This window comes from Aquarana catesbeiana, linkage group LG02 (assembly GCF_042186555.1).
Source record: "Aquarana catesbeiana isolate 2022-GZ linkage group LG02, ASM4218655v1, whole genome shotgun sequence".
Classification (NCBI taxonomy): Eukaryota; Metazoa; Chordata; class Amphibia; order Anura; family Ranidae; genus Aquarana; species Aquarana catesbeiana.
Genome location: NC_133325.1, coordinates 280,560,046 through 280,848,403, shown reverse-complemented (window position 1 = coordinate 280,848,403; position 288,358 = coordinate 280,560,046).

Below are 288,358 nucleotides of genomic sequence, written 5' to 3'. Positions count from 1 at the left end.
GCTTCATCCCTTTGGAGCTCTACCCATAAAGATTCCACCTCCTCCCTAGCCCCCTCAGTGATGTCATCTCTCACATTCACTTGTACATTATTCTTGATATATAGGCATACCCCTCCCCCTTTTTTACCCTCTCTGTCCTTGCGGTATAGGGTATACCCTTGAATGTTTGCCAGCCAATCATGAGAGCTGTTGAACCATACGTGCCATTAATGTGCCTTTATAATAAAGCTCAAAATCAGGTAAACCTGTACCACCTTGCAATTTTGGCCGGGTGAGTAACTTAAATTTGATTCTCGATAGTCCTTTATTCCACAGAAAGCGGATGGAAAGAGAGCACAGAGTAGAGAAAAAGGATTTAGGTATTATGGTCGGAATGGTCTGAAATAGGTAGAGCAATTTGGGTAAGGTGTCCATCTTAAGGGTGTTTATGCATCCAAACCAGGATATGGGTTTGTCCCCCCAAGAGGCAAGATCTTTACGGAGTCGGGAAAGGAGGGGGATGTAGTTCAGTGTAAAGAGGAGTGAAAGGTTAGCCGGTATGGTTACGGCTAAGTACGTAATGCCCTTTGAAAAGTGTAATTGGATTTGAGGGAGGACAGAGTGGAAGCAGGGAGAGAGATATTAAGCACCTCAGTCTTGGAGATATTGAGTTTAAAATTACTCAACTTTCCAAAACGTTGAAATTCCGAGAACAAGGAGGGGAGGGTAATATGTGGTTGGCACGCGTAAATGAGTAAGTCATCAGCGTATAGTGCAAGCTTATGGTATGCGAATGGTGTGTGTATGACTTGTATGGAATCATTTTGGCAAATGGCACATGCTAGGTGTTCCATTACTATAACGAAAAGAAGGGGCGAAAGGGGGCATCCCTGGCGAGTCCCGTTGGAGATATCAAATGCTGCTGAAGAGGTACCATTAACCAGGACCGAAGCAGAGGGATGGGAGTAGAGTGACATAACTTTGGAGATGAAAGGGGATCCCAACCCGATTTGCCTCGAGGGAAAGTTTTAAGAAACGCCAGTTAACCCGATCGAAAGCCTTCTCGGCATCAAAGGAGAGAAGGCAGATCTGTTGATGGTGGCGTTGGGCATAGTAAATGAGGTTAATAGTTTTGGTGGTTTTGTCCCGTGCCTCTCTACCCGGGATGAAGCCCACCTGATCTCTATGTATGATCCCGGGGAGAGAGGGAGAGAGACGGTTAGCAAGGATTTTTGCAAAGAGCTTAAGGTCAATGTTCAAAAGTGATATCGGGCGATAACTGCTGCATTGAGAAGGGTCCTTATTGGGTTTCGGTAAAATGGAAACATTGGCTGATAAAAGTTCTTTGGAAGGGAGAGTGGTGTCATCTATGGAGTTGAAGGCCTTAGTGAGAAATGGTACCAACAGTGGTGCAAAGGTTTTGTAAAACCTCGGGGTGTAGCCATCGGGGCCTGGGCATTTGCCCGGTTTTAATCCCTTGATGGCGCCTAGGAACTCTGGTTCTAACAGGGGGCCATCCAAGTCCGCGGACACCTGGGGGTCAATCACAGGTAGCGCCGTTTCCATTATGTAAATCTGTATTGGGTCTTGGGAGGGAGGCAGAGAACTAGGAGGGGAGGTTTGCGGAAGATTATATAACTGGGAATAATAGTCTTTAAATGTGGTGGATATGTCTTTGCAACCAAAGACTTTGGTCTGGTCTGGTTTAGTGATGAAGGGGATAGGAAGACGTGGTGCCCTGGGATGGATAACCCGTGCCAAATGTTGACCGCATTTGTTGGCTATAGAGTAGTAAGATTTTTGGGCACGGTCCCTAGCTATGAGAGAGTGTGAGTCTAATAGTTGGAGTAAATCCCGACGGGAGTTGGAAAGGGCAACAAAAGTGGAGGGGTCTAGATTTAGTTTGTGTAGGGATTCCAGATCCGAAATGTTGGTCAGGAGGCGCCGGATGTCGTCAGACCTAATTTTTTTCAAGCGAGAACCGTTTTGAATCAGGACACCCCTGACCACACATTTCAGAGCCTCCCATTGGTTGAGTGGAGAAGTTGTATCTGCTATGTGGTCAATTCTAAAGTTATGAATCGCTTTAGTAACTTCAGCGATGCATACCAAGTCTCGTAAGAGATTATCATTGAGGCACCAGGAGTGCCCCCTACGTGACTGTGGGGGTCCTAGGGAGGTTTGTAAAGGTGTATCTAAGAGGGATTGGGAAAGGAGAAAATAGTCTAGTCTGCTATATGAGTTGTGTGCTATAGAAAAGTATGTGAAATCTCTGTCTGTAGGATGATGTATACGCCACACATCCACTAGGTGATAAGAATGTAAGAGAGATTTAATGTGTGAGAGTGAGGTCGTGGACATGGAAGACTTACCAGTAGAGGTGTCAGCAGACGGGGAAAGAGCCACATTGAAGTCGCCTCCAACGATAACACTAGAACCTCCAAAAGAGGTCAGTCTGGCGAGAGTGGATGATAGGAAGCGCGCCTGATCTGTGTTTGGAGCGAAGATGTTGGCGACTGTAAAAAGAAAATTATTCAATTTTAATTTGAGAAACACAAAGCGACCATGATCATCGACATATGAGTCAAGAACCTCAGGGTGAAAGGACCTATGAAACGCGATCGAAACCCCTTTGGATTTTGCAGCGGGGTTGGAACTGTGAAACCAAGTGGTATAGTATCGATTGCGCATCATGGGTATGGAATCAGTCCTGAAGTGGGTTTCTTGTAGGAAGAGAATATTAGTTTTCTGTTTGTGGAAGTGATAGAGGATCTGACTACGTTTCTCCGGGGTGGTAAAGCCTCTACAATTGTAAGAAGCTAGACTTAGTGGTGGAGTAGCGGCCATATCAAGGTGGGTACAATGGGAAAGGGGAGAAAAACCAGCAGGGGAGGGGAAGGGGAAGGGAAAGTGGGAGGGGAGGGGATAGATACAAGGAAGGGAGCAGGAAAAGATAAAAGATATAAGAGTAGTACCAGAAAGGAGCAAGGGAGGAGAGAAAAAGAGGGGAGAGAGCGGGGAAAGGAAGAGAGTCCCAGTATCCATAATTGTCAAATCGATATTACAGTCTGACCTGAAAAGATCAGAAGAGGGAGACTGGGACCCTGATCCTTGCAAATTAAACAATTAACTGATTGTAGTGAGATAGACCACTAGGTGGTACCAGATAATCAAAAATTGAGAAAAAGAAAATAAAATACAATACATAAAACTGTAAAGTATAGAACATCTGTAAACCATGGTACGGTTCCAAGTAAGGGCACCGAGTATTCCTAAGGGGGGGTTAGTGTTTAGCATGGTGGGAGCTCCCGGAGCCCCGGGGCCCACAGGGCAAATAATATATGAATTAAACTAGGCTGTATAAGTAAGCGTAATAAGTATAGCTAAGTATAGATAATAAGATATCATAATCATAATCACAATGGGGGAAAACATGAATTAATACAACATTATAAACAGTTGAGTGTGCCATGAAAGCAATAGTAGGATGCAAACAGGCGCACCAGTCCCTGAGAAAAAGAAAAAGTGGTAGTTCAAAAGCAGCGAGCAGGGACCTGCGGTGTGAAGGAACTGGGTGAACAGCAAGATCAGTTGTGCAACTGGTAAGAACCGCAATGGTCTCAGAAGGCGAAGGTGACGGTTCGGGAAAAAAAAAATCTTCCTTGCACATCTTGTGAGCCCTTGTTCAATTTTTAGTAGAGGAACCTGGTATCTTCTAAAGCACAAAAACCCCGAATGTGGGTAACTATAAAATGAAAGAAAAGATTGACATCTTCCAATTGAAGAAAAACCAGTAACAGTAACTGCTTGCTGGAAGAGGTGTGGGAGAATGAAGACCATCAACAGAGGCTCGAGGAGAGAAAATCCTCAGAGATCCAAGGTAGTGCAGGAGGCATTCCTGCTCATGTGAAGAAGAAGATAGGTAACCAGCCGGTCTGTAAGACATCAATAATCAGGGTCTATGCGGGGTGAAGATCCAGGATGGCGTTTGCGGCTTTGTTTTTGCCACTGCGGGATATACGGCAGGCCTGGTGTAGTTGGAGAGAAGGGCCAATCCGGCACGGACACCTGCGGCAACTCCAGGGTGCCTAGGAATGCAGGGAGGTCACCCAGCGTGCAAAATGTGGCAGTCTTACCATCATGGTGCACTCGCAGCTGAAAGGGAAAGCGCCATTGGTATTTCATTTGGCATGATTGGAGAAGCTGTGTGAGAGGCTTCAGGGCCTTCCGCATGGTCAAAGTTAAATGTGAAAGATCAGGTAACAGCATCACGGGAGTGGTATTGAAAAGAATAGAGTCCTGCGTGCTAACAGGCTGGCATGATGGATTCCTTAATGTTGTAGAAATGCACTCTGCAAAGCGTGTCACGAACAAATGAAGGGTCAGGATTCCTGGGGCCTGAGGTCCTGTGAACCCGGTCCAGCTCGAGTGGGTTATCTTTGGGCAATTATAAGAGCTGATGAAATATGGCCATCACCGCCGCCCTCAAGTCCTTGGGTTCCATCGATTCAGGAATGCCGCGTATGCGGATATTATTACGCCTATTTCTGTTTTCGATGTCATCTTGCTGATACGCAAGGTGCTGCAGCATGGCTGTGTGAGAGTTAAGTATTTCCTCATGCTTCTGAACAGAGGTATGGAGTGTCTCTGCTGTGGCTTCAATATCCTCAAAACGAACACCAATGTCCCTTTTAAGCTCAGAGATCTCCTGATTGTAGGTTTTCTCTATGCGGTGTACATACTGCTCAAAGTCAGCTTTGGTAGCAAGAGACCGCATGAAGCTGTGCAGGGATCTCATTTGGGATTCCACGTCCCAGCCATCCTCAGAGCCTATGGATGCAGTGGAACGGCACCTGGAGAGCCTGGGAGGAGAAGCTTGAGTCACAGGGGTAGTGTGGGATGCCTGGGAGCCGGCCATAGAGTCCAGGGCCGACTCGGAGCAGCCGGGGATGGAGGCGCTGGCGCCATCTTGGATCTCGGCTGGTGCTGGGCCGCTGCTGAAGATCTGGTGAAAAAGCTCCCCAAATCCCCTCCTGGGCGAGATCCCCCCATTCCCTGCTGGTCCTGGTACTTAGCTTTCCCATTGGAGTCTTTTAAACAGCCGGATTTGGTTCAGAAACGCCCTGTAGAGCCGAGGGGTCCGGGAGCTGAGGCGCAACACGTCCTCTCACTTCATGCGTCAGGCCACGCCCCAAGAGAGGTGTTTTAACACAGAGAAACCCTTGAAATATTTTCCAGTCCCTGGAAACTCCTGCTAAAATTTACTATATCTACTCATGATACATTAGTGTGATTGTGAGTGGGAAGAATGCTCCTTACACTTGTGGTTAGTGGTAAAAATTACACCCTTTTAGATAGCTAAAAAGATCAGTGATGTCAGTGGGAACTTGTCAGTGGATAAATATCTCTAAAAATAAATGTTCTAAAAAGTATTAGACATATGTTCTAAAAAAAATCACATCATTAAGATATGCATGTACATTGGGGTTTATTTACTAAATAGAAATAAACTGTGCACTTTTGAAAGTGTAGTTGCATTCTGCAAGTGCAATTGCTCCAGAGCTAAGGCAATTAGGGACAGCTCTGTCGATTTCCATTGTTTAGTCATGTACAAGCAAAAATGCTGTTTATTTTTATTTTGCATTTAAATTTTGCATATGCAAAGTGAAACTTTACCTCGTTTACTAGCCTTGAAGCAAGTGAACACGCAGAGTGCAACTGCACTTTCAAAAGTGCACAGTCAATTTGCCTTTAATAAATCAACCCTATTGCATTATGTTTGGAGTCATTGGGAGTTTTTTTACAGCAAATGATGTATATGCATATGTATTCACAAAAAAGCTCTAAAAATCTGGCGAAATGGCAGAAGAAAATAAGTATATTTAATGTAATGGGGTAGATTTACTAAATGTAATGGGGTGCATTTACTAAAGGCACATAGGACTGAGCACCTTGCAAGTGAAGTTGCTCTAGAATTTAGTAAATGAGGGGGAACTCTGCTGACTTCCATCATCCAATCATGTGCAAGCAAAAATGCTGTTTTTTTTCTCTTGCATGTGATTTGGTATTTCTTTGTAAAGTGAAGCTTTACCTCATGTACTAAGCCTTGGAGCAATTTGCAAATTGCACAGGCTTTTTGTCTTAAAGTAGAACTATAGGCACAACTTTTTTTTTTTTTTTACATTTTAGATAGAGTAAGTGAGGGTTATAACTAGAAATGGGAAGGCCTGGAAAAAAAACAGAAAAAAAAATATGTTTTTTTCCTGGTTCTTTCAAAGATGTTTTTAGTTTTTTTCATGAAAAATTGGGGAAAAAAAAGAAGTGTGGAATGTGTTCTTTTACAATGATAAGTAATATATTTATGACATGGTATTCAAAATATGCAAAGTGTTAAATTGTTCTCCCAACTGAACACAAGCAAATCCTTGAATACAGTTCAAATAACACTGTACTTTTCAATTCAGTTCTCAAACAAGAGAAATATGCATTTCCACCACTAGGAGGCACTGCAGGGGAAAGGCTCTAGTTCAGTTTTCTTGTGGGCTCCATCTTGTACCGCCTATAGTTGGGTGATTGTTGGGATACGGTAGATGATAGTTTCTGTCCTCTCAGGCCTTAATTGACAAGTAAGAGGGTCAATTTGTCTGACAAATAAGTTTATCTTGATAAATTTTAAATGAATCCTAGTAATGTTCTCCACCATCACTTCATAATGTTTCTCTATATTCTGGTCAGCAAATTGTTTTTTTCTTTTAGTATAGCTTATTCAGTTTATTTACTGAATAAGCTGTACTCTTATTTCAAGCATATTACTATTATATACACTGCATTTTACCTTCCCAGTGTAACAAAATTACTTTCAATTTGTAAAACTACTCCACGCTAAATTTTTTTACATTTTTTCCAAAAATGTCAATTTTTTCTGGAAAATAAACATAGAAAAAACATTTTTGCCTGTAGCTTAAAAATGTCTGGAAATTTTATATCTCTAGTTATATTTTTCCATTTGTGTCCCTATTAGAAGATTTTCCCACTTGTGTGGGGACAACACACAATTTGGGATATGATTTTACTTTCACTTTCAATTATATTGGTAAACAGGGCAAATAGAAAAAGTGAATCTCCCTAATGGGGCACAGACAACAATAAAAATCTGACAGGCGTTCTAATTCACCTCCTCTCTATCAAAAAAAAGAAATACTTTTTTTACTTTAATTATACTTTATCCACGTCCCACCTGGCCACTGCACATAAACCTTTGGAGTGGACAGTCCCGAACGTCCTTCAGAAGGAGCGGGATCGTGCGGACGCACTCGCGCGCAGACGCGCAATCCCAATGCGCGCATGTCACCTGGACACGCCGCATCTCAGAATGGCAGGAGGGCAATGTGATTTGCCCTCCTGATCCGCACAATGACTGTGTCTAATCACAGCCATTGTAATGTAAACAGGGGGGAGGGGTAGCATCTGACAGGGGATCGCGCTGCCACCTGCCCGCTCAGTGCCACGATCCCGATCTGCCTGTGCCCCCCCAGAGACAGTAGAGATGTACAACACAGGAGGGCCCTGTGATTGGCCCTCCTGATCACATGACGACTGTGTCCAATCACTGTCATCATGTAATGTAAATAGAGAGTGGTTGTAACTGCTCTCACCACTTCCTCTACTCACACAGAGCCTGTCAGTGAGGAGAGGAAGAGAGATCTGTGCTGCAGCCGGGAGGATCAGTGAGTTTTATAGCTGTTTGTCTGCTGTTTACCCACTGATCACCACGCTAATGTCCCCAAACACAGTGTCCCCAAAACACAAAACAGTGAAAACACCTGTCATACAGTGAACATCTGCCCGTCAACAACTGGCACATCTGTCCACCAACAGTGGGCACATCTGTCCGCCAACAGTGGGCACATCAGCCCGCCAACAGCTGTCACATCAGCTGGCCACCATCATTAGGCACATCTGCCCGCCATCATCAGGCACATCTGCCCGTCAATCCTCAGGCACATCTGCCTGCCAACATCAGGCACAGCCGCCCAACATCAGGCATATCTGCTGCTCACCATCACCCACATCTGCCGCCCACCATCAGGCACATCTGCTACCCACCATCAGGCACATCTGCCACCTGCCATCTGACACATTTGCCACTCACCATCTGACACATCTGCCGCCTGTCAACATCTGGCACATCTGCCACCCGCCATCTGGCACATCTGCCACCTGCCACCTGACATCTGCCCGCCATGTGTTAGAAAGATCTTCTAAATTGACAACTTTGTGAGAAAAAAATATGTTTTCATTTTCTTTCCACATTTTCCAAAAACTATTGGAAAGAAATGACATATTCAAAAGACTCATTATGCCTCAGAATATACATTGGGTTGTTTTCTTTCCAAAATGGGGTCATTTTGTGGGTAATTCCATTGTCCTGGTGCTCCAGGGTCTTCAAAAATGTGATAGGTACTCAGGAAATGACTTTATAACACCTGATGGTGCTATTTGGATGTTGGGCCTCTGTATGTGGCCAGGCTGTGGAAAAGTCTCACACATGGGGATCGCCATACTCAGGACAAGTAGCAGAATGTATTTTGGGGTGTCATTTTGGCTATGTACATGCTATGTGTTAGAAAGATCTTCTAAATTGACAACTTTATGATAAAAAACTATGTTTTCATTTTCTTTCCACATTTTCCAAAAACTTGTGGAAAGAAATGACGTATTCAAAAGACTCATTATGCCTAATTCCATTGTCATGGTGCTCCAGGGCCTTTAAAAATGTTATGGGTACTCAGGAAACTAAATGTGTATTTTACGCCTTTTTATGTGGTATTTACTAAGAATTTTCAACATTTTGCATAGTAACTTGACACATGCGATATTTAGGGAAAATGTGTCCGGACATCTAAAATAGCGCATGCAATCTGCTTTAATGAATGGAGCCCAGTGTCATATAACTGGTGTGGCAGTGATCAGGGACACTGACTTGTAATTATTATTTTTTTTTTTTTTACATATCGTGACTAAAGCAATACAGTGTTACCCTAGTGTGCTACTCTGGGGAGATGATCAGAATTTTTTTTTTTACACACTATGATTATTTATAAAAGTGATGACCACTGTTATAAGCAACTACTTTTCTGAATGAAATCCATTCATTCAGTGTGTACTATTAGCCACAGCTAATAACATGGTACGGATGGGCTTTGATTGACCCTGTCAGTACCATGTAATCACTGTTACCAATCACAGAGATCAACACAATAGTACAGAATGGATAATATTAATGAAAGCAATCCATTGTGTACAATTGTCATTTGACCTGTGATTGATCACAGCAATCAAATGGTATCGGCAGCAGCTGTGGTTCACTCGCAAGGCACAATCCTGGGAGGATGTCGTATGACGTCCACCCTGGATAAAAGAGCTCTTGCCCAGCCATTATTTGTCTATAGACTGAGAGGGAAGAGGTTAAACAATGAGCATTTCAAGTGAAAAACATAAAGAGTGTTGTAGACACTCTTTAGAATTGTGTTGTTCCCCTGCAAAACAAGTAATGGCACTTGTCTGTTCATGCACCTATCTGAAACAGTTACATGAATTTAACAGATGAAGGAATAGTACGGGGCAGCAATGAGCCCAGATTTTCCAAACCATGGGCACTTCACCCTCAGTCCACGTAGAGCTGCTGAATCACAAAGCATCTTTAGTTGCGGGGATGCTTTTGGCTGTTCAGACAACAGCATCCTAGCAACACTTCACCAAGTCCTAGCTCCATTCTGCTGCCATATGGGAAATTCAAGGTAAGCAGCTGAGTGTAAACAAAGGGGTGGAGATGTTGGCTGGGGCTATTGTTCAAATATCGGCATTGTCAAATTTGGTCAATGATCACAGTGAACACCTGCCCCTTTGTTTACATTCAGCTGCCAGCCAGGTAAACATATTATCCCTGAAAGGATAACAGATCCCTATCACAAAAATGTTTTCCTCTTTACTACACAAATAACCTGCTGTGAGCACTAGCCCATCTCTGAACACCAACTTAGAGCTGGTCTTAATTACCTCCAGTTTTATGATCTACAAACTGCTGGTAATTTAGTATTTGTTGCAGCCCTTGAGACACATTGTGGAAGTGGTGTTAATAAGAACTACCTGAATCTGATGAACATGTCAGAACTCCTAACCAAACTGTCACAAGACTTTTATAAATTAGACACAGGACATTTCAAAGGGGTAATACTGCCCTCAAAGTGTTTGCAAATGCTTTACTGGATTGCCAGTTTGTTAAGAAACCAATTGTGAGTTACACAGGTAAAAAAAAAACACCTTATAAAAATCCACTCATACTTATGTAATATATTTTGTTTTTCAATTATGGTTTAATGCATAGGGGCATTTTAGGTGATTTCATCAAACAGAAAAAGCTTTTGTTTAGCTTAACCACCTTCCGTCCACGCTATAGCCAAATGATGGCTACAGCACCGGCCTTAATTGGCAGGAGGCCGACATATGACATCTTCCCGTGCATGAGCTGCCTGTGCACCTCCCGCAGGGCGCGCGCATTTCGCTCTGTGATCAGCCGAGTCTATGAGAATCGGCTGATCACAGGTCGGAGTAAGGGGCCAATCCCGGCACCTTACCATGTGATCAGCTGTCAGCCAATGACAGCTGATCACATAATGTAAACAGTTGATTGGTAATCATTTTACCCTGACAGCATGAGGGTAAAAAAAGATGATCACCGGCTTCTGTCAGAGGGACATTAGTCCCTCACACAGAGAGCTGCGGCTACCTCATCTGTGCCCACCAGTGCCACCTATCAGTACCCACCAGTGCTATCTACCAGTGCCCAACACTGCCACCTATTATTGCTCACCAGTGCTGCCAATCAATGCCCATCAGTGCCTCATCATCAGTGCCACTGATCAGTGCTGCCTATCAGTGTCACCTACCAGTGCCCATCTGTGCCACCAATCAGTGATCATCAGTGCCTATCAGTGCCACCTATCAGTGTCACCTATCAGTGCCACCTATCAGTGCCCTTCAGTGCCACCTATGCGTGCCTTTTCAGTGCCACCCATTAGTGCCAACCATCAGTGCCCATCAGTGCCACCCATCAGTGCCACCTCTCAGTGCCCATCTGTGCCACCTATCAGTGCCCATCAGTGCAGCATATCAGTGCCCTTCAGTGCAGCCTATCAGTGCACATCAGTGCCCATCAGTACAGCCTCATCAGTGCACATCAGCGAAGGGGAAAAATTACCTGTTTTCAACATTTTATAACAAAAAAATGATATTGCCATTCAAAGTGTGAGAGCGCTGAAAGCTGAAATTTGGTCTGGGCTGAAAAGGGGTTTAAGTGCCCAGTAAGCAAATGGTTAAAAAAATCAGATCACTAACCTGTAATGAAGTATGCCCCATATTGTACAGGCAGCTGGATCCTGGAGAAATCTTTACTGCACGGATGCCTGCCCTTTTCCTGAACATCTAGAGCTGCAGTGGTTAATGGACTCAGGTCTTCAGGCAGAAGAGCAGTGCAGAGGGTTGGATGGGGACATGTCCCCTCCTTCTTCTTCCTCCATTGAGAAAAGTTATTTCATTAAATACACTGCTTGTAACACAATCTGTGAATGGGGGGGTGAGGGGGGGATGTTTTGATCAGACTCACCCCTAAAACCGTAGGGATTTTATTGTTATTAATATTTTCAGCTAAACTTCAGCTTTAAACTGATTTTACTGAATAAGATGTACACACACGTGTACACAAACACAGACACACACCTTTCCAGTATGAGTGGTAGTGTAATAAGTATCTACAGTCTGCTTTATCAGATTTTTGCAGACCACATGCCAACACATGTTCCTGCTGAAATCATCATGCATAGGTTATACACCAAACAAGAACAGTTTATACTATTAAACTGCAGTCATTACAAATGACAAATACATGATTTAAAAGGAAACTTTGGAATTATGTATGGATAACTGTGAAAATATTGTGTTTCGACTTTGACAGTGTCAGGAAATGTTCCATCCGCTGGTAATATCTGCCATTTGGCATGCAGTACTGAGGTCCACCAGCAGGTGTCTCCTGGCAGTTTGGAACTGTCAGGAGAGCTTTTCCCAGCTGATGTTATGTCATCTTTGGGCTGCAGTACTGGTGTCCACCAGCGAATGGATCCTGGCAGTGTGAAGCAGACAGTACCTTCTACAATCAGGTGTCACTTAAGGCCAATCACAGGCCTATAAATACCCGGCAAGCACTCACATGTTTGCCTTGGTTTCTTCAATGCGCCCTGACCTGCTAGCTTGTTATCTGATCCTGATTCTGAACCTGTTCCTGTGCCCTGAACCTGTGACCCGTGTTTCTGATCCTGTCTCCCTGTCCCGATCTCTATCCTGTCCCACCTGTTACCTTGCATCCCTGCCTGCAGTCTGATCCATCCATCCTCTCCCTGTCCTGTGTTCCAAACCCCATCTGCTGATCTCCCTGTGTATGACCTTGGCCTGGCTTATGTTTATGTCTCTGGAACATCCCCTGTCCATCTGCTGATCTGCTGTGTATGACCCTGGCCTGGCTATTGTTTATAATCATGGTATTTCCCATTTATTGTACTTATCTGTCTGTTGTTATTTGTGGGTCTCTGTCTGTTGGTTGGTTATTGCACTGTGTCATATTGGAGGTGGTTTTACTATATTATTCACTTACTATAAATTTTTTTTTTTTTTTTCACTTTTATACGTTTTGGTGTCCTCTGTCGCAGATCACACGGTTCTGGTCACACCTGTTCATGACAGACAGCCATGAAATGAAGCAATGGTTAACCCAGCACTTGCCTGAAAACTACCCACTGTTACGATTTTAAAATAATCTTTTTGCCATCACAAGTATAGCTTGCTTTGTTGAGCAATGTATTTTATACATTTAGATTAAATTGGCCATTGAAATTAGCCATGTAAAGTTCTGAAAGTTTAAGACTTTTGAGAGAATGGAAAACTTTAATGCTTATAGTATAAAATCAGCACCCCAGTTCAAACTGAATTTATTTGGAGATTTTTCACTGTACTTAATAATTCAGAACTTTGCGTTTCACTGTGCTACAAAATAGACACTTACAGTCAGTGATATCTTGTGTCCCTTAGGGTTTTAATTAATTTTTTATGTCTTTTAGAAGAAAGTTCTTGCACAAAGTTTCTCTACTTTGGCAAACATATGTTAACAGGAAAATTGCAAAAGAATGAAGAAATGTGAAGCACCTGTTTTAATGATTTTGCATGTTCTAAGGAAATAACTGTTTTACAGTTAATATCATATAGTTTTATGTTTAATTTCTGATTTATTTAACATGATGATGGTTTTGATATGGACATTGTACTTTGCTTTCTAATGCCCCGTACACACGGTCAGACTTTGTTCGGACATTCCGACAACAAAATCCTAGGATTTTTTCCGATGGATGTTGGCTCAAACTTGTCTTGCATACACACGGTCACACAAAGTTGTCGGAAAATCCGATCGTTCTAAACGCGGTGACGTAAAACACGTACATCGGGACTATAAACGGGGCAGTGGCCAATAGCTTTCATCTCTTTATTTATTCTGAGCATGCGTGGCACTTTGTCCGTCGGATTTGTGTACACACGATCGGAATTTCCGACAACGGATTTTGTTGTCGGAAAATTTTATATCCTGCTCTCAAACTTTGTGTGTCAGAAAATCCGATGGAAAATGTGTGATGGAGCCTACACACGGTCGGAATTTCCGACAACAAGGTCCTATCACACATTTTCCGTCGGAAAATCCGACCGTTCGTATGGGGCATAATACTTCCCAGAGACTTCTTTAACAATTGTGTTACATCTGTTAACATGATAACTTGTGACTTCACACAGATTATGAGCCAAATGATCCACTGCTTTATTCTATATTTCCAACAGTGCCAAAGTGCTATGATACTGTCCAGTGACTGGCATATCTACGTATTTATTAAAAACAGTTGTGAAGAGAGGGTTATGAAATCAAAGGTAATTACAAATTCTATATGATGCTGGAAAAAAAAACAATTAACAACTATACCTTTCCATCTTGTTATTTTCCATACACATTGGGAACCCTTGCCACACACTGGTTTTGTGGAGACATCTGGTAATATTAATCATTTAAAAACTATCTTTAAGTAGTGGGGTAATTGAAAGCCTCCACATGTAGAGCTGCTACAGATAAAGGTTGACACACTTCACTCACAAGTTGGGAGGGGGAATGGAAGGTATCTAACTGGGATTCTTAGGCGATACTCCTGTAAGAAGGCATGGGCTACCCCTTTAAAATGATGCATACCCAAACAGGTAAACTTTATATTTTTCTGGTATATATTGATACAACACTCAAAAAAATAAATTTCCTTAAATAAAATATAAACAGAGAATAGTATATTATTTGAAGGTTCGCAGAAGCAGCAGTAGCACCAACACTAAACATGAAGTCCAGATGCCAAGTGTACAGACCTGACGAGTGTATTACTAATATCTAAAAATATGTTTTTTGAAGTTGATGATTTTACATTTCAGTGACAGTAAAATGAGAGATGAAATCTATCATTACACTGTAGAACTTTAAAAAAAAAAGAGTGTGCTCTGAAAAGTAAACACAGAAACACAAAGTCTCCATCTGGCACTGTTCAATTTTACACTAAACATTTAATTCGTGGCCTGCAATCACTAATATGAATAGGTGATAAAACTAAATTAATACCACAAGGGAGATAAGAAAAGTGCTTTGTAAGACTTATGGATAACATATTGGATTGCTCTAGTCATGGATTATTTAGTTCTGCACAGATCATTAACAGTTTTACCTTATTTAATTTTCAGTCTCAGTCTATTTGAATTCATAATTGTAATAGCATGTTTCTTTGTTCTTTCTTAAAGCTAAACTCCAGGTAAACACTTACATTTGAAATACATATACACAAGCTTTAGTACCTGCCAAAAGATTTTTAATTATTTTCAGATTCCCTGTCGGATAGCACAGCCAGGTTGGTGACCTCACAGGTGCCCCCCCCCCCCCCCCCCCCCAGTTACAATGCAATGCCTTTTTTTTGGAAACAAACCATATCCCATTTGTCAAATATGTTTGAACTGATGTTATAAGTTACCACTTCAACTGTTGTTCAGCTGTAACTTGCACATACATTTAATATGCTTTGTTTTTTGCTGAGTTGGAGAGTATACCTACTACGGTCACATCATTAGTCCCAATGTTGTAATAAGACTTCCAGAGCACGGAAAGGAATTAGTCAGTGTCCTCTATTCAAAATTACATTTCTGCTGAAATTCCTTACACATAAAGTACACATGGAACCCCCAGTTCCCTTGATTAAAAAACAGCATTTGATTTGTTTTACATTATATACACACTTTGCTGGGTGCAGGTTTAAAGTGAAATGGCATTTTATATAATTACCATACAAAATTAATTTTGTTGCAAATATATTGTATATTGCTATAATAATAACAACAACTATTATCTTTTTATCAAAAGTGGAGTTCTTTTTTAACCAGTTCAGCTCTTGCACCTGTATACTACTTTTAGGCAAATCCAATTTTTACATGTCTGCTATGGGCCTGTTGAAAATGTTTCAAATTTACCAAATTTACTTGTAAAAATTACCAAAGTAAGTTTGGTGATAATGGGCATTTTTTAAGCACTGATCACTGTAATATTGTCATTGGTCCCCAAAAAGTGTCACTTGGGGTCAAATTTGTCTGCCACAATGTCGCAGTCCCGCTAAAAATCGTAGATCTCTGCCATTACCAGTAAAAACATAAAAAAATATATAAAAGTCCATAAATCTATTCCCTATTTTGTAGACGCTACAACTTTTGCGCAAACCAATCAATATACGATTATTGCGATTTTTTTTTTACCAAATATATGCAGAAGAATACATATTGGCTTAAACTGAAAAATATACATATATATATATATATATATATATATATATATCTATATCTATATCTATAGATATAGATATAGATATAGATCTATATCTATATCTATATCTATATCTATATCTATATCTATATCTATAGATATAGATATATATATATATATATATATATATATATATATATATATATATGTATCTATATCTATAGATATAGATATATATATATCTATATCTATATTTGCTCAATATATCATAGCAGAAAATAAAAAAAAAATTTTTTTCAAAATTGTCAATCTTTTTTTGTTTTGTTTTGTTTTTTTTTGCACAAAAAATAAAAACCGTAGAGGTGATCAAATACCACCAAAAGAAAGCTCTATTTGTGGGAAACAAGGACATCAATTTTGTTTGGGAACAACATCGCATGACCGTGCAATTGTCAGTTAAACTGAGGCAGTGCTGTATCGCAAAAATGGCCTGGTCATTAAGGGGGTAAATCCTTCTGGGGCTGAAGTGGTTAAAGCATGAAACCATGTGGTAATTTGCTACATGTGTCATTATATCCAGCAGGTGGCACTTCTTTTCCCATGCACTCACACTTCCCATGGCCTTGGCAGAAGTGAGCGATGATGGAGGAGAGCTCAGCAGAGAAGCCGAACATCCTGGATCTGGTGGAGCACATAGTAAAGCACTGTTAATTCTTTCAACATCCTCATTTGTCCCAGAAGTTATGCACTTTCATGTTTTGTTTGCAGCACATGGTTCTCCTTACTTCCGAAACACATGACATCATTTCTGGTTCATGGTTTGTTTGTAGCATATGTTTGCTTTGTATTCTAGAACATATATGGCTAATTTTTGCATGTTTAGGCCTGTTTTTAGCTGTACACTTCTGCTGTGTCCCTCACTGCTTGCTACACACATGTTTTATGCTTGTTTGCCCAAAAATGCACAGTGTGAATACCCAGTCCTTCTTCCCCATTTGTTTGGACTTGTTAAGCATGTTCCCACATGTTTGTTGTACATTTGTTTGATATGGTTTAGATTTGGAAAAGTAGATAAACACAAACTACATGTGATTATTTTACCAATATTTTTTATTTATTTACAGCTCCAAAAATCCAACTCCAAAATCCAAAATCCAAATCCATTAGCTCATCCCCCACAGCTATTACCCTTTTGTATAACTTGACCCTCCCTCCTAGATTGTAAGCTCTAACGAGCAGGGCCCTCTGATTCCTCCTGTATTGAATTGTATTGTACTTGTACTGTCTGCCCTAATGTTATAAAGCACTGCGTAAACTGTCGGCGCTATATAAATCCTGTATAATAATAATAATAATAACTTTGAGGCAAATTTTGCAACAGCAGAGATACATATTGCTTCTGTATTACATTCAGGTCCTTTTGGATGTCCTATTTGGCAAAGTAATTGCTATATCTTGGCATATGTGTGCATTTTGAATATGGAGAATAGGCAATGGGTGCTATTTACTAAAACTGGAGCCCAGAGAATCAGGTGCAGCTGGTCATACTAACCAATCAGCTTCTAAAGTAAGCTTGCTCTATGAAGCTTGGACAATAACAACTAGTAATTGATTGGTCACTAGGCCCAACTGTGCCAGATTGTTCTCCAGTTTTAGTACATCTCCAACATTGTCATTCTATTGTCATCCTAGTTCTTTGAGCCTAAACATTTCCTCATCATTAAGAGATGATGAGATGCTTAGCAGTGTGTAACAAAGTGGGATGGGACACCTAATTTGCTTTGGTATATACCTCTAGACTCGTAAATACAGTGGATTTGCACAGTTCTGGTCTTACACTGGTTGCTTGTCCTACTAGTAATGTTGCTGGATGACAGATTGGTTTTATGTTTTTATTTAATGAAAGTTTTGGTAAGCAAACATACAGACAAAAACATAAATACTAACAAAAGAATGGTTTTGTATGGCATTAATTTTCACCTGATGTGCCCAAACAATTTGTGTAAAATTAACATATTGCTAATACATGTGACATATGTTCAACCAAGAGCACCGAGCTTCAACAGAAACTGCTGAAATTAACAGCTTGTGTTGAAGGGAGAGAGTTACAGACAGCCTGATGTGGTGCCACTTCCTGTGTTCCTTTGTAGCAACCACAGCCTTTTCACCAAAAACAACATGGTAAGATGTACAGAGTAATGCCCCGTACACACGGTCGGATTTTCCGATGGAAAATGTGTGATCGGAGCGTGTTGTCGAACATTCTGACCGTGTGTGGGCTCCATCGGACATTTTCCATCGGATTTTCCGACACAAAGTTTGAGAGCAGGCTATAAAATTTTCCGACAACAAAATCCGATTGCGTCAATTCCGACCGTGTGTGGCCAGTTCCGACGCACAAAGTGCCACGCATGCTCAGAAGAAATTCTGAGATGGAACAGCTCGGTCTGGTAAAATTAGCGTTCGCAATGGATACAGCACTTTCGTCACGTTGCAATGTAAAAAATGGTTTAATACAGCGCACTCTCTTCTTCTTTATAATGTGAGAAGAATGAAGTAGTTTTGCTGCTCATATTCACACAAACTTCTCACAAACTTCTTTCTTTATTATTTATCATGATTCCCTCAATATATTTTGATTTGTCACATCTGACAAAATTTCTATTTGTTGTTTTATTTTTATTTTTTTCTTTCAAGGCTGTTTTTTTTTGGGGGGGGGTTTGTATTTTTTTCAAGGCTGATCTTTGTTTTATTTTATTTTTAGTTTTACTCCATAATATTTGTATGTGTGTTTTGTGTTTCAAGTTACCACAACACCATTATTATCTTGTATTATTTAATCTCGAGAAGGTTGCTTGGTGTTGGTGTCCCTTGTTAATTTCACATTGTATTTTTACATGATTTGATTGTAGCCGTATTAGTGCAATTGTGACAGAGAAAATTGAGTACTGTCCGTGATACTTTTTTTATTTTTACTAACATACAATTTTTTAGGCCAAGCTTTCGGGGTATGTCCCCTTCTTCAAGGTCCAAGCAGTACTGATTCACAAATTTTTAAGCAGCATGTTAAAGAAAAAAAAAAAAAAAAGGGAAAGCCAAACACATACAAATCAATGGTAATAAAGGTAGCAGCAGAGTTAGTGAGATAAGACAGAGGGAGAGAGAGCTATAGAATGCAGGGGGGGGGATACTAGTCACAGAGGGGTCATAAAACTTTAGCATAATGTGTAAGGAAACCAATATCTAAATTCAGGCCGTTATTTTTCATGTCAAACAGAAGTATCATTCTTAGTTCAAACGTTTTCCTTTCCTGGATAGTTCTGAAATTCCCTTTAAGAACTAAAACATTGAGGTCTTCTATAGTGTGGTCCGGCTGTGAGAAGTGATGTCCCACAGGTGTGCATAAACTGTCTTCTTTATGTTCTTTGATGGTATGTCTGTGCAAATTCATCCTCGCTTGCAACTTCTGTCCTGTTTCACCAACATAAGATCCTTTGCTGCACCTTTTGCATTGGATGAGGTACACAATATTACTGGAGGTACAGCAGTAAGATCCCATGATATTGAAGGTCCCATTTGTGTGTGTAACACTTTTGGATAGATTGATCTGGCTGCATAGTTTGCAGCGTTTTTTATTGCAGGGTTTGCTTCCATTATTTGTGACTTCATAATCAGAGTGAAGTTTCCTGCTGATTAGTTTGTGTCTGAGGTTGGGTGGTTGTCTGAAAGCCAATAATGGGGGTTGTTGGAATATTCCTTTTAGAGTTTCATCCTCTGTTATAATGGGTTGTAAATCTTTGATTATCTTTTTGATCCCTTCTAGTGCTGGGTTGTATGTGGTGACTAGAGGTACTCAGTTATTTGTTTTTTTCTCTGTGTATTGGAGGAGATTTTCTCTTCGGGTTTTTAAGGCTGTGTTTATGCTGTTGTTGATGGTTTTTTCTTTGTAACCTTTCTTATGGAAGGAGTCTGCCAGTGTTCTGAGATGTTTATCTCTGTCTTCTGGGTCTGAACAAATTTGGTGGTATCTGATGGCCTGGCTGTGTATGATGGCCCGTTTAGTGTGTTGGGGGTGAAAACTGGAACTATGAAGATAGCTGCATCGGTCAGTAGGTTTTCTGTATATCGAAGTGTGAAGCTTGTCATCCCTGATGTATACTGTAGTGTCCAGGAAGTTGACATGTGTTTTCGAATAGTCCATTTTTAGTTTGATAGATGGGTGAAAAGTGTTGATAAATGAGAAGAATTGGTTTAGATTTTCTTCACCTTCAGTCCATATCATGAATCAGTACTGCTTGGACCTTGAAGAAGGGGACATACCCCGAAAGCTTGTCCTGAAAAATTGTATGTTAGTGCAAATAAAAAAAAGTATCACAGACAGTACTCAATTTTTACATTGTATTTTTGAAATGTACCTGAATCCTCACAAACAAACTGTTCTTTTTTAAGGAAAACACACATAGGCAAGTATAATTGAAACAAAAAATCCAAAGCTCTCACAACCAAACAAAGAGGGAGGCAAAGCTGGAGAAACATCATAAATTGGCGAAGCCTTGGACCCCCAGGGCGGACATCAAATCTTTTCCTGCAAAATTGGTGGCCTGAGGAGTCCATATCTAAGGGAGTGCAGTCTGGTCCAGAAGTCTCAGAGATCATGAAAGCAGCAGATGACATCTGTGTCCCCAGGCTGTGTTACTACAAGAGGCTGCATCTTTTGCCAGACCACACTGGACCCAGGGTCATCACTTTCTGGTCTTCTTTCTATGCTTCCTTCCCGGCTGTAGCTCTGGTGTTGGAGATGTGGCAGGAGGAGGAGTAGGACCTGGAGGAGGAGGAGGAGTAGTAGGACCTGGAGGAGGAGGAGGACTGTGTGTGAGGTCACAAATGTGGGTAGCACATGTTATTTGGCCCCTCAAACCCTTATTGAGAGCTTCCAAAATTAAGGACTCACACAGGAGTCGTTGGCGCTCCTCCATCTGCAGCATTTTGCAGGCAGTTAGGCCAGCAAAGTCCTCCTTCACACTGTGGGGGCTTCTTACGGCCTCTGTAGCCTTCCAAAAGCGGCCTATGGCAGCCTCCTCCAGGTTACTCATCTTCCTGCCACTTTGTCTTTGAAGGTGGAGGGGAGGGACTTGGATATCGGGCTGCCTGCTTGGCCAGGCCACCTCCTGGCTGAGACTTCCCTGTGTATAAAAAAGGGACATGGTTGTAGTTTTTGCATCATCAATCACAATCATTGTAAGGATATTTTAGCTTGCTGTTCACCATTTTAGCTATAAAAATATGTATCCATCTTAGAATAATATGTATATGTGACGTCTATCAAAAGTTAGTTTCAAATTCTTGTAAATCATATGATTTCCCCGAAATGACGCATGAAGTCCTTTCTTGTTGACAGTTTCTGTATGAAGAAATTATGTTCTATTTTTGGTTAGTTATATGTCTGTATGTCTGTAAATTTAGTATATATTAATGAAGGGGTTGGACTTTTGTTGTGATGTCATGTTGGTTATTGGGGAACATTCTAATCAGGATATTTTACGAGGGTTCACTTGCTTTTAGAACATACATACGCTCCCAACAGCTTGGTGTCAGAATGTGGGGCGGTCATTATTTAAGTCGGGTGAGTCTGATTTAATTAATATTATTTCTCTTGCGTGACTTTAGTTTAAAAGACCGTTTCCCTATATGGGATTAACAGAAGGTGTAGTGTTAAAAACAATTATGCAAATGTATGAACCTCGGTAGAAGTCAGTTCGGGTGACGGAAGAAAGGACTCTGAGAAGTCCAAAGGAACTCTGAGATAGTTCTAAAAAGAAAGGGCTCTGAGTAGTCCAAAGGGGCTCCGAGTAGTCCAAAGGAACTCTGAGATAGTTCCAAAAAGAAGGACTCTGAGATAGTCCAAGGTGTTCTGAGAAACCCACAGTACTGTAAGAAGTTTATAAAGATATCTGATGGAGTGTGCCAGAGAAACCCAAACCTCTTTGCTTGCCTTTCTGTCGCTTAGATAAAATAAGTAGATAAAATAAGGTCATCTGTTTGTCTGTGTGGTTTTGTCAGGTGTCATAAGGTAAGATGACACCTTTCCACTGCATTGTATTGTCATTGTATTATAATGAAACGTAGAGTGATGTTACAATATTTGGTGATGTATTGATGCTGACTTTTAATGATTTATATATAAATGCTTTGACTCTAAAGTATAAGATATAGATATATATATAGTTGGCAGGATGATTCTGGCATTGATGCAGTGAGTAAAAATATTTTATTTGCCTTGCTGTAATCAGACGTTCAGTGTCATCTTAAGGAAAGTAAAAAAAAAAAAAAAAATGTCTCAAAAGTGTCCTGATTGTATTACTGGTTTACACAAATTTGTGTTTCATGAAGGATTGACAGTGCAGGGAGTAATGTCACTTATTGGAAGAGCAGGGGAGACTTATTAAGTCTGACCCCGGTCTTTGAAGTATTGTGACATTAGGGACGTTTTTACCATTTAAAATATGGGTAGAGCGTTAGTAATACTTTTTTAAGGTAATACATAAATTGGTGAGGATAACTTTTGATTAAAACATGCTATTTGAATAATTCTTTTTGCTACTGACATCTCTTGTAAAGGGGAAGTCAGGTGCAAAATTTGGACATTTGGCTTTTTGCCAACAGGGTTCAAGTACTAATATCTCACTGACTGTAATAGATAGTGGGGAATTGTTTGCGGCATTAGTACTACTGCAATTGAAGGCACTGTTTGAACCTGTTGGCATACTGCAAAAAGGAAAAAAGAGACTCAGTATCTAATTTAGAAAGAAAAAAATAAATATATATGTTGTGGAGATCGGCTGGACCGAGGCTCCCTATAATATCCTAGCCCATACATTGTTCATGATGGGTTTAGCAGAGTCATGGGATGGTAAATTAAGGGTTAAATCTTACATACCACAACGCAGAAGTTGAAAGCTGTAGAGGCTGTGCACGCCGTAGAGGGTCAGAATACAAAACACGTAGTTTTAAAACAAGCAGAAAGCATGAAGGAAAAAAGAGGAAGTAACTATGCAGTTAGTTATATAAAGTTTTCCTTTCAATACACAAGACGCCGGATTTAACACTTAAGATGAAATGCACAGTCCTTTAAATACAGACTTATTAAAGTCTGTCCTGAAAAGAAAAAAAAAAAACGTTGATTGAAAAAGACGCAGCAGGATGTTTTGACATCCCAAAACAAACACCAGTATCAACACATTAGCAAAATGATTTCTTAGGAAATCAAAGGGGAAATTTTTATAAAAAGAGGAAAGGGGGCAAGGACAAAGAGGGAGTTACATACAGAGAAAGAGGATTTCTTAAAGAAAGGAATCTTAAGGGAAATTGTCTCGCCTTATAATACTCCCAGTAAAAAAAAAAAAAAAAAAAGGCAAATGGTGACTATAGGTTTGTACAATACCTAAGGGACATCAATAGCCTAGTGGTATTTCTTTGCCCAAGTAGTGCCTGATGTGCCATCAATACTTACCGCCATGCCATGCGATGCAGAGTATTTTACTGTGATTGATTTAAAGAATGTTTTTTTTCATCCCTGTAGACAAGGAGACATGGCCACTGTACTCCAAGTCACCCTTGGGCCCTGGACTGCCCCTCATGGTTCTGTACTGTTGCAGTATGTTGGTGATTTTTTGATTTGTAGTTCTTCGGAGGACTGCCGAGCTGATAGCCTATCTTTATTGAAATGGTTACATGTATGTGGTTACAAAATGTTTAAGAAAACAGTTGAGTATTTGTGCTCACAAAAGGAGAAAGAAGAGTCAGTCATAAAAGAGCTGCGGCTCTGAATGGGTCTGCCCCGCCCACTTAATAGGAAGGACATGCTCACCTTCCTAGGTATGATTGGTTACTGCCGTCAATGTATACCTGACTGCTCTTTCAATGACAATATATTGAGACAAGCAATGTCTTTGAAGCAATGTCTCTGAAATGTCTGATACTGTAAAATGGTCTGATGAAATGTTAAATGTTTTGCCATGTTTTGCCATGTTGAAATTTATAATGGTTACCAGCCCAAGCTTCAGGCCTCCTTGAATATGGCAAAATGTTTCACTTGTTTGCCAGGGAAAATTGCAGAACCATGGCGGGAGTACTGGCCCATGAACATAGTGGGAGACTGTGCCCTGTAGTTTTTTTTCTCAAAGATGGTCCCGGTGCGCTCAAGCGTCCTGATCTATGGTGGTTGAGATGGTCACTTCTTTCACTCTGGGACACGACACCACACTTCACATCACCCACAATGTGTCAATCTTGTTAAAAAATGTACATACACAGCACATGTCTGCTCAGAGGTTGAGCGGATATGAGGTGATTTTGCTGTCTAATCAAAAAATTGCACATCAAATGTGCTTCTCTCACTGCAGGCCCAGCACCCATTTTAAACGCCCTTTTAGGATTAAAAAGGAGAACAGGATGAGGTTGTGCCATAACATGACTGCCACGCAGGTATACAAGTCATGGCTGATTTCACACACAGGCCCAACTAGGCAAAAGATAGGAATATCTTTTGATAATTGTGGACATGTTCTCTAATGGTCCAGCTTTTATAGCCAGGGTCTGCCAGGACTTGGTAAAAACTCTCAAGATAGAATGGAAGTTTCACATTCCCTATCACCCTCCAAGTTCAGGAATAGTAGAAAGAATGAATAGAACAATAAAAGACAAGATAAGAAAGGCCACAGGAGGAACCTTTGCCAACTGGAGAAGGGTCCTCCCAGCACTCCTGGCATAAAAGAGTTTTTTTTTTAAGTTTTGATGAATAGATTTTTCCCACCCCATAGGCCAGAGCACCTTTAATGGTAGAAAAGGGAGATTTAGACTTAATACAGGAAGAATATGTAAGAAAACTGGTTGAAATATTGGATACAGTCAAATAAATGTTGCTCGCACCTCTCTTTTTTCTTCACAGGAAACTACTCACCTCTTCAAGGAGGGAGACATTGTGGTGGTTCAACAGCTGAACAGAAATAAGAAGCAAGAGTATCCCTTTGGACCTCCTACTATGGTGATTGCAGTGATCAGAACGGCTATCCTGGTGGAAAACTGCTAGTCCGGGATCCATGCCAGTCGAGTGAAAAAGGTTGCCCAAAGCTCCAAGAGCAGGAAGGAGATCCCTAATACAGGAGGCCTTCAAGCAGAAGTCCAAGCAGATGAAGGAGGAGTTCCTGGAAAAGCAGGTCCGGCCAGAGAAGATGACCTCTCTTATTTCACTACAGACTTCTGGCAAAACATTTTGCTTCCTGTTCCTGATCACCCTGATGGTGTTCCCGCCCACTTGGATCTTCACTAACTGTATTTGCCATCCTGAAGATTTGGGTGGCATTAAAAGTATTTGTGGAAACACACATACATAGGAGAACATTACAGTGATACAAGTTAGAAACAAGAGAGACATTGAGGATAATTTTGCTGATAAAATGCTTTTGCTAAAATTTAAATATGCTTATGTTCAGAAATCAGGATTTCAGAAATGTTGGATTTGTGGCAAATTGCACCTTAGCACTGTTAGGATACCCCTAATGGCTATACCTTTAAATATCACTCCTCTTTTAAAAGGAAAGATTCCCCTTGACCTTTTGAATGTCAGCAGAAGAACTAATGACACCATTTCCTTTCACATCATCAATAGAAGTCATAATCCTACCTGGTGTTTTAGTGTAGGGAACTCTACTAGAAATGCTCATACCTGTAGTCAATTGGTTTTGAACATTTCTAATTGCTATGCCCCTAGTGGGAAGTCTTGTTCTTTATATCAAACACACCACGATGAGGTCAGAGTACGGGCTGATCTTGAAAAGATTCTTGCCTCTGAAGATGAAAGTAGTAAACCTGTACAGCATTTGTTTCAGGTTTTAGCAATAGTTACAGCAGTAGATCAAGAGACTGCTGTGAATACGCCCTTCTCGTTTGGTAACCACACTTATGTTTGTTGTGGAAAGACTTGTTATCCCTGGATTCCACAAGAGGTCCAGGGCTGGTGTTACCTGGCCTCACTGGTGCTCATAATGGGGGTGATAGGTGATAGTGATGGGAGTCATTTACTTGAAGCTAGTATACACCCAAGGTATCCTTTAAAACATTGTAACAAGAGAGAGTTATTCCTTGAAAAGGATATGGCCTGGGCATGGTTCCCTTCCTGGGCAGGATGGGGAATAGATTTGATGAAGAAAAGGTTGAATAATTATTTAGGAATTATTGATAAGATGATGGAACAAATTCTGATGACATTTCTAATCTTAATGTTGAAACTAGGGCTATTAGAAAACAACTAGAATTGCATGACTTAGCCATTGAAAGCATGAGTTTAGCCCTTACAGGATTATGTGAAATGACTGAGGATTATGAATGTTGTACTTGGGTACACAATACCAGTATAGAGGTACCAGACTATTATGATGTTATAGCATAGCATAGAAAAGAGGTGGCCAAGCTGCAACAAGAGGCTCGCAACATAGCCCAGACCTTGAGTCCTTTTGGAAATGTTAATTTTGGATTTGGAGGGATATTCTCTTGGATAAGGGATATTCCCATAATGTTAATCATTATTGTGTTCTTTTTCCTTTTCCTTTATCTTGTGTATAAGCTTATTATGTGCCTTAATAATAGAGCCACTCACATTTTAGATCCCTCATCTCCCAATAAAACTTATCTCAGTATGTATCATCAGAAGTAGGCTGAGAATACCACCATGATAAGGAAGAGAGATCATACATTTATGATCAAAGAGGGGATTGTAAGGATATTTTAGCTTGCTGTCCACCATTTTAGCTATAAAAATATGTATCCATCTTAGAATAATATGTACATGTGACGTCTATCAAAAGTTAGTTTCAAATTCTTGTAAATCATATGATTTCCCCGAAATGATGCATGAAGTCCTTTCTTGTTGACAGTTTCTGTATGAAGAAATTATGTTCTATTTTTGGTTAGTTATATGTCTGTATGTCTGTAAATTTAGCATATATTAATGAAGGGGTTGGACTTTTGTTGTGATGTCATGTTGGTTATATAAGAGAAAATACGGAAGTAAAAGATTGGATCATTCTGAATTGCTTGCCTTGTGTGTGTCATAATTTCTTGTCGGAATGATCTCCAGATCTGAATGGGTTTTTGGGGAACACTCTAATCAGGATATCATACGAGGGTTCGCTTGCTTTTAGAACATACATACGCTCCCAACAATCATAAATTAGTACTCCAAACTAACATCTAGTTAACATCATTGATTGGACAACCATGAAGATTTAGAGGAATGCTATACCTGGCTCAAGCTGGGCTCCTCCACATGTTGCTGCCTGGAAGGCCCAGGTTGGGCTTCAGAAGCCTCAGCTGGGGGGAAGGAAGCGTGGAATGAAGAGTGGAGAGTGCTGGCCTGGGTTCAGTCTGATCTGCCAGAAAATGCAGCCTGTCATAGTACCACAGCCTGGGGACATAAATGTCATCTGCAGCTCCTGATCTCTGGGAATCCTGGAAATTCTTGTGCTCCCTTAGATAAGTGCTCCTCAGGCCACCAATTAGGATCTTTAAATAGGTGATGTCTGCCGTGGGGATCACCGTCTTCACAAATTCCAACAAATTATCCAGCGCTGCCTTCCTCTTTGTTTGGTTCTTATATTCAGGGTGGTTTATCTCCCATAGACAGGGCAGCTCCCTGAACATATCAATGAAGATTGTCATAAAGTCCTTATCTTTCAAGATATCCATTTTCACTGCAAGACACAAAACAAGACAAACCCTAATGTCAGCCTAAAGTCATCTAAACTTGTGCAAATACAGGCCTTAATCTAGAAGCCGTATAGGCCCAATGTTAAATCTTACCTTCGTTATCACGATCGGCGCCTCCGTCACTCCTTCCTCCGCTCACAGATTGTACGTACTATGCACGTGTGTTATGCTTTATAGACACTGCCTGCCCCTTCTTGTTTGGCACAGTGGGAAAGAGCACATGGCGGAGTCAGAGCAGGTGTCTGATATTTACACCAACGAGGAGGAGGAGGAGGAAAGCCCGGAAGCAGAAACGTCCCGATCCAGAAGGCGACGATTTAAGGCATCAAATATGTCCTTTGGGGAGATGTTGGAGATGGTCGACATCCTGAAGAGTATGATGGAAAGTATGGACCTTACCCCAACCCCAATGTCAGAAAGGCCAAGATCATGGCGAAAGTGGTCAAAAGTCTGCACCGGAATTTCGGGGTATGTCGATCGAAAGTTCAGCTCAGGAAGCGGTAGTCGGACCTAAAATTAAGAGAGCACGAGCAGTACAGAAAGATCCGGAGAGTGCTGCAAAAAAGTAAGTAGTTGTGCTGTGTTCCTATTCTTTATTTTTATTACGTTCGTGTTGCCCCATGTGCTTTTCTTAACTGTTGTCTAGTTTAAAATGGCAACTTTCATGTTCATGGGCACATTATTCGTTCGTATCAAACATTGTTCGTTCAGCCTAGAAAACACCATGGTTTACGCCATATGCATTTGGCCACATTTTTTAGGGCGCACTTGTCTGAAACTAATTTGGCTGGGTAGATGGGTTTGTAACTAGAATGAAATGCAAACTAGGTTCTGTGTAAGGAGAGGACACTCAGTAGCTACTTACACATCTGGACGCTGGAGCACTATTGTGGGACACAAGAATACCCTTTTTAATAGGGGGCCCACACAGATGCTCCAGTGTATACTATAGGGGTGTCTCCATCTGTGAAGCTTGTACAAGACAGGTAAAGTATTCAAGCTCAAGTATTCAAGGACAAGAAAAATGCTACATCTTGGAACTCTGCCCACAAAAAAATTGTACCCCATTTCCAAGCAATGTTTCATATTTATAGTTCTGCCATCAAATATCTGTGTGCTAAGTGTACCATTTTTTTTTTACATAGGGGAGAAAAGACTCGGAGGACACCCCTCATCCGAGGAGACCAGAGACCCCCCACCTCTGGAAGAAGGGGAAATCTACTCAAGACAAGCAGAGCAGGGGGAGGAAGACGTGGTGGAAATTGGCACCACAACAGGTGAGTGTCTGCGACCACAGGCTCAGGTAAAAGATGGATGCCGGCATATTTATAATACATGTTAATTTTTTTGGTTTCTATCTTTTTAGGTGATCGTGATGTTGTGGATCCAGATCCTTTCACCTCGGAAAGTGCACAGATCCTGATTGGGGAGATCATGGGGTGGACTTGGACTTGGACTGGGACTTGGAAAACATCAAGAAAAACATCAATGATGTTCTTCAAAAAAATAAGAACATCATTGATGTTTTGGGGAGAGTTTAAAACCCCTCCAAATCCCTTTGTTTTATGGTGTGCTACAATTTTATTAACTAACATTGTTTGTCAAATTGGAGAAAAGCCAAATTTTGAAGATGCACACAGTGTGTCAACATGTGCTATCTGCCATCACGGGAGATCAATGGACATGTTTAGGGGGTGCAACCCCTTCCTCAATAATAAAGTAGCTGAGAGGAAGGGGTTGCTCCCCCAAAACATATCCCTTGATCCACCGTGATGGCAGCTAGCACATGTTGACATTCAGCTATTTGTGTGCATCTTCAAAATTTGGCTTTTCTGGGGGTGACTTCACCCCATCTGAACGCAATATCAAACACAGTTTCAAAATACTCATGTCTGATATTGCCTTCAAGTTCTACCAAATGTGAACTTTGTAAGTTCAAGATTTGTGTCTTTCTTGTTGTTTTTAAACATGCCTGTTTTATTTTAAATGGACATTTCTACTTTTTCTAATGTGACCCCAAAAATTGTTATACAACAAACATGTTGGTTTGTTTTAAAAACCTTTTCTAAATGCAAATGTGATTGTGCAGATATTAAAAAGATTGTTAATCAAGAATGTGTGGATTATTGTCTCAATGCTACAACACTTTTTTGGTGCTCTAATTGCTGCTTTCTGTGACAATGGGTTTTATTTCCTAATGGCAAATCCACTTTGCACTACAAGTGCAGTTTCAAGTGCACTTGTAGTGCAAAGTGTCTTTGCCTTTAGTTAATAACACTCAACAGTCCTTTGTAAGGTTACACAATCACGCCATTTTCAAGACTCACCACATTTCTGTCAGGGTCAGCTAAAACAAACACAAGCATTAAATACCACAATACACACCAAAGATTTGCTTATTTTTTTTATTTGAAAAAGGTTTTACACATTGTCTGGCATATTGATATCCCCCCTACCCACAAAGAATTCAAGGTATCTTAGCTGGACATCACGGGCACTCAGGGGGGCAAGCCAGGACGGCCACTTTCAAGCGCCATCAGGGTTGGTTCATTTTGAATTCCGGCCTCAAGCCCAACTGAGCCAACATAGTTGGCAGAATGTTGTCGTAAAAAGTTGTGTAGAACACAGCATGCCAGGATAATGTGATTCAGTTTATACTCCGCCATGTGTATGGGTGTAAGAAATAGGCGGAACCGGCTGGCCATGATTCCAAACGTGTTCTCCATCACTCTTCTGGCTCTGGCCAGCCGGTAATTAAAAACCCTCTGGTCCAGGGTGAGGGTCCTCATCGGGAATGGCCGCATAAGATGGTCCCCCAGCGCGAATGCTTCATCCGCTACGAAGATGAATGGGAGTCCTTCCACATTGTCTTCTGGAGGTGGCAAGTCCAAGCTGCCATTCTGGAGATGCCTGTAGAACTCCGTCTGGGCGATGACTCCACCATCGGATATCCCGCCATTCTTCCCCACGTCCACATACAGGAACTCATAAGTAGCCGACACCACCGCCAACATCACAATACTATTGAACCCCTTGTACTTGTAATAGTACGACCCTGAGTTGGGTGGTGGGACGATGTGGACATGTTTCCCATCAATTGCCCCTCCGCAGTTTGGAAAGTCCCACCGCTGGGCAAAGTGGGAGGCCACAGTCTGCCATTCCTGTGGCGTGGAAGTTAACTGTGGAGTCAAAACAAAACAAAAAATTTGTCATTTTGCACATAAACAGGGAAAGCAGATTACACACAAACATTCTTGACCAACATCAAGATAACATTTTTTTGGAGGTAGTTTTTAAAGACCAAAGTATAAGGTACACCTATCATATTCCCCCTCCCCCCCTCTCATGGGCCATTTCTAACATTATAGGGGGGGAGCTCTTGGACAGGTAACCCTCTCCACTTCATTGAGAGATGAATGCCTAAATAATGGGTATTACTTTTGCCAGCCCCTCCTTAGTTACACTATTGAAAGCCCACTGGACAGGTAAGAAGTGTCATAAGACAAAGATATAAATACACACTGTACACATTTGAGCACATTTTGAAATTCTGCTATTACCTATCAAGATAATAATAGTATACAAAAACTTGAAACAGTACCATTTAAAGTATTCAGGCAGGCCCTTGTACTACATGCTTTGGGGAATTCATCCATAAATCTGACCACAAAAGAGGTGGGTATAGTGTGTATGGGTTTGGCAAAGTCAGCAGATAGATGATTGAGGATAGATAGAGAATTGTTATCAGCTGACTTAGCAGTTGGGGGGAGGGAGGGTTCCAACTGATTTGGGGAACCCCCAAAAAAAGCCTCTGGCACTCTGCCTGAATTTAAAGCACAAATCACATTTAAAAACATTTTAGGGGGTTTTTGGGGTAAAGCACTACTATGGAGCTGATAAAATACATTGTTAAGTGACTACATGAGGTGAATATAGGGCCAGGAGACCATGCTGGGGAGGTTAGTGAAGGCAAATATGTATGAAGGACAAAAAAAATAATGACATAAAAATCCAGCATGCATGTGGACAAAGGGGACACAGCATATTACAATCATGGTAATTAGGGAATGAGGGAAAGAAATGCAATATATTAGCAAACATTATATACAATAAAATGTGATATTAAAGGATAAAAATCTTACCTTAATATACTCCTTCCGCAGGACCGGGATGATGGCAGAACAGGTCTCTGGGATAATGATCCCCAGAGCCTGGGGGGAGATGCCTGTTGAAAACTTCAAGTCCTGCAGGCTTCTCCCTATCGCCAAGTACCGCAGGGTAGTGACGAGCCTCTGCTCCGGAGTGATGGCTTGCCTCATGCAGGTATCCTGCCTGCTGATATAGGGGGTCAGCAAAGCCAAGAAACGGTTAAATACAAGGTCCGCCATCCGGAGAAAGTTCCTGAAATCATCAGGATTATTCTCACGGATCTCATGGAGCAAAGGCATATGACAGAACTGGTCACGCTGGAGCAACCAATTCTTGGTCCATGAGCTCCTCCCCACCCTGTTCATGGACTGAGCTTGTGTCAAGGTCAGGACCCCAACACCAAGCCCCCACACAGCACGAACTCTATGAGGAGTACGTATACGCAACATGGCTAGAAAACGGTCGGCTGCTCAGAACGAAGTAACAGAACGCACTGAAGAACAGCAAGGCCTGTGACGAGCGACCTGAAAAACAGTAACGAGCAGACAAGATCACAATGAATAGTACAATATGAACTGACTGCACGCACTGAAGAGCAGATACAAACCCACAAGCACAAACTGAACAGCAGAAAACGATCTGAAAACCACGAGTCTGAAAAAGAGCGAACCGTCTCTCACCAAACTTTTACTAACACGAGATTAGCAAAAGGAGCCCAAAGGGTGCCGCGCTTGGTTCTGAACTGGCCTTTTCTAGTCTCGTCGTACGTGCTTTATGTCACTGCATTCTTGGCGATCGGAAATTCCGACAACTTTGTGCAACCATGTGTACGCAAAACAAGTTTGAGCCAACATCCGTCGGAAAAAATCCTAGGATTTTGTTGTCGGAATGTCCTATCAATGTCCGACCGTGTGTACGAGGCATAAGAGTTGATGCATATCTTGAAAAATAGCTTTGTATTTAGTAGGGATGGGCCAAACACCCCCCCTGTTTGGTTCACATTCAGAACATGCGAACAGGCAAAAATTTTGTTCGAACATGCGAACACCGTTAAAGTCTATGGGACATGAACATGAAAAATCAAAAGTGCTCATTTTAAAGGTTAATATGCAAGTTATTGTCATAAAAAGTGTTTGGGGACCTTGGTCCTGCCCCAGGGGACATGTATCAATGCAAAAAAAAAATCCTGCAATGCAGGATTCCCATTGCATCAGAAGGGGGCGGAGTCACCCATACACATCACTGGGAAACCCCAGCGTTTCCCCTTGTCAGAGGGGGACGGGGTCACGTGAGGACATAAGAGCTCACATAAAAGCTGTCAAGCTAGTGCCGCATCATTGACTGGGTGCCTCCGGTGGAGGCAGGATCCTGTGCATGTTCCTTGCTGGAGATCGAGAATTGGATTACATCGCTGGAGTAGGAGCATGGATTTATTGAATTACATCGCTGGAATCTCTTTTTTATTTTTTTATTTTTAATAAAGGACTTGTCCCAAGCTGTCTCCTGTGGTTTTTTAACATTTTGACACTTCCTTTTTGTGAAATGGTAGGGTACAATGTGGGGGGGCTGGATCTGGGTGTCCCCTTTGTTAAAGGGGCATCCAGATTCCGATAAGGCCCCCACCTGCAGAACCCCATAACCACCAGGCAAGCATTGTGGGGATGAGGCCCTTGTCCCCATCAACATGGGGACAATGACTTTTAATGAATTTTATGTGTATTGTCGGGACCAACAATTCATTACTAGCCAGCACTAGCGGAAGCACTTTTAAATTACTTTTTTTTCTTTAGAAATGTCATTTTGCTCTCGGACTGTTATAAACACTGGAAACATGCGCTACTTTACATTCATACTATAGACACCCCCCAGGTACGAAATTTAAAGGAATATTTCATTTTTATTGTTTCACTTTAAGCATTATTAAAATCATTGCTCCCGAAAAAATGGCCATTTTTAATTTTTTTTTGCATTTATACATGTCCCCTGGGGCAGGGCCCAGGCCCCCAAACACTTTTTTATGACAATAACTTGCATATTAACCTTTCAAATTAGAACTTTAGATTTCTCCCATAGAATTTTAAAGGGTGTCCCGCGGCTTTTCGAATTTGCCGCGAACACCCCAAATTATTTGCTGTTCGGCGAATTAGCAAACAGCCACTGTTACATAACGGATGACCCCGCCCCCCTCTGACATCACGGGGGATGCCACAGGGAAGTCCCCGTCAAGTCCCTGTGCGTCAGAGGGGGGCGGGGTCACGGGGTGGCCCCACCCTACGTTATTTAAGAAGCGTCAGAAGACAAGACGCATCACACAGCAGGTGCCTCCCATCATGGATGCAGAGCGGCCCGAGAAGAAGAAGGGAAGAAGACGCAGCGGAGGAAGATGCCGGACGAGAACACCGGAGGAAGAACCAGAAGAACCAGAAGAAGAAGAAGATGGAGGAAGAAACTGAAGGAAGATAGAAGAAAGAAGATAGAAGAAAGAAGATGGAAAAAAGAAGACATTAAATAAAGGAATTGTCAAAAACTCTCTTGTCATTTTTAACATTTTTTGACAGTTTTTTTGTGAAATGGTAGGGGTACTTTTGTACCCCCTTACCATTTCACACAGGGGGGACCGGGATCTGGGGGTCCCCTTGTTAAAGGGGGCTTCCAGATTCCGATAAGCCCCCCACCCGCAGACCCCCACAACCACCGGGCAAGGGTTGTGGGGATGAGGCCCTTATCCCCATCAACAAGGGGACAAGGTGCTTTTGGGGCTACCCCAAAGCAACCTCCCAATGTTGAGGGCATGTGGCCTGGTACGGTTCAGGAGGGGGGTGGCCACTCTCTTGTCCCCCCCGCCAGCAGACCCCCACAACCACCGGGCAAGGGTTGTGGGAATGAGGCCCTTATCCACATCAACATGGGGACAAGGTGCTTTGGGGGGCTACACCTGAAGTGTCTGGTATAGATTTTGAGGGGGACCCCCATGCCATTTTTAAAAAAAAATTTGGGCTGGGGTTCCCCTTAATATCCATACCAGACCTGAAGGGCGTGGTATAAAATTTAGGGGGACCCCCACGCCATTTTTTTTTAAATTTTGGTCTGAGGTTCTCCTGTGGGGAATTCCCATGCCATTTTTATCAATTAACTTTTATGTGTATTGTCGGACCGACAATTCATTAATAGCCGCGAGTAGTTTTAAATTACTTTTTTTCCTTTGAAATGTCATTTTGCTGTCAGACTGTTCTAAACACGGGAAACATGCGCCCCTTTACAGGCATACTATAGACACCCCCCAGGTACGAAATTTAAAGGAATATTACACTTTTATTGTTTCACTTTAAGCATTATTAAAATCACTGCTCCCGAAAAAATGGCCGGTTTTAAAACTTTTTTTTGCATTGATCCATGTCCCCTGGGGCAGGACCCAGGTCCCCAAACACTTTTTATGACAATAACTTGCATATAAGCCTTTAAAATTAGCACTTTTGATTTCTCCCATAGACTTTTAAAGGGTGTTCCGCAGCTTTCAAATTTGTCGCGAACACCCCAAATTGTTCGCTGTTCTGCGAACTGGCACAGCCGATGTTCGAATTGAACATGAGTTCGACTCGAACTCAAAGCTCATCCCTAGCCAGTGACCACATCTCGGATGTACATATTTGCATTGGAGACAATCTGTATGTTCAGGGAGTGGTACCCCTTCCTATTACGGTAGGCTCTTTATCAGAAAGGACAAAAAAGGCACACGAGTATAGTCTATGACACCCCTGACATTGGGAATCCCAGTCACCACATATAAATCATTCTTAATCGGATCCCACTCCTGACTTGTGGCCATCACTGATTTGCACCTACTAACCTCTCCCAGGACTCTGCACCCAAGAGTAAATAGATTGGAGGGGGTCTCCCAGGTCATTGACCTAATATGACTACGTGGCCATATTTGGTCAGTAATGTCATGCTATCCCAATCCCTTTGTTTACATGACTAGGGAATCTTGGCAAGTAAATAAATGTGGCTGAATGATGTCACTGTTTTCTGCCCCATCCTAGCAGCCACTGTCAAATGGGAAGATGCCATGTATAGTAGCAGTAAAGAGGAACCACCAATTTATTTGATGTTTGGCTTCTGCCAAACAGGCTAAAAATCTGCCAGTCAGATGAACGCCTGAACAACCACCAAAGTTCAGTCTGAACATGTGTTAGGGTTGAACCTTGAGCTCACCCCTATACCTTGAGTAGTCATCAATGAATGTGAGAAAACACTTTTTCTTTCTCTGGGTTTTAAACTTTCATAGGACCACATAGCTAGGTGGTGACTGGATTTCATTTTAAACTTCCATGACTGCTAGTTCTGGTTTGTCAGATTAGCAACTGAAAGCTTTGATGAAGGACTGCTAGTAGCCATCATACACCATATGCTGTCTTACCTGTTTCTTTTTCAAAGACTGTTTTTCTATATCTGTAGCCATACTTTCCAATAAGGACGGGCCGAACATCCCCCCGGATCGGTTCACACCAGAACATCCGAACAGGCAAAAATGTGGTCGAAAAAACAAACACTGTTAAAGTCTATGGGACACATGAAAAATCAAAAGTGCTAATTTGTAAGGCTTATATGCAAGTTATTGTTATAAAAAGTGTTAGGGGACATGTATCAATGCAAAAAAAAGTTTTAAAAACGGCCGTTTTTTGGGAGCAGTGATTTCAATAATACTAATTCCCCGTACACACGGTCGGACTTTGTTCTGACATTCCGACAACGAAATCCTAGGATTTTTTCCGACGGATGTTGGCTCAAACTTGTCTTGCATACACACGGTCACACAAAGTTGTTGGAAAATCCGATCGTTCTAAACGCGGTGACATAAAACACGTACCTCGGGACTATAAACGGGGCAGTGGCCAATAGCTTTCATCTCTTTGTTTATTCTGAGTAGGGATGAGCTTCGTGTTCGAGTCGAACCCATGTTCGACTCGAACATCGGCTGTTCGATCGTTCGCCGAATTGCGAACGTTATGGGCCGTTCGCGCTAAATTCGTGTGGCGCGTCACGGCCCATAATTCACTGCGGCATCGCAGTGCATTGCTGGCTGATGATTGGCCAAGCATGCACTATGACCCGCATGCTTGGCCAATCACAGCGCCGTCAGTAGAGAGAGCTGTAATTGGCCAAAGCCAGGGTGGCTTTGGCCAATTATGGCTCAGGGGATTTAGTACACACCCCAAACTATATAAGGCCGCCTGCACGGCGGCCCTGTGTAGTGTGTGTTCCGGTGTGCTGAGAGATAGAGAGAGAGAGAGACAGTGTCATTTGATTTGAGTTAGATAGATTAGGCAGAACAGTCAGTCAGTTAGCTGCACTTACAGTGTATTGTGTATATATATGCATCCCAGGTGTTGCATATATATATATACACTGTATTCAGTTTAGCTAGATCCGTTCCTGTTATCTTCTATCTAGACTATTTACATTTAATGCAGTGCGTCCTGCTCACAGTGTTCAGCTAGATCCGTTCCTGCTATTTACATTTAGTGCAGTGCGTCCTGCTCACAGTGTTCAGCTAGATCCGTTCCTGTTATCTTCTAGACTATTTACATTTAGTGCAGTGCGTCCTGCTCACAGTGTTCAGCTAGATCCGTTCCTGCAATTTACATTTAGTGCAGTGCGTCCTGCTCACAGTGTTCAGCTAGATCCGTTCCTGCTATTTACATTTAGTGCAGTGCGTCCTGCTCACAGTGTTCAGCTAGATCCGTTCCTGCTATTTACATTTAGTGCAGTGCGTCCTGCTCACAGTGTTCAGCTAGATCCGTTCCTGCTATTTACATTTAGTGCAGTGCGTCCTGCTCACAGTGTTCAGCTAGATCCGTTCCTGTTATCTTCTAGACTATTTACATTTAGTGCAGTGCGTCCTGCTCACAGTGTTCAGCTAGATCCGTTCCTGCAATTTACATTTAGTGCAGTGCGTCCTGCTCACAGTGTTCAGCTAGATCCGTTCCTGCTATTTACATTTAGTGCAGTGCGTCCTGCTCACAGTGTTCAGCTAGATCCGTTCCTGCTATTTACATTTAGTGCAGTGCGTCCTGCTCACAGTGTTCAGCTAGATCCGTTCCTGCTATTTACATTTAGTGCAGTGCGTCCTGCTCACAGTGTTCAGCTAGATCCGTTCCTGCTATTTACATTTAGTGCAGTGCGTCCTCAGCACAGTGTTCAGCTAGAGCCGTTCCTGCTATTTACATTTAGTGCAGTGCGTCCTGCTCACAGTGTTCAGCTAGATCCGTTCCTGTTATCTTCTAGACTATTTACATTTAGTGCAGTGCGTCCTGCTCACAGTGTTCAGCTAGATCCGTTCCTGCTATTTACATTTAGTGCAGTGCGTCCTGCTCACAGTGTTCAGCTAGATCCGTTCCTGTTATCTTCTAGACTATTTACATTTAGTGCAGTGCGTCCTGCTCACAGTGTTCAGCTAGATCCGTTCCTGTTATCTTCTAGACTATTTACATTTAGTGCAGTGCGTCCTGCTCACAGTGTTCAGCTAGATCCGTTCCTGCTATTTACATTTAGTGCAGTGCGTCCTGCTCACAGTGTTCAGCTAGATCCGTTCCTGTTAAATTCCTACTGACCGGCAGGCTTGTCTGGTTACAGTATATAAAGCTACCTGAAGAAAATTACAGGTGTTCTATTTGATCCTATTAGTACCACGGTCAGGCAGCTAGACTATTTACATTTAGTACAGTGCGTCCTGCTCACAGTGTTCAGCTAGATCCGTTCCTGTTATCTTCCTACTGACAGGCAGGCTTGTCTGGTTACAGTATATAAAGCTACCTGAAGAAAATTACAGGTGTTCTATTTGATCCTATTAGTACCACGGTCAGGCAGCTAGACTATTTACATTTAGTACAGTGCGTCCTGCTCACAGTGTACAGCTAGATCCGTTCCTGTTATCTTCCTACTGACAGGCAGGCTTGTCTGGTTACAGTATATAAAGCTACCTGAAGAAAATTACAGGTGTTCTATTTGATCCTATTAGTACCACGGTCAGGCAGCTAGACTATTTACATTTAGTACAGTGCGTCCTGCTCACAGTGTTCAGCTAGATCCGTTCCTGTTATCTTCCTACTGACAGGCAGGCTTGTCTGGTTACAGTATATAAAGCTACTTGAAGAAAATTACAGGTGTTCTATCCCAGCTTAGTGCAGCTACAGGCCATTAGTATGTCTGGAAGGCCAAGAAGGAGAGGCAGACAGTCACAAGCCAATAAGAGAGGGCAAGCAGGCTCTGTGTCTAGTGCTGGTCGTGGAGACGGTGCATCCTCATCAGCACGTGGCCATGGGACACGCTTGGCCTTTTTTTCGGCAGCTGGCCATGTTGAGCCGCAACATGCGGAAGACTTGGTCGAGTGGATGACCAAGCCGTCCTCATCCTCCTCATCCTCTCTCACCCATGCCCAGGGTGCTTTGTCTGGCAAAGCAGCGGCCTCTTCCCTCAGCTCAATGTCATCAGTGACTCCTTCCCTAGCTCCACCATGTCCTCATGAGGATTCCCTCGAACTGTTTGACCACAGTGTTGGGTACATGCTCCAGGAGGATGCCCAGCTTTTGGAAGGCTCTGATGACGATACTGAGCTCGATGAAGGCAGTAACATGAGCGCGGACAGAGGGGGTGCCCAAGAAGGACAGCAATCTGGCAGTCATGCTCCCCCTGCTGCAGCATACTGCCAGGTTTGCTCCAGTGATGAGGAGGGAGGGGATGATGAGGTCACTGACTCAACGTGGGTGCCTGATAGGAGAGAGGAGGAGGAGGAGGAGGAGGAGGAGGAGGAGGAGGCGGCAGCACATCACCAACGAGGCAGGATGCCCTCCAGGGGCCAGCCTAAGGGCAGCACATTGACTGCATCACACCCCAAAGCTCCACATGTGCAGGGCGCTGCAGTCTCTGCGCGTTATTCAAAAAGTTCTTTGGTGTGGGCCTTTTTTGAGACGAGTGCATCAGATCGCACCGCTGCTATTTGCAACATATGTCTCAAGCGTATCTCGCGTGGCCAAAATATCTCCCGCTTGGGTACCACATGCTTGACCAGACATATGTTGACCTGCCATGCAGTTCGTTGGCAAGCGTATCTAAAAGACCCACACCAAAGAACAAAGAGGATCTCTCCTTGCTCCTCATCAGCTGAGATTTCCAACCCCACTAGACCTTCAGTCCTCTCTGAGACCTGCAGTGAGAGGAATGAAGGTGTAGAATTAGGTGTGTCACAGCCAAGTACTTGTGGGCAATCTGCTTTTGGTACACCGACGTCAGATTGTACCAGGCAAATTTCCCTGCCCCAGCTGCTGCACCGCCGAAAGAAGTTTGCTCCCAGCCATCCACATGCCCAGCGGTTGAATGCTAGCTTGGCAAAATTGCTAGCACTTCAACTGCTGCCTTTTCAGTTGGTAGACTCTGCCCCCTTCCGTGAGTTTGTGGAATGTGCGGTTCCTCAGTGGCAGGTACCCAAACGCCACTTTTTCTCACGGAAGGCGATTCCGGCTCTCTACCGGCATGTGGAAGGCAATGTCCATGCCTCGCTGGACAGGGCGGTCAGCGGTAAGGTGCATATTACCGCTGACTCATGGTCCAGCAGGCATGGACAGGGACGTTACCTAAGTTTCACGGCGCATTGGGTGACTCTGCTGGCAGCTGGGAAGGATGCAGGACAAGGTGCAGTAGTGTTGGAGGTTGTTCCGCCACCACGCCTCCAAAATGCTGATTGTGACACACCTCTCTCCTCCACCCCCTCCTCTTCTTCTTCCTCCATGGCCTCTTCCTCGGAACCAGCGGTGCTCCGTAGGCGTTCAAGGGGCTACGCAAGTACGCAGGCCAAAAGATGCCATGCGGTGCTTGAGCTGGTGTGCTTGGGGGACAGGAGCCACACTGGGGCAGAGGTTCTGTCAGCTCTGCAGGGGCAGGTTCAGAGGTGGTTGACGCCACGCCAACTTAAGGCAGGAATGGTGGTTTGCGACAATGGCACCAACCTCCTCTCTGCCCTCCGACAGGGACAAATGACCCATGTGCCCTGTTTGGCTCACGTCCTTAACTTGGTGGTGCAGCGGTTCTTGGGCAGGTACCCGGGCTTACAGGATGTCCTGAGGCAGGCCAGGAAAGTCTGTGTGCATTTCCGCCGGTCATATAATGCCAGTGCTCGGCTGACGGACCTCCAAAAGGAGTTTAACCTGCCCAAGAACCGCCTAATCTGTGACATGCCCACCAGGTGGAACTCAACGTTGGCCATGCTGCAGCGGCTGCACACGCAGCAGAGGGCCATCAATGAGTACCTGTGCGACTATGGCACCAGGACAGGGTCAGGGGAGCTTGGTTTTTTTTCCCCACGCCAGTGGGCCATGATCAGGGATGCATGCACTGTCCTGTCACCATTCGAGGAGGCCACGAGGATGGTGAGCAGTGACAGTGCATGCATCAGTGACACTGTCCCCCTTGTCCACCTGTTGGAGCACACGCTGCGTGGAATAATGGACAGGGCACTTGAGGCAGAACAGAGGCAGGAAGAGGAGGACTTCCTTAGCTCTCAAGGCCCCCTTTATCCAGACAGTGTTCCTGCGTGCCCGCCGATCACACAGGAAGAGGACGAGGAGGAAGAGGAGGAGGAGGAAGATTGTGTCAGTATGGAGGTGGAGCCTGGCACTCAGCATCAGCAGCAGTCTTTAAGGGATCAGTCCCAAGAAACACATGGACTTGTACGTGGCTGGGAGGAGGTGGCTGCGGACCATGTCGTTCTTAGTGACCCAGAGGACTCCGGACCGAATGCCTCAGCAAACCTACGCTGCATGGCCTCCCTGATCCTGCAAAGCCTGCGTAAGGATCCTCGTATTTGTGGTATCAAGGAGAAGGACCAATACTGGCTGGCAACCCTCCTTGATCCACGTTACAAGGGTACGGTTGCGGACCTTATCTTGCCATCGCAGAGGGAGCAGAGGATGAAACATCTTCGGGAGGCCTTGCAGAAAGGTCTGTGCAACGCGTTCCCAGAGACTGGGAGGTTACAAACTCCTGTTTCTGGACAACGTGTTGCTGAGGCTTCGGTCAGTCAAAGAAGGAGCGGTGGAGAAGGTGGCCGTCTGACCGATGCGTTCAGACAATTTTTTGGTCCGCAGCCCCAAGGTATGATCGGTTCCAGCAACCATCGCCAGCGTCTGTTTTACATGGTGCAGGAATACCTAGGGGCAAGATCAGACTTGGACACCTTTCCCACCGAAAATCCTCTGGGTTACTGGGTCTTGAGGATGGATCACTGGCCAGAGCTTGCACAGTATGCAATTGAGCTACTGGCCTGTCCTGCATCCAGCGTTCTTTCGGAACGCACATTCAGTGCTGCTGGAGGCGTGGTAACCGATCACAGGGTGCGTCTGTCCACCGACTCGGTCGATCGGCTGACCTTCATAAAAATGAATGAGTCTTGGATCACCACCAGCTACCAAGCACCTGATGCTGATGTAACCGAATAATTTTTTTTGAAATCTCAGATCCCTTCAAAGACTGCCTATGCTGATGCTGAGTGACTATCCCTGAGTAATTATCCTCTTCCTCCTCAATCATCACGCTGATAGCTTGTAAGAACATTTTTGGTTCTGGGCGCCACCACCAGTGCCTAAGGCACAATTTTTCAGCCCCTGTTTAACAGGGGCGTGTAATTACAATTTTTGATGTAATACTTTGCAGCAGGGCTCGTTCCTGCATTCCAACTAGAGTGTCTGTGAGGGGTTGCAGTGTTGTGGCACCAGCACCAGTGCCTAGGGCCCAATTTTTCTGCCCCTGTCTAACAGGGGCGTGTAATTACAATTTTTGATGCAATACTTTGCAGCAGGGCTCGTTCCTGCGTTCCAACTAGAGTGTCTGTGAGGGGTTGCAGTGTTGTGGCACCAGCACCAGTGCCTAAGGCCCAATTTTTCTGCCCCTGTCTAACAGGGGCGTGTAATTACAATTTTTGATGCAATACTTTGCAGCAGGGCTCGTTCCTGCGTTCCAACTAGAGTGTCTGTGAGGGGTTGCAGTGTTGTGGCACCAGCACCAGTGCCTAAGGCCCAATTTTTCTGCCCCTGTCTAACAGGGGCGTGTAATTACAATTTTTGAAGCAATAATTTGCAGCAGGGCTCGTTCCTGCGTTCCAACTAGAGTGTCTGTGAGGGGTTGCAGTGTTGTGGCACCAGCACCAGTGCCTAAGGCCTAATTTTTCAGCTCCTGTTCAACAGGGGCATGTAATTACAATTCTTGATCTAATATTTCACAGCAGGGCCCTGTGAGGGCTTACAGTGTTGTGGCCACAGCAACACCTAAGGCCCAAATTTCTGCTGAGTATATAGGGCAGGACCCTACTTTCAAACATCTAACTTACAAACGACTCCTACTTGCAAACGGAAGGAGACAACAGGAAGTGAGATGAAATCTACCCCTAGGAAGGGAAATTCTCTCCTGTAAGAGTTAATATGGGAAAACAATTTCTCCTTTCCACTGATGCTTTCCAATCCTTGTTCCACAAAAAAACCCAAATTTTCAAAAAACATTTTTCATTGGGACAAAAAAGTGAGGTGAAATCTTCTGAAGAGGAGGAAAGACAGCAAAACAAATGTCACAGGGGTGATAACCCTTCCCTATGTTTTCCAAAAAGCTTAGAAAAGATTTTTTGGCTGGAGCTAAACACGTTAAAAATGTTCAAAATTACAAACAGATTCTACTTAACAACAAACCTACAGTCCCTGTCTTGTTTGCACCGCCTGTATACTGCTGTTCAGAGTATATAGGGCCTGGTGGCCCCACACCTTTCCTTATTTTAATTTGGGTGCGGGGTTCCCCTTAATATCCATACAAGACCCAAAGGGCCTGGTAATGGACTGGGGGGTACCCATGCCGTTTGTCTCACTGATTTTCATCCATATTGCCATGACCCGACATGACATTAAACCCGCAAGCAGTTTTAAATGAGATTTTTTCCTTTAAAAATGACATTTGGTGCAGGGACTGTTCTAAACATGGGAAACATGCGTCACTTTACAGGCATACTATAGACACCCCCCAGGTACGATATTTAAAGGAATATTTCACTTTTTTTTTTTTTACTTTAAGCATCATTAAAATCACTGCTCCCGAAAAAACGGCCGTTTTTAAAAGTTTTTTTTGCATTGATACATGTCCCCTGGGGTAGGACCCGGGTCCCCAAACCCTTTTTAGGACAATACCATGCAAATTAGCCTTTAAAATGAGCACTTTTGATTTCGAACGTTCGAGTCCCATAGACGTCAATGGGGTTCTAACGTTCGTGCGAACTTTCGGTCCGTTCGCGGGTTCTGGTGCGAACCGAACCGGGGGGTGTTCGGCTCATCCCTAATTCTGAGCATGCGTGGCACTTTGTCCGTCGGATTTGTGTACACACGATCGGAATTTCCGACAACAAAATCCGTTGTTTTATATCCTGCTCTCAAACTTTGTGTGTCGGAAAATCCGATGGAAAATGTGTGATGGAGCCTACACACGGTCAGAATTTCCGACAACAAGGTCCTATCACCCATTTTCCATCGGAAAATCCGACCGTGTGTACAGGGCATTAAAGTGAAACAATAAAATGAAATATTCCTTTAAATATTGTGCCTGGGGGGTGTCTATAGTATGCCTGTAAAGTGTAAAGTGGCACAATTTTCCCATATTTAGAACAGTACCACAGCAAAATGACGTTTCTAAAGGGAAAAAAGTAATTTAAACCTGATCGCGGCTGTAATGAATTGTCGGGTCTAAACAATATAGATAAAACTTATTGAAAAAAATAGCATGGGTCCCCCCCAGTCCATTACCAGGGCCTTGGATTGGAATACACACAGCCCTTTCCACTTTGCTGATTGGTTGCCTGTGTGCATTGGCTCAACCCCTATTGGCCAGCACTGTAGTGCAGGGGACAGGGAAGTGCCACCATAGGGTGGGGAGTTGCATCTGCAATTTTTAAGAGTAAACGCCCAAAGGTATTTTTAAGAGGCATTGGGAGTCTTTTGAAGGCTTAATTTTTTGCCACAAGATTTTGGAAAATGTGGAAAGAAAAAGAAAATATTTTTTTTACACAAAGTTGTCAATTTAATAAAATATTCCTCATACATAGATAGGGCATACATAGAATTACACCCCAAAACACATTCAGCTACTCCTCCCAAGTAAAAGGATATCACATGTGTGAGACTTTTTTCATAGCCTGACATCCAAGAAGCACCTTAACCACTTCCAGTCTGGGCCAATTCTGACATCCCTCTCCTACATGTATAAAACATAATTTTTTGCTAGAAAACTATTTTTAACCCCCAAGCATTATTTTTTTTAAAGCAGAGACCCTAGAGAATAAAATGATGTGTGGTGCATATTTTTAATGTCAGACGGTATTTGCGTAGTGGATTTAAAAACACAATTTTTGGGGGAAAAAATATGTGCTTTAATTCATTTTAATGCACCAAAACACAATATAATACCCATTTTTTTGGTAAAATATAAAAGATGATGTTATGCCAAGTGAATATATATATATCAAAGATGTCACAAAATTGTGTCCGCCCATGGATTGGAGCCAAACTACGCTACCTAAAAATCCCTAAAGGTGACATTTTTAAAAGCCTTTACAGGTTACCATTTTAGGGTTACACAGGAGGTCTGGAACTAAAATTGTTGCTCTTACTCTGACGTTCATGGTAATACCTCACATGTGTGGTGCGATCGCCATTTATATGTGCAGGACTGGCACACATGCTCGCATTTGTGTGCAAGCACTAGTGGACGAGGCTTTAATTTTATTTTCATTATTTTATTTATTTTATTAAAAAAAAAAAAAAAAACATTTTTACATTCTCTTTATTTTTTTTTTATCAACTTTATTGCCATTGTGACAGCATGAACTGGGTCAGGTCCTCTTTATGGAGGTCTGAGGTCTTACTGGCTGCTTTCCTGGCCGGGAACGGGTAGGTAAACAGACAATAGAAACTGGTTGACATCACACAGTGGGAGGAACAACATAAGTTTCTCCCATTGTGTGCCCAAAGACAGATGCTACTGGTTGTTTCCTTATTGGGCCCCCTTGATCTCTCAGGAGAGCCCAATAAAGGTGGCGATGGAAGGGGGGCTTTCTGCTGCCTGTTAAAGTAATCCAAGTGGCTCTTTAGCCACTACTGGATTTGGAATCACTGGTACTGGTATGTCACTGGACAGAAAGCTGTTAAGGTGTTCTAGGGGCATAAATTACACATCTAGTTTGTTGACTATCTACCACATTTTTGGAGGCCCTGGAAAACCAGGACAGTGAAAACAATTGGGGACACTGGTTCTGTGGCTCTGTTGGCATTGGTACTGATATGGCGATGATCAGGACACTGGTATGGCAGTGATCAGGACACAGGTTTAGCAATGATCAGGACAATGGTATGGGGTTTGGCGGTGATCAAGATGCTGGTGTGGAATATGGTGGTGATCAGGACACTCATATGGTGTATGGTGGTGATCAAGATGTTGGTATGGGGTAAGGTGGTAATCAGAATGCTGGTATGGATTATGGCAGTGATCAGGATGCTGGTATGGTGAATGTCGGTGATCAGGATGCTGGTATGGTATATGGCGGTAATCAGGACAATTATGGCATATGGTGGTGATCAAAACACTGGTATGGCATATCGCAATGATCAGGATGCTGGTATAGGGTATGGCAATGATCAGGAAGTTGGTATGGGGTATGGAGGTGATCAGGATGCTGGCATGGCAGATGATGGTGATCAGTATGCTGGCATGGCATATGATGATAAACAGGATGTTGGTATAGTGTATGGAGATGATCAGGGCTCTGATATGGCATATGGTGCTGATCAGGGCTCTGATATGGTGAATGGTGGTGATCAAGGTGCTAGTACGGTGTATTTTGGTAAAAAGGATGTTGGCATGAAGTATGGCATATGGCAATGATTCGGATGCTGGTATGGCAGTGATCAGACATTGGTATGGTGTATGGCATGACCATTGGTGACACTGGGCAAGTGACAAGTGCTCACTACACACTTTATTGTTGTTACACTGGGGCAGTGATTAGGAACAATGGGGTGGGCTGCCACTGCAGTTTGTTACATGCACTGTGTACATGCACTGTGACAGGCTGCTGTACACTCACAGGTAGGGATGAGCTTCGTGTTCGAGTCGAACCCATGTTCGACTCGAACATCGGCTGTTCGATCGTTCGTCGAATTGCGAACGATATGGGCCGTTCGCGCCAAATTCGTGTGGCGCGTCACGGCCCATAATTCACTGCGGCATCGCAGTGCATTGCTTGCTGATGATTGGCCAAGCATGCACTATGACCCGCATGCTTGGCCAATCACAGCGCCGCCTTAACAGAGAGCCATAATTGGCCAAAGCCAAGGAGGCTTTGGCCAATTATGGCTCAGGGGATTTAGTACACGCCCCACACTATATAAGGCCGCCTGCACGGCGGCCCTGTGCAGTGTGTTCCGGTGTGCTTAGAGAGAGAGAGAGACAGTGTCATTTCATTTGAGTTAGCTAGATAAGGCAGGACAGTCAGTCAGTTAGCTGCACTTAAAGTGTATTGTGTATATATATGCATCCCAGGTGTTGCATATATATATATATATATACACTGTATTCAGTTTAGCTAGATCCATTCCTGTTATCTTCTAGACTATTTACATTTAGTGCAGTGCGTCCTGCTCACAGTGTTCAGCTAGATCCGTTCCTGTTATATTCCTACTGACAGGCAGGCTTGTCTTGTTACAGCATTTTGAAGAAAATTACTGGTGTTCTTTTGATCCTATTAGTACCACAGTCAGGCAGCTAGACTATTTACATTTAGTGCAGTGCGTCCTGCTCACAGTGTTCAGCTATCTGTTATCTTCTTACTGACAGGCAGGCTTGTCTTGTTACAGTATTTTAAAGAAAATTACTGGTGTTCTTTTGATCCTATTAGTACCACAGTCAGGCAGCTAGACTATTTACAGTTAGTGCAGTGCGTCCTGCCCACAGTGTTCTGCTAAACCTACAAGTAAGTGGGGTGCGTCCTGCTCACAGTGTTCAGCTAAACCTACAAGTTAGTGGGGTGCGTCCACCTCACAGTGTTGAGCTAAACCTACAAGCTAGTGGGGTGCGTCCTGCTCGCAGTGTTCAGCTAGATCCGTTTCTGTTATCTTCTTACTGACAGGCAGGCTTGTCTTGTTACAGTAAATACAGCTACCTGAAGAAAATTGCTGGTGTTCTTTTGATCCTATTAGTACCACAGTCAGGCAGCTAGACTATTTACAGTTAGTGCAGTGCGTCCTGCTCACAGTGTTCTGCTAAACCTACAAGTTAGTGGGTTGCGTCCTGCTCACAGTGTTCAGTTAAACCTACAAGTTAGTGGGGTGCGTCCACCTCACAGTGTTCAGCTAAACCTACAAGCTAGTGGGGTGCGTCCTGCTCACAGTGTTCAGCTAGATCCGTTTCTGTTATCTTCTTACTGACAGGCAGGCTTGTCTTGTTACAGTAAATACAGCTACCTGAAGAAAATTGCTGGTGTTCTTTTGATCCTATTAGTACCACAGTCAGGCAGCTAGACTATTTACAGTTAGTGCAGTGCGTCCTGCTCACAGTGTTCTGCTAAACCTACAAGTTAGTGGGGTGCGTCCACCTCACACTAAAGCTACCTGTAGAAGGTTGGTGGTGTTCTCATACTACAGGCAGGCAGTTGATTTTGCTAGCTGCAGTATCAGTACATATATATATATATATATATATATATATATATATATATATATATCCCAGCTTAGTGCAGCTACAGGCCATTAGTATGTCTGGAAGGCCAAGAAGGAGAGGCAGACAGTCACAAGCCAATACGAGAGGGCAAGCAGGCTCTGTGTCTAGTGCTGGTCGTGGAGACGGTGCATCCTCATCAGCACGTGGCCATGGGACACGCTTGGCCTTTTTTTCGGCAGCTGGCCATGTTGAGCTGTAACATGCGGAAGACTTGGTCGAGTGGATGACCAAGCCGTCCTCATCCTCCTCATCCTCTCTCACCCATGCCCAGGGTACTTTGTCTGGCAAAGCAGCGGCCTCTTCCCTCGGCTCAATGTCATCAGTGACTTCTTCCCTAGCCCCACCATGTCCTCCTGAGGAGTCCCTCGAACTGTTTGACCACAGTGTTGGGTACATGCTCCAGGAGGATGCCCAGCGTTTGGAAGGCTCTGATGATGATACTGAGCTCGATGAAGGCAGTAACACGAGCACGGACAGAGGGGGTGCCCAAGAAGGACAGCAATCTGGCAGTCATGCTCCCCCTGCTGCAGCATACTGCCAGGTTTGCTCCAGTGATGAGGAGGGAGGGGATGATGAGGTCACTGACTCAACGTGGGTGCCTGATAGGAGAGAGGAGGAGGAGGAGGAGGAGGAGGCGGCACATCACCAACGAGGCAGGATGCCCTCCAGGGGCCAGCCTAAGGGCAGCACATTGACTGCATCACACCCCAAAGCTCCACATGTGCAGGGCGCTGCAGTCTTTGCGCGTTATTCAAAAAGTTCTTTGGTGTGGGCCTTTTTTGAGACGAGTGCATCAGATCGCACCGCTGCTATTTGCAACATATGTCTCAAGCGTATCTCGCGTGGCCAAAACATCTCCCGCTTGGGTACCACATGCTTGACCAGACATATGTTGACCTGCCATGCAGTTCGTTGGCAAGCGTATCTAAAAGACCCACACCAAAGAACAAAGAGGACCTCTGCTTGCTCCTCATCAGCTGAGATTTCCAACCCCACTAGACCTTCAGTCCTCTCTGAGACCTGCACTGAGAGGAATGAAGGTGTAGAATTAGGTGTGTCACAGCCACGTACTTGTGGGCAATCTGATTTTGGTACACCGACGTCAGATTGTACCAGGCAAATTTCCCTGCCCCAGCTGCTGCACCGCCGAAAGAAGTTTGCTCCCAGCCATCCACATGCCCAACGGTTGAATGCTAGCTTGGCAAAATTGCTAGCACTTCAACTGCTGCCTTTTCAGTTGGTAGACTCTGCCCCCTTCCGTGAGTTTGTGGAATGTGCGGTTCCTCAGTGGCAGGTACCCAAACGCCACTTTTTCTCATGGAAGGCGATTCCGGCTCTCTACCAGCATGTGGAAGGCAATGTCCATGCCTCGCTGGAAAGGGCGGTCAGAGGTAAGGTGCATATTACCGCTGACTCATGGTCCAGCAGGCATGGACAGGGACGTTACCTAAGTTTCACGGCGCATTGGGTGACTCTGCTGGCAGCTGGGAAGGATGCAGGACAAGGTGCAGTAGTGTTGGAGGTTGTTCCGCCACCACGCCTCCAAAATGCTAATGATTGTGACACACCTCTCTCCTCCACCCCCTCCTCTTCTTCTTCCTCCATGGCCTCTTCCTCGGAACCAGCGGTGCTCCGTAGTCGTTCAAGGGGCTACGCAAGTACGCAGGCCAAAAGATGCCATGCGGTGCTTGAGCTGGTGTGCTTGGGGGACAGGAGCCACACTGGGGCAGAGGTTCTGTCAGCTCTGCAGGGGCAGGTTCAGAGGTGGTTGAAGCCATGCCAACTTAAGGCAGGAATGGTGGTTTGCGACAATGGCACCAACCTCCTCTCTGCCCTCCGACAGGGACAAATGACCCATGTGCCCTGTTTGGCTCACGTCCTTAACTTGGTGGTGCAGCGGTTCTTGGGCAGGTACCCGGGATGTCCTGAGGCAGGCCAGGAAAGTCTGTGTGCATTTCCGCCGGTCATATAATGCCAGTGCTCGGCTGACGGACCTCCAAAAGGAGTTTAACCTGCCCAAGAACCGCCTAATCTGTGACATGCCCACCAGGTGGAACTCAACGTTGGCCATGCTGCAGCGGCTGCACACGCAGCAGAGGGCCATCAATGAGTACCTGTGCGACTATGGCACCAGGACAGGGTCAGGGGAGCTTGGTTTTTTTTCCCCACGCCAGTGGGCCATGATCAGGGATGCATGCACTGTCCTGTCACCATTTGAGGAGGCCACGAGGATGGTGAGCAGTGACAGTGCATGAATCAGTGACACTGTCCCCCTTGTCCACCTGTTGGAGCACACGCTGCGTGGAATAATGGACAGGGCACTTGAGGCAGAACAGAGGCAGGAAGAGGAGGACTTCCTTAGCTCTCAAGGCCCCCTTTATCCAGACAATGTTCCTGCGTGCCCGCCGATCACACAGGAAGAGGACGAGGAGGAAGAGGAGGAGGAGGAGGAGGAGGAAGATTGTGTCAGTATGGAGGTGGAGCCTGGCACTCAGCATCAGCAGCAGTCTTTAAGGGATCAGTCCCAAGAAACACATGGACTTGTACGTGGCTGGGAGGAGGTGGCTGCGGACCATGTCATCCTTAGTGACCCAGAGGACTCCGGACCGAATGCCTCAGCAAACCTACGCTGCATGGCCTCCCTGATCCTGCAAAGCCTGCGTAAGGATCCTCGTATTTGTGGTATCAAGGAGAAGGACCAATACTGGCTGGCAACCATCCTTGATCCACGTTACAAGGGTACGGTTGGGGACCTTATCTTGCCATCGCAGAGGGAGCAGAGGATGAAACATCTTCGGGAGGCCTTGCAGAAAGGTCTGTGCAACGCGTTCCAAGAGACTGGGAGGTTACAAACTCCTGTTTCTGGACAACGTGTTGCTGAGGCTTCGGTCAGTCAAAGAAGGAGCGGTGGAGAAGGTGGCTGTCTGACCGATGCGTTCAGACAATTTTTTGGTCCGCAGCCCCAAGGTATGATCGGTTCCAGCAACCATCGCCAGCGTCTGTTTTACATGGTGCAGGAATACCTAGGGGCAAGATCTGACTTGGACACCTTTCCCACCGAAAATCCTCTGGGTTACTGGGTCTTGAGGATGGATCACTGGCCAGAGCTTGCACAGTATGCAATTGAGCTACTGGCCTGTCCTGCATCCAGCATTCTTTCGGAACGCACATTCAGTGCTGCTGGAGGCTTTGTAACCGATCACAGGGTGCGTCTGTCCACTGACTCGGTCAATCGACTGACCTTCATAAAAATTAATCAGTCTTGGATCACCACCAGCTACCAAGCACCTGATGCTGATGTAACCGAATAATTTTTTTTTGAAATCTCAGATCCCTTCAAAGACTGCCTATGCTGATGCTGAGTGACTATCCCTGAGTAATTATCCTCTTCCTCTTAAATCATCACGCTGATAGCTTGTAAGAATATTTTTGGTTCTGGGCGCCACCACCAGTGCCTAAGGCCCAATTTTTCAGCCCCTTTTTAACAGGGGCATGTAATTACAATTTTTGATGCAATACTTTGCAGCAGGGCTCATTTCTGCGTTCCAACTAGAGTATCTGTGAGAGGTTGCAGTGTTGTGGCACCAGTGCCTAAGGCCCAATTTTTCAGCCCCTGTTTAACAGGGGCCTGTAATTACAATTTTTGATGCAATACTTTGCAGCAGGGCTCGTTCCTGCATTCCAACTAGAGTGTCTGTGAGGGGTTGCATTGTTGTGGCACCAGCACCAGTGCCTAAGGCCTAATTTTTCAGCTCCTGTTCAACAGGGGCATGTAATTACAATTCTTGATCTAATATTTCACAGCAGAGCCCTGTGAGGGCTTACAGTGTTGTGGCCACAGCAACACCTAAGGCCCAAATTTCTGCTGAGTATATAGGGCAGGACCCTACTTTCAAACAACTAACTTACAAACGACTCCTACTTGCAAACGGAAGGAGACAACAGGAAGTGAAATCTACCCCTAGGAAGGGAAATTCTCTCCTGTAAGAGTTAATATGGGAAAAACATTTCTCCTTTCCACTGATGCTTTCCAATCCATTGGGACAAAAAGTGAGGTGAAATCTTCTGAAGAGGAGGAAAGACAGCAAAACAAATGTCACAGGGGTGATAACCCTTCCCTATGTTTTCCAAAAAGCTTAAAAAAGATTTTTTGGCTGGAGCTAAACACGTTAAAAATGTACCCGTTCAAAATTACAAAGAGATTCTACTTAACAACAAACCTACAGCCTGTATACTGCTGTTCAGAGTATATAGGGCCTGGTGGCCCCACACCTTTCCTTGTTTTAATTTGGGTGCGGGGTTCCCCTTAATATCCATACAAGAACCAAAGGGCCTGGTAATGGACTGGGGGGTACCCATGCCGTTTGTCTCACTGATTTTCATCCATATTGCCAGGACCCGACATTACATTAAACCCGCAAGCAGTTTTAAATGAGATTTTTTCCTTTAAAAATGACATTTGGTGCAGGGACTGTTCTAAACACGGGAAACATGCGTCACTTTACAGGCATACTATAGACACCCCTCAGGTACGATATTTAAAGGAATATTTCACTTTTTTTTTTTTTACTTTAAGCATCATTAAAATCACTGCTCCCGAAAAAACGGCCGTTTTTAAAAGTTTTTTTTGCATTGATACATGTCCCCTGGGGTAGGACCCGGGTCCCCAAACCCTTTTTAGGACAATACCATGCAAATTAGCCTTTAAAATGAGCACTTTTGATTTCGAACGTTCGAGTCCCATAGACGTCAATGGGGTTCTAACGTTCGTGCGAACTTTCGGTCCGTTCGCAGGTTCTGGTGCGAACCGAACCGGGGGGTGTTCGGCTCATCCCTACTTACAGGCTGCAGCAATGGTTCTCTCCACTCTCACTGCTGATCTATGTGAGAGCAGAGAGAATCAATGTTTACTTTCGGTTTCCATTGAGTACTACAGTGTCTTGAAAAAGTATGTATACAGCTTGAAATTTTCCACATTTTGTCATGTTACAACCAAAACCATAAATGTAAGTTTAACCACTTCAATACAGGGCACTTATATCCCCTTCCTGCTCAGACCAATTTTCAGCTTTTAGTGCTCTCACACTTTGAATGTCAATTACTCAGTAATGCAACATTGTACCCAAACACAATTTTTATATATTTTTTTTCACACAAATAGAGCTTTCTTTTAGTGGCATTTAATCACCACTGGGTTTTTAATTTTTTGCGACATAATTGAAAAAATTGCTAAAGCGTTTTTTTTTAGTTTCTATGATAAAATTTTGCAAATAAGTCATTTTTGTTTATACATTTGGGTCAAAAGTTATACTGCTACATATCTTTGTAAAAATAACTCACTGAAGTGGATATTATTTGTTCTGTGTAAAAGTTATAGAGTCTACAAGCTATGGTGCCAATCATTGAAAATTGATCACATCTAATTTCTTGAGGCCCTGAAATGTCAGGAAAGTACAAATACCCCCAAATGACCCCTTGTTGAAAAGTAGACAGTCCAAGGTATTTAGTAAGAGGCATGGTGAGTTGTTTGAAGTTGTAATTTTTTCCCATAATTCTTGGAAAAATGAAGTTATTGTTATTATTATTATTTTTTTTTTTACACACAATTCTCATAATAACAAGTTACTTCTCACACACAGCATATGCATACTTCCAATTACACCCCAAAATACATTCTGCTACTCCTCCCGAGTATGGTGATACCACATGTGTGTGACTTTTTCACAGAATGTCCACTTAGCGAGGCCCAACATGCAGAGAGCACTGTCAGGCATTCTAATAGTATAAATTACACATAACATTTTAACATTTCCTAATGACCTATTACATTTTGAAGGCCCTGGAGCACCAGGACAGTGGAATTACCCACAAAATGACACCATTTTGGAAAGCAAACAGCCCAATGTATATTCTATCAGGCATTAGGAGTCTTTTGCACAGTTAATTTTTTTCCACGAGTCTTCGGAAAACGTGGAAAGAAAATGAAAATGTATTTTTTTTTACACAAAGTGATCAATTTATAAGATATTTCTAACACATAGCATGTATATAGTAAAATTACACCCCAAAATAAAATTTGCTACTCGTCCCAAGTATGGCAATACCACATGTGTGAGACTTTTACACAGCCTGGCCACATAGAGAGGTCCAACATGCAGGGAGCACCGTCAGGCATTCTAGGAGCTTAAATTACACATAAAGTTTCCTAACAACCTATTACAATTTTGAAGGCCCTGGAGCACCACATCAATTGAATTACCCACAAAATGACCCCATTTTGGAAAGCAAACACCCCAAAGTACATCCTATGAGGCATAGTGAGTCTTTTGAATGGTTAGTTTTTTTCACAAGTCTTTGGAAAACATGGAAAGAAAATGAAAACACATTTTTTTTACACAAAGTTGTCAATTTATATGATATTTCTAACACACAGCATGTACATAGCAAAAATGACACCCCAAAATATTCTGCTACTCCTCCTGAGTATGGCGATACCACATGTGTTAGACTTGTTTACATTCTGTGACTAGCTGTGATTGGACACAGTCGGTCACGTGGTAAAGAGCCAATGATCGTCCCCCGATCACCACTCTGTGCACCCCTAAGGGTGCACATGAGTTGCGTGCACGAGGACAGTGCATGTGACTGGCTGTGATTGGACACAGCGGGTCACATGGTAAAGGGCTATTTTATTGGCTCTTTACACTGATCTGGGATGGGCTGTGTATCAAGGAACACGCCTCATCCCTGTTCACTGTGCTGCGGGCCCCTGGGGGCCCGCAGGAGCTAGGAGAATGGGAGGACATAATATGAAGCCCACTCAGGATGGGAGAGTGTTCCTACCGGCGTCATTTTACTATGGCCCGGTATGGAAGTTGTTAAAGCAGGGTTCGGTTATAAAAAAAAATCCCACGCTTTGAACATCTCATGGAGCACTGTTCAATTCATCATCCAAAAATGGAAATAGTCTGGCACAACAAACAAAACACATGGCCGTACAATTTAACTGACAGGCTGGGCAAGGAGAGCATTAATCAGGGAAGCAGCCAAGAGGCCCATGGTAACTTTGGAGGAGTTGCAGAGATCCACAGCTCAAGTGGGAGAATCTGTCCACAGGACAACTATTAGTCATGCACTCCACAAACCTTGCCTTTATGGAAGAGTGGCAAGAAGAAAGCTATTGTTGAAAGAAAGCAATAAGAAGTCCTGTTTGCAGTTTGCAATGAGCCATGTAGGGGACACAGCAAACATGTGGAAGAAGGTGCTCTGGTCAGATGAGACCAAAATTGAACTTTTTGGTCTAAAAGCAAAACCCTATGTGTAGCGGAAAACTAACACTGCACATCACCCTGAACACACTATCCAAACCGTGAAACATGGTGGTGACAGAATCATGTTGTGGGGATGCTTTTCTTTAACAGGAACAGGGAACCTGGCCAGAGTTGATGGAAAGATGGATGGAGCCAAATACAGAGCAATCTTAGAAGAAAACCTGTTATGCCCCGTACACACGGTCGGATTTTCCGATGGAAAATGTCCGATCGGAGCGTGTTGTCGGATATTCCGACTGTGTGTGGGCTCTATCGGACATTTTCCATCGGATTTTCCGACACACAAAGTTTGAGAGCAGGTTATAAAATTTACCGACTACAAAATCCGATCGCGTCAATTCCGACCGTGTGTGGCCTGTTCCGACGCACAAAGTGCCATGCATGCTCAGAAGAAATTCAGAGACGGAACAGCTCGGTCGGGTAAAATTAGCGCAATGGATATTAGCGGAATGGATACAGCACTTTCGTCACGCTGCAATGTTAAAAATGGCTTAATACAGTGCACTCTCTTCTTCTTTATAATGTGAGAAGAATGAAGTAGTTTTGCTGCTCATATTCACACAGACTTCTCACAAACTTCTTTCTTTACTATTTATGGGGATTCCCTCAATATATTTTGATTTGTCACATCTGACAACATTATTTTTGTGTTGTTTTTTTTTTTTTTTTGGTTTTAAGGCAGATATTTTTTGTTGGTTTGTCTTTTTTTCAAGGCCGATCTTTGTTTTATTGTATTTTAATTTTTACTCCAGAATATTTTGTGTGTGTTTTGTGTGTCAAGTTACCACAACACCATTGATATGTTGTTCTATTTAATCTGTAGGAGTTTGTTTGGTGTTGTTGTCTCTTGTTAATTTCACATTGTACTTTCAAAATGTACCTGAATCCTCATCAACCAACTGTCCTTTTTGGATGAAGACACACATAGGAGAGTATAATTTTCCCTAAAAATTCATTTATTAAGGGCTCACAACTAAACAAAGAGGGAGGCAACACTGGAGAAACAGCAGAAAGGGGTGAAGCCTAGGACCCCAGGGCACACATCAACTATTTTCAAGCAAAATTGGTGGCCTGAGGAGTCCATATGTAAGGGAGTGCAGTCTGGTCCAGAAGTCCCAGAGATCCGGAAAGCAGCAGATGACATCTGTGTCCCCAGGCTTTGGTCATACAAGAGACTGCAGCTTTTGTCAGACCAGACTGAACCCAGGGCCATCACTCTCTGGTCTTCCTTCCACGCTTCCTTCCACGCTGTGGCTCTGGTGGTGGAGTTGTGGCAGCAGGAGGAGGAGGAGGATGGTCCAACTCAATTACGTCGGTCTTGGGTGTGATTTCGCCACTCACCCCCTTAGTTAGGACTTTATAAATAAGTTGCTCACACATGAGGCATTAACCCTCCTGCATGCCCTGCAATTTGGTGGCAACCATGCAGGCAGAGGCCTCTTCAGGAGTGGGTAAGGCTCTGAGGGACGCAGAAGCCTCCTGAATGAGCCTGGGTGCAGAATCCTGAACGTGACTCCCCTTCCTGGGCCTTTTGTATGGAAGGCGGAGGGGAGGAACCTGCGATTCGGTCATGCCCCGCCTCCTCCTGGCTGCCACTAATCCCCGCCTCCTCCTGGCTGCCACATTCCACAGCCTCCTCCTGGCTGAGGTCTTCCTGTGTATGAAAAAGGGACATAGTTTTAGTATTTTAGTCATCAATCACACACAATTTTCATCTCCTGACTGTTGCAAATTGAATGTGAACAAATATAACAGACTATCATTCTGAGCCCAGCATTTTTCATTCTTGTCCCAATTTTGGGTGCCCACTACTGTCTATTGATATGTCAAACACTTTTTTCAATCAGCAATTAGTGATCAATAATAACATCTAGTAAACATTTATTTATTGACCAGAAATCTGTAGAACAATGCTCTACCTGACTCCAGCTGGGCTCCTCCACTTCTTCCTGGTTGGAAGGCCCAAGTTGGACATCGGAAGCCTCAGCTGGGGTGGAAGGAAGAGTGGAGAGGGATTCCCTGACTTCAGTGTGGTCTGACAGAAATCACAGTCTCTCATAGTACCACAGCCTGGGCACATAAATGTCATCTGCTGCAGCTCCGGACCTCTGGGAATCCGTGACCTTCTTGTGCTCCCTAAGAAAAGTGCTCCTCAGGCCACCAATTTTGGCTTTTAAATAGGGGATGGTTGCTGTGGGGACCACCGGCTTCACCAACTCCAGCAGTGTCTCCAGCGCTGCCTGCCTCTTTTGTTTATGATTATAATGAGGATGTCTCACCTGCCACAGACAGGGCAGCTCCCTGTACTTGTCTATGAACAGGGGGAGGAAATTGTGGTCGTTGAAGCCATCCATTTTCTCTGCAAGACACAACACAAGAAAAACCCTAAGGTCAGGCCAAGCTCTCCTAATCTTGTTACAATATAGGCTTCAATTTCGAAGCAGTATAGGCCCAAGTTTAGATCTTACCTTTGTTATCATGATCGACGCCTCCGATGCTCCTTCCTCCGCTCACAGATCATACGTAATACGCACGCGTGTTACGCTTTATACACACTGTGCATGCGTGTAACTCCGCCCACCCCTGATGTTCTTTCTAGTCTATTCCCCGCCCCTTTTCGTTCGGCGCAGTGGGGGAAGAGCACATGGCGGAGACACAGCAGGTGCGTGCTAATTACAGCAACGAGGAGGAGGAAAGCCCGGATCCAGAGACGTCCCGATCCAGAAGGAGAAGATTTAAGGCATCAAATATGTCCTTTGGGGAGATGTTGGAGATGGTTGACATCCTAAAGAAGGCCGACTATGACGGGAAGTATGGACCTTACCCCAACCCCAATGTCCGAAAGGCCAAGATCATGGCGAAAGTGGTCAAAAGTCTGCACCGGAATTTCGGGGTACAACGATCGAAAGATCAGCTCAGGAAGCGGTGGTCAGACCTCAAATTACTAGAACATGAGCAGTACAGAAAGATCCGGAGAGTGCTGCAAAAAAGTAAGTAGTTGTCCTGTGTTCCTATTCTTTTTGTGTTTATTACGTTCGTGCTGCTCCATGTGCTTTCCTTAAAAGTGTACATTTTAAACTTTCATGTTCATGGGCACATTATTCGTTCGTATCAAACATTTTTCTTTCGGCCTATAAAACACCATTGTTTTGGCCATATGCATTTGACCACATTTTTGACGCCCTACTTGTATGAAACTAATTTGGTTGTGTAGATGGCTTTGTTACTAGAATGAAATGCAAACTAGATTCTGTGTAAGGAGATGACACTGAGCAGCTGTTTTCACATCTGGACACTGGAGCACTAGTGTGGGACCCCAGAACACCATTTTTATTAGGGGGCCACACAGGTGCTCCAGTGTATACTATAGGGGGGTCTCCATCTGTGAAGCTTGTACCAAACAGGTAAAGTATTGCAGCTTGACAAAGGACACTGAAAATGCTACATTTTTGAACTCGGACAAAATAGACAATTGTACCCCACTTCCAAGCAATGTTTCCTATTTATAGTTCTGCCATCAAATATCTGTGTGCTAAGTATACCATTTTTGTTTTACATAGGGGAGAAAAGACTCGGAGGACACCCCTCTTCCGAGGAGACCACAGACCCCCCACCTCGGGAAGAAGGGGAAATCCCCCCAACACAAGCAGAGCAGGAGGAGGAAGAAGATGTGGTGGAAATTGTCACCACAACAGGTGAGTGTCTGCAACCACAGGTTCAGGTAAGAGATGGATGCCGGCATATTTTTGATACCTGTTTTTGTTTGGTTTCTCTCTTTTTAGGTTATCGTGATGTTGTGGATCCAGATCCTTTCACATCAGAAAGTGCACAGATCCTGATCGGGGAGATCATGGGGTGTAATTTAGAATTGGAAAACCTCAAGAAAAACATCAATGATGTTATTCAAAAAAAATAAAAACATCATTGATGTTTTGGGGCGAGTTTAAAACCCCTCCAAATTCCTTTTTTTTGTTGTGTGCTACAATCTTAAAAATGTTTTACCGATTTTTAGAAAAGCTAAATTTGGAGGATGCACACTGTGTGCCAACATGTGCTATCTGCCATCACGGGAGATCAATGATCACGTTTTGGGGTGCAACCCCTTCCTCAATAATAAACTAGCTGAGAGGAAGGGGTTTCTCCCCCAAAACACGTCCCTTGATCCCCCGTGATGGCAGCTTGCACATGTTGACATTCGTAAATTGGTGTGCATCTTACAAAATTGGCTTTTCCTGGGGTGACTTCACCCCATCTGAACGCAATATCAAACACAGTTCCTAAATACTCATGTCTGATATTGCCTTCAAGTTCTACCAAATGTGAACTTTCTAAGTTCAAGATTTGTGTCTTTCTTGTTGGTTTTACACATGCCTGTTTTATCTTAAATCGACATTTCTATTTTTGATAATGCCACCCCAAAAATTGTTATACAACAAACATGTTGGTTTGTTTTAAAAACCTTTTCTAAATGCACATGTGATTGTGCAGGTATTAAAAAGATTGTTAATCAAGAATGTGTGGATTATTGTCTCAACGCTACAACACTTTTGTGGTGATGTGATTGCTGCTTTCTGTGAAAATGGGGCTTATTTCCTAAGGGCAAATCCTCTTTGCACTACAAGTGCAGTTTCAGTGCAGTTTCAAGTGCACTTGTAGTGCAAAGTGTCTTTGCCTTTAGTAAATAACACCCAACAGTGCTTTGTATAAGGTTACACAATCACGCCATTTTCCGGACTACCCACATTTCTGTCAGGGTCAGCTAAAACAAACACAAGCATTAAATGTCACCAAAGATGGTTTTTTTTTTTGGTTTTTATTTGATAAAGGCTTCACAAATTGTCTGGCATATTGATGGCCCCCCTACCTGCAAAGAACTCAAGGTATCTTAACCGGACATCACGGGCACTCAGGGAGGGCAAGCCAGGACGGCCACTTTCAAGTGCCATCAGTGTTGTTTCATTTAGAATTCCGCCTCAGGCCCAACTGAGCCGGCATAGTTGGCAGAATGTTGCCATAAAAAGTTATGTAGAACACAGCACGCCAGGATTATATGATTAAGTTTATACTCCGTCATATGGATGGGTGTCAGAAATAGGCGGAACCGGCTGGCCATGATTCCAAATGTGTTCTCCACCACTCTTCTGGCTCTGGCCAGCTGGAAATTAAAAACCCTCTGTTCCGGGGTGAGGATCCTCATCGGGAATGGCCGCATAAGATGGTCCCCCAGTGCAAAGGCTTCATTCGCAACGAAGATGAATGGGAGTCCTTCCACATTCTCTTCTGGAGGTGGCAAGTCCAAGCTGCCATTCTGGAGACGCCTATAAAACTCCATCTGGGCCATGACTCCACCATCGGACATCCGGCCATTCTTCCCCATGTCCACATACAGGAACTCGTAATTAGCCGACACCACCGCCAACATCACAAAACTATTGAACCCCTTGTAATTATAATAGTACGACCCGGAGTTCGGGGGTGGGACGATGTGGACGTGTTTCCCATCAATTGCCCCTCCGCAGTTAGGAAAGTCCCACCGCTGGCCAAAGTGGGAGGCCACAGTCTGCCATTCCTGTGGCGTTGAAGGAAACTGTTGAGGAAAACAAAACAAGCTTAGTATTTTTGCACATAAACAAGGAAAGCAGATTAGATACAAACATTCTTGTCAAACATCCATATAACATTTATTAAGGGGAATTTTACAACACCAAAGTATAAGGTACACCTATCATATTCCCCCTCCCACACCCTCTCATGGGCCATTTCTAACATTATAGGGGGGGAATCTTGGACAGGTAACCCTCTTAACTTCATTGAGAGATGAATGCCTAAATACAGGGTATTACTTGGAACAGCCCCTCCTTAGTTACACTATTGGCAGCCCACTGGACAGGTAAGAAGTGTCATAATACAAAGATATAAATACACACTGTACACATTTGAGCACATTTGGACATTCTGCTATTAACTATCAAGATAATAATAGGATCTAAAAAGTTTAAACAGTACCATTTGAAAGTATACAGGCAGGCCCTTGCACTACATGCTTTGGGGAATTCATCCATACATCTGACCACAAAAGAGGTGGGTATAGTGTGTATGGGTTTGGCAAAGTCAGCAGATAGATGATTGAGGATAGATAGAGAATTGGGATCAGCTGACTTAGCAGTTGGGGGGAGGGAGGGTTAATAAAAATGATTTGGGGACATTACAAAAAAAGCCTCTGGCACTCTGCCTGAATTTAAAGCACCAACCACATTTCAAAACATTTTAGGGGGTGTTTGGGGTAAAACACTACTATGGAGCTGATAAAATACATTGTTAAGTGACTACATGAGGTGAATATAGGGGCAGGAGAGCATGCTGGGGAGGTAAGTGAAGGCAAATATGTATGAAGGACAAAAAAAATAATGACATAAAAATCCAGCATGCATGAGAACAAAGGGGACATTCACAGCATATTACAATCATGGTAATTAGGGAATGAGGAAAGAAATACATTACATTAGCAAACATTATATACAATAAAATGTGATATTAAAGGATAAAAATCTTACCTTCATATACTCCTTCTGCAGGACCTGGATGATGGCAGAACAGGTCTCTGGGATAATGATACCCAGAGCATGGGGGGAGATGCCTGTCGAGAGCTTGAGGTCCTGCAGGCTTCTCCCTGTCGCCAAGTACCGCAGGGTAGCGATGAGCCTCTGCTCCGGAGTGATGGCTTGCCTCATGCAGGTATCCTGCCTGCTAATATAGGGGGTCAGCAAAGCCAGCAGACGGTGAAATACGGGGTCCGTCATCCTGAGAAAGTTCCTGAAATCATCAGGATTATTCTCACGGATCTCACAGAGCAAAGGCATATGAGAGAACTGGTCACACTGAAGCAACCAATTCTTGGTCCATGAACTCCTCCCCACCCTGTTCATGGACTGGACTTGTGTCAAGGTCAGGACCCCAACACCAAGCCCCCGCACAGCACGAACTCTACGAGGAGTAGGTATACGCAACATGGCTAGAAAACGGTCGGCTGCTCAGAACGAAGTAACAGAACGCACTGAAGAACAGCAAGGCCTGTGAAGAGCGACCTGAAAAACAGTAACAAACAAACACGAACACAATGACAAGTCAACTGTACTCGCTGCATGCACTGAAGACCAGATACAAACCCACAAGCACAAACTGAACCGCAGAAAACGATCTGAAAGCCACGAGTCTGAAAAAGCGTGAATCGTCTCTCACCAAACTTTTACTAACACGAGATTAGCAAAAGGAGCCCAAAGGGTGCCGCTCTTGGTTCTGAACTGGCCTTTTCTAGTCTCTTTAGATGTGGTTGACGTCACCGCGTTGTTGGCGATCGGAAATTCCGACAACTTTGTGCCACCGTGTTTACGCAAAACAAGTTTGAGCCAACGTCCTTTGGAAAAAATCCTAGGATTTTGTTGTCGGAATGTCCGATCAATGTCCGACCGTGTGTACAGGGCATTAGAGTCGGCAAAAGGCTTGTGACTGGGGCGGAGGTTCACCTTCCAGCAGGACAATAACCCTAAACATATAGACAGTGCTACAATGGAATGGTTTTGATCAAGCATGTTTGTGTGTTTGAATGGCCCAGTCAAAGTCCAGACCTAAATCCAATTGAGAATCTGTGGAAAGACTTGAAAATTGCTGTTTACAGACGCACTCCATTCAATATGACAGAGCTTGATCTATATTGCAAAGAAAAATGGGCAAAAATGTCACTCTGTAGATGTGCAAAGCAGGTAGAGACATACCCAAAAAGACTTTCAGCTGTAATTGCAGTGAAAGGTGGTTCTATAAAGTACTGACTCATGGGGGGCTGAGTATAAATGCACACCACACTTTTCACATATTTATTTGTAAAAAAAAATTGAAAACCATTTATCATTTTTCTCCCACTTCCCAATTATGTGCCACTTTATGTTGGTCGATCACATATGATCCCAATAAAATACATTTATGTTTTTAGTTGTAACATTACAAAATGTGGAGAATGTTAAGGGGTTTGAATACTAATGGAGCGAGCGCCTCTCGTCCTGAACTATACCAGGGCAGGTGCCCTCAACATGGGGGGATGCTTTGGCGTGGGGGTCATTGCGCCCCCACCCCAAAGCACCTTGTCCTCATGTTGATGGGGACAAGGGCCTCATCCACACAACCATGGCCGGTGGTTCTGGTGGTCTATGGTGGTCTGTGGATGAAAGCCTTATTGGAATCTGGAAGCCCCCTTTAACAAGGGGGCCCCCAGATCCCAGCCTCCCCCTATGTGAATGAGTATCAGGTACATAGTAGCCCTGCCTATTCACCAAAAAAAAAGGTGTCAAAAAGTAATAAAAACAGACACACAGTTTTTATTAAAAAGTAAAAAATGAGTGTCACATAATGTAAATCCATTGTCAATTACACCGCCCGCCGCACCCAAAAAATAAAACAATAAAAAACGTTCCCGCCAACATGAAGGCTGGCTGCCTACTGCAGGATCCACTGTTTGACAGTTCTTATATAGGTAAGGGGTGAGGCCACCTGGCTACCTCACCAGGTGACACCGCCTCTTCTGATGTCACAAACCCAGCACACTCCTTACCTATATAAGAACACAAGAAAAGGGTTCCCCTAAGTGGACTTTACCGGCACTTGCATAAAAAAGAAAAAATATAAGTAAGGACTATAGTACATAATAAAAGAATATATATTTTATTCAATTGGAAAATACAAATATTAAAAGCAAAGTGGATATCATGGGTAACAAAGCAGTACTATTTAGTAAACATAATGTACAATCAAGCAGTAAGCAATGATGAAAAGGAACCAGAAGACTCTTATCAAGCTCTTATGGGCTTGATAAGAGTCTTCTGGTTCCTTTTCATCATTGCTTACTGCTTGATTGTACATTATGTTTACTAAGTAGTACTGCTTTGTTACCCATGATATCCACTTTGCTTTTATTATTTGTATTTTCCAATTGAATAAAATATATATTCTTTTATTATGTACTATAGTCCTTACTTATATTTTTTCTTTTTTATGCAAGTGCCGGTAAAGTCCACTTAGGGGAACCCCTTTCTTGTGTTTATGTACTTTTGGACGTGGCACGGCTTTCCTCCTAAACAAGTTGGTCTCCCCTTTCTCTACCTATATAAGAACTGTCAAAAGGCGAAGCCTGCAGTTGGCAGCCAGCCTTCATGTCGGTGGGAGTGTTTTTTTATTTTACAGGAGTGGCAGGTGGAGTGATTGATGGTGGATTTACATCGGGGATACTGTTTTTTTTATTTTTAAATTTTTAATAAAGGAATTGTCAATAACAGTCTCCATGTTTTTATTACTTTTTTACACTTTTTTGGTGAATGAGTAGTGGTATGTACCCGATACTCATTCACATGGGGGGCCGGGATCTGAGGGCCCCCTTATTAAAAGGGGCTTCCAGATTCTGATAAGCCCCCTGCCTGCAGACCCCCACAACCACTAGCCATGGTTGTGGGGATGAGGTCCTTGTCCCCATCAACATGGGGACAAGGTGCTTTGGGGCAGAGCCTCCCTGCCACAAAGCACCCACCCCCACAGGTTGAGGGCATGTGGCCTGGTATGGTTTCCTGACCTGCCAGGCTGCATGCCTGGATAAGGGTCTAGTATGGATTTTGGGCGACCCCACGCCATTTTTTTTTCTTAATTTGGGCTTTTTTTTCAATAGCCGAGTGCCGACAATCGCAACCGCAAGCCATTTTGAATGCTGAAGTTAGAAGCTGATTGGCTACCATGCAAAACTGCACCAGATTTTTCAATCTCCAGTTTTATTAAATCAACCCCTATGTCTTTGTGAATGCATTTTCATATTATCTATTATCAATAATGTAATATTATATTTTGCTCGTTGTAAATATTTTGTATTAATATTTGAAAGATATCAGAGATGTCATCCAATCTTGAGATAGGTAATTTGTATACTTATACACTATTTTGGCATTGTAATCCTTATTTACTACCTTTAGTATAATGTTTCTTCTGTTGGCTGTTGAAAATCTTTGACCTGAGGGGCACTGTAAGAAAATCTCAATGCATATCAGAACAAAAAGACTGTTGCATGCTCATGCTCATAATTCTGAGCAAAGGCTTACTGCAGCATGTGTGTTAGCATGTGTGCAGAAACATATTAGTGTGCATGCCAAGCAGCGTGCGCACACACATGTACACACTCGGCACTGGCATTGGCGCCAAATAGTCTATTTAAGCTGGACTGTGACATGAACAGATTGCTGAGTGGTCTAGTTCCTACTTTACCTGTGACCTGGTCTGCTATGTTTGCCTTCCCATGCAAGACTCGGCTTGCCCCTGAACTCAGCTTGTACCCCAACTATGTTTGTGTACCTTGCTGCCGGACAGTGTACTGATCCCAGCTTGTATCCTGCCTTTGCCTGATGTTATTGTAACTCACTGCTCAAGCTGTTGATGACCTTTTGGCCTGTGTCCTGGCTACATTCCTGTCAGCTGATCAAGTGTCACTGTGTACTGGTCTCTGGTCCCTTTCTGGTGATCCACAGTCATCTGCACCCTGCAACCAACAGCTGACACTGCCTGCTACACCAGTCCTTGTGCCTTGTGCCTTTATGTCCTCACACCTCCTGTCACCACTACCAGGGGTGTGGGAAAAGAGGTGCAAGAGAAGCCCTCTCTTCAGCTCAAACTCCACCAGGTATGGGACAGGCACCGTATATTTGTTCATTCATGTCATTCTTTCTGTCTGTATTATTACAAAATAAATCTAAAATAAAGTTTGTTTAAATAAATAAATTACACAACAATATAAATTTAACAAAGCTGTGCTGGAATGTACTAAGGTATATTATATGCACCTTTTATTATTGTAGATGTGCATCGCTCGATCTTGGTCTGTAGCTCACCTGCAGCTGTGTCTGTTTGCCCCATATTGCCATTGGTGTCCATACTTTTAGGAATATATATTTAGCAATAAAGAGGTTGTCAAGCTCCAGGGTGGAGTAGGAACTGGGGATCACTTGGACACTGTTGGCTGGCTTTGACATGTATTGCAATAAAAGTAAACTAGGAATCCCTGTTTTGTAGGTGAGAGTTTGCTACAAACATGTAAGTGTTGCATGTAGTTACACCTCTTTAGTACAGGCATACCCCACTTTTAAGTACACAATGGGGTTTATTTACTAAAGATAGAAAGTGCAAATCAGGCTCACTTCTGCATAGAAACCAACGAGTTTACAAGTTTTATTACCAAAGCTTAATTGAACAAGCTGGGGTTAGAAGCTCATTGGTTTCTATGCAGAAGTGAGCCTGATTTTGCACTTTACAGCTTCAGTAAATAAATTCCATTGTGTACTTACAAGCGGGGTATGCCTGTATCTTATGTGTTGCTTATATGGATGCCATTTAGGACCTGAACACACTGCATACTGCATAGTGCAGGTTGGTGTTGCTGGATTATTATTTAATGGCACAATAAATTATGTTCTCTGTGCTGTGACCCCCTTGCATTTTGTTTATTTTGGTGTTTTTTGAGAGCATCTGGTTAACCACATAGATAACTATCTTAACCTGTTAGTGCTGTCCATCCTCCTAAATTTTGTATCTTTCCCATTGTGGATGTACATTGCTGGATCTTGGTCTGTGGCCCACCTCCATATGTCTCCATTTCTTCTGTACAGTGCAGGTCAGTAATTCAAGGGCAGGAATGCTATGAGTTACAAGTTGCTGGATTATTTTTTGATAGAGCAATAAATTATACTCTCTGTGCTATAACCCCCTTGTATATTGTGTGTTTCTTTATTTAGGTATACAATATGCATATTTGAAAAGAAAAATGGAAGATCCCCATGGGGTTTTTCAGCAGCAATTATAAATCAAATAAAGTTTTTATTCAAAATGATTAATTTTATTTGAAAAAAGGCTCTGGACATAGACTATACAAGACACAAGTTTAAAAACATGAGCTCCGGTTTGCATAATGCATAACACAGCAAATTGAGGTAACAGATCAGACAGTAATTTTGGTGTCATGTGAACATTATTATGAAGGTTATGCATACAACAATGCCACCTTATAACATTGATTGAAGTTATATTATCCAATGACAGAGAAAACCCCAATGCATTTCAACCTTACTGGGTCATGGTCTTCCTCAGGGAGTTCATAATAGCTCTACAATTGCATCAGAGAAAAAGGATCAAAGTATTAGTACTATAAATGATGTCTTCTATAGGAAATTGTAGATAGTGTTTTAAATAGTTACCCTCTATGTCATGCATTGGTTTATCTGGAAATTTCTTTTAAAAAGACAGACAAAGGACAAAAGGTTTCCCACTTGTGATTCTGGACTCCGCTGGGATGTCATCTCTACTCACAGGGAGGCAGGGCCGACCCATGCGACTTGCAGGTGGTCACAAACAGCGTGGCCCCCACCCACAAGTGGAGGGAGGGGAATAGAAAGAGAGGGACACCTGAAAGTGGTCATAATAATATGAATTAGAAAATGTCCATCTATGGTGTCATGATGGTATGCAAGATGTTTTAATTTGTTTAGAAAAATATTTATCTTAAATGATAATGCGCGCCACCTGAACCCCATGTCCAAAGGTAAACATGGAACGCCGCCGGCAGGGTAAGAAGCTCCACCTGATGGTGGATGCTTGGCTAGGAAGACGTGAAACAACTCGTCTCCCCACCCTGCCGGGAAGCCGCCAGATCGAGGACTGACACCCCGGGGAGCGAGGGGAGGACAAAAACAGCGGTCCAGAATCTGGGGGAAGAGAAAATAAAGAAATTAATTAATGAGAGTATAAGACATGTTCTTTGAAGCTAATATTTATATATTGTAGTGTCCAGGGAACAAAATAAATTGTGCAATTATGATACATTATTTTTTATATTTTACCGTGAGCAGTGAAGGAAGTACGCTGTGGAGACTACAGCTTAACGAACATATGCTAACGTTATAGCATACATCAAAGGAAAGTATGTGCTAACATTGTAAGGTACATACATAGGTCTCTCAAGGTTTTTCACAGGGAAAAGACAGCTGAAAGAGATAAGCAGACAAGTATTCTTAGGGAGACAGTGAGGATTATTAGTACATCTTAGTAATAATTCATTATATAGATATAATCAAATTATGAATATACATATCTCTATTATGCAATATTGGGGAGTCAGCATGCATACCTGTGCAAGATTAGATTAACATGAGAAATCATGCATTACTTCACTTCAAGAGAAAGGATATATTCTGTCTTATTTATATTTTTATCAAGCCTCCACCATTACTCTCCCTATCTTATCCACGTTATCCTCTCAGCTGGTCTTCCCGGAGTTGAACCCTTTCAAAAAAGGAGTGTATGAAATGGACTTGTTGATTGAAGTTATATTATCCGATGACAGAGAAAACCCCAATGCATTTCAACCTTACTGGGTCATGGTCTTCCTCAGGGAGTTCATAATAGCTCTACAATTGCATCAGAGAAAAAGGATCAAAGTATTAGTACTATAAAGTATGTCTTCTATAGGAAATTGGAGATAGTGTTTTAAATAGTTACCCTCTATGTCATGCATTGGTTTATCCGGAGATTTATTTTAAAAAGACAGACAAAGGACAAAAGGTTTCCCACTTGTGATTCTGGACTCCGCTGGGATGTCGTCCCTACTCACACTTCAAGGGGAGGCAGGGCCGACCCTTGCGACTTGCAGGTGGTCACAAACGGCGTGGCCCCCACCCACAAGCGGAGGGAGGGGAATGGAAAGAGAGGGACACCCGAAAGTGGTTATAAAAATATGAATTAGAATATGTCCGGGGGCATGGCTTGGCGCGCAACGAGGATGGCAGCACAGTGAAGGAGCTCCGCTGCACACGCAGCCGTGAAAGACACTACACCGGACCTACAGTGCCCAGATGCCAGGTAAAAAGCTACACCCGACACCACAAGCTCGTCCTCATCGCAACTCAGTGTCACTGGTGAACCAAAACATCGCGGACATCTTTTTGTCTAAGGCGGCAACATGACGCAGTGTGACTAGGCCTAAGATGGCGCCAACATATCAAGATGATGAGGGCAGTGAGGACTCCCAATCGGCCCCAGAGAGCACAGATAGGGGTAAGTCCAGACCGGATCACCCCCTGACGTTCTCTGATATGAAAATGTTCGCCGCTGATATAAAAGCCTTTTTCTCAGCAGCGGTTACGGACTTGAAAACTAGCATGATTGTCCTTAATGAGAAAATGGCGGAGACAGAAGCTGAGGGAAAATGCAGAGACCGGGCTATCCATAAATTAGAGAGAAATACAGTCACGCAAGCACAGCATTTCATTGAAATGATGAGACATATCGAGGACCTCGATAACCGAGGGCGAAGGTGTAATATTAGAGTAAGGGGGATCCCTGAATCAGTGGAAGTTGCTCAAATTATCCCAGCATTGAGGAGAGTCTTTAATAGCCTCCTGGAAAGGCAGGAAGACATAGACATTGATTTTGTAAGAGCACACAGAGCGCTCAGACCAAAAGGTCCTGATACAGCACCCTCGAGAGATGTAATTTGTTGCTTACAAAGCTTTGGTCTAAAGGAAGAAATAATGCGCAAAGCCAGGAGAAATGATAGCATTATTTTTAATGGAGCAACACTGATGCTTTTCCAGGACTTATCTCAGATCACGCTGAGAAATAGACGCGCTTTGCACCCCCTACTGGAGAAACTGAGGGAGAAGGACTTAAGATATACATGGCGCTTTCCATTCGCACTCACGGTCACCCACAATGGACACCAGTATATTTTACGCATGCCAGCGGATCTTCCGGATTTCTGCGAAGCCCTGGATTTAGATCAAATCAACCTGCCAGAGTGGTATGCCGACTTCCTTCAGCCCCCACTGGAAAGAACTCCACCATCCTCACCTTTTGCCTCGCCAGACAAGAGACAGTCCAAGAAACCCAGATACAACCGAGGCAGCAGCTTCAAAGCAGGAACATCTAAACGGTCAAATGATGCTGCCAATGACCCAGAAGACTAGTGATGTACAACACTTCATGCTGTAATGTGATGTAACTGTATGGGAGATACCTCTTCACTGAACTACCATAATACCTGCTCTCCCAGGCTTTACTTCAAACTGGACTACTGTCCACAATGCCGTCATTCCATGGGATTCACCTCGACTAATTCATTCAAGGCTTTGAGACCTTAAAACAAGAACACAGTCCTCCAACAGGAATAGCAATATTCTGGATATTTCTGAGATCATACAGCCAAGTAGTCCTGGATTTTTGCCTAACCATCCGAACTATATACCTGAAAGCTCAAAGAATAAATACTTGCTGATTCCTGAAAACATCTAAACTGGAGGACTATCCATAGTCAGAGATGCGGGAAAGAACAGAAATTCACCTAAAGCCACATGGATCCTATCGTACGAACGCCAGAATAGTGCATATCTCATATATGACATAAGAACTTGAGGACTATCTATCCAACGATGTATTTTATATACTGAATTATCCATAAGTGAAGAGGTATTAATAGTTCATCCACACTGGTCAATAATTAGTGCTGGATGATACTATCCCCTAATTAATGCCATTCTACTACACACGCCTTGGTCGGGTGTGATCTGTATATTAGTGCTTTAAGTTTAATTATAACAGTTAAGGCCGTGTGTGCGGCCTCATGGACGATTTTCTTTGTTTTTCTTTTTCGGTCCATATCTCCGTTCACACAATTTTTTCCTAGTTTTTATTATTTTCAATTTTTCAGTAGTGAGCTGACATCTAGTTGTTAGCACCTCCCACTAACCCCACAGAGTATCTTGCAACTCCTGATAGGAGCGCAGAATACACTTAAAAAAGTTGGTCGGCTCCTCTGGGGAACGGAACAAATAGCCGTCCCAGGAGACAGCCTTCCAACGCTAATTCTTTCCGCTACTCATTTCTTCCTATACCTTCTCTTTAGAATTCTATATCTATCTCTTTTCTTTCACAAACGTATATCTGGTGCTAGCTAGCAATACTGTAAGATTATAATTTGTAGTACCCGCATCAAACACTAATTCCAGTATAGAAGTTGTGTTCTCTTCACAGATCCGAACACCTCCTCCTAACCTCCTACCATGGCCTACTCATCTCTGGGAGACCACCCACTGGTGATATCCCACAACATTAGAGGCCTCAACATTCCGGAACGTCGCTCCACCGTCTTACGAGGACTCAAGAAGGGTAAGCCACATTTTGTCTACCTTCAGGAGACCCACTTTAAAACAAATCACACACCCACTCTTACCAACTCACACTTTACTAGAGCATTCCATGCTACAAACCCGGATTCAAAATCAAAGGGAGTCTCTATCCTGATTAGCAAGGAGGCCCCTTTCGAACTAGCTGAACAATTAAGTGACCCGGAGGGTAGGTTTGTTTTTCTCAGGGGATCCTATGGAGGAACCCCGATAACCCTAGCTAACGTCTACTTCCCCAATAGAGGACACGTCCCATTTTGCCAACGCATTATCAGGAAGCTTGCAGGGTTTGCATCTGGATGTATAATACTGGGTGGAGATTTTAATGTCCCACTGAACCCTCTCTCCGACACGTCCAACGGAAAGACGTCTCTCATACACAATTCTTAAAAAAATCAAATCCCTTCTACAGTCCCTGCAGCTGATAGATACATGGCATTTCTTGAACCTGAACGGGAAGGATTTCACACACTTTTCCATCCCTCATTCAAGATATGCTCGACTAGATTATCTTTTTATCTCACAAAGAGATCTTTCCCAAGTGACAGACTCACAAGTGGGCGTCCAGACGATCTCAGATCATGCCCCTATATCCATGTCGGTAAATTTCCTGAACCTTGCACAAAGACAACCGACCTGGAGACTGAACGCATCGTTACTGACAGACCCATCACTCTTTACAGAGCTAACTACGAACCTAACAGAATTTTTTAAAAATAATGCCACACCAGGAACGGACCCTTTGATGGTGTGGGAAGCCCACAAATGTACCATTAGAGGAATTCTGATTGCAATGGGCACCAGGAGAAAAAAGAGAGAGAAGCTAATATAACTAAGCTTGTTACCCAGATTAACACGTTAGAAAGCTTACATAAACAATCTCTCTCTATTGACTCCGCCACCAAACTCCTAGAAGCTAGGAAAGAACTACAACAGATCTTAGATTACAGAACCAAACGTATGCTATTCTTTAAAAAAAAAAATATACTACGAGTCCGGGAACAAGACAGGCAAACTCCTAGCCAGGGCGTTGCGGACACAAAATGCTAACAACCACATTACTGGTATCAAGAATAGCAATGGGAAGCTTGATGTGACTTCAGAGGCGATTGCGGAACATTTCCACGAATTTTACACTAAACTTTACAACCTACCCAAACAACACAAACAACCACACATGACAGGTGATAGGACACACATTATCCAGGACTACCTAGCACAGAGCGGACTACCCACCCTTACAGAATCTGACTCACGCTTACTAGAGGTCCCTCTGACGTCCCAAGAAATTATGCAAGCCATTAATAAACTCAAAACAGGTAAGAGCCCAGGGCCAATGGCTTTTCCCCAATCTACTACAAAACCTTCACCGACATCATAACAAACCCCCTTAGAGACGCTTTGAACTCCCTGTCCTCACAGAAAAAAGTAACCCTGACTTCTTTACGGCACACATTGCGATAATACCGAAGGAAGGCAAGGACCCAGGAGATTGTGCCAGTTATAGACCAATCTCCCTACTAAACATAGATGTCAAACTATTTGCAAAGGTCCTTGCCATGAGATTGGGCCCCCTGCTTCCGGGACTGATAGGCCTAGAACAGGTTGGGTTTGTGCCGGGCAGAGAGGCCAAGGACAATGTTTCTAAAGCCCTACTCCTGATTCATGCAACAAAAACGCGAAATATCGAGGGTCTTCTCCTCTCCACGGACGTGGAGAAGGCCTTCGATAGAGTAGCATGGCATTACATGATGAAAGTATGTAGGCATGTAGGTATGGGCACACATATGATGTCCTGGATCTCTGCGCTATATCAAACCCCGACTGCACAGCTAAAAATCAACGGCATGTTATCAAAGAAAGCACATATTACAAACGGGACAAGGCAGGGATGCCCGCTGTCGCCCCTGCTGTTCATCCTATCACTGGAACCCTTTATTAGAAAGATTCAAACAAATGATGCTGTTCATGGATTTATGGTGAAGGACAGGGAGTTTAAAATCGCGGCATACGCCGATGACCTTTTATTTTTCTTGACAGACCCATTGATATCCATCCCTAACTTATTGAAAGAATTCTCACACTATGGATATCTCTCAAATTTAAAGATCAATTACTCCAAATCTGAGGCACTGAATATCTCTCTCCCAGACAAGACCCTGGAACAAACTAAACTCAATTCCACATTTCGTTGGGAGCCGTCAGCTCTCAAATATTTAGGGACAATGTTAACACCACAACTACAGTCTGTCTTTGAGAGGAACTATACTCCCCTACTCTGGAGCTGCGGGAGGAACCTCAGTAGCTGGAACCTAGGTTGCTTCTCGTGGTTTGGGAGGGCAGCAATCATCAAGATGGTGATATTACCTAGACTCCTATACCTTATGCGCACCTTACCAGTTAAAATACCGCAAACATTTTTTAAAACACTGAATTCCATGGTGCTGGGGTTCCTCTGGCGGCAAAAGAGACCTAGGATAAAGCTGACTAAATTGACACAACCTAAGGACCTAGGAGGGATTGGTCTCCCGAATTTCAAGCATTATTATTACGCAGCACACATAGCGAGGGTGATTGACTGGCACTGCCATGCACATGCAAAGGACTGGGTGGTGTTAGAAGCAGAACTAAGCCCAATGCCACTCACGTTCTCACCATGGATCCCGAGGAACAAACACCCTGGCGATCTAAAAAAACATCCCATCACAGGCACCACATTAGAGATACTCCATAATGTAGCCAAGAAAAAAGATGTCACCACAATTCCCAGCCCTTTAACACCACTAAAAGACAACCCTGACTTTATGCCGGCCAACAGAAACACGACATTACCATCAATAACGGACGAGAACCTTCTACTTTCAAGAGACTGTTTTCAGGGAGATAAATTTAAAGACTGGATAACTATCAAAACGGATAAGAACCTACCTCACTTGCGCCAATGTACATACTTCCAAATACGAAGCTACCTAGGCAAATTTAGGAATACCGGCGATATGCGATTTGCCATAGCAAATCCACACTTGATAAGGCCACCTCAGTTGCTTCCACTTGGCTGCAATATCCGAAAACCATGGAGGAGGACACACACAGGAGGAGGTGGTCGGATGACCTAAAGGAGGATATATCAATGAAACAATGGAGGTATGCATGCATATTGGCACATAAATGCTCTTTGAACACAAGCCAACAAGAAACGAGTTACAAACTATTGATGCATTGGTACCACACACCTGATAGACTTCATAAATGGGACAATCAAAAATCTGAGATATGTTGGAGGTGCAAACAGGAAGTGGGTACTCTGGTGCATGTATGGTGGAGCTGTAAATTGATTACAGGCTATTGGTCTGAAGTCCAGAATTTAATTAAATCCATCACAGAAACCACATTAAATTTAAATGTGGCATGCTGCTTACTACACGTATCAGATTTCTCAATCAAACGATATAAGCATTCTTTAACCAAACTCCTACTTAATGCAGCCAAATTGCTGATCCCTCTGCACCGGAACTCCACCAGAGTGCCCTCTTTATCAGAATGGTTGAATAAAATAAGAGAGGTATACAAGATAGAGGACACCCTGGCCCAGGAAAGGGGTACGGTAGATAGATTTAATAAGACATGGCAGCCATGGCTAACCTTCAAATATTCTAAGACTTATGAAGAAATAATGAACCAACTATGATTTCCCTAAGACTCACGCACCACTCTTCTGAATCCTCTCTACTTTTCCTCATTCTTCCCTCTGTTCTTTCTTTACCTGTTTATTTACTATAAAAATGATTTTATTAAATGATAAGAATGCATGATATATGACGCCCCCGCACATCCTCACTTTCTTTTTCATGAGGATAAACAAAGTCAACTCATGATACGGAGGTCTAATGATTTTCTCACATGTTTAAATTTGAGGTTTCTTTTTTGATTTTAAAGACCACCTACACTTAATGTAACTTTAAAACACACAGTTGCACTTACTTAGAATAGAATTTTAAGCTCTCCTTATGCATATGTAAGCTGTACTGAAAATGCTTGTGCAGTTGTATTTGTGATACACGGAAAAATGCATTTTGTAATTTTCTCTATCTTTCAATAAAACTTTAAATGTGAAAAAAAAAAAAAGAAAATGTCCATATATGGTGTCATAATGGTATGCAAGATGTTTTAATTTGTTTATAAAAATATTTACCTTAAATGATGATGTTGGTATTAATCTACCAATATTTATCTGTTAATCTAATTTTCATCTATATCCCAAAGGGGATCCCTCAAGGGGTGTATATATATATATATATATATATATATATATATATATAGGGGATAAGTATCACCTTGTATTGTGACTAGATTTACACTTAAGAAAAAAGTATCTATATCAATATTTCTCAATATCTATGTTAGCAAAGATGCAAAATGTGACAAAAATAGTGAGGGTGCAGGGTGAAAAAAAGGGAATTTTTTTTTTTAAAGGTTGGTGCGAGCATGCGCTGTGAAAAGAAAAGAAAAATCCTGTGTTGTGACTCCTCAAATTCAGTTAAAAAGGAACCAGTGCATCACCTGTGAGAAGTACCAAAAAGCCAGGAAAACAATAATGGTGGTGGTGATAGTTGAAAAATAGATGAAGGTGAAACCCTAAAGGTTTAGAGTGCTGAAAAGTGAGTGAAGCATGGCAAACATGGTAAAACTATCAAACAGTGTTGAAGTACTGCAGAGTTGTGAAAAGATACCACAGAACTTATTACCTGATTAAAAAGGTTGGACATCTGCAACCTCCAAACAAAAAAGTGCATACCATTTGATCACAATAAGGACCTATACATGGAAGAAAAATCATATAAATGAAAAAAGGGAAGTTTTATAAATAGGCTTGTAATCCTGCAGCCTAATGTTGTTTCCTTACCTCACAGGTTTGTGTGTTGTCATGCTCTCATTGCGGATCAACTGAATGATTCCAGCAAGGAGCATCTCTAATTATATTTCCTGTGTGAAGGGATAATTGCTAACAGGTGTTTTTTAAAAACTCTCCAGCCCATCCCTCCTGGGTGAAGGGGTAATTGCTAACAGGTGTTTTTTAAAACTCTCCAGCCCATCCCTCAGAGGGGGGCCATGGGAGGCATAATGCCTCCCTGTTGTGGCCCCCTCGGTGTTCCGGTAAGCCAGTGCTCCGGATGCCTCCGTCACCTTCGACGTAATGCCGTGACTGGAGACAGGGAGCGTGCATGCGTAAAGGAGACATGCCCGGTCAGGGTCAGGGGATCGTCCCGCGCATGCGCACCACCCGAACCCCATGTCCGAAGTTAAACACGGAACGCCGCCGGCAGGGTAAGAAGCTCCACCCGATGGTGGATGCTTGGCTAGGGAGACGTGAAACAACTCGTCTCCCCACCCTGCCGGGAAGCCGCCAGATCGAGGACTGACACCCCCGGGTGCGAAGGGAGGACAAAAACAGCGGTCCAGAATCTGGGGGAAGAGAAAATAAAGAAATTAATTAATGAGAGTATAAGACATGTTCTTTGAAGCTAATATTTATATATTTTAGTGTCCAGAGAACAAAATAAATTGTACAATTATGATACAGTATTTATTATATTTTACCATGAGCAGTGAAGGAAGTACACTGTGGAGACTACAACTTAACGAATATATGCTAATGTTATAGCATACATCTTAGGAAAGTATGTGCTAACATTGTAAGGTACATACATAGGTCTCTCAAGGTTTTTCACAGGGAAAAGACCTCTGAAAGAGATAAGCAGACAAGTATTCTTACGGAGACAGTGAGGATTATTAGTACATCTTAGTAATAATTCATTATATAGATATAATCAAATTATGAATATACATATCTCCATTATGCAATATCGGGGAGTCAGCATACATACCAGTGCAAGATTAGATTAACATGAGAAATCATGCATTACTTCACTTCAAGAGAAAGGATATATTCTGTCTTATTTATATTTTTATCAAGCCTCCACCATTACTCTCCCTATCCTATCCGCATTATCCTCTCAGCTGGTCTTCCCGGAGTTGAACCCTTTCCAAAAAGGAGTGTATGAAATGGACTCGTTGAGGCCTAGGTATGTGGTGGCCCCAAGTTTAAATATCCATTTTTGTTCGATTTGTAGGAGCTTCTTGTTCCAATCGCTGCCTCTTCCTGGAATATGAATCCTATCTAAGGCGACGAAGGCAACTTTGGGCATTCTATAATTGTGTTTGGTGACCACATGTCTTCCTAAGGGAAGGTAGATGTTGCCAATTTCCATGCTATAAATGTGTTTAGATGTTCTACACCAGAATTTCTGCCTAGTTTTGCCTATGTAAAATGCGCCGCACTCACAGGTCATTAAGTATACTACAGCCGAGGTTTGACAGTTTACAAAATGTTTTGGCTTAAAAACCTGGCCGTTCGGAAGTGTAAATACTTTTTCTCTTCTTATCCATTGACAGTGACTGCAATATCCACATGGAAAGGTTCCATATGTGGAGCAGTGTTTCTTATTAGTTTTGCGATATTCACTTTTCACCAAATTGTCTTTTAAGGATCTAAATGTCTAGAGGGGACTGGGGAGACAAAGTGCTTAACTTTATCATCATCTGTGAGGATGGACCAATGTCTAGCAATAATATTGTGAATTTGCTGATGTTGTCATGAGTATCGTATAATAATACATGATGGGTCTGCTTCCTTATTTTTTCGTGCTTGTGGTCTAAACAGCAAGGCTTCCCTGGCCTGTGCAATAGCTCGATTGTATGCTTTTCTTAGGCACCGCCAGCTATAACCTCTATCTAGTAGTTGGTTTTGGAGCCTTCCAGCCTCGATTTTGAAGAGTGTATCATTGGAACAGTTTCTCCTCAACCGGAGATACTGTCCATATGGAATCGAATTCTTTAGGGGAGTCGGGTGGAAACTGTCTGGGTGCAACATGGTGTTTTCCGCTGTGTTTTTTCTATACAGTGTGCTGGTTATATTCCCTTGTATGTCACATTCAACTTTCACATCTAAAAAGGTTACAGATCTGACATCAGAATTCATAGTGAATTTCAGGTTCCAGTTGTTTACATTCATGTGATTTAAAAACTGCATCAGCATTTCCTCTGACCCTTCCCAGATGACGAAGATATCATCAATGTACCTGAGCCACGTAGTGACGTGGCTCAGGTACATGGCGAGATCCTCATCGCTGAAAAGTGACCGCTCCCACTCCCCCAGGTATAGATTGGCGTAGGATGGGGCACGGCATGTCCCCATCGCTACGCCTTGCACCTGGAAGTAGTGGGAGCCGTTAAAACAAAAGTAGTTGTTATTTAGAATGTTATCCAGACCTCTCAGGATGAAATTATTCAAGACCCTATCATACCGTGATCCTTGTTGTAGTACCTCGTAAATGGCCTGAAGTCCTTTCCCATGTGGGATTGAACAATATAGGGCTTCAACATCTATTGTGACCAAAATTTAATTTTCACTTGACTTGACTTTATTATTTCAGGAAAGCAACTCGGACGATCTAATAGATCAATTAGACCTTGACAAACTATTCGAAGAGGTGAACAAATCCACCTTAAATACAGTGACTCTCTTTAAAAAACCGTCTACCAAATTTCCATCATTACAAACAAATCCAAGTGTGGCTACCTTTATTAAACAGACACTTAAGGATATTGCTAAAATACCCCGTAGTGCCCATGCTCCACAAAATTTATCGGCTGAAGAAGGTAAAGCATTGGAATCTTTACGTAATAATCATTTGATTATTATAAAGCCATCGGACAAAGAGTGCAATGTTGTCCTAATGGACAACAAAACGTACAGAACAATGTGTCGCAACATCTTGAATAACAAAGAATGGTATAAGACCATCCATTTTAGACACATTACAAAATCCAATCAAGCCTTCTATAATTTAATCGATCAGTCATACCAGGATGGCACAATTAATAAAGATTTATACGATTTCATTAAGACCAAACATCCCCGTACACCTACTTTTTACAGTCTCCCAAAAATCCACAAAAGTTCCACCCTAATTACAGGGCAACCAATTATCTCAGGCAATGGTGGGATCTCTGAAAACCTGAGTAGGGTAATTGACTCGTACGTTCAGCCTTTCGTAGCAGCATTACCTTCATTCACGAAGGATACTATCCATTTTTTGCAAATGATAAACGAACTTAAACTCTCTGTAAATTCAATTATGGTCACAATAGATGTTGAAGCCCTATATTGCTCAATCCCACATGGGAAAGGACTTCAGGCCATTTACAAGGTACTACAACAAGGATAATGGTATGATAGGGCCTTGAATGATTTCATCCTGAGAGGTCTGGATCACATTCTAAATAACAACTACTTTTGTTTTGACGGCTCCCACTACCTCCAGGTGCAAGGCGTAGCGATGGGGACATGCTGTGCCCCATCCTACGCCAATCTATACCTGGGGGAGTGGGAGCGGTCACTTTTCAGCGGTGAGGATCTCGCCATGTACCTGAGCCATTGATGATATCTTCGTCGTCTGGGAAGGGTCGGAGGAAATGCTGATGCAGTTTTTCAATCACACAAATGTAAACAACTGGAACCTGAAATTCACTATGAATTTTGATGTCAGATCTGTAACCTTTTTAGATGTGAAAGTTGAATGTGACATACAAGGGAATATAACCAGCACACTATATAGAAAAAACACAGCGGGAAACACCATGTTGCACGCGGACAGTTTCCGCCTGACTCCCCTAAAGAATTAGATTCCATATGGACAGTATCTCCAGTTGAGGAGAAACTGTTCCAATGATACACTCTTCAAAATCGAGGCTGGAAGGCTCCAAAACCAACTACTAGATAGAGGTTATAGCCGACAGTGCCTAAGAAAAGCATACAATCGAGCTATTGCACAGGCCAGGGAAGCCTTGCTGTTTAGACCACAAGCAAGAAAAAATAAGGAAGCAGACCCATCACGTATTCTTATACGATACTCCCGACAACATCAGAAAATTCGCAATATTATTGCTAGACATTGGTCCATCTTCACAGACGATGATAAAGTTAAGCACTTTGTCTCCCCAGTCCCTTCTATTACATTTAGACGGGCCGCATCCTTAAAAGACAATTTGGTGAAAAGTGAATATCGCAAAACTAATAAGAAACATTGCTCCACATACGGAACTTTTCCGTGTGGATATTGCAGTCACTGTCAATGGATAAGAAGAGAAAAAGTATTTACACTTCCGAACGGCCAGGTTTTTAAGCCCAAACATTTTGTAAACTGTCAAACCTCGGCTGTAGTATACTTAATGACCTGTGAGTGCGGCGCATTTTATGTAGGCAAAACTAGGCAGAAATTCTGGTGTAGAACATTTAAACACATTTATAGCATGGAAATTGGCAACATCTACCTTCCCTTAGGAAGACATGTGGTCACCAAACACAATTATAGGATGCCCAAAGTTGCCTTCCACCGCCTTAGATAGGATTCATATTCCAGGAAGAGGCGGCGATTGGAACAAGAAGCTCCTACAAATCGAACAAAAATGGATATTTAAACTTGGGGCCACCACATACCCAGGCCTCAACAAGTCCATTTCATACACTCCTTTTTTGAAAGGGTTCAACTCCGGGAAGACCAGCTGAGAGGATAACGTGGATAAGATAGGGAGAGCAATGGTGGAGGCTTGATAAAAATATAAATAAGACAGAATATATCCCTTCTCTTGAAGTGAAGTAATGCATGATTTCTCATGTTAATCTAATCTTGCACAGGTATGCATGCTGACTCCCCGATATTGCGTAATGGAGATATGTATATTCATAATTTGATTATATCTATATAATGAATTATTACTAAGATGTACTAATAATCCTCACTGTCTCCCTAAGAATACTTGTCTGCTTATCTCTTTCAGCGGTCTTTTCCCCGTGAAAAACCTTGAGAGACCTATGTATGTACCCTACAATGTTAGCACATACTTTCCTTAGATGTATGCTATAACGTTAGCATATATTCATTATGCTGTAGTCTCCACAGTGTACTTCCTTCACTGCTCACGGTAAAATATAATAAATACTGTATCATAATTGCACAATTTATTTTGTTCTCTGGACACTACAATATATAAATATTAGCCTCAAAGAACATGTCTTATACTCTCATTAATTAATTTCTTTATTTTCTCTTCCCCAGATTTTGGACCGCTGTTTTTGTCCTCCCCTCGCTCCCCGGGGTGTCAGTCCTCAATCTGGCAGCTTCCCGGCAGGGTGGGGAGATAAGTTGTTTCACGTCTCCCTAGCCAAGCATCCACCATCAGGTGGAGCTTCTTACCCTGCCAGCGGTGTTCCATGTTTACCTTCGGACATGAGGTTCGGGTGGCGCGCATTATCATTTAAGATAAATATTTTTCTAAACAAATTAAAACATCTTGCATACCATCATGACACCATAGATGGACATTTTCTAATTCATATTATTATGACCACTTTCAGGCGTCCCTCTCTTTCCATTCCCCTCCCTCCACTTGTGGGTGGGGGCCACGTCGTTTGTGACCACCTGCAAGTCGCATGGGTCGGCCCTGCCTCCCCTTGAAGTGTAAGTAGGGATGACATCCCAGCGGAGTCCAGAATCACAAGTGGGAAACCTTTTGTCCTTTGTCTGTCTTTTTAAAAGAAATCTCCAGATAAACCAATGCATGACATAGAGGGTAACTATTTAAAACACTATCTCCAATTTCCTATAGAAGACATAATTTATAGTACTAATACTTTGATCCTTTTTCTCTGATGCAATTGTAGAGATATTATGAACTCCCTGAGGAAGACCATGACCCAGTAAGGTTGAAATGCATTGGGGTTTTCTCTGTCATCGGATAATATAACTTCAATCAGTGTTATAAGGTGGCATTGTTGTATGCATAACCTTCATAATAATGTTCACATGACACCAAAATTACTGTCTGATCTGTTACCTCAATTTGCTGTGTTATGCATTATCTAAACCGGAGCTCATGTTTTTAAACTTGTGTCTTGTATAGTCTATGTTCAGAGCCTTTTTTCAAAAAAAATTAATCATTTTGAATAAAAACTTTATTTGATTTATAATTGCTGCTGAAAAACCCCACGGGGATATTCCATTTTTCTTTTCAAACAATTGTTTCGGGGTGTGCAGCCCTTATCAGACTCTTTAAAAGTGTCATTCCATGTTACAATATGCATATTTATGTAAACAATTAAAAGAAATTTGTTCTTGCAGGTTATTAGCATTAAAAAGGCTCATTCATCTTAATCATTTTTCCTTTTAAATATATGTTCTAAAAAGGAGTACATGGAAACAGAAAATCAAGAACAAATTGGTTTATTTTGTATTCCTTATTCTAGATTCTTCAAATATGCCTTGCAATAAATTTAGCTTAATTGTTTGAATGAAACATATTTTATAGCCAGCTGTACCCCAAAAGAAATGGCATATGAACAGAATCCTAAGGTTGCAATCTATAGACTATAATAAGGATAAGCTAATTACATCCAATTTCGATTCTCATTACTACCTTTGTCAAGAGAAGAGATTGATTCTGAGCCATTTTCAAATCTTGTTAAAATCTTTGTCAGTAGAATGAGGTACCATCATTTTATTGCTTAATGTGTAGTGTTCATTATATGAACTTGCAGCATTTTCATCTACCTATTTAAAAACTAAGTAATATAACAAGATTTCTTTCTTCTTATTTCCCTTTTTTTATTCCCAAAGAATACAATTACAGAAGTTATTGTTACTGCACAAAGCACACAATAATGAGTCAGTTTACCTATAAATGATGTTTCAGGTTTTGTAGGTTCTGTTAAGTAACTGCCACTATGGGAGTATTCTGCTTTCTTTATTGGACATCTATATTATGCAAACATCCAACAGGTGGTATAGGAATATCCAGAGGTAGATAGGAAGAGCCAGGAGCCAAGAAAAGGGCATGCCCTGCAGACAGAAGAGAGATGTGGGAAGCTCATCTCACTGGGGTTCACATGTAGTTTAAAACCTCATCAACTTTAGTTGCCTAACCTTTTAAGCTCATTTACAAAGGATTGTTTTGTTCTAGTTTTAAATAAGATAACTATACTTAATATCTATTTATCAGGTATTTTTAAGACCATTATTTACAAAATATATACTAACATACTTAAAGATTCACATGTTGGGATATGACTACTTTCATGATACATGCTAGGATTGACTACCAGCACCTTCCTGCCTGAACTATAGCAGATTAACGATTGGGCAGGACTTTCCTCCTTTGGACTGGAACGTCATATGACATTCTTCCCAAAGGCGCCACTCGCACGGCCATGGGGCCAGGCAATCTGTCACCAGCTATGTCCACTGGACACAGCTGATGACTGATCAGTGTACCGACTAGCTAACGGTTCCATGTGACCGCTGTGACCAATCATAGCAGGTCACATGACAGTTATAAACAATTGATTGCTTCCTTTTATGCCATCCATTCTGTACAATTGTGTTGCTAGACGTGATTGGTCAATGTGTTCACATGATATAGACAGGGCCAATTGCAGCTCATCTGTACCATGTGATTAGCTCTGGTTAATCACAGTTAATCACCCATACATCAAACTGCATGAAGCTGTTTCACTCAGTAAAATGCTTGCTTAGAGCAATGAAATTCACTATTAAAACAATCATAATGTGTAAAAAAAAGTAGTACAATGTTACTATGGTAACATTATATTGCTCTGGTCACAGTGTGTTAAAAAAAAATGAAAAAAATGTAATAACAGTTTGGAAAAAAATTGGAAAAAACTATTATTATTTTTTATCGTACTCTCACCAGTCAGTGTCCCTGATCACTGCCACGCCAGTTATATGATGAAGCTGTACTGTACTGGTGACAGCATGTAAAAAAAAAATTGTGAACATTTTTTTTTCTATCTTCTAAATTTTCCAAAAAATATTACAACTTCAAAAAACTCACCATGCCTTTTACTAAATATCTTGGACTGTCTACTTTCCAAAACGGGGTAATTTGGGGATATTTGTGCTTTCCTGACATTTTTGGGCCTCAAGAAATGAGTCAGTAAACCAGGATTGATCAGTTTTCAGATATATATACCATAGTTTATAGACTCTATACATTTCCTACAGAATAAATAATGTACACTGATTTGGGTTATTTTCACCAAATACATGTAGCAGAATACATTTTGGCCTACATTTTTGAAGAAAGATTTTTTATTTGCAAAATGTTATAACAGAAACAAAGAAAAACTATTTTTCTTCAAAATTTTCAGTCTTTTTTTTATTTATTTAGTAAAAAATAAAAAACCCAGTTGTGATTAAATACCACCAAAAGAAATCCCTAGATATGTGAACAAAGTTATAAAAACTTAGTTTGGGTACAGTTCCGCATGATCGTGCAATTGTTAAAGTGCGAGAATGCTGAAAGCTGAAAATTGGCCTCTACAGGATAGAGGTAAAAGTACTCAGTATTAAAGTGGTTAAAGTCCTTCATCCAACTTGCATATTACTTAGTCTGTTAATGTTGACTGCAGATAAATATGGATTAATTTTTGCTCAGTGAAGCCACAAAAAAAAATCTGTTAATGTCCGGTGATCATGAAACAGAATAAAGAAGTGCACTCCACCATGTGCAACAATGTCACATGTGCCATATATCAACTAATTATTGAAAACAAAAAAAATGAATATAAGCAGCGCTCAGAGATCATATAAAGTGAAAAAGAAACAACATGTGCTGTATTAAGGACAAACAAGTGTGAAATAAAGTGCAAATGTGACCTTGTGCAAATGAAAAATATGCAACATAACGCTAATAGCAATAATCAATAAAAAACAACAGAAATCAGCCCATATTCAGTGAAAAAAGTCCATAGTGAAGTAAATCATTCGATTCAAAAAGTGCCTGTACATAAGTAAACAGGTAAAGGGATCTGTCACCAGCAGCACCCTCACAGGAAAGCCTCTTACCAGATAGGCAGGACCATAGGTTATAATGGTCAAACAGGCAAAAACAGTTATACATCCAAGGGGGGAGAGCAGCTGTCAATGGATTAAGGATCCCATAAGGTGACTCAAAATATTAGAAAAAGAAAACAGGTCCAGCATGCAACATCCCTGTTCCCACATCTGGCTCTGGCTGCTAGAGTCAAATGAGTGAACAGAGGGGTATTACATTGGTTGGTATGACAGTTTACTAAGCGGCTGCCAATATTTTTGTTTCATAACTGAGCGCAGATTTTTATAATTTTTAATTACTGAAAAACCCACCAAATCTTTTGAAAACTTTTGTTTGTATATGGGGCCTTAATGCAAGCACACTGTACGTATGCTTCATGGAAATGAAGAGAGAATACCATGCTTCTACTTCAGGTAATAACAATTACTGAGCAGAGAAATTTATGAAAATGTGCTGCTAGCAGGGACGCGCTGTGGTGACTGGCCCCGCCATTATGGCCATCGGCAGGCAGGGGAATCAAGGATGGTACCTGGATAAGCAAGAGGAACAGGGGATACATACAAAACACAGCCATGTGTAACATCTGTTCCCGTTTTTACTATTATTCTTCTGTCACTTCCCCTATCCACTTTTCCACTTCTGTTTCACCACTTTATCTCACATGTCAATATTCATGTATTGCTTTCTCTTTGTTTTTGTTTTTGTGTTGCTTTGTTGTGGTGTGTCCATTTCCCTTTTTTCTTTTTGCTGTTTCTTTTTCTTTTCTACACCTATGCTGCACTTCACCTCTTATTTCACACTTTTCCCCTTCTTTTTCTTCCCTTCATCGCTCTTCTCGTCTAGTCACATGCCTTCACCTATCACTGCTTCAGGATCATGTTACTATCAGCACCTGTCTATCACTTTTTCTCCCTCCCCCTCATCTGTCATTTTTCCACACGTTCATTATACTCTCCTTTTCTATGCACCTGCATCATTTCTTCACAAGACCACTCTCTCATCATATTCATGGTTTAATTAGACACATCCAACGATGCGATCTTAAAGCAATTTTAACTAATATTTACAATTACATATTTATCCCCCTATTGTAATTTCCAATTCAAATGCTACACAGACTTGTTTATATGCAGGCTTGTCTCTAAGGACATATAACTGTCCATCTACAACCTCTAATACTATTGTCAATAAACGTATGGATTTTTCCATTCATTTAAAATGAATATACTCTGCAACATGATCCCTCGATATTTGACTTTAGGTGCGATAGCTCCATCCCCACATGCTCCCCCAATTTAGGGGGTTTTCCACAAGCGTGACCCGTTGTAAGCCCCGCATGTATGATGAGGCTCCCCCTCTGGAGTGTTGGTTGGCCGGCATCTCTTGGTGGTACCGAGTGAGAGGCTTCTTAGAGGACTTCAGGTCTAGGAGAATTTCCACAATACACCTTGATTGGTAATTACACATTTAGATGTTATGCCAATACTATTATGCTTACAACTATGAACCTCATTATATATAAATTTTTCTACAGCACACTAATCCTCTGAAGATGACCATGTTAGGTCGAAACGCGTCAGTTTGGGCATCATCAGCATTTTTGACAATGAATGGTCTCTTATTATTGTGTTCAGCCTCATTTGTGTAGGCTTTTTATATCTCCTGTACTACAGCTTGTATTTTAAATACTACTGTCAAACTTTTATGGTTGTTATCAATAAAGATCAACTAATTTCAATCCATATAGTATTATTCTACAAATTTTTGCTGCCTAGAAAACCCCACCCGGGGGACACTTCCCTTTTTTTGACACTATTTGGGGTATGCAGCATTTTCCTTCTCTCCTATAAGTGTCTTTCCCTTCTACATTTGTACCCCATTACCAATTCTCACAGGGGGGGCCAGGATCTGGGGGTTCTCTTGTTAAAGAGGGCTTCAAGATTCCGATAAGCAAGGATTGTGCGGGCTGCACTGGGCAAGGGTTGTGGGGATGAGGCTACCCCAAAGCACCCTCCCAATGTTGAGGGCATGTGGCCTGGTACGGTTCAAGAGGGGGGCCGCTCTCTCATCCCCCCTATTTTCCTGCGGCCTGCCAGGTTGCGTGCTCGGATAAGGGTCTGGTATGGATTCATTTTTTTTTATTTTAATGCGGGGTTCCCCTTAAAATCCATACCAGACCCTTCAGGTCTGGTATGGAATTTAGGGGGACCCCCACGCATTTTTTTATTTTATTTTGGTTCGGGGTTCCCCTATGGGGAAATTCCATGCTGTTTTTATCAATGAACTTTTATGTGTATTGCCAGACCGACAATTCATTATAGCCGGCGCTAACGATAGTAGTTTTACATGACTTTTTCCTTTAGAAATGTCATTTTACTGTCAGACTGTTCTAAACATGGGAAACATGCGCCCATTTACAGGCATGCTATAGACACCCCCCAGGTACAAAATTTAAAGGAATATTACACTTTTATTGTTTCACTTTAAGCATTATTAAAATCACTGCTCCCGAAAAAAACGGCTATTTTTAAAACTTTTTTTTGCATTAATACATGTCCCCTGGGGCAGGACCCAGGTCCCCAAACAGTTTTTATGACAATACTATGCATATAAGCCTTTAAAATTAGCACTTTTGATTTCTCCCATAGACTTTTAAATGGCGTTCCACAGCTTTTGAATTTGCCGCAAACGCCCCAAATTGTTTGCTGTTCGGCAAACGGGCGAACAGCCAATGTTCATGTCAAACTCATGTTCGAGTTGATCTCATGTTCGACCCGAACATAAAGCCCATCCCTACTTCCAGCACCTGAGCCCTGGCCCAAGATAACCCCCTTTATGCTGATCCGAGCGGTCCTAGGTTTCCCGAGCAGATGGGAGGGCCCAGGAAAGGTAGTGAAGATAGTGGGAGGGGGCATGCCCTTCCGCCACCTGTAGAAGTGATCTGATAAGGAGCTCCATATAGTTTTCTGCAGGGTACAGTGCTGGAGATAGAATAGGTTTTGCAGCCAGAGCTGCTTTTTTAGTTTTACCTTTACCCGGTAAATAATTAATTGTTTATTTTTTTATTTTTATTAAACTGGAGTTAAGTTTTAACCTTTCCTGGCTGATTTTACTTTAGAAGAAGCTGTAAATTAATTGATACAACTTTTGATACAACTTTTGAAATGATCAACAATACAACACATTTAAAAAGAAGACATTGTTTTAAAATGTAAGAAATGTATTTAAATTGTTGTATAGGTCTTTCCAGTATGAAGAGAGAGCATATCTATGTATTTACATTAAGGTGATTCTTTTTTTGTAAGGTGAGAAGTTCAACACACAACTGCATTTGATTTGAAAATACATATTCCTATGGGGGAAAGAAAGAATAACTACCAAAGCAGATCAACTCATTAAGTATTGTAGTCAGTTTGACCTTCACCTTAAACATTTCACATTAACAAAAAAAAGTAATTTTTCTCCTCCTCACTACGATGTGATGAAATTTAAGTTCTTTGCTTAGATAATACACATATACACAAGCAGAAGGATACTTTCTCCTCAAACGAAGGTGACAAACAATGTACCTTTTGTCTTGGCTGTATTTGCTCTTGCTCTCTCCTTCTTCCTTAATTACATAGATGTTTTTGTTGGATATTCTTTCAGGCTGCCACTTTTGTGTGTATGTTAAACAGACTTGACGGATACCTGCATTAATTTATTTTCCTTGGGATTGGATTAATCCACGACACACTGCCAAATCAGAGAAACAACAATCATTTACACAAGTTTATCTCTGTCACGGGAGGATTTTTATCTCTGTTTTTAAGGAGTTACATAGAGCAGTGGAGGGAAAAAGATGCCAGATAGGAAAAGTGGGTTATTAACACCCTTGTGAGTCTGATTTACTAATATGTGAAGTAAGGCGAAGTTCTAGTTGTGAATGTGAAATGTCACCAGCAAAGCATTTTGCTAATGATACGTTATTCTTCTTTTGCAGTAATCAAGATGGACAAATTTACAAGTCCAGAATTCCTTCCCCAGTTCATCGCTATGTACAGACAGATGCCCTGTTTGTGGCAGATCAAGTCAAAGCAATATTTTGACCGTAATAATAAAAATAAGGCCTTAAAGTGGTTGTAAACCCTTACACACCACTTTTAGTTACAGGTAAGCTTATAATAATAATATTGTTTAGGAGATATTTACCATATCCACTTGTACCAACGTCATAGGGTCTGTAGGGTCCATGCCATGACCATTGGCTCCGGCGCGCATGCGCGGGAGTGACGTCATGCAACTCTGGCCAGTCACAGAGCCAGAGTCCACAGCCCCCGGAAGGAAGAGGGGTGAAGATGGACATGGCCACCAGCGGGGACATTGCGGGCTTTGATTGCAGGTACGTGCAACATAATGGGCTAGTATGCAATACTAGCCCATTGTGCTTTTTCTTTGCAGGGGAATAAAGAGAAAGTAAAACCCATCAGGGTTTAGTTCCTCTTTAAAGAAACTGGCAGAATTAACCAAAGCTATTTCCACTCATGCAGACACCCGATATGTGAGGGACAAAATTGCAAATCTGCCCACAGTCTTCAAAAGGGAGCTGAAAAAGATCTGAGAAGTCTGGAGCAGCAGCAGATGACATTTATGTGCCATAGCTGTGGTATTTTGAGAACCTATGTTTCCTGACTGAACAAGTGGATGCCAGAGCTTCTCCACGCATGCTAGCTCCAATTGCTTGCAGTGCAGCAAGAACCGCAGCTGATTCCATGGATCCGGCCCAGGAAACAGAGTAGGACCAGGAAACAGAGGACATACCATTGACACAGGTAATTAATAGGTTGTGACCTTGCCATTCACTAATTATTTTGGTTTGTAATAATTAGGCCATACATCTTGTTTTTCTGCTGCATTCATAGTGATTGCATTGGGAATGTGCATCATGAAAACAGCCTTGTTTTGAATCCCATACTTCCTATGCAGTAAAATCCTTTCCTTGTTTCTTTACAGTCACAGGAAGCAGATGGCCCAGAGCCTTTCAATGTCTGTACTCCTACAATTCCTGCAACACCAGTGCCACTATCCAAGAAGAAGAAGAATCTGGAGGATTCAACTTTGCGTTTCGTAAAGAGGCATCCACTGTCCATAAAAATAGGACAGACGAATCTGATGCTTTTGCTTTGCTGACCACTAAGAAGCTAAAGAAAATGTCCGAGCAACAAAGACAGTTAGCTGAGTTTGTGATAATTGAAATTATGAATAAAGGGGTAAACAGTGAATTGACACGCTATACCCGGATTACATAGTGCAATCCACCCGCCTCACTGCCATTACAGGCATCACCTCAGGCCCCTCAACAATCAACAAACAGTGTACAGCATCATAGTGCCCAATGGCAATACACAACACCAGACTATCACCATTCGATGTGGACAACAGATTTCAGTTCCACGCACCTTTAATGTTTTGGGCCTTGTGTATTCATTCTTTCAGTGCATGCAGCAAAGTATGCTGCACTACTGATAAGCACTCTTTATATTTGTTGTTTCCTTAAAGCGGAGTTCCACCCAAAAATGGAACTTACACTTTAAGAACTGGTGGCTCCCTGATATGCCAAATTTGGTATGTCATTTTTTTTTGGGGGGGGGCTGGTACCCAGTTTTGACAGGCACCCAGCTCCCACGTCCTCCCCTGGCCCGGCTCCCAGAAAGAAGTTCACCTCTCCCCCTCCCTCCCTGCAATCTTCTGGGACATGTCACAGGTCCCAGAAGATTGCCCGGCTATTTACAATGTGCAGCGCGGCTAGCGCATGAGCGCTGCGTGCCCAGCTGTGATGCGAAAGCCGGGCTCCCACAGTTACAATGCTGGCGTTGTGGAGAAGAGGGGGAGAGGAGCGAGGCTTCGTGCGCCCGCATTGCTGGATTGTGGGACTCGTGAGTGTCTATTTATTAAAAGTCAGCAGCTACACTTTTTGTAGCTGCTGACTTTTAATTGGGTGGAACTCCGCTTTAACTTTTTTGTACATTTTTTATATCTGCTTGCTAATATTTGCTTTCATTTGATATTGTTATTGACATTTTATGGCAATAAAGAGTTATTGAGAAGAGAAAGTTGTGCAGCATGTTACATTTCATTACAACCATATAAAAATGAAAATTGCTGGCCTATTCACATTTCTACAGGGAAGTATTATGTTAATATAACTACACATTGTGCACAACGGTATTATATAAATGCTAATGAACCCCATACAATCACTTGCATTTGCCATTATGTATTGGATTGGCTGTATTGGTGATTTGACTTTGCAGTAGACACAGAAGGTGCCAGTGATCTTTTTTCTCATGTGTAAACATTTTGTAAACAGAAGTGGCATTATGTTACTCATGACCGTGACAAATCCCACCGCTCTCTTGTGTTTATATAAAACCACTATTGAATGGGTTTCTTTTTCTTAAATTTTATTTGCGCATGGGCAACAGCATGCATAAAAAATAATAAATACAACAATCTTACACATAGAACTGCAGATAATAGCCATTATAGCATTAAAAATCCCAATGGTCTACTGACAATTTTATTGTCATTCATGGAGCATCTTTGATGCTTAGCAATATTGTTTAAAAAAGGCCTTTTCTCCTTCCGGGTTTTTTTCGTGTTTCCAATTATGTGCAGTCTTGGTAAAATGTTTTTTTTTTTTTGGATGATACCTGTACTGATTACGCGAATATTGTTCATTCAGAAATTGTACAGCAAAAATGTTTGTGCTTGTCCCTTCGGCCAATTTCGCACGACCTGTCCTGATCGGCCCATGAAAGCTGAGTACTATGATCAGATTATCATACGATCGCGTAGAAAGTAGAATTTTTCATCTAATCATCTCATTGTGTGTACAGGGCTTTATGGTGCAGTGGAAGGAAAAGCTGCCAGATAGGAAAATTGTGTTATTAACACCCTTGTGAGTCTGAATTACTAATATGTGAAGTAAGGCGAAGTGTAGTAAAAGTGCACATCCATGCAAGCATTCAATTTTGTGTAGGTGAATTTGAAAAATAAAAACTCCTAATAGATGTGATTGGATGTTTGAAGTGAACCAAGGTAGACTTCACTTTTTATGTCACAATAATTAGGTTCACTGGTTCCTTGCAAAGCATTTATAATGGAACTAAAGCAACCATGTCCCTCAATTAAAGTGGTTGTAAACCCTTTTGTGTGACATTTACCTATAGGTAAGCCTAGAATAAGGCTTACCTATAGGTAGTGGAAATATCTCCTAAATGTGCGCCGTTTAGGAGATGTTTCACTTGTAGTGTGCAGATTCCGTCATTGGCGCATGCGCTGTGAAGAAACAGACCACCGTGACATTTCTTCCCGCAGTGTGTGTGACTGACGGCTCCCATGCGCATGAGCAGGAGTGATGTCATGTGACTCCAGCAAGTCTCGGAGCCGGAGTCCGCAGCCCTGGAAGGAAGAGGGGCGAAGATGGATGCGGCCTGTACAGGGGACAGCGCGGGCTTCGTTTGCAGGTAAGTGTCATATAATGGGCTAGTATGCAATGCATATTAGCCCATTATGCTTTTAATTTGCAGGCCTTGCGGGGAGCAAAAGAGGAAGTAAAACCCATTGGGTATGTGATTGGGCTATATATTTTATCATAGCCACCGATAATTGTACAGAAAAGCACAGGCTGCACACACTTCTTCCCCGCCAGGAGACCGCCACTTTCTGACATGTTTTACCCTTACAGGCTAAGTCTTAAAGTCCCTATGACATAGCCCGCAAAGAAACATCAGAGAGTGACGGTCTCCTGGTGTGGAGTATCACGTGTTGCTTTTATGGCTGGATAAAAATTGAGCTGAGTGACAAAATCAGTGTGGGGGAGATTTAGTAAAATGGGTGCACACAGAATCTGATGCAGCTGTGCATAGTAACCAGTCAGTTTATAGGTTTCATTGTCAAAGCTTAATTGAACTTGTTGTTAGAAACTATGCACGGCTCAACCAGATTCTGTGTGCACCCATTTTAGTAAATGTCCACTGTGTGTCTTCTTTATATCCTCATGCAGTGAGGATAGGCTCCTTAGACTGGCACCCCATGGGATTTGCAGCGGTGGAGGCTTGGAGCGGTGACTCCTGCATGACTTTCTTGCACCAAGAATTGTGCTACATATTTTGCTCCATATCCACTTTATTGAGTTGCATGTTTGTTAGATTATAGTCTGATATATATATATATATATATATATATATATATATATATATATATGAAAATAAATATATATATGTGTATGTGTGTCCACCTAGGATCAACCAGGGATTGGCCTATATATATGCTACTGTGATTCCTGGGTACTATTCTGTAAACAATGTAAACAAAAAATGTAGGGAGTGAGTGGGAGATAATCATAACCCTACATAGGTACCATCCCATGAAAAATAGTATAAAAATAGAGTAGGATTGAGTGGGACTTTGCATGTACCCTGTAGGATTTAATGAATACACAAATCAAGAAGTTTAAAAAGAAAGATTAAAAAAAATGTTATTTTAACATATATACATGTTTAAAAAACATTTAATAGTTAATGGTTAAAAATCGGTAACAGTAGCAATCCGATGAGTTGGTCTACGCATTTCGCTGGGTGACCCGATTCATCGAGGCCTTGGATTGTACTTTAATTACTATATCTATTACAAAGATAATACATAAACATATTATTAAAAAACAACAATCTTTTTCAAGTGAAGAACGCTGGATATTGAAACCAGAGGAAATACATATATACAGTTGTGCTCATAAGTTTACATACCTTGGCAGAATTTATGATTTCTTGGCCAGTTTTCAGAGAATATGAATGATAACACAAAAAACTTTTCTTTCACTCATGGTTAGTGTTTGGCTGAAGCCATTTATTATCAATCAACTGTGTTTACTCTTTTTAAATCATAATCACAATAGAAACTAGCCAAATGACCCTGATCAAAAGTTTACATACCCTGGTGATTTTGGCCTTATAACATGCACACAAGTTGGCACAAAGGGTTTTTTTTGGGGTGAATTTGAAAAATAAAAACTCCTAATAGATGTGATTGGATGTTTGAAGTGAACCAAGGTAGACTTCACTTTTTATGTCACAATAATTAGGTTCACTGGTTCCTTGCAAAGCATTTATAATGGAACTAAAGCAACCATGTCCCTCAATTAAAGTGGTTGTAAACCCTTTTGTGTGACATTTACCTATAGGTAAGCCTAGAATAAGGCTTACCTATAGGTAGTGGAAATATCTCCTAAATGTGCGCCGTTTAGGAGATGTTTCACTTGTAGTGTGCAGATTTCGTCATTGGCGCATGCGCTGTGAAGAAACAGACCACCGTGACATTTCTTCCCGCAGTGTGTGTGACTGACGGCTCCCATGCGCATGAGCAGGAGTGATGTCATGTGACTCCAGCAAGTCTCGGAGCCTCACCTGTAATCTGTTTGCTTGTAATTAGTGTGTGTATAAAAGGTCAGTGAGTTTCTGGACTCCTGACAGACCCTTGCTTCTTTCATCCAGTGCTGCACTGACGTTTCTGGATTCTGAGTCATGGGGAAAGCAAGAAAATTGTCAAAGGATCTGCGGGAAAAGGTAGTTGAACTGTGTAAAACAGGAATGGGATATAAAAAGATATCCAAGAAATTGAGAATGTCATTCAGCAGTGTTCAAACTCTAATCAAGAAGTGGAAAATGAGGGGTTCTGTTTAAACCAAACCACAGTCAGGTAGACCAACTAAAATGTCAGCCACAACTGCCAGGAAAATTGTTCGGGATACAAAGTAAAACCCACAAATAACTTCAGATGAAATACAGGACTCTCTGAAAACATGTGGTGTGACTGTTTCAAGATGCATAACAAGGAGGCACTTGAAAAAAGATGGGCTGCATGGTCGAGTCGCCAAATGAAAGCCATTACAACGCAAATGCCACAAAGCATCCCTGCTTACAATACGCCAAACAGCACAAAGACAAGCCTCAGACCTTCTGGCACAAAGTCATTTGGAGTGATGAGACCAAAAAATAGCTTTTTGGCCACAACCATAAATGCTTCATTTAGAGAGGAGTCAACAAGGCCTATGATGAAAGATACACCATTCCTACTGTGAAACACGGAGCTGGATCGCTGATGTTTTGGGGATGTGTGAGCTACAAAGGAACAGGAAATTTGGTCAAAATTGATGGTAAGATGAATGCAGTATGTTATCAAGGAGGAACTATTACATTCATCAGCCAGGACGCTGCGCATAGGACCTACTTGGACATTTGAACATCACAATGATGCAGATTTATCAGAATTTTTGATGCACTTCTTTGAGCGATTTCATCCATCACACCTCTCCTCTCTAATACCTGCTCTTTTCAAAGAATTTGAGGTGCTTACACTGATATCCATGCCTTTTAAAGGTAAGATCTGGCCAGTTGTCTATCTCTCATGCTATTTCCCTTACCTCCTCCATTTCTCTTCCATCCCTCCCCCTCCACTCTTACCCTTCCCCCTCCCCGTCTCCCCTTCCCCCTATTTTCTCCTCCTTTTCCCCTCCCCCCTCCCCTCTTCCCCTCCCCTGCCTCCCCCTCTTCTCCCCTTCCCCCCACCTACTATCATTTAGAGACCCTTTACAATTTTGGCATTTCTTTTAGATATGTGTCAACTCCATCTTGACTATATAGACATCTACCAATATATGGGAACATCTCTTCTTGTGCTTTTGAGGGGACGCAAAGCTAATTCCCCACAGGTTCCCCAGGCTAAATCTCCATCAATCAGGTCACTATTAGATATCTTATTCTTCTCTTTCCTCTCCCTTTTTGCCTCTTTTCCCTCCCCCATGTGTTGCTGCAGTGTATAAAACAGTTTAAATTAGCATATATTAGATATATTGATGAATCTTTTTTGCAATTTTAATTAAAATGCGATACCAACAATCATTATAAATATATATGTATTTCCTCTGGTTTCAATATCCAGCATTCTTAATTTGAAAAAGATTGCTGTTTTTTAATAAAATGTTTATGTATTATCTTTGTAATAGATATAGTAATTAAAGTACAATCTGAGGCCCTGATGAAGCGGCTCATCCAGCTAAACATGTAGGCCGACTCATCGGATTCCTCAGCCAGGACTAACAACAGCCTGGACAACATTACTGTTTCCGTGTTTTTAACCATTAACTATTAAATGTTTTCTTAACATGTATACAGGGGGTCCCCGGGTTACGAACAAGATAGGGACTGTAGGTTTGTTCTTAAGTCGAATTTGTTTGTAAGTCAGAACAGTACCTTTTTTAAGTGCAAATCCAGTCTCAGAGACAGGAAGTGAACCCAAATCAACAGAGAATGGCAACCGGATGGCAGGGGCGGCACGGTTAGTTCAAATATTTTTTGTTTTTTACTTTTTTATCACTTTTTTTATTTTTATTTATTTGTAGCTTGTCGTTTACTTTTTTATTTTTTAATAATTTTCTTATTTTTAATATTATTTTTCTTATTCTTTACTTTTTTTAATTACTTTTTTATTTTATTAATGTAATTATTACTGTATTTCTTATTTTTTTTTATCAATTTTTTTTCACTTAACTTTATTGCTATCACACAGGAGAAAACAATTCCCTGTGTGATAGCAATTGGAGGTGACAGGTTCTCTTTATTGACCCTGTCACCTCCAAAACAGGAGTCCTAGCACTGTGCTAGATTTCCTTTCACAGCTGAGAGGGGAGGAGCACAGCTCTCCCCTCTCACTGTTTACATGCTGGCCGGAACAGGAGACAGCAGAGAGAGGTACACTGTATGGCACAGCAGGGAGATGGATGGTGAAAGCAGCAGTCCGAGTCCAGGCAGGCCGGCCGCGGTCACCTCCGTGGGGCAGCGGCGCAGGAAAGACCGGGGATCCTGGAGGCTTCACTAGGCCGGACAAGGCCGCGGCCACGACGGGCAGTTTTAGCGGCCTGGCAGGCCACCGGACCATACCAGGCCTGTGGATGGGCAGGCAGTATGACGAGGGGGGCCCGCAGCCAGGACAGGAACGGCTCACTCCAGCAAGGAGAGGAAGATTCGGCCAGCAGTGACATCATTCAGGCCCCATTCGTAAGTAGGAGTCGTTCGCAACTCGGATGTTCGTAAGTCGGGGACCCCCTGTATATGTTAAAATAAAAATCTTGTTTATCTTTCTTTTAAAACTCCTTGATTTGTGTATTCATGAAACCCTACAGGGTACATGCAATGTCCCACTAAATCCTACTCTCTTTTTATACTATTCTGTAAACAAGCCACTAGAACAGCTGTGACTTTGTCGTACAATATATTCTCGGACATAAGGTGTGTATTTATGACATTTATAAGTAAAGGAAGCAATACCTGAACACATGTTTATAACAGTTTTAAGCTCCAAACTCCCCAGGTCTACTCTTTATTGTGGATTTTGTTTCAGAAAATATAACATCATATGAAATGGTATCCCCTGTTAGAGAATTCTTTCTACATTCTATAAGCCCAAATTATATCCTTTCTTAGGCTCCATGCACACTGGATATTAAAATAATGTTATAAAAATGTAGCGTAGTCTAGTCTAGTCTAGCGTTTTTCTGTGTAAGTGTTTTTTTTTTTCAATGAATGAAAAACATTAAAAAACGCTGGTGAGCAATGTTTTTGAATGCTTATAGACGTTTATCAGCGTTTATGCATGTTTAAGGTTTTTAAGCATTTTTTGTGGTCAGAAAAACAGCCCCTGAATGCGATTTAAGGCGTTCAGACAACAGCCCATAAACTCCACTGATGATAAACATCCAAAAATATCCATGTGTGCATGGACACATAAGATAAAATAGAGGGGAGTTTATGGGCTGTTAAAGAAAATGCTCAAACTCCCAAAAATAGCAGTTTATGAGCTTCAGTGTGCATGGAGCCTTATGCTTCACAAACATTAATACAGAGAATAAGCAAGCAGTCAGATCACTCACTGATGATGGGTTCTGTAAGCCATTATCATACCTTGATGGAAGGGGGGTGGAGGGGAATGGAGGGGTAGGGAGGAGGGGAGGGGTGGGCAAAAATAGTGAGGAAGATAAGAAAACAGACTAGAAGAAACAGCAACAGCCTCTAGTTTATGAAAATAAATAAATCCACTTGGCAGAATGTCTTCTCTAGTAACGATTTAATTGTTGGAGCTAAATGGATATAATATTAGAAAATAATAGCAAAGAAAGATGTTGAATGCAAATACCTTTAATGACCTGCAGCAAGCAAATAGTTTAAAATAAAAGCAAAAAATATGTGAAAGACATGTAAGCAAAGTAAGTATTTTAATTTACTGGATAGGAAATGCTCAGCAGATGCCAGTTAGTAACCTTTGAAGTTTGGCAGTATAATTCTGCCAACTCCTGACAGAATGTCTGCTTGATAATGGAAGATGAATACAGTACCACAATTTAAAAAAAATAATTCTGCACAATTTACATATATTACTACAAATAGTAACATGTAGGCCTGTGCAAACTGTCTTCTACAATAAAATTAATGACATGATACACTGGGGGGTTGATTTAATAATGGAACATATGCTGTTCACTTTTCAAGGGTAGTTGCACTTTGCAAGGGAATTTGCTCCACAGCTTAGCGAATGTAGTGAAGTTTCAATTTGTAAAGAACTCCCAATCACGTGCAAGGAAAATCTAAAAAAAAAAAAAGCATTTTTGCTTGCACATGATTGGACGATGGAAGACAGCAGAGTTTCACCTCATTCGCTTAGATCTGAGGCAAATTCATTTGAAAAGTGTAATTTCCACTGCAAAATGAACAGCCTATTTGCCTTTAGTAAATCAACCTCTTGGTGTTTTTCCTGTGTTAGATTGCACAAATCTGGCTAAACGAATCCGCACTGGAGTTCATTTACTAAGGGCAAAATAGAATGTCCACTTTACAAGAGAAGTTGCACTTTGCAAGAGAATTATCCTTATGCCCCGTACACACGGTCGGACTTTGTTCGGACATTCCGACAACAAAATTCTAGGATTTTTTCCGACGGATGTTGGCTCAAACTTGTCTTGCATACACACGGTCACACAAAGTTGTCGGAAAATCCGATCGTTTTAAACGCGGTGACGTAAAACATGTACGTCGGGACTATAAACGGGGCAGTGGCCAATAGCTTTCATCTCTTTATTTATTCTGAGCATGCGTGGCACTTTGTCCGTCGGATTTGTGTACACACGATCGGAATTTCCGACAACGGATTTTGTTGTCGGAAAATTTTATCTCCTGCTCTCCAACTTTGTGTGTCGGAAAATCCGATGGAAAATGTCCGATGGAGCCCACACACGGTCGGAATTTCCGACAACACGCTCCGATAGGACATTTTCCATCGGAAAATCCGACCGTGTGTACGGGGCATTAGAGCCAAAGTGAATGAGATGAAGCTCAGCTGACTAAAATAATTCAATCATGTTCAAGAAAAATGATGTTTTTTTTTTTGTTTTGTTTTTCCCACAAAGAAGTTTTTATTAAAGAAAAATAAGTTGTGCTTACAAGCCAGAATATTCAGCATCACAATTATGGGTATTATCTTCAATACAGTAGAGCTTCAAAACAGAACATATTATTATTGGCTCAAAGTTTATGACCTAAGAACCTGAGAGCAACAACTTACATTCATAACATTAACAGCTCTATAACTCTTGTCTAAGTACTAACTAGGAGAGACCTTGGCCAACCGACATAACTAAAGGAGTTGATTCCACTGGGACCATTAGCACCTGGTCTGACACTGGAAATACTGGTGTTGGCCAACTCGCTCTCTGCTATGTAGTTTTGGTCAATAAAGAAGGAGCGGGGAAGAAAAGTAAAAAAAAAAGGGGAAAGGGGAGGGTGAGTTGGGGGGTAGATATGAAAAAGGGAAAATTGAGGGATAAGGGGGTAGGGAAAGGGAGTAGGGTGTAAGGGTTGCCCTCCAACCCAAGCCCCCAGCCGAGACAAACATCGGACCCCCACCTGTAGGAGAGTCTAGGCCACCGCGGTGACCGATGGAAAGTATGAGCTATAGTCCTTAGTAGACTTAAAGTGTACCCAACACGCCCAGGTAGTTGCAAATGTTTGTATGCGTTCTTGGGAAATGTAAATCAATTCTTCCATCTATTCAATTTTGGAGATCCTAACCTGCAGACATGTAGGGGTTCTATACCACTTGGTTGCAATTTTGTAGGAGTTTTCCTGGATTTCCACGTTAAGTGATCCTTTGTGTGCATGTTCATAAATGTCTTCCCATTGGTCATCAGTGAGAGTTAGTTGTAAGTCTTTTTCCCAAGATAGATGCGATGCATCCACTTTGGGAGGGGGGAGTTCCTCCTGGAGAAGGGCATAGATATGGGATATCAAATGACTTTGTGGGGTTGTACATAAGCACAAGGATTTGAAAGTTGTACGTTTTCTTCTCCATGTAGTAGACGGGGTGTGTGTCATGAGAAAATGAGTTGTCCGTATGACCAAAAAGGAAACTAATGGGTAGTGGAAGAAGTCACCAAGTCCTCATAGGAGCGTATGTGACCCCCATGAAAGAATTGGCGTGCCAGTACTTCCTTGTCGGGCCATTCCCCCTGTAGAAACGCTGTTGGAATTCAACATGAATTAATATCATATTTTGTACATATGTTTCCTTATTCCCAAGAGAAGCCAGACTCCCATGGTTTTTGAAAGAATGAGATTTTCACACTTCCTGGAGGACAGGATGCCCCCCCCCCAGGTTGGAATGTAGCCGTTAAGCTTCTAGCTGCGTATGACAATGCTGGCTCCGATCTGTCTATGAGAATTTCTGATTAGCTGCTCTGCAAGCGAACTTCAAAGAGAACCTAACTGACAGAGATGATGAATGAGTTGAGATACAGAAGATCAAGGACCCAGATATCTGTGAAAGTTGACTCCGGTCAGATAATGACAATTCATGGACAAACACTGCCCCCAGAGGCCAAATATGGCAAGACGGTCAGTAATATAACCTGTTGAGGAAACACCCCAGAGATACTGTGATTTGTCCAAAAGCAAAGTTGGCAGGCAATGGGAAGGGGTTTGGATGAGGTGTGTTTGTGAAAAAGGAATGTTTGCAAGCAGAGCTCTCTCTTACTACACCTGGAGACCAGCCGAGAGGACGTGATAAGTATATTCTTGTATTGTGTTCTGATTGTAAGCAATGTAATATTGTAACTTCTTTTATTACCTTATGTTAGCTTTCTTATTTCCTTGGGGAATAAATGTAACTTGTTTACTAAGCAGAGGTGTTTGTTATATCATTGTGCTTATCAGACTCTTATGGACTAGCAATTATAGGGACTAGACAATTTAATACATGTATACAATAGTTATATAGGATATAATAGATGGTATAATATTGCATCGATTCCTTCACCCGCAGAGAGGTCAGCGGGCCTGGGTATAAAGAGTTCTTGAAAGAGTTCATAGCTTTTTTGACAGCTATTAGTGAAAGGTAGATGATGGGATGTGTTTTTAAGGACTGAGGCCAAAGTCCTGGTAGCAACCGGGAACAAACGTGGGTTGGGGTGCTTGTGCAGGAGTTCTCAAGGGCTACCAATGTTCTCAAGGGCTACCAATGTTTCCCTTTCTTGTGAACTTTCCAATCCACAATTCTGGTCAGATGACAGGCAAGATAGTATTTATAAATATCAGGTAGTCCAATCCCCCCTTTCCCTTTTGCACATGTAAGATCTTTGTATGTGATGCAAGGGGCACCTCTCCCCCAAATGAAGGCTGTGCAAGCTTTCTTAAATAGTGCAAAAAAGGAAGGGAGAGGTGAATGGGGATTGTCAGCATAAGGTAGAGTAATCGGGGGAGGATGATCATTTTTATCAGGGCTGATCGGCCAAACCAAGATACATTAAGGCTAGCCCAAGTCTGATTGAATCTTAGTGAGCGTTGGTAGAAAATTGTGTTGGTACAGGTCTGACAGTCTCCTGGTTATGTATATGCTTAGATAGGGAATGAAGTCTTTTCTCCATGAAAATGGAAAGGATTCCTGGCAGTGACAGACTTCCTGTTGAGCTAGTGAAATGTTCAGGGCACGTGACTTGAAGTAATTAACTTAAAAGTTTGATAGGTCTCCAAATTGTTTTGATATCCTTCAGTAGGTTAGGCAGGGAGACTCGGGGTGACTGTAATGAGAGAAGAATGTGGTATGCAAAAGCTGGGACTTTATAGTCCCTGTCCATCATGGTGATACCCTTGATGTCCGGATTCACTCTTAATTTGTTCAGGAGGGGTTCTAGTGTTAGAACAAAAATTAAAGGGCATAAGGGGCAACCCTGATGCGTCCCATTGCTGATGGTAAAGGCATTTGATAGGTGGCCATTCACTCGTACCTTCGCTGAGGGGGTGGAATACAAGGCACCAATTTAAGCTTGCATGCGTGGACAGAGGCCAATACCTTTCAGTACCACCTGCATATAGTCCCATGCCACTGTGTCAAATGCCTTCTCCGCATCTAGGGAGAGGAGGAAGCCAGGGGTCTCGGATGATGTAAGCCAGTGATGTAGATTTAACGCGTGTATGGTATTATCTCTCACCTCCCTTCCTGGTATAAATCCTACCTGGTTGGGAGTTACAAGACTAGTTATGAGGGGCAACAGTCTACTGGCTAACATTTTAGCATATAATTTAATGTCCACATTGAGAAATTAAATAGATCTGTAGTTGGAGACCTGCGTGGGGTCCTTACCGTCTTTCGGTATGACTGCTATGTGGGCTTCTAATAGTCTACCTGTGGAAGTTTGGGGGTGGGCAAGGGTGTTAAATATCTTTACCATCATAGATGACAAGACATCTAGAAAAGATTTATAATATTGAAGTGCAAAGCCACCCGGACCGGGACTTTTCCCCACTTTCATTTGGGTTATTGCTGTGTGTAGTTCCTCTGCAGAGAGGGGGACCTTTAGATCTTCTGCCTGTTGGGAGTAGATTTGGGGCAGTATTGGGCTATAAAATTCTGTAGTTGAGTGGCCCGGGATTCTGAGTGGTTGGGTTCTGACTGATCCTGGGGAAGGTTATAAAGGTTAGCATAGAAAATTTCAAATTGTTGGGCTATTTCCTTATTTTGGAGAACAGTGTTCCATGTTTATCCCTTATTTGGTGAATCGTGGATGAGGACTTGGCCGCTTGTACCATGCATGCCAGTAGCCTGCCACTTTTGTTTCCGTGTTCATAGAACACTTTTTGTTTGTGTACATAGCATCGTCTTGTCGGTTTCCCCAATTTGTCTAATAACGTGGTGCAGGTGAGTGTGAAATCAATGTAGCTTGTGAGGATGAATATTTGTGGGAGGGTTCCAACTTTTTAATTTTTGTGATCAAAGCTGTGATCTGTTCCTGTCGGACCTTTTTAGCTTTCTTGGTCAGGGATCTAAGTTCCCCCTTCTTCTCACACAGTGATGGGTGTGATTTCTTGGACAGGGTTCTCCGCAAAGAACAGTTGGAGCTGGGAGCGAATGTTTTGTAATACTGCTTGATCTTTTAAAAGGGAGGGATTCAATCACCACGATTTGGTGAAGTGTGTCGTTTCTGGGTAAGCCAGGGTCACTGTAGTGGGATGGTGGTCTGAGAGGAACATTGGTTCTATTGAGGCTTGTGTAAGAAGAAAATTATCTGTCTGAGTGAGGAAAAAATAATCTATTCTTGAGAATTTTTGGTGGGGTGGTGAGTAAAAGGTAAAGTCTTTGTCATTTGGGAACATGGTATGCCAGGTATCATGCAGTGTTAGGTGTTGTAGTTGTGGTTTGAACTGACGGAGTGCTCGATATGGTAGCATAGTCGTACCGGAGGACGTGTCCATATTTGGGTTTAGTGGGACGTTAAAATCTCCTCCAAATAAGACCATTCCTTCTTGAAATGAAGATAGGACATCACTTATCTTCCTAAAGAAGGAAACCTGGTGAGTGTTAGGGCAGTATATATTAGCTAACGTAATAGGCTTGGCTACATAGATGCGTTTGATAAAGATGTATCTGCCCTCCGGATCCATCAGTGAATCTGTTAGTTGAAAATCTGCATGTTTGGATATGAGGACCGATACTCCCTTGGTTTTGGAGCTGGGGTTTGTGGCATGGAATGCTGTTCGGTATATGTGATTAAATAATTTAGGTATCATGTCCGAGCAGAAATGTGTTTCCTGGAGGAATATGAAATGTGCCTTGTGTTTGATCAGTGCTGATAAGACCTGTGACCTTTTTTCAGGAATGTTTAGGCCCTTTACATTAAGTGAAATGCATTTCAGAGTAATTTGTTTCTTGATCTGTGGTTCTGCTGGCATGGTGTACTATGTAGGGTAACACTGCAGAAATATTTAGAAGCCCGTGGGTTACCGTACGACTCCCTCAGTAGTGGTTAAGGGTAGTCCATCCAGTGCAGGTGGGCGGTCAAATCCGAGAGCGGCCCCAGGCAAGGACTCCGGCAGTGGGCAGCAGGGGAAGAGTGGGGAAGGCGAGAAAAGGGGAAGAAAAAAAGAGGGGGAAGAGGGGGAAGTTTATAAAAAGTTAATTCAGTTCAAGTAGGTGATTAGAAGAATACCAAAGGTGAACATAAAAATTCTATTCCACCTGTTTGGAGATATCTGGAGGGTCAGCCAGTGCCTAGAAGACCTGCTGAGTGGGGACAATAGAGTAAAAGGGAATCAAGTGACCTAGCAGGCATGAGGGATCAGACGTCTTATTGATCTCTTCGAGGAGTCATAGCCACTCCCGGACTTGCAAAGGGGTAGATCTCTGCGTGAAAGGCGATCCGCAGGCAACATCTGGATCGCTGTCCTTGGGCCTTTGGTGAGCGGTTGTGTCAAACTGATTTCCACGGGTTTGTCGAAAAGTAGAATGCATACCATTCAGGTAGATCGATTTGAGGTATGTCAAGTTGCTCACAGAAGGCTAATCTGAGAGAGGTCTTGAAATAGGTTAATGTCAGTTCCATTAAATAAGACATGGCCTCTCAGCCTGGCTTTGTGGAGTATTTCCTCTTTGAGGGGGAAATTTACTATGCAGCAAACTACATCTCTCTGGGCTTCAGAGTCCTGGGGGAAGGGGGGTCTCAGGGTCCGGTCTAACCTCTCCAAAGCAATGGGGGAATCCGCCCCTATTTTATGCCTGCGGCCCCTGTTATCAAGATCTTCCACTTGACGGTGGAGATCAAAGTTATGTGGGAGTTGGGAATCATAGGCCTTTTGCACTTGCCTGATTGCCTCTGCATGTGTATGAGAGGTCTGCTCTATGTCCGTGATACAGTGTGCCATGCTGTGAATGTCCTCCTTCAAACCTGAGATGGCTGAGGTTAGGGTGTGTTTAATATTTAGGGCCACCCTTTGGAGGTCCTTTTGTAAGTCGAGGAGGCTTGGTGGTCATCCAGGATCTTCGTCACCTTCTATATGCGTGTTGGCGTAGCTTCTACGTGAGTCCGGGGATGAGGCCTGCGCGTCCCGTGAGGCCTCGCAGTGTCCAGATTGCTGGGTGCAGAACAGCTCCAGGATGTTTCTGCTGAGCTGTGTCCCAGTCTCCTTCATCTCCCTCGGGGCTGAGGTGCTCCTGTTAGACTTTACCATGATTGATAAAGGCAGCTTGTCCCTGTTAGAAATTGAGTAAGCCCTCGATGTCCCGGAGCGCAGATATCAAGCGGCCATCTCGGGCCCTGTCCAAGCCACACCCCCGAAAAATGCTGTTTTTATATTTTTTTGAAAAGTGAAATTACACCTCATTTACTAAGCTCTGTGGAAAATTCTATTGCACAGTGCAACTTCCCTGGGAAAATGAACAGCCTAGTTACCTATTTCCCCATTAACACTTACCAACCGGCTCCTGTACATATACGTTGGCACTTTGAAGAGGGATATCTCGGTAAAAGCAGCAGCTGCTGCCACAACCGAGGTATCTATCTTTACAGGACCCGGTTCTGTGTACGATAATGGTGGTCTCTGTGGCGGGTTCGCCACGAGATCACCGTTCTCAGTGGCGGAAGAGGTGCCACCCCCCTCCCGCCGCTCTCCCGCGCCCTCCGCTGCTTACCGGAGCCGTCGGTAGCGGCGAAGGCGATCAGGACCTTTCAGTGCCTGGGTATGGAGACGAGTGAGGCTAAGATGGCCGCCACCCATCTCCATACCATTGAACGGCTGAAGCGACGTCATTACGTCAGCTCCGCCCACTTGTCTTAAAGGCATATTTTTTTTATGTCATTTTTTCAAACAACTTTTTTTTTTTTGCATTTACTCCAAATATGAGATCTGAGGACTTTTTGACCCCAGATCTCATATTTAAAAGGACCTGTCATGCTTTTTTCTATTACAAGTGATGTTTACATTCCTTGTAATAGGAATAAAAGTAATCCATTTAAAAAAAAAAAAAACAGTACAAAAATAAATGTAAGTAAGTAAAATTAATAAGAAAAAAAAAATTTTTAAAGCGTCCTGTCCCGACGAGTTCGCGCGCAGAAGCGAACGCATACGTGAGTAACGCCCGCATATGAAAACGGTGGTTAAACCACACATGTGAAGTATCTCCATGACCAGTAGAGCGAGAGCAATAATTCTAGCCCTAGACCTCCTCTGTAGCGCAAAACGTGCAACCTGTAGAATTTTTTAAACGTCGCCTATGGAGATCTTTAAGGGTAAGTTTGACGCCATTCCACGAGCGGGTGCAATTTTTAAGCGTGACATGTTGGGTATCAATTTACTTGGCGTAACATTATATTTCACAATATAAAAAAAATTGGGCTAACTTTACTGTTGTCTTATTTTTTTATTCAAAAAAGTGAATTTTTTCCAAAAAAAGTGCGCTTATAAGACCGCTGCGCAAATACGGTGCAAAAAAAAATATTGCAATGACTGCCATTTTATTCTCTAGGGTGCTAGAAAAAAAAACAATATATAATGTTTGGGGGTTCTAAGTAATTTTCTAGCAAAAAAAACTGTTTTAAACATGTAAACACCTAAAATCCAAAACGAGGCTAGTCCTTAAGTGGTTAAAGAAACTCCACTGCATACATCGGAAACATTACAAAACAACCCATATTAATTATAGTTAGTGAAGTACTTGAAAAAGTTTTTAGTCCACATACATTTGTGCATATAACATAGATTTTCTTTATATAGAACAATGATGCCGTCATTTTTTGTGCTAATTGCAATGAATAATATTGTTAAATAGTCTTTTCTGAATTACTGAAATCCAGTATACATTTTGTCCCTAGTCCACTCTCCAGTCCTCTCTCTGTAGTCCCACACTGTCCCCATTAGCTTCTTTTGTGTTACATAGTGTGAAATAGAATGGATTATAAAGATAAGATACGCAACAGAGATGTTTTGTAAAAGCTTCAGGGGGTGTTCAGCATTAAAGATGATTTTGGATATTGCATGACTAAGAAAAATATATGTTATATTCTTACAGCTGCTAGACCAGCGATCAGAACAGGCCCTTAAAGAGGAATTTTTATTAACATTTTTAAATATTGGTTTCAAAAATCATCAATGGTTTTATATTTTGCACTATTTATTAAATTACTGTGCAAAGAGCTTACATGAACTAAGCTCTTTGCACAGTAATTTAGTTAAAAGTACAAAACGTTATTTGCATAACTGACTGCCATGGTCAGTGTGAGCCTTGTTCTGGCACTAAGGCTCTGTTCACACCATGGCGTTCTGGACCCCAGGGGGAATCACCGCAATTCTGCCTGTGGTTCTGAATCGTCCACAAAACACGGGACACCCTTGCGATCCCCGTTACTTTCAATGGCACCCCAATCACGATGCGATTTTGCCTGACTAGTCATGGTTAAATCGAGCAAACAGAATTGCGGGAACTTTTTTTGGGTGACAGGTGTCCCACGATTCTGTTTACGAGATTCAACCACGATTTGTTGAGGCAACAATCACAGCACAATTGCGCCACAAGTAATTGGGATCACAAGCGTGTCCCGCATTTTGTGGCAATTTGAAATCACGGGCAGAATCGCAGCACATCCGCCCGCGATCCGGAACACCATGGTGTGAATGGAGTCTTTCTAGCAGACAGGCACTGAGAGGGCAGCACAGCCTGTGCTGTGAAGAGTTTATCTACTGTTCCATTTTCCTTTGCTCAGGCAAATGCATGGAGACAGAGAAAGGTGCAGACTTATGACTAACTACTTATCTCTCTCCTTGAAAAAACCTAGTCTGAAATCAGTGGATACACATCATAAATTGGATCATAGCTTATACAGCACATTGAAAGATGGGAATAAGTGCTGTATGCTCTTTACAGTCTAGAGGAATAAGGCAACAAAAAAGGGAAGTGAGACTTCTTATTTAATCCATGCTAGAGAAATTTACCTTTTTATCAAGGTAAAAAGCAATTGACTCCATTCTAGTTTTGATGAACAGTTATATTTACTGTAGGCAACTGGAAATACTGTTCATCTATGCTTCTGTTTACATTATGGACTAGTTTATTGACTGAAACTTTTGGGTTAGTACGGTTCTCTTGTCCAGTACCTGCATTGCTAAGCCAACAGTTAACCATGCCCTGCTGCTGTGTAGTTATGGGAACCCTGCCCAATCTCTATAATTTGCATAAGTTGGGGCACCTACGTACCAGTGTATAAAACATCACTGAAAAGTGTCTCCCTATGGGAAACACTAACAGTTGGATTTTTACATCATTATGACATATGGAACTGTGATAGGTAAAGTATATGTAATAATCCTTGCAAATTTGCATATTGGGCATTTGCTCCCTCTTTCCTGTGCTCATTCTCACTGCTTCTCAAGCTACCTAACAATTTTGAAAGCTTGTATAGCAGTGTGGTGGTCGAATGTCAGTGTGTTCAAAAACTTCCTAACTAACTACAGGATAAACCAGAGCTTTTAAACTATCTATAAGGCAAACTATTTTTATGATTTTATTTTTATTTCACAATAGGGGGCACTGTACTTCTTTTTATGCAAGATGCCATACAAAAAAATCATATACACTAAAAAATGCCCTACATGAATTAAAAAAAAACTATCCTCAAAGAAATATATTATCAAATAAACTAATCTTCCTCAAGTTAAACTAAATAATATTACACAATTAAATGCTATTCAGTGCAAAATCTATACATACATCTCCAGTTCATTATTGTAACAAAACTCATACAGCAATAAAAGTGCCAAAGTGCTGTATAAGTTTTGTTACATTCATTAATTGGAAATGTCTGGACTTATTAGCACTTTATTGTGTTTACACATATTTTTACTATGTTATTATTTATGTTATTATTTATATTACCTTGAGGATGATTAGTTAAATTTAATAACATATTTCACTGGGGGGTAGTTTTTACTATTTTATTTAGCATTTAGTGTTTTTTTTTAGTGGATATTGAGGATAGCTGCTTTAGAGGTGGATTATTTCTTCAGTTTTGTTGCACAGAATTATGTGGGAACAGCTATAGAATAAAAGGTTGACCTTGATCCCCAATTTGAACGAATAAAATATACATTCATATGCAACAAGTGCTATCTAATACAGGAATTTGAGAGTGAAATTTAGCTTTCCATGAGCTGACATTTAAAAGGATTGGAAAAAGGAGATATCCACACTTCCTATTTATTTTTTTCCAAACCACTCTATCCATTTAAAACCAGGATATGGTTGCCAAAACTTATATATTGATTATTTTTACTTTCTTTAATTTTTCACTAAGTTTGATCCAAAGTTCCCTGGGATTCAAAATACATTTTTCTTTTTCTTCTACTATATGAACATCTATTTTACTATGATAAGTGGAGATATATATGATAACGACTACTCCAGTTATGTAAAAAGAGAGATTGCACTAATATTTGGCTGATCATATTTAAAATGTACAGATTCTCAAATGTTTTGGTATCACATAAGGAAAATTGATTAGAGCATCAACCACTAGGTGACAGCGTAAACAGATTTCATGCAGACCATGTGCTTTTTTTCATTACAGTAAGCTTAAGATTTTGAGATGCTTTATAGCGTGTACATTGAATTTCTGATACCACATTTATTGGAAATAAAATGGTGCGCACTATTTTTAATTATGTAAAAAACACTTTCTGAACATCCACCCTAACAATTAATATTTAAAGCAATATACAAAAAAGTTAAAATCCTCCCTTGCAGCAGGGTTCCCCCTACAGTGAAAAGTTAAATGCCTGTTTATTTCTAGGGTACCAGTAAAAAGGACTATGCTCTGGCACTCACACACCATCATCCAATGGCCTACAACTGCATTGTACATGGGGACACAGAGAGACAGTCCACAATCTTAGGTTTTATAGAGAAGAAACAGTGTCAATTGCCATGGGAGCAAGGCATTAGGTAAGTAAAAGTATTTTTTACTTGTATCCTAGGCATAAATAAGTATTTAACCCCTACAGTCCGGGTTAGGCCCACTACAAAGAGATGTTTTTTTCTTTTCAGTTCAGAGTTCATCTAAAAAAATCTAGCCATAATTAGACTTCAGTAAAAAAAAAATATTAACCCAATAAAATATCAAATAATTCAGCAAATGTATCTGCAATACACACTTTGACTCTAGAACTGGCCCACTCAGTACTTTTTTTTGCCGCCACTAAACATCCCCATTCTTTCAGGATGACAGGAAATCAGCATCATTTAACCCACTTTCTCTGACCTCAGGTTGTCAATGTCATCAATGCATTCCCATTGTTTACTTAGACAGTGCTTGTATTTAAAAACAACATACATTCAGTGATATACTGATGAATACAGAACTGCATTAATTTAAGATTTTATATCTGCCTTGAATACAGATTTAAATAGTCCACAAATTTAGACAATGAAAACAGCTTTACAACATCTGTTAATAAATATCACTGTATTATTAATGGTTAAAATGTACCCTCCATGACCTCTTTATCACAAATTCCTTTAACTTACTTGCCATTATCGAAACCTGGCTTAATAAATTTGACACTGCTTCTCCTGCTTCCCTCTCCCATGATGGCTTTCGCTGGACTCACTCCCCCAGACCCAGTGGACAGAAGTGAGGAGGAATCTTCCTTCCTGACACTCTCCTCTCTTGAGGCAGATTGTATTATTCTATTTTCTCCCATTTCTCTAAGAATTGAATGAATGAATGAGTGACTTGTATAGCGCTACCTATGCGAACTGAATCGCCTCAGGGCGCTTTTTAACCTACCAGCATGTCTTTGGATCTACCAGCCCCTGGAGCGGTATCAACTTTCCTTAATGACTTCTCTGCCTGGCTACAAAAATTTATCTGTTCTGAAATCCCCACAATCATTCTCAATGACTTCAACATCGCTGTTAATGTTAATACTCCTTCTACTGCTAAACTTTTTATTCCAATGTCCTCTTTTGACCTGAAGCAATGGATACAGGCTCCTACTTACTCTAATGGCTACACCCTCGATCTTGTATCTTCTTATCCAGTCCCCACCAACTCTTCTCTACCTTCAACTCTCTTCTTCATCCTCCACTGCCTCCAGCCACTACTATAGATGAGGTTGCCAAAACGCCCCCCCCCAACCACCTGCCACTTGGACCCTGTCAATCACCCTCTGGCTCTATTCTACACTCTTTAACTCACATCTTCAATTTCTCCCTCTCTTCTGGCATCTTCCCCAATTCTCTAAAACAGGCACTAGTCACTGCCATCCTTAAAAAATCCTCACTGGACTCCACCAATCTTAACAACCTATGCACCATCTCTTTACTCCCTTTTTCCTCCAAACTCCTTGAACGTCTCGTCTACAACCAACTGAGGGACCCTCTAACTGACAACAAACTTCTTTATCCCCTTCAATCTAGATTTCGCCCTCAACACTCAATGGAAACTGCTCTGCTTAAAGGAGAAGTACAGCTAAAGCTTGTTTGGCTGTACTTCTCCTGTGGATCACAGGAGTTCAGTTCATTCTGCACTCCTGTGACCCAATTTTAACTAACAGTGGGCTGAAGCCTGCTGTTGGCTGATGTCACAGAGCTGGTCCAGGCTGGGGAAAGATCGCTACTATATGGTTGGGATCCACCCAGAAGCCTGGATCGGTACCTGACTCAGCTTCTCAATGACCCACGGAGAGCCTGAGCTAGCCGACCCAACCCCTGCACAGCTCAGCGATGCAGTGAGTGCAGGGGGGGCAGAGCAGACAGTGGTGACTCAAAGTCACCAGCTCTCTACTGAGGGAGCACTGAGAACCAAGCAAACAGCAGTCTTTGATCACTCATTGGTAGGTTCTCAGTCTTAGACCCAGAAGGAGACATATGCAGCATCGGACAAATGCTGCATCCACCTAGGTAAGGTAAAATCAATGAACACTATTATGTACTCCACTTCTGGACCTCTCTGGTGCCTTTGACACAATGGACCACCCCTCCTCCTGAAAAAACTCTACTCCTTTTGTCTTCTTGACTTCTGAACCTCTCTGGTGCCTTTGACACAATGGACCACCCCTCCTCCTGAAAAAACTCTACTCCTTTGGTCTTCTTGACTGTACTCTTTACTGGTTATCATCCTAACTATCCCACCGCACCTTTAGTGTCACTTACAATTCTACTCTCTCTTCTTCTCTTCTATTCTCCATCAGGGTTCCCCAAGGTTCTGTTCTTGGACTTTTCCTATTCTCAATCTACACCTCCTACCTGGGTCAGTTGAATGCCTCTCATGGCTTTTAATACCATTTCTATACTGATTACGTCTGAATCTACAGTGTCTCTCTACCCCTCAGCTCACTCCATCAGTCTCCTCGCAAATCACTAATTTACCAACAGACATATCAGCCTGGATGTGACACCACTTCCTCAATCTGAATCTATCCACGACCATGATCATAATATTTATCTCCCACATGCCCCTTCCCCTGACTTCTCAGTCAAAACAAATGGCTCATCTATCAACCCGTCTCCACACGCCAAGTTTCTAGGTGTAATCCTGGACTCTGAGCTATGTTTTCGGACCCACATCCAATCCAAGGCTTGCCGCTTGTACTGTCTGTCCTTATGTTACAATGTGTTGCATAAACTGTTGGCGCTATATAAATCCTGTATAATAATAACGCTGGCGTTTATTTTTTCTAAAAGGCCACATTATTGTTATTTTTATCAGCAGTAGTAGTTATTATTTTATAATCATCGATGAAACATTTGAAAAAAGTAATAAAAATAAAAATAAAATATACTGTCCTCTGTATTATAAAAATGGTCATAATAATATTAGTACTAGTAGTAGTATTAGTAGTACTAGTGATGATGATAGTTGTTATTATTATTATTATTAGTGGTATGACAATCACATTTAGAGAAAAGTATCCAGTCTAATTTATAACAACTGTTCATAGTTACTGAAATTCCACTAATTTCACCTTATCTTTTTGTTTTGCAGGTCAAAATTCCTGCACGTTTGATATAGCTAATAAATGTATTATACATGGCCCACTTACTGAGGCACATGTGAGTTTTGCTCTAGAAACATTTAAACAGATTTAAATAGTCCACGAATTTCCACAGTGAACACTACTATACAACAGATAACTTATGTTATCAAATATTACTTTATGTTTATTAAGGGAAACATACTGTCCTCCATGTTAGCGGTAGTAGTAATTACTATTATTATTATGATCATCATCACTATCAGATTTGGAAAAAAAATCCAATCTAATTGTCAACTGTATTGTTCATATCTCCTGAAGAACTTCCACCTAGTCTTATTTTGCAGGTCAGAATGCCTGCATACATGCTATAGCTGACAGCATTTCTATACATGTTCCACTTACTGATGATGCACATGTGAGATTTGTTCTAAAAGAGTTTTTATTTTATTGTTTTGAAATAGCATCATTCCTGTTTCATACCGATGCATAAAGACCTCAATATATTATCAGAAATGTTTTCCACCTGGTTTGCCACATGACATAAAAACTATCATTTTTGGTTCACTCATAGAGACCCATGGGAGATTAGTCAGTATTCATGTCCTAATCCAGACTGATACTATTTCTGAATTCTAAAATGAAATACAGTTCATTGTGGCAATTAGAAAAGTACATCTGTACCTTGGTATGCAGCCCGCTGTACTGATCAAACAATGCATTAGGAATGGAATGTAGGCAAAATACAAATATTTGACTGAAAGATAACATTCACACAAGTACTGCTGATGGATTCATATCTACTGTAGTTCTTAAAAGAGCTTAATATTAAGTAACCGAAACTTCAACAAATGGCACAGATTCTTTTGTGTGTGAGTTTCACTTTCCCATTGCAACATGACAACTAAATAATTATACAGTGTGTATAATTGTGACAACACTGAAGAAATGACACTTTGCTACAATGTAACGTAATGAGTGTACAGCTTGTATAACTGTGAATTGTAAAGTTGCTGTCCCCTCAAAATAACACAACACACAGCCATTAATGTCTAAAGCATTGGCAACAAAAGGGAGTACACCCCTAAGTGAAAATGTCCAAATTGGGCCCAATTAGTAATTTTCCCTCCCTGGTGTCATGTGATTCATTAGAGTTACAAGGTCTCAGGTGTGAAAGGGAAGCTGGTGTGTTAAATTTGGTGTTATCGCTCTCACTCTCTCATGCTGGTCACTGGAAGTTCAACATGGCACCTCATGGCAAAGAACTGTGAGGATCTGAAAAAAAGAATTGTTGCTTTGCATAAAGATGGCCTAGGCTATAAGAAGATTGCCAAGACCCTGAAACTGAGCTGCAGCATGGTGGCCAAGACAATACCGCGGTTTAACAGGACAGGTTCCACTCAGAATAGGCCTCTCCACGGTCGATCAAAGAAGTTGAGTGCATGTGCTCAGCATCATATACAGAGGTTGTCTTTGGGAAATAGACGTATGAGTGCTGCCAGCATTGCTACAGAGGTTGAAGGGGTGGGGGGGTCAGCATTGTCAGTGCTCAGACCATACGCCGCACACTACATTAAATTGGTCTGCATGGCTGTCATCCCAGAAGGAAGCCTCTTCTAAAGATGATGCACAAGAAAGCCCTTCAAACAGTTTGCTGAAGACTAGCTTACTAAGGACATGGATTACTGGAACCATGTCCTGTGGTCTGATGAGACCAGGATAAACTTATTTGGTTCAGATGGTGTCAAGCATGTGTGGCGGCAACCAGGTGAGGAGTACAAAGACAAGTGTGTCTTGCCTTCAGTCAAGCATGGTGGCGGGAGTGTCATGGTTTGGGGTTGCATGAGTGCTGCTGGCACTGGGGAGCTACAGTTCATTGAGGGAACCAGCATATGCTGTGAAAGCAGAGCATGATCCCCTCCCTTTGGAGACTGGGCCGCAGGGCAGTATTCCAACATTCCAACATGATAACGACCCCAAACACACTTCCAACATGACCACTGCCTTGCTAAAGAAGCTGAGGGTAAATGTGATGGACTGGCCAAGCATGTCTCCAGACCTAAACCTATTTGAGCATCTGTGGGGCATCCTTAAAGAGAAGGTGGAGGAGCTCAAGGTCTCTAACATTCACCAGCTCCGCTGTCATCATGGAGGAGTGGAAGAGGACTCCAGTGGCAACCTGTGAAGCTCTGGTGAACTCCATTCCCAAGAAGGTTAAGGCAGTGCTGGAAAATAATGGTGGCCACACAAAATATGTACACTTTGGGCCCAATTTGGACATTTTCACTTAGGGGTATACTCACTTTTGTTGCAAGCGGTTTAGACATTAATGGCTGTGTGCTGAGTTATTTTGAGGGGACAGCAAATTTACACTGTTATACAAGCTGTACACTCACTATTTTACATTGTAGCAAAGTGTCATTTCTTCAGTGTCGTCACATGAAAAGATATAATAAAATATTTACTAAAATGTGAGAGGTGTACTCACTTTTGTGAGATACTGTATATGCATATATTTTTCCTACTTTTCCTAATCCAGCATATTTCTCCACATGAATGTAAAGGATGGAGTGATCTTTACCCAAGACCTGTATGTCAGGTGAGCAGCCATTTCTTCTGGTGGTGGAGCACCTGTATTTGAGGTGGAGCACGGATTCAAAATATGTTTTTGATGAGATGGATGGATATTCTTGAGCATTGAAACTTTGTATTCATTTATCACTTTGATTACTTAAATTAAATGGGTCTCATTTGCTATTTGCCATTGGCTCTTGCTGCTGTCAATCACAGCTAGTGAGGGGGAGCGCGGGGGGGAATCCACACTCTCTGTCTTATGGACACTTAGAGCAGAGCTCAGGAGAGAGCACACACGAGTACCCCCATAGCAAGCTGCTTGCTATAAGGGCACTCAGCGGGGTGGGGGGGGCACCGGCAGGGGACCCTAGAAGTGGAAGACAGGGTCTGCTCTGTGCAAAACCATTGCACAGAGCAGGTAAGCATAAGATGTTTGTTATTTTTTTTAAAACTTACCTTTAGAATCACTTTACATAAAATGCTGACCTGTATATTCTGCAGTGCACCTTATAGGAACAAACGGCACAAAAACAATGTTATTTGAGGGCTCGTTCACAACCCTGTGCATACAGCATTCAAAATGCACTGGGTGTGGGATCTGCTCTGGGTGTCAATGCATTCCTAACAATGCCCCAAACACAGATTTCAAAATCAGTTTGTTTGCTTGCACTGAATCACATTGTATTGCAATACCTTGTTATCCGGTTGCAGTGCATTTGTAGCCTCCCTGGCGGTTTTCCCGAGTGTGGCTCGGGGTTAAAATTCAGTACCATTAGCGGTAACCCCGAGCCACACTCGGGATCGCATTGCAGGATCCTGGGGCGGCGTTACTTACCTTGTCCCCGGGATCCTGCGATGTTCCCCGCAGTGTCCGAGGGCTCCGTCCTCCTCCGAAGCCTCTCCGTGCCAGGCTCCGTTCCCTGCGAGCGGCGCGACGCACGGGGGCGGAGCCTGGCGGCAAATTCAAAAAACTGTCAAAATCATAACACATACAGTACTGTAATCTTACAGATTACAGTACTGTATGAAATGATTTCACATCCCTTTTGTCCCCAGTGCTCTGGCCCATGCCCTGCATGCAGTTTTACATGATATACACTGTTCTTTCTGCCTGGAAACTGGAGATTGTCCATAGCAACCAAAAAGTGTCCCTTTACGTCAAAAGTGGCTTTAGACCAGCTAGAAAACAGCGATAGTAAATTAGAACACTTGCAGAATTGAGCGATAGTGAATTGTGGGGAAATTTATTTTATTACTATTTTTTAAAATTTTTTTTAATTATTTATTTTTATTTATTATATTATAATTTATGTTTTTGTGTTTCAAACTTTATCATACCCGGGATATCTACTAGACTCTGGTTTGGACAGATTTAAGTGTGTTATTGTTAAGATTTACAGACCTACAATATAAAACGCCAAATTTCCATGCAAAATAATTGTACCGCTTTCAGCACCTAAAATCCGAAATAATCATACCGCCAGGGAGGTTAAAAGTAGTGTGATCTAGTGCAATTTTGGCCCATTAAAATGAACGGTAAATCGCACAGGAATGCAGACTGCATTCTTGTGCATTCAGGGGTGCCCTACAAGTTTGTTGCGCATAGCTTTGAACATCAGTTTACAATCAGCTGTATAGGTTCAGAGACTGTTACCTTTGTGAGCATGTACATTCATGCAAATGCAGGCTTGCGTTCCAAGTTACTGTAATTTTTTATCCCTGCCCCTGTTTGTGTTAATAAATTAGGTTTATGTGTATTTGCCAGTGTAAACAGTACTGTGGCTTAAACAATACTGGAAACAGAACATTAGACAAACATATACAGTATGGCTATTGCCTTGCTTACCAAAAGATTTGTAATTCTGTTTAGCTAGTCGCATGCTGCTTTACTACACTGCATAGTTAGGCATGCAGTAAGAAGTACAGCTGAATCAATAACCACTTACAAAGGTGTGAATCACAAGAATGGATTGATTCAGTGGCGCCGCCCCCTCTCTCCAGCCACCCCTCTATGCCCAATAGATAGATTCATGCATTGCATGAATCTATCCATGGCTGCCGCTGCCACCCCCCTATTCAGGAGTCCAGCCCCCTTTCGGGCGCCTGAATTAGAGACACAGGCTCTAATAGGCGTAAAAAAGGTAAACAACGAGCACCATGCTTGGCACTCACAGTTCACCCAGCTGTGTTAGAAAAGCGAATGCATAATTGCTTTCCTAACAGTGAACCGGATCTCCGCCACTCAGGTGCTCTAGTCTGTTACCTGTCACCTGATGAAACGTCAGGCTCCGCTATTGGACTCTTATCAGGAGGAGAGGATGGAGAGGTATTGCTGGTAACGGGTCCCTGATGAAGTCACATGTTGTGACATAACACGTAGGGCGTGGCCAGATATACCGAACGAACTGGAAGTGATGTAAGAGGTGTTTACAACGCTGTCTACAACACACTGTTTGCACCATTATTGCGGTTTTTATCTTTTTTTAAATGTAAGAGTCCACTTTTGGCTTTTAATAAATCGAGTCCAGCAAAACCAGGAACCACAGTTTCCTTGTGGCAGCTACAGGTGGAGATTTGATCTTTCTTCAGGAGATCGTTAAGGCGGTTTATATTTCTCATTGAGGTAAGAGCTCTGGGAGCATTACATTTACAAGAACTACAAAGTTTATACACAGAAGAATTATTTGTCACAGAATTATTTGTCACAGGAATATTTGTCATTGATTTTTGACACCTTGTTTGAAAGGTAATTTTTTGCACTGAGCACAACTAATAGCCAATTATTTTAAATATTCTGATATTGTGTATTTGTCACAGACATTTTTTATTTAGTCACAGGAAGTTGCGCTGATCACTATTCATTTATACCCATTTTTGTGCACTGTGTACACTAAAGGTCCAGCAGCAGTTTTCACTCAAATATTTATACATATTTGATTTAGTTCATTTGTTCACTTGGTAGCGCGAGGGACCACACTATTTCCTTATATTTGATGGGCACAGTGGCAGCCTTTGATGGCACAGTGGCAGCATTTGATGGCACAGTGGCAATGTTTGATGGGCACAGTGGCAGCGTTTGGCACAGTGGCAGCATTTCATGGACACAGTGGCAGCATTTGATGGCACAGTGGCAGCATTGGATGGGCACAGCGGCAGCGTTTGATGGCACAGTGGCTGCAATTGATGGGCACAGTGGCAGATTTGATGGGCACAGTGGCAGCGTTTGATGGGCACAGTAGTAGCGTTTGATGGCACAGTGGGTGTGTTTGATGGTACAGTGGCTGCAATTGATTTTTTTTATTTTTTATTTTGCGCCCCCCCAAAAATTTTGAGCACCAGCCGCTAGTGTTGCCAACCTAACAGATTGAAATTTACTGACACGACACCCAAAATTTACTAGCACTGCCAAGTTTTTACTGTCATTTCCAAAAGTTACAAAATTACAGTTTTAAGTACAAATTTACTATTTAGGCTACAAACAAGTACAATATATAATTAGCAATGTGATTTAAGGTAGATAATAAGGCAAAAAACATATTTTTTATTTTATTTTCAATATAGTAAGTAAGTAGCTCAGAGACAAGGCTCAGGAGGGCAAGAAATTTGAATGGGCAGCACACACATGAAATTGACTCTCACAGTGATACTGACAGCAGTGTGCAACAGTACAGATTACCGATACGACACGTCCCCTCCCCTCCAGAAACAGTGACAGTCTCTCTCCAAGCCAGGTGGTCCATCCAAACCAAACAGCACTGATGGTCCCGCTCCAGGCCTGCCTTGCTCCCATCCCGCAGACCCACACACAAGGCTCTGGCTGCTCTGCTTGGCTCCCTTGCACCATGACATCATAGGACATGTTCAGGCACCACCTCCACCAGAGCCGCCCGAACACACAGTAGCAGGCACTTGTATGGTCTTGGCTGGCTCCGGGCCAAGTCTCACAGCCATATTTTTTACTGGCAACCTTTTCTTTTTACTGGCATTTACTGACATGAGAAAATTGCCTGTTTTTTACTGGCTGCCAGTAAAAATACTGACGGTTGGCAACAATGCCAGCCGCCATTGGATTGATTACACATTTTTTTTTCAGCTGACATTGTAGCATAACTGTGTTTCAACTCTGCAGTACAGTAAATTGCAAGTTGCTGATACTAATTCAAAAGACTAGTCACCAAAACTAGTTCCTGCAACTAATCTGTTCCTATTTACTGAATTATTATGCCTTGTCCTGCACTGTGTCTCTGTGGGGATGGCCATCTTGGTACAGGCAGGGCTTTTCTTCCTCAGGTCAGAAACTCCAGAGATGAGAACAGTGAGTCTATAAGTTAGAGTCTTTTGCCGCGTACACACAAGTGCACTTCTCGTCAGACTGAACTCCGAAGGCCTTTTTGACAGAGTTCCGCTGAAATGGACTTGCCTACACATGATCACACCAAAGTCCGACCGCCTAGAATGCAGTGACGTACACCAGGTCCGATGGGGCTATAAAACGGAAGTTCAATAGCCAGCGCACCACCCTTTGGGCCCCTTCTGCTAATTTCGTGTTTGTCTCATGTTAGTAGAAGTTTGGTGAGAGACGATTCGCTCTTTTCAGACTCGTGTTTTTGCAGATCGTTTAACTGTTGTTCAGTTTGTGCTTGTGGGGTTTGTATCTGCTTTTCAGTGCATGTAGTCAGTTTGCATTTGTTAACTCTGTGCGTTCTTGTCCGTTCGTTGCTGATTTTCAGCTCGCTCTTCACAGGTCTTGATGTTCTTCAGTGTGCTCTGTTAAGTTCGTTCTGACAAGCCGACCATTTTAAAGCCATGTTGCATGTACGTACTTGTTGTAGAGTTCGTGCTTTGCTTGGGCTTTGCTTGGGCTTGGTGTTGGGGTTCATTCTTTGCCCCAAGCCCAGTCCATGAACAGGGTGGGGAGGAGTTCATGGACCAAGAATTGGTTTCTTCAGCGTGACCAATTCACTCATATGCCTTTGCTTCAAGAGATCCGTGAGAATAATCCTGACGATTTCAGGAACTTTCTCAGGATGACTGACCCCATTTTTCACCGTTTGTTGGCTTTGCTGACCCCTTATATCAGCAGGCAGGCTACCTGCATGAGGCAAGCCATCACTCTGGAGCAGAGGCTAGTTGCCACGTTGCGGTACTTGGTGACTGGGAGAAGCCTTCAGGACCTCAAGTTCTCAACAGGCATCTCCCCCCAGGCTCTGGGGATCATTATCCCAAAGACCTGTTCTGCTATCATTCAGGTCCTGCAGAAGGACTATATTAAGGAAAGTTTTATCCTTTAACATCACATTTTATTGTATTTAATGTTTGCTAATGTATTGTATTTCTTTCCTTAGTTCTTAATTACCATGATTGCAATATGCTGTGAATGTCCCCTTTGTCCTCATGCATGCTGTAATCTTTTAATGCTCCTTTTTTGTCCTTCATGCATATTTGCCTTCACTAACCTCCCCAGCATGCTATGCTGGGCCCATATCCACCTAGTCTAGTCACTTAACAATGTATTTTGTCAGCTCCATTGCAGTGCTTTACCCTAAACACCCCCTTAAAATGTTTCCAAATGGTCTGTGTGTCCTTAAATTAATTTATAAGCCCCCCCTTAAAATGTGTCCAAATGGTATGTGTGTCCTTAAATTAATTTATAAGCCCCCCCTAAAATGTGTCCAAATGGTATGTGTGTCCTTAAATTAATTTATAATCCCCCTTAAATTTTATCAATGTGCCAACAGAGGGGGTGAGGAATCTGATAAGTGGGCCTTATGTTTTAGTCTTTAAATAATACTTAAAATAAATGTTATACTGATGTTGGGCAAGAATGTTTTTTGTGTAATGTGCTTCCAATGTTATGTGCAAAAGTACTTTTATATTTTTTTTTGTTTGACCCAGTTTTCTTCAATGCCACAGGAATGGCAGACTGTGGAATAAATAGAAATCTCTCCTGCGCTCAGGTGTCTAGTTCCTCAATGTGTGGTATGACCGAATACATTCAGTGGTATCTGCCGTCTTGCAGCCCTCCTCAGAATAATGGGTATTCACAGACTAAAGAAAAAAGAAAAAAAGGAGGGCGCACCGACCTAGTGCATTACCACTGGTAAAATTTATTAAAGTGTAAAACAGCAAAATATATACATACCACATACCACAAATATATATCACAAACAAGCATGAATGACAGGCATTGACAATGCTACAAGCACGCAGTTCTGAACATCGACAAACCAGGACCGGACATCAAGAGGATATAGCGATGGCTAACGCGTTTAGGGGGAGAACCCCCTAAACGCAGAGCCTAAGTGGGTAATAGCTGCTCACATGTATGGTCTCCTCTATATATGTGTGTACCTGTGCATCCTGATCACCACCAGCACCAGCCCACACAAGGCACGCCCACCTACACAGAAATCACACCCACCTTAATGGTGGCCCCCTCCCTAGCTGCACCCAGTCGCCATAGCAGCACCATAGTAATTGATGCCAGTGACCCCACACATACATGGATAAACGATAATAGGATTAACAATAATAGGATTAATAGATGGTCATAATTCCAATGAACCAGTGAAGACTGCATGGGGAGGCTTATTGGCCTAACATACGGAGGTGGTCAGGCATAGAATCTACCTGTACCACCTCCACATCTACCACATATTGTGGGGGTAGCGGGGTAAAACATACCAGACCAGATGCAGTGGCGCCTTCAGCCGCTATCCTTCGCCGGTGGAACGTACGCCGCTTCGATATCCAGGAAATGCGGGTGTGTTTGCGCTCCACCGGCGAGTTCCGGCTGGCCAAGACCTCACTTCCGCTTGCGCGTGCGCAGAAGACGCAGCCCGGAAGTGCGGGTGTGTATGCGTTCCATCCGCTACTTCCGACGTCTGTAACATCAGCACTCACTGTAGCAGTGAGTGTGTGGATGCGTGCGCATCCAGAATAGATGAGCATGCCCACACTAGATGTTTCTCACAAATCACCTCCCCTAGAGGCCCAGTTAAAAAATGGAATGGAAATTAGACTGAATAGAATAACTAGAGTGGGGGAAAAAGAAGGAGGACCGAAGCTGAATGCGCTGATGCTGTGAGGTGGCCAAGGCACAGAGAACCATACAAAAAGCAAAATAGAGGAGCCCAGCCTCATCGATATTGGCCATTAGGGTGTCCCCAAATGCAGAATATATATGTATATAGAACTTGTAAAATGTGTAAACATACATGTAAATTGGATTAAATAGATAAACTATTGACCTTTAAACGATCCCCTATGGTATATTTTCTTTAGACTCTTTAGACTGTGGCATCCCATTTTGCCACCCATTAAGACTTTCCCAACTGTGGAGGGGCTATAGATGGGAAGCACGTCCACATCATGCCACCACCCCATTCAGGTTCATACTATTTTAACTATAAGGGGTTTCATAGTATCGTGTTAATGGCAGTAGTGTCAGCACAATATGAATTTCTGTATGTGGACGTGGGGAAGAATGGCCGGATGTGGGATGGAGGAGTCTTCACCCAGACGGAGTTCTACGAGCATCTCCAGAGTGGTGGCCTGGGATTGCCACCTGATGCAGATAACGTGGAAGGATTCCCCTTTGTCTTCATTGCAGATGAAGCCTTCGGTCTGGGCGAGCACCTGATGAGGCCATTCCCCCAAAGGACCTTCACCCCGGAGAGGAGGGTTTTTAACTACCAGCTGGCCAGAGCGAGAAGAGTTATGGAGAATGCCTTCAGGATAATGACCAGTCGGTTCCGCCTGTTTCTGACAGCAATCCATATGACGGACTACAAACTTAATCATATCGTCCTAGCATGCTGCATCCTGCACATTTTTTTAAGAAAAAATCTAGAAATTATATTGCCTTAGTTGGGCCTGAGGCCGGACTTATTCCAGAGAATCCTCTGACGGGCCTGGATACTGGCCGTACTGGCTTGGCCCCCCAAAGCGCCCGTGAAGTTAGGGATAAATATGTTACTTTTTTTACAGGTAGGGGGGCCATTGCAATGCCAGACAATGTCTAATTTGTATTAATAAAAAAAATGATCAGATAAAATCTAGAAATGCATTTATTGTTTGCTTTTCTTTTTGGCTGTCTTCTAGGTTATCCTAGTGCACTTGTAGTGCCAAGTGTGTTTTCCTTTAGTAAATAAGCCCCATTGTCACTGTAAACACCAAATTACTTACAAAACTTGTATTGAGCATTGAAAGAAGAAGCCACGCATTTTTGATTAGCAAACTTTTTAATCTGTGCACATTCACATGTGCGTTTATAAATTTTCTATAAAAAATCTATATTTATTTTTTTAACAATATTTTTTTTAGTTTTAAAAAACTTTTTTTTTTTTTACAAACAGGCATGTTTTAAAACATAACATACACACAACTCTGGAACTTACAAAGTTCAACATCTATAAAACGAAGGCAATATCCGACATTATAGTGTCAAAAATGTCTTGATATTCCCATCAATCAGATGGGGTGTTGTCACCCCTGTAAAAGCCAAATTTTGAAGATGCACACAAATTGGGATTCTGTCAACATGTGCTATCTCCCCTCATGGGGGATCAATGGACGTGTTTTGTGGGTGCAATCCCTTCCTCTCACCTACTAGCGTTATGAGGAAGGGGTCACACCTACAAAATGCGTACATTGAGATCCCCTGATGGCAGATAGCACATGTTGACACACAGTGTGCATCTTCAGAATGTGGTCATCTAAAAAAGAAATGAAGAACATGATCGATTTCGTTTTAGAGAAAAAGTGATTCGATTCTCCCCAAAACATCGATCATGTTCTTCATTTCCTGCTGCATGATGTTCATGCAATTGCGCATGGCATCGATCTCCATATTCCAGGCCATAATCTTGGCAATGAGGGTTTGGGCGCTGGAGCTTGTAAATGGTTCAGCTGCTTCCCCTTCCACAACCATAGGGATGAGCCAAACACCCCCCTGGGTTCAGTTCGCACCAGAACCTGCGAACGGACCGAAATTTTGTGTGAACTTTAGAACCCCATTAAAGTCTATGGGACTCGAACGTTCGAAATCAAAAGTGCTAATTTTAAAGGCTAATATGCAAGTTATTGTCCTAAAAAGGGTTTGGGGACCCTGGTCCTGCCCCAGGGGACATGTATCAATGCAAAAAAAGTTTTAAAAACGCCTGTTTTTTTTCAGGAGCAGTGATTTTAATGATGCTTAAAGTGAAAAAAAAGTGAAATATTCCTTTAAATATCCTACCTGGGGGATGTCTATAATATGCCTGTGAAGTGGCACGTGTTTCCCGTGCTTAGAACAGTCCCTGCACAAAATGACATTTGTAAAGGAATAAAAGTCATTTAAAACTGCTTGCGGCTTTATTGTAATGTCGGGTCCCGGCAATATGGATGAAAATCAGTGAGACAAATGGCATGGGTAACCACCCCAGTCTATTACCAGGCCCTTTGGGTCTTGTATGGATATTAAGGGGAACCCCACACCCAAATTAAAAAAAGGAAAGGCGTGGGGCCCCCAGGCCCTATATACTCTGAACAGCAAGTATACAGGCGGTGCAAACAAGAGAGGGACTGTAGGTGTATTGTTAAGTAGAATCTGTTTGTAATTTTGAACTGGTACATTTTTAAACTGTAGCTCCAGCCAAAAAAATCTATTTTAAGCTTTTTGGAAAGCATAGGGAAGGGTTATCACCCCTGTAACATTTGTTTTGCTGTCTGTGCACCTCTTCAGAAGATTTCACCTCACTTTCTGTCCCAATGACAAATGTTTTTTTGAAAATTTGGGGGGTTTAGTGAAACAAGGATTGGTGATAAAGCATCAGTGGAGAGGAGACACATTTTTCCCATATTAACTCTTATGCCCCGTACACACGGTCGGATTTTCCAATGGAAAATGTCCGATCGGAGCGTGTTGTAGGAAATTCCGACCATGTGTGGGCTCCATCGGACATTTTTCATCCGACACACAAAGTTTGAGAGCAGGCTATAAAATTTTCCGACAACAAAATTTGGTTGCGTCAATTCCGACCGTGTGTGGCCTGTTCCGACGCACAAAGTGCCATGCATGCTCAGAAGAAATTCTGAGACGGAACCGCTCGGTCTGGTAAAATTAGCGTTCGCAATGGATACAACACTTTCGTCATGGTGCAATGTTAAAAATGGTTTAATACAGCGCACTCTCTTCTTCTTTATAATGTGAGAAGAATTAAGTAGTTTTGCTGCTCAGATTCACACAGACTTCTCACAAACTTCTTTCTTTAATATTTATCGGGATTCCCTCATCATATTTTGATTTGTCACATCTGACAAAATTATTTTTGGTTTGTTTTCTTTTTTTTTTCTTTTAACGCACAATTGTTTCAAATTTTTTTTAGGTTTGTATTTTTTTTAAGGCTGATCTTTGTTTTATGTTATTTTTAGTTTTACTCCAGAATATTTTTGTGTGTGTTTTGTATGTCAAGTTACCACAACACCATTGATATCTTATATTATTTAATCTCAAGGGGATTGCTTGGTGTTGGTGTCTCTTGTTAATTTCACATTGTACTTTAGAAATGTACCTGAATCCTCACAAACAAACTGTCCTTTTTGATGGAAAACACACATAGGCGAGTATAATTGAAACAAAAAATCCTTTATTAAGGGCTCAGAACCAAACAAAGAGGGAGGCAACGCTGGATAAACAGCAGAAATTGGCGAAGCCTTGGACCCCCAGGGCAGACATCAATTATTTAACATCAAAATTGGTGGCCTGAGGAGTCCATATCTAAGGGAGTGCAGTCTGGTCCAGAAGTCCCCGAGATGTGGAAAGCAGCAGATGACATCTGTGTCCCCAGGCTGTGGTACTACAAGAGCCTGCATCTTTTGCCAGACCAGACTGGACCCAGGGTCTTCACTTTCTGGTCTTCTTTCCACGCTTCCTTCCTGGCTGTGGCTCTGGTGTTGGAGATGTGGCAGGAGGAGGAGTAGGACCTGGAGGAGGAGGAGGAGGAGGAGGAGGAGGAGTAGAACCTGGATGAGGAGGAGGAGGAAGAGGAGGACCATGTGTGAGGTCACAAATGTGGGTAGCAGATGTTATTTGGCCCCTCAAACCCTTATTGAGAGCTTCCAAAATTAAGGACTCACACATGAGTTGTCGGCCCTCCTTCATCCGCTGCATTTTGCAGGCAATTATGCCAGCAAAGTCCTCCTCCACAGTGTGGGGGGCTGTCAGGGCCTCTGTAGCCTTCCAAAAGAGGCCTATGGCAGCCTCTTCCAGGGTACTACTCTTCCTGCCACTTTCTCTTTGCAGGTGGCTGGGAGGGACCAGGGTATCAGGCAGCCTGCTCGGCCCGGCCACCTCCTGCTGAGACTTCCCTGTGTATGAAAAAGGGACATGGTTTTAGTTTGTGCATCATCAATCCCAATCATAAATTAGTACTCCAAACTAACATCTAGTTAACATCATTGATTGGACAACCTGAAATATTTAGAGGAATGCTATACCTGGCTCAAGCTGGGCTCCTCCACATGTTGCTGCCTGGAAGGCCCAGGTTGGGCGTCAGAAGCCTCAGCTGGGGGGAAAGGAAGACTGGAGAGTGATGACCTGGGTTCAATCTGACCTGCCAGAAAATGCAGTCTGTCATAGTACCACATCCTGGGGACATAGATGTCATCTGCTGCTCCGGATCTCTAGGAATCCTGGACCTTCTTGTGCTCCCTTAGATAAGTGCTCCTCAGGCCACCAATTAGGATCTTCAAATAGGTCATGTCTGCCGTGGGGATCACCGTCTTCACAAATTCCAGCAATTGATCCAGTGCTGCCTTCCTCTTTGTTTGGTTCTTATAATGTGGGTGGTTTACCTCCAAAAGACAAGGCAGCTCCCTGAACATATCTATGAAGATTGCCATAAATTCGGTATCTTTCAAGATATCCATTTTCACTGCAAGACACAACACAAGACAAACCCTAATGTCAGGCAAAACTATCCTAATCTAGTTACAATATAGGCCTCAAGCAGTATAGGCCCAAGTTTGGCTCCTACCTTCGTTATCACGATCGGTGCCTCTGATACTCCTTCCTCCACTCACAGATCATACGTACTACGCACGCGTGTTACGCTTTATACACACTGCGCATGCGTGTAACTCCGCCCGCCCCTGACGTTCTTTCTAGTCTATTCCCTGCCCCTTTTCATTCGGCGCAGTGGGTGAAGAGCACATGGTGGAGTCAGAGCAGGTGCGTGCTAATTATAGCAATGAGGAGAAGGAAAGCCCGGATCCGGAAACGTCCCGCTCCAGAAGGAGACGATTTAAGGCCTCAAATATGTCCTTTGGTGAGATGTTGGAGATGGTTGACATCCTGAAGAAGGCCAACTATAATGGAAAGTATGGACCTTACCCCAACCCCAATATCAGAAAGGCCAAGATCATGGCGAAAGTGGTCAAAAGTCTGCACCGGAATTTCGGGGTACGTGGATCGAAAGATCAGTTAAGGAAGCGGTGGTCGGACCTGAAATTAAGAGAGCCCGAGCAGTACAGAAAGATCCGGAGAGTGCTGCAAAAAAGTAAGTAGCTGTGCTGTGTTCCTATTCTTTTTGTCTTTATTACGTTCGTGCTGCTCCATGTGCTTTTCTTAAGTGTTGTACAGTTTAAATGTCAACTTTCATGTTCATGGGCACATTATTCGTTCGTATCAAACATTTTTCTTTTGGCCTATAAAATACCATTGTTTAGGCCATATGCATTTGCCCACATTTTTTAGGGCCTACTTGTATGAAAAATAATTGGTTGTGTAGATGGGTTTGTTACTAGAATGAAATGCAAACTAGATTCTGTGTAAGGAGAGGACACTCAGCAGCAGTTTTCACATCTGAACGCTGGAGCACTAGTGTGGGACACCAGAACACCCTTTTTATTAGGGAGCCCACACAGGTGCTCCAGTGTATACTATAGGGGGGTCTCCATCTTTGAAGCTTGTACAAAACAGGTAAAGTATTGAAGCTTGACAAATGACAATAAAAATTCTACATCTTGGAACTCTGCAAAAATAGACAATTGTACACCACTTCCAAGCAATGTTTCATCTTTATATTTCGGCTATCAAATATGTGTGTGCTAATTATACCATTTTTGTTTTACATAGGGGAGAAAAGACTCGGAGGACACCCCTCATCCGAGGAGACCACAGACCCCCCCACCTCGGGAAGAAGGGGAAATATCCCCAACACAAGCAGATCAGGAGGAGGAGGAAGAAGATGTGGTGGAAGTAGGCACCACAACAGGTGAGTGTCTGCGACCACAGGCTCAGGTAAGAGATGTCTGATATTGCCTTCAAGTTTTACCATATGTGAACTTTGTAAGTTCAAGATTTGTGTCTTTCTTGTTGTTTGGAAACATGCCTGTTTTATCCTTAATGGACATTTCTATTTTTGATAATGCCACCCCCAAAATTGTTATACAACAAACATGTTGGTTTGTTTTAAAAACCTTTTCTAAATGCACATGTGATTGTGTTAAAAAGATTGGTAATCAAGAATTTGTGGATTATTGTCTCAACTCTACAACACTTTTGTGGTGATGTAATTGCTGCTTTCTGTGACAATAGGTGTTATTTCCTAAGGGCAAATCCACTTTGCACTACAAGTGCAGTTTCAGTGCATTTTCAAGTGCACTTGTAGTGCAAAGTGTATTTGCCTTTAGTAAATAACACCCAACAGTGCTTTGTATAAGGTTACACAATCACGCCATTTTCAGGACTCACCACATTTCGGTCAGGGTCAGCTAAAACAAACACAAGCAGTAAATGTCATCAAAGATTTGCTTATTTTTTTTTATTTGATTAAGGTTTCACAAATTGTCTGGAATATTGATGGCCCCCCTACCCGCAAAGAACTCAAGGTATCTTAGCCGGACATCACGGGCACTCAGGGAGGGCAAGCCAGGGCGGCCACTTTCAAGCGCCGTCAGGGTTGTTTCATTTATAATTCCGGCCTCAGGCCCAACTGAGCCAGCATAGTTGGCAGAATGTTGCCGTAAAAAGTTATGTAGAACACAGCACACCAGGATTATATGATTCAGTTTATACTCCGCCATATGGATGGGTGTAAGAAATAGGCGGAACCGGCTGGCCATGATTCCAAATGTGTTCTCCACCACTCTTCTGGCTCTGGCCAGCCAGTAATTAAAAACCATCTGGTCCGGGGTGAGGGTCCTCATCGGGAATGGCCGCATAAGATGGTCCCCCAGCGCAAATGCTTCATCCGCAATGAAGACGAATGAGAGTCCTTCCACATTCTCTTCTGGAGGTGGCAAGTCCAAGCTGCCATTCTGGAGATGCCTGTAAAACTCCATCTGGGCGATGACTCCACCATCGGACAACCGGCCATTCTTCCCCACGTCCACATACAGGAACTCGTAATTAGCCGACACCACCGCCAACATCACAATACTATTGAACCCCTTGTAATTATAATAGTACGACCCCGAGCTGGGTGGTGGGACGATGTGGACGTGTTTCCCATCAATTGCCCCTCCGCAGTTAGGAAAGTCCCACTGCTGGGCAAAGTGGGAGGCCACAGTCTGCCATTCCTGTGGCGTGGAAGGAAACTGTTGAGGAAAACAAAAATAAATTAGTATATTTGCACATAAACATGGAAAGCAGATTAGACACACACATTATTGGCCAACATCCAGATAAAATTTATTTGAGGGGAATTTTACAATACCAAAGTATAAGGTACACCTATCATATCCCCCCCCTCTCATGGGCCATTTCTAACATTATAGGGGGGGGGGGGAATCTTGGACAGGTAACCCTCTCCACTTCATTGAGAGATGAATGCCTAATTATGGGTATTACTTTGGCCAGCCCCTCCTTAGTTACACTATTGGCAGCCCACTGGACAGGTAAGAAGTGTCATAATACAAAGATATAAATACACACTGTACACATTTGAGCACATTTGGACATTCTGCTATTACCTATCAAGATAATAATAGGATACAAAAACTTTAAACAGTACCATTTGAAAGTATACCAGCAGGCCCTTGCACTACATGCTTTGGGGAATTCATCAATAAATCTGACCACAAAAGAGATGGGTATAGTGTGTATGGGTTTGGCAAAGTCAGCAGATAGATGATTGAGGATACATAGAGAATTGGTATCAGCTGACTTAGCAGTTGGGGGGAGGGAGGGTTAAAAATGATTTGGGGACAACACAAAAAAGCCTCTGGCTCTGCCTGCCTGGCTCTGCCTGAATTTAAAGCACACATCACATTTAAAAACATTTTATGGGGTGTTTGGGGTAAAGCACTACTATGGAGCTGATAAAATACATTGTTAAGTGACTACATGAGGTGAATATAGGGCAGGAGACCATGCTGGGGAGGTAAGTGAAGGTAAATATGTATGAAGGACAAAAAAAAAACCTAAAAATCCAGCATGCATGAGGACAAAGGGGACATTCACAGCATATTCCAAGCATGGTAATTAGGGAATGAGGAAAGAAATACAATACATTAGCAAACATTATATACAATAAAATGTGATATTAAAGGATAAAAATATTACCATAATATACTCCTTCTGCATGACCTGGATGATGGCAGAACAGGTCTGCGGGATAATGATACCCAGAGCCTGGGGGAGATGCCTGTTGAGAACTTGAGGTCCTGCAGGCTTCTCCCTGTCGCCAAGTACCGCAGGGTAGCGACAAGCCTCTGCACCAGAGTGATGGCTTGCCTCATGCAGGTATCCTGCCTGCTGATATAGGGGGTCAGCAAAGCCAAGAAACGGTGAAATACGGGGTCCGTCATCCTGAGAACGTTCCTGAAATCATCAGGAATATTCTCACGGATCTCACGGAGCAAAGGCATATGACAGAACTGGTCACGCTGAAGCAACCAATTCTTGGTCTATGAACTCCTCCCCACCCTGTTCATGGACTCGACTTGTATCAAGGTCAGGACCCCAACACCAAGCCCCCTCACAGCATGAACTCTACGAGGAGTACGTATACGCAACATGGCTAGAAAACGGTCGGCTGTTCAGAACGAAGTAACAGAACGAACTGAAGAACAGCAAGGCCTGTGAAGAGCGAGCTGAAAAACAGTAACGAACAAACAAGAACACAATGACTGATTCACGCGTAGCTTGCTTGCACGCACTGAAGAGCAGATACAAACCCACAAGCACAAACTGAACCACAGAAAACGATCTGAAAGCCACGAGTCTGAAAAAGCGCAAATCGTCTCTCACCAAACTTTTACTAACACGAGATTAGCAAAAGGAGCCCAAAGGGTGCTGCGCTTGGTTCTGAACTGGCCTTTTCTAGTCTCGTCGTACGTGGTTGACGTCACCGCGTTCTTGGCGATCGGAAATTCTGACCACTTTGTGTGTATGCAAAACAAGTTTGAGCCAACATCCGTCGGAAAAAATCCTAGGATTTTGTTGTCGGAATGTCCGATCAATGTCCGACCGTGTATACGGGGCATTACAGGAGAGAATTTCCCTTCCTAGGGGTAGAATTCATCTCACTTCCTGTTGTCTCCTTCCATTTGCAAGTAGGAGTCGTTTGTAAGTTGAATGTTTGAAAGTAGGAGCCTGCCCTATGTACTCTGCAGAAATTGGGGCCTTAGGTGATGGGGTTGCCACAAAACTGTAAGTCCTCACAGTTACTCTTGGTGGGCGCAGGAACGGGCCCTGCTGTGAAATATTAGATCAAGAATTGTAATTACATGCCATTGTTGAACAGTGGTAGAAATTTGGGCCTTTGGTGGTGGCGGTGGTGCTGGTGCCACAACACTGTAAGTCCTCACAGTTACCATTGGTCGGCGCAGAAATGGGCCCTGCTGTGAAATATTATATCAAGAATTGTAATTACATGCATCTGTTGAACCGGGGCAGAAAAAATTGGGCCTTTGATGGTGGTGGTGCCACAACACTGTAAGCCCTCACAGTTATGCCCCGTACACACGGTCGGATTTTCCGATGGACAATGTCCGATCGGAGCCTGTTGTCGGAAATTCCGACCGTGTGTGGGCGCCATCGGACATTTTCCATCGGATTTTCCGACACACAAAGTTGGACAGCAGGAGATAAAATTTTCCGACAACAAAATCTGTTGTCGGAAATTCCGTTCGTGTGTAAACAAATCCGACGGACAAAGTGCCACGCATGCTCAGAATAAATAAAGAGATGAAAGCTATTGGCCACTGACCCGTTTATAGTCCCGACGTACGTGTTTTACGTCACCGCGTTCAGAACGATCGGATTTTCCGACAACTTTGTGTGACCGTGTGTATGCAAGACAAGTTTGAGCCAACATCCGTCGGAAAAAATCCTAGGATTTTGTTGTCGGAATGTCCAAACAAAGTCCGACCGTGTGTACGGGGCATAACTCTTGGTGGGCACAGGAATGGGCCCTGCTGTGAAATATTAGATCAAAAATTGTAATTACACGCCCCTGTTAAACAGGGGCAGAAAAATTGGGCCTTGGGTACTGGTGCTGGTACCACAACACTGCAACCCCTCACAGATGCTATAGTTGGAGCGCAGGAATGAGCCCTGCTGCAAAGTATTGCATCAAAAATTGTAATTACATGTCCCTGTTAAACAGGGGCAGAAAAATTTGGCCTTAGCCACTGCTGCCACAAAACTGCAACCCCTCACAGATGCTATAGTTGGAGCACAGAAATGAGCCCTGCTGCAAAGTATTGCATAAAAAATTGTAATTATACGCCCCTGTTAAACAGGGGCTAAAAAATTGGGCACTGGTGCTGGTGCCACAACACTGCAACCCCTCACAGATACTCTAGTTGAAGCGCAGGAATGAGCCCTGCTGCAAAGTATTGCATCAAAAATTGTAATTACATGCTCCTGTTAAACAGGGGCAGTAAAATTGGGCCATAGCCACTGTTGCCACAACACTGCAACCCCTCACTGATACTATAGTTGGAGCGCAGGAATGAGCCCTGCTGCAAAGTATTGCATCAAAAATTGTAATTATACGCCCCTGTTAAACAGGGGCTGAAAAATTAGGCTTGGGCACTGGTGCTGGTGCCAAAACACTGCAACCCCTCAGAGATACTCTAGTTGGAGCGCAGGAATGAGCCCTGCTGCAAAGTATTGCATCAAAAATTGTAATTACATGCTCTGTTAAACAGGGGCAGAAAAATTGGGCTTTGGCCACTGGTGGCTGTGCCCAGAACCAAAAATGTTCTTACAAGCTATCAGCATGAAAATTGAGGAGGAAGAGGATTGTCACTCAGCATAACAGGATAGTCACTCAGCATCAGCATAGGCAGTTTTGAAGGGATCTCACATCAGGTACTTGGTAGCTGGTAATCCAAGACTGATTCATTTTTTCAGCTGATTGACCGATTCGGTGGACAGGAGCTGGATGCATTAAAGGCCAGTAGCTAAATTGCATACTGTGCAAGCTCTGGCCAGTGATCCATCTTCAAAACCCAGTAACCCAGTAACCCAGTAACCCAGAGGATTTTCGGTGGGAAAGGTGTCCAAGTCTGATCTTGCCCCTAGGTAATCCTGCACTATGTGAATCAGACGCTGGAAATGGTTGCTGGAACCGATCATACCTTGGGGCTGCGGAATAAAAAATTGTCTGAACGCATCGGTCAGACAGGCACCTTCTCCACCACTCCTTCTGTGAGTGACCGAAGCCTCAGCAACACGTTGTCCAGGAGGACCAGGAAATTGTAACCTCCCACGCTCTGGAAACGCGTTGCACAAACCTTTCTGCAAGGCCTCCCAAAGATGTTTCATCCTCTGCTCCCTCTGCGATGGAAAGATAAGGTCCGTAACCTTACCCTTGTAATGTGGATCAAGGAGGGTTGCCAGCCACTAATGATCCCTCCCCTTGATACCACGAATACGAGGATCCTTCTGCAGGTTTTGCAGGATCAGGGAGGCCATGCAGCGTAGGTTTGCTGAGGCATTCGGTCCAGAGTCCTCTGGGTCACTAAGGACGACATGATCCACAGCCACCTCCTCCCAGCCACGTACAAGTCCTTGGGTTTCTTTGGACTGTAAATGATCCCTTGAAGACTGCTGCTAATGCTGAGTGCCAGGCTCCAAATCCATACTGACACAATCCTCCTCCTCCTCCTCCTCTTCCTGTGTGATCAGCGGGCACACAGGAACACTGTCTGGATAAAGGGGGCCTTAAGAGGTAAGGAAGTCCTCCTCTTCCTCCCTCTGTTTGGCCTCAAGTGCCCTGTCCATTATTCCACACAGCGTGTGCTCCAACAGGTGGACAAGAGGGACAGTGTCACGGATGCATGCACTGTCACTGCTCACCATCCTCGTGGCCTCCTCAAATGGTGACAGGACAGTGCATGCATCCCTGATCATAGCCCACTGGAGTGGGGAAAAAAACAAGCTCCCCTGACCCTGTCCTGGTGCCATAGTCACATAGGTACTCATTGATGGCCCTCTGCTGCATGTGCAGCTGCTGCAGCATGGCCAACGTTGAGTTCCACCTGGTGGGCATGTGTCAGATTAGGTGGTTCTTCGGCAGGTTAAATTCTTTTTGGAGGTCAGCCAGCTGAGTACTGGCATTATATGACCTGCGGAAATGCACACAGACTTTCCTGGCCTGCCTCAGGACATCCTGTAAGTCAAGGTACCTGCCCAAAAACCGCTGCACCACAAAGTTAAGGACGTGAGCCAAACAGGGCACATGGGTCAGTTGTCCTTATCGGAGGGCGGAGAGGAGGTTGGTGCCATTGTCGCAAACCACCATTCCTGGCTTAAGCTGGCATGGCGTCCACCACCTCTGAACCTGACCCTGCAGAGCTGACAGAATCTCTTCCCCAGTGTGGCTCCTGTTCCCCAAGCACACCAGCTCAAGCACCGCATGGCATCTTTTTGCCTGCGTGCTTGCGTAGCCCCTTGAACACCTACGGAGCACCGCTGATTCCCAAGACAAATCAGCACAGGAAGAGGCCATGGAGGAAGAAGAAGAGGAGGGGGGTGGAGGAGACAGGTATGGCAAATCACCACTAGTAGAATTTTGGAGGCGTGGTGGCGGAACAACCTCCAACACTACTGCACCCTGTCCTGCATCCTTCCAAGCTGCCAGAAGAGTCATCCAGTGCGCGGTGAAAGATAGGTAACATCCCTGTCCATGTCTATTGGACCATGAGTCAGCAGTAATATGCACCTTACCGCTGACCGCCCTGTTCAGCGATGCCAAGACATTGCGTTCCACATGCCGGTAGAGAGCTGCAATCGCCTTCTGGGAGAAAAAATGGCATTTGGGAACCTGCCACTGAGGAACTGCACATTCCACAAACTCACGGAAGGGGGCAGAGTCTACCAACTGTAAAGGCAGCAGTTGAAGTGCTAGCAATTTAGCCAAGCTAGCATTCAACTGCTTGGCATGTGGATGGCTGGGAGCGAACTTCTTTCGGTGGTGCAGCAGCTAGGGCAGGGAAATTTGCCTGGTACAATCTGACGTTGGTGTACCAATAGCAGATTGCCCAAAAGTACTTGGCTGTGACACACCTAATTCTACACTGTCAGAGAGCTCACCTCAGTAGGCAGGGTGCTCACGGTGGTACGCGTTCCTGTTGGTCCTGTTGCGTGCGCTCCTTGTGGCACTGGTATGCATCTTCCAGTCAGGCCTGGTGTGTGTGCCGGTGTGTGGGTGCGCGCGGGTGTGTGCGGGTGCGCGTGCCTGTCTGACTATTCTTCTCCCTGCTCCATTGTACCTCATTGCCTGCCTGTTGCTGAACCCAACCTGTCTCCTGACCACCCTGTTCAGTCTTGTTGCCTGTGTTCCAGCCTGCAGTCTTGTTGCCTGTGTTCCAGCCTGCAGTCTAATTGCCTGTGTTCCTGTCTGCACCTTGCTGCTTAAGGATTGCTCATCCACCTGCATCTGGACTCTTTTACCAGGCTCCCATACCACTCCGTACTCCTGTGCTTCCTGTATACTCTACCAGGGGCCGTGAGTCGGACGCTAAAGAGAGCCTACCCTCTGCCCAAGTGGACTCACTGGTCTGGTAAGTGAGAAGTCTGATAGTTTCAGGCAGCCATGACCAAGTCCGGGTAGGGGGCCTCCCCAATGGATGAACTCTGCAGACATTTGGTGGGTTTAACCCAAGCGGTGAAAAGTCTACAAGAGGGCTATACAAGATTGGAGGAACGTGTCCAGGCTCTGTCTGCACCCACCAGTCCCCAGGGGACTTCATCTGCAACTCCCACACCCTCAGTAGTTATGCTCCCTCCAGAGCCCAAAATACCCATACCTGAACAATTTTCCGGAGACCGTAGCAAATACCGCGCATTCTGAAATGCTTGTGGACTCTACTTCGCTTTACAGCCCCATACCTTCTCCCTAGAGGCTACTAAGGTGGGCTTGGTTATTTCCCTGCTGTCCGGTGAGCCTCAAACCTTGGCCCACCATCTTCTGGAGCAGAAGGCTGATTCTTTGGAAAGTCTGGATGCCTTCTCCTTGGCAATGTCACAGCTCTATGAAGACCCTCAGCTAACCACAACTGCCGAAGCCACATTGCACTCCCTCCGTGAAGGCCGTAGAGTGGCTGAAGACTATGCTGTTGAACTTAGGCACTGGAACTCTGACGCTGCCCTGTGCCATCAGTTCAGTATGGGATTGTCCGACCCGCTCAAGGACGAGCTGGCACGGGTCAGAGTGCCCCAAACTCTGGAGGAGCTTATTAATCTCTCGATTCAGATCGACCGTCGTCTGAGAGAACGACGCACCAAAAAGTCTACCAGTACCTTTCGACCCACCTGGATGCTCCCACAAGTCCCCAGTCCTCCCAGTCGGGCCCTCTGCTCCACCGACTTCTCCAGTCCTTGATGCTCCAGAACCCATGCAGCTTGGCTTGCTTCGTCCCTCCTTGACTCCCGAAGAGAAGTTACGCAGACATGCTCATAATCTGTGTCTCTACTGTGGGGAATCGGGGCACTACGCAAGCGTCTGCCCCAACAAGATGTGTAAGTGTCATTCTTCTGCTCGTATGTGTGCAACTATCATGCCAAAACCTAGTACTCACCTTACCATCTCTGTCACTTTGCAGCTTCCAGGAAAGGCTATTCAGGTACCAGTCATCATTGATTCCGGAGCATGCAGCTGCTTCATCGATCTGGCCTTTGCAGCCCAGCATGACATACCACTTCGACCCAAGACCCAGAGTCTTGCTGTACACCTTGCAGATGGTTCCGTCCTCCGTTTCGGTCCTGTCATTCAGGAGACTGTTCCTCTAGTAACTATCATGGATCCTCAGCACCAAGAACTCCTCTGTTTAGATGCCATCTCCTCACCTCTCTTCCCTATCATCCTTGGAATGCCGTGGTTACAAGCCCACAACCCCCATATTAATTGGGCTTCAGGAAGAGTTGAGTTTCCCTCTGAGTACTGTCAACAGCACTGTCTGCAAGGAGTAACCAACGAGACTCCCCAACTTCTCTGCTTGCATCCCAATGCTGAATTACACCAAGCTATCCCAGAACCCTACCGAGACTTTTCGGATGTTTTCAGCAAGAAAGGTGCAGAAGTCCTTCCCCCACACAGGCCCTATGACTGCCCTATAGAACTGTTACCCGGAACCGAGGTACCCTTCGGAAGGATCTTTCCGTTAACAGAGCAGGAATTAGACACATTATAGAAATATCTTGATGAAAACTTGGAAAAGAAGTTCATACGCCAGTCCAAATCCCCGGCTGGTGCCGGCATCTTCTTCGTAGAAAAGAAGGATCATTCTCTTTGACCATGCATTGATTATCGAAAGTTAAATAAGATAACGATTAAAAATCGCTACCCGCTACCCCTGGTGCCTGAGCTATTCCAGAGGCTGGGAACTGCAACTGTCTTCACGAAATTGGATCTTCGCGGAGCCTATAACCTAATCCGTATCCAAGAGGGGGACAAGTGGAAGACCGCTTTCCATACTCGTTTTTGGCATTTCGAGTATCTCGTTATGCCCTTCGGTCTTTGTAACGCCCCAGCAACATTCCGACATCTTCCGTGAATTTCTGGATCTTTATGTTATCGTTTACCTTGATGACATCCTCATTTTCTTCTCTTCATTGGCTGACCATCGCAGGCACATCTGGAATGTCCTTGCTCGGCTCAGGCAACACGGACTGTATGCTAAGCTTGATAAATGTGAGTTTAAACTTGAATGCATTCAATTCCTGGGCCTCATCATTTCAGTTGAGGGCATCAAGATGGACCCTCAAAAGGTGTCCGCCATCCTGAACTGGCCTGCACCCACAGACAGAAAGGGGATTCAACGCTTCATTGGATTTTCCAAATGTTATAGAAAATTCATCAAAGATTTCTCTAAAATTATCTCCCCCATTACGGAACTAACAAAGCAGGGAACCCAATTCTGCTGGACTCCCAGGGCACAATCGGCCTTTGAGAAATTAAAAGAACTATTCACATCGGCCTCCATCCTCAAACACCCTAACCCTGCCTTGCCATTTGTTTTGGAGGTCGATGCCTCAGAAATCGCAGTAGGGGCAGTACTCTCCCAACGTCAAGGCCCCAAGGCTCTCCTATTCCCAATAGCTTTCTTCTCATGCAAACTCTATGTGTCTAAAGGGAACTACGACGTTGGAGATCGGGAGCTTCTGGCCATCAAAACGGCTCTGGAGGAGTGGGGCTACCTTTTGGAGGGTGCTGTACATCCCATCCTAATTTACACCGACCACAAGAACTTGGAGTATCTGAGATCCGCCAAGAGACTAAGACCACGGCAAGCTAGATGGGCACTCTTCTTTTCCCGCTTTCAATTCCACATCACTTACAGACCTGGCTCTAAAAATGTTAAACCGGACGCACTTTCCTGCATGTTCCATGACTCCAAAGAGACCGTTCCTCCGGACACTATCTTGCCTGCGGGAAATTTTTTACTCCTTCAAGGGGATTTGATCTCTAGAATAAGGCAAGCTTTTACAGGAATACCCCAACCTGCTGAGACCAGCCTAAGAGATGGTTTGCTATGGCACAAGGGCAAGATTATGGTCCCCAAGGACCTTAGGGTGCCGGTACTGGAGCTTTGCCATGACCACAAGCTGGCAGGTCATTTTGGGGCCCTGAAGACGGCCGAACTGGTACAGCGCACCTTCTGGTGGCCACAATTAGCCGATGATAGTAAGAGTTACGTCAATTCCTGTCACACTTGTGCCCGAAGTAAAAGTAACCGGACAAGGGCCTGGGGCTTATTGAAACCCTTACCCATCCCTGACAGACCCTGGAAAATGATCTCGATGGATTTCATTGTGAAACTCCCCCCATCCGAAGGCTTTTCTACCATCTTTGTCATAATAGATAGATTGTCCAAGATGGCACATTTTCTTCCAATGAAGGGCACACCCTCAGCCATGGAAATGGCGAAGATATTTATCAAGGAGATCTTAAGATTACATGGGGTTCCTTCAAATATTGTCTCTGATCGAGGTGTCCAATTCACCTCCAGGTTTTAGAAAGCTCTGTGTGGTTCCCTTGAAATTGAACTGGCATTCTCTTTGGCCTACCATCCCCAGACAAATGGCCAGATGGAAAGAACCAACCAGACCTTGGAGCAATACCTCCGTTGTTTCTCTACCTTTTCCCAGAATGACTGGGTCTCTCTGTTGCCGGTTGCGGAATACTCTTACAATAATTCTCTGCATTCAGCCATCAATCAAATGCCATTCTTCGCTAACTATGGATTCCATCCCTCCTTTTTACCCAGCTCTATACCCGAATGTTTCATTCCTGCAGTGTCTGAAACAATGGAGTCCTTCTCTGCCAATATCAAGCTTTTGCAAGAAGCCATGGCTAAATCCCAGGCCTATTATAAAAAGATGTTCGACAAAAAGAGGCGTGGGGAACTTATCTTGGAACCTGGCAATCAAGTGTGGTTGTCAACAGCTAACTTAAAGATGGCTTGCCCCTCTTGGAAACTGGGGCCTAAATTTATGGGGCCCTTCCCGGTAAGGAGGAAGGTAAATGACGTCACGTATGAGCTCAACCTGCCTGATTCTCTTAGAATACACCCGGTTTTCCACGTGTCCTTGCTGAAACCGGTCGCTCCTAATCCCTTTACTGACCGTAATACCAGTCCACCTGAACCCGTCATGATTGATAACGAGGAGGAATTCGAAATTGAGGCAATTCTGGATTGCAGGAAAAGGCGCAATCAAATCCAATATCTCATCAAATGGAAGGGGTATGGACCTGAGGACAAGCTATATGCCCCGTACACACGGTCAGACTTTGTTCGGACCTTCCGACAACAAAATCCTAGGATTTTTTCCGACGGATGTTGGCTCAAACTTGTCTTGCATACACACATCACACAAAGTTGTCGGAAAATCTGATCGTTCTAAACGCGGTGACGTAAAACACGTACGTCGGGACTATAAATGGGGCAGTGGCCAATAGCTTTCATCTCTTTATTTATTCTGAGCATGCGTGGCACTTTGTCCGCTGGCTCGCGCGTTCCTGTTAGTCCTGTTGCGCGCACTCCTTGTGGCACTGGTATGCATCTTCCGGTCAGGCCTGGTGTGTGAGCCGGTGTGTGGGTGCGCGCGCGGGTGCGCGTGCCTGTGCGTGCCGGTGCGCGCGCGCACCGTTTGGCACCAATCTGTCTATTTAAGCCGGCCTCACTCTCTGATCAGTGCTGCCTGATCAACAGCTCTGCCGTTCCTTGTACCTGTTTCCTGTGCCTGTAAACCAAGATCTCCTGACTACCCAGCTTGTCTCCTGGATTCCTCTGAACTCTGCCTGCACCTGACCTCTGGCCTGTCTGACTATTCTTCTCCCTGCTCCGTTGTACCTTGTTGCCTGCCTGTTGCCGAACCCAGCCTGTCTCCTGACCACCCTGTTCAGTCTTGTTGCCTGTGTTCCAGCCTGCAGTCTTGTTGCCTGTGTTCCAGCCTGCAGTCTTGTTGCCTGTGTTCCTGCCTGCACCTTGCTGCTTAAGAATTGCTCATCCACCTGCATCTGGACTCTGTTACCAGGCTCCCATACCACTCTATACTCCTGTGCTTCCTGTATACTCTACCAGGGGCCGCGAGTCAGACGCGTAAGAGAGCCTACCCTCTGCCCAAGCGGACTCACCAGTCTGGTAAGTGAGAAGTCTGATATATACCTTCATTCCTCTCAGTGCAGGTTTCAGAGAGGACTGAAGGTATAGTGGGGTTGGGGATCCCAGCTGATGAGGAACAAGGAGAGGTCTGCTTTGTTCTTTGGTGTGGATCTTTTAGTTATGCTTGCCAACAAACTGCATGGCATGTCGACATATGTCTGGTCAAGCATGTGGTGCCCAGGTGGGTGATGTTTTGGACACGCAAGATACGCTTGAGACATATGTTGCAAATAGCAGCGGTGCAATCTGATGCACTCATCTCAAAAAAGGCCCACACCAAAGAACTTTTGGAATAACGTGCAGAGACAGCAGCGCTCTGCACATGCAGAGCTCTGCGGTGTGATGCAGTCGGTGTGCTGCCTTTAAGCTGGCCCCTGGAGGGCATCCTGCCTCGTTGGAGATGTGCCTCCTCCTTCTCCTCCTCTCTCCTATCAGGCACCCACGTGGAGTCAGCGACTTCCTCATCATCCCCTCCCTCCTCATCACTGGAGCAAAGCTGGCAGTATGTTGTAGCTGGGAGAACATGACTACCAGATTGCTGTCCTTCTTGGTCACCCCCTCTCTCTGGGCTCACGTTACTGCCTTCCCCTAGCTGGGTACCATCATCAGAGCCTTCAAGACGCTGGGCATTCTCCTGCAGCATGTACCCAACACTGTGGTCAAACAGTTCAGGGGACTCTTCAGGAGGACATGGTGGGGCTAGGTAAGGAGTGACTGATGCCATTGAGCTGAGGGAAGAAGCCGCGTTGGCAGCTGCTTTGCCAGACAAAGTACCCTGAGCCTGGGTGAGGAGGATGAGGACGGCTTGGTCATCCACTCTACCAAGTCTTCAGCAAGTTGCGGCTCAACATGGCCAGCTGCCGAAAAAAAGGACAAGCGCATCCCATGGCCACGTGCTGATGAGGATGCACCGTGTCCACGACCAGCACTTTTACCTCTAGATACAGAGCCTGCTTGTCCTCTTTTGTTGGCTTGTGACTGTCTGCCTCTTCTTGTTGGCCTTCCAGACATACTAATGGCCTGCAGTGAGATGTAGCTGCACAAAGCTGGGATGTATATATATATATATATATATATATATATATATATATATATATACTGATTATACTGCAGCTAGCAGAGTCAACTGCCTGCCTGTGGTATTAATAGGATCAGAACACCAGCAATTGTCTTCAGGTAGCTTTAGGTGCACACTGTGCAGAGGACACAGTACACTAACTGTAAATACTGCAGCTGCCTGCCTGTGGTACTAATAGGATCAGAAGAACACCAGCAATTTTCTTCAGGTAGCTTTAGGTGCACACTGCAAAGGACACAGTACACTAACTGTAAATACTGTAAAAACACCTGCCTGCCTGTCAGTATATTAGGAAGAGAATAACAGGAATGGATCTAGCTAAACTGAATACAGTGTGTATATATATATATATATATATATATATATCACCTAAGATGCATATATATACACAATACACTGTAAGTGCAGCTAACTGACTCTCCTGCCTACTCTAACTTAAATCACATGACACTGTCTCTCTGTCTATCTCTCTCCACCGCCACAACACACTACACAAGGCAGCCACGCAGGCAGCCTTATATAGTGTGGGGCAAGCTTTTACTGGCTTTGGCTAATTACGGCTCTCTGTACAGACGGCGCTGTGATTGGCCAAGCATGCGGGTCATAGTGCATGCTTGGCCAATCATCAGACAACAATGCACTGCGATGCCACAGTGAATTATGGGCCATGACACGCCACTCGAATTTGGCGCGAATGGCCAATAACTTTCGCAATTCGACGAACAATCGAACAGCCGATGTTCGAGTCGAACATGGGTTCGACTTGAACTTGAAGCTCATCACTACACAACCAGCACATCACCTAAAATAGATAAAAAACATGTATTTAGAAATATACAGGCATACATAGATTAACTGAAGCTGGGGTGTCAGACACTTACCTGGTGGGGTGCCCATGTCGCCCACTTCCTCCACCCCTCCTTCCTCCACATCCTCGGGGGGGCTGGGGCTAACCTCCCATTCAGGCTGGCGAGGTCGGGGGTCCCTGGGATCCTGTTGTCTGAGTCTTTTCTCCCCTATGAGAATGAAACAAAAGGCACACAGATATTTGAGTCCAGAAATAGGAATATGAAACATTGCTTTGAAGTGGTGTACAATTGTCTATTTGGGAAGACATCCAAGTTGAATACATGATTAAAAATCCCTTTTAACTAAACTGCAATACTTACCTTTTTTGGCCAAGTTTCACAGATGGAGACACCCCAAGTATCCACTGGAGCACCTGTGTGGGTTACCCTAAAAAATTTGCTCTGGTGTCCCACACTAGTGCTCCTGAGTCCAGATGTGTAAACAGCTGCTGAGTGTCCTCTCCTTACATTCCACTGAATAAAGTTTGCAATTCATTCAAGTTTCAAAGACATCTAGACAACAATGTCCTAAACTTCTTTTAATAAGACAAATTAGCAAGACCAAAATGTAGTTAAAACCCTATATCAACTACATACATCGTATATATTTTCAAACAATGTTTCCTACTAATGATGTTTCCTACGAATGACTACTGTGACCACGAACATGAAAGTAGCCATTTAAAACTGTACAACAGTAAAGAAAAGCACATGGAGCAGCAAGTTAATAATCAGAATAGGAACACACGACAAGTAATTACTTTTTTGAAGCACTTTCTTCTGTACTGATCCAGCTCCCTCAGTTTAAGGTCGGACCAGCGTTTCCTTAATTGGTCTTTGGAGCGGCGTACCCCAAAATTCTGCTGCAGAGTCTTCACAACTTTTGACATGATTTTGGCCTTACGCAAATTCGGCTGGGTGTACCTCCACAAGATGTCCACCATCTCTTCAAAGGCCATATTGGAGGCCTTAAATCTCCTCTTCCTGGATCGGGACATTTCAGGCTCCGGGTTTTCCTTTTTACTGGAATAATTTCCAACCACCTGCTGTGTCTCCACCATGTTTCTCCTACTGCGCACCGTAGAGAGAAGGGGCGGGGAATATTCATGAAAAAGAACGTCAGGGGCAGGTGACGTGGGTGGAGTTTCACGCATGCGCAATGTATATATTGCTAACACGCATGTGCCGTACATATGTTCTGTGCGTGGAGGAAAGAGGAACGGAAGTTGTGAGTGTCCAAAATGAAGGTAATTTTTTACTATTTTGGAACATCAGTGGCCTATACTGCTTAAAGATTGAGGCCTATATTGGGATAAGATTATGAGAGTTTAGGCTAATATTAGTGTTTTTGTCTTGTGTATTGTCTTACAGAAAAAATGAATAAGTTTAAGGAGCCTGAATTTATGTGCAAATTTATTGACAAGTACAGGGAGATGAGGAATCTGTGGGAGGTCAAACATAGTTTATATTACAATAAACAAGCAAGGAAGGCAACGCTGGAGACACTTCTGGAATTTGATCCCAGAAGCAACCATGAAGATTTTGGAAAGTAAAATTGGGATCTTGAGGAACATGTATAGGAGGGAGCATAAGAAGATCCAGGCTTCCCTGAGATCAGGAGCATCAGCGGATGATGTGTATGTACCCAGGCTGTGGTACTTCCAAAAACTGCATTTTCTTGATGACCAGACTGAAGCCAGGGAATCTCTTTTGACCCTTCCCTCCACCCTTCCCTACAGCCTTCCCTCCACCCTTCCCTCCACCCCAGCAGAGGCGGACGAGGAACAACCTGGGCCTTCCATCCTGGAAGAAGCGGATTTGCCCAGCTGAGGCCAGGTATACTATTTTTATACATATTTAGTGTCTTAATATTAATGATGTTAACTAGATGTTATAATTGATTACCTATTAAGGATTTTATCCAAAAAATGATTTATACATATCAATTAACAGTAGTGGCCAAAAATGTTTGTCACCAGTTTGAAAAAACATTGAATTTGCAAGTCATGAGCTGAAATTTGTGTGTGACTGATGAACCAAAAACTAAAACTATGTCCCTTTTGTATACACAGCATGAGCTCAGCCAGGGCGAGGGTCTGGAAAGTGGCAGGCAGGAGGAGGCCGGGCCCAGTGACAGCCAGGAGGTGGCCGTGGCCAGTGACAGCCAGGAGGTGGGTGGGCCCAGTGTCAGCCAGGAGGTGGTCGGGCCCAGTAGGAGCCTCACCCAATCACAGGTGCCTCCCCTCAGCCTTCATACTAAAAGGCCCAGGAAAGGGACGGTGACACAGGAGGCATCACTGCGCCTCATAAGGGAAGCTACGAATGTCCTCAGGAGCCCCCAAGATGCTGAAGAGGCCTATGGCTGCAATATAGCCACCAGGTTGCTCGAATTGGAGAAGGGTCAACACCTCCTCTGTGAGAGAATTTTTTTTATGCCCTTCAGAAGGGGCTGATGGGCCTGCTAACTGAGAATAGCCAGATATATGAGCAAGCCCCTCCTCCTCCTCCTGCCACAATTCCACCACCAGAGCCACAGACTCCATGGAAGACTGCAGGGAAGGCTGCAGGGAAGGCTGCAGGGCAGTGTGGAGGGAAGGCTGCAGCGAAGAGAAGAAAGTGATGACCTGGGTTCAGTCTGGTCTGACAGAAGACGCAGGCTGGTGTAGTACCACAGCCTGGGGACATATATGTGATATGCTGCTGGTCTTGATCTCTGGGATTCATGGACCAGATTGTGCTCCCTATTATATGGACTCCTCAAGATCCCAATTTTTTTTTCCACAGACTTGATGTGTGCCCTGGGGCCAAAAGGCTTCACAAATTCCTAAAGTTTAGCATTGCCTTCGTCTTTATTTTGTTAACCAGAATAAATGGATATTTTAGTTTCTTAAAATACCTGCCTATGTGTTTTTATTCAAATACATTTATAAAAGACAATGTCAAATTAACAAGGGACACCAACCTCCTTGAGGTTCCAAAAAAAAAAAAAATTATAATGTTATTGTGGTAACTTGACACACAAAAAAAATCAAACATTAATAATGTTATTGTGGTAACTTGACACACAAAAAATCAAACATTACTAATGTTATTGTGGTAACTTGACACACACAAAAATAAAACATTAATAATGTTATTGTGGTAACTTGATACACAAAAAAAATGGAGATCACTAGAAAATAATTTTTAAATAATCCTAAAAAAAAAGTTCTTGATGAAATCAAAAATAATAAAAGATGATTCTATTTTGAATGAAGGTACTAGGGTGGTGGCCTCCTTAGATATTTAAAAGGCCTTTGATACTATCGAATGGCCTTTTCTTTGGGAGGTCCTTAGAAGGATGGGGTTCCCGCTGATCTTTATTAAATGGATACAGATAATTTATCAAAACCCCACCTCAGCTATCAAGTTGGGAGGTAGCTTATCACAGTCTTTTTCTCTGTCAAGGGGTACTCGACAGGGCTGCCCCCTCTCTCCAGCCCTTTTCGCCATAGCGATGGAACCGCTGGCGGAGGCTCTCCGTACTTCCCTTCATGTTAAGGGATTGCGCGTTGGCTGGCTGGAGGAAAGGGTCGCCTTGTATGCGGACGACCTACTCCTCTTTCTTAATGACGCAGGACCATCACTTAGGGGGGCCCTACAGGTCCTCAATTCTTTCTCCGCAGTCACAGGCCTTAAAGTAAACTGGGAAAAGTCACTTCTATTTTCTATAGACTCTGCGGCTCGTGCTACTGCTGATATGGATACCCCCCTAAGATGGGTGGAGAATTTTAAATATCTAGGGGTGGTGGTTTCCAGACAGGTTTCAGACTATATATCCCTAAATTTAACACCTGTGATCCAGGAGACTCAACAACGGCTGAAGGCATGGGAGTCATTACCCCTTTCATTGTTAGGACGCATAAATTTAATAAAAATGAATGTATTGCCTAAATTCACATATTTATTTCGACACTCTCCCCAGTGGATCCCTAAATCTTTCTTTGCAAGGCTACATCGTATTTTCTCAGCATTCATATGGAGATCAAAGCCCCCTAGGTATAGCTGGGCAACATTGGTACGCCCGACCTCCCAAGGTGGCCTGGCATGTCCAGATTTCCATAAATATTACTTGGCTTCTCAGCTAGTAACTACAGCCTGGTGACTTAACCCAGATACCTCAAATTCCGCTACTCAGGTAGAAGCAGCAGTGCTGGGATCCCTAGAGGCGCTGAAATTTTTGATCTTTCGGGGCCCTCGTGCTCCATATTCATTGACACCATCTATGCTTACCACGCTACGTGTATGGGGAGAGGGCCTCAAAATTGAACGATATCCTCTACAGGCAATATCACCTAATGCTCCCTTCTGGTTAAATCCCACTCTGGAGCATTTCTATTCACTACCCGACCCCTGTGCTTGGACTAATTTTAAGATAAAAACAGTGACACAGATTACTTTGGACAAATCTTTGATTTCTTTTTCCCAACTAATCTCGGATTTCAATATCCCTCAGTCGTATTCTTTTCGTTTCCTTCAACTCTCCCATGCCTTCAGCTGTCAATTCTCTGGCTCTCCTCTACAACTAGTCCAATCTGCCTTAGAGAAGCTTCTTAGGTTGGATTGCACAAAGAATGCCGCATCTAAATTGTATCTTCACTTAACAACTGCCTCTCTCCCTGATTTAGAGAAATTAAGATCAAAATGGTCTAAGGATATCCCTGAACTTAATAAAGGATGATTGGGATAATATATGGGACTCTCCCTTCAACTCTCTCGTCTCCTTGAGAGACAGACTTATTCAGTTTAAGATAGTCCACAGGGCATATTACACCCCCCATATATTAAATAAAATTAATTCAGACTCTGCTCCTGGCTGTTGGCGATGTGGGGAGATTCCTGGAGACTTTACCCATATATTCTGGACTTGCCCAGCTATCGTAAGGTATTGGGAAGAAATACTAGCTTTTATATTCAAAATAACATATATCCCACTGCAACGATCAATGCCAATATGTATTTTAGGTCTGATAGAGCAATTTATTCCTACGACAGCAGGGCGCACTCTGGTGGGGCTGCTTTTGTTCTATGCTCGTAAATCCATAGCTCTCAGCTGGAAGAAAACCACCCCCCCATCGCTGACTTTGTGGAAACAACTCATTAATAATAGCTTACCATTATACAAAGAATCATATATAAATAGGGGTTGTCTCCTCAAATATGAAAAGGTTTGGTCCAAATGGCTCACGGACCCCTCTACAGCCTCAATAGCCTCCTAGAGGAATATGACTCTTTGCAATCTCTCCATTAGTTATTGGCCTCTAGGTGTACATATGTAACACGGGATGACACCTTTCTCTAAAATCAAACTGGCATAGGAACCAGGTATGACCAATGTATGTATGTATGTGGGGTTTGTTTTGGTGTTTTTTTTTTTTTTTATCTATACATACTGTATGCCATTTTATCATGTGGTGAAAAATGTCCATTCATTTCTTGTAATGAGCAGTATAAAGGAACAGAATAGGTAATAATGAATGTTTAGAGATGCTGAAAACTGCTTATATTTGTAAAAAGTGAATATTTATGCAAGATCCATTTAGCAGATTTGATACAGAAAATAGTTCAATGTAGGTTTTAACCACTTAAGGACCAAGCATTTTCTGGCACTTTTTGTTTATAAGTAAAAATGTTTATTTTTTGCTAGAAAATTACTTAGAACCCACAAACATTGTATATTTTGTTTAGCGGGGACCTAGAGAAAAAAATAGCAATCTTTTTTTTTGAAAAAAATACACTTTAATTAATTTTAATGCAAAAAACACAATAAATAACACAATTTTTTGGTAAGATATAAAAGATGATGTTACACTGAGTAAATAGATACCTAATGTGTCATGCTTTCAAATTGTGCCCGCTCGTGCAATGGTGACTAACTACGAAACGTAAAAATCTCCATAGGCGATGCTTTAAAATTTTTTACAGGCTACCTGTTTAGAGTTACAGAGGAGGTCACTAGAATTATTGCTCTTGCTCTAACATTCATGGAGATACCTTACATGTGTGGTGCAAACACCGTTTACATATGCATGAGCCACTGTATTTATTTCTTACTTATTTTATTTTAAATCCTCTGTAATAGAAAGAAGGTATGCCAGGTCCTCTTTATGGAGAGATCTGGGATCTTTAAAGAAAAAAAATGTTTACTTACGCCCTAGACAGGATGTGACATTATGACCTTGCTCTGGTCCTCCTAGAAAATATAGGTGATCAGAGATTATCTGGTCTCTGTTCACCTCTATGGCCAGGGATGCAAGCCATTGGATCATTTCCTGGGCTTGCGGTAATAGCGGTAAGCCTGAGAAACATAGACGAGCTGCAGAAGGAGAGGGGACATCCTCTCCAGCTGCTTCTAAAAGCAATCCAACAGCTAATCAGCTGCTCAGTTCATTTTTATGAGAAACAGAATAGGCGGCTGAAAAGAAAAATGCCGGGGTTATGGCTGACCACTTCAAAGCCCCAATGTATAGAGGTATTTATGTGTTGTGATCGGCACTCAACTCTTGAGCTGGCCATGTGCAGCTTGTATTTAGCCTGATTCCTGCTGATCAAAATTTGAGCTGTAAGTGTCACTGTTGGCACTGCAATGGCTTGACAAAAATCAAGAGTCAAGTGGAAAATTGCCAGCCAAAAATGAACCGTCTGATTGATGCTGCAGCTGCCTTAAAAAAATAGCTAGCATTGGAGATTCTTAAATCCATACTGTTAAATTTCATATGTTTAGCCCGCAGGCTGAACTGAAGAAATCTAGCTGTGTATGTATGCATTTGCTAGACTGAACATTCTGCGTTTTTATTTTTTTTGAAAAGTATTTATTGGGTTTTGTACAATACAATGGTATAGAGCTCATTAGCTCTGAAGCACATATAATCAAATAAACAATTGAAGTTTGATCATTAGTAGGGAAGGGAGGGCATGGGGGAGGTATGGGGAATGGGGAGGATGACAGGGGAATCATATTTACCTGTACAACAATAATACAACAAAGTATTTCAGAACAAAATGAAATCTTAAACATTAGTACCCTCAGGAGTGGAAGCAACATTTGATGTATTTAACTAGTGATCTCAGAGACTGGCCTAGCTATAACAATAATAGCGGATGAGACTACTTGTTTTGGATCACGGTCGCCAAAGAGCTTTATGAGGTTGTGGTTGCTCTAAAGTGGTAGAAAAGCAGAGGGGTCAGACAAGTTGGACAGTTTGAGAACACCTAGGGAATAGGGATGAGCCAACCCCCCCTCCCCCCCCGGTTCGGTTCGCGGCAGAACATGCGAACAGACCAAAAATTTGTGTGAACAAGCGAACCCCATTGAAGTGTATGGGACTCGAACGTGAAAAATCAAGAGTGATCATTTTAAAGGCTAATAAACAAGTTATTGTCATAAAAAGTATTTGGGGACCCGAGTCCTGCCCCAGGGGACATTAATCATGCAAAAAAAAAGTTTTAAAAACAACCGTTTTGTCGGGAGCAGTGATTTTAATAATGCTTAAAGTGAAACAATAAAAGTGAAATATTCCTTTAAATATCATGCCTGGGGGGTGTCTATAGTATGCCTGTAAAGTGGCGCATTTTTTCCGTGTTTAGAAAAGTCCCTTCACAAAATGACATTTCTAAAGGAATAAAATCCATTTAAAACTGCTTTCGGTTGTAATGTAAAGTTGCCCCCCAGCCCATTACCAGGCTCTTTGGGTCTGGTATGGATATTAAGGTGAACCCCGCACCCAAATTAAAAAGAAAGGCGTGGGGCCCCCAGGCCCTATATAATCTGAACAGCAGCAGTATACAGGTGGTCCCCGGGGTTACAAACAAAATAGGGACTGTAGGTTTGTTCTTAAGTTGAATCTGTTTGTAATTTGGAACAGGTACATTTTGTAAGTGTAGCTCCAGCCAAAAAATCTATTTTTAAGCTTTTTGGATAACATAGGGAAGGGTTATCATCACCCCTGTAACATTTGTTTTGCTGTCTGTGCCCCTGTTCACCTCACTTTCTGTCCCAATGACAGTTGGATTTTGAAAAATTTGGGCTATTAGGGAAACAAGGATTGGTGATAAAGCATCAGTGGTGAGACACCTTTTTCACATATTATCCCTTACAGGAGAAAATTTCCCTTCCTAGGAGTAGATTTCCTCTCACTTCCTGTTGTCTCCCTCCATTTTTAAGTAGGAGTCGTTTGTAAGTCAGATGTTTGAAAACAGGGGACCGCCTGTATATACTATACAGCCCGCCCTATACACTCTGTGGAAAATTGGGCCTTAGGTGTTGGTGGTACCAGAACACTGTAAGCCCTCACAGTTACTCTTGGTGAGCGCTGGAATGGGTCCTGCTGTGAAATATTATATCAAGAATTGTAATTACATGCCCCTGTTAAACAGGGGCAGAAAAATTGGGCCTTAGGCGGTGGTGGTGGTGGTGGTGGTGGCACAACACTGTAAAGCCTCACAGATACTTTTGTTGAGCACAGGAACAGGCCTTTCTGTGAAATATTGGATCAAAAATTGTAATTACGTGTCCCTGTTAAACAGGGGCAGAAAAATTAGGCCATAGGCAGTGGTGGTGGTGCCACAACACTGCAACCCCTCACAGATATTCTTGTTGAGCACAGGAATGAGCCCTGCTGTTAAATATTAGATCAAAAATTGTAATTACACTCCCCTGTTAAACAGGGGCAGAAAAATTGGGCCTTAGGCAGTGGTGGTGGTGCCACAAAACTGCAACCCCTCACAGATACTCTTGTTAAGTGCAGGAACGAGCCCTGCTGTTAAATGTTTGATCAAAAATTGTAATTACACGCCCCTGTTAAACAGGGGCAGAAAAATTGGGCCTTAGGCAGTGGTCGTGGTGCCACAACACTGCAACCCCTCACAGATACTCTTGTTGGGCGCAGGAACAGGCCCTGCTGTGAAATATTATATCAAAAATTGTAATTACATGCCCCTGTTAAACAACTATGGGTGCACTGTATGTATTTTGTATTGTGTACACCACCAGAAAAGTAGTAGCAACTGTACTAGAGGTGCACAGTACTGTGTACGCCAACAGAAGTGTAATAACAACTATGGGTGCACTGTATGTATTGTCTACAACACCAAGAAAGTAGTAGCAACTGCACTAGGGGTGCACAGTACTGTGTACACCAACACAAGTGTAATAACAACTATGGGTGTACTGTATTGACTACCAGAAAAGTATGAGCAACTGCACTATTGGTGCCCAGCACTGTATACACCACCTGAAGTATATCAGAAACATTACACCAGGAACGGCCTGCAGTCAGATATAGCTAAACTGGATACAGTGGATATATACATATATATGAGAGTTGTATATACAGTAGCTCACAAAAGTGAGTACACCCCTCACATTTTTGTAAATATTTTATTCGATCTTTTCATGTGACAACACTGAAGAAATGACACTTTGCTACAATGTAAAGTAGTGTGTGTACAGCTTGTATAACAGTGTGAATTTGCTGTCCCCTCAAAATAACTCAAAACACAGCCATTAATGTCTAAACTGCTTGCAACAAAAGTGAGTACACCTCTAAGTGAAAATGTCCAAACTGGGCCCAAAGTGTCAATATTTTGTGTGGCCACCATTATTTTCCAGCACTGCCTTAACCCTCTTGGGCATGGAGTTCACCAGAGCTTCACAGGTTGCCACTGGAGTCCTCTTCCACTCCTCCATGACGACATCACAGAGCTAGTGGATGTTAGAGACCTTGGGCTCCTCCACCTTCCGTTTGAGGATGTCCCACAGACGCTCAATAGGGTTTAAGTCTGGAGACATGCTTGGCCAGTCCATCACTTTTACCTCAGCTTCTTTAGCAAGGCAGTGGCCATTTTGGAGGTGTGTTTGGGGTCTTTATCATGGTGGAATATTGCCCTGGAGCCCAGTTTCTGAAGGGAGGGGATCATGTTTTGCTGGCACAGAGTCCCAGTAAGTATTGATAGTTCAGCATTCGCAGGAATGGTGAAGCAGTGTGGGGCATGGAAGAGAGCACCAGGGGCATTGCGCTTGAGTTGGGTCTGCCTTTTTGATGCGGAACAGGTAGTATGCCCTGTGTATTATCTTAAATTACATTTCACACCATGTTTCTGAGACTGTCATTTTGTGGACATGTCTGTATCCCTCAAGGATTTTTTCCAATAGTTTGTTGTCATCAAATATGTTAGACCATTTTTGGAATGGCTTAAGATGATATTTTTTCTGATTGGTGTGCAATGAGGTGAGAGTATAGGCTGGATATGGAATAGTCGTCTCTCTCGAGTACATTGTCAATAAAGGACTTTTATAGGGGATCAGCCAGAGGTCCACAACAAGACCGTAGATAGTTGGTTAATTGATGGTAGAAGAAGATGTGTGATGATGGCAAGGAAAATTCCCATGCTAGGGTTTGGAAGGGTTTGAACTTGCCTGGTTTGCCAAGGTACATGGAGGTTATTTTCGTGAGGCCCTTATACGTCATTGAGCAAAGGCTTTATGTAGAGTGATTGGGAGAAACATAGGGTTACCTTGGATTGGCAAATGGCATGAAATGCTTGATGGTAGCCCCAGTAGTCTCCGCACCTCTATCCAGGCAATCATTGTATCTTTGATGAGTACACTTGCTTTAAGGTGAGGTGTTAGAGTGTTAAGATTCGTGTGGAGGGGAGGCGTAGCTTGGCGCGCGGCAGAGATGGATGCTTAACACAGGAGCTCCAGTAATAAAGCAGCCTGAGCCCGTCTCTTTGCACCGACAGCACCTGATAATGAGCAGGAGGAATCTGGGGACACCCCGCACAAGATCCCGCCGTTTAGCGGCAGCTTACAAAGGAAGGAACATATCGGATTTATTCCGAAATCCCCCGGCAGAACGGATCAGCATGTCGGGATCCAAGATGGCGATGCCACGTGTGGAGGAGGACTACAGTGAGGATTCTCAATCCACGGCAGACGACGCTGGTAGGAACACTCCTCACCCTGACCTACCACTCACTTACGCTGGCATGTCAGGCTTTGCAGCCGACATTAAAGCAACTTTTTCTGCAGCAATCACAGACCTAAAGTCCAGCATGATAGTCCTCACAGACAAGATGGCCACTGCAGAAGCTGCAGGCAGAGGCAGGGACAAGGCAATACATCGCCTAGAGAGAGTAACTTCGACTCAAGCCCAACATCTTATTGAAATAAACATTTAGAAGATTTAGACAACAGAGGAAGGAGGAACAATATAAGGGTGAGGGGGATCCCCGAATCAGTGGAAGCTGAACAAATACTCCCAGCTCTGCAAAGGGTCTTTAACATCCTGCTAGACAGACCAGAAGACACAGCCATAGAGTTCGTGAGAGCTCAGAGCACTAAGAGCCAGAGGCCCTGATAACATGCCGCCACAGGATATCATTTGCTGCTTACCAAACTTTTCTCTAAAAGAGGACATTATGCGTAGAGCACGCAGAAACGATCAAATCATGTTTAATGGTGAGACTATAATGCTCTTTCATGACCTCTCACAGATAACTCTGAAGAATCGCAGAGCTCTGCGGAAACTACTCGATAAACTAAGAGAAAAGGACATTCGATACACGTGGCGCTTCCCATTTGCACTACTGGTGAACCACAACGGCAGACAACATACACTACGCTCGCCAGAAGATCTCCCGGATTTTTGCCAAGCACTTCAATTGGATCTCGTGGAATTACCAGAATGGTATCAGGAGTTCTTGCTACCTCCCCTGGAGAAGTCACAACCCAGGTCACCACTTGCTTCTCCAGACAAGCGACATTTAAAAAGGATAAAATCATCACGCCCTGGTGGTTCTCAAGCCGGAACTCCTAACAACAGACCTCACTCTTCCAGGGGACTGGAAGATGTCTGAAGACCCCTCATCATGAATATAATTTAGCTGGCCAGTTCGTAAGTAACACTTATACATGACAAAGCCATCCTTGCCAGTTCTACAACATTCCACCACAATGATTCCAAAACTGCCAGTTAGGAGTCGTTCTGATGAAAACGACTCGCCACCCACTTTGAACCCAGTTCATCTCTAAATCTGTCTTATTGACTTACCCGATAAAGATCAAGAGGAATCATCTTGGAGCTGTCACTCCCAAGACTTTCACAATTCATATTGACTATGATACTTATGAGTTGAGGCTTAAAGAACATTATAATCGTAGGGATGATGACAGAAATGGGAAGACTTAAGTTGGTAATGTTAGATAAGTTGACACACCTAGATGTAGGGATTATACTGATATTAGAGATGAAGATGGGTAACAACAACACTTTAAATTCCTCCCCACGCACATCTTTGCATGGAGATGTCGGATGATAGGCCCCGTTTAAGGGGGAAACTCGCAAGCTCCATGCAACAAAGTGACATTTTCATATAAGATGAAGTTATTATTTCTCTTGTTCAGGTTTAGTTCTCCACAATTGGAGCCCACAGTTTCCTACGTTAAGCATCTTAGGTGCAAAGATGACTAATACAACTATAGTATTATTTACACGGGCTGTTACCGGTTTTCGCTCTAGTAGCAAGAGTTGTTTTATTAATACATTTAACCTTGTATATATGATAATCCGGGCAGTCATCCACTGCTTCCAACAAGTGCTCCCTAGCGGGAAGGATTTATCCCGCAGAGGAGTACTAATTTAAATTACTTACCTTGGACCTACTTGGTAACCAGGGAGAACACAGTATATCTTACTCTCTTTTCTTATTCTCTTTCTTGATCTCACCTCTACTTTTTTCTACTATCTCATTCCTTTTTTTTTTTTTAACTGAAAAGTGCATTGATTGATTGTAATTCATAGCTAAGATACTAATGGTAATTAAGCTTTATTTCTAGATCCTAATCTACCAGCTCTCTCTGAGTCCACAAGATGGCGTACTCATCCCTGGGGCATGTACCCACAGTGATTTCTCATAACACAAAAGGTCTAAACATTCCTGAAAAACGCACTGCTCTACTAAAAGAACTCAAAAAAGGTAAGCCCAAATTTGTATTTTTACAAGAGACCCATTTCCAGAACCAAAAAGTTCCCAAACTGACTGACTCCTTTTTCACACAAACTTACCATGCAACCAATAACCTGGCCAAATCCAGGGGAGTGTCTATACTTATTAGTAGAGACGCTTCCTTTGAAGTCACAGATAAACTCATTGACCCAGAGGGTAGGTTTTTATTCCTGAAGGGTAACTGTTCTGGTACCCCCATGACTCTAGCCAACGTATATTTCCCCAATACAGCACACGTAACGTTTTGTAAACGCATGCTTGACAAACTCCAAGAATTCAGCTCAGGATGCCTTATTTTAGGAGGAGACTTCAATGTGCCATTAAACCCTCTGATTGATACATCTACCGGCAAAACTTATATCACATACAAAATCCTCAAAAAGATCAAAACACTACTCCACTCCCTACAATTAGTCGATACTTGGAGATTTTTGCATCCCGATGACAAAGATTACACTTTTTATTCAATACCACATAACAGATATTCAAGAATAGATTACATCTTTATTACACAAAAAGATCTAGACAGGATCTCGGAAGCAAATATAGAGATTCAAATGCTATCAGACCATGCCCCTACATCACTTACTCTAAACCTAGCTGAACCTCCTCCAAAAACAAACCAATGGAGATTGAATTCAGCTTTGCTGACAGACCCAATTTTACTACTGCAAATTGCCAAGGTGCTGAAAGATTACTTTGCTTACAACACCACACCTGAAGTAAACCCCCTGACAATATGGGAGGCCCATAAATGCACAATAAGAGGAGACCTCATTCGAGCAGGTTCCCAACGTAAAAAAGAAAGAGATAAACAAATTAAACATTTGACAGAGAAAATTTGTAGCCTAGAAACTTTACATAAACAATCCCTGACAGAACAATCAGCAACAGAACTTCTAGAAAACAGGAAAGCATTACAACAGATTTATGACACACGGTCTAAAAGATTTCTATTCTTTAGGAAAAAAATTTATTACGAACATGGTAACAAAACAGGCAAATTTTTAGCGAGAGCCCAGAAAACCACAAGAACACAACAAAATATCTCGGGCATACGAACAAAGGAGGGAAAAATGGACATTACCACCAAACAAATCCACACCACTTCCACGAGTATTACACGGCCTTATATAATTTACCTGATTCACAAAAACCTAACAAGACTCAGGGAACAAGACAACAAATTATTCAAATCTACCTTAAAGAATCCAAATTACCTACTCTGACAGCAGAAGACGTAATCCTATTAGAAAAACCCATAGAAGCCATAGAACTACAACAAACGATCAAAGACCTTAAACCAGGGAAAAGCCCGGGCCCAGACGGCTTCACAGCCATATACTATAAAACGTTCCAGACTACTCTGCTCGGGCCGCTACTGAGAGCTCAGAACTACATGTCACAACCTAGGGAGATTCCGCCAAATTTTCTAGCAGCACACATTACAATTCTTCCCAAGCCAAATAAAGACACAGCAGAGTGCGCCAGCTACAGGCCAATTTCACTTTTAAATTTAGATGTGAAATTGATGTCAAAAATAATAGCCAATAGATTAAAGCCTTTACTTCACAACCTGATAGGTTCTGAGCAAGCAGGTTTCATGCCTGGCAGAGAAACCAGAGATAATGTCATAAAACCGCTTAATTCGATTTACGCTACCAGGAAGGAGCACATCGAAGGCCTTCTCTTGTCAACTGATGCGGAGAAGGCCTTCGATCGGGTGGCCTGGGATTTTATGCTGGAGAATGCAGGTATATTGGCTTGGGAAATCATATGATGACATGGATCTCTTCTCTCTACAACAATCCCACAGCACAACTCAAAATAATGGTTTACTTTCAGAAACAGTAAAAATCAGAAATGGTACGAGACAGGGGTGTCCCCTCTCACCACTTTTATTTATTCTAACACTAGAACCATTCATTAGATGGATTGTAGCAGAGAAAGCAATAAACGGTTTTAAAATAGCTGGGAAAGAGTTCAAAGTAGCGGCCTACGCGGATGACTTGTTATTTTTTATATCTGACCCCCATATTTCACTCTCTACATTATTGAAAGAATTTTCTTTATTCGGTTATCTCTCCAACCTAAGAATTAACTATTCCAAGTCCGAAGCAATGAACATTAACATCCCTACGAATAAAATAGAAGCTATTAAATCCAACTGCCCCTTTAAATGGGAGAATTCAGCTCTTAAATACCTAGGGGTTTGGCTCACTCCCCAGCTTTCCCAAATTTATGAACGCAATTTTACCCCCCTATTAAAGTCAATTTGCTTGGATCTCCAAAACTGGCACCCGAAAGGATTTTCGTGGTTTGGACGTATTGCTATATGTAAAATGACTATACTACCAAGAGTCCTGTACTTATTTAGAAACCTACCAATAAAGGTCCCCCAAAGTTTCTTTAAAGCCTTAAACGCAACCCAAATGAAATTTATATGGGCCCACAAAAAACCCAGAATCCGTTGCACAGTACTCACACAATCTAAAGAGAAAGGAGGGATGGGTATTCCAGACTTTCGTGCTTACTACTTAGCAGCACATGTCACAAGGATAGTTGACTGGCACTGTCATCACAAAACTAAAGACTGGGTAGAGCTGGAGGAAGTAATGAATCAAACGCACATTAGGTTTTCTCCATGGATCCCATGGACTAGTCTTTTGGCAGAAATGAAGTCACACCCTCTCATAGGCACCACCCTAGCAATCTTTCATAAACTAACCACTCTCACAAACTTCTCCTCTCACTTAAGCCCACTCACCCCATTGCAAGATAACCCTGACTTTTTACCAGGTGTAAAAAAACGCTTCTTACAGTCTAAAAATGCAAACAGAACACTACTAGCCATGGACTGCTTCTATAACCAAGATTTCAGAGACTTTACTGACTTGAAAGCAGAAAATAACATTCCAGACCTACCTTTATGGACTTACTTTCAATGCCGAAGCTATCTTAATCAAACAGGAAAAAAAATCAACTTTAGTAGACCAATGACAGACTTAGAAGTGGCCTGTAAGACAGGAGAACCGATTCCCAAAACGACCTCCTTAGCTTACAAATGGATACAAAAGGGAACAAGTGCAGATGACCTTGGATTCAGAGAGAGCTGGTCGAAAGCATTGGGTATATCATTGTCAGATGAACAATGTAGAAAAGCGTGCATTTTCGCCCATAAATGCTCACTTAGTACAAGCACTCAGGAAACAGCGTATAAATTGCTTACTCAATGGTATGCCACACCAGTAAAACTACACTCTTGGTTTCCAGACTATCCTGACACATGTTGGCGTTGCCATAAAGAAAAGGGAACCCTGCTACACATTTGGTGGCAGTGTCCTGTGCTAAAAACTTATTGGTCAGAGGTTAGGGAGAATATTCTCCAAATCACAGAGACATCATTAACACTGGACGCGGCGGGGTGTCTCCTCCATGTCCCAGAATTTCCTATTAAAAAGTACAAACATTCACTTTCTAAACACTTACTGAATGCTGCAAAAGCTCTGATCCCACTCCACTGGAAATCCACAAAAATACCAACAATTAGAGATTGGCTCAATAAGATTTCAGAGATACATGAGATGGAGGAGACCATTGCCCAGGCAGGAGAAAACGTTGAGCGTTTCCACAAGACATGGAATCCTTGGATTATTTTCAGATATTCTCAGAAATACTCAAATTTAATGAACCCAAGTTAAAGAGTTTAAACTTCATAGTTGAATCATGCACAAATTATTTACTTTCTTAACGAATAATAACTGTTGTTATCTACTATATCTGAATGTATGCCATGATAGAACTAAAATCTGGAAAAGAATATTCAACATGAGATATAGGGGTCTTTACCCAACTGCTTTTATGTATGCTATGGATCGCTTTCTACTCTTTCTATTTTCAAACTACCTTCTCTTCTTAATAGCTAAACAACATAATGCGCAACTTTGCGACATTATTAAACTTGCACTTATTCAGGGACGCAAGTTCCTACATTGGAAAACAATTTAAATGTACAAAATTGTTAAAGTCATTGTTGACTCATATGTATATTCTATATATGTTTTTCTTCTTTTTGTTTTAAGATGGAGCTGCATCTCCATAGTTGCATTACTCTAATTTCAATAAACTTTGATGGTAAAAAAAGATTCGTGTGGAGGATGGCAGAAAGGGCGTGTGAAGAGGCCAAGGCACCCTCGAGTATTATATTGGAGTATCTGGACTTTCCAGACAGCCAGTCAAGGCCCTGTCTAAGTAGGCATGAGAGATTGTAGAAATGTATATTGGGCAAGCCTGCCCCACCCTCAGACTTAGGGAGACATAGTTTTTGTAGCTCAAAGCGAGTTTTTTTGCAGGACCATATAAAGGCAGATAATGCCTTGTGGATTTTTTGAACATCAGAATGTTTTAATAGAAGAGGTATGGTCTGCATTGAGTAAAGTAGCTGTGCAGGTCCTTCACAATTTTGGTTATTAAAGGTGGATAGTTAAGTATATACAAATAGGAAGGTTTGCAGCCTATATGGATGCCCAAATATGTAATATGTTGGGTTGCAAGGGCTAACGGGGATAGGTGCCTACATTTAGTCGATAGCCATGGTTGTGATAGAACTTCGCTTTTACCAAAATTGATTCGAAAGCCAGAATAAAGGCCGCAAAAAGTTCTCGGAGTCTGTCAAAGTCTGAGATGGGGTCGGTGGAGAACAACAATATGTCATCTGCTAATAGGCCAGAGCGGAAAACTTGGTTGCCCATATTGATGCCACTAACTCCGTCAGGTGAGTTGAGTATTCTGGATAGAGGCTCAATAGTGATATTAAAGAGTAGGGGGGAAAGGGGGCATCCCTGTCTTGTTCCCTTTGTCAAGGGGATCATGTCGGAGATAAAGTTGGAGGTGACAAGACGCGCAGTCAGGGACGTGTACATTTGCCACAGAAAACGCATGACTGAGCCCGAAAAACCGAAGTCACCCATCACTCTAAATAGCCAGGACAAACTGATGTTGTCGAAAGCTTTTTCATCGAGTGACATGATAGCGACATCCTGATCAGGGTGCGATTTAGAGTATTCCAGTGTCATCAAAACCTTGCGAATGTTTAAGGTGGTATAGAAAAAAGTGTGAAGCCCTAAGGCAAACGCTGCACTATAACAAATAAAAATATTTTCTGAAAATAATAAATATCTAAGCAGCTAGCATCAAAAAGTCCAGTACGGAACCTTCCAAATAAAGTACAATCTCAAAAAGATGCAACGCTAATTAAAAGACTCATATTTATATAAATATGAATATATATAAAAAAGAAAGAAATAACCAAAATGAAAAAAGAAAAAAGTGACAAAAAGAAAAACTAAAGCAAGGTCCCATTAAAAAAAAAAAAGTGAAAAAAGTCCAAAGATCTTTAGAAGGTGATGTCCACAAGAATCAATTGAAGAAAGATATTTGTGACAATTAGGAAAGAATCCTCAAAGTAAACAAAGTGCATCCAAATCATCACCCAAAGTGTATGAATTGCCTGCTTACCAGAAGGCGATGACCGCCGCAGCAGCCTTGCCTAGCCTAGGGAAGTAAGGTCTCCCTCAACCCTTATGGACAGTCCAGAACTCCCTCTGTTTACTAGGGGTAACAGTCAGATTCAGTGGTGGTAAAGCCTGGAGGTTCTCATAAACTATCTTGTAAAGGTTCTGGATTCAACCTCAATGGTTATTGCATGAGTTGACAGATGCCTGGCAAAGAACTGCAATAGTTGTGCCAGATATACCTGCACAGTGTCTGGGTTTGAGTTATCCAGCTGGAGTGTAGACTGGATTAGACAACTGGCAGTTGTCTAATCCAGTCTACACTCCAGCTGGATAACTGCTTAGCAGAGCTCCCACCAGTCACTAGCTCCTCTCCTAGGTATGAAGTGTGAGCATCGGCAGGGTGGGGGGGCGATTACAGATAATGGGTATTGGGGAAGGATGGTCAGAGGAGTAGGGATAAGGGGGGGACCGATCAGAGCTGGGTGGAGGGATAGGTTCTGGAGAGCAGATGCTCAGCTCAGGGGCCACCTCAAGAAGGGAGCAAGGGAGTTGGCTAGCAGCAGGAACCTTAAAGGTAATCACATGTGCGGGTAGTAATTTATCCTAGTGGTAAGAGAAACATATAGCTAACAACCATATATGAGTAGTGCAGTGGGTTAGCCCATATAATGCAACAAAGAGTTCAAACAAAAACAGAAAAAAGAGGGGAGAAGAGAAGGAGGGTAATACTACCCATCTCCCATGTAGATTCAATGATAGAGAGTCTCTGAAATCTTTCAGCATTTTCCGGATCAATCTTCCTGGTGAGTAAATCGAGTGCGTTTGTATGGAGGCTTGGTTGGGCTGCGTTGTTGTTTAGGTGGTGCGGAGGGAAAAGTAGCAGATGTGGAAGAGGAGCCCTCTGCAGAGTTGATGTGTTCCATTTCTGTGCCAGAGGCATTAGTGTTTTGTTCCGCTTCTTCTGGGGAGGAGAAAGTAAGGTGTTCCCCTGTGTGCGTTTGGATGCGCAGGATTCCCTCTTAGGAGAGGGAGAATCTAACTTGGTTGTTGTATAGAGTCGTGCAGATCGGAGAGAATGCCTTACGTTGTTTCATTACTTCCATTGAGTTGTCTGCAAAGAGAAGCAGGTTTGCGGCATCAACTAACAGGGAACGTGTACAGCGAAATTTCTGCATAATGGTGTTAAGGTCAGCATAGTTGAGATATTTGACAATAACATGCCGAGGTTTGACGTGACTTTCTGAGTACTGAGCAATGCGATGGGCATGTTCAATAGTGCAGGGTATGTGGAGCCCCAGTTGTTCAGGAATAATTTTAGCGTAGATAACCATGAGCTGGGTATTGGAGACTGGCAGCCCAATTATGCGTAAATTGCTCCTTCTTGAGTGATTTTCCAAATTGTCAAGCTTGTCCCATGTCCCTGTTTGCAGCAGTAATGTGTGCTACTACCTTGCTAAAGAAGCTGAGGGTAAAGGTGATGGACTGGCCAAGCATGTCTCCAGACCTAAACCCTATCGAACCTCTGTGGGGCATCCTCAAATGGAAGGTGGAGTAGGGCAAGGCCTCTAACCTCCACCAGCTCCGGCATGTCATTATGGAGAGTGGAAGAGGACTCCAGTGGCAACCTGTGAAGCTCTGGTGAACTCCATGACCAAGAGGGTTAAGCGGGTACTGGAAAATAATGGTGGCCACACAAAATAATGACACTTTGGGCCCAATTTGAACATTTTCACGTAGGGTGTACTCACTTTTGTTGCCAGTAGTTTAGACATTAATGGCTGTTTGTTATTTTGAGGGGACAGCAAATTCACACTATTATACAAGCTGTACACTCACTCATTGTAGTAAAGTGTCATTTCTTCAGTGTTGTCACATGAAAAGATATAATAAAATATTTACAAAAATGTGAGGGGTGTATTAATTTTGTGAGATATTGTGCATATATATATATATATATATATATATATATACTCTGCATTCAGTGTAGCCTATATCTACAGTGTGTACAGTTTCTTCTAAACTTCTGGTGGTGTACACAGTATACAATACAGTGCAGCCGTTGTACACTTTCTAAGGCAGTGCAGGCAGTGTACACAGTATCTAATACAGTGTATACAGTTTCTACTACACTTCTGGTGGTGTACACAGTATACAATACAGTGCAGCCGTTGTACAGTTGCTAATACAGTGCAGCCGTTGTACAGCCGCTAATACAGTTCAGGTGGTGTACACAGTAGCTAATACAGTGTATACAGTTTCTACTATACTTCTGGTGGTGTACACAGTATACAATACAGTACAGCCGTTGTACACTTTCTAATACACTTCAGGTGGTGTACACAGTATCTTCTAATACAGTGTAGTGTGGTGTTGCAAAACAAAAAATATATCATGTCCGGAAGGCCACCAAGGAAAGGCAGACGCTCAAAGGCCACTAAAAGAGGGCAAGCAGCCTCTGTGTCTACAGTCAACAGTGGTCATCGTGGACATGGTGCATCCTCTGCAGGTGGCTGTGGGGCACGCTTGTCCTTTTTTGCTGCTGCTGGACGTGTTATTGAGCCACAGCATGCAGAAGAGTTGGAGGAGTGGATATCAAAGCCATCCTCATCCTCTTCATCCTCTGTCACCCAGGCCTAGAGTTGTTTGCCTTCCAACACAGCTGCCAAAGCGGCCTATTCCACCAGCCCCTTGTCCACAGTCACTCCTTACGTAGCCCCACCATCATGCACAGAGGAGTCCCCAGAATTATTCGACCACAGTGTCGGTTATATGCTGCTGGAGGATGCGCAGCAATTTGAAGGCTCTGATGTTGGTTCCCAGGTTGAGGAAGGGAGTAACATGAGCCTAGAGAGAGGGGGTGCCACAGAAGGACAAGAAACTGGCAGTCATGTTCCCCCAGCTGCAGCATACTGTCACGTTTGCTCCAGTGACAGGGAGGGAGGGGATAATGAGGTCCCTGACTGTACTTGAGTGCCTGAGAGAAGAGAGGAGGAAAGTGAGGAGGAGGAGGAGTCACAGCTCCAACAAGGCAGGATGTCCTCTAGGGGGCGGCTTAAGGGTAGCCACCCTATTGCATCACACTGCAGAGCTCCACAGGTGCAGGGTGCTTCTGACTCCCTGCTGACTTTTAAAAGTTCCTTGGTGTGGGCCTTTTTTAACACGTGTGCAGCAGATCACACCATTGCTGTTTGCAACCTATGTCTGAAGCGGATCAAGATCTCCAACCCTGCTTTACCTCCAGTCCTCTCAAAAACCTGCACTGTGAGGAATAAAGATATAGCAGTAGGTGTCCCAAGTACTTTCAGTCAATCTGCTAGCAATACACCACCAATTGATTTTAGCAGGCAAATTTCCCTACCCTAGTTGCTGAACCGTAAAAAGAAATTTGATCCCAGTCATCCACACACCACGCCAGCTTCAGCCAGGAATAGTTGTATGCAAAAATGGCACCAACCTTCTCTCCGCCCTCCGACAGGGACACTTGACTCATGTTTCATGTTTGGCACTAGGGATGAGCCAGATGTAAGTTCAACTCGAACATCAGGTGTTCACCTGTTTGTAGCAAATTTGAAAGCCGCGTAACACCGTTAAAGTCTATGGGACACTAACATGAAAAAACAAAATTGCTCATTTTAAAGGCTTATATGCAAGTTATTGCCATAAAAAAAGTTTGGGGACCCGGATCCTTCCCCAGGGGACATGTATCAATGCAAAAAAGTTTTCAAAACGCCTGTTTTTTTCAGGAGCAGTGATTTTGATAATGCTTAAAGTGAAACACTAAAAATGAAATATTCCTTTAAATATCATGCCTTGGGGGTGTCCTTAGTATGCCTGTAAAGTAGCGCATCTTTCCCATGTTTAGAACAATACCACAGCAAAATTACATTTCTAAAGGGAATAATCTAATTAAAAACTGCTTGTGGCTGTAAGGAATTGTTGCATCCTGGCAATATAGATAAAAATCATTGAAAAAAACAGCATGGTGACCTGGGTCCTGTCCCAGGGGACATGTATCAATGTAAAAAAAGTTTTAAAAATGGACATTTTTTCAGGAGCAGTGATTTTTATAATGTTTAAAGTGAAACAATAAAAATGAAATATTCCTTTAAATCTCATGCCGGGGGGGGGGGGGGTGTCCTTAGTATGCCTTTAAAGTAGCACATTGTTCCCATGTTTAGAACAATACCACAGAAAAATTACATTTCTAAAGGAAATAAACTTAATTTAAAACTGCTTGCGGCTGTAATGAATTGTCGGATCCCGGCAAAATCACTGCTCCTGAAAAAATAAACATTTTTTTAACTTTTTTTGCACTGATTCATGTCCCCTGGGGCAGGACCTGGGTCCCCATACACTTTTTTATGGCAATAATTTGCATATAAGCCTTTAAAATGAGCACTTTTGATTTCTCATGTTTGCGTCCTATAGACTTTAATGGTGTTCGCTTGTTCGTACAAATATTTTGCCCGTTCACATGTTCTGGTGCAAACCGAACCGGGGGGTGTTTGGCTCATCTCTATTTGGCACACATCTTGAATTTGGTGGTGCAGACGTTCTTGAGCAGGTGCCCAGGCTTACAAGATCTCTTGAGGCAGGCCAGAAAAGTCTGTGATCCTTTCCGCCAGTCATACAATGCCAGCGCTTGGCTGGCTAACATTCAAATGGAATACTACCTGCCCACCAACCGCCTCATTTGTGACATGCCCACCAGATGGAACTCAACATTGGCAATGCTGCAGCAGCTGCACACACAGCAGAGGGCCATCAATGAGTACCTGTGTGAGTATGGCACCAGAACAGGGGCGGGGGAGCTTGGCTTCTTTTCGCCATGCCACTGGCTACTGATCAAGGATGCATACACTGTCCTGTCACCATCTGAGGAGGCCACAAGGATGGTGAGCAGCAACAATGCATGCATCAGTGACACTGTCCCTCTAGTCTTCCTGCTGGAGCACACGTTTTGTGGAATCATGGACAGGGCATTTGAGGCTGAAGGAAGGAGAACTTATCCCTCTTTATCCAGATAGCATTCCTGTGGGCCCGCCAAACACACAGGAAGAAGAGGAGGAGGATTGTGTCAGCATCGATGTAGAGGATAACACTCAGCAGCAGTCTTCAAGGGATGGTTTTCAGTCCCCAGAAACCCAAGGAGTTGTACGTGGTTTCAATGAGATAGTTACGGATAATGTGATCCTTAGTGACCCAGAGGACTCTGAATCGAATGCCTCTGCAAACTTATGCTGCATGGCCTCCCTAATTCTGCAAAGTCTGCGAAAGGACCCTAGGATTCATGCTAACAAGGAGAAGGATCATTACTGGCTGGCAACCCTTCTTGATCCACGTTACAAGGGTAATGTTGCAGAACTCATCCTGCCTTCACAGAGAGAGCAGAGGATGAAACATCTTCAGGAGGCCTTGAAGAAAGGTTTGTGTAACGCATTTCCAGACCCTGGGAGGTTACCATTTCCTGGTGCTGGAAAACGTGTTGCTGAGGCTTCGTTCAGTCAGAGGAAGACTGGTGGAGAAGGTGGCCAGCTGACCGATGCCTTTGAACAATTTTTAAGTCCTCAGCACCAACGTCAAATCAGTTCAAGTAACCAGCGTCTGCATTATATGATGCAGGAATATCTAGGGGCAAGAGCAGACTTACTGGGTCTTGAGGATGGACCACTGGCCAGAACTTGCTCAATATGCAATTTAGCTACTGGCCTGTCCTGCATCCAGCATGCTTTCTGAATGCACATTCAGTGCTGCTGGAGGGTTTGTAATGGATCAAAGAGTGCGCCTGTCCACAGACTCTGTTGATAGGCTCACATTCATAAATATGAATCAGTCTTGGATCAGCAGCTATCAAGCACCTGATGCTGATGTAACAGATTGAATTTGCTATGGATCTGGGATCTCTTGAAGGCTGCCTATGCTGACTATCCTATTTCTCCTCAATCTTGATGATGCTAGCTTTTAACATCATTTTGGTTTAGGGCACCACCACCACCCAAGGCCCAATTTTTCTGCCCTTGTTTAACAGGGGCATGTAATTACAATTTTTGATCTAATATTTCACAGCAGGGCCCGTTCCTGTGCCCAACAAGATATCTGTGAGTGATTACAGTGTTCTGGCACCACCAAAACCAAAGGTCCAATTTTTACACCCCTGTTTAACAGGGCCATGTAATTACAATTTTTGAGATAATATTTCACAGCAGGGTCCGTTCCTGTGCCCAACAAGAGTAGCTGTGAGGGTTTACAGTGTTCTGGCATCACCAAAACAAAGGGCCCAATTTTTCTGCCCCTGTTTAACAGGGGCATGTAATTACTATTTTTGATCTAATATTTCACAGCAGTGCCTGTTCCTGTGCCCAACAAGAGTAACGGTGAGGGGTTACATTGTTCTGGTACCACCGACACCTAAGGCCCAGTTTTTCTGCAGAGTATGTAGGGCAGGCCATATAGTATATACTGTATACTGCTCTTCAGAGTATATAGTGCCTGGGGGACCCCCACGCCATTTTTTAAAACATTTTAGTGCGGAGTTCCCCTTGATATCTATTCCAGACCTGAAGGGCCTGGTATGGATTTTGGAGGGACATCCACGCCATTTTTTTTTGGTATTTTTGGTATTTTTATCTACTGTATATTGCCAGGATCCGACATTGCATTACAGCCAAGAGCTGTGAGTTTTAAATGACATATTTTCCTTTAGAAATGTAATTTTGCTGTGGTACTGTTATAAACATGGGAAAGGTGCGCTACTTTACAGGCATACTAATGCCGCGTACACACGAGCGGACTTTGTGGCAGACTTGGTCCGGTGTACTGGATTTCGTCGGACAATTCGATCGTGTGTGGGCTCCAGCGGACTTTGTTTGCTCAAAAGTTGGACGGACTTAGATTTGAAACATGTTTTAAATCTATCCGACTGACTCTTCTTTCTAGCGGACAAACTAATTAGGATAAATATGATATTTTTAAAAAGCCAGATCTCTATAAATAAAGTATTAAATTAGATTTTGGACTCATCTTTTTTTTTTTTTTTATTGATTTCAACACTATCTATTTTACAATGTGTGCTAAATTATACAAACTTTTTTTTATTGTATTTTTGTAGTTTCAAGTTACCACAATAACCTTAATATTTTGTGTTGTTTTAATGAACCTTAATGAGGTTGGTGTCCCTTGTTAATTAGACATAGGGGGGTTAATTTTCCAAAATCAAATTCATTTTTCACTACAAGTGCAAATTCTACTTGGAATTGCACAGAAAGAGCATTTTGAAGTGCCTTCGCTGTGGATCCGAGGGGCACATGCATGGAACCCCTTGCACAGGATTGTATGATAAAAATCAGCAGAGCTTCCCTTCATTTCAGCTCTTCCCCTCAGATTTACAGCGACTGCACTTCCAACAAGTGCACTTGCTGTGCAATTTCTAAAGTGCACTTTTCACTAGTATTTTTCATTTCATTTTAGAAATGATTTAGCCTTTTGCTTTAAAAACACACATAGGGGGTTGATTTACTAAAGTGAAAAAGACTGTGCACTTTGCAAAGTGCAGTTGCCCTCTGCAAGAGCAGTTGCTCCAGAGCTTAGTAAATGAGCAGAAACTCTGCTGACTTCCATCATCCAATCATGTGCAAGCAAAAATGCTGTTTTTTTAATTTTCCTTGCACAGGATTGGGTACTCTTTGCAAAGTCAAGCCTTACCTCATTTCCTAAGCTCTGGAGCAATTGCACTTGCAGAGGGCAACTGCCCTCTGCAAAGTGCACAGTCTATTTGCTTTTATTAAATCAACCCCCATAGGCATGCGCAAGAGGTGTGCCAGATGTGCTTGGGCACACCCTAATCACTCTGTGCAGTGCTAACTCCCCATACTGTCCAGGTATCCCTCTTCTCTCCTCTCCCCTTGGCTGCCACAGAGGATGTTTCAGGATGGAGAGCAGGGGAAAGGGTTAGTCAATATGTCACTTACTGGCCCCTTCCTTTGCTAATTGAATACAGTAAGCACACTCACTGTGTTTATTCACAAACTGAAGCATAGTAAACACTGTTTACTATGCTTTAGTGTGTTTGAGCTTTGGGGTGCACACCCTAATGCAATAGGCTGCGCACACCTATGTCAACCCCATAGTCTTTTTGACCTGTACGTCGTGGTCACATGTCCTATCACCCAACAACATCCGGATCCTTTGACTGCCCCCCTGTGTAAGCTGGAACGCACGCCAGCGTGGAGGAGACATGAAAGGCTTTTTCTGACTGCGAAGTCACCCTGACATGCAAGCAGCCCCAGTGCCGGGTAGGCACCCACCAATGTAAGCGGCCATTTGGCTTTTTAATTTGTTTACTTTTTTAATAAATGGTTTTACGCTATGGAGACTGTTTTTGTTTCCTATGAATCCTTATCCTATCTTGAATGAGCTTGACGGGAACGATCCATGCCTATAATACCAACCACAGTCCGGCCATCCATGTGAGCAGGCACAACCCTGCACAAGCGCTAGTGACTCTCTTTTTAACTAAAGGAGTCATTGGTATCTGGTAAGCAGATATCTACTACTTCGAGGTGTTTTCCTTTTCTTATTTTCCTTTGGTGATGGAAAACCTTTTGTTTACAGCAACAAGATTGGGATATTATTGAAAGATATCACTTCAACCACTTCAAATCACTTTTTTATGTGGACAATCAATCACTATATATTTTTTTCACTATTGTGGGCACTTCAATGTGTAATCTAATTATGATTTGTCATTATTATGTTTTTTTCATTTTTTTGGTAATGCAGGAGATTTATTTATTTAAAGCACTTGAATAGTATGGTATCTAGCGCCCCCTAGCTTTCTTACATTTCCATTTTTTTGGTAATGCAGGAGATTTATTTATTTAGAGCACTTGAATAATATGGTATCTAGCTCCCCCTATCTTCCTTACATTCCTTTTTTTGATTATCTATTTTTTTGATTATTCAAAAATTGGGGAGCAGCTTACACTGATTGTTTATATATTTCCACAAATTTTCTTTATTGTTGGGAATGTTTTCTTACTAGATGTATCACCAGTATATGTAATTCATATATATTATCTGCTATCGACACCACTGGCGCGAAGGTTTTTACTATTTTCTACTGCTTGAGTTTGAATAATTTGGATTTAAACTTGTTACTTATCGCAGCCATGGATGTATTTAATTTTATGCAAAATAGACAAATTAACGTAGAAGAGATTTTCCAACAAACATCTACCAATAATGTAGATTTGGATAAGGGATTCAAACAACTCAAATATGACACTGAAAAACAAATTAGGCTGTGGTGGGATATTGCATCTCTGGAGATGTATATAGGTAAAAATTTAACCCCCAGAAGTTTAAGATGGGATGTTAGCCCCAATGATGGAGTGGAGGATTTGAGACTACTCGATGAGTGGTACCAATTCTTCAACGCTTGTGAACAAAAACTAATGCAAATGATGGTAAGAAGGCGCGAAGCCAAAAAAGCTGTCTTGGAATCTAAGATCAAAGAACTCAAGACAACTATGGAACCACTTATGTCCTCTAAAGAGTATTTAGACAAGGCTAAGGAATTAAACACCCATCTAGCTAAATATGATGGGGAAATCAAAGATAAAAAGCTTAAAAAATATTTTAGAGATACTAAGGACTATGAAGACAATAGGGTATACAAATGGCAACAAAATTTACAGCTGAACCCGTCCCAAGAACCAACAGTGGAGAGGGAAGTTGAAGTACACAACACTGTAGCGTCTATGGTAGCCCTAAGTAAAGGGGACCCCAATACACCCCACAAAAACAATAGGACAGCACGTGGTCCTATCAATTACCCTAAGGGGAATTCTCACCCATACCCTACCACTTACCATTCACCATACAGGGGACCTAACTATAACAGACCGCCCCCCCCTACTGACTATAGACCCCCAGACTATGGTTACTATGCCAACAACCGCAATCAGTACCCATCAAGGCCCCCAAGGGGAAACTTTAGAGGTAATTTTAGAGGGAGACCAGTACACAACCCCTATCCACACCAGGGAGGGGGGGAATGGAGGGACTGGAAAGAACCATACAGAATCCCTTCCAACTCACAACAAAACTATATAGAAAGAGTAGAAAGAGAGGAAGAAGAGGCAGAGGGAGAAAGAAAAAGGAAGAGAAACAACTAAAAGCAGGATTATTCAATCTAACCACCATAGAATTTTCGGATGCAGAATTGGAAGTCTTGGCACAGGGACTAAAATTTGCGCCAAATAAGAACATAGATAAGTTCAATCTGTTCGTAGATATTGAGAAATATATAAGAAAACTAAATATCAGGAAACATTTTGCAGGGCAAACCAGCAACACTAGGATTCAGGAAATAACAGACCCTTTTGTACACAGTAATTTGAAAAATAATTCGGTGTTCAATCCCCAAAAGGGTTCCCACCACCACATAGAAGTATTCAAGAGTATGGTCCAAGATGAAGTACGACAGATTGAAATATCACAACATAGAAACAACCAGAGAATATGGGAGGGAATAAAAAAACTGGAAGAGAACAAACAGATAGTGGTGAGACCTGCTGACAAGGGGGGAGGTTTGGTAGTACTAACCAAAGAAAACTATAATACAGAACTAAGGAGACAGTTGAATGACACCTCAACGTATAAAAAGCTTAAAAGTAACCCTACCCCACAACTGAAACAACAACTATTAGATTGGATTAACCAAGGTACCAGTAAACAAATATTAACTCAGAAAGAAGCAGATTATTTGAACCTAACTACACCCAGAATTCCGGTACTCTACATAGTACCAAAAATACATAAAGATAAGGTAAACCCACCAGGCCGTCCAATAGTGAGTGGGATTGGCTCTCTGTACTCTAGGGTGGGGGAATACCTCGACACTTTCCTCCAGCCTCTAGTCCCACAGAGCCAATCCTATCTCAAAGATAGTCGAGAACTAATTACACTGTTACAATCCACCATCATCACGGATCAAACCTTACTAGTAACAATAGACATCGAGTCTTTGTATACAAACCTTCGCCAAACAGATGTGTTAGAAGCAGTGAGGTGGGCTCTCACCAACCAATCCACCCTGAAAAAATCACAAATCAAATTTTTGATTAAAGGATTATCTATGGTCATGGGGAATAATTATTTCTGGGCATTAAACGAATACTACAATCAAATTGGCGGTGTAGCCATGGGAGCCCGCTATGCACCTAGCGTGGCGAATATCACGTTAAATAAATGGGAATCAGAGACCATTTTCAAAAACAGACCTCACTCACTTCTTCTGTATAAAAGATACATAGATGACGTGATGATTCTGTGGGAGGGAACCAAAGAAAGTTTTAACAAGTTTTTGGAGAGTATGAATATGAATAAGTACAATCTAAAGTTCACAGCGGAGTACAGTTTGGCCACGGTGAATTATTTGGATCTAACACTCTTCAAACAAGGTGATCATATTAGTACAAAGACTTTTTCTTTAAAGAAACTGACCGTAACGCATATGTCCCTACACACAGCTGTCACCATCCGCAATGGATAGGAGCTGTACCGAAAGGGCAATACATGCGTATACGGCGAAATTGTGCTAATATCTTGGATTATTTTACACAAGCAGCAATTCTCACCACTAGATTTAGAGAAAAGGGATACCCCGCCCATATCTTGACAAAATTGGTCTCACAGGTGGCAAATATGGACAGACAGTCCCTATTGGTCCCTAAACCAAAAAAAAAAGAATATAAGGGTGACTGTGCGTTCATATCGGGCTTTCATCGCCAATACAAAACAGTAGAAGGTATCTTCAAAAAATTCTGGCCTATCCTACTCAAAGATAAAGATCTCCAATCTTCCCTGCCCAATAAACCTAAGTTTATCTACCGAAGAGCCCCTACCCTTAGGAATCGCTTGGCTCCAAACGTACCAGATCCCCCCGGGAAACCTCCCACTTTTCTGGATGGTTCTGGTTTTCACTATTGCACTAGATGCAATGCTTGTAAAATAACCAGAAAACCAGGTACCAAGAAAAAGAAGACCCAGTTCCAATCTATAGTAACACAACAACAATTTGATATCAAACCTCTCATCACATGCGATTCTGATCACGTAACATATGTTCTGGAATGCCCATGCTCCCTTCAATACGTGGGCAGAACCACACGCCAACTGAAAGTAAGAATAAATGAACATTTAACAAATATTAAAAAGGGATACCCTAACCATAGTGTATCAAGACACTTCAAACTTTACCATGATAGTGACCCATCACTGTGTACATTCTATGGGATTGACAAAATCTCTAGGGATTGGAGAGGTACCCATATGAAAAGGGCAATATCTAGGAATGAAACGTACTGGCTTTATAAATTACGGACTATGCAACCACATGGGATGAATATAGATCTGGACCTTAATTGTTTTCTTACAAATGATTGAGTCCAGGAGTGTCTAGGAATATCATTATCTGTCCACCTCAGATCATGTGAGTGAGTTAGGCACCACTTGTATTATGGTTGAGGTCAGAGATAGCTGTCCAGGGTGCAAGATGGAATATTTCCCCCCCCCTCTTCTTTGTCCCCTTTATTATTCGAGTCAGACGGGGATAGGTTATATTGCAGCCTTTTAAGGTTTAATAAATGCTATTTAGTTTTGTAATCATTTTTGCATGTAAACCGAGACTGGGGCTGTTATTGAATTCAGGGTTACATGAGTCCCCCCCCTTTCTCTCTACAAAAACACCACCATTAATTTTATTCACTTATATATTTTTTCTCACTTCCCCACCACCTATATGGGTGGATTCACCTACCTGTTTTTAACCAGTAGGGGGACTATAACAACATGTCGTCTCCACTTAGGAGATGTTTGATATGAAGTCACATTTGTTTTAGGTAAGGAGTTTTTTGTGAACAATATAGTAAATATCCACAAGATGGAGCTAGGCTCCAGACCATAGTTGAACTTTCCAACTTTATTGCTATGAGCACAGTTCCTGTGGTCTATTTTCCAATTACCCGCCCAGTTCCTGTTCCTAATAAAAAGTCACATTCGTTTTCAATTAAGGATTTTTTTGAACAATATAGTAAATATCCACAAGATGGAGCTAATGCTCCAGACCATAGTTGAACTTTCCAACTTTATTGCTATGAGCACAGTTCCTGTGGCCCATTTGCCAATTACCCGCCCCCTTCCTGTTCCTAATAAAAACCACCATTCCAGTGACCAACGTACGCTTCCCTGAAGACGTTCACTACGAAACGTACGTCGGAGCGGTACGTGGTCACATGTCCTATCACCCAACAACATCCGGATCCTTTGGCTGCCCCCCTGTGTAAGCTGGAACACACGCCAGCGTGGAGGAGACATGAAAGGCTTTTTCTGACTGCGAAGTCACCCTGACATGCAAGCAGCCCCAGTGCCGGGTAGGCACCCACCAATGTAAGCGGCCATTTGGCTTTTTAATTTGTTTACTTTTTTAATAAATGGTTTTACGCTATGGAGACTGTTTTTGTTTCCTATGTATCCTTATCCTATCTTGAATGAGCTTGACGGGAACGATCCATGCCTATAATACCAACCACAGTCCGGCCATCCATGTGAGCAGGCACAACCCTGCACAAGCGCTAGTGACTCTCTTTTTAACTAAAGGAGTCATTGGTATCTGGTAAGCAGATATCTACTACTTCGAGGTGTTTTCCTTTTCTTATTTTCCTTTGGTGATGGAAAACCTTTTGTTTACAGCAACAAGATTGGGATATTATTGAAAGATATCACTTCAACCACTTCAAATCACTTTTTTATGTGGACAATCAATCACTATATATTTTTTTCACTATTGTGGGCACTTCAATGTGTAATCTAATTATGATTTGTCATTATTATGTTTTTTTCATTTTTTTGGTAATGCAGGAGATTTATTTATTTAAAGCACTTGAATAGTATGGTATCTAGCGCCCCCTAGCTTTCTTACATTTCCATTTTTTTGGTAATGCAGGAGATTTATTTATTTAGAGCACTTGAATAATATGGTATCTAGCGCCCCCTATCTTCCTTACATTCTTTTTGACCTGTACCTGCCTACTCCCAAACAAAATGTCGTTTTGGAATCAAAACACATAGTCAATAATGTAAGGTAACAAAAAAATCCATTTATTTTGGTTAACAAAAAATTAGGAAGGCAACACTGGAGATACTTTTAGAATCTGTGAAGCCTTTCTTCCCCCAGGACACACATCAAGTTTTAGGACAAGAAAATTGGTATCTTGCGACTAGGGAGCATATGGAGCACAGTCAGACCAGACAGAAACCAGGCAATCACTTTCGACTCTTCCATGGAGCCTTCCCTGCATGCTTCTCTGCAGCCTTCCCTCCACGCTTCTCTGCAGCCTTCCTCGGAGGCTGGGCCTCTGGTGGTGTACTTAGGGCAGGAGGAGAAGGAGGAGGAGGAGTGGCTTCATCTGCCAGATACGTTGTAGCAGTAAGCTTCCCTCTCAAGCCCTTCTGATAGGCCTGAAAAATCAAACCCTCACAGAGGAGGCGTTGCCCCTTTTCCAACTCCAGCAATCGGCTGGCTATATAGGTCCCATACGCCTCCTCTGCATTGGGTGGTGTACTCAGGATTTGGCTTGCTTCACGTATGAGGGCTAGGGATTCCTCCTCAGTTTGGGTCATTCGCCTGGGCCTTTTTGTGAGAATGCGGAGGGGAGGCACCTGACACTCCGTGCGGCTTCTACTCGGCCCAGCCACAGCCTCCTCCTCTCTCCCACTGGGCAAGGCCTCCTCCTCTCTCCCACTGGTCAAGGCCTCCTCCTGGCTGAGGTCATCCTGTGTCAAAAAAAGGGACATAGTTGTAATTTTGGGTTACGCAATCACACAATTTTCAGCTCATGACTTGCAAATATAATAATCCAAAAATAGTAAAGGCTATCTAATTGACACCACCATTATTCCAGCTGATCAACAATATCTGAAGTACATAGGCATGCGCACAGGGTGTGCCAGGTGTGCCTGGGCACACCCTAATCTCCTTGTGTGGTGCATATTTCCCCCTGTTTAGACCACTGATATTTCATCCCCAAAACAAATTTTACAAAAGCAAATAATTTTTAGAAAAATAAAATAAACAAAATTACACTGTCCACTACCCTACTGACACCATCAGTACATATACACATGCATATGTAATTGAGCTTTGGGGTGCACACCCTAATGCAAGAGGCTGCACACACCTATGCAGAAGTATATTTTTGGCCACTACTGTCTAGTTATATGTCACATATTAATATTTGTGATGAAGTAATTTTTTATGCAGCACTTAAAAATTTAACATGTTAACATCATTAATAACATTTACACAATCACAAATTCCATAAAAAAGGATACCTGGCTGAAACTGGGCGCATCAACTTCATCAGGGATGAAAAGGTCCAGTTCTTCCTGGGACTCCTCAGCTGGGGTGGAGGTGGATGGAAGGCTGGAGAGAAGAGTGGGGGGAAGGCTGGAGGGTAGGGTGGGGGGAAGGGTTGAAAGTGATTGCCTGGCTTTTGTCTGGTCAACCAGGAATCGCATTTTGTGGTAGTACCACAACTTGGGTACATAAACTTGGTCGGCTGCTGCTCCGCATCTGAGCGACTCCTGGATTTTATTGTGTTCCCGCTTGTACATGTTTCGCAAGATACCAATTTTCTTGTCCACAAACTTGAAGTCTGCCTGGGGGACTCGAGTCTTCACAAATTCTAAAAGTGTGCCCAGTGTTGCCTTCCTTACATCTCTATTGTAATATAGTGGGTGTTTGACCTCCCACAGGTTTTTCTTTTCCTGATATAAGTCTATAAATCGCGACAAAAAATCTGCCTCTTTAAAGGGATTCATTGTTGCTGAAAGACAAGACGCAAGATCAAAACTGTAATGTCAGTCAGAACTCCCCGGATTATTTGGTGAAGAATCTAGGGGACACATATACAAACACACACACACCCACCAAACACATTCACCAAACACACACACCCACGTTTAATCTTACTTTCGCTTCTGATGCTCGCTACTTCTGCACGGACATACGTAGGCCATAGTAATAGCTTTAGATACACTGCGCATGTGTCATGCTCTGCCTGCATCGCCCGCCCCTGACATTCTTTAGTACGATTTGTCACCGCCCCTTCACTCTTTGTTGTGCAGTGGGAGTAGCTAGAGAAAGATGGCGGAGAGAATCAGTGGAAGTAGCGCGGAGGAAAGCCCGGAGCCACAACCATCCACATCCCGGAGGAAATATAAGGCCACCAACATGGCTTTTGAAGAGATGGTGGAGATGGTGTCCATATCGAGAAGGGAGGACTATGATGGGAAAAAAGGACCATACACATGACCGAATATGCGTAAGGACAAAATAATGTCCTCAGTTGTCATCGCTCTAGAAGCAAAATTTGGCACAAAATGGTCTAAAGAACAATTGAGGAAGCGGTGGTCTGACATCAAAAGTCGGGAGCCAGAACAATATTGGCGAATAAAGAAGCTGCTTAAAAAAAGTAAGTACTTGTTGTGTTTTCCTATTGAGATACTTAACTTGCATGCTGATCCATATTTTTTTCGTTTATACAGCATCATTCGTAAAGACCGTTCTTTGTAAAACACATATGATACTTTAGAAAATGATGTTATTTTTTCGCCAAATACGATGGTACAGGGTTGGACATATACATTTATGTCTTGATAATTTTTCGTATTCCAAAAATTTGTTGATGTGGTGTAGATGTGTTGGAAAATATAATGCTTCTTCAAAAATGAGTTAGTGTAATGTAAGGACAGGACACAGCAGCTGGTTCCACATCTGGACTCACGAGCACTAGTGTACTATGTGACCATAACTACATTTTTGAGGGGTAATACACATAGGAGATCATTGAGGTGTCTGCATCTGTGAAACTTGCCTGAAAATGTGTATTGTTTAGAATTGTTGTTCAGAGGGAATGTTCATCCTGTCTTCTAAATTTTTGAGGACAAAAAAAGGCAATTGTCCACAACTCATAACCAACGTTTCATATTATTTTAAAAAATCTAAAATATCACTGTGTTTTAACTATACCTTTTGTTGAATTATCATAGGGGAGAAAAGACTCAGACAACAGTCCAAGGATCCCAGGACCCCCCAAGTCACCAGCCTGAGGCTGAAGATAGCCCAAGCCCAAGACCACGCCCACCCAACGACCTGGAGGAAGGAGAGGTGGAGGAAGTGTGCGACATTTCAACCCCACCAAGTGAGTGACTGACACCCCAGCTTAAGGTAAGGTATTTAGGCGTGCATATTTTAACCCTTGTTTTTTTCACTCATTTTAGGTGAGCTTCTGGTTGTGGAAGGCCAAGCGGCAGAGCCATTCAGCACAGACAGTGCCCAAAGACTGATTGGCCAGATAATGCTGTGGAATGGCCAAATTGATAAAATGCGTGACCAAATTCACAGCAGGCAAGTTCGCCTGGACTCCATGCAACAGGAAATGAAGAACATGATTGATGTTTTGGGCAGAATATAATAATGTTTTGCCTAAAAACATCAATCATGTTCTTCATTTCCTTGTGAAGTTTGTTTCTTCTTGAAATGTGTTTTTAAATTTTTTTTGTTAAAAAAAATTTTTTATGATGCACACGGTGTGTCATCGTGTGCTATCTTCCATCATGGGTTATCAATGTACTTGTTTTGTGTTTGCAACCCCTTCATCCTCAAAATTATTTAGTGGTGAGAGGAACAAAGGGATTGTACACACAAAACACGTACATTGCTCACCCATGATGAGAGATAGCACATGTTGACTTGACCCTTTTGTAATGCTCAATTTTGAGCATCTTAAAAATTAACGATTTGCAAGGGTGACATCACCAGCATCATTCTTAAAATGTTGAACTTTGTAAGTTTTTTGTATGTTTTTCAAAACACTGTTGTGAATTTTAAGATTTTAAACAAGGTCTATTTTTGTTAAAATATGCCTTTAATAACATTAAACCAAAATAAATATTTTTTGGGAAAAAAATATATATTATAAAAAAAATTAAAAAGTTTAAAAAAATGGACCTTTTAATGTGCACACAGTAAAATATTTTTACTACTACAATGTGTGTGGCTGATTATTTCTCAATAATATGTTTTTGAAATTTTTGTGTGGTTACAGTGACAAAGGGCCTTATTAACTAAAGGTAAATGCACTTGCCACTACTACAAGTGCACTAGGAGACAGACCAAACTAAATGCAAACAAGAATAAAAACAAGCTATTTTTTCAAAATTTTATTTTATTTTTTTTTTAAATTAAAGCTCTTGTTGAATAGCAATGGCCCCCCGACCATTAAAATAATTTACATATCGCTCACGCACTTGACGTGCGGTTTGGGGGGCCAAGCCAATACGGCCAATTTCTAGGCCTGTCATTGTTTCATCTTGTACAAGTCCGGCCTCAGGCCCAACAGAGGTAATATATGTAGCAGAAAAAAAAAAAAATTTATGTAGTATGCAGCAAGCAAGTATGACGTAATTAATTTTATAGTCCGCCAGATTTATTGATAAAAGGAACAAACGGAACCGGCTGGCCAGAATCCCAAAGGCATTCTCCACAACTCTTCTTGCTCTGGCCAACCGGTAATTAAATATCCTCCTCTCAGGGGTGAGTGTCCTTTGGGGGAACGGCCTCATCAAGTGCTCACCGAGAGCAAATGCTTCATCAGTGATAAAAACTGAGGGGAGTCCATCAACATTCTGGTCATCAGGTGGAAATCCCAGGCCACCAGTCTGGAGATGCTGGCACAGCTCGGTCTGTGCAAAGACTCCTCCGTCAGACATCCAGCCGTTCTTCCCCACATCCACAAACAGAAAGTCTAAATGTGCCAAGACCACTGCCATCAAAACTACACTATGGAACCCCTTGTAGTTATAGAAATAAGACCCCGAATGCGGTGGTGGCACAATGTGGACATGCTTCCCGTCAATCGCTCTGACACAGTTGGGAAAGTCCCAACGGTCAGCGAACTGGGAGGCCACAGTCTGCCATTCCTGTGTACTGGAAGGAAACTGTGGAGTGAAAAAAAAATTAAGATAAGGACTTTTAAACATAACTTGGATATCAGATTACACAAAAACATTAGTGAACAACAGCAGTCAAACATTGTTAATATGTGTGTTTGTACTTTAAATTATAAAAAACATAAGGCCCACTTATAAGATTAATCACCCCCTCTGATGGCCCATTGATCAATTTGAATGTGGGGGGAGGGGTACTAATTAGGTTAATAAACACACCTGACAGTTTTAAACCTTTGAGGGGTGGGGTTCTAATTAGGTTAAGAAACACGCCTGACAGTTTTAAACATTTGAGGGGTGGGGGAGGGGTTCTAATTAGGGTCAAAAACACACCTGACAGTTTTAAACATTTGAGGGGTGGGGGGAGGGTTCTAATTAGGTTAATAAACACACCTGACAGTTTTAAACATTTGAGGAGTGGGGGAGGGGTTCTAATTAGGGTCAAAAAACACACCTGACAGTTTTAAACATTTGATGGGTGGGGGAGGGGTTCTAATTAGGTTAAGAAACACACCTGACAGTTTTAAACATTTGAGGGGCGGGGGAGGGGTTCTAATTAGGGTCAAAAAACACACCTGACAGTTTTAAACATTTGAGGTGTGGGGTAGGAGTTCTAATTAGGTTAAGAAACACACCTGACAGTTTTAAACATTTGAGGGGTGGGGGAGGGGTTCTAATTAGGGTCAAAAATACACCTGACAGTTTTAAACATTTTAGGGGTGGGGGAGGGGTTCTAATTAGGTTAAGAAACACACCTGACAGTTTTAAACATTTGAGGGGTGGGGGAGGAGTTCTAATTAGGTTAAGAAACACACCTGACAGTTTTAAACATTTGAGGGGCAGGGGAGGGGTTCTAATTAGGGTCAAAAACACACCTGACAGTTTTAAACATTTGAGGGGTGGGGGAGGGTCAAACAGTACAATGGAGCTGACAATATACATTGTTCAAGGGACTTTAGGCTAAAGATATAAATGGACCCAGGATTGCATGGTGGGGAGGTTATTGAAGGCAAATATGCATGTAGGGCAATAAATGATTAATGTCCTAAAACAGGCATGCATGAAGATAAAGGGGACATTCACAGCATTTTCAAAGCATGGTAATTAGGTAAGGAGGACATTTAGACTATACATTAGCAAACATTTGATACATATCATGTAAAGTTAAAGGATAAAACTTACCTTCATATAGTCCTTCTGCAGGACCTGAATGATGGCAGAACAGATCTCCGGGATTATGATCCCCAGAGCCTGGGGAGAGATGCCTGTCAAGAACTTCAAGTCCTGAAGACTTCTCCCAGTCACCAAGTAACGTAACATGGCAACTAGCCTCTGCTCCGCACTGATGGCTTGCCTCATGCAGGTATCCTGCCTGCTGATATAGGGGGTCAGCATAGCCAGCAGACGCTCAAAAACGGGGTCTGTCATCTGGAGATAATTCCTGAAATCCTCAGGATTATTCTCACGGAGCTCACGGAGCAAAGGCATATGCGAGAATTGGTCACGCTGGCGCAACCAATTCTTCATCCATGAACTCCTCCTCGCCCTGTTCATGGACTGGACTTGGGTCACAGTATTAACCCCAACACCAAGTCCCCACGCAGCACGAACTCGAGAACGAGTACCTCCACGCAACATGGCTTCAAAATGGTCATCTGGTCAAAAAAACTTCCTTTTTATAGTCCCGTCGTACGTGCTGTACGTCACCGCGTTCCAAACCAGCGGACTTTTGCAGTGTTCGTGTGTGTCCAAGTCCGTCCCTTTTAAAGTCTGGCGCAAGGAGCCGACAAAGTCCGGCGTAAAGTCCGCCGAGCAAAGTCTGCCATAAAGTCTGCTTGTGTGTACACAGCATAAGGACATCCCCCAGGCACGATATATAAAGGAATATTTATTCAAAAAAGGAAAATTTGGGGACTTTAAATGAGGCTAGCACCAAAGGGATGTTTGCCTCCATCCCAGTCATTGGTTAAAAAAAAAAAAAGAGAGAGAGAAGTGGGACTTTAAATAAAGCACACAGCAGCACAACGCAGGTCAAGTGACCAATATTAATTTGGTATAATCCATGGTATGTTAAAAACATTTTGGGCATCCAACCTCTAAAATGCTGTGGGCATCAAGCCTGCTGTGGCTTGATTACCTCCTTGCTGACACTTGTCAGCTCGTGGAGGTATGCCGCCGAACCTGGTTTGTCGGCGCCCCTCCCTCCTTCCATTCTGCCCTTACCTATATCACCATCACCACTGGGATTCCCCGCCCCTATTAGGCGTGGTCTCCCCCAATCAGCTGCTTTTTAAATCTGGGGTTGTCAGCAACCTTTTGCTGCACACCCAGACTCCATACCTGGAAATCAGGATATCCCAGCATTGACTCAAGCATAAGTGAGTACTGAATTTGTGGCCTATTTTTTGTCATCATTCATTTCCAACAAATACTTAATATACATTAATACTTGAGGGCATTGCAGATATTTTGCTTGGACACTATGTGTATGCAGCAATTGAGATGCAATGTCTATTTCACCACACTAGCCCCCCCTCTCTTTGGACTCCATAGTGAGTTCCAAACTTCTATCTCTTTGGCCATTTTTTCATTTACTCTATTCCATCCAAATGACGGAATGAGCCTCACTCTACTATGTTTCAACACATACATGAATTTTTCGCCTATTAATGTATAGATAATTCATCAAAGTTTATCAATTAGATATTTGTCTATAATCCTTTATATTGGATAATCTTCCTACTGCGCTTATAATTATATAATTATAATTATGCACATTAGGCTTCCTCTTTCCTAATTTCCCCCATGTTCTTTTACTTTGGCAGCTGGTATCAATGTTATATGATCCTATAGTTAAACTTATATTACATTATTATTCTATATATTCACATCTAGGGACCCGCACCCCCTCTCTTCGCTTTGTGCTGCTCCTTGTGGACTCCACTGGCCTGACATGCCCGATGTGTATATAACGTGATGCTGTTACTCATCCAAACACACTGAAGTAATCTTACACATGCTCCAACATCCTACGTTGGATGCCTATATTTATATATTACTCCATCCTTCAAAGAGGCAATCTTAAACTGGTGTCATGGAGATCAGAGCTGGAAGTATCGCCTGCTAAATTACCATTTAGCATTGGTCTAAGATACGATTACAGCTGCGTGCACTAGTAAGCTTTTTTTTTTTGTAACTTTTTTTACTATTAATTAATTGTTTTGCTTGTTCCTTTCTCCAAAACCCTTGCTCTTTACTCTCACTATCATTCTATTATAATACAATTGACTTATGTCTGTAATAATGATTGGTATGTGTTATTCATGCATCCTTTTTCATACAGTGTATCTTCACAGGAAATCCCTGAAGAAGGAATTATACTTATAATATTCCGAAACATGTTGGGTCTTTAATATATCATACCTGTATGTGCTTCTGTATTTAGAACCCACAGCAACATGCTGTTAGTGAAAGATCTGTATGAGTTATTCATTGTTTTTAACTTAATATTCTGTGCAATTTTTGAATAATGTATATATTTTTTACTACTAATACTCATTAGTCACTTCATACCAATCATATACTGTACCTTTCAAACATATTTACCTCCACCCCCCACCAATAAAATCCCTGGGGCAATTTTCTCTCATTTTTTCCATTATAATATTTTCGGGATGAGGTGAGGGGTTGAACACATTTAGATAAAATCATTTGATGCATTTGGTAGTCTGTCATTATATTATATTCTAGTTTAGCTATTAGGGGTTTATAATTAGCATTGTCTAGGGAAGTGCAAGTTTGGGTAATTGTAATACCAAGGTAGGATATACTCGACTTACTCCATGTGTACGATAAGTTCACTTTCAGATTTGTTGTGATAGATTGGGGGGATATTTAGGTCCGGTATTAAAGTGGATGTAAACCCAATTCATGAAATTTGACCTAGGCACATATGTCTGTAGTGTTTTCTTAACTTGCTTCAAAGACCTGAGTCCCGTGTCTTTCTGCTGTTTCGTTCCTCTGTTATCAGCATGATAATGTCTGACAAGTTCTCAGAGATGGGAGATAAAAGCAGCCTGAGATTTGTGTTGGGGTGGGTGCTATAAATAGATTAGCAAAGAGCTTGTCTTGTCACAGCACAGCTCTGAAAGTATCTTCATTCTTCTGTCTAAGTGGAAGGGGGTGGGGGTGTGTGCTTTTCCTCCAATCAGCTGCCATACAGTGTAAGCCAAGACTACACTCCTACAGCTAAATGAGGGAGTAAAAATTCTAACACAATGTAAGAATTCTAAAGAATATAGCAAGCTCAAGACAGCCAGCGTATAACACGCACCCCAAGTTTAGGAGAGAATTTTAAGGAAAAAAACTTTTAGGAGGGAAGTTTAAGGAAAAGAAACTTACATTAAAATGCCCATCAATGCAGCCTCATCAGTGTTCATCTGCAGCCTTGTCCCCAGTGCAGCCTTGTCAGTGCAGCCTTGTCCCCAGTGCAGCCTTGTCCCCAGTGCAGCCTTGTCCCTAGTGCAGTCTTGTCCCCAGTGCAGCCTTGTCCCCAGTGCAGCCTTGTCCCCAGTGCAGTCTTGTCAGTGCAGCCTTGTCCCCAGTGCAGCCTTGTCAGTGCAGCCTTGTCCCCAGTGCAGCCATGTCAGTGCAGCCTTGTCCCCAGTGCAGCCTTGTCCCCAGTGCAGCCTTGTCACCAGTGCAGCCTTGTCAGCGCAGCCTTGTCCCCAGTGCAGCCTTGTCCCCAGTACAGCCTTGTCCCCAGTGTCCATGCCTGCCGCCGCCGCCGCCGCCATACACATGCTAGTAGTTTTAAATATGGCGGCGCGGAGTTCGGAGGGACTCGGCGCCGGCGGAACTGAACGAACGCCGCCGAGATACACATACCCGAGTGTATTCGGCTCTTTCCGGCGCCGCTCACAGTCCCGCCTAGTCCCGCCCTATGATGGACATAACACAGGTCCAATGGCGGGACTGGGCGGGACTCTGAGCGGCGCCGGAAAGAGCCGAATACACTTGGGTATGTGTATCTCGGCTCTGTGATTTCGGCGGCGCTCGTTCAGCACCGCCGAGTCCCTCCGAACTCCGCGGCGCCATATTTAAAACTACTCGCGATGTGAATGTCGGCGGCGATCGCCGACATTCACAAAGCGACAGCGGGGATCGGCGTATAACACGACTTTCCCCTGATTTTAAGGGGAAAAAAGTGTGTGTTATACGCCGATAAATACGGTAGTTATCCTTGTAATATGATGTATATGATGTTTTACTAAATTCAGTTAGAATATCATGAACTTGTGGGAGTGAGATTTGAGGATTTGTCTCTAAAGAGAAATCCTGTTATCAATGGGTAAGACTATATCCCTTCCGCTAATGGTGGCATCTGAATTTTTCCAACCAGGGTTCTTACCCAGTTTAGGTAGAGTGATGATGTGTGCCTGCAACATTTCCGAGGGGAAGGTTTGTCTGCTTGCTGTGGTTTTAAACAGTTTGGTTATAAGGGCCTAAAAGAGATGAGAAGGTACTGTATGATAATATTCATTAATAATCCCATCAGAGCCAGGGGATTTTCCACAAGTCTTTGATTACATTGCCTTTTGTACCTCTGAGGTAGAAAAGGATCTATTTAACCAATTACCGACCGCCCGCCGCTGTTTTACATCGGCTGTTTGAAGGAGGATATCATTGTTATGGCAGCAACTAGCTGCCATAACCCCGGTATCCTCTTCTTCAGCGGGCGGTCAGCTACAAGATAAAAGTGGTCTCTGTGGTGGATGCGCCGCAAGATCACTTTTATTGGTGACAGGAGAGGGCCCCCCTCCTGCCGCAATTCAGTGCCCTCTGCCGCTTACTGGAGCCGTCGGCAGTAGCAGAGGCAATCGCCTCCTGTCTCCTGTTAGGTATGGAGATGAGTGAGGGGAAGATGGCCCCCACCCGTCACCATAACAATGCAGGGTGGAAGCGATGTCAAAACGTCACTTCCGCCCACAGCTCTTAAAGGGACTTTTTTTTTAAATGATCTTTTTAAATTACATTTTTTTTTATTGCATTTTAGTGTAAATATGAGATCTGAGGTCTTTTTGACCCCAGATCTCATATTTAAGAGGTTCTGTCATGCTTTTTTCTATTACAAGGGATGTTTACATTCCTTGTAATAGGAATAAAAGTGACACACATTTTTAAAAAAAAAAAACAGTGTAAAAATAAAAAATAAATGGTAAAATAAATAAGAAAAAAAAATGTTTTAAACGTACCCCATCCCAACGAGCTTGCACGCAGAAACCAACACAAACTCGAGTAGTGCCCGCATAAGAAAATGGTATTCAAAGCACACACATGAGGTATCGCCACGATTGGTAGAGTGAGAGCAATAATTCTAGCCATAGACCTCCTCTGTCACTCAAAACATGCAACCTGTAGAATTTTTTAAATGTTGCCTATGGAAATTTTTAAGGCTAAAAGTTTGTCGCCATTCCACGAATGGGTGCAATTTTGAAGTGTGACATGTTGGGTATCAATTAACTCGGCATAACATTATCTTTCACAATATAAAAAAATTGTGCTAACTTTACTGTTGTCTTATTTTTTAATTAAAAAAAGTGTATTTTTTCTAAAAAAAGTGTGCTTGTAAGACCGCTGCGCAAATACGATGTGACAGAAAGTATTGCAACGATCGCCATTTTATTCTCTAGGGCGCAAAATGTATAATGTTTGAGGGTTCTAAGTAATTTTTTATCAAAAAAACTGTTTTTAACTTGTAAACAACAAATCTCAGAAAGAGGCTCGGTCCTTAACCACTTCGCGCCCATGCTATAGCCAAAAGACGGCTACAGCATGGCACTCAATTGCCAGGAGGGCATCCCTGGACGCCCTCCTGTTTACTCCTTCCCAGTGTGCCCCTAAGGGTGCGCATCGGGGAAAATCTGTGTTGACCGTGTCCCTTGGACACAGCCAATCACAGATCGTGCTAAATGGCCAATCACAGCGGCCATTTAGCACTCGATCTTTGTGTCCAATGAGAGATGATCTCAAATGTAAACATATGAGATCATCTCTCATTGCCGGCTCTTCCTTCTCACACAGAGACGGAGTGTGAGGAGGGAGAGCTTCTGTGCTTGAGGCTGGGTTCACACTGGTCCGACAAACGCTCCGACATTGGGAGCTCATGTCGCATGACGTGTGAAATTTAATGTTTCCCTATGGGAGCCGTCCTAACTGGTCCGACACAAGTCGTTCCGACTTTAGAAATGCTCCCTGTACTACTTTGGTCCGACTTTGATCCTACTTCAGCCTATTGACTATCATTGAAGTCGGATTAAAGTCGGATTGCCGTCTTGCATGATCCGACTTCGGCACGCGACTTGTGCTCAGATGTTCTTGAGGGGGAACTCCGCGCCAAATTTTAAATAAAAAACCGGCATGGGTTCCCCCTCCAAGAGCATACCAGGCCCTTGGGTCTGGTATGGAACTTGAGGGGAACCCCCTACGCCGAAAAAGCGGCGTGGGGGATCCCCCCAATCCATACCAGACCCTTATCCGAGCACGCAGCCCGGCCGGACAGGAATGGGGGTGGGGACGAGCGAGCGCCCCCCCCCCCCTCCTGAACCGTACCAGGCCGCATGCCCTCAACATGGGGGGTTGTTGCCTTGGGGGAGGGGGGCGCGCTGCGGCCCCCCCACCCCAAAGCACCTTGTCCCCATGTTGATGAGGACAAGGGCCTCTTCCCGACAACCCTGGCCGTTGGTTGTCGGGGTCTGCGGGCGGGGGGCTTATCGGAATCCGGGAGCCCCCTTTAATAAGGGAGCCCCCAGATCCCGGCCCCCCACCCTATGTGAATGAGTATGGGGTACAGCGTACCCCTACCCATTCACCTAGGAAAAAAGTGTCAATTTAAAAAAAAACACTACACAGATTTTTAAAGCATTTTATTAGACAGCTCCGGGGGTCTTCTTCCGACTTCGGGGGTCTCTCCGGTTCTTCTCCACGCTCTCCGGATCTTCTGCCGGGCTCCTCCGCTCTCTTCTGCTCTTTTGCCGCTCTTTTGCTAAAGCGGAGGAGCCTGGTCTTCAATCTTCTGCCTTCTGCCTTCTGCCCTCTTCTCCTGATGTTGACACGACGCTCTCTGGGGCTAGAATGCTCTCTGTGCGCTCTGCTCTGACTTATATAGGCGGTGACCCCGCCCCCTTATGCCGTCACAGTCCCTGGGCATGCTGGGACTATGACGGCATAAGGGGGCGTGGTCATCGGGTGATGACCACGCCCCCTAAAACGTCACAGTCCCAGCATGCCCAGGGACTGTGACGGCATAAGGGGGCGGGGTCACCGCCTATATAAGTCAGAGCAGAGCGCACAGAGAGCATTCTAACCCCAGAGAGCGTCGTGTCAACATCAGGAGAAGAGGGCAGAAGGCAGAAGATTGAAGACCAGGCTCCTCCGCTTTAGCAAAAGAGCGGCAAAAGAGCAGAAGAGAGCGGAGGAGCCCGGCAGAAGATCCGGAGAGCGTGGAGAAGAACCGGAGAGACCCCCGAAGTCGGAAGAAGACCCCCGGAGCTGTCTAATAAAATGCTTTAAAAATCTGTGTAGTGTTTTTTTTTAAATTGACACTTTTTTCCTAGGTGAATGGGTAGGGGTACGCTGTACCCCATACTCATTCACATAGGGTGGGGGGCCGGGATCTGGGGGCTCCCTTATTAAAGGGGGCTCCCGGATTCCGATAAGCCCCCCGCCCGCAGACCCCGACAACCAACGGCCAGGGTTGTCGGGAAGAGGCCCTTGTCCTCATCAACATGGGGACAAGGTGCTTTGGGGTGGGGGGGCCGCAGCGCGCCCCCTCCCCCAAGGCACCACCCCCCATGTTGAGGGCATGCGGCCTGGTACGGTTCAGGAGGGGGGGGCGCTCGCTCGTCCCCACCCCCATTCCTGTCCGGCCGGGCTGCGTGCTCGGATAAGGGTCTGGTATGGATTGGGGGCGACCCCCCATGCTGTTTTTTCGGCGTAGGGGGTTCCCCTCAAGGTCCATACCAGACCCAAGGGCCTGGTATGCCTCTGGAGGGGGAACCATGCCGGTTTTTTATTTAAAATTTGGCGCGGAGTTCCCCCCTAAAGATTCATACCAAACACAGTGCCGGCATTGGCGGGGATCCAAGTCGGATCCCCGTTCATTGAAAGTCGGACACATGCCGGCTTCATGTCGCAGGGCAAAGTCGGATCCAAAGTAGGACGGCTGTCGTGTCGCACCAGTGTGAACCCAGCCTTAAATTGTGAGATTGTGAGGTTTCCAAAAACACATATACAGTGCCCACAGTAACTATCAGTGCCATTTGTCAGTGCCATCCGCCAGTGCCATCTGCCAGTGCCATCTGCCAGTCCCATCTGCCAGTGCCATCTGCCATCTGCCAGGGCCATCTGCCAGTTCCATCTGCCAGTCCCATCTGCCAGTGCCATCTGCCAGTGCCAGTGCCATCTGTCAGTCCCATCTGCCAGTGCCATCTGCCATCAGTGCCACCTGTCAGTGCAATCTGTCATCAGTGCCACCTGTCAGTGCCATCTGTTAGTGCAACCTGTCAGTACCATCTGTCATCAATGCCACCTGTCAGTACCATCTGTCATCAGTGCCACCTGTCAGTACCATCTACCATCAGTGCTGCCTGTCATCAGTGTCACGTGTCATCAGTGCCTTCTGTCATCACTAACAATGGCTAGAAGATTATTTTCAGCCGAGAAGGTGTGCAATATTCTTGCGGGCATGGGAGCAATGGGGAGCTTTGGATTCCTTCTCATATTCAGATTCTGAGTCTGACATTGACTACGAGCCTGTCCTAACCAGTGGTACACTGACAGCCTCAGAGGAGGAGGATGAGAGTCTGTTTAATTCAGGAGAAGCTAACGTTCCCCCTTTTATTGCCCAGCCAGGAGTCCAGGTCAGAAAATTTTTCCCCGATAGACTTTTTCCATTTCATTTTTACTGAGGACATGCTTGCATCAATTGTGGCCCAGTGCAACCTGTATGCACAACAATTCATAGCAAGTAACCCAACATCCTCTTATGCCCGTCCCTATGAGTGGAGAGCCCTAACAGTGGAGGAGTTTAACATTTTTTTGGGCCTCACATTCTGTATGGGACTAAACAGAAAAAATGAATTACGTTCATATTGGTCATCCCGCCCCATCTGCCACATGCCCATCTTTTCCTCAGTAATGCCCAGAACCCGATATCTCACGATTATGAGATTCCTACACTATAATGACAATACCCAGTGTCCTCCCCGAAATGACCCAAATTTTGATAAGCTTTATAAAATTGGGCCGCTAATAAATTATTTTTCTGAAATCTTCCCCCAGTTGTTTACCCCAGACCAACACATGTGTGGATGAGTCCCTTATCAAATTTTCTGGCAGGCTGGGCTTACAACAATTTATTTGCACCAAAAGGGCCCGCTATGGGGTGAAGATGTATAAACTGTGCGACTGAGCTAGAGGGTATACCTATGCCTTCATGGTATACAAAGGGAAGGACACCCAGCTACATCCCCCTAATTGCCCAGAGTACATCGGATCAAGCGGGAAAGTCGTTTGGAAACTCATAAACCCACGCCTGGAGAAAGGCTACCATTTGTATGTGGACAACTTTTATACAAGTTTGCCCCTGTTCCGCAACCTTCACAGAAATAACACTCCAGCATGCGGCACTGTAAGGATGAACTGGAAAGGCTTTCCTCAAAGCCTCATCAACAAGAGGTTAAGAAGAGGGGAGGAGGCGAGGAATGAATGAGGAAATTCTGGCTGTGAAGTGGAGGGACAGAAGGGATGTCAACATGCTTTCTTCAATCCACAACAATACATTTGTTGAGATCACCAGGAGAAATTGCCCAATCCAAAAGCCAACATGTATCCATGAATACAATATGTTTATGGGGGGGTGTCGACTTCAATGACCAGATGCTCGAACCCTACCTTTCCACAAGACGAACATACCAGTGGTATAAAAAAGTTTCAATTTATTTGTTTAATTTAGCCATATACAACACCTATGTAATCTATCACAACTCCACTGAAAGACCCAAACCCTTCCTTGACTACCAGGAGGAAATCACCACTGCCCTTATATACCCGAATGACCCAACAGAAAACATTTGATCCGATGTGATTAGCAGACTCTCTGAATGCCACTTTCCTGATAAAATCCCTCCCAGACCAACAGGCCAAAAACTTCAGAAAAAATTCCTGGTGTGCACCAAGCAAGGAGTGAGAAGGGACACCAGTTATCATTGTGCCCAATGTCCTTCCCAACCTTCTGCATAGTTGACTGTTTCCGCCGTTACCATACTTCACTAAATTATTAGTGAAGTATGGTATACATAACCCTCACTTCCTGCCATTTACCTTCACACCCCTTATGCCTCTGCTTGCTCTGTAACTGACCCTGGCTTGTTATTCGACCACGCTTCTGCCTACCGATTCTGTTTATACCTCTGCCTGATCTGGAACTGACCCTGGACTGTTTGACCATGCCTCTTGCCTACCTCTTGGACTGATCTTGTACCCTGCCAGTGGACTAGTGGGATTCAGAACACAGGGGTCTCACATATGTGAGGGGCTCCAGAATTGTTTTTCTGGATGAAGAAAACAATTTAATTTGTTTTCTCATTCCTAGATTAGGGTCTGGAGACTCAGAGGCTTCAAAGAGATTTGGGTGGAGAAGCCTCTACACCTTTCCCCATTCTGTCATGAAAGAGGCCCTACTTCTGCCTGCTGCCTGTAGGACCTATGCCATTATGCCTCTGCCTGTCGCATGAACTGACCACACCACATGGACCTGCCTACTACCAGGACCAGTATTTTTACACTGCTGACAATCTTTGCCTGCACTGACCCTGGACTGTATATGGACAGTATCCCTGCCTGCTGCCTGTACTGACTATGGACAGTATTCCTGCCTGTTGCCTGGAAAATTGCGTTCGCTTTTACTGACCAAGTCCCTGCCTGCTGCCTGGACCAGTGCTATCCTTCTGCGGACAACTGCACTACTACAAACACAGGTAATCTTTTGTTTATTCTTTGCTTAGCAGAATGTATTTCAGGGTGTAATTCTTGTATTTTGGGTGTGTTCCTTGCATGTTGGGCCTCTGTATGTGGCCAGGCTGTGTAAAAGTCTCACACATGTAGTATCACAATACTCAACCATACACAGGAGGAGTAGCAGAATGTATTTTGGTGTGTACTTTTTGCTATTTACATGCTATATGTTGGAAATATCTTATAAATGGACAACTTTGTGTAAAAAAAATGTGTTTTCATTTTTTTTCCACGTTTTCCAAAAACTAAGTTAACTTTCCAAAATGGGGTCACTTTGTGGGCGTTTCCATTGTCCTGGTGCTCCAGGGCCTTCAAAAGTGTAATAGGTGGTTGAGAAATGAGATGTGTAATTTATGCTCTTAGAACGCCTGATGGTGCTCCCTGCATATTGGGTCTCTGTACAGTACCTGACCGTGAGATTGTGTTTCCAGTGCGATACCATCACGCTGGTTCTCGGCGACAGGGTACTGTGCATGTAGCGCTGGCTCGCTCATCGGGAAAGGAAAACTTTTTTTCCTTTCGCGATGAGTGACAGGCAGTGCTGACAGTTGTCTGGTATGAATCCTGAGGGGGGAACGCCGCGCCAAATTTTAAATAAAAAACCGGTACCATGCCCTTAGGTCTGGTATGGATTGTAAGGGGAACCCCCTACGCCGAAAAATCGGCGTGGGGGTCCCCCCAATCCATACCAGACCCTTATCCGAGCATGCAGCCCAGCCGGCCAGGAAAGTGGGTGGGGACGAGCGAGCGCCCCCCCTCCTGAGCCGTACCAGGCCACATGCCCTCAACATGGGGGGGTGAGTGCCTTGGGGGAGGGGGGCGCCCTGCGGCCCCCCCACCCCAAAGCACCTTGTCCCCATGTTGATGAGGACAAGGGCCTCTTCCTGACAACCCTGGCCGTTGGTTGTCGGGGTCTGTGGGCGGGGGGCTTATCGGAATCCGGGAGCCCCCCTTTAATAAGGGGACCCCCAGATTCCGGCCCCCCACCCTATGTGAATGAGTATAGGGTACATGGTACTCCTACCCATTCACCTAGGGAAAAAAAAGTGTCAATAAAAAAAACACAGTACACAGATTTTATGAATAATTTATTAGGCAGCTCCGGGGTCTTCTTCCGACTTCTGGGGGGTCTCCTTCCGACTTCTCCCGGTGTTCGGCCTCTTCTCCCGGGCCCCTCCGCTGTCTTCTTCCAGCTCTTTTGCCAGCGAGGGGCCCGGGCTGCTGCCGCTGTCTTGTCGCCACTGTCTTCTCCCGGGCCCTCCGCTGTCTTCTTCCAGCTCTTTTGCCAGGGAGGGGCCCGGTCTGCTGCCGCTGCCGCTGTCTCACCGCTTCTTCTCTTCTTCCGATGTTGACACGAGGCTCTCTCCGGCTGGAATGCTGTGTGCGAGCTGCGGAGTCATTTATATAGGCGGTGACCCCGCCCCCTTGTGATGTCACGGTCCCAGCATGCGCAGGGACTCTGGCTTCATAAGGGGGCGTGACCCCAGAGTCCCTGCGCATGCTGGGACCGTGACGTCACAAGGGGGCAGGGTCACCGCCTATATAAATGGCTCCGCAGCTCGCACACAGCATTCCAGCCGGAGAGAGCGTCGTGTCAAAATCAGAAGAAGAGAAGAAGAGAAGAAGAGGCGAGACAGCGGCGAGACAGCGGCAGCAGACCAGGCCCCTCCCTGGCAAAAAAGCTGGAAGAAGACAGACGAGGGGCCCGGGAGAAGACAGCGGCGACAAGACAGCGGCAGCAGACCGGGCCCCTCGCTGGCAAAAGAGCTGGAAGAGGAAAGCGGAGGGGCCCGGGAGAAGAGGCCGAACACCGGGAGAAGTCGGAAGGAGACCCCCCGAAGTCGGAAGAAGACCCCGGAGCTGCCTAATAAATTATTCTTAAAATCTGTGTACTGTGGATTTTTGTTGACACTTTTTTTCCCTAGGTGAATGGGTAGGGGTACCATGTACCCTATACGCATTCACATACGGTGGGGGGCCGGGATCTGGGGGCCCCCTTATTAAAGGGGGGGCTCCCGGATTCCGATAAACCCCCCACCCACAGACCCCGACAACCAACGGCCAGGGTTGTCGGGAAGAGACCCTTGTCCTCATCAACAAGGTGCTTTGGGGTGGGGGCGCTCGCTTGTCCCCACCCCCTTTCCTGGCCGGCCGGGCTGTGTGCTCAGATAAGGATCTGGTATGGATTTGGGGGGACCCCCACGCCGATTTTTCGGCGTAGGGGGTTCCCCTTACAATCCATATCAGACCTAAGGGCCTGGTATGCCCCCAGGGGGGGGGACCCACGCCGGTTTTTTATTTAAAATTTGGCGTGGCGTTCCCCCCTCAGGATTCATACCAGACAGCTGTCAGCACTGCCTGTCACTCATAGCGAAAGGAAAAAAAGTTTTCCTTTCCAGATGAGTGAGCCATCCCGGCGCTGGCTCCCGCGACGGGGCTCGCAGGTGTCAAATCTCGCTGAGAAATGCGGCGAGATTGACACAATATCACGGTCACCTACTGTATGTGGCCAGGCTGTGAAAAGGTCCCACACATGTGGTATTGTCATACTCAGGAGGAGTAGCAGAATGTATTTTTGGGTGTCATTTGTGGTATACACATGCCATGTGAGAGAAATAACCTAATACAATGACAATTTTGTGGAAAAAAAAAAGAAAAACATCTTCATTTTGCAAAGAATTGTGGGAAAAAAATGACAACATCAAAAACCTCACCATGCATCTTACTAAATACCTTGGAATGTCTACTTTCAAAAAAGGGGTCATTTGGGGGGTATTTGTACTTTCCTGCCTTGTTCAGGTCGCAAGAAATGAGATAGGCCACCAGTACATCAGGTATGATCAATTTTTTATGATTTGCACCACAGCTTGTAGACTCTCTAACTTTCACACAGACCAAATAATATCCACTAATTTGGGTTATTTTTACCAAAGATATGTAGCAGTATTAATTGTGGCCAAAATTTATGAATAAAAATTAATAATTTGCTAAATTTTATCACATAAACTAAGAAAAATGCGTTTTTTTTTCAAAATTTTTTCATTTTTAGCATAAAAAATAAAAAACCCAGAGGTGATCAAATACCACCAAAAGAAAACTCTATTTGTATTAAAAAAAGGACAAAAAAATAATTTGGGTACAGTATTACATGACTGAGTAACTGTCATTTAAGGTGTGACAGCGCTGAAAGCTGAAAATTGGTCTGGGAAGGAGGGGGGTTTAAGTGCCCAAGTTTTTATTGAATTTTGTCAGGTTAACAGAAAAATTGCATTTGACATGTAAATATGGAACCACAGAAAGCAAAGAGGCTATCACAATATATTTACTATAGCACAGATATTCTAGAGAAGGTACAATGGATAATACCAACTAAGAAATAAGGGCCTCATTAGGAACAACACCTACATTGGTACTATCAACTTATGTGTTGCTGAATACCAAGAGACCTCTGCTTATGTGGGAGTAAATTGTACTTTGAGTGGCAAGAGTAATACTTAAGGACATCTAAGCGCCTCTGTGTGGGAGAGTCGGAGTGGGTGCGGGTGTCAGGACTCAGATAGTGGTTTAGTATATTAGTATATACCGACGAAGGCCAGCCCAGGGCCCATTCACCCCTATAGGGACCTTGCTGTGAATGGGTGGGGGCCAAAGGTGCCTGTGTGTGATTTAGGTATGTTCAGTATAGTAAGGCCTACTAGAGAGCCCCGTAGGGGTGTAGAGTATTCCAGGGGTATGGGGGGAAGTATGTCCAGTGACCTTTCATGTGTGTACCTCTACCTGGACTAAAAAGAAGCTATGTTTGGGTTGGGGTAGGAAATTGTGGGAAACGCCTAGGTTAGCTTTATGGAGGAGCAGTTAGGTGTAAGGGGGTGTGAGAGAGAAGGGATGATGGAGTGGGTCAGGTGCTATGTGGAGTCCGGGACTGGTTTATTGCAATCCTGGTGGGGGTTGGTCTGTCATATGGATTGAACTTTACCGTGGAATCCCTAAAGTGAAGCCAACATGCCAATGTGTCATTAAATTTGGTTCAGTTATCTTTCGCTTGGTAAATGAGTTTTTCCATTTCTGCAGTTCTATCCACCTGTCGGAACTAGTCATTTACTGTGGGGGGTGTGGTGGTCCTCCAGAGGACTGGAACACAGAGGTTGGCAGCATTGATGTGGTGTAGAGTGAGGGATTTCTTGTAAGAAGAGGGAGGTACGAGAGTATGATGGAGCATGTATTGTGCAGGAGTGAAATCTGGGGTATAGGTGGTAATTTGGGTGATTAGGCAGTGGATTTCTGTCCAAAATGGTTGGATAAGAGGACACGCCCACCACATATGAACTGGGGTGCCTCTTGCCGTGTTGCATCTCCAGCAGGTCGGAGGGACAGTTGGGTGAAATTTGTGGAACTTATTGGGTGTCCTATACCACCTGGAGAATATTTTGTATCTATTCTCCTGGGTGGAGACATTAATGGAGCCTTTGTGAGTATGTGAGGCTATGTATGCATTCCCATTTGGCCGGGGTTAGATCTATGGACAGCTCAGATTCCCATTGTCGTATGATCTTGTCGTAAAGGAGTCTAGGCAAGACGTTCATTTTCAATATGGCAGTTCTGCCTAGCCAGGAAAAGGAGCCCAAATGCCATTTCTGGAGATCACCTTGTATGGTCTGGAAGTTTCTAGCGTAGATGTCTTGTAGATTAGTAGGTATTTTGATGTCAAGGTATGTTATTTCATGAGGTTCCCAGCCGAATGGGAAATTGTGCTTGCATTGTACGTATTGTCGGTCCGACAATACACATAAAAGTTAGTTAATAAATATGGCATGGGATTTCTCCACAGGGGAACACCGAACCAAATAATAAAAAAAAAATGCGTGGGGGTCCCCCTAAATTTCATACCAGGCCCTTTAGGTCTGGTATGGATATTAAGGGGAACTCCGCGCAAAATGTTTTAAAAAAATGGCGTGGGGTCCCCCTAAATTCCATACCAGGCCCTTCAGGTCTGGTATGGATATTAAGGGGAACACCGCACCAAAATAAAAAAAAGCCATGGGGTCCCTCCATTTTAAGGGGAACCCCGTGCCAAAATAAAAAAAATGGCATGGGGTCCCCCAAAAATCCATACCAGACCCTTATCCGAGCATGCAACCTGGCAGGCCGCAGGAAAAGAGGGGGGGTGAGAGAGCCCCCCCTCCTGAACCGTACCAGGCCACATGCTCTCAACATTGGGAGGGTGATTTGAGGTAGCCCTCCAAAGCACCTTGTCCCCATGTTGATGGGGAGAAGGGCCTCATCCCCACAACCCTTGGCCAGTGGTTGTGGGGGCCTGTGGGCGGGGGTTTATCAGAATCTGTAAGCCCCCTTTAACAAGGAGACCCCCAGATCCCACCCCCCCGTGTGAATTGGTAATGGGGTACAAATGTACCCCTACCATTTCACAAAAAAAGTGTCAAAAAGGTTAAAAAACACAAGAGACAGTTTTTGACAAGTCCTTTATTAATTACTTCTTCTTTCAGCTAATTCTTCCATCTTCTTTCTTCTGGTGTTCTTTCGGTGTTCTTCTTCATCCTCCATCTTCTTCTTCATCTTCTTCTTCTCCATCTTCTTCTTCCTCCGCTCTTCTCGTCCTGCATCTTCCTCAAGGCTTCTTCTCCGCTCTGTCCGCACGACCTCAGTGGGAGTCTCCAGTCGTGTCCCCTGCCCCAGGGGACATGTGTCAATGCAAAAAAAAGTTTTAAAAAGTTTTTTGAGAGCAGTGATTTGAATAATGCTTAAAGTAAAACAATAAAAATTAAAAATTGTCTGAATGCATCGGTCAGACAGCCAGCTTCTCCACCGCTCCTTCTGCGACTGACCAAAGCCTCAACACGTTGTCCAGGAGGACCAGGAAATTGTAATCTTCAAGGCTCTGGAAACGCGTTGCACAAACCTTTCTGCAAGGCCTCCCGATGATGTTTCATCCTCTGCTCCCTCTGCGACGGCAAGATAAGGTCCGCAACCTTACCCTTGTAATGTGGATGAAGGAGGGTTGCCAGCCAGTAATCATCCCTCCCCTTGATACCACGAATACGAAGATCCTTCCGCAGGCTTTGCAGGATCAGGGAGGCCATGCAGCGTAGGTTTGCTAAGGCATTCGGTCCAGAGTCCTCTGGGTCACTAAGGATGACATGATCCACAGCTACCTCCTCCCAGCCACATACAAGTTCATGGGTTTCTTCGGACTGTAAATGACCCCTTGAAGACTGCTGCTGATGCTGAGTGCCAGGCTCCACCTCCATGCTGACACAATCCTCCTCCTCTTCCTCGTCCTCTTTCTGTGTGATCGACGGGCCCGCAGAAATACTGTCTGGATAAAGGGGGCCTTGAGAGGTAAGGAAGTCCTCCTCTTCCTCCCTCTGTTCTGCCTCAAGTGCCTTGTTGATTATTCCACACAGCATGTGCTCCAACAGGTGGACAAGAGGGACAGTGTCACTGATGCATGCACTGTCACTGCTCACCATCCTCATGGCCTCCTCAAATGGTGACAGGACAGTGCATGCATCCCTGATCATAGCCTACTGGCGTGGGGAAAAAAAACAAGCTCCCCTGACCCTGTCCTGGTGCCATAATCACATAGGTACTCATTGATGGCCCTCTGCTGTGTGCAGCCACTGCAGCATGGCCAACGTTGAGTTCCACCTGGTGGGCATGTCACAGATTAGGCAGTTCTTGGGCAGGTTAAATTCCTTTTGGAGGTCAGGCAGCTGAGCACTGGCATTATATGACCTGCGGAAATGCACACAGACTTTCCTGGCCTGCCTCAGGACATCCTGTAAGCCCGGGTACCTGCCTAAGAACCGCTGCACCACCAAGTTAAGGATGTGAGCCAAACAGGGCACATGGGTCAGTTGTCCCTGTCGGAGGGCAGAGAGGAGGTTGGTGCCATTGTCGCAAACCACCATACCTGCCTTAAGCTGGCGTGGCGTCAAACACCTCTGAACCTGCCCCTGCACAGCTGACAGAATCTCTGCCCCAGTGTGGCTCCTGTCCCCCAAGCAGACCAGCTCAAGCACCGCATGGCATCTTTTTGCCTGCGTGCTTGCGTAGCTCCTTGAACGGCTACGGAGCACCGCTGGTTCCGAGGACAAATCAGCACAGGAAGAGGCTATGGAGGAAGAAGAAGAGGACGGGATGGGGGAGAGAGGTGTGGCAGAATCGCCACTAGTAGAATTTTGGAGGCGTGGTGGCGGAACAACCTCCAACACTACTGCACCCTGTCCTGCATACTTCCCAGCTTCCAGAAGAGTGTGAAAGACAGGTAATGTCCCTGTCCATGCCTGCTGGACCATGAGTCAGCAGTAATATGCACCTTACCACTGACCGCCCTGTCCAGTGAGGCCATGACATTGCCTTTCACATGCCGGTAGAGAGCCAGAATCGCCTTCCCTGAGAAAAAGTAGCGTTTGGGAACCTGCCACTGAGGAACCGCATATTCCAAAAACTCACGGAAGGGGGCGGAGTCTACCAACTGTAAAGGCAGCAGTTGAACTGCTAGCAATTTAGCCACACTAGCACTCAACCGCTGGGCATGTGGATGGCTGGGAGCGAACTTTTTTCGGCGGTGCAGCAACTGGGGCAGGGAAATTTGCCTCGTACAATCTGACATTGGTGTACCGATAGCAGATTGCTCACAAGTACTTGGCTGTGACACACCTAATTCTACACCTTCATTCCTCTCAGTGCAGGTTTCAGAGAGGAAGGTATAGTGGGGTTGGAGATCCCAGCTGATGAGGAGCACAGAGAGGTCCGCTTTGTTCTTTGGTGTAGGTCTTTTAGGTATGTTTACCAACTAACTGCATGGCAGGTCGACATATGTCTGGTCAAGCATGTGGTGCCCAAGCGGGTGATGTTTGGCCACGCGAGATATGCTTGAGACATATGTTACAAATAGCAGCAGTGGGATCTGATGCACTAGTCTCAAAAAAGGCCCACACCAAAGAACTTTTGGAATAACGGGCAGAGACAGCAGCGCCCTGCACATGCGGAGCTCAGCGGTGTGATGCAGTCAGTGTGCTGCCCTCAAGCTGGCCCCTGGAGGGCATTCTGCCTCATTGGAGATGTGTCTCCTCCTCCTCCTCTCTCCTATCAGGCACCCATGTGGAGTCAATGACCTCATCATCCCCTCCCTCCTCATCACTGGAGCAAAGCTGGCAGTATGCTGCAGCTAGGGGAACATGACTGCCAGATTGCTGTCCTTCTTGGGCAACCCCTCTCTCTGGGCTCACGTTACTGCCTTCCTCTAGCTGGGTACCATCATCGGAGCCTTCAAAACGCTGGGCATCCCCCTGGAGCATATACTTAACAGAGTGGTCAAACAGTTCAGGGGACTCCTCAGGAGGACATGGTTGGGTTAGGGAAGGAGTGACTGATGGCATTGAGCCGAGGGAAGAGGCCGTATTGGCACCTGCTTTGCCAGACAAAGTACCCTGAGCCTGGGTGAGAGAGGATGAGGAGGATGAAGACGGCTTGGTCATCCACTCTACCAAGTCTTCTGCATGTTGCGGCTCAACACGGCCAGCTGGCAAAAAAAAGGACAAGCATGTCCCACGGCCACGTGCTGATGAGGATGCACCGTCTCCACGACCAGCACCATTGCCCCTGGACACAGAGCCTGCTTGCCCTCTTTTATTGGCTTATGACTGTCTGCCTCTTCTTGTTGGCCTTTCAGACATACTAATGGCCTGCAGTGAGATGTAGCTGCACAAAGCTGGGATGTGTATATATACTGATACTGCAGCTAGCAGAATCAACTGCATGCCTATGGTACTAATAAGATCAGAAGAACACCACCGATTTTCTTCAGGTAGCTTTAGGTGCACACTGTGCAGAGGACACAGTACACTAACTGTAAATACTGTAGCTGCCTTCCTGTGGTATTAATAGGAGCAGAACAACAGCAATTGTCTTCAGGTAGCTTTAGGTGCACACTGTGCAGAGGACGCAGTACACTAACTGTAAATACTGCAGCTGCCTGCCAGTGGTACTAATAGGATCAGAAGAACACCACCAATTTTCTGCAGGTAGCTTTAGGTGCACACTGTGCAGAGGACACAGTACACTAACTGTAAATACTGTAGCTGCCTGTCTGTGGTATTAATAGGATCAGAACAACAGCAATTGTCTTCAGGTAGCTTTAGGTGCACACTGTGCAGAGGACACACTACACTAACTTGTAAATACTACAGCTGCCTGCAGTACTAATAGGATCAGAAGAACGCCACCAATTTTATTCAGGTAGCTTTAGGTGCACACTGTGCAGATGACGCACTACACTAACTTGTAATTACTACAGCTGCCTGCAGTACTAATAGAATCAGAAGAACACCACCAATTTTCTTCAGGTAGCTTTAGGTGCACACTGTGCAGAGGACGCACTACACTAACTTGTAAATACTGCAGCTGTCTGCGGTACTAATAGAATCAGAAGAACACCACCAATTTTCTTCAGGTAGCTTTAGGTGCACACTGTGCAGAGGACGCACTACACTAACTTGTAAATACTGCAGCTGTCTGCGGTACTAATAGAATCAGAAGAACACCACCAATTTTCTTCAGGTAGCTTTAGGTGCACACTGTGCAGAGGACGCACTACACTAACTTGTAAATACTGCAGCTGCCTGCAGTACTAATAGGATCAGAAGAACACCACCAATTTTCTTCAGGTAGCTTTAGGTGCACACTTTGCAGAGGACGCACTACACTAACTGTAAATACTGTAGCTAATAGGACTAATAGGATCAGAAGAACACCAGCAATTTTCTTCAGGTAGCTGTAAATACTGTAAAAACACCTTCCTGCCTGTCAGTAGGAAGAGAATAACAGGAACGGATCTAGCTAAACTGAATACAGTGTGTGTGTATATATATATATATATATATATATATACACAACACCTAGGATGCATATATATACACAATACACTGTAAGTGCAGCTAACTGACTCGCCTGCCTACTCTATCTAACTTAAATCAAATGACACTGTCTTTCTCTCTATCAACGCCAGGAACACACTACACAGGGCCGATGTGCAGGTGGCCTTATATAGTGTGGGGCGTGTACTAAACTCCCTGAGCCATAATTGGCCATAGCCACCCTGGCTTTGGCCAATTACCGCTCCCTGTACAGACGGCGCTGTGATTTATGGGCCGTGACGCTCCACTCGAATTTTGCGCGAACATCCCATATCGTTCACAATTCGACGAATGGTCGAACATACCATGTTCGAGTCGAACATGGGTTTGACTCGAACTCGAAGCTCATCCCTAGCCGCGAGTAGTTTTGAATTACTTTTTTTCCTTTAAAATGTCATTTTGCTGTCAGACTGTTCTAAACATGGGAAACATGGGAAATATGCGCTCCTTTACAGGCATACTATAGACACCCCCCAGGTACGAAAAATTAAATGAATATTACACTTTTATGCCCCATACACATGGTCGGACTTTGTTCGGACATTCCGACAACAAAATCCTAGGATTTTTTCCGACGGATGTTGGCTCAAACTTGTTTTGCGTACACACGGTCGCACAAAGTTGTCGGAATTTCCGATCGCCAACAAGGCGGTGACGTACACCACATACGACGAGACTAGAAAAGGCCAGTTCAGAACCAAGCGCGGCACCCTTTGGGCTCCTTTTGCTAATCTCATGTTAGTAAAAGTTTGTTGAGAGACGATTCGCGCTTTTTCAGACTTGTGGCTTTCAGATCGTTTTCTGCAGTTCAGTTTGTGCTTGTGGGTTTGTATCTACTCTTCAGTGTGTGCAAGCAAGTTCCACGTGGCTTATAGTCATTGTGTTCTTGTTCGTTCATTATGTTTTTCAGGTCGCTCTTCACAGGCCTTGCTGTTCTTCAGTGCGTTCTGTTACTTCGTTCTGAGCAGCCGACCGTTTTCTAGCCATGTTGCGTATACGTACTCCTCGTAGAGTTCGTGCTGTGTGGGGGCTTGGTGTTAGGGTCCTGACCTTGACACAAGTCCAGTCTATGAACAGGGTGGGGAGGAGTTCATGGACCAAGAATTGGTTGCTTCAGCGTGACCAGTTCTCTCATATGCCTTTGCTCCGTGAGATCCGTGAGAATAATCCTGATGATTTCAGGAACTTTCTCAGGATGACGGACCCCGTATTTCACCGTCTGCTGGCTTTGCTGACCCCCTATATCAGCAGGCAGGATACCTGCATGAGGCAAGCCATCACTGCAGAGCAGAGGTTGGTCGCTACCCTGCTGTACTTGGCGATAGGGAGAAGCCTGCAGGACTTGAAGTTCTCGACAGGCTCTGGGTATCATTATCCCATCATCCAGGTCCTGCAGAAGGAGTATATGAAGGTAAGATTTTTATCCTTTAATATCACATTTTATTGTATTGAATGTTTGATAATATCTTGTATTTCTTTCCTCACTCCCTAATTACCATGATTGTAATATGCTGTGAATGTCCCCTTTGTTCTCATGCATGCTGGATTTTTCTGTAATTATTTTTTCAGTCCTTCATACATATTTGCCTTCAATAACCTCCCCAGCATGCTCTCCTGCCCTATATTCACCTCATGTAGTCACTTAACAATGCTGCATAGTAGTGCTTTACCCCAAACACCCCCTAAAATGTTTTTAAATGTGATTTGTGCTTTAAATTCAGGCAGAGTGCCAGAGGCATTTTTTTTGTGGTGTCCCCAAATCATTTTTATTAACCCTCCCTCCCCCCAACTGCTAAGTCAGCTGATCCCAATTCTCTATCTATCCTCAATCATCTATCTGCTGACTTTGCCAAACCCATACACACTATACCCATCTCTTTAGTGGTCAGATTTATGGATGAATTACCCAAAGCATGTAGTGCAAGGGCCTCCCTGTATACTTTCAAATTGTACTGTTTAAAGTTTTTGTATCCTATTATTATCTTGACAGGTAATAGCAGAATGTCCAAATGTCCTCAAATGTGTACAGTGTGTATTTATATCTTTGTATTATGACACTTCTTACCTGTCCAGTGGGCTGCCAATAGTGTAACTAAGGAGGGGCTGTTCCAAGTAATACCCTGTATTTAGGCATTCATCTCTCAATGAAGTGGAGAGGGTTACCTGTCCAAGATTCCCCTCCCCATAATGTTAGAAATGGCCCATGAGAGGGGGGGAGGGGGAATATGATAGGTGTACCTTATACTTTGGTATTGTTAAATTCCCCTTAATAAATGCTATCTGGAGGTTGGCCAAGAATGTTTGTGTCTAATCTGCTTGCCATGTTTATGTGCAAAAATACAAATTTTTTTTGTTTTCCTCAACAGTTTCCTTCGACGCCACAGGAATGGCAGACTGTGGCCTCCGACTTTGCCCTGCGGTGGGACTTTCCTAACTGCGGAGGGGCAATTGATGGGAAACACGTCCACATCGTCCCACCACCCAACTCAGGGTCATACTATTTCAACTATAAGGGGTTCAATAGTATTGTGATGTTGGCTGTGGTGTCGGCTAATTACGACTTCTTGTATGTGGACGTGGGGAAGAATGGCCGCATGTCTGATGGTGGAGTCATCGCCCAGACGGAGTTCTACAGGCGTCTCCAGAATGGCAGCTTGGACTTGCCACCTCCAGAGGACAATGTGGAAGGACTCCCATTCGTCTTCATTGCGGATGAAGCATTTGCGCTGAGGGACCATCTTATGCGGCCATTCCCGATGAGGACCCTCACCCCGAAACAGAGGGTTTTTAATTACCGGCTGGCCAGAGCCAGAAGAGTGGTGGAGAACACATTTGGAATCATGGCCAGCCGGTTACGCCTATTTCTGACACCCATCCATATGGCGGAGTATAAACTTAATCATGTAATCCTGGCGTGCTGTGTTCTACATAACTTTTTACGCCAACATTCTGCCAACTATGCTGGCTCAGTTGGGCCTGAGGCCAGAATTCTACATGATACAACCCTGACGGCGCTTGAAAGTGGCCGTCCTGGCTTGCCCTCCCTGAGTGCCCGTGATGTCTGGTTAAGATACCTTGAGTTCTTTGCGGTTAGGGGGGCCATCAATATGCCAGAAAATTTGTGAAGCCTTTATCAAATTAAAAAAAAAGCTAATCTTAGGTGACATTTATTGCTTGTGTTTGTTTTAGCTGACCCTGACCGAAATGTGGGGAGTCCTGAAAATGGCGTGATTGTGTAACCTTTTATACAAAGCACTGTTGGGTGTTATTTACTAAAGGTGTAGACACTTTGCACTACTAGTGCACTTGAAACTGCACTGAAACTGCACTTGTATTGCAAAGAGGATTTGCCCTTAGGAAATAACCCCCATTTTCACAGAAAACAGCAATTACATCACCACAAAAGTGTTGTAGCGTTGAGACAATAATCCACACATTCTTGATTAACAAACTTTTTAATACCTGCACAATCACATGTGCATTTAGAAAAGGTTTTTAAAACAAACCAACATGTTTGTTGTATAACAATTTTTGGGGTGGCATTATCAAAAATAGAAATGTCCATTCACGATAAAACAGGCATGTGTAAAACCAACAAGAAAGACAAAAATCTTGGACTTACAAAGTTCACATATGGTAAAACTTGAAGGCAAGATCAGACATGAGTATTTAGGAACTGTGTTTGATATTGCATTCAGATGGGGTGAAGTCACCTCTTGAAAAGCCAAATTTGGAAGATGCACACCAATTTACGAATGTCAACATGTGCTAGCTGCCATCACGGGGGATCAAGGGACGTGTTTTGGGGGAGCAACCCCTTCCTCACAGCTACTTTATTATTGAGGAAGGGGTTGCACCCCCAAAACGCGTCCATTGATCTCCCGTGATGGCAGATAGCACATGTTGGCACACTGTGTGCATCCTCCAAATTTGGCTTTTTGAAACATCGCTAAAAATTTTTTAAGATTGTAGCACACAAAAAAACAAAGTGATTTTGTGGGCTTTTAAATTCGCCCCAAAACATCAATGATGTTATTATTTTTTTGAATAACATCATTGATTTTTTTCTTGAGGTTTTCCAATTCTAAATTACACCCCATGATCTCCCCGATCAGGATCTGGGCACTTTCTGATGTGAAAGGATCTCGATCCACAACATCATGATCACCTAAAAAGAGAGAAACCCAACAAAAACAGGTATCAAAAATCTGCCGGCATCCATCTCTTACCTGAGTCTGTGGTCGCAGACACTCACCTGTTGTGGTGCCAATTTCCACCACATCTTCTTCCTCCTCCTGCTCAGCTTGGGTTGGGGGTATTTCCCCTTCTTCCAGAGGTGGGGGGTCTCTGGTCTCCTCGGATGAGGGGTGTCCTCCGAGTCTTTTCTCCCCTATGTAAAACAAAAATGGTATAATTAGCACACAGATATTTGATGGCCGAAATATAAAGATGAAACATTGCTTGGAAGTGGTGTACAATTGTCTATTTGGGCAGAGTTCCAAGATGTAGCATTTTTATTGTCCTTTGTCAAGCTTCAATACTTTACCTGTCTTGTACAAGCTTCACAGATGGAGACACCCCTATTGTATACACTGGAGCACCTGTGTGGGCCCCCTAATAAAAAGGGTGTTCTTGTGTCCCACACTAGTGCTCCAGGGTCCAGATGTGAAAACAGCTGCTGAGTGTCCTCTCCTTACACAGAATCTAGTTTGCATTTCGTTCTAGTAACAAACCCATCTACACAACCAAATATTTTTCATATAAGTAGGCCCTAAAAAATGTTGGAAAATGCATATGGCCTAAACAATGGTGTTTTAGAGGCCGAAAGAAAAATGTTTGATACGAACGAATCATGGGCCCATGAACATTAAAGTTGCCATTTTAAACTGTACAACACTTAAGAAAAGCATATGGAGCAGCACGAACGTAATAAAGACAAAAAGAATAGGAACACAGCACAACTACTTACTTTTTTGCAGCACTCTCCGGATCTTTCGGTACTGCTCGGGCTCTCTTAAATTCAGGTCCGACCACCGCTTCCTGAGCTGATCTTTCAATCGACGTACCCCAAAATTCCAGTGCAGACTCTTGACCACTTTCGCAATGATCTTGGCCTTTCTGATATTGGGGTTGGGGTAAGGCCCATACTTTCCGTCATAGTCAGCCTTCTTCAGGATGTCGACCATCTCCAACATCTCCCCAAAGGACATATTTGTGGCCTTAAATCTTCTCCTTCTGGATCGGGACATTTCCGGATCCGGGCTTTCCTCCTCCTCATTGCTATAATTAGCACGCACCTGCTCTGACTCCGCCATGTGCTCTTCACCCACTGTGCCGAACGAAAAGGGGCGGGGAATAGACTAGAAAGAACGTCAGGGGCGGGCGGAGTTACACACATGCGCAGTGTGTATAAAGCGTAACACACATGCGTATTACGTACGATCTGTGAGCGGAGGAAGGAGCATTGGAGACGCCGATCATAATAACGAAGGTAAGAGACAAACTTGGGCCTATACTGCTTCTAGATTGAGGCCTATATTGTAACAAGATTAGGAGAGTTTTGGCTGACATTAGGGTTTGTCTTGTGTTGTGTCTTGCCGTGAAAATGGATATCTTGAATGATACAGACTTCATGGCTATATTCATTGACATGTTCAGGGAGCTGCCTTGTCTGTGGGAGATCAACCACCCACATTATAGGAACCAAACAAAGAGGAAGGCAGCGCTGGATCAATTGTTGGAAATTGTGAAGCAGGTGATCCCCACGGCAGACATCACATATTTGAAGATCCTAATTGGTGGCCTGAGGAGCACATATGTAAGGGAGCGCAAGAAAGTCCAGGATTTGCAGAGATCCGGAGCAGCAGATGACATCTATGTCCCCAGGATGTGGTACTATGACAGGCTGCATTTTCTGGCAGGCCAGACTGAACCCGGCTCATCACTGTCCAGTCTTCCTTCCACGCTTACTTCCCCTCCAGCTGAGGCATCTGACACCCAACCTGGGCCTTCCAGGCAGCAACATGTGGAGGAGCCCAGCTTGAGCCAGGTATAGCATTCCTCTAAATAGTTCAGGTTGTCCAATCAATGATGTCAACTAGATGTTAGTTTGGAGTACTAATTTATGATTGTGATTGATGATGCAAAACATTACAACCATGTCCCTTTTTCATACACAGGGAAGTCTCAGCCAGGAGGTGGCCGGGCCGAGCAGGCTGCCTGATATGCCAGTCCCTCCCCTACACCCGCAAAGAGAAAGTGGCAGGAGGAGGAGTACCCTAGAGGAGGCTGCCATAGGCCTCTTTTGGAAGGCTACAGAGGCCCTGGGAGCACCACACACCATTGAGGAGGACTTTGCTGCCATCATTGCCTGTAAAATGCAGCGGACGGAGGAGGGGCAACAACTCATGTGTGAGTCATTAATGTTGGAGGCTCTCAATAAGGGGTTGAGGGCCCAAATAACATCTGATACCCACCTTTGTGACCTCACACATGGTCCTCCTCCTCCTCCTCCAGGTCCTCCTCCTCCAGGTCCTCCTCCTCCTCCTCCTTCTCCTCCAGGTCCTACTAGTCATCCTCCTCCTCCAGGTCCTACTCCTCTTCCTGCCACATCTCCAACAGCAGAGCCACAGCCAGGAAGGAAGCATGGAAGGAAGACCAGAAAGTGAGGACCCTGGATCCAGTCTGGTCTGGCAAAAGATGCAGCCTCTTGTGGTACCACAGCATGGGGACACAGATGTCATCTGCTGCTTTCCGGATCTCTAGGACTTCTGGACCAGACTGCACTTCCTTACATATGGACTCCTCAGGCCACCCATTTTGATGTTCAAGAATTGATGTCTGCCCTGGGGGTCCAAGGCTTCGCTAACTTCTCCTGTTTCTCCAGCGTTGCCTCCCTCTTTGTTTGGTTCTGAGCCCTTAATAAAGGAATTTTGGTTTGAATTATACTTGCCTATGTGTGTTTTACTTCAAAAAGGACAGTTTGTGAGGATTCAGGTACATTTCAAAAATACAATGTAAAATTAACAAGGGACACCAACACCAAGCAATCTCCTTGAGATTAAATAATAAAAGATATCAATGGTGTTGTGGTAACTTGACATACAAAACACACACAAAAATATTATGGAGTAAAACTAAAAATAAAATTAAACAAAGATCAGCCTTTGAAAAAATACAAACATAAAATCCAAAAAAAAAACTGGCTTTAAAAAAAAAAAAAAATTTGTCAGATGTGACAAATCAAAAAATATTAAGGGAATCCCGGTAAATAATAAAGAAAGAAGTTTGTGAGAAGTGTGTGTGTGAATATGAGCAGCAAAACTACTTAATTCTTCTCACATTATAAAGAAGAAGAGAGTGCGCTGTATTAAACCATTTTTTACATTGCAACGTGACGAAAGTGCTGTATCCATTGCGAACGCTAAGTTTACCAGACCGAGCTGTTCCGTGTCGGAATTTCTTCTGAGCATGCGTGGCACTTTGTGCGTCGGAACAGGCCACACACGGTCGGAATTGACGCGATCGGATTTTGTTGTCGGAAAATTTTATAGCCTGCTCTCAAACTTTGTGTGTCGGAAAATCCGATGGAAAATGTCCGATGGAGCCCACACACGGTCGGAATTTCCGACAACACGCTCCGATCGGACATTTTCCATCGGAAAATCCGACCGTGTGTACGGGGCATTATTGTTTCACTTTAAGCATTATTAAAATCACTGCTTCCAAAAAAATGGCCATTTTTAAAACTTCTTTTTGCATTGATACATGTCCCCTGGGGCAGGACCCAGGTCCCCAAACACTTTTTATGACAATAACGTGCATATAAGCCTTTAAAATGAGCACTTTTAATTATTCATGTTCGTGTCCCATAGACTTTAACCGTGTTCACGTGTTCGAACAAATTTTTTGCCTGTTTGCATGTTCTGATGCGAACCAAACGAGGGGGTGTTCGGCTTATCCCTAGTCAGGATGAATATTACCGGGGGCAGGGGGCATCCCTGACAGGTGCCATTTGACACAGGGAAGGCGTTCGACAGGTGGCCATTGAGCCTGAGTTTAGCCGTTGGAGAAGAGTATAGAGCTAGGATCTTCTGGAGTAGATAAGGTTTGGAACCCAATACGCGTAATGTTGCTTCCATGTGTTCCCAAGCCACCCTGTCGAACGCCTTCTCTGCATCCAGGGAGAGAAAAAAGCCTTGTGTGGATGTTTTGGAGAGCCAGTGGTGGATGTTTAGGGTTTTGATGGTGTTGTTCCTGGCCTCTCTGCCAGGAACAAAATAACCTGGTCCAATGAAATTAGTTTAGGTAGTAAGGGGAGGATGCGATTTGCCAAAGCTTTGGCTTAGAGCAGGGATAAGCAATTAGCAGACCTCCAGCTGTTGCATAACTACAATTCCTATGAGCAATAGCAAGACTCTGAGAGCCACAAGCATGACACCCAGAGGCAGAGGCATGATGGGATTTGTAGTTTTAAAACAGCTGGAGGTCCGCTAATTGCATATCCCTGGCATAGAGTTTTAAGTCCATATTGAGAAGAGAGATCGGGCAGTAATTGGAAATTATTGTAGGGTCCTTGCCCTGTTTGGGGATGAGTGTGATGTGCACTTCGAGTATGTCTCTGTTGGCAATGGAAGTCGGAGAGAGATTGTTGAAGGCTCCGGTGAGGTGGGGGATAAGGATATCTGGGAAGGACTTATAGTAACTGACCGTCAGGCCATCTGGGCCAAGGCTTTTGCTTGTTTTCATCTGTTTTAACACCGTCAGGGTCTCTTCTAATGAGAGTGGGAGATCTAAGTCTAACGATTGTTCTGGGGTAAGGGGGGATGGACTATATTGTGCTAGAAAATCTGTGATAGCTGTCAAGCGGTCTGAGGTGGTTTTATATGGGTGTGTGTGGGAAAGATTGTATAGTTTGGAAAAATTAAGGTATGAATTGTTCAGAAATGTCTTCGGTGGTAACAAGGGTTTCACTGGAGGGATTTATGATTTTGTGGATTGTGTGAGCAGCTCTCTTAGCTTGGAGTGCCCTTGCAAGTAGTTTACCGGACTTGTTGCTGAATTCATAAAATAGTTTTTGGGTCAAGGCGAATTTAAGTTTTAGCATACGATTAAGTTCATCTAGGAGTTCTTCTCCAGCCTGAGTCAGTTCTGTCAAAGAGGAGGCAGCTAGTGAAGCTTTGTGTGCACGTTCGAGTGTGCGTATGCGTGCAGTCAGTTCATTTATATGTGCTTTCTTAGTAGCATTCCATTTAGCGGCGAGGGAGATAAATTCCCCCGTATGACACATTTATGTGTGGCCCAGGTGGTGGTGGGAGAGACGTCTTCTGAAGTATTTTCTGCAAAATAATGGGAGAGGCTTGTGGTTATCCATTTTACATTGTGAGGATCAGTCGGAAGGAGTTATCGAGTCGCCAATATTGGATCTGGATTGAGTCATCGGCAGTGTTAATCTCATGGAAATGGAGTTGTGGTCAGAAAGCACCATGAGATCAATTGTGGCTTTTGTGAGATGTGTCAGTTCATTTTGGGATATGAAAAAGTGGTCTATTCTGGAGCATTTGTTGTGCGGGGCAGAAAAAAAGGTAAAATCTTTCACATAGGGGTGTAGCGTGCGCCACGCATCATGAAGTAGCAAGTTGCTAAGTTGCATTTTAGTCACTTGTAGGGCTCTGTAGGTTAAGGAGGAAGCGACATTGGAGGTGTCCAGGGATGGGGTCAGTGCCACGTTGAAGTCACCTCCAAATACCAAAGTCCCTGATTGGAAGCTTATAAGTTGTTGGAGGGTGTTTTGAAAGAAGGCGACTTGCTGTGAGTTAGGGGCATAGATGTTGGCTATCGTGAAGCACCTGTGGTGTAGAGTGTCTTTAAGTAATTGGAATCTACCCTATGTGTCTCTTTGAACTTCAGTAACCTGAAGGGGGCAGCGTTTAGAAATCAAGATGGAAACACCTTTGGATTTTGCCTCTGAGTTGGAGGTGTAGTGGACCATGGGAGTGTAGGCGTTCTGCAATTTAGGGATATTATCAGTTCTAAAGTGTGTCTCCTGTATAAGGGCTATGTGAATCTTTGATTGCTGTAAAGAGTGTAGGAGTGTAGACCTTTTTTCAGTGGTGTTCAGTGGTGTCCATATGTTGATTGAGTAGAATTTGAGTGTCTGGGGGTGTTGTTGCATATTGCGTGGCGTAGCTCGGGGATCTGTGGTATTCGCCATAGGCATAAGGTGTGGGAGGGGGGGAGGAGTGGGGGTGAGAGTCAGTTAGAGGTGAGGCAAGTTAGAGTGTAGTGGTGAGGTCACCGGAGGTCAACCGATGAGGTGTGGAGGTGTTTGTCCACCAACCTCTAAATTTCACTGGATCGGTAAAGTAGAGCGCGTGCACAGTGTGTGCACCTGAAGATGGGTGGCAGCACCTTGCCACGCAACCATATGGGGGTTGGCTAGCACCAAAGCGGTGAAGGAGGACTATAGGTAGATGATAGTCTGCCACCACAGGGTGTCAAGATGCGATGGAGGAGGATTAAGCAAACAGCTAACATTTTCAGCTGGGGGGAAGTGATCTGCTTGGGGAGTATTGCTTAGCAAGATGGGAGTGTTAGGTGGAGGGGCAAGAGCAGAGGGGGAACTATAGAAAAATAGACATCTGAAGGGTGCTGAAGGGTGCAGCCCCGAAGTGTGGTGGTAAGCCTACTACCGTCAAGGCCGGCCCTTCCCAGTCGGGGGAGTCTTCAATAGGAGATGGTCTTCTGGGCTGAGTGCTGGCATCAGGTCAAAAGTAGCATTTAACATCTACAAATATAAACAAGAACCCAAAAATACTTAACTATGAACTCTATGAGATCATAGCTGGAGACAGTAAGTAAATGAAGTACCATGTAACAAACAATGAGCTGCAGACTAGCTAACTGTCTTTGCATAAGGTGTCAGCCACCTGGTGAAGGGGCCATAATATTACCATACTTACGAGCAGGTGGGAATGCTGTAGTATAGGCTCAGTGAATGTTCCCCTCTCTTCCACTGCAGGACAAATCAGCGGGTACGGTCGGCTGGGGCCGGAAGCTGATTAGGTCGGACTTTTAGCCATTGCAGGACGGGCGTTGTGTCTGTCCTATGAGGAGAGTTCGTACACAGCCCAGGCAGGCTGTGGGAAGCTGCGCTTGCTGCCCCATCATGTAGCGCTCGGTGCACCGCTGTGTGAGGAGTCCATATGAGGAAAGTCTCCGCAGGTAGGTGGAATGAAGAAGGCGCTCTGTGTGGGGTGTCCCATGTAGCGATCACAGTTAAGACAGCTGGAGTTCATCAGAGCTTGAAGTGCAGTTTGTCCCGAAGAACCTAAAGGTGGAGGTGGGACGGTGTGGATGGAATTCCCTGCAGGGGGAGGTCGTTGGCCACAAGGTGTTGTGGGTCTTGTAGTTTTGGCCGCTGATGGATGTCTCCAGGCAGAGTTGTGTGTGGGCGGTAACTGGCGCTGTAGTATGAAGTGTGCCAGGTCCATGACAGGAATGCTGTCTGTACAGTGTGAGGGGGGTTACGGCACCCATTTGTTTAAACAGTTTCTAAGATCAGTCCATGTGGACAGTAGAATAAAGTCAAAATAACCTCAAAGAACTAAATAGAGCCAAACATGGCTAACTGGAACCCGGTGATAATAGATACCTGAGAGGCGTTAGCGGTCTCGGCGGGCTCTCCTGGACCATGGAGAATTAGTGGGGTTGGTATCTTGGTTTCCATGGTGGGAGCCGGTGTTGTGTCTGAGGGCAAATGCGGTACCTGGTGTCTTGTGCCTCCATAGGTTCTTCTTGTGATGATTCTTTCCTTGCTACTGTGCGGCGAAATTCAGCGTACCAATTGGGTACATCCACCAGGAGTATGCCCATGGTTCCGCAGAAGTGCGGTAGGTCTTCAGGCACTTTCAAGAGAGCCGTGCGGACCTGAGTGGAGGCCGAGAGGCAGAAGGGAAACTTCCATTTGTATTGGATGTCTTTTGTACAGAGGGCATCCAGCAGGGGTTTCAGGTCACGCTGGTGCTGCAGCGTGATTCCTGAGAGATCCTGGAATATCTGGGTAGTTTTCGTGGAGGATTTGTGGCCTGCCCCTCACTTGTCTAATGATCTCTTCTTTAAGCTTGTTGTCAACAATACAGCAAACGATGTCCCGCGGGGGTTCTGTCTCCCTTCCCTTGGGTCATAAAGCCCGGTAGATCCTTTCCATGGCGACAGGCATTTGAGGTGGTCTATTGAGGAGGCCATTAAACAGGCCGACCACCGCGGGAGGCATTTGTTCTCCCTCGATCGTCTCAGGCAGGCCTCTGATCCTGAGGTTATGGCGCCGGCCCCTGTTGCCGAGGTCTTCCAGATGACAATGCATATCCCTCATTTGCAGTGTGCGGGAGTCTATGCAGCTTGTGGCTTTACGTATGACCGTCTCATGGCGGTCTGTCACTTTTGAAAAGGAAATGGGATGTGGATGCGGCGCTGTTCTGGTAATATGGCAAAATGTTGTAATACTGTGATTATCTGCTGTTATCACCTCTGGTGAGTGAATGAAAGTGAGGAAAATTAAAAAATTAAATTCCTAATAAACTTGATCCCAAAAAATGGGTTTTTACATTGTGCATGAAAATATGAGGTAATATATCTTTTCTAAAATTACCACATGATACTAATATACACTCATATCAAAATATACATATAAAATCATATAAAATCAAGCCGTGCATTATTAAAGTGCATGTGTAAAAAAGTGCTGAAGTGAAAAAATGGGGGGAGGGGAGGGGAAGGCAAGGGAGAGAAAGGGGGTTGGGGTAGGGAAAAGGAAATGGGGGGAGAGTGGGACCAATGGGAAAACAGTAAAGTGACTTTGTGCTAAGAACATCACATGTTGCTTTAGAGAAGCAATATTGTTTTAAATAGTCTTATTAAATGCACAAATGATGCTGTGCTTAGAAAGATTGTTCCTCTTGGAAAAACAATATTGTTCAGATTAATCTTCTTATTCCAATAATCCTTGGTGACAGCGCTGGTTATTCGTGCTACTACTGTGTTCCTACTTTGCAGACACTCACCGGATACTGTCACCCCTGCTGGGGTATTGTGCGGTCACAGTTTTTACCACTGTGTAGCAGTTCCTGGCAATTCCGGATCGTGTTTTTTAGCATGAAAAAGAAGGGGTGCCCATAGCGTAAAAACGTTTAAAAACTTTATTCCAAAAGTAAACAGAATGGTACTCACATTATGAAAATTCAAGCAAAGTATAAGACAATTGAGTTTGAACCGTCAAAAGATCCTATACATGTTTGTTTGGAGATGACGCAAGGAGTTGGTTCAGACCGCGACCTACGCGTTTCGTCATTGGACGTCTGCGGGAGCGTGCCACTTGCTGCATCTCCTGCCTTTATATAGTGTGTGGTATTCATACTGTGCTTTCGCACTTAGTTTAGCGGCACACATTTTGCCTATGATTATTGCAGACCGGAGTCTGTGCCAAATCCCTCTCTATTGTGGTTATGCAAGTTAATTTCCCCTTAGTGTGGTCTGGGCTAAGTGACACCACAAGTTTGTTACTGGTATCTGGGCTGGTGACATCGCTAATTTGTTGCTTTAATTAGATCGTGAAACATTTATTTGCGCAAGGCAGATCTGAATAAAATCCCGCATCTTATAACCAGGATCTATTGTTTTGACGGTTTATACAACATATTAAAATTTTTTTTATAAAAATTAAATTTAAAAGTTGAAAAGATTCTTAGCTAAAAACATAATTAATCAAACTAATTAAATTAACTAAAATCACTTTAGATCCAGTGCAAGACCTTGATTATTAAATGAAATATTATAATATGATTATGTCACTTTACTGTTTTCCCATTGGTCCCAATCTCCCCCCCATTTCCTTTTCCCTACCCCAACCCCCCCTTTCTCTCTCTTCCCTTCCCCCCCATTTTTTCACTTCAGCACTTTTTTGCACATGCACTTTAATAATGCACGGCTTGATTTTATATGATTTTATATGTATATTTTGATATGAGTGTATATTAGTATCATGTGGTAATTTTAGAAAAGATATATTACCTCATATTTTCATGCACAATCACCTTTGGGTGTAAAAACCCATTTTTTGGGATCAAGTTTATTAAGAATTTAATTATTTAATTTTCCTCACTTTCATTCACTCACCAGAGGTGATAACAGCAGATAATCACAGTATTACAACATTTTGCCATATTACCAGAACAGCGCCACATCCACATCCCATTTCCTTTTCATCCCAGGATTTCCCACTTTGGTGGTGGTTGCAAAGGTGGAGGCAGCAGTTCCGAACCACATTTTTACCTATTTCCATTACGCGAATATATAATCTTTCGGTCTGTCACTTTTCCACAGTGAGGACTCTGTCAGTCAATGCACGTATATCCAACCTGAGCTCAGAGATGGCAGCAGAGAGGGTGTCCTTAATATCGTCCGCGATGGTTCGTAGGTCTTGCATGTTTAAGTGAGGTTGTGGGGAGAGTTCAATGTCATTTCTGTGTGTTTGGGCGTTCAGTGGTACAGAAGGCCATGGTTCTGTCAGGAGTGACTGCAGTGTCTGTGAGTGAGAACGTCCATGGTGGGAAGGCCACATGTTCCCTCTGTGTGTGCGGAAAATCTTGGGGATGTTTTGGCTCACACCCCCCGTTTTGTTCCCAGGGGGAGTGGGATCTGGATGCCAAAGATTTCCAGGAAGCAGTCCCCATAGTTTGATTGTGGTCTGTGGCACAATTACCTTCAATTTCAGTCAGTTTTGTCCTGTGGCGGCCGGAGCTCAGGGATTAAGCGTCCATCTTCATGCCAGGTCAGGCCACGCCCCCCTTAAGTGGTTATTACATCAAGGTTAGAGGGAGTCAGGGAGGGTAGATTAAGTTTGGTTAGGAAGGATGTTATTGCATCAGTTGAGGGTTGGGGGACCGAAAGATCATCTCTTAGATTATAAAGTGAACTATAATAATCTGTGAATGTGTCTGCTATGTGTTTAGGACTGGTCAGTTTTTGATTAGTAAGGGGATGAAAGAGGAAGGGAATTTTTGATTCAACGCTGTAGGACTTTAAACGGGAGGCAAGGAATTTCTCTGAACTCTATTATGAGATGAGTTATACGTCATTTAAGCTGACAGATCATAAAATCGTGATTCTCTTGTAGAAGGGAGCAGAGCTCTAGACTGAGTTTGGCGAGTGCAGAAGTTTTGTGTGGGTCTGGGTTAGATTTATTTAGGTGTTCCAAATCCTGCAAAGCATTAAGTGTGTTTTGTAATTTTGTGGATGTTTACTGTTTGGATTGTGCCCCTAGTTGGATAACAATCCCTCTTAGATACTCTTTGTGGGTGTTCCAAAGGGTGAAGATGTCAGTGTCTGGATTGTCGTTAACCTGAAAATAGTCATAAAGATGTTGAGTGACTACATCTTTGCTTACCCGCTCTTTATAGAGCCTATTGTTACAACTCCACAGTAAGGTAGGTCGGCAAGGTTCTGGTTCTGAATTTGTCAGAGATACAGCTGCGTGGTCTGACCACATGATATCTGCAATTTCAGAAGAAGAGATCCATTGCAACAGCCACTTATCCACCAAAAATATATCAATACAAGAATAGGAGTTAAACCTGGGAGAATAATATGTGTAATCACGCTCTGAAGCATGTAAGCAACGCCAAGCATCATATACACTTTCATTCAACAAAATGTTAGACAGAGGAGATGAGGGTGCTTTCCTATTGGGTGAGTTCAAATCTTAAGAATATGTTCATGAATAATTTTATAATATATATATTATAAAATATATATTATATATATTATATAATAATTTTATAAAATTATAAATAATTTTTATATGTTGAGGAAAATATTTTTTTTGTGACTGTTGTTAAATGTTGTTACATTTGAAATATGTTTTAATAAAACTTGTGATCCATACTACTTCATAATAACACAATTACTTGATGGCATTCATTTCAGGACAAGAGTACAAATGGAAATTTTATAAAGTATTCAGCAGAAAGAGACATTCTAGGGAGCAAATGGAAGCCCTAATGGCTTAACTAAGGTTCTCCAAAGCATACAGTGTACACATACAGTATATACTGTATCTTGTCTCATTTGCTTAATTTTTCCAAAGCCATTTCTTCATGTGTTATTGTCCTCTTACCTCCAAAAACAATGAATTTTATTTTAGACTAGAAGTATATTGCTTCTGGTTTGTGACTCTGACACTTGAGTTTCTTCTGAATCTCTTATGTTAAAAAAAAGTTGAGCATCATGGGAAATGTAGTTTCAAAACATCTGGGGTGCCAAGGTACCCCAACACTGACCTAGGATATGTAAACATTTGGGCATAGTGGCTTTGTACTGTGGGGTGTGCATTGTATTTAGCTTTCTTAAGCCATTGTATTATAAACAGTGTTAACTGCATCCTCATGATGCAGTCAACTGGGTAGCAATGTCTATAAGTCAGCCCAAGACAAACCTTCCAACTGCTCTGCATCATAAGGAAACAGCACCGCCAATTATATCATCAGTCGCAGGCTCTATGAACATTACTACCTTTATGCTGCGTACACACGATCGGAATTTCAGTCCGAAAAAACTTGGATGGTTTTCCTGACGGAATTTCGCTCAAACTTGCCTTGCATACACACGGTCACACAAAAGTTCTCTGAACTTTCGACCATCAAGAACACAGTGATGTACAACACTATGACGAGCCGAGAAAATGAAGTTCAATGCTTCCAAGCATGCGTCGAATTGTTTCTGAGCATGTGTGATTTTTTGCGCGTCCGAATTGCATACAGACGAACGCATTTTCGGATAGGAACTTTTTCCGACAAAAAATTGAGAACCTGCTCTCAATCTTTTGCTGGTGGGAATTCCGCCAGCAAAAATCCGATGGAGCATACACACGGTCACATTTTGTGACCAAAAGCTCTCACCTGTCTTTTGCTTGCTGAATTTCCGATCGTGTGTACGCGTCATTATATTCACACACATCTTATAAAGTATGTAGCCATGTCCAGGCAGCATTTTTTAGATAATTGGTGGTTTCAATTTATAATCCACCTGTAGTTTAATTTATGCTTTATGATATGCAAGGTATTACTGCAAATTATGACAAGGCTCTATATTACATTGAGTTCCAGTTCCTTAAATCCATATACTGTATATATAAAACACCACTGAGTAATTTAGCCTAAAAGACTTTTGCCTGGGCATATTTGTTTATTTTCTAAACTATCTTCACTTTGTCAAATCACATAATTTAACAGCACTATTGTAATACGTATGCAATTTAGGGTTGTCAAGCTGCAAAATAAGATAAACGCTTGTGATTTAAATATTCATCATAAAATGTATTATTTTATGTTTCTGAATTAATAACTTGAGTTTTGCAGACTATATATGAAACTTATGCTTGTACAAAAAGTGAATGACAGTATCTCCTCACTATTAATTAACATTGCTATCAGGTGTGCTGAAGGTTTGATTAGTGCTGGCATAAATAAGACATTCTCTGTAGTGTTCTTTCATGTTCTTGCAAAAGACCCAAATTATTTATTTTGGCTCTCATTACTGTCTCATGGTTTGAGACATTCATTTATCAAAGGACAAGTCATTTGTGAGCCTTCATATTAATTTGAAGGGCACATGGAAACTGTATAAAATTAAGACATACAAATAATCTATGTCTCATGCGCTATTGTCAACAACTCCATTACTGTAACTATGTTTTAAGGAATGATTAAACCGACAGACATAATTTACTTAATCAAGATATAAAAGGATTTTTGCATTAGTGAATCATTTTGCTTATATACACTTGCACTGTTCAGTGCAGTTGAAGGGCAGACAGAGAACAGCATTATATTGCACAGCATTTTTCATTGCTAGTGCCTAGAAATATAATGGTGCTTTCGTTAAGAACCTTATATTTTTTTCACAATGGTAGCATTCGCTTTACAGAAGTAATAATTGCTTACATGATTAATGATCAATGACTGTGGCAAATCTCCCTAAATGCAATGCAGCCCTTAAAGATGTATCTTTAGGGATGCATTGCATTTAGGGAGATTAATACCTTTCAGACTCCTCACATAAATATGTTCTTGAATTCAGCAATTCCTGATGCTGTCTACACAAAAGCCATTTATTATGCCTTTAGTCAGTAACAAGGTGGTATTTCTCTGCAAACTCTGACACTTTCAGAAGTGTCAGAGGTTTTCTGTACCAGACAGGTCCTGATGTTTCCTCGGTGTCTGGCTGCTGCCTGTAACAGGAGTTTTAGGCTCCCGTAGCTTCCAGTTGAAAGCAATTAATTTTAGTTATCACAATGTTAGTGATAATCTAGATGTTTTCCCATGCTCATTTACAGTGGCGGGGCATCTATATATTTTTTTCATTATTAATATTATTATTGTTGTTATCATTATTTTAAATATTAAATATTATTAAATAATATTATTAAATATTGGCCAGCAAATGGTAACCTATCTTGTCAAGATTTTCTATTTATTTGATTATGTTATTGTGGTAGACAGTTATCACTTGCATTGCATTCTTTTTTCTAACACAAATGTAAACTATGTTAGTTCTTTAAAGAAATCTACTATTCTTTCTGTGGCTCCCCTGCAGCACCTAATGCTGTCGAGAGAGCCGAAGAGGGAAGCTGGAAGCTGCAGGGAAGCCACAGAGGATCTGTGTTGTGAGTGGCAAGACCGATGTAGGGGTGTGGGATTGTGGGGGGTGTAGAGAAAATCCTACTGCAGGGATTAGTGCAGAGTGGCAGGTGGGTTCATTTTAGGTGACAGCTGGGGGAAAGAAATGTCACAGAATCAGAGGCAGCAGCGGAAGGGAGGGTCACATTTTAGGTAAATAGATCTGATCAGCGGATTATCATTCACCGATCAGAGCTATTCATTTGTTCCTCAGAGTCTGCTGAACAGTTCTCCTATAAGTTCATCATCACTAAAGGGACCATGAGCTTATAACAGAAGGAGGAATGTCAGGCCTGTATAGCGCATGGACCTGGCAAGATGGAAGCAGTGCTTTATGTTCGTAGATAATGAGCATGGTGAAACATCTAGAAATTTTGTGAAGGTCCCTTGGGGAATAACTACAGGCCTTTGTATGGTCCCTCCTCAGACACTGGCCTATAATGCATTGCTACTCTCTGATGGTTGGATTGTTAAGAGTACCTGGGAAGGGGTTGGTAAACCTAAAAGACATATTGCTAAAATTGGTCGCAGTTTTATAAAGGGTGGTCTCTTTACAATTACAGGAGAAGGAGGCCCTCTTCAGCTTTACAACAGCAGTTTTGGGAGAGCAGTTAGGAAAGCCATAATACACCAAGAAAGTGAAAATGCACTCAACCAAAAAAGGTAGCAGGGTTGGTAAAAGGACCAGTAGGCCCCCGTTAACATCTCAGAAAAAGTGCTCGTGGAAGCACACCAGAAATACGTTTTGGAAAAGTCTAACTAAAATCGGTAGATTAGAGTTCCCCTTTAAAAGTAAGAATGAAGGTGGTGGGAGGCAGAAATGGATTGAATTAGATGATTGCTGGCACAAAGATGCCAAAGCGAGAGATTAATGTGTTTCTCCCTCTGGAGCAAAACAAGAAGGGGAGGGGATATGTGCCAGTGTGAGGCCTTGCCACTGTAAAAACAACACAGGGATCTTAATAATACAGTTTGAGGCGCTCCAGAATATCGGTTATGAACGATGAAAGGCGATTTTTCATTTTTCTCTATGTTTTGCAATTTCTGAAGGAAAGGTGGCTCTAACTCTGGGTCCTGGTCTTGCTGAAAAATAGTGGTCTACATTTCTTTAGAGCCTTTATAATCTATTGACCTGACAATACTGTAGTTGGCGCTCCACCTGAGAGCCAGAAGGTCTCTGTATAGGAGGAGTCCATTCATTCCCCAGAAGTCAGGTTAGTGTTTTCCTAAAGCCATTTATTATCAATCAACTGTGTTTACTCTTTTTAACCACTTAAGGACCAGCCTCGTTTTGGATTTTAGGTGTTTACATGTTTAAAACAGGTTTTTTTGCTAGAAAATTACTTATAACCCCCAAACATTATATATGTTTTTTTTTCTAACACCCTAGAGAATAAAATGGCGGTCATTGCAAAACTTTTTTTTGCACCGTATTTGCGCAGCGGTCTTATAAGCGAACTTTTTTTGGAAAAAATGCACTTTTTTTGAATAAAAAATAAGACAACAGTAAAGTTAGCCCAATTTTTTTTTATATTGTGAAATATAATGTTACGCCAAGTAAATTGATACCCAACATGTCACGCTTCAAAATTGAGCCTGCTCGTGGAATGGCGTCAAACTTTTACCCTCAAAAATCTCCATAGGCGACGTTTTGACATAGCTTCTGCCCAGCAGTGTCATGGAGACGAGTGGGCACCATCTTAGCCTCACTCATCTCCAGACACAGCACTGACAGGATGCGATTGCCTCCGCTGCTACCGACAGCCCCTCTCCCGCTACCAATCAAAGTGATCTTGTGGTGAATCTGCCGTAGAGACCACTTTTATCAGAAAGCCGACTGCCGCACGAAAACGGGGATACCGGGGTTATGGCAGCTAGCTGATGCCATAACAACGGTATCCGCCGCCAAAGTTTGGACGTACATCGTCGTGCGGCGGTCGGCAAGTGGTTAAATCATAATGAAAACAGAAACTACCCAAATGACCCTGATCAAAAGTATACATACCCTGGTAATTGTGGCCTGGTGTCATGCACACAAGTTGACACAAAGGGGTTTGAATGGCTATTAAAGATAACCATCCTAACCTGTGATCTGTTTGCTTGTAATTAGTGTGTATGTATAAAAGGTCAATGAGTTTCTTGACTCCCCACAGATCCTTACATCTTTCATCCAGGGCTGCACTGATGATTTTGAGTCATGGGGAAAGCAAAATAATTGTCAAAGGATCTGCGGAAAAAGGTAGTTGAATTGTATAAAACAGGAAAGGGATATAAAAAGATATCCAAGGAATTGAGAATGCCAATCAGCAGTGTTCAAACTCTAATCAAGAAGTGGAAAATGAGGGGTTCTGTTGAAACCAAACCACAGTCAGGTAGACCAACTAAAATTTCAGCCACAGCTGCCAGAAAATAGTTCAGGATGCAAAGAAAAACCCACAAATAACTTCAGGTGAAATACAGGACTCTCTGAAAACATGTGGTGTGGATGTTTCAAGATGCACAATAAGGAAGCACTTGAAGAAAGATGGGCTGCATGGTCGAGTTGCCAGAAGAAAGCCATTACTATGCAAATGCCTCAAAGTATCCCATTTACAATATGCCAAACAGCACAGAGACAAGCCTCAAACCTTCTGGCACAGTCATTTGGAGTGATGAGACCAAAATTGAGCTTTTTGGCCACAACCATAAATGCTTCATTTGGAGAGGAGTCAACAAGGCCTATGATGAAAGGTACACCATTCCTACTGTGAAACACGGAGGTGGATTGCTGATGTTTTGGGGATGTGTGAGTTACAAAGGCACAGAAAATTTTGTCAAAATTGATGGCAAGATGAATGAAGTATGTTATCAAAAAATACTGGAGGAACATTTGCATTCATCAGCCAGGAAGCTGTGCATGGGACGTACTTGGACATTCCAACATGACAATGATCCAAAATACAAGGCCAAGTCAACTTGTCATTGGCTACAGCAGAATAAAGTGAGGGTTCTGGAGTGGCCATCTCAGTCTCCTTACCTCAATATAATTGAGCCACTCTGGGGAGATCTCAAACGTGCAGTTCATGAAAGACAGCCCAAGAATTTACAGGAACTGGAGGCTTTTTGCCAAGAGGAATGGGCATCTTTACCATTTGAGAAGATAAAGAGCCTCATCCACAAATACCACAAAAGACTTCAAGCTGCCATTGATGTTAAAGGGGGCAATGCATGGTATTAAGAACTGGGGTATGTAAACTTTTGATCAGGGTCATTTGGGTAGTTCATTTATTTATTAAGATTTTTAAACTATATAGTGGACAAGGAGGAAAGCAAAGAAAATGATTTGCCCAGCCCGATATGTGTTGACTGTTGTGTGGCAATGGCCAAGGTACAGTACCTAGCCTGAACCCCTGGAAGAGTTTAAAAGGTATAATATACTGACAGTATAGGTAAAGGTAGTATAAGAATGTCACTGCAAAATATTAAGTGAAAAACTGACAAAACTTAGTGATGGCTGTTGTTTTAATATATGGTTTATATATTGTGGTTTTCAATTAAAATTCAGGACTAAAATAAATGCTTCATTGTGAGTGCTCTAACAAAATGGTACTTTCTGCTAACTATAATGATATAAAGCTCTTAAACTGGCAACAAAAAAGGGAAAAAGTCCAATAAATTATCAAATATCGATGGCTGTCTGCTGGTGGATGATGAACCTCACTGGAACATAAAAAATGACACAAAGAATTTGGTGTTGACAACAAAAATTTTAGAATAATCCTCCTCAATGATTCAGCCTAATCCAGGTTGAACCAAAAACTCTGTTAATTGACTTTCTTTTCTTTAGGGCTTATAAAAATATTCACCTTATTGTCCACTACATTGCTTGAGAAAGAATAGTTTCAACATCTACATACTTTGCAATTGTGACATCTATATGTTTTAATGTCTTCCAAAAGTGGTGCTGCAGCAAATCAGTATGAGAAACTGGTGTGCATAGTTCACCCAATGTGGTTGTGAATTAACTCTTATGCCAGGTTTTTAAAATGGTTAATTGACAGCATGAAGCTAAAGCAATTATATACTCTCACTCAATCGCTTTGTTCTACAAATCTGCATCCATAAGCCTCCTGTAAATAAAACCCAGAGAATTTAATAGATTTCATGAGAGAATCAATAGTGTGTGCATTAGTTTGTCTTTTTCCTTACAGTCAATAGAGATGCTGTTATGAATCATTTAAAAGTGAAATAAAAAGCTGTTACAATCCATTTAAATATCCTTTCAGTGTTTATCTAACCTTCTAACAAAGGTTAAAGACATCCCATGCATCACTGATGTGTTTGAATGGTAAGTGTTAAGCAGAAGAATAGCATATTTTATTAAAACATCTTCTATGTAAAAAAAAATAAACCTACATCATCACATGATCATAGAAACTAGTTAGGCAATTCAGGGATAACAATTTGAAACCATATATTTATCTTATTTTCTTCACATAACATCTTGGTAAGGTATAAACAACACTCATACACAAAGCATGCTATGCATCCTGGTTCAGATGGTTTGTGCCTGCTCTGGCGTGGTAGCCACGTACCACAGTGTATAGAATTGTGTATAATACCTAGGGACAATTGAGTACCCGCTGGCCTTCTTGCCTTATGGGAAAGGGAGCTGTCACAGGCGAAGAACACAGAATCCAGCTATAGTGCCTGACCACCTACACTAGGGGTAGGCGTGACACCTCAGTTCATAGATCATGTTTCATTTATAGAAGCTGTAGTAGAAAAAACAAACTTAATGGCACAAAAAAGAAGAATAATAAAGTCCCAAGGTAAATAAGTCCAATTAGGGTGAATCACTTGTATAATGACTGCAGCTCTTCCAGCAGAGTATTGGATGATCTCTGTGTACTACAATAAACAAAACATCAGACGGTGCCACTATCTAAGTGTATCAGGTTGTTAAAAACAGTTTAAAAAATGGTTAAAAATTCAGTCATATGAGCAGAAAGAGTAGAAGAACGACAGGCTCATCCTCAGTCTTTAGTCACTATCAGGATTCAATGGAAAGCGGTCAAAATGCTGGCAGACGGAACCAGGAAGCAGCTGTGTTGTGCAGGAGAAATCCAGCTGAGGGGGAATGCAAAGCTTGAACAGTGTCCACCAACGAGAGCCATATTCATGCTGGAACGCAAGTTAGTGGTAGGGCTGGGATCAGAAGTGACGCTGGACATGATGGCGTCAATAGGATGTGGGTGGTAACATGTATTGGAGCTCTACAATGCTCCTTTGTCAAATAACATAATATATAACAAAGAAAAGAAGGGGGGAGTAATGAAAAGGTAATGGAAAGAGCCATATACTGTACATGTAATGATGATATACTTATCTCAGATTGAGCCGCCCCAGTAGGAAGGAATTTTACAGGGAAACTCCAGACTAGAATTAATACAGTTACATATAGGCTTAAAAGGGAACTTGGTGAATACAACTGTTAAACCATAAAGGGAACAGGATTGTTTTTATTATAGAAGTTGTAGTACAGCTTTTATGAATGGAGGATTTCAGTGGAAAGACCAGGCATAGTTGCATACACTTGATGAGTGTCTGTCAGAGCGCCCTCAGTTCTATTAACCTCCCCCTGCATCAGGAGATTACAGCTGTGGGGTGAGGGTCTTCAAAGGAGGAAAACCTCTGCTAAACCAGGAGACAGCAGCACAAGGGACACATCACACTGAAGATAAGCTATGCCACTTGTGCTTATTTTTTTTTGCTTTGTCTGGTAAGAAGATAAAAGTTGTTGAAAGCATGTTATTCTGTTCAAGAGCTATGGACCTTGTTTATTTCATTGAGTAGCAAATACACTCAAAAGACCAAACGCATGTAAGAGCATTTACAAACAATGGCAACAAAATAATAAGCATAATGTCAGTAAAAAAGAAATTCTTGTCCTAATACCAATCCAAGGGGTTAGTAAATGTAAAGAGGAAGGCATTGTCGCTACTCCCGATCAGCCCAGCTGAATCAACAATAAAGAGTGGCCCCAGCCTACATGTCTCCCCTTACTTATTTCCCCAGAAATGAAACAGGAAGTTAAAGTGCTTCCAAAGTCAATACATTTTTTTACCTTAATGTATTCTCTGAATTAGAATTAACACAGAGGAACTGATCAGGTCCGCCTGTCAGGTGTTCAGAGGGACCCAATCTGACATCCATTGCTCTCTATAGAGCGGCAGTCTGCTGACTGACACCTTCTGGCATTTGATCCGGGCTGCCAAAAACAAATGGATGGGGATCATTCCCCATCCGTCTAACAGATCGCATTGGATGCCGGTTGGATGGAAATGGAAAGACAGTGTGTCTCCATCCGACTGCCCCATAGAGAACAACAAGCTGTGTCTGCATAGCGGAGCAGCCACAAACCTGTCATCCGTCTGCTCAGCGGAGATCAGCGAACAGATCCTCACTGAGCAGGTGGGGATCTGCTTGACAGAGTCCGCCCTATGTGAAAGGTCCCTTAAGGTAAAAAATGTTCCAGTAGCAGTATTGCTCCCTCACCCCCCTAAATGCTCAACACAGCAATGTGTCCCTCTGTAGCAGCTCTTTCACTACATTCACAGAACAGAGAGGCAGCAGCTGGAGCCATTGGCTAATCAAATTCTGTAAGCAGAGACTGGGATAGAAGGTGTTTCGAACCACACTGTGTGTGTCCATGCGTGCACACAGCCTAGCTTGGTATGGTGGCAGACACTGAAGAGCCAAGAGCACTGGTGGGAGATATCAATAGAGGAGGTTTGGGGCTGATCTGTGCAATTCCAGAACAGGTAAGTAAAACATGTTTGTTATGTAAAAAAAAAAAAAAAACTTTTATAACCAATTTAAAGAAAATTTCCCAAAGGGAGGGGATGTAAACTCTTAGGGCTTGTTTACACTAGCACTCGTCTTCTGAAGTGTGATAGGTGGATTGCTCCTTAGAGGGCATTTGGGCAAGTGGTGAGGAGTAGTTATAACAATTCCTTAATATTTTAACCCCTACAAACCTGCTGAGCCATGGCACAAGCAGGTACATTGAACTTTTAGTGAATTGGCTTTCATAATATTATACAGGATTTTCGGCATTATTTATAGCACATATTTTTACTGCAGATCCAATATTTTAATAAATCGCCTCTGTGATTATAACTTGTGATATTTAAAATAAAACACAAATATTGCATACAATACCTGTTAATGAATTGACCCCTGAGTGAGAACAGCAGCATAAAGGAGCTGAGAGAAGTATAGTGTAGGTTTCTATTTGTTCATGACTAGACCTCTGACTAGACATTTTCCAGAGGATAGCATTGAGTACCTGGAACTGAATTCTTCAGATTCTATTATCTGACTACAGCATTGTGAATTTCACATGTTCTGCATTGCGATGATATTTATATCTCAATGACTGCCCCCCAGATTTATAGAGCTACGTGTTTGTTTGTTTATTACAACACATAATTGTCCAACTGATTAGATGTTAGTGTGAGAAACAGTGCTAGCTACATGACTCCATCACTGCACAATCAGAAAAGGATTATTAGCCACCAAATAAGGAGGATTACAGACCATTTCCTTTAAAGAACCATTTGCCTAATAAAGTAAGCTGGCTTCAAGACTTTTTTTTTTTAGTGGCAAGGGTCTTTAAGCGACAATAAACATGATTTTGCTCTAAAGCAGTAAGAAACTTCCTTATGAATAGTTGTGCTGAGACCCACAGTTTTAGACGTGTTTTAAAGTGTTTGTACCACTCTGTTTTACCATTATTTCTTTTTCCTTTCAGTGAGCTGCCACCATTACATATGTTATGCAATATTTGAAACCTCTTTTTTCACAGTGTCACCAGAGTCAGGTAAGAACAGTACCCACATATTCTCAAAGTTCTATCTACAAGATTGTTTCACATACAAAACAGTCTTGAGAATGCATTAGCAAGAAACAGCTGTTGTCTTTCCCACACCTCATTTAATGTAGTTTATTCGTTATTGGAAACAGCTTGGAGTCTCAATCAACTTTGAATAAAAGGGGGATTTTAATTAAACTGATTTCTAGAATGCTCAAACATTGCTGTACCTGTTTGAACACCTCCTATGGCTCAGTCTGTAATGCAGTAGTAGAGAGATTAAGATACAACACAGCTTTCACTGATTTCTAATTATGTTAAAGATGGACAAACAAAGCAAAATTTAATTTTTTTTAAAGTGGAGCTAAATTCCTTGATACTTACCTCCCTGAATTGATCTGAAGTCCCTCCCCATTGCTGACATCTTCTACCCAGCTTCTTCCAGGTGCAGGGCTATGACTGTTCCCTTTGGCCATTGTGGGAGGACATCACTTTTGCATGTGCTGATGATATAGTCATCCCAGCACACAAGCCCTTGTGTAGCTCAGTTTACATTCCAAAGTAGAATGCAAGTAGGCTTGCAGGTTTATTTTATTTCAGAAGAGACAATGCATGTCTCTTCTGCAATAAAGTTACTGCCTGCTCTTTAACCACTTCAGCCCTGGAAGGTTTTATCCACTTCCTGATCAGGCCATTTTTTGCAATACAGCACTGCGTCGACGCTGTACCCAAATAATATTGATGACCCTTTTTCCCACAAATAGAGCTTTCTTTGGGTGGTATTTGATCAACTCTGTGGTTTTATTTTTTGTGCTATAAACAAAAAAAAGCAATATTTTTTACTTTCTGCTATAATGCATATAATACATATATCTGAAAAAGGAAAAGTGTAAAAAAACAAATTTCTTCAACAATTTAGGCCAACTTGTATTCAGTTACATATTTTTGTTTTAAATAAATCCCAATAAGCGTATATTGATTGGTTTGCAAAAGTTATAGCATCTACAAGCTACGGGATAGATTTAGGGACTTTTATTTATTTTATTATTTTTTTACTGGTAAGGCGGCAAACTGCGATTTTTAGCGGGTCTGTGACACTGCGACATTGCGGTGGACAAATCTGACACTAAGCGACACTTTTTGGGGACCAGTGACACCAATACAGTGATCAGTGCTCAAAAAATGCACTGATTCCTGTATAAATTACACTGGCAGGGAAGGGGTTACCACTAGGGGGCGATCAAGTGGTTAAATGTGTTCCCTGGGAGGTGTTTCTAACTGAGGGGGAGTGGATTCACTTAAGAAAAAGAGAGTGATTTAGCTTAGCTGAAATACGATCTCCCACTTTTCCTCCCCAACAGATCAGCGGTGTGCTTTGTTTACATTGGCACATTCCGTCTCTCCTGTAAACGATCAGCGGGTCATGGTGGCCATTGCAGCTGCCGGACCTGCTGATTGGCCCCCGCTGTGTGCCGCCCCCTAAACCGCGTGCACAAAATCACATACAGGTACATGATTTTGCACATCTGGGCCGCCCTGCCGTAGTAAATGTACGTGGGGTGGTCCGGAAGCGGTTAAGTTCTACTTTTCAGACCAGACATTTTGCTAGGTCATTCAATAGATTGCACCAAAGCATGTGTATGCTCCTGAAGCTTGCTAACCACTAACCAGACATTGATATTAGCTTTTTCCAATGAATCTAAAGAAAAGGTTGCTTTTGCATAGGGATGAGTTGAAGGTACCTGGGACTGGTTCATGGGTTATTCACCAAACAGTTCACAAGTTCTGAATGTTAATTCAAGCCCAATTGAAGTAAATGTGAGCTGAATTATTAAAAATGATTCTAACCAAGGCAAGGGGTTGTCAAACAAATGGAATTGGGGGTGGCTGTTTTGTAAGGAACAGTGATTTTTATAATGTTTAAAGTGAAATAAAAATGCCCAACTTCTTACAAACTATGCCTGGGGATACCTTAATCCTGCTTGTGACATGCTGTAAGATGTATACAATGTTCTATAGCAAAACTGACATTTACAGAAAAAAATGCTGTTTAAAATTATGTTAAATTACCATACATGGTCAGTGATGTCAGCCACCATTTCTGCCCCTTTGTTTACTTTGGACTGCCACCTAGGAATCATCATCTAATAGCTGAATTGCCAGGCAGAGATATAGCACTGGTTGCTCGGAAGCCACTGTTTCCCTAGTAACCAGTCTGATGGGGAAGCTGTAACATTTAGTAGCTGTTGCAAAACTTCTGCTAAATGTTTCACCTCCCGCTGCAGCCAGAGGTTCATCTCGGTGGATGGGTAAACACCCTATTTAACTCTATTTGCTGAACACAAAACAGGTAAAGTCTGGACCAAATTAAGCTCTGTCTGAACCTGAAGCTTCGTTGATGTCTATGAAAGTTGATATGTGAATGCTGGCAAACAGTTTGTTTGCTGGATTTATTACCTATTCAGAGCAGCACAGATTGCTAGCAGTTTCCTCAAACAGAAAAGCTACCAATTGTATCTCTTATTCATTAAAGTTCAATTTATTAAAATATGACAGTGTGAGTTATTAGCATTAGGTCACACACTTAACAGCTCAGTAACAATCAGTCTTTATGTGACCTTAGGCTCATGATCTGAAGAGAATAAGATTCACACAAAGTAAGTGCTAAATAGGGTGGCAGATGTATATGTTTGATAGGAATGCTTGTACTGTATTTTTTTTAAGATTGGATAATTTCTTAAGGTACCAAGTTTCAAAAAGTTTATTTACAAACCTACAGTTATGGGATCCATTTTACATTGCAATGGGGACCATGAAAAGTATGTTTGTAATGTGCAAAACCACATATTTAGTAATTTGTCTTTTACCATTTGTCATTTTGGACCTTACAAACATACCACCAAAGGAACAATTCTAGGTCATCTTCTAAAAGTAAGTAGGCTTCCTTAGCTCACCTACTTTTCAAAATTCTACTTTCCTGTCTGATATAAATTACAACTATACAGCAAATCAAATCAAAATTAAATAAGAATTCCTAACCTGCACCGTACTGTTTTTAATACAAACACTATTGACACCCCTTCTGGACATTAGGGATGTTGAAGATCTCAGGTCCCATTGGGTCTTACACTTTGGGGATATACAGTACACCATTTTTTGGAACTCCTTAAAATCAACCCAACAAATATGAATGGCTTTCAGGCCTCTATCAACATTGCAGGGGGTCACTTGTTTACTGTTTCATAATAGGGATTCTAGCCTATGTCTATTGTGCCAGTAATGCTTATATTTTATGATGAAAAGTAAAGACAAAAATAAAATTAACACTCCAAGTACTGATACTGTTTTAAATAGCCTTCATATTTACCAGGCATCACATTTTTTACATTATAAACATAGCAAATGTTACATAATGTGTACCTAGTAAATAAGGAGTGAACATAGCAGCCAGTGAATTCCATGCAAATGTTTTACTAACATGCCCTTTATTTTTGGTTAGTTGTACATGTTTTAGGCTTTAAGTTTTATGATTTGGCAGGAGGAATAAAAACAGTCCCCTGGGTATTCACATAGAAAAAAAGGACACAACCATCTGAATTCATAAGACCTCTGTATTTCACTTTTCATCACTTGTGTTACTTTTGTGTGTAAATGTCAGTAGCAGTAAGCTGGACACACAATTTTGTCAGATGAAAAAGCTTTTATCCTGCTTCTGAAAAACATTATTCAGTCATAAACTGAGAGACAGCATAGGAAGGTGAATAAGTAGAGTCCATCAACACTTTTATCATTTTGGTAGCTATCATTTAACAAAAAAACCTTCCACAGCTGTAACCACTAAGACCTCAATAGTCAATAGGCCTATTTTGTTCTAAATGTTGTTGGAAGCAGGCCAGAAAAGCATAACATAATTCATTGTTCATTCCTACAGTTTTAACGTCTAAAATGCACTTATTGAAGTATTAAATCAAGGTAGGATAGCCACTGTAAATCTGAATCCTTATTTTCCCTTTAGTTGCTTTTAAAAGGATACAAAGCAGATACGGTGACTGCAGTGGGCAGGTATGAATAGACATTTTGCGTAACATTCTTATATTATATTAATTGCAAACATTTTACAGATCTCTGATATGGCTACTTTTAAAACTAAAATTAAACACAGCCAATTACTAAAGTTACATGCTTTGTTTACAATGCAAAAGGGATATACCAGTTGACTTTATTATTGTATAATGGGATCAGAGCTTTATTCCTGGTTCAGATCACCTTGGGGTAGTAATTTGTGTAATTGTAAGCTCTCACTAACATGGCTCTTCTAAACCTCTTGTCTTGAATTGTATTGTGATAGTACTGTCTCCCTTTGTTCTGTAGAGTACCATGCAAACTGGTGGTGCTGTATAAACCCAGAATAATAATAATAGCATGTGCCTGACTGCCAAAACTATGGAGAAAAACATGTTTTTCCTCTTGAAAATAATGTTGCTTTTCAGGAACTGTTTGTGGTTTTATGATATTTAGCTCTAAAATTACTTTTTAATATCAGGATAAAAATACAACAATATGAGTAACCTTAAAATTAGCATAACAAATGTTCCTTTTGTACAAAAACAAACTGAGCAACAAAGAATCTATTTTTATTGGCCTCTTGTGATTTAACCAATTCAGCTCTCATACCTGTATACTCCTTATTATCAGAACAATGTTTACATTCATCGATAAAGTTGTCTTTATTTATGATAACAAAGTAATATACAATATTACCAAAAGTATTGGGATGTCTGCCTTTACACGCACATGAACTTTAATGGCAGCCCAGTCTTAGTCCATAGGGTTCAATATTGAGTTGACCCACCCTTTGCAGCTATAACAGCTTCAACTCTTATGGAAAGGCTGTCCACAAGGTTTAGGAGTGTGTCTATGGGAATGTTTGACCATTCTTCCAAAAGCGCATTTGTGAGGTCAGGCACTGATGTTGGACGAGAAGGCCTGTCTCATAGTCTGTTCTATCGGGTTGAGGTCAGGACTCTGTTCAGGTCAGTCAAGTTCCTCCACTCCAAACTTGCACATCCATGTCTTTATGGACCTTGCTTTGTGCACTGGTCCAAATCATCAGTGAAGGGAATTCTTAAGGCATCAGCGTACAAAGACATTTTGGACAATTTCATGCTCCTAACTTTGTGGGAACAGTTTGAGGATAGCCCTTTCCTGATCCAGCATGACTGTGCACCAGTGCACAAAGCAAGGTCCATAAAGACATAGATGAGTGAGTTTAGGGTGAAGGAACTTGACTGGCAGCGCAGAGTCCTGACTTCAACCCAATAGAACACCTTTGGGATGAATTACACATGAATTAGACTGCGAGGCAGGCCTTCTCACCCACATAACAAATGCGCTTCTGGAAGAATGGTCAAACATTCCCATAAACACACTCCTAAATCTTGTGGACAGCCTTCCCAGAAGAGGTGATGCTGTCATAGCTGCAAAGGGTGGGTCAATTCAATATTGAACCTTACAGACTAATGCCCCGTACACACAGACGGACTTTGTTTGGACATTCCGACAACAAAATCCTAGGATTTTTTCTGACGGATGTTGGCTCAAACTTGTCTTGCATACACATGGTCACACAAAGTTGTCGGAAAATCTGATCATTCTAAACGCGGTGACGTAAAACACGTACGTCGGGACTATAAACGGGGCAGTGGCCAATAGCTTTCATCTCTTTATTTATTCTGAGCATGCGTGGCACTTTGTCCATCCATTAGATCCATTATTTCCACATTAGGGATCAGTTCATGTACTTCTCCCACAAGCGCAACTCACTGCCAGAACCTTACTCAGGAATATCCTTATATATGGATCTTTCACAGGCAACCATACAAGCCTGTAAAAATCTGATCACCATTACAAAGATCCTGAGAAACAACAATATTCTCTATAAATGGAAATTCCCGACTAAGCTTTCCGTTAAGAGAAATAACTAAACCTCAATTGTATCCACTCTAGAAGAAGGTTTGAAGCTAGTGAAGTCATGGGGATTCCTTCAACAGGAACGAATAGTTTTAAATGGCTTTTTTCCTTCGAAATGTCATTTTGCTGTCAAACTGTTCTAAACACGGGAAACATGCGCCCCTTTACAGGCATACTATAGACACCCCCCAGCTATGAAATTTAAAGGGATATTACACTTTTATTGTTTGACTTTAAGCATTATTAAAATCACTGCTCCTGAAAAAACGGCCGTTTTTAAAACTTTTTTTTGCATTGATCCGTGTCCCCTGGGGCAGGACCCAGGTTCTCAAACACTTTTTATGACAATAACTTGCATATAAGCCTTTAAAATTAGCACTTTTGATTATTCATGTTCATGTCCCGTAGACTTTAACGGTGTTCGTGTGTTCAAACGAACTTTTTTCCTGTTCGCATGTTCTGGTGCAAACCGAACAGGGGGGTGTTCGGCTCATCCCTAGTAGATACCCATTCTGGCTTTGTACTAGCCGATCATAGGTCGCTGGCAGACATCAAGTCCACCCAACCTGTAGGCACACTCCCACAGTGCCCACCCACAATTGCGCCTGTGCGAGCTGACGTACAATGATGGCGATTCGCGCAGGGGAGCCAACCTGCCACAGTACAACTGCGGCGGCCAGCCCTTAAGCAGTTAAGCTAGTTACTTCTCAAATGTTGCTGAATTACATTTGTGTTCTCAAATCCTACAGGGCAAAGGAAGACTACAGACTAAGTGAATGGTTTCCTGATGGCAGTGTTATCTAAATAGTCTCTTCGGTATAACTTAAACAGTTCTCCATCTCTGCTATATGTAGTCATACATTTGGGGATATGCATAAATTGCTAGTCTTTTCCTCCTCTGTACGCTTAATGTATGATCTTTTTAGGGTTGCTCTACTTTTATTATCATGTTATAAGTGGAGCAGTCTTTAACCCTTAAACAGTATACAGCATGACTGTACAGATGAGAAAAAAATATTATTGATGATAATAATACAACAGAGATAGGATGATGAGATGGAAGAGAAGTTTAAGTCCTTTTGTATTTGGTATTATTTTGATGCATTCCGTCAAAGCCATTATAGTGACATTCTGAGTTTGTGGTTAGTGAGTTTTCTTTTTGAAATGCATTTGTGGATGTATTTCCAACAGTGCTTGATATTGCAAGAGAGAAAGAGCAGGAAACTCTCTCCTGTCTATTAGGTTTGGTGTATTTATTTTATCAATGTGGTACAGCAATCTGTCATGTCTATGTCCACTCTTTGGTGCTCTCAGAACTCTGAGATAAGGTGGAAGCGGTCTCATTGTTTTTTAAATGAGGGGAGTCAGTGTTCTGAAATGCCTATGTGACATTGTGCAGATGACCAATTGATTCAGTTCTCCTCTTCCTTACTCTCCAGCTCTGTTGCATGGGTTTGCCCGTGCATCTAAGGATTGTGGGGTGTGGGTACTGAGTGTTTAGTTGAATCTACCCCTAGAAGATACCATCCCCATTGTGTAACTGTACAAAAACCACAACATTGTGTGGGACTTTAAATATACGCTCTAGGGTATTAGACACCAACTCATAAGGTATAAGAAAATATCTTATCAAAATAGTTAAAAAATATGTTCTAAAAACATCTTCACACATGCGACAGCCATATAGGTCTGTCTTAAGGTCTTAGCAACCCAGGTATTGGCCAACACGTTTCGCGGGCTAACCTGCTTCATCAGGGCCTTGAATTCTCTAGAACAGGGGTGTCAAACTCAATTTCATTGTGAGCTGAATCAGGATTATGGTTGTTTTCAAAGGGCCCTTTGTGTCTGTAAGACTATATAAATGCATGCAAGGCTTTTTTTCTCAGTGAATAGGTTCAGGAACTCAACCATGCCCCCCTGCCAAACCATATCGAATTGTGGATGTGGCCAAATTGCACTAAAAGTAGGTAGGTCCTAAAGGGTCAATAAATACCAGGAGTGCATTAAGTGTGGAGTTCAGGGATGTGCTGTGTGTCCAGAGTTCAGAATTCAGGGGTGTGCTATGTGCAGAGTTCAGAAGTGCACTAAAAACAGAGTGCAGGGTTTAGGGGTTTGCTATGCACAGTGTGCAGGGTTCAATTCGAATTCAAAGGCAGTTCACATCTCACTTCCACCCCTCCCCCTGGGAGCAAGGGCCACATGTAATGGCCTGGACGGTCTGATTTGGCCAGGGGGCCTGGTGTGTGACACCTGTGCTCTAGAAGGTACTGTAATTGATTACAAACATTTATTACTATTACATTACTATGGACACAAAATCTTTTCTTCTAACTAGACAATGCATTTAGACATTTTTAACATATCATGCAACATTCTGCATTGACTTGTAGGTAATATGTTAATAATGTCTAAATTTGCTGTCTAGTTACAAGAAAAGATTTTGTGTCAATAGTAGTGTACAAATGTCTTAACAAATGTTTGTAATTGATTACAGCACCTTCTAGAGAATCCAAGGCCCTGAAGAAGTGGGGCAGCCCGTAAAAACGCATTGACAAATACAGTGGATCCTAAGACCTTAAGACAGACCTATAGGGCCATTGCATGTGTGAAAATGTTTTTAACATATATGTTTTAACTATTTTGATATGTAATAAAACATAAAGATTTTTTATACCTTATGAGTTGGTGTCTAATATACCGTAGAATGTACATTTAAATTCCCATGCAATTTCATGGTTTTTGTACTGTGTTTCTAAGGGTGAAGTAGAGAAGCCTTATGTGCAATAGTCATAAAAAACTGCAAGAAGAAGCTGTAAAATGAGAATGTTATTTTGTGTAGGCTAATGCCCATCAGGACTAGGTCTATTATTATTGTGGTTAAATGAGACCAGCAACTGATGTCATGGTGTCTGTTCTCGATTTACAGACTGAAAAACTTTATGTATTGTAATTGTGGAAAGAAATCTTGAGCAAATTGTTTAACTTGCACAATTTTATTGATGAGAGGCTGAAAGATATGTATCCTTTCCAGAGATCTCTAATGATGTTTTTCATTCATATGCCCCGTACACACGGTCGGATTTTCCGATGGACATTGTCCGATCGGAGCGTGTTGTCGGAAATTCCGACCGTGTGTGGGCTCCATCGGACATTTTCCATCGGATTTTCCGACATACAAAGTTGGACAGCAGGAGATAAAATTTTCCGACAACAAAATCCGATCGCGTCAATTCCGACCGTGTGTGGCCTGTTCCGATGCACAAAGTGCCACGCATGCTCAGAAGAAATTCCGACACGGGACAGCTCGTTCTGGTAAACTTAGCGTTCGTAATGGATACAGCACTTTCGTCACGCTGCAATGTTCAAAATAGTTTAATACAGCGCACTCTCTTCTTCTTTCTAATGTGACAAGAATTAAGTAGTTTTGCTGCTCATATTCACACACACTTCTCACAAACTTCTTTCGTTACTATTTATCGGGATTCCCTCAATATATTTTGATTTCTCACATCTGACAACATATTTTTTTTTTTTTGACTTTAATGTAGAATCTTTTTTTGTGTTTCTCTTTTTTAATTTTTTTTTTTGGTGATTTTGATTTGTACTCCCGAAAATGTTTGTGTGTTTTTTGTGACAAGTTCCCACAACACCATTGATATGTTGTTCTATTTAATGTGTAGGAGATTGTTTGTTGTTGTTGTCTCTTGTTAATTTCACATTTTATGTTAGAAATGTACCTGAATCGTCACCAACAAACTGTCCTTTTTGGATGAAAACACACACAGGAGAGTAGAATTTACCTAAAAATATTTTATTAAGGGGTCAAAACTATAAACAAAGAGGGAGGCAACGCTGGAGAAACTGCAGAAGTGGGCGAAGCCTTGGACCCCCAGGGCAGACATCAATTATTTAAAAGCAAAATTGGTGGCCTGAGGAGTCCATATCTAAGTGAGGGCAGTCTGGTCCAGAAGTCCCAGAGATCCGGAAAGCAGCAGATGACATCTGTGTCCCCAGGCTGTGGTCATACGAGAGACTGCAGCTTTTGTCGGACCAGACTGAACCCAGGGTAATCACTCTTTGGTCTTCCTTCCACGCTTCCTTCCAGCCTTTGGCTGTGGTGGTGGCAGCAGGAGGAGGAGGAGGAGGAGCATCGTCGATCTCAATGACATTCGTCTTGTGTGTCAGTTCCCCACTCTCCCCCTTACGTAGGACTTTATAAATCAGGTCCTCAGAGATCTTGCGTTGGCCCTCCTGCATGCCCTGCAATTTGGTGGCAGCCATGCAGGCAAAGGCCTCTTCAGGACTGGGGAAGGCTCTGAGGGACGCAAAAGCCTCCTGGATCAGCCTGTATGCTGAATCCTGCACAGGACTGGGAGTGGCCTTCCTGGCCCTTTTGTATGGCAGGTGGAGGGGAGGAACCTGAGACTCAGTCAGGCTGCGACTTGTCCCAGGCTTCTCTTGGCTGACACTTAGCGCCGCCTCCTCCTGGCTGCCACTAATCCCCGCCTCCTCCTGGCTGACACTAATCCCCGCCTCCTCCTGACTGCCACATTCCACAGCCTCCTCCTGGCTGAGGTCTTCCTGTGTATGAAAAAGGGACATAGTTTTAGTTTTTTTTACATCAATCACACACAATTTTCACCTCCTGACTGCTGCAAATTGAATGTTAACAAATATAACAGACTATCCTTCTGAGCCCAGCATTTTGCATTCTTGTCCCAATTTTGGGTGCCCGCTACTGTCTATTGATATGTAAAACACTTTTTTAATCAGCAATTAATGATCAATAATAACATCTATAGTAAACATCATTTCTTTATTGCCCAGAAATCTGTAGAAGAATGCTATACCTGACTCCAGCTGGGCTCCTCCACTTCTTCCTGGCTGGAAGGCCCAGGTTGGCCATCGGAAGCCTCAGCTGGGATGGAAGGAAACGTGGAAGGAAGGGTTGAGAGGGATTCCCTGACTTCAGTGTGGTCTGACAGAAATCGCAGTCTCTCGTAGTACCACAGCCTGGGGACATAAATGTCATCTGCTGCAGCTCCGGACCTCTGGGAATCCGTGACCTTCTTGCGCTCCCTAAGATATGTGCTCCTCAGGCCACCAATTTTAGCTTTTAAATAGGGGATGGTTGCTGTGGGGACCACCGGCTTCCATCCATTTTCTCTGCAAGACACAACACAAGACAAACCCTAATGTCAGGCCAAACTCCCCTAATCTTGTTACAATATAGGCTTCAATTTCGAAGCAGTATAGGCCCAAGTTTAGATCCTACCTTCGTTAGCACGATCGGCGTGTCCGATGCTCCTTCCTCCGCTCACAGATCGTACGTAAGATGCGCGCGTTACGATTTATACACACTGCGCATGCGTATAACTCCGCCCGCCCCTGACGTTCTTTCTATTCTATTCCCCGCCCCTTTTCGTTCATCACAGTGGAGGAAGAGCACATGGTGGATAGACAGCAGGATCGTGCTAAGTACAGCAACGAGGAGGAGGAGGAGGAAAGGCCGGAGCCTGAAACGTCCCAATCCAGAAGGAGATTAAAGGACTCAAATATGTCCTTTGGGGAGATGTTGGAGATGGTGGACATCCTGAAGAAGGCCGACTATGATGGAAAGTATGGGCCTTACCCCAACCCCAATGTCCGAAAGGCCAAGATCATGGCAAAAGTGGTCAGGAGTCTGCACCGGAAATTCAGGGTACGACGATCGAAAGATCAGCTCAGGAAGCGGTGGTCGGACCTGAAATTACGAGAACATGAGCAGTACAGAAAGATCCGGAGAGTGCTGCAAAAAAGTAAGTAGTTGTGCTGTGTTCCTATTGTTCTTGTGTTTATTATGTTCGTGCTGCTCCATGTGCTTTTAGGAACTGTTGTACAGTTTAAAATGGCAACTTTCATGTTCATGGGCACATTATTCGTTCGGATCACACATTTTTATTTCGGACTATAAAATACCATTGTTTAGGCCATATGCATTTGGCCACCATTTTGAGGCCGTATACTTGTCTTCAAAGAATTGGGTTGTGTAGATGGCTTTGTTACTAGAATGAAATGCAAACTAGATTGTGTGTAAGGAGAGGACACTGAGCAGCTGTTTTCACATCTGGACACTGGAGCACTAGTGTGGGACCCCAGAACACCATTTTTATTAGGGGGGCCACACAGGTGCTCCAGTGTATACTATAGGGGGGATACATCTGTAAAGCTTGTACTAAACAGGTAAAGTATCGCAGATTGACAAAGGACACTAAAAATGCTACATCTTGGAACTCTGCTAAAATAGACAATTGTACCCCACTTCCAAGCAATGTTTCATCTTTATAGTTCTGCCATCAAATATCTGTGTGCTAATTATACCATTTTTGTTTTACATAGGGGAGAAAAGACTCGGAGGACACCCCTCATCCGAGGAGACCAGAGCCCCCCCCCTCTGGAAGAAGGGGAAATCCACCCAACACAAGAAGAGCAGGAGGAAGAAGACGTGGTGGAACTAGTCACCACAACAGGTGAGTGTCTGTGACCACAGGCTCAGATAAGAGATGGATGGTGGCATTTTTTTTAGACCTAATTTATTTTGGGGTTCCTCTCTTTTTAGGTGATCGTGAGGTTGTGGATGAAGATCCTTTCACATCAGAAAGTGCCCAGATCGTGATCGGGGAGATCATGGGGTGTAATTTACAATTGGAAATCATCAAGCAAAACATCAATGATGTTATTCCAAAATATAAAAACATCATTGATGTTTTGGGGCGAGTTTAAAGCCCCTCCAAATCACTTTCTTCTTTTGTCTGCTACAATGTGCGAAATGTTTTTGTGATTTTTCCCAAAGCCAAATTTGGAGGATGCACACAGTGTGTCAACATGTGCTATCTGCCATCACGGGAGATCAATGGACGCGTTTTGGGGGTGCAACCCCTTCCTCAATAATAAAGTAGCGGTGAGGAAGGGCTTTCTCCCCCAAAACACGTCCCTTGATCCCCCATGATGGCAGCTAGCACATGTTGACATTGTGAAATTTGTGTGCATCTTCCAAATTTGGCTTTTCCAGGGGTGATTTCCCCCCATCTGAACGCAATATCAAACACAGTTCCTAAATACTCATGTCTGATATTGCCTTCAAGTTCTACCAAATGTGAACTTTGTAAGATCAAGATTTGTGTCTTTCTTGTGGGTTTTACACATGCCTGTTTTCTATAAAATGCACATTTTGATTTTGGATAATGCCACCACAAAAATTGTTATACAACAAACATGTTGGTTTGTCAGAAAAACCTTTGGTAAATGCACATGTGATTGTGCAGGTATTAAAAAGATTGCTCATCAAGAATGTGTGGATTATTGTCTCAACGCTACAACACTTTTGGGGTGATGTAATTGTTGTTTTATGAGAAAATGGGGATTATTTCCTGAGGGCAAATCCACTTTGCACTACAAGTGCAGTTTCAGTGCAGTTGCAAGTGCACTTGTAGTGAAAAGTGTCTTTGCATTTAGTAAATAACAGCCAACAGTGCTTTGTATAAGGTTACACAATCACGACATTTTCTGGACTCCACACATTTCTGTCAGGGTCAGCTCAAACAAACACAAGCAGTAAATGTCCACAAAGAAGAGCCTGGGGGGAGATGCCCATCGAGAACTTGAGGTCCTGCAGGCTTCTCCCTGTGGCCAAATACCACAGGGTAGCGACCAACCTCTGCTCCGGAGTGATGGCTTGCCTCATGCAGGTATCCTGCCTGCTGATATAGGGGGTCAGCGAAGCCAACAAACGGTGAAACACGGGGTCCGTCATCCGGAGAAAGTTCCTGAAATCATCAGGATTATTCTCACGGATCTCACGGAGCAAAGGCATATGACAGAACTGGTCACGCTGAAGCAACCAATTCTTGGTCCATGAACTCCTCCCCACCCTGTTCATGGACTGGACTTGTGTCAAGGTCAGGACCCCAACACCAAGCCCCCACACAGCACGAACTCTACGAGGAGTACGCATACGAAACATGGCTAGAAAACGGTCGGCTGCTCAGAACGAAGTAACAGAATGCACTGAAGAACAGCAAGGCCTGTGAAGAGCGACCTGAAAAACAGCAACGATCGGGCAAGATCGCACAGAAAACTCCGATACGAACTGACTGCATGCACTGAAGAGCAGATACAAACCCACAAGCACAAACTGAACGGCAGAAAATGATCTGAAAGCCACGAGTCTGAAAAAGCGCGAATCATCTCTCACCAAACTTTTACTAACACGAGATTAGCAAAAGGAGCCCAAAGAGTGCTGCGCTTGGTTCTGAACCGGCCTTTTCTAGTCTCGTCGTACGTGGTGTACGTCACCGCGTTGTTGGCGATCGGAAATTCCAACAACTTTGTGCGACCGTGTGTAGGCAAAACAAGTTTGAGCCAACATCCGTCTGAAAAAAACCTAGGATTTTGTTGTCGGAATGTCCGAACAAAGTCCGACCGTGTGTACGGGGCATTAGAGTGTGATCGCGAAGACAGAAAAGTTACGACATAACAACTTATTCATGAACGTAAATGTCGCTAGTGTGTGTAATCTTTATTTTTCCACATGGGGTGAACATTTATCTATTGAGAGTTCTATTTTCTCATAAATTGTTATCTTAACTTGTGAAGTGTTATTTCATTGCTTTACTGAAGCCAGTGGTATTCTTTAAAGGGTGACAATACTGTGTAGTAACCTCTGTAAACTGACCTTTACATTGATTCATTCATAAGGGTCAATAAAAGAAAACTGACAGTGATCTAACAGTACCAGTGGAACTTTACCAATAATTATGAGTAGGCTCAATGGAGCAAGTTATGTTTGTTATTTTTTTAAATCGCAATTGGAGTGAGATGAGTTTTTTAGGAAATTGGTAGGAAACTTACAACCATCAGCAAGAAAACATTTTCTAGATAATGTGCGAAAGTGTAAAATCTGTAAACACTTATGCCACGTACACACGATTGCACATTCCAACAATTATATCCATGTTTTTTTCTGACGGATGTTGGCTCAAACTTTTCTTGCATACACACGGTCACACAAATCTTGTCTGAACTTCCAAAAGTCAAGAACACAGTGACGTACAACACGTACGATGGCACTAGAAAAGGGAAGTTCAGTAGCCAGTGCGCCACCCTTTGGGCTCCTTCTGCTAATCTCGTGTTTATCTCATGTTAGTAGAAGTTTGGTGAGAGATGATTCGTGCTTTTCAGCCTCGTGCTTTTCCGATCATTACTGCTCTTCAGTTTGTGCTTGTGGGTTTGTATCTGGTTTTCAGTACTTGCCCCCCAAAGCGCATGCAAGGTCCGTATAAAATATATGGAGTACTTTGCAGATAGGGGGGCCATTGATATGCCAGAAAATGTTTAATAAACATTTTAAGAATAAATGTTTTTAGTTAAGCTGAAATAATATTTCCTTTGATTTACTGCTTGTGTTTCTTTTAGCTGTCTCCTAGGTTCTCCAATGGGCTTTTTTTTTGGCCACTTTCTTCAATAGTGCAAATGTAATTTATTTGATACATGAGGTGATAATCTTTTCTTGAACAAACTATTATTATGATGTGGGTCTGCTACACACACACCTTGTTTTTGTTGTTAATGTATGTAATGCATTACTGATAAAAATATTCATCATTTTCAGCACCATGAATGAATTTTGGTGAGTCACGAAAATGGCCTGATTGTGGCAAATTATAAAGCACTGTTGGAGTTATTTAGGAAAATCCACTTTGCACTCGAAGTGCACTGCAAAAGGGCACTTGAAACTGCACTTGAAACTGCACTGAGAGTGCACTTGTAGTGCAAAGTGGATTTGCCTTTACTAAAAAAAAAAAATATTTCAGTGTAAACACCAACTTAGTCCAAAAAATAATATTGAGCATTGAAAGAAGAAGTCACACATTGTTGAGTAGACAACTTTTTCCTCTGTGCACATTCACATGTGCATTAGAAAAGGGTTTTTGAACAAATCAACATATTTTAATAATAACATTTTTGTTTTTGACAGTACAAATAGCTTTTTTTGAGTTAAAACAGGCATGTTTAAAAACATAAAACAGTACAAAACCCAGGAACTTACAAAGTTCAACTTTGACAAAGTGAAGGCAATATCAGACATTATCATGTCCAAACTGTGTTGATATTGCCTTCATCAGATGGGGTGATATCAGCCCTGTAAAAGCTAAATTTCGAAGATGCACACAAATTGTGAGTCAAAATGGGGATTTCCCTCCTGATCCCATGCCTAAGGTCAACATGTGCTAGCTCCCATCATGGGGGATAAATGGACGTGTTTCGGGGGTGAAACCCCTTCCTCTGAACTATTTTAGTTGCGAGGAAGGGGTTGCATCCCCAAAACGTGTACCTTGATATCCCGTGATGGCAGATAGCACATGTTGACACACTGTGTGCATATTCAAAATTTGGCTTTCTAAAAAATATTTAAAATGTGTGAAAATAATAAAAATCCAAACAAACTAGAAGAATGTTGGGGTGTTTTACATTCTGCCTAAAACATCAATGATGTTTTTGATTCTTTTTTCCACATCATTGATGTCTTCCTTGATCTTCTGTAAATCACAATTGCACACCGTGATCTCCCCGATGAGAACATGTGCACTTGCACTTGTGAAATTAGATTCTTTTTCCACAACATCCACATCACCTAAAATAAAAAAACACACCCTGTATTAGAAATATGCAGTTACAAGCTGAAGACATTATTTTTTTCCCTTTATAAAGCTGGAATACTTACCTTTTTTGTACAATTTTCACACATGGAGACACACTAGTCCCACACTAGTGCTCCTGCATCCAAATGTGTAAACAGCTGCTGAGTGTCCTCTCCTTACACTGAATCAAGTTTGCATTTCATTCTAGTACAAACCCATCTAGACAACAATGTCATAAACTTCTTTTAATACAAATAGGCCTGGACAAATGTAGTTAACCTGGATCTGCCAAAAACATCATATTAGTGGGCGAACGAACGATGTTTACTACGAATGATTAATGTGCCCACGAACATGAAAGTTGCCATTTTAAACTGTACAAAAGTAAAGAAAAGCACATGGAGCAGCACGCAAGTAATAATAATAATAGGAACACATGACAACTACTTACTTTTTTGAAGAACTCTTTTGAGCTTTCTCTACTGATCCTGCTCCCTCAATTTCAGGTCTGACCAGCATTTCCTTAATTAATCCTTGGATCGCCATACCCCAAAATTCCTGTGCAGACTCTTCATAACTTTAGTCATGATCTTGGCCTTTCTGACATTTGGGTTTGGGTAAGGTCCATACTTCCCATCATAGTCGGCCCTCTTCAAGATGTCCACCATCTCTATAAAGGACATATTTGAGGCCTTAAATCTCCTCCGGGAACGGGACGTTCGTGGCTTCGGCCTTTCGTCGTTGCTGCTGCTGCTTTCTGCATGCACTTGCTCTTTCTCCGCCATGTGCTCTCCCACTGCGCCGAAAGACAAGGGGCAGGGAATAGACTAGAAAGAACGTCAGGGGCGGGCTGAGTTTCACACATGCGCAGTGTATATAAAGCATAACACGCGTGCCTTGATATGTACAGTGAGCTGCCCTATCTGTGGCAGGTACACCACCCCTTTTATAACAATAAACCAAAGAGGAAGGCAGCGCTGGATCAATTGCTGGAATTTGTAAAGCCAGTGATCCCCACGGCAGATATCCCCTATTTGAAGGCCCTAATTGGTGGCATGCAGAGCACTTATAATAGGGAGCGCAATAAGGTCCAGGATTCTCAGAGATCAGGAGCTGCAGCAGATGACATTTATGTACCCAGGCTGTGGTACTATAACAGACTGCATTTTCTGGCAGGCCAGACTGAACCCAGGCCAGCACTCTCTAATCTTCTTTCAAGGCTACCTTCCACCTCAGCTGAGGCTTCCGACATCCACCCTGGGCCTTCCAGCCAGGAAGAAGTGGAGGAGCCCAACTTGAGCAAGGTATAGCATTGTTCAACATATTTCTAGTCAAATCATTAATAATGTTAACTAGATGTTATTATTGATCAGTAATTTATGATTTTACAAAGTGTTTTACATATCAATAGACAGTAGTGGCCACAAATGATTGGGGCAAGAATGAAAAATGCTGCGGTCAGAATGATAGTCTTTTCTATTTATTAACATTCAATTTCCAACAGTCATGAGCTGAAAATTGTGTGTGATTGATGAACCAAAGACTAAAACAATGTCCCTTTTTCATACACAGGAAAGTCTCAGCCAGGAGGAGGCCGTGGAAAGTGGCAGCCAGGAGGTGGCAGGGGTATGTGGCAGCCAGGAGGTGGCTGGGTCCAGTAGCCTGCCCAAATCCCAGGTCCCTCCTATCAGCCTTCCAAAAAAACAACCCCAAACACACCTCCAAGATTACCACTGCCTTGCTAAAGAAGCTGAGGGTAAAGGTGATGGATTGGCCAAGCATGTCTCCAGACCTAAACCCTATTGAGCATCTGTGGGGCATCCTCAAATGGAAGGTGGAGGAGCGCAAGGCCTCTAACATCCACCAGCTCCGTGATGTCATCATGGAGGGGTGGAAGAGGACTCCAGTGGCAACCTGTGAAGCTCTGGTGAACTCCATGCCCAAGAGGGTTAAGGCAGTGCTGGAAAATAATGGTGGCCACACAAAATATTGACACTTTGGGCCCAATTTGAACATTTTCACCTAGGGGTGTACTCACTTTTGTTGCCAGCGGTTTAGACATTATTTTGAGGGGACAGCAAATTTACACTGTTATACAAGCTGTACAATCACTACTTTACATTATAGCAAAGTGTTATTTCTTCAGTGTTGTCACATGAAAAGATATAATAAAATATTTACAAAAATGTGAGGGGTGTACTCACTTTTGGGAGATACTGTAGCTTCTGCATGTCCGTTGACATTCTTAAATAGTGGGCTTGATTATCATAAGATATGCATGCACATCCTTTGTGATAATCATACACTGGATGACAAGTATTGATAATGATCTAGATTTTTCTTACATGTTTATTAACTGATTTAGTTGTGAAAGTATGTTGGATATACTATGCCTATATATACTGTATATATATACGGTATATATAGATATATATATATATATATATATATATATAGATATATATATATATATATATATATATTGTACAATACATGAGATAAAAAAAGATGTGGTATCTGGAAATAATGCAAGAAAAAAAAAGAAGAAAAGAAAAACAGCTTAGTGAGTTAGTATAGTCCCTATGACTATGTATGTCTTTGTGTAAGTGGAAGTATTTCCTGGAATGGGAAGAGTAATTTACAACTTAAGATATAGTAGCTAAGCCACTGAAAAAGAGTAGGGGGGAACTCTTTAAAGTTTTATTTTTTGAATTACTTTTTTTACGCCAACGACAACTTAATTTTTCTTATAACTGAAATATTTTGGAGCTTTGATTTGTAATGCATTTGTATCATGCACTAACTGACCTGCATTCACAAGTGTTTTGCCAGATACTGAGCTAAAAGACATTCAACACTGTCTCAGTATTGGAGACTGAGAAATGGGCAAGTGGCACTTTACTGAGCCTCTGCAGCCTTGTTGGAAGAAACCTTTCTAGGTTCTGCTGACTACTGCTATATCAAGGGTGAGAGTAATCCCACCTGGATCCACACCTCCTATTGCAGGAAGGTTTACCCACTCTGAGATGACAGCACTCTAGGTGGTTTCTGTGACTGGGTCACGGCCAAGAGAGAGATGTCACTGTTTGGTAAAACAAGCTGCATCCTAAGCTCAATGGAATTTTCCACAAGAAATCAGTTTGTTGTTTTCTGCTGTTTATGTGCTGCTTTTAGCCTCATTGCTTACGCCCAGCTGGCTGCTTGTGTTTCATGTTGTCCTATTCCTATCTTATGCAAGTCGTCAATTGGGTGAAGAGTGGATGTCCTTATTACCTTAGTACTGTTCCTAGTGGTCACTCAAGCTCTATGGAACAACAATGCTTTGGTGCAATTAGAAATGAACTTGTACTATTAGTTACAGGAATATGGCTACACACCCAACTACAGTGGGGATAACAAGTATTTGATACCCTGCTGATTTTGCAGGTTTTCCTATGTACAAAGCATGTAGAGATTTGTAATTTTTATCATAGGTACTCTTCAACTGTGAGAGACGGAATCTAAAACAAAAACCCAAAAAATCACATTGTATGATTTTTAAGTAATTAATTTACATTTTATTGCATGACATAAGTATTTGATACATCAGAAAAGCATAATTTAATATTTGTTACAGAAACCTTTGTTTGCAATTACAGAGATCATACATTTCCTGTAGTTCTTGACCAGGTTTGCACACACTGCAGCAGGGATTTTGGCCCACTCCTCCATACAGACCTTCTCCAGATCCTTCAGTTTTCGGGGCTGTCACTGGGCAATACGGACTTTCAGCTCCCTCCAAATATTTCCTATTGGGTTCAGTTCTGGAGACTGGCTAGGCCAATCAAGGACCTTGAGATGCTTTTTACAGAGCCTCTCCTTAGTTGCCCTGGCTGTGTGTTTCGGGTCGTTGTCATGCTGGAAGACCCAGCCACGACCCATCTTCAATGCTCTTACTGAGGGAAGGAGGTTGTTGGCCAAGATTTCACGATACATGGCCCCATCCATCCTCACCTCAATACGGTGCAGCCGTCCTGTCCCCTATGCAGAAAAGCAGCCCCAAAGAATGATGTGTTCTTGGGGTTGTACTCATCCTTCTTCCTCCAAACACGGCGAGTGGAGTTTAGACCAAAAAGCTCTATTTCTGTCTCATCAGACCACATGACCTTCTGCCATTCCTCCTCTGGATCATCCAGATGGTCATTGGCAAACTTCAGACGGGCCTGGACATGCGCTGGCTTGAGCAGGGGGACCTTGCATGTGCTGCAGGATTTTAATTCATGATGGCGTAGTGTGTTACTAATGGTTTTCTTTGAGACTGTTGTCTCAGCTCGCTTCAGGTCATTGACCAGGTCCTGCCTTGTAGTTCTGGGCTGATCCCTCACCTTCCTCATGATCACTGATGGTAGATAGGAAATGGGTACAGCGCTGCTCCGATGATGTTGAAAAGATATTTACACCATAAGCAGCTAACACACCTCTAAGACAAAGAAGTAAAAAATCGACAAATATAAAAATAGTGTAGCGCTAAGTGTCAAAGTAGGGAATTTTAAAGAGAAGCCATCTTACAATGGCCAATAAAATAAACCAAAACAAAAAATGCTTCAAAAAATCCAATAAAAAGTGACTCAATGAAAAAATAAATTAATAAATATAGCAAAGTGACATGTAATACATATTGACAAATACACCAGTGAGAGGTAAAAATGAAACCAGAGTATAAATGTATATATAAATAATAAATCAACTGTGAATAGAGTCCATATATATTCAAAAAATATGTATAATCCTGATGAGAGTCAAAAACCACCACCAACAGTCTCTGAGGATTAGCTGATGAAGACAACACCGGAGTGTCACTGGTGGGTAAAGACGGTAAATACCCCAAATCGATTGTGACGTCTAAGTGTGTATTAAAACCATCACCATAGCATCTGAAGAGGCTTACCGGAAGCAAGGGACTTGAACAGACATACGTCTTCCAAGTCAAAAAGGCTTGTTTAGCCACCAAGGCTAGCAGGATAGGACATCAGATATCCGCAGCTTCGAATGGGGAAGGAGGGGGATCTGCCAACAGCTTCACCCGTCCGGACGTATCAGCAGGTCAACCAGATGTTTTCAATTGAAACCATGAGAGAAGGAAGACTCACATGGCATGATATCGTTTAAAAAGCATGCATTTATTCAAAGCAATAAAAAAGAACACTCACATGGTATGAGGAAATAGACAGCTTAAATAATATCGAACGCGGTGATCATAGAGGGTCCACCCAACATGTTTCGGCTCATCAGCCTTCATCTGGATGAAGGCTGATGAGCCGAAACATGTTGGGTGGACCCTCTATGATCACCGCGTTCGATATTATTTAAGCTGTCTATTTCCTCATACCATGTGAGTGTTCTTTTTTATTGCTTTGAATAAATGCATGCTTTTTAAACGATATCATGCCATGTGAGTCTTCCTTCTCTCATGGTTTCAATTGAAAACATCTGGTTGACCTGCTGATACGTCCGGACGGGTGAAGCTGTTGGCAGATCCCCCTCCTTCCCCATTCGAAGCTGCGGATATCTGATGTCCTATCCTACTCATGATCACTGATGCCCCACGAGGTGAGATATTGCATGGAACCCCAGACCGTGGGAGATTGACCGTCATCTTGAACTTATTCCATTTTCTAATTGCGCCAACAGTTGCTGCCTTCTCACCAAGCTGCTTGCCTATTGTCCTGTAGTCCACCCCAGCCTTGTGCAGGTCTACAATTTTATCCCTGATGTCTTTACACAGCTCTCTGGTCTTGGCCATTGTGGAGAGGTTGGAGTCTGTTTGATTGATTGGTTTGATTGGTTTGATTTTATACAGGTAACAAGTTCAAACAGATGCAGTTAATACAGGTAATGAGTGGAGAACAGAAGGGTGTCTTAAAGAAAAAATGACAGGTCTGTGAGAGCCAGAATTCTTATTGGTTGGTAGGTGATTAAATACTTATGTCATGCAATAAAATGCAAATTAATTATTTAAAAATCATACAATGGAATTTTCTGGATTTTTGTTTTAGATTCTGTCTTTCACAGTTGAAGAGTACCTACATGCTTTATAAGTAGGAAAACCTGAAAAATCTGCAGTGTATCAAATACTTGTTCTCCCCTCTGTATCTGCAGAGTGGACATCCATCGATTGTGATTCCATAATATATGGACTTTGAGTGGGTGGACTTTCTATCTCAGGAGATGTTTGTGTAGTAAGAACACATCACATTCCTGAAGAAACTAGTCTTATCCCAATCCTGCATATTATATTAAATACTCAGTTTGGTGATTATATTAATGAAGGTTTAGGTAAAAAAAAAATAATGTACTGGTATTTGTAATGCTACATATTGTGAAAAGTCGTTTGAGTTGAGTAGATAAATTAATTACTTGAAAAAAACATTCTTGGTTATATTGTGCATCTCTGGAGAAGGTTCCCTACTCATGTACAATATGCTTGAGTAAACATCTTTCTGTTCACTGTAATACAAGTGGTCTTGACTGAAGTACACAACATCAGTTTATATAGTGAAACATGTTCATCAAAGCAAATCCCATTTCCCAGAAAATCTAGATCAGGACCAACCAGCCAGATTTCTTCAGCCCTATTTACATTTACATTAGCTCACAGTGCTATCACTCCCTCTCACAGTCTCCCAGAATGTTGTAGGACTGACACTAAGGGCCAATTTAGGGCTTAGGACCTTAGAGCACTACACCTCTTTACTCTGTTGTAATATGAACAGTCAATTGTATTATATGTGCCCTAGCAGTGAACTGCATTGCTTGTATGCAGATGAATGCAGGTCACTACATATAATGTGAATGATTCTTTACATCCATGCAATGCAATTTACATTACATGTGTTGATGCCTTGCAACAACTAATGTGGGCCAAGCCCAATAACCTTTTGTGCATAGAAAACACATTCATTTCAAATAGCTACCCTAATACAACACATGCTAATGTGTGACATAACATATGTTAACAAATGTAAATGGGACTTTGGATTCAGGTACTTATGCCAATTATATGTATGTACATTGATTATTTTTTTCTTCATAATTGGAATAAAGGGTGCTTTTTATTGAATATGCTTCATAGCAATTAGCTTTCAAGTGCCCATCGGTGTCAGCTGAGTACTGCCTTCCACTCATCTTCATCTTATATACAAATTAAACCAAAAGCATTCATTAAATTAATCTTTGTGTAAATTCAAAGTTGAATAGTTCTGCAATTAGTGATAGAGGGTATGTTTCCTTCACCATATTCTTATTTAACCCACAGTAATCAGCACAGGGTCAAAACTGACTCTTCAGTATGAAAGAAATGGCACCTATGTCTTTGTCCAAACTCTCATTTTTCTACAGTGCCTTGCAAAAGTATTCACCCCCTTAGCATTGTTCATGTTTTGTTGCCTCACAACCTGGAAATAACATGGATGGTTTGCATCATTTAACTTACAGAACATGTCCACAACTTTGAAGATGTTTTTTTTTTATTGTGAAGCAAACAACAAATAGGACAAAATAACATAAAAAGTCCATGTGCATAAATATTCACCCCCCTAAAGTCAATACTTTGTAAAGCCACCTTTTGCGGCTATCACAGCTCCAAGTTGCTTTGGATAAGTCTCTATGAGCTTGCAACATCTTGCCACTGAGAATTTTGCCCATTCCTCCTCACAAAACTCCTCCAGCTCCTTCAAGTTGGATGGTTTGCGCTTGTGAATAGCAATCTTTAAGTCTGACCACAGATTTTCTATTGGATTGAGGTCTGAGATTTGACTAGGCCATTCCAACACATTTACATGTTTCCCCTTAAACCACTCAAGTGTTGCTTTAGCAGTGTGTTTGGGGTCTGCTGGAAGGTGAAACTCCATCCTAAGAAGAAGGGGATATTTGCGCTAACCAATCAATATATACAAAAAATATATGTGCATAAGTGATATAACTAAATAAAGTGTGATTAAATGCTGCACCTCTATAGGTCAAATACCAAACCTAAAACCAATATTAAGAAAGAAAAAGATGGATGGAGCATGAGCCTGTGACATCACCACGCTGAACAGCTGACTGGTAGACACTGCGGCTGATTCAAACCTGCTTTTCTTACCTGCTTAAATTTATGGACTTTGTATGATTTGTTTTTTAAATAAATACCTTTACTGGAACATACTGCACCATGAAGCCCTCTTGTATTCCTCCTTACATGAGAATACCCAGATCCTGGCTTTTATGAGAGTGTCCCGGAGAGTGAAGTTTTTTTCCTTGCTGATTCCTGGATAAACAGGTGGATTCCTCTCTGCTTTCAATCACTGTGAGTTCACCTGACGGCAGGCTAATGCACAAGCGCTTCTGATCTCTATCATTTGAGATCCAAGGGATATGGTAAGCTGTTTGTATTTGCATTTTATGTTCCGTATTCCAGATGATTCGAATGAATATGTGTCCTGCTTTTTGAGATTAAGTGAAGAACTTTTGCATCTCCTAAATTTTGAAGGATCATTTTGGGATATTCTGTTTTTGATAAATTCACTTTTGATTTTATTCATTTATTTTTTTATATCACATGGACTATTTGTTTTTTGATACATCACTCAATTTTTCATATTATCATGTTTTAGAGAATTTGTTCACAGCATTATTTATTGTTATTTGTAGTGGTTTCTTTGCGCATCTTTTTCTTTCTTGAAACTCCATCCTAGCCTCAAATCACACACAGAATGGTACAGGTTTTGCTAAAGAATATCCCTGTATTTAGCACCATCCATCTTTCCCTCAACTCTGACCAGTTTCCTAGACCTGACTGCTGAAAAACATCCCCACAGCATGATGCTGCCACCACCATGTTTCACTGTGGGGATGTGTGTGCTTTGGGTGATGTGATGTGTTGGGTTTGCGCCAGACATAGCATTTTCTTTGATGGCCAATAGGTTCAATTTTAGTCTTATCAGACCAGAGCACCTTCCTCCATACATTTTCGGAGTCTCCCACATGCCTTTTAGCAAACTCAAAATGGGCCATTTTGTTTTTTGCTGAAAGTAATGGCTTTCTTTTGGCCACTCAGCCATAAAGCCCAACTCTATGGAACGTACGTATTGTCGTCCTATGTACAGATACTCCAGTCTCTGCTGTGGAACTCTGCAGCTCCTCCAGGGTTACCTTAGGTCTCTGTGCTGCCTCTCTGATTAATGCCCTCCTTGCCCGGTCCATGAGTTTTGGTGTTCAGCCATCTCTTGGCAGGTTTGCTGTTGTGCCATGTTCTTTTTATTTGGTTATGGTAGATTTAATGGTGCTCCTAGGGATTATCAAAGATTTGGATATTTTTTATAACCTAACCCTGACTTATACTTCTCAACAACATTGTCCCTTACTTGCTTGGAGAGTTCCTTGGTCTTCATGGCAGTGTTAGTGGTGCCTCTTGCTTAGGTGTTGCAGCCTCTGGGGCCTTTCAAAAAGGTGTGTATATGTAATGACAGATCATGTGACAGATTTCACACAGGTGGACATTTTTTCACTAGTTATGTGACTTCTGAAGGTAATTGGTTGCACCAGAGTTTTTTATGTGCTTCATAACAAAGGGGTGAATACATACGCACATGCCAATTATCATTTTTTCATTTCTGAAAAATAGTTTTATGTATATATTTTTCTAATTTTACTTCACCAACTTATGAACCATACACACGATCAAAAATTCCGTCAGAAAAAACTTGGATGGTTTTTTCGACGGAATTCCACTCAAGCTTGCCTTGCATACACACGCTCACACAAAAGTTCTCTGAACTTTTGATCTTCAAGAACGTGGTGCTGTACAACACTACGATGAGCCGAGAAAATGAAGTTCAATGCTTCCGAGCATGCATTGAATTGTTTCCGAGCATGCGTGATTTTTTGCGCGTCCGAATTGCATACAGCCGAACGCATTTTCAGATAGGAACTTTTTCCGACCGAAAAATAGAGAACCTGCTCCCAATCTTTTGCTGGCTGGAATTCTACCAGCAAAAGTCTGCTGGAGCATACACATGGTCGGAATTTCTGACCAAAAGCTCACATCTGACTTTTGCTGGTGAAATTTCTGATCGTGTGTACGGGGCATAAGACTATTGTGTTCTGATCCATTACATATAATTCAGATTAAAAAAAAATTAAACTAAAGGCTGTAATGTAAAAAAATAGTTAAAAAGCCAAGGGGAGTGAATACTTTTGCAAGGCACTGTATGCCCAAATTTGAAAAAGGGAGAACAATAACTCTGAACATAAAGATGTTAAATATATACCGGTATATGGGACAGTCATATGGCTGATATGATGGAAAATGTGTGCCTATTTCTTAAAAAAATATATATATAAACATGCCAAAGTCAGTTTAATTGTGTTGTTGCTTTGACATGTATGTCAGGGAGGTGTGAGCAAAAAGAAAAAACTTGTACTTAGTCTAATTCAGGTTTATGTGAACAGTTTCAATTGATAGCCTTGTAACAAGCCCCTGCTCACTCGGTTCCACTCTCCCGACACTCCTCTGCTGCTATAGAATCAGATTGCAGATCGCAACATCTGATTGTTTGGTCATCCGATGCTCCGGGATTAGAACTACAACTATGTGCCGTTCTAACCCAGTTGTGATAGCTCAGAACAAACACCAGGCAGGCTGTATGTAAGTTCAAACAGGAATCTCCTTTATTCAAAAATACAGGCTCTTTTATACACTAAAAGTGGAGGTGCATACCTCCGGCTCATATTACTTTAACAATACACCTGTAACCTTATTAACCTAATTAACATGGGCTAATTAACTATTCCCTTTAGACAGCCTAGATGACTCAGACATGACCTTTAGGCCAGACTGGCCGTCTTGCAGCTCAGAAAACCCAATCAACATTATCACAATAGCAGAGTTAATTAACACAAACAACAATGGGGATCTAATGACTCTTAGATCCCATACTAGAGACTTATTTACAATACACATTCTAGCAGGCAACAGACATACAGGTGGCTGGAATTGACATCAGCATCTCCTAATAGTATCTCTCCCAGCATTATGAATCAGCCACTATTTCTAATATGGCAAATCCAGGGTCCCCAGAGTCTGTATGTCCTGGGGGACCAGGACCCGAATCCACAGTAGTACCACCTCAAGGGTCCCCAGGCATACAGCTCACAAAGAGCACCATCCCCCTAAATGCCAGGGCCCATGATCCTTCGGCAAGAGGCTAGCATTCAGTCCCCTCCAAAAGTCTCTCTCCCAGATAGGTCTGTCACAAGCCTGCCCCCTCCATGCAGAATATTTACCTTCCTCTTACTTGCCCTATACCTGGTTTGCCTGCTGGAGACCTGAGAATAAGCCATGGGTAAGTTCAGAATTAGAGAATTAGTCTGGGTCAGGTCTTGCAGAGGACCAAGGATCACGTTGTTCTTGATTACTTGATTGATGGTTCTGTCTCCCAAAACATGTAATTTTCTTGATATTGTATTTGTTGCTTATGAAGAGTTTTTTTTTTTTGCTTTAATTCCCTTATCTTGGGACTATTGGCTGGTGTAGAATATATATATATTTGCATAGTTATTTAAAAAAAAAGATATGGGCTCATAGGTTTAAAAGCCTAAATCTACAGTGGATCCAATGAAGGAAAAACAATCAAACAATGCATCTAGGTCAGCTTGTAAGTAATGCCTGATACACATATTCATTTTTTTTCGTTCAACCCAGTGGGCTGAATGAAGCTGAACTAACTAAGCTCCCTACCAGAACACACTAATTAGCACACACAGCCATTAGCTATGAACACTGATCAAATGCTGTTTTTCCAGCTGGTCCTTAGATATGCTTCTGTCAGAACGGACAGCTTTACACATGGTCTGAATGTCAGTCGGTTCCTGGTCAACCCGCCAAAATTCGGACCGTGTGTACCCAGCTTAAGAGATATCAATTAAACATTGTATTTCTTTTCATTTTTTTTTTTACAATAAAAATTTTTATTGAGCAAAATTAGCCAACATATAGAATGATGAAGTTTAACACAGAATAAAGCAACAGCAAAAAAAAAAAAAAAAAGCTGGTTACATTTGAACTTAGTACATTAAAGAAGTAGCAAATTATTAACATTGCTCAACAAATGTTTCACATTTGTTTAGGACAAAATCTCTGTTAAGTAGTATGAAGTCTGCCGCCTCTGGAAAGATACACAGACAACAGAGGACTTCATTTGAAGTACAAAGAGAACTGAGAGATAGATACTATGAGGTCTAAATAGAAAGTAAATAAACAAAAAAAAGGGTCAAAGTTATCCTGTTGGGGTGTCACAGGTATGGATATGTTCTATAAATGGTAGGTCATATACAACAGCTGTAGGTTGGTCAAACTCCTATGAGGTACAATCATTGCTCAGGGATGCATTCACCCTGTTATCAGACTATCATAAGCTTCAGAGTATTTAAACTGAAACCAGGCAGACGATGTTTTGTGGAACTTATCGTAAGTTTCTAAACATTGTAATTCTTTTAATTGCTTTTTATTAAAGTTTTGTCAAATTACAGATATATATTGTTGTTTAGTGTACTAGAAGAGGTACACATAGGTACCTATGTTCTAACACAACTAAACCTTTGTATTTCAATGCATAGCCTTATGTCAGGTGCAAACACAGAAATTGTATTATTGATACCAAACTCTAAATCAATTAAAAATAATGGTTTCAAAATGGAGTAAAATAATAGGCCACATTTTGATGATGTCACTCTTCAATAAAAAATGTATTCAGGACACACCAACATGCTGTGCATCCCCACCTTAGATATACCACTTCTGAGTTTCATCACCCACACACAGACACACCACACTATTCACCATGCTCAATATTGAGTTCTCTTTTTCAGTGTTTACCCTTTTGTTTGGATTCAGGCTCCTTTGTTTGACTCAGTGATGCTTCATGGAGCACAGACAGTGTCCCTAAGCAGACACCTGGTATACACAAGACTAAACAATAAATAGCAGAGGTTTGTCTTTTTTGGGTTTTTAAAAAATGTGGGTCCAAAAACTGAAACTTGAACTGAGTCAAAAGCTGTATACACACTATGCATTTATCTTTAGATTTTTTTCTTTAGATTCATCAAAACCATATAATATGAGATCAAACCTATACACTTTCAATTTGTATGCAATCAGGTAGGCCCTCATACTACATAGTTGAAGGTAAATCTAAAGGAAATTGAACAACAAAAATTGTATAATGTGTATCCATCTTTAGACTAATAATATAAATCAATAGTCAGTTTTTCTATCTACTTACACATGGAACCAAGATCACCAGATGAAATTAAACTGAAAAAAAAATTATAACAAGTAAACAAATATAGCCACTATATATGAGAGTTGGTAAGCTGAAATATATTAGACAAGTAGAGCCAAATATATTACATTTCTGAAAATATCTCAATTAAAACCTTCCTCTGTCATAAAGCTTATTAATCTTGACAAAAACTTGAATTTCAAAGTATTTTTTGAGTAGCGGTAAAGCAGCGCAGCCTATAAATTCATGATCAGGTAATTCATGTACCTACAACACACACATTAATATACTCTTGCATTGATGTGGATTTCCTCCTTCATTTAAAGTGGAGCTGAATCATCCGGGGAGCAACAGGGGAATTAATTCTAAAAAAAAAGAATATAAATTTGGGTGCTGCTAATGCTGATTTGATTTTTAAAGGTGCAGATATAATTTTTTAAAATATTATTTATGGTTGCACTATCTTGTAAGTAACTAGAACAAGTAATCCCCCCCCCATTTACAAAAGGAAAACCAGACTGACACACTAGAAATTTATTATTGAACATTGATAATTGTGGGAGCCATTTCATGTGCTAAAACAAGCATTTAGCACTGGTAAGGTGCTGCAGGAGGAGACCCTTAAAAATAGGTCTCAAAACACTGATCCAAAACATTGCAATGCAGGCATTTATTCCAATTTGGTGTAAATGTCCCTTGTTATGTGATAGTATCCTCACTAAAGGGTGGGTTACCAGCAGTGTGTGTTGTCAGTGTAAAAGCAATTACGTACAGGTTGGTTGTGTGGAGTTAGATGGTTACTTGGGCTGCCCAGAGGGGAAGGGTTTAAGCTAGGCTGAGCATTTCCCTGGGCATTTCTGAGCTCTGCTCTCCACCATGTGCTGTCTATAAAAAGGGAGAAGGCTCTGCTTTGAAGCTTTCTGCACGAGAAGTAATCGAAAGCCCAAGTCTAAAGATGTAACTGCTAACAACATCTGGACCGCATGCTAGAGAAGTTCGTCTGAGACAGGACTCCCACTTTTGAAAAGGTACACACCGGGCAGCCTGGGTCTAGTTCGTTAGGAAGGAACTGTTTTTGCACTGTTGGACTGTATTGTGGAGTTGTCCAGTAAAGTCTTATCAACTGTTTCATGCCTGGTCTGAAGGTATTCAAAGGGGTGCATGGAGGTACATGGCGTATATAAAAGAATAGGACCTGTAAGCAAATGTGGGGGTGAAGAGAAAGGAATGGAAGACCACCACAAAGGGTTAAATCAGCAAACAAGTTGTCGGGAAGTGTGCAGTTTCTATGGTTAGCCATAGACTGGTGGAAATGTATTAGCAGCCAGACAGTGGAGGGTGGTTCCATGCACAGGTAACAGGTTCTTCGGTGACGGAGGGGTCAAAGCTCTCGCTCCCTCCCTAGTGGTCAGTTCCCCCTAAAGCAACGGAGACCCCAGGGACCTAGCTGCAGGTACGGGAGAGCTAAAGGAGTTAAATTAAGTGCATGCATGAGGGCCATGCTTAGTGCACAGCAGGGCCCCATTATATCACTGGGAGTGAGGTGGCAGAGTAAGGCTGGATTGATGGAGTGGGACATAAACTCAGTAGTGTCCCCCTCTAAATTCTACATTCTGGAAGACAAGTTGTGCAGCAATATGGGACAGAGTGCTTCACTGTAAGGTTCTGCATGTCATTACGCTGCTGCACAAGGTGTACAGTTCACTTCCAATCCAGGGTACCACCTTAATGTTGATTTTCACATCACCGCAGCCCCATCTGCAGCTGACTATGCTTTGCTAGTGAAATTGCCAGTCCATACTATATGAGCAATTTCATGTGGATTACATTTGATATGCAATGCTAAATTTGTTTCATAATGTCTATCATCTAGTGTACATGGTAACCACAGATGAAATACTCATGTTAATTTAAAATACTTTCATATATATATATATATATATATATATATATATATATATATATATATATATATATATATATATATATATATATATATATATACCATAATAATATACTGGTGACATTTATATTTAGTCATTCAAAAGTTTCTTTTTGTTTCACCAGCCATTTTTTATTCCACAATGAATTCATTAACAGGCTTTAAGCTGTGATCATTTACAATTTATTCTGAATGATACCTTACCTGTTAATAAGTTTCTCAGTCACCAATTAAGAAGTGTTAAAAATGCCTATTAAAACCTGAGAACCAGGATTTCTTCTTTTACACATTTTACTGCAGCGGAAAGATAGCCCTAAGATATTTGGTTATATAAAATGAAGTTCTATCAAGGTGTGCCTCAATTAAATTGCTTTATCTGATATTTGCCTTAGTTCACCATTTACCTAGCCTAAAGTGCCCTAACTTTTAAAATAAACATACAAAAAGGTTTTAATATAAAGGAAAATAAATCAAAGATTGTGATCTATGTCACACCATAATAATTATACTTGAAAAGAAATAATCATAATTGTTCTAATACGATCAGAGAAAAGCTTGAATTTGGAGTAGCTTTACAGTCATTCTACAGCTCATTTGTAGCATATAATACATCCATTCTGTCTTTTATATTACAAGAGATGATATTAATGCATCAAACAATAGTATAGGAATCATTAGATGCAAGTGTTTGCTTTATGTCTAAACTTTAAATGGATTTTTGCAAATAAACATTTGATTTCTTATCTGATTTTACCTAGTGCAACCTCCATCCCCTTGGAAGCAACAGTGGAACATTCTAATCATTGCTATACAGTGTTTCTCACTGAGTGATAAATTCATGTAAATTTACAAGAAATATTCTGATACTTTAACCACTAGCCGACCAGCTCACGCAGATATACTGCGGCAGGTAGGCTCTCCTGCGTGGATCACCGTACCTGTATGGCAGCTCATGCAGGTGCAGTTGTGGGTGGGGATGCGCTACCGCCGGCGTGCTCTCGCTCCCACTGCAGGAACATGCTCGCTGGTTGAGCATGAGTCAATGTCAGCCGGCGACCTGCGATTGCCTAGTAGAGAGGCAAAACGGGGAACTGTAAACAAGGCGATTCCCCGTTCTGACAGGAGACTTGACAGAGATCTACTGTTCCCAGTGATCAGGAACAGTGATCTCTGTCATGTACCAGTGAGCCCATCCCCCCTACAGTTAGAACACACTGAGGGAACACCTTAACCCCTTGATCGCCCCCCTAGTGCTAACCCCTTCCCTGCCAGTGTCATTTTTACATTGATCAGTGCATTTTTATAGCACTGATCAATGTAATAATGTCACTAGTCCCCAAAAAGTGTCACTTGGGGTCAGATTTGTCCACTGCAATGTTGCAGTCCCGCTAACAATTGCAGATTGCTGCCATTACTAGTAAAAACAATAAAAAGAAATAAAAGTCCCTAAATCTAGCCCATAGTTTGTAGAAGCAATAACTTTTGAGCAAACCAATCGATATACTATTGCCTATTGAGATTTTTTTTTTTACCAAAAATATGTGGAAGAATACATATTGGCCTAAACTGATGAATAAATTTGTTTTTTTATATTTTTTTGGGATATGTATTATAGCAAAAAGTAAAAAAAAAGTTATATTTTTCAAAATTGTCGCTTTTTGTTTGTTTATAGCACAAAAAATAAAAACTGCAGAGGTGATCAAATACCATGAAAAGAAAGCTATTTGTAGGAAAAAAAGGATGTCAATTTTGTTTGGGTACACACAACCGCACAATTGTCAGTTAAAGCAATGCAGTGCCGTATCACAAAAATGGCCTGGTCATTAAGGGAGCAAATCCTTCTGGGCTGAGGTGGTTAACAGTGTTTACAATTAGCTCTGTTGTCCAAATCAGTTTTTGTCAATCTTTTTAACATGAAAAAACCCTTAAATTGATATTAAATGGTTGTAAAGGATTTTTTTGTTAAAATAACAAACATGTTTATACCTACCTGCTCTGCGCAATAGAATTGCACAGAGCGGCCCCAATTCTCCTCTTCTTGGGTCTCCCGCTGGTGTTTCTGGCTCCTTCTCTCTTGTTGTTACCCCCATTAGGAAACCGATTCCCATAGGGGCACACATGTGGGCTCGTTCCCAAGACCCGCTTCTGCATCCATTGACACAGACAGCAGGACTCGGACCCTGCCTCATCACTTGAGTTTATTGACAGGAGTGAGAGCCAATGGCTTCTGCTGCTATCAATCCTCCCAATGAGGAGCGAGAAAGCGTCAGGAGCCGCTGCTTTTGTGCATGTCGCTGGATCAGATAGGGTTCAGTTAGGAATAAAGGGGGCTAGGGGGATCCTGCAACAGAGAAGGCCCGCAATGTACATCTAAAATATATGGAGAACTTCGCGGGTAGGGGGGCCATTGATATGCCAGAAAATGTTTAAGAAACATTTTTAAAATAAATTTTTATTTCAAAGCGAAGTAATATTTCCTTTGATTTACTGCTTGTGTTTCTTTTAGCTGTCTCCTAGGTAATACAATGGGCCTTTCTTTTTTGATATTTTTTTTCAATAGTGCAAACGTAATTTCTTTGATACATGGGGTGACAATCTCTTCTTAAGTTAACTATTATGTTGTGGGTCTGCTACACACACCTTGTTTTTGTTGTTAGTGTATGTAATGCATTATTGATAAAAATATTCATCATTTTCAGCTCCATGAATTAATTTTTGGGAGTCACTAAAATGGCCTGGTTGTGGCAAATTATAAAGCACTGTGGGTGTTTTTTACTAAAGTTAAATCCACTTTGCACTACAAGTGCACTGCAAAAGTGCACTTGAAACTGCATTGAAACTGCACTTATAAACAAATTGAAGAATTTTGGTGTGTTTTGGATTCTGCCTAAAACATCAATGATGTTTTTGAGTCTTTTTTTCAACATCATTGATGTCTTCCTTGATCTTCTGTAAATCCTTATTGCACACCATGATCTCCCCGATGGGGATCTGGGCACTTGCACTTGTAAAATGAGTTTCTTTTTCCACAACATCCACATCATCTAAAATTAATAAAACACACAATGCATTATAAATATGCAGACAATACATCTATTACCTGAAGCTGTGGTCTCAGACACTCACCTGTTGTGGTCACTATTTTGCCCAATTCATAAACCTCTCCTTCCTCCACATCCTCAGGTTGTGGTGTGGGGATTTCCCCTTCTTTATGAGGTTGTGGGTCCCTGGTGTCCTCTGATGTCCCGAGTCTTTTCTCCCCCATGTAAATAAAAAAATGGTAAACTTAGCACACAGATATTTGAGGGCAGAAATAGTAAAAGAAACATTGCTTGGAAGTGTCGTACAATTGTCTGTTTTGGCAGAGTTCCAAGCTGAAGAAATTTTTTTTCCCTTTCTTAAAACTGGAATACTTACCTGTTTTGGTCACATTTCACACATGGAGACACCCCTAGTATCCACTGAAGTACCTGTATGGGACACCCTAAAAAGTTTGTTCTGGTGTCCCTGAAACTTGCCATTTTAAACTGTACAACAGTAAAGAAAAGCACATGGAGCAGCATGCAAGTAATAATATTAATAGGAACACACGACAACTACTTACTTTTTTGCAGAACTCTCTTGATCCTTCTGTACTGATCGTGCTCCCTCAATTTCAGGTCTGACCAGCGTTTCCTCAATTGATCCTTGGATCGTTGTACCCCAAAAATTCCTGTGCAGACTTTTCACAGCCATGATCTTGGCCTTTCTCACATTTGGGTTTGGGTAAGGTCCATGCTTCCTATCATAGTGGGCCCACTTCAAGATGTCCACCATCTCCGCCATCCTACCATCTCTACAAAAGATATATTTGAGGCCTCCTCCAGGATCGAGACATCTGTGGCTCCGGGCTTTCGTCATTGCTGCTGCTGCTGTCTGCATGCAGAGGGGAGCAGGGAAAATACTAGAAAGAAGGTCAGGGGCGGGCAGAGTTTAACGCATACGCAGTGTATATAAAGTGGAACACACGTGCATTGTACGTACGATCTGTGAGCGGAGGAAGGAGTATCGGAAGTGTTGATCGTTCTAATGAAGGTACAATTTTAACTTGGGTCATCAGTGGCCTATACTGCTTACAGATTGAGGCCTATATTGGGACAATATTATGCGAGTTTAGCCTGACATTAGGGTTTGTCTTGTGTTGTGTCTTGGAGATAAAATGGATCAATTCAATGATCAAAATTTCCTCCCCTAATTCATTGATTTGTACAGAAAGCTGCCCTGTCTGTGGCAGACAAAACACCCCTTTTATACAAATCGACTAAAGAGGAAGGCAGCACTGGATAAATTGCTGGAATTTGTGAAGGTCCCCACGGCAACCATCTCCTATTTGAAGTGCAAAATTGGTGGCCTGAGGAGCACTTATAATAGGGAGCACAAGAAGGTCCAGGATTCCCAGAGATCAGGAGCAGCAACAGAAGACATTTATGTACCCAGGCTGTGGTACTATGACAGACTGCGGTTTCTGTCAGACCAGACTGAAATCAGGCCATCACTCCCAACTCTTCCTTGCACTCTTCCTTCCACCCCAGCTGAGGCTTCCGACATCCAACCTAGGCCTTCCACCCAGGAAGAAGATGTGGAGGAGCCCAGCTTGAGTTAGGTAAAGCATTGTTAAACAGATTTCTCAAAATTGTGTGTGATTGATGAACAATAAACTAAAACTATGTCCCATTTTCATACACAGGAAAGTTTCAGCCAGGAGGTGGCAGGGGAAGTGGCAGCCAGGAGCCTGACTGAATCCCAGGTACCTCCCCTCCATCTTCAACAAAAAAGGCCCAGGAAGGGGAGGAGTGTGGAGGAGTCAGCCGTTGGGTTAATTTGGCAGGCTTCTGCTGCCCTCAGAACCCCCCCAGTCTTCTTGAGGCCTATGCCTGCATGGCTGCCAACAAAATGCAGGAAATGGAGGTGGGCCAATGTCTCATTTATGAGGAAGTGATATATATGGCCCTAAATAAGGGTTTGAGGGGTGAACTCACAAGTAAAACCCACCTGTATGAGTTGGACCATCCTCCTCCTCCTTCTCCACCTCCTGCCACAACTCCAACACCAGAGCCACGGCATGGAAGCAAGCGTGGAAGGAAGACAAGAGTGTGATGGCCTAGGTTCAGGCTGGTCTGGCAAAAGACGCAGGATGTTGTAAGCCCACAGCCTGGGGACATATATGTCATCTGCTGCTGTTCCTGATCTCTCGGAGTCCTAGACCGGATTGTGCTCCCTATTAAATGGACTCCTCAGGCTACCAATTTTGCATGTCAAATAGTTGATGTGTGACCTGCGGTACAAAGGCTTCGCTAATTTCACCAGTTTATCCAGCGTTGCCTTCGTCTTTATTTTGTTATGACCCCTTAATAAATTTCTATTTTTTTTGCACAAATCATTGGCTGTGTTTTAATTAAAAAAGGACAGTTTGTTTGTGAGTAGGCAGGTACATTTCAAAAATACAATGTCAAATTAACAAGGGACACCAACACCAACCAACCTCCTTGAGGTTAAAAAATACAAGATCATAATGGTGTTGTGGTAACTTGGCACACAAAACAACAAAAAATATTATGGAGATCACTAGAAAAAATAAAAAAACATGAGATCCTGATTTAAAAAAAAGGAGATCACTATAAACAAAAATTATAAACATCATTCTGGAGATCTGGCAAAAAAATAAAAATGATTATTCATGAGATCACAAGAAATAATAAAGAAATCAGTTTGTCAGAACTCTGTGTGAATATCAGCAGAAAAACAACTTCATTATTCTAGCATTATAAAGAAGAAGAGAATGCATTTAAAGATTTAAAAATTTGCAGTGTGACAAATGTGCTCTCTCCATTACGAACGCTAGTTTTACCAGACCGAGCGTTTCCGTCTCATACTTGATTCAGAGCATGCGTGGAATTTTGTGTGTCAGAATTGTCTACACTCACTCAGAATTTCCAACAATGGATTTTGTTGTCGGAAAATTTGAGAACCAGCTCGGAAATTCCAACAAAAAATGTCCAATGGAGCCTACACATGGTCAGAATTTCCGACAACAAGCTCCTATCAAACATTTGTTGTCGGAAAATCTGATCGTGTGTACGCGGCATAAAAGCCAAACTCCAGGTAACACTTTTTAAGCAACTGTTTTTTGTCTTCTGGAATAGTGGTTTTATATAAATAAATAAAAGCTGACCATTGTAAGCACCCTTTTCAGTGTTAAATGGTTTGTCTCAACCCTCTAACTCACACTTTTTCTGGACAGCTTGATCTGTTAAAGAAAGTTGAAAATAAAATTGACTTACTGGCCAGATCACCATATGAAAATAAAGACAAATATTCTAAAAAAGAAAACTAATGAAATCATGACATTTAAGAAGTTGTAAGTTGCAATATATAAAATTTTTGTTTTTGGGTTTAACACTGCTTTAACCACTTACTGACCCGCCGCAGCTACACTGTGGCAAGGTGGCTCAGCTGTGCCAATCGCCGGTACAGCGATCCATGCACTAGCTTCTGTGGGAGCATGTGCACCGCCGGAGGTGCGTGCACGCCAATTGACCAGTGGGGGAGCCAATCAGAGGGTCATCAAGACTCGAGGCCTGCCGGCCACCTGTGATTGTTCCCCGCAGAGACAGAACGGGGATCTGCTGAAGTAAACAAGGCAGATCTCCGTTCTGACAGGGGATTTTGTCTTTCTGCTATGCAGGAAGAGGGATCTCTGTGTTATCCCAGGCAGCTCATCCCCCATACAGTTAGTAAACACACCCAGGGAACACAGTTAACCCTTTTATAGCCCCTGATGTTAACCCCTTCCCTGCCAGTGTCATTAGTACAATGTCAGTGCATATTTTTAGCACTGATCACTGTGATAATGTCACTGGTTCCCAAGAAAGTGTCAAAAATGTCAGTTAGGTGTCTGATCTGTCCACCGCAATGTTGCAGTCCCACTAAAAATCACTGATCACTGCCATTACTAGTAAAAAAAAAGATAATAAAAATGCCATAAATCTATCCCAAAGTTCGTAGACGCTATAAGTTTTGTGCAAACCAATCATATATGCTTATTGTTTTTTTTTTACCAAAAACATGTAGCAGAATACATATTAGCCTAAACTGATTAAGAAGTTTGGTTTTTCACATTTTTTTATTGGGTATGTTTTATAGCAGAAAGTAAAAAATATTGTTTTTTTCAAAATCGATGGTCTTCTTTTGTTTATAGCGCAAAAAAACATATAGGCGATCAAATACCACCAAAAAAAAGCTCTATTTATGGGAAAAAAAGGACATCAATTTTATTTGGGTGCAGTGTCGCACGACTGCGCAATTGTCAGTTAAAGCAACACAGTGCCATATTGCAAATAATGGCCTGGTCAGGAAGTGGGTAAAACCTTCCGGGGCTGAAGTGGGTAAAATAATTTTCTGGCCTCAGCTGAGGTGGAAGGAAGCCTTGAAGGAAGATTGGAGAGTGATGGCCTGGGTTCAGTCTGGCCTGCCAGAAAATGCAGTCTGTCATAGTACCACAGCCTGGGTACATAGATGTCATCTGCTGCAGCTCCTGATCTCTGGGAATCCTGGACCTTCTTGTGCTCCCTATTATAGGTGCTCCTCATGCCACCAATTAGGGCCTTCAATTAGGGGATGTCTGCCGTGGGGATCACCGGCTTCACAAATTCCAGCAATTGATCCAGCACTGCCTTCCTGTTTTTTTGATTGTTATAAAAGGGGTGGTTTACCTGCCACAGACAGGGAAGCTCCTTGTAAATATCAATGATTATGGGGATAAAGTCCTGATCATTCAATAGATCCATTTTATCTGCAAGACACAACACAAGACAAACCCTAATGTCAGGCTAAACTCTCCTAATCTTGTCCCAATATAGGCCTCAATCTATAAGTAGTATAGGCAACTGATGCACCAAGTTAAAAATTGTACCTTCGTTCAAACGATCGGCGCTTCCGACACACTGTCCTCCTCTCACAGATCATATGTACGACGCATGCGTGTTATGCTTTATATGCACTGTGCATGCGTGAAACATTGCCAGCCCCAGACGTTCTTTCTAGTCTATTCCCTGCCCCTTCTCTTTCGGCGCAGTGGGAGAACGCATGGCAGAGGCAGAGCAGGTGCCTGAGAGTAGCAGCAACGACGAGGAAAGCCCAGAGCCACGAACATCTCGATCCCGGAGGATATTTAACGCCTCCAATATGTCCTTTATAGAGATGGTGGATACGATGGACATCTTCAAGAGGGCCGACTATAATGGGAAGCATGGACCTTACCCAAACCCAAATGTGAGAAAGGCCAAGATCAGGACTAAATTTGTGAAAAGTCTGCAGAAGAATTTTGGGGTACGGCGATCCAAAGATCAATTGAAGAAACGATGGTCAGACCACTAACTGAGGGAGCAGGATCAGTACAGAAGAATCAAGAGAGTGCTGCAAAAAAGTTAGTATTTTGTCATGTGTTCCTATTCTTCTTCTTATGTTCATGCTGCTCCATGTGCTTTTCTTTACTGTTGTGCAGTTTAAAATGGCAAGTTTCAGGTTCATGGGCACAGTAATAGTTCGTAGTAAAGATGCAGGTTAACTACATTTGGTCATGCATATTTGTCTTAAAAGAAGTTTAGTATATTGTTGTCTAGATGGGTTTGTAACTAGAATGAAATGCAAACTTGATTCATTGTAAGGAGAGGACACTCAGCAGGTGTTTACACATCTGGATGCAGGTGCACTAGTGTGGGACACCAGAACACCCTTTTTAGGGTCTCTCCATGTGTGATACTTTAACAAAAAAGGTAAGTATTCCAGCTTTGTAAAGGGAAAAATTCATGTCTTCAGCTTGGAACTCTGCCAAAACAGAGAATTGTATGACACTTCCAAGCAATGTTTCATATTCCTATTTCTTGCCTCAAATATCTGTGTGCTAAGTATACCTTTATTTTATTCACATAGGGGAGAAAAGACTTGGGACATCTGAGGACACCAGGGACCCCCCCACCTCCAAAAGAAAGGGAAGTCCAAAAACAACAACCAGAGGATGTGGAGGAAGGAGAGGTTTATGAAGTGGGCCAAATTGTGACCACAACAGGTGAGTGTCTGAGACCACAGCTTCAGATAATAGATGGATGCCTGCATATTTATAATACATGTTTTTTTATTTTTAGGTGATGTGGATGTTGTGGAAGAAACACATTTCACAAGTGCAAGTGCACAAGTCCTCATCGGGGAGATCATGGTGTGCAATCATGATTTACAGAAGATCAAGGAAGACATCAATGATGTGGAAAAAAGACTCAAAAACATCATTGATGTTTTAGGCAGAATCGAAAACACACCAACGTTTATCAAATTCTTTCTATTCTTCTAACTTTTCTCAAAATTTTGGAAAGCCAGATTTTGAAGATGCACACAGTGTGTCAACATGTGCTATCTGCCATCACGGGATGTCAAGGTACATGTTTTGGGGTGCATCCCCTTCCTCCCAAATAAAGTAGATGAGAGGAAGGGGTTGCACCCCCGAAACATGTCCATTGATCCCCCATGATGGGAGCTAGCACATGTTGACATTAGGCATGGGATCAGGAGGGAAATCCTCATTTTGAGTCTTAATTTGTGTGCGTCTTCAAAATGTGGCTTTCACAGGGGTGACATCACCCCATCTAATGAAGGCAAGATCAACACAGTTTGGACATACTAATGTCTGATATTGCCTTCACTTTGTCAAAGTTGAACTTTGTAAGTTCCTGAGTTGTGCATTTTTTATGGTTTTAAACATGCCTGTTTACCACAAAAAAGGCTATTTGTACTGTCCAAAAAAAATGTTATTACTAAAATATGTTGGTTTTTTCAAAAACCCTTTTCTAATGCACATGTGAATGCGCACAGAGTAAAAAGTTGTCTACTCAACAATGTGTGGCTCCTTCTTTCAATGCTTAATATCATTTTTTGACTAAGTTGGTGTTTACACTGAAATGGGGGTTATTTACTAAAGTCAAATCCACTTTGCACTACTTTCAGTGCCGTTTCAATGCGGTTGAAAACTGCAAAAGTACACTTTTGCAGTGCACTTGGAGTGCAAAGTGAATTTTCCTTTAGTAAATAACTCCCACAGTGCTTTATAATTTGCCACAATCATGCCATTTTCGTGAATCTGCTAAATTCATTCATGGTGCTGAAAATGATGAATATTTTTTATCAGTAATGCATTACATACATTAACAACAAAAACAAGGTGTGCGTGTAGCAGACCCACAACATAATAATAGTTCACTGAAGAAGAGATTGTCACCTCATGTATCAAAAAAATTACGTTAGCACTATTGAAGAAAATGTCCAAAAGAAGCCCATTGGAGAACCTAGGAGACAGCTAAAAGAAACACAAGCAGTAAATCAAAGGAAATATTATTTCAGTTTAAATTAAAAAAATAATTTGTAAAATGTTTATTAAACATTTTCTGGCATATCAATGGCCCCCCTACCTGCAAAGTACTCCATATATTTTATACGCTTTAGGGGGGCAAGCACTGACAACCAGATACAAACCCACAAGCACAAACTGAAGAGCAGTAACGATCGGAAAAGCACAAGGCTGAAAAGCATGAATCGTCTCTCACCAAACTTCTACTAACACGAGATTAGCAGAAGGAGCCCAAAGGGTGGTGCTCTTGGTATTGAACTTCCCTTTACTAGTGTACTAGTGTACGTCACCGCGTTCTTGACATTCAGAATTTCCGACAAGATTTGTGTGACCGTGTGTATGCAAGACAAGTTTGAGCCAACATCCATTGGAAAACATCCATGGATTTTGTTGTCAGAATGTCCGATCGTGTGTATGCATTACAGATATCTAAAAAGCATTGTTGTCAATAGCAATTTCTGAGGGGTAGAAATTGCTTTAACAACCAAAGGAACCCTAGGGTTCCATGGAAGCCTGGTTGCAAAGCCTAGTCTAAATCATCCAGACAGATACTAGTTTTCTCACAAAGTTATATGTACACTATATTTTTGACAGACTTAATACTACTGCTGGATATGTCAGCATCCTTATTTTACAGGGAAGAGGGCAGTGGGAGTGACACTGACAACTAATATTCCAACATTACCTTTGCCAACTAAAAAAGTTGTGGCTGTGATAGAAAGCAGTGCCAGAGGAAGACAACATATCAGTAGAAGCAGCAGAATAAGACATGTTGAAATGGTAAGTTCAAAGCTAGCTTTTGAAATGACTTCACTACTCACTATGAAACAGATCAGTTAAAAAGATGTAATCTGGCCAATAGAGATGGTGATGGTTGAGCCCAGCAAAATATATCCCATGTAAAAGATTATGTACATACAGTACATATGAACTATACTATTCTGCATTTTAAAAGTAATGTTGTGTAACACCTTGGACATACATTATTGCATTATGCTCTTTATAGAAAAAACTAGATCAGCTAATGCCAGTTACTTTGCATTTCATTTAAATTTATAATCACCAGCTGTGGTTGTATTTTGTAAAACTGCTGGTGTTCTATACAAAGACCCAAGTGTACTTATCCTGACAGCTTCAAAAAGTGCACAGCCATATTACACAATTTTTTTTAACTGCATTATAAGAAAGTTTTTATAAATATAAAGTTGTTCATCCAGGCAATATTTTACATACGTTTTGTGATACCAGAGGTTTACAGACTGAGACGGTAAGTTAAAAGGATGACAGAAAGTTTTATTGTTATGTAAATTGTGTTATAAAAAGACATTATATGAATAAACATGATTAAGTTTAACCAGCTGAAGTTTTAGTTATATCCCTCTGATCTGAAAAAAAAGAAAGAAATCAGGTCTTGAAATGGAATGTGTTAATTGGTATCTTGCTTGTTAATTAGGTTTCACTGACACCTTTTCTCTTTTCTTTGCTTTTTGTTTAATGAGCTCCTTGTTGTATTAGATATTAGGTAATTAACTAAAACAAAAAAATGTTTGCGGACCTATTTCAAGTCAATAATAGGATATGTATTAAATAGAGCACAAGTTTCATTAACTGGATCATTGCACTTCAATAATGTTTAATCAATGGACCATAATATTTTTGTAGAATAAGGGTTTTCAATCCCAGACTAAATTAATAACAAAAGCTAGGACAGCATCCATGTTGTTGCTTTCACATAAATCCATTGAATGCAATAAAAAGGCAAAAAAAAACTCTGTTACTAAATAAACATGTTAGTAAAAGTAACTGTAATTAACATTGTAAAAACCTACCTCCTCCATCCTCCATGCTACCAAACACTGCGCTGTTCAAATAAACTCCCTCACTGAAGCTTTTTTTAAAATTGACACTTCCTGGAATGTCAGATTCCTGTGGTCCCTGCTGCACAGTGTGACTCCTCCTGTCTACTGGACATATTTTCCAGCACACCACAGATCACCAAAATGCTGCATTTTGCTGAACAAAAGTTATCCCCGCACTAGGTTAGGTCTCACCAGGTGTGAAGCTGATCTTACTCTCCAGAGATGAGAGGTTCCAGGTGCAGGCTCATGCTAGTAGAGACTATATGCAAATGAGAACATCTGGACAGCCGCACTCCAGAAAGTCATAATCCAAGTTTCTTTATTTTAAAATCAGGAACACATCAGATACAGGACATTATGGACAGAGTGTACAGATCATAGGCTAACGCGTTTTGCACTTGTCCAAGTGCTTACTCATAGCTAATGATAGTAGAAAATCAGACCACATATATACTAACTATTATTGATCACGTGACCAAGTAATCAATGCAAACACACAAAACAGCTGAAAATTAGCTGTGGGGAATGTGAGTGTGGGTGAGCATTTAAATCTTGAAAGTCACTATGCATATAAAGTATATATGTGTGAGCAGTAGAGCTAAATGTGAAGGTGTCAAAGTTATTTGCTGTGAAAAAGTGCATGAAAAGTTGTTTGTGATATGGAGTAATAAAATGTAAAATTTGAAATAAAAATTCCAAAATATGGTTGTAATAAATGCTAAAATCAATTATAAGTGAAGAGACAACAGAATGAGTGTGAATGTTGTGATGCAAACATAAATTAATTGTAATAGGTAATAAGAGGAGTTTTATATGAATTTTGTTAGTGTCATGAATGAATAAAAATAACAAAATAAATAAAAATAAAAATAAAGTCGAATAAAGTGAATGGTGATATATTTGAAAAAATCAAGAGCTAAACCTGTGTACGTGGTAAGTGTAATAAATGACATTTGTGACCAGACTGCATATGAAGGTACATGAAATTGACATTATTTTCAATATCATTTGTGTTGTAAAGAGTACCTGATCACGTAAAAAGGAAAGGGAAGGAAAATACACAGAGGAAAGAGTCAGTGAATACATGTCTCTGTTATTTATAGTAAAAGTTATATAATTGTATCAAAAGGTTCTCTTTAGATATACTCGCCTAGCTCGCAATTGTCAAAAGAAGTCAATGCAAGACAACCTAACCCCAAATGAACGGGTGGCATTTAAAACACTGACAGCAGATGACAGCATTGTGATTAAAAATGCAGACAAAGGGGGTGTTGTGGTATTATTGGATGCAGAAACATATAGAGAGGAGGCCCATCGTCAATTATCAGATACATGTACATATCAAAAACTCCTTAGCAACCCCACTTCCACTTTCAAAACCAAATTGTCTGCCTTATTGGATAGGGCCATACAGGTTGGTTTATTCTCTCCCAGAGATAAAGAATCATTTATACCCGAACATCCCATCACGCCAATTTTCCACCATTTACCTAAAGTCCACAAGGGTCTTAATCCCTTGACAGGTCGGCCCATTGTCGCTGGTATAGGCTCATTGAATGAAAAGCTGGGGGAGTGAGTAGACTCACAGTTACAACCCTTGACTGTGGAGTTGCTGGGCTACCTGAGAGATACTAAACATCTATTAAGCAAGCTCCAAGGTTTCAAATGGAAAAAAAACTACAGATGGATCACTTGTGATGTTACCAGCTTGTATTCCAGTATCCCACACCACTTAGGTATGCATGCGGTGGCTTGGTTTTTGAAAAGGTCCGGCAAGTTCTCCATAGTGTCACAAAATTTTATTTTACAAGCATTGTAATACCTGCTCACCCATAATTTCTTTATGTTCGACGGGGACTACTACCTCCAGAGATGCGGGGCCTCTATGGGGGCAAAGTTTTCGCCCTCATTAGCCAACCTCTTCATGGGTTGGTGGGAGAGGTCCCGCATCTTTGGATGAGATAGTCCCCGCCGACAGGACACAACATTTTACTGTCGTTTCATTGACGACCTCTTGTGCATCACGTCTGATGCCCACGCTGACATTAACATTTGGCTTTCCTACTTTAATGACAACAACCTTAATCTTAAATTTACTGGGAATTTGGAAACCAATGATACAGTTTTTCTTGATGTTAAATAAATGGGAACCAGGGACATGATTCACACCAGCCTCTACAGAAAGCCCACAGCAGGAAACACCATCCTCAGAGCCAACTCCGCGCACCCCAAACACACCATTAGGGGAGTACCACATGGTCAGTTTTTGAGGCTAAAACGCTTGTGCAGCACACCTGAACACTTCTATGCAGAGTCGCAGGAGATGGCACATTGCTTCAAAGACCGTGGGTACCCTGCTTCCCTCATCACAAAGGCACTCGGTACAGTTAGCAGTATACCTAGGCATACTCTCTTAAAAGAGAATACACTAAAAAGGAACAAAAATCCATCCAAGAAATTCCCAAGTGATATCTCAATTCCGTTTTTTTCCACACCCTATAGTTTGGATTTCAAAAAAATAAAAAACATCATAAACAGGTACCTTCCCATCCTATTTAATGACCCAGTTTACAGTAAAATCCTCTCTGGAGGCATAAAAGTGGTTTCACGGAGAGCACCCACTTTGGGAAATTCTCTATCATCGAGTTTGTTTCCAAAAAAACGTAACAAAACAAATTGGTTGAACTTCACAGGAAACTATAGATGCGGGAAGATGGGCTGCAACTATTGCCGCCACATCAAGGTGGATAAAAATATCCACTCATGTACTAATGGTAAAAACTTCAAAATCAATTGCAACACACAGTTTTTGGTGTATGTCATTACTTACGACATATGCCAAGTCCAGTACATTGGCCGCACAACACGGCGACTTAAAGATCACCTACACGACCATTAATATGACATAACAAAAGACAAAAAGCAACTCCGAAACGCGTCGGATGCAAGCGTATTGGTATCACTAGTTTTAGATCTATGGAATTGCATTCCCTGTTTTTACCCATGTCATTTGTTTGATGTTTACTTGAGAAACTTTTTTGTAACGAATAAACTGGCGTTTTACTCTATATACTCTCCTAAATATTCCTTCATATGTGCCTTTAAAGTCCACCAGGGGAATTTTCTCTGTTTCAAATTTTGAATCTAGGATGTGGCACAATCTGCAGATAATTAGCCGATCAAACCCCTGTTCTTAATTAAACTGGTAGTAGATACCGCTCCCCGCATTAGATCGACAATTATCTCTGTACGGCTATCCAGAACTCTATATGAATATTCTGGATCGCTGATAATAATCCCCCTTTCCTTGTTTTTTACTGCCTAGTGAAAAATACTATATTATATATACTCCCTTAGCCTCTTTTTTCCTTATCTACTAATAAGGCAAAAATGACCAATTTTACAGGTGATGGATGGGAAACACTAATGGAGGGCTACCTAAAAGACTTCGGAGACAGGGAATCTGTTGACTCCGAGATATCTTCCCTTTTCTCCAGACTTTCTAAAACTCTGGAGAAAAAATCATTATTCTATTGGCATGTTAGATCCTTTCAGGACTACATTAAAGAAGATATTAACCCTGTAGGATTGCGAGTCCAGATCTTCCCGACACTAGAGGGCCTGGACTCGGAATTTAAAAGCAAGTGGGAACAGGCACTACGGGCATGCTCACAAAGCTTAATGGAACTCCTGATTGAAGAATATAGAAAGAGATCCAATACCTTAGATCTAGACATCATAACTCTCTGCAACAAGCTACAGCAGTTAAAAACGCAGAGATCCCTTACTAACAAAGAAGACAGACTAAAAACACACTTAGAAACATTTAACAAAGATGTACTCATTAAAAAACGACAGAAACTCATCCGGGATAGGAATGCCTTTAAGGATGGAAGGGCCTATAGATGGACTCAAAATAGGGTAAACCAAAACAGAAATTACCAGTACCAGGGACACCAAACTAACCCCCCACAACCCACCCCCAACCCACCTCAAGCCCACACCCAAACACTCCAGAAACCCAACACGGGACACAGCACCAAACGCACATTTCGTGGTGACCCCAATGAGGGGCAACTAGCAAAGAAATTAACTCTTGATATTCCTAGAAAAACTAACCCGTCCACAGTCACACAAGAATCAACCCTAAAAACATCAAATGCACAGAGCAACATACACACTCCGATAAGGGAAATGAACCCCCAATCCAACCCGTCAACAGTCACAACACTGGACACAATTTCCAATGAGCCATCTTTTTTAGAAAAAATTCTGATGGGTGTACAACCCACAGAATCCAATCCCAATACCTACACTCAAATAGCACTCTAATTGTCCCCGATACTAACCAAGAACCTGAACTAAACAACCTGAACATTATCAATCTTTCATCCTATGAACTCTCTCATGATGAAATCAATGTCCTGAAAAAAGGCCTGAACTTTTGTCCCAATCAAAATCTGGACAAGTTTGAGATCTACAAGGATCTCCAACTATTTATACGCAAGCTTATTTTGAAAAAACTATACCACAAGCAGGAAAGGCCCATCAACTTAACGCCACAGGAACACCAAGCATTAAAGCAACTGGTGTCCCTTCTCGATGAGAATGATCCAACCGATCTCATAGATGAAATCAATCTATCCCAAATACTAGAATCTATTGAAACACCCAACGAACTTCCCAAGGGAAATATCTCTACACTTAAAAAGAAGTCTGATTTCTGCCCTGCGCCAAGTACTCACCCGAACGCTGCGGCATTCCTAAAGCTAGTTGGCAAAGAATTAGATAAAATAAGAATTTACAACAAATCCCCTGAAAATCTTACCACAAATGAAAAGGCAGCACTCAAATCATTGTCAAAAAATGACAGCATTACAATTAAAAATGCAGATAAGGGAGGGAACATTGTGGTGTTCGACAATGAAGACTACATTAGGATGTGTAACAGACTGCTGGACAACCGAGAGTGGTATCGCCCTATACCGGCGAGTCTGGTCAGTAGTTATAATCGCGACTTCTATATACTGATAGACACGGCATATTCTAACTCTATCATCACTAAAACCCTATGGCAATTTATTAGAAACAACTTCCCACGTACACCGGTTTTCTACTCATTACCCAAAGTCCATAAGGATATAAAAAATCCCCCCGGCAGACCTATCATCTCCGGTATAGGGGCAATCAGTGAAAATGCAAGCAAGCTGATAGACGAAGTACTAAAACCATTTGTCCAGGCCCTCCCCTCCTTCGTTAAAGATACAGTGCACTTCCTACAAATTATTGACAAACTGACAATTCCCGAACATGCTTTACTTGTTACGATTGATGTCGAATCTCTCTACAGTTCCATTCCCCATGAGAAGGGTGTAGCAGCCATTAAACATGTCCTCCGTACAGCCAGAGACTTGGACCCTATATACAGTGAGTTCATTACTTCACTATTGGAACACATTCTTAATCACAATGTGTTTACCTTTAACGGCTCCCACTACCTCCAGGTGCAGGGGGTTGCGATGGGGACGTGTTGTGCCCCATCGTATGCCAACCTGTACCTGGGGGAGTGGGAGGCCATGTTCCTTAATGATGAGGGCTTGTCGATGTACACGGACCACATATTGTGTTGGTACCGGTACATCGACGACCTCTTCATCATGTGGGACGGATCGATCGATCTCCTTAGGGAGTGTCTACTGAGGATGAACCGCAACGACTTCAACCTCAACTTCACTATGTCGTTTGATAAACAGTGCGTTACATTCCTTGACGTAGAGGTATGCAGGGGTGAGAAAGGCAACATCATAAGTAAATTATACAGGAAATCTACCGCAAGTAATGCCATTCTGCATGCGAGTAGTTTTCATCCCAAACCCCTCCTCAACTCTATCCCATATAGTCAGTACCTGAGAGTCAAAAGGAACTGCTCCGACAATAACACCTTCAGACTAGAGGCAAATAAGCTACGTGACAGGTTACTACTGAGGGGATACTCCCATGCGTCACTGAAACGCTCCTTCAAAAAAGCCCTGATGCAACCAAGAGAGGAGCTATTATACCCTAAAAAAGCAAATAAACCTGACAAGAATGATACCGATACCCTTAGAATTATTACCAAATTTAACAACTAACACAGACAGGTTAGGAACATTGTGACAAAATTTTGGCACATGCTACAGTGTGATCCAACACTAGGACCACTGGTCCCACAGAGACCCCTCTTTACGTTCAAAAGAACTACCTCCCTGGGAGATAAGATCACAGCCAGCGAGTTCAAGGCAGGGACCAATAAAACACACTGTAAATATAAGGGAACATTTATGTGTGGTAAATGCAGATATTGCAAATACATGCTTACAACTAAAAATCCGATTCTTCCAAACGGCCAGCCCTTCCACCCCAAACATTTTGCCAATTGCAAGACCTACGGGGTAATCTACTTACTTCTTTGTGAATGTACATGCTTTTATATAGGGAAAACTAAAACAGAATTCTGGAAGAGGGCATATAGGCATCTAGTAAGCATGGAAACCTGCGATCCCGATCTCCCATTGGGGAGACACACTTTAATAGTACATAATGGCAAATGCCCAAAAATTTAATTTCTTATCTTAGATCGGGTACATCCAGAATCGAGGGGAGGGGACTGGAACAAGACCCTTTTACAGCTAGAGTCCCGGTGGATATATAACCTAAGAGCCACCCAACCCCCAGGTTTAAATGAAACCATTTGGTTTAAGCCCTTTCTCGAGGGTTTTTCATCGGGCGGTAGAGAGCAGTAGAGAAGATAACCCTACAGACAATCTTATATCCACACTTGGACTCTAGATCAAGTTATCTACATCTTGCTTATAACCACCCTCTATATAGAGGATACCACTACTGGTCTGTCCGGCTTTGTTTCTGTTTGTCCGGTGGATCCCTCTCTACCAACTTTCTACATCATGTAGTAAAGGAGGGCCCTCAAACAACTTACGCAGTAGCCTAGCTTGGTCGATGCCTATTGACCTTCCTTACAGAAACGAGACTCTTACTGTACTATAGGACACACTAGACTGTCATGTTTTGGGGACCCCAAACTGTTGCCATATATTCTGCATACTGTGATATCCTAGGGCATTGATCAAACTGTTGCCATATATTTTGTATACTATACATTATGATATCTTTTCAGAAACGAGACCTTTATTGCATCATAGGACACATCAGACTGTCATGTTTTGGGCACACCAAATTGTTTTTCATCATATATATGTTATTTATTCTGCATACTGTATACTATGATACCCTAGGTCACTGACTAAACTGCTGTTATACATCCTGTATACTGTACACTACGATATCCCAGACTATAGATATCTGGACTCTATATGTATAATACTTTATGATATCCCTGGTCCCTACCTATATGACGTACTTCTTGGTTACACATCCCCTATGTCCGTTTATATAATTATTGTCTAATACTATGTGTCCCTCCATGGGGATTCCGTCCCAACCTGTATAATGCTGCCCATCAGTACTGTTTCCCCTGTTTTGGCAACCAAATGGAATATACATGCAGTTTTTCTTTTCTTCCACTAGAGGCACAATATAGGTGCTTCAATATATCCTGCATTAGCCTTACAATGTGATCTGTATTTCCGCCCGGCACACAAAGCCGCCTGAGCGATCTCAGCTCATGGCGGCGCTGTGTGAGGTACAGTGTTATTCACACTGTCCTCCATCTTGTGACCCCAGCGGACATGCGCAGTCCGTTGGGGAAGCTAGACGTGCCGGCGGGTGTAGTAGGCGTGGCCACGCCTCGCGACGTCTGCCCTGTAGGGGCCTGGCGGCGCTCGCTCCACCCGGGGGGCCAGTCAGAGCGCGTCCGTCCCTCCTCCACCACCCACGATCAGCTGTTGTCTCTTTCCTATCAACAGCTGATTGGTGGGGAGGGCTTTATACACTCAGCTTTTGCTCACACCAGGCGTCATCTGCTTGGAGCAGGACGCTGTCGGTGTGAGCTGCTGTTACAAAACTGTAAGTAATTCAAACACACCTATTGACTGAGACTCTATCACTGAAAACCACCAGCCATCAATCTGAACTGATACCTGCACTTCTATATATTTCTTTCTCTTCCCTACTGCTTTCTCCTCGGTTTTTCTTCTCTGTCCTTCCTTCCCTCTCTTTTCCCTTTCCCCTTCCCCCCCTCTTCCCCCCCCCCCCCTCCTCCCCCTTCTCTCCCCCCCTTTCCTCCCCCTTGCTTTCCCCTCGGTTTTTCTTTTCTGTCCTTCCTTCCCTCTCTTTTTCCTTTTCCCTTCCCCCCCTCCCCCCTCCTCCCCCTTCTCTCCCCCCCTTTCTCCCCCCCCTTTCCCCCCCTTCTCTCCTCCCCTTTCCCCCTTCTCCCCCCCCCGCTCTCTCTCCCTTCTTCCTGCTTTTTCTTTCTCTGTCTCCTTCCCCCTTACTGTCCCTCACCTTCTCTCCCTCACTCCCTTTCCTCTCATTTCTCTTTCTCTTTTTCTTCTCTTTTCCCCCCCCTTTTCCTCTCACTTCCCCTTCTCCCTCTCCCCCTTCTTTTAGTTATACACAATTAGGGCTTTGATATATCCCCTTTTTTTCTGCATGTCGACCCTTCAGATCATTTGGGCTTTACCGGTTCTAGTTCCATTACCAGCTGCTGATCCTTATACTGTAGGCTGACCAGGTAGGATACATTTTAGGACTTCCTACCCAATATCCCAGCCACTTATATGTCTTACCTATATGTACTTATCTATATATTTTCATAATCTACAGGACCCGCATTTGGCCTCAGTGTGATCTCAGATCCAAACTCTTATACGCCCTTGATTAATGGGCCTTTATTCCTATTGAAAGGAGGTAAAACTACCCCATACTTTTCTACCTATTTACCTCTACCTCGATGGAGGCTATAAAAATACTTTGGATACATTCCATCAAAGCTCTATACACCATGCTCAGGGGACGCGTCTGATGGGCAGTATGTGTCAACATGTTTGTCTTCTTTTAACCCTTTGGAATGCATAACCAATATCTATAGATACCAATGTAAGTGTAAATGAAAAAATATATATTTATGTAATTCTGTGGTTTTTTTTGGTTTGATTTTTATGCATATTTACTATATATATGTTGTATATGCCATTTTCCACACAGAAATCTCTATTTAAAGCTTACAATCACCCCTGAAGAAGGAGGCAAAAAGCAACTCCGAAACGCGTCGGATGCAAGCGTATTGGTATCACTAGTTTTAGATCTATGGAATTGCATTCCCTGTTTTTACCCATGTCATTTGTTTGATGTTTACTTGAGAAACTTTTTTGTAACGAATAAACTGGCGTTTTACTCTATATACTCTCCTAAATATTCCTTCATATGTCCACCAGGGGAATTTTCTCTGTTTCAAATTTTGAATCTAGGATGTGGCACAATCTGCAGATAATTAGCCGATCAAACCCCTGTTCTTAACAAAAGACAAATTAACGAATGTGGCCAAGCACTGGATTTTTACACACCACAAAGATGTTTCCAGTCTATTTATTCAAGGAGTAGAGAAAATAGTCATGCCCACAAGGGGAGGAGACAAATTCCATCTTTTATTCAAACGTGAAGTTTTTTGGATTTTTTCTTTAAACACACCAGAATTCCCCTTGGCTTAAACTTCGAATGGGACGTTTCCTACTACTATGACTGATATACAGGCTATTTACAGTGGTTTTTGATCAGCTAGCCCCACCTTATATATACTTTTTTAGTTCATAAGTGCCCCCCTACATAGATAAAATAATGATAAAATATATATTTAATAGACGTTACAATATATATCACTTACTTGTGGTCATTAATATGATCACAATGGGAACTATGTCTATTTTTATATATTTACAACAAAAATCAGTCGTCATATGAGATTATATATACTTGATTACAATCACAATAAATCACTATCTGTGTAGAGGTAGCATATATAACCCATTCCCGCGGACCGTACGCAGATATGCGTACTCGGCTTTCCGGGGTTATACCGGGATGATGCCCACAGCTGCAGGCATCATCCCAGTACCATTGTTTACAGCGGGCGATCGGCTACCCGAGTATAACAACCGATGCAGCTAAAAGCCGGGAGCGGGAGGGGACATCCCCCCTCCTGCCGCCTCCCGCCGCTCTTACCAGGCCTCCCGTGTGATCGGTAGGGCCGGTGTCCAATAATCTGCCTTCGGCGGCTGGGGGCAGGCTGGAACAAAGCTGTGGGTGGCTTCGTTCCAGCCTTCTCATTGTAAACGCGGAAGCGACGTCATGACGTCACTTCCCGTTTACTTGGCTCCTAATGGCGCCGGTTTTAAAAAAATATACAGTATTCAGAATCACCGTTTTTTTCAGCGATCTGAATACTTTGAAGTGCAAAGGAGGGATTGGGGGTCTTTTAGACCGCCGATCCCTCCATAAAATGTACCTGTCACCACCTATTACTGTCACAAGGGATGTTTACATTCCTTGTGACAGCAATAAAAGTAAAAAAAAAAAAAAAAAATTTAAACACAATTTATAAAGTAAAAAAATTTATAAAATAAATGTAAAAAAAAATTTTTTTAAAGTGCCCCTGTCCCCGCGAGCTCGCGCAGCGAAGAAAACGCATACGGAAGTCGCGCCCGCATATGTAAACGGTGTTCAAATCACACATGTGAGGTATTGCCACGATCGTCAGAGCAAGAGCAATAAGTCTAGCCCTAGACCTCCTCTGTAACTCAAACCTGGTAACCGTAAAAAAAATTAAAGCGTCGCCTATGGAAATTCATAGGTACCGTAGTTTGTCGCCATTCCACGAGTACGTGCAATTATAAAGGGTGACATGTTTGGTATCTATTTACTCGGCGTAACATCATCTTTCACATTATACAAAAAAATTGGGGTAACTTTACTGTTTGGATTTTTTTTAATTCATGAAAGTGTCCCTTTTCCAAAAATTTGCGTTTAAAACACCGCTGCACAAATATCGTGTAATATAAACTTTTGCAACAATCTCCATTTTATTCTCTAGATTCTTTGCTAAAAAAATATATATAATGTTTGGGAACGCTAAGTAATTTTCTAGCAAAAAATACGGATTTTAACTTGTAAACACCAAATTTCAAAAATAGGCTTAGTCATGAAAGGGATAAATACGTCTTTATATAGTCATATTAAATATTTGGAGCATATTACATCAATATAAAAAAATATAGTTTTAGTGACATAGCTAAATGAAATAACACATTTATAAAAAACTGTAGTCAACGTTGGTCACAACCACTTTATTATATTTGTGTACACAGATTTGTTGCGATTTGATTTTACTTTGCTTCTATCTCCATGAACTATTCTGTATATGCACTGGTATATCATAAATTAAACATTCAGTAAGCTTTACCAACAACAGTGCCCATACACACGATGATTTTATAGTTCCGATCCTTGTTTTCACAGAATCAGACATCTTCTGACGGTATTCACACATGATTCTACTTTCCCATTTTACCCTTCCATGTTTCCAAAGACCATTGTATTTACGGACATAGAGACACATATACCGGATTACTATGGTTGTGTCTCTCTATATGTTTCCGTTTATTTGCTTACCATTTAAACCCCCAATAGGTTGATGCTATCACATCTTCCCTATTATCATTTTTAATTTTACTATCATGTTCAAGGGGAAGTAGTCTTACTTCCTTTTGACTAATATGGGGATGTTTGTAGTTCTACCGCTGAACAGTATGACTGACTTCATGTTTATTTGAATACGCTTCAACACTTTCAATATTTTGAATTACACTCCTTTTGACCAACATGAATATTAATGCGGTTCAACTGTTGGTCAGAGCAGCCAATTTTATGTCGAACCTAATGCCTTTTAACACTTTAGACACCCCTAACAAATTTCACTATGGTTTGACATAGCGGTAATAAGTTTTTGATAGACATTAATAAGAACATCGATATAGACTAAATTAACAAACAAAAATAAAACTACTCATACTTCATTTATAATGTCAATGGAAACAGATTAAATGTCTCATTACATTAACTAATCTGTGAGAGTTCCCCCTCTACTTTCCTCGCCATCCTTCATTCTGGGAATCCGCCATCAAGTTTAGTTCCTTTTTATTCTTTATTAAACTTTTTATCCCTCCTCCTGGAAATTCATTACCAAATTTGACCAACAATTTTCAGTGAGCATTCCCTTGATTGATGGTTTAGACTTAGAACTACATATTAATTTCTGTGGACCTTTTTCATTCAGCCAATATATATATATATATTGGCTGAAACATGCCCTTTTCACTCTCTATAGACAATTGTAGTCCTAATGAGCAAGATCTTTATGTGTATGTATGTGCAGGAGTTTATTGACACAGAAGCCGATTTGTTTCGGCTGAAATGAACTTCTCCACACCCATATATACACACACCTGCACATACGCACAGCTCTGTGCGTGTCAACATTTTGTAATACAGGTTTTAAACTAAATATGATTTAGTTTTGTCATGAATATAGTTTTAGATTTCATTAAATGATCTTTTCTTATCACAGCACTCAAGAGTTTACTCAAAGTATGAAAACATGTCAAACCCTATGAATCAATGAAAGGTTCATGGGTATCACTTTTCGGTAGAAGCTCTTCACATTATATTTGTTTCCTCTTGACTTTTGTTTATTTAGAAGAAATGCTTCATTTTCAGAAACTACGAAAAATTGTTATTGTATGTTAACAAGATACTGGAGCAAATACAAACAACAAA